Raw genomic sequence first — 288,358 nt, 5'->3', positions numbered from 1 at the left:
TTCTAAGGGACATAACTGTCGGGTACACTCAGGAACTCATTACCAGATTGGAGAGGGGTCACAGAACTGTGTTATGTGTAGGTCATTAGGATGAACAGGTTGCTGAACATGGAGACCCAAGCAGCATGATTATTCTCTCCAGTATAGAGATCACTAGTTCAATAAACATTTATTAAGCACCTACTATGTGCCAGGCACCAGGCCAGATGCTGGACAAACAACAGTGAATCTGCAGTATCTTCCATCGGCACCTCCATGTCACTCACTCCCCTCTACCCCCCTCACACACACACACACACAAGGATGACCTTAAGGAAATGCACCAACAGACCCCCTTACTCTCTGGCTTCAAGTTGGACTCAGACAATAGAAGATCAGAAGATAGGAGAGCAAGGCCATGGTATTTGCCAAGTTGCTTCGAATTGGCTCCACTGAGGACCTCAGCTCATGCCAGGTGGCCTTCTCCTCACTGCTCTCCTCACGAGCAGTCCCTCCCTCTGCCCTCAAGTCATTGGGTTAGTAACAGCTTCTTAAAGCTGCTAGCCCTGGGTGCTGCACCACCCCTTACTGATTCCCTTAAAATGTCCACGCCCTTGTAAATAGTCTCTTTATTGAACTCAAGCAGTGGGATTCAAGTGTGACATCTATTACTTGCCAGGAATAAAAGAGGCTTGGTCCCTGCCTTAATGGGGTTTAGGCAGGTGATAAACAGGAAAACCAATTGTAGTAAGTGTCATAAAGATAACAACTTGGAACCATAAGCAGAGAGGGTGGGGGCACCAAGCAAAATGGAATGGTCAGGGAGGCTCCTGAGGATGTAGCATGTAAGCTGAGATCTGAAGGATGCGAATGACCTGAGTAAAGAGCTGTTCTGATGTAATCTAGAGCCAAGGAAAAAGGAGTGAATTTGGCCCCCAAAACTTCTCTAATCTGGAGTAAGCAGCCTAAGGAAATGATAAGCTCCCCCTCAGAGATGCTCTTATAGAGGTCAGAGGGCTCTTTGGTGGCAGTGACACCAGAACAAGGATTCGTCTCCTGGTGTCTGCAGCCACTTGTCCTGGGAGGCTCTCCCCACCCCTCTCTTGCCCAATCTGAATCTTGGTGCAATACCACACTCCTGCCATGAGTTGGGAGAACAAAGATATGAGTCCTAAATTGTGTGTGATGGAAGGCAGGCAAAATTACCACCCTTCTACATCAGTTCCATGGAGGCAAGGGGAAGAAGTGAATGTCAAGTTCATGAGTAAAAGGAGTTTAACACACAGTAACTGGGCAGTCAGGTGTCTGGAATCTGCCCCAATCGCTAAGACTTAGGGGGAAGAACAAGGAGAATTCTGCTTCTATTGAGATAGGGAGAGGACCACAGATTCCTTTCTTCCTCCAAAGCTAGAACCTCCGGGATCTGTGGTTCTCAGCCCTGGATGCCCATTCAAATCATCTAGAAGACTATTGGAAGTACCAATGCCCTGCCTCAGAACTCCTGGTGTAATCCATCCAGATCTAGTGTAGTCCAGATTGAGAACCATGGCTAAAAGCAATTGAAAGGACTGAAGCCAATAAAGAGAAAGACCAGGGCAACCTGGGGGACTGTGGAATGAGGTCCAGCTTAAGGGCATTCTCTAAGTGATTGTCAAACTTTAGAGTGAATTATGATCACTTGGGTGCTTGAAACATGGATTCTCAGTCTTTACTCCCAAAGGGTCTGATTCCATCTGTTTTAGATGGGATCTAGGCATGTGCACGATTAATGATCTCTCAAGTGGGCTGGGAAAACACTACTTGAGAGAAAGTGCTAAATACCCAGAGTATCACCAGGTATCACCTCTAACACTGAAAGCCCCACATGAGAGTTTGAGGGAAGTCAGCTCCTGGGCAGAGGGAACAGCTGGTTAGGCATCAGCCTGGAGTCTTTAGTTTTGGAAAATAGAACCATATGAATAGAGCGTGTATGGCGAGATTGAGGAGAAGCTTGGAAATGGGAAGAATTGATTCCTGGTGGGCAGAAAGGGGTAGAGTTTTGGAAGAGGAGAATGAGAAGTTTAGAGTGAAGAAGTGAGGTCAAGGGGAAGAGGATGTGAAAATTCCTGCTTTTACCTCATTGCAGTTGTATGTGGAAAGGGAGGGAGGAAAGGTGGACTTTGGTCCTTGAAATACAGAAGCAAACCAACTCTGAGCAGTCATGTTTTATGGGCATTTTAGATTCATGTAATCATGCAATTACCAGGACAACATGTGAGTAAATCGGTATCATTTTCAAATTATATGAAAGACAACCGAGGCTCAGAGAAGGGCGCTGACTTGCCCAACACCACACTGCCAGGGCATGGTGGTACCCAGAGGTCTTGAGCATAAAGGTGGCTTGACTACAGGACCAGCATTCACTCCAGTACCAAAGCCCCTCCCAAAAAGAAAGAGGGAATTTGACACCATCACTGTAGGCAAGGAGCCAAGGGATCCAAACTCCATAAAAAGAACTCTTCAGAAGAAGAAAAGACTCCATGAAGGATGGACTAGGGGAAGTCTAGGGAACTATAACTAGAAAAAATGAACAGAGTGGCTTTCTTCCTTCCACAAATAATTGAGTGCTTAATATATTCTAGACTCTCTCTTAAACTTTGAGGACACAAATGTGAACAAGAAAAACACAGTCCTTAAGTTGATAAAGTTTACATCTGGACCAGGATGGCAAATGAATTGCATTGATGCCATCACTTCCCATCCCTGCATCCCTGACAGACATCACTAATCAATCACAGCATCACTGGCTTCAAATTTCTTTTCAGGTGGCTGCTTCCAATCAATTGAGGGTAGGCATGTGAGATGAAAGCTCTTTGCCATCCCTGATTTGGACTTTAGGATTTCAACAAGGATTTTCTGAGTACCTACCTGATGTTGGGCACTCCAGGAATTTGTAAAGTGTGGTGTCCCACATTACAGCTGAGGATACTGCTGCCCAGAGAGGACCGTGCAAGCAGAACTCTGTAATGACCCAGGTCTGCTGTATGGAGCCTTCATCAGTGCTCGGAGCACAGCAGGAGGAGTTTTGTGTGGGGAGGGGGGGTTCTTCAGCTTTATGAAGGAATGATTGACAAATAAAATTGTAATATCTGAATCGTGAAAGAATTCCCACCATCTAGTTAATTAACTCATCCATCACCCTTTTTATTTATCTATCCATTTTTTTTCTGGTGATAACATGTTAAGTTCTACTCTCAGTACATTTCAAAACATAATAAAGCATTATCAACTAAGGTCACCGTGGTTTACATTAGATCCTCAGAGGTTATTCATCTTAGAGCTGAAAGTTTGCACCCCTTCACCCATCTTGCCCTCTCTTCCCCACCCCCAGGAGGAGCAGGAGTTTTAAAAGCCTGCGAGAGATCAATGGTTAGAAACTGCTCTTCAGTCTCAGCGGGACCCCTAAGGCCACGCCTCCTGGGCCAGGCTGTGCCTCCTCCCACCTCCAGCCTCTGCCCTGACCTCCTGCTTCTCTGGTCCCACACTCCTCTGAGCATCTTCAGGCAGCGTGGCATGAGAAGGAAAGGCGGGTTCCACTCGCGCTGCACCCACCCATATGGAAAAGAGGGCCCCTGATCGGGTGGGCTCAGGCCTTCCCAGCCACTCGCCAGGCTTCTGGTGGAGCCTCAGTAACTCCCGCTGCCCAGCCCTTAGCAACCGTCCTCAAACTGTGCTACATGTGGGGGTCACCTGAAAACATTGAAAACTGCCACACCCCGCCCCACGCCAGACCAGGTACATCAGACCCTCAGGGGACCCTGCGTGGACGGTTTTAAAGCTCCTCGAGGGAGTGGAGCATGCCAAGACTGAGACCACTGTCCTGGCAGGACAGGGCTGCCAGCAACCTGCTCAGAGTCGAATCAGCTCTGCGAGGTGGAGACAGGCGGCCAGCCTGCCAGCTGCTCGCCCTCCAAACCCCAACCCCTGCCGGGCTCAGCGCAGAGCCAGGCCAGGCCTGCTCCCCAAGGCGCCGGGTCCTCCAAATAAAAACAGGCGGCCAGAGTTCAGGGCCCCTGGCGTTCTCCCGGTAAGCACCTTTTGTTCCAGGCTCAGAGCTGTTAATTAGAGAGCCTTGATTAATGAGGAAGCGCTCCTGGTCCCCATCTAGGATGAGAGGTCCTGGGGATGCTGACTTTGCTGGAAGAATCTGCAGTCGGATTCCAACTGGAGCTATTTATAGTTCAGGCTCGGGCTGGATTGGGTTGGGTTGGGAGGAAGGTGCCCCTCCTCCTCCTCCTCCTCTTGCTCCTCCTCCTCCTCCCAGCTTCTCTCCATCCCCCCTCCCCCACCACACCAGGATGGAACATGAAGGTGGAAATATTTATTGAGGAAGAATTTTTAAAGGAGTAAACCTTAGTATGTATGCATTCATATTAATTCATCCAAACGTTCATCCCCTCAACATATATTTATTGAATGCCTGCTAAGCGCTGGGCCCCAGGCCAGCTGACACGATTGCAGCTCTGATTAAGAGTGGCCCGTCCTCTGTTCTGGTGGTTTCCACTCAGGGGAGGAGTTATTACCAAGGAAGTCTGCAAGTACGTGGACAATGGTCAACAGAGGCCAGTGCTCGCAGGAGTGGACCACGGCTCCGTGTGAGTGTTAGAAAGGATTCAGTGACCCTCACCACGGTGCTGACCAGCAGATCACCACCATCCTCACCTTTAATGAGGAAGCAGGCTCAGACATGCTGAGTCGAATAGAGGGTGCCAGGGCGTCCCAAACTCATGCCCTCGTCTTCCTGGGCTGGGTGACATTTCCCAGTCTCCTGGGCTTACACCAAGCTGTGTGGCTGAGTCCCGGCCCACAGAACGGAACGAGAGCAGTGCTGTGCCCCTCCCCGGGTGGCCCATGCCACACCTCCCCCCATGTGCTCTGGATGATGAGCTCCAGGATGACCTGGGAAACCACGTGTTGAAGGTGCAGATGGCTTTGCAGAGAAGACCCTCCGCCACCCTCCACCACGTGGGCTTGATTGTGCTGGAAACCCGGAGGTGTCAGGGTTTACCAGTTACAGCAGCTAGCATCCCCTAAGCCAGTGGTCGGCAAACTGCGGCTCGTGAGCCACATGCGGCTCTTTGGCCCCTTGAGTGTGGCTCTTCCACAAAATACCACGTGCGGGCGCGCACATACAGTGCGATTGAAACTTCGTGGCCCATGCACAGAAGTCGGTTTTCGGCTCTCAAAAGAAATTTCAATCGTTGTACTGTTGATATTTGGCTCTGTTGACTAATGAGTTTGCCGACCACTGCCCTAAGCTAATATGGCAGATCTGCTCCAAACACTGGGTCTACTGCCCCTTAGAAAGAGTCACTGGCTCCCAAAACATTTTATGAGTAGGCACCTTCACTGGGGGTGAAGGGCGCGGAGGATCAATGTCCCTCACAGACACCTGCTCAGTAGGGTCTTACTCACAGGTCACTGCAAATCAGCCCTGAAAGCCACCCCCCCCCCGCCCTGCTCCTACCCCCTCTCCCCTCTTGCAGCTGAAACCAAGGTGGTCCATCCATCGCTGCACTAGCTGGGGACAGAGGCGAGGGGCAGGAGAGGTAACACTGGGCACTGCGGGGGGAGGGGCAGCATGGAGGGGAAGGAGTCTTGGAATTAATTAGAGGAATAAGACCTGGCACACCTCCTGGGGATATAGTGGGGGGGGGGGGGAGCGTGACATGGCCTCAATTGCCTCCTCCATAAAATGGGCACCTGAAAGGCCCTGGCCACAACGTCTGACACATGAATGACAAAAAGCTTTAAACCCACCTGCAACGGGCAAGTAGATGGGAGTGGGAAGTGTTTGCAGAAGAACCTGTGATTGTGAATAGCTGCTAGGCCGCCGCTGGATCGGCCAACTCCAGAACCACTTTATGTTCAGACTTCTCATATCCAAGCTAATCAAGTCTCCTCATTGTCTAAGACAAGTCTAATTGAGCTTTTTTTTTTTAATATATTTTATTGATTTTTCACAGAGAGGAAGGGAGAAGGATAGAGAGCCAGAAACATCGATGAGAGAGAGACATCGATCAGCTGCCCCCTGCACACCCCTAACTGGGGATGTGCCCGCAACCAAGGTACATGCCCCTGACCGGAACCAAACCCGGGACCCCTCAGTCCCCAGGCCGACGCTCTAGCCACTGAGCCAAACCGGCCAGGGCTCTAACTGAGCTTTTTGATACTTGTAACTCTATTTCCTCAGCTGTAAAGTGGGAACAGGATTCTTTTTTTTTTTTCAGTGAAGATTCCTACTAATGGGATAATCATAATAATCATGCCCACCATGTCAGACTTCTGTGGGGACGTCACGAGCCTGCATTTTAAAGAGCTATTCCAGCCTGACCAGTGTGGCTCAGTGGTTGAGCATCGACCTATGAACCAGAAGGTCACAGTTTGATTCCCAGTCAGGGCACGTGCCCGTGTTGTGGCTCGATCCCCAATGGGGGATGTGGGAAGCAGCCGATACATAAGATTCTCTCTCATCATTGATGATTCTATCTCTCTCTCCCTCTCCCTTCCTCTCTGAAATCAATAAAAAGATATCTTTAAAAATAAATAAATTGCTATTCCCATTCCAGAGCAGTTTGCAAAGCTACCTCTCTCCTGACACAGCTCTCAGTGACCACAGAGCTTACTTTGCTCTTCTATTTTACTCGTCTTTTGTAGACACCAGACTCTGTTTATGCGAAATGATACTCAAAAGCCAGTGAATGTAATGTTTTGCTATTTCTAATCTCAGACATTTTCTGAGGAGACTGGTCAAGAGGCCGCCTCGCCCAGCTTTGTTCTGCTAAGCTCTGCGCCAGGGTGGGTTAGGTGAGGGTTAGGGTTAGAGTTGGGGCTGGTGTTAGGATTAGGATTAGGAATTTGCAGGAATTAGACCAGAGAAGTAGAAAGAGGAGGAGCTGTGCTTGACCACAGGCTGTACACTGTGGGTGTGGCCTGGCCCCAGCTGTGATGGTGAATTTTGTTTGTGGACCTGACTGGGCTAAGGGACGCCCAGAGAGCTGGTGAAGCACCATTTCCGGGTGTGTCTGAGGGTTTCTTTGGAAGAGGTTAGCATCTGAATCAGTAGACTAAGGAGAGAAGGTGGCCCTCACCAATGCGGGTGGGCATCCTCCAACCTGCTGAGGGCCTGGGTAGAGCACAGAGGGAGAGGAAGGGTGGACTCATGCTCTGCTTCAGCTGGGACATCCATCTCCTGCCCTCGCACATCATCGCACAATCTGAGGGAACATCTCAGACAGACAGAGCGTGAGAGTTCATGGGTGGAACCAGAATCGGGGAGGACACATAGACAGGGCACCGAGAGCATCTGCTGGGCTCCCCTCCTTCCACACCTGCTGTCCTGGGCCTCCCGGAGGGGTCATGCATCCATCCTCATAGCCCCCTGAGGCCCTGCCTTCAAGCTCATGGCTGGGAACCTGGACTCAGAGGCACACTGCCTGGGTTCACAAACGGCACACAAAGGCCGTGTGACCTCCAGCAACATGCGGAGCCTCGGAGGCCCCCATTCCCTTCTCCGTAACCCGGGATTAATGGTCCCAGGTCATACAGTTGGTGTGAGGGTTGGATGAGACGCAGCATGTACCACTTTAGCACAGAGCCTGGCACACAGTGAGCACAGCCGTGTAGGCTGACCCCTGCAAGAGGGCACGTGGCTAACAGAGCATCAGGGGCAGCTGGAGTCCAGCCTGGGCTCGACTCTCCCAGCCACCCGCCTCGGCTCAGAGGGAGGAGCACCTCTTTCTCATTAGCCACCCAAAGGGGACCCTTTTATCACCTGTTTGCCTTGAGTTGGTGCCATTTTCTAAATCTCATGAAGGTGCTGTTTGAGCTACCAGTGGCCCTGATGGTAACTATCTCATTATGATTACTGCTCCTATTCAAAGTTAATTAATTCATTGGAATTCCCTTAAAGTGCAGGAAACATGGGCCAGTGTTCAGATAACTGCTTTGCCTGACCTGAGGCATTTCCCTGGTAGGTCAGGGCAACTCTAGAAATGATCTTGGTCAAGGCCCCCCAGGCCTCTCTAGGGCAGGGGTCATGGCAGATCCACCTGCCTCAGGCCCTGAGCGAGCCCCCGGAGCACTGGGGTCTGTGACTATGTGCCACCCTCAGGTCTGAACACTCCAGTGGGGCAGGCCCAGAAAAAGGCCATTTAGGGAGCTGCCAAAGAAACACTGCACCCGGGACTTCTGCAGAGTATCTGTTCTCTTCTGGTACCTGCGTCCTTGGTTTCCGGTGAGGAGATGGGGTCCGGGGACTCCTGGGAAATGACCTGCACAGTGGAAGAGGGAGAAGGGACACATGAGCTGATCAATGCTTTCACGGTCCCAGCTTCTCCCTCAGTGCAGCTCGCCATCCAGCAGGCTCTGTCCACCCATTGATGCTCTGTGAGATCCCAGCCCAGCCCCAGACACAGTCTGTCTCCTCTCCTGGGTCGTGGAAGGCTCAGCACTCCATCCCTCCAATCTCTCTATGTCCACCCGAGCTTACCCTCAAAACCCATGTTCGAGGGTTCAAATACACCACACTAGCTCTGCCAACTTCACCTTTTCCTTTACACCAGCCTGAGGCCCTGGGCTCATCTGGGATTTAAAATGTATAAATTCTGTTTGGCCATTGAAAGAGACCTTTGCAATTTTCTTCCCCTGACCCCCAAAAGCCTTCATGAAACCATCTCCATGAAATGCCACTGAGAGCTTCCTGGAGTTCCCCTCCCTGTGCATACATGGAAAGATACATCCCTCACCCGCCAGCGCCCAGCCCCACCTCTGCATCGCCCAGGAGACCAGAGCACAGAGCAGGAAGCAGCGCACTCACCCTGGGAGGACTCATGCTGTCCCCAAGGAGTTACCTGTGCCCCTGATCTGAGCCAAACCTCCCACTCTGTCCCTGGCAGGCAGGTGCAGCACAACTAAATGAGGCATCGGGGCAAGACTGAGCCTCTCACTGCCAACCACCCACCCCACAGACCATCCCCAAAGTCTGCACACTCTCTCCTCCCTTGGGCAAAGCCTCCAAGGGCCCAGTCCAAAGGCAGATGCTACGTGGCTGGAGCCCTTTTGGCATATACATGCTAGCACATACGCACAAATGCACACTTGCATGATGACCAGGAACCATACACACACAATCACCAAAGCCCTAATAACAGGGAAAGGGAAAGAATTCTATGAGCTTCCACACATTCACACCACTAACACACGTGTGTATTTACCCACATACATTCATATGACCACGACTACACACGTGTGCCTGTTCCCAGATACCCACCTGCACACAGAGAGAGGCACAAACAGAAGTGCAAGACCCTGTCCCTGAACATCTGGCCTAGAGACACGGGGAGATAATACACTTATGTTGCTTTAAGCCACTAAATACGTGGTAATGTCATACAGCAATAAGAAACTTAATACAGTAAGAACTTACCCCAAGATGGTGATGCACCAGGTACCTATTTTCTTTATCTCATCCATACGTGTGCACATGCATGCACCGGGCTGCACAGACAACCACACAACACTCATGTGCAAGCACATGGACACAGCCAGGTGCACACATGCCTCCTGGGCACGCACATACCCACCCACATTCACACGCGGCTCTGAGAGCCCAGGTGACCAGGGAGTCCTTCTCCAGACCGACTGGGGGCTGCGGAAACTCCAGTGCAGTCACAGTATTTAGCTCCTTAATTAAAGTCCTCTCTCCACTCACCGGCCACAAGGACCTGCACACCAGCACCGAGTTTGGATCCTGGGCATCTCAGAGGCTGCAGATGGGCCAGGAGACATGGCCTGGAAGCTGGGTCTGGGCGGTAATTAGGGATGGGACTCAGCTGAAGAACTCACAGCCGACCAGCCGTTTCATTTTTCTCTTCCAGGGAAGAAGGTCCTGCCAACTCCACGGCTCTTCCTCTCCATGTCCTAATTATGCCTCTGGCTCCAGCTCCCTTCAGTGCTCTGCCACACCCCGCATCCCTTACACACACACACACACACACTGACACACACACACACTGACACACACACACACATACCATGGAAGGCTGGGGCTCAGGGCCCTAGGCCAACACAGGCCTGCAGCTCCCATCACCATTGCCTGGCCCAGGGCCAAAACAGGAACTAGCAGGAGGACCTCTCCCCCACCCTCAACAACCTGCCAGTCCCAGCCCCCATCACCTCCAAATAAAGCCTCTCCCTTCACAGCACCTCCAGGCAGCCCCTTTGCCTCCAGCCTGTGTGTCATTTGCTGGGACTGCCATCGCAAAGTACCGCCCACTGGGAGGCTTCACCACAGTCTGGAGGCCAGAAGTCCAAGGTCAGGGTGTTGGCAGGGCTGGTTCTCCGGAGGGCTGTGCAGGGGCGCCTGCTCCAGCCTCTCCCTGGCTTCTGATGGTTTGCCAACAACATTGGATGTGCCTTGGCTTCCTTGTAGATGTATCACCCGATCTCTGCCTTGCTCTTCATAAGGCATTCTCAGTGTGTGTGTCTGTCCCAAATTTCCCCTTTTTATAAGGACACCAGTCATATTGGATCAGGGCCCGCCCTAATGACCTCATTTTAACTTGATTACATCTGTAAAGACCCCATCTCCAAATAAGGTCACATTCGGAGATACTGGGGGCTAGGACTTTAGCATATAAATGAGGGGCCCAGTTCAGCCCCTAACACGGCCCTGTCCTTCATCACACATGCTCACACCTCATGACCCCGTGCATGGCCTTCCTGCCACACACTCTGGCCTTCCTGAGCACGTGGCAATGTGGCTTTCATTCCACAAAGATTTTTCCAGGGCCTGCTCTGTGCTGGACACTGTCTAGGGCAGTGGTCGGCAAACTCATTAGTCAAGAGAGCAGCAAACTGCGGCTCACGAACCACATGTGGCTCGCGAGCTGCAGTTTGCCGACCACTGGTCTAGGGCACTGGGGTCCAGTGGTGAGCCTGAGGCACACAGCCAAGTGGGATGAATGACCCCACTCCCCAGGGGCACCCCCAACATCTACACTGTGAGCCACAATCTCTCCTTTCTCTGATGAACACCCCTGGCGTGGTCTCCTAGAATCTGCATTCGGGGGCCTCAAAGGGCCCTTTCCCTGCAGCAGCTCCGACCCCTCAAGCAGAGATCCTTTTGATATGGGGACTTGTCTTGTCAAGATATCATCATGTCTAAATCGAGGCTGTGTCAGCAGGCCCATGAAAATGAATAATGGCCGCAATTATGACCCATATAACAGCCCAATAAAACCTAATTAAAATGATCCACATCCCATCTGCCAAGCGCAGGGCAAAGCAGCCAGGAAAGGATGGAGGCCCAGTCAGTTCAAGGGGAGCAAGTAATGTGAATAATAATAGTATGTATATTATAAGAAATATATTATATAATATTAACTTATAATAATGTTATTGTTGCAGCTAACATTTATTCTATGATCACAGTGTGGCAGCACCTGTGGCAATAGGGGCTGTCCCTGACACACTGGACATGTAGCATCCCATTTAACAAGTTAAGTGCTACCAATATCCCCATTTACGGAGGAAGAAACTGAGGCACAGAGAGATTAAGGAACTTGCTCAAAGTTACACTGCCTGTAGCTAGTAAAAATTGAAGGTCAGGCTCTGATGATACCTGGCCTGTAATAGGTGCTCAATACATATGTGTTACATGAATGAGTGAGTTTGGCCAACATTCTTTGTCAGGCAACCCAAGATACCATGCAAACAACCAACACACATTTACTTGGTACAAACTAAATCAAGGTGTACTAGAAACAAAGTGGAAAGAAACAAAGCTAATCATTGAACTATGATGTGATTATTGCTTTAATGGATGCATGTACACAGTGAATACATGGGCGTGGAGAGGGCCTTTCTTCTCAGGAAAGCAAGGAAGAGTTCCCATACATGGCAGAACCAGAGCTGGGTCTTAAAAGATGGATGAGAATTTGTTGGGCAGATAAGTAGAGAAAGGCATTCCAGGCAGAGGGAACAGCATGTGTGAAGTTGTAAAAGGCTCAGAGCCCAGCATGTTTGGGGCATCTCAGTTATGTAGCATGAAGGTTGCAATAGCATAGTCTGGTTGGAGTATAGCATGAGAGGGAGGTGAGTGACAAGAAGGCCAGCAAGGTCAGCAGGTCAAGATCACCAAGCATCTTTCAGGCCGGGCTCAGGAATTTAAATCAAGCCATGAGGAGCTGTTGAAGACTTGAAAGCAAGGGAATGATCTGGTCATATCTGCTCACTGGAATGGTCCCTCAGATAGCTGGGCAGAGGATGTCTTGGGAAAAGCAGGAAAGCACAAACCCTGGTCCCCCTGCAGGAGCACCAACTGCCAAACCTTTTTATTCAAGATTAACCTTGAGACAGCCCAGATGGGCAGCTGACCACCCTGGCATGGCAGCCAGAGCTGGACTGAAGTCTAATATGAGAGCAGAACACTCAGACTATTTCTCAGGGGTTTTCCATGCGCCTCCACTGCTCCCACCCCCAGGGATGATGACTCTTGTGTCCCGGGTGCCATCACAGGTCCCTACCCCCCAAAAGAATGGCAGGATGGTACACATTGTCTCCTGCTTGAAGACCTGAAGTTCAAGAAGGGCCTGACTTCTCCAAACAAATGGGTCTTTGAAAAACCAAGAAGTGCAAAGTCACAGGCATATGAGAGATTGGTTTTAAAAAAAAAACCTATTGCTGTCGTTGCCTTTGTCATTTCAAACGATGCTGCCCTTTGACCCAGGAAGAAGTTCCAAATGCATAAAAAGAGCAATAATCTCCAGCATCAATGTTTTGATAAAATAAAGGGTGGGGATACATATTATAAATACCACCTCCGGGAAGCACAGTCAGAAAGTTATTAAACATTCTGTCACAAGCTTGACGACAGCACTGTCCACCCCACCCGGTTCTGAGCTCCTAATAAAGGCAGCATCTTGGAATTTGTCAGTCTTGGATGCATAATTCACTAGTCCAAAAGCAGCAGTAATACATTGCATTTTCATAAGGGGCTCTGAAGCCGTCTAATTTCCCTGAGTCTCGGGACAACAGGAGGCTGTGGCCGCTCACGGAGGGCCCTTTATGCATTATGGATAGAGACTTTGCAATTCAAAGTGACAGCTTAGCTTCCCCATCACCTGCCCCAAAACCCCAGATCATATTGGAAGGCCTAGAACTAAAGGACGGGTCTGGCCACAAAGCCTACAGCCATTTGTTGCCCAGAAGAGTGTGTGTGTGTATGTGTGTGTGTGTGTGTGTGTGTGTGTGTGTGTGTTTGTAAGGGGGCACAAGAAGCAAAAATTATTGCCTGGGTCTCACCAAACAATATCAGAAACCAGCCTAACCTGTCACTTGATAACATACTTGCAAGATAAGGCAAAGTACAGGTTGGCAATGAGTAGATGGGACCCACCACCCTGTGACCCATGCATACCACCAATGTCTGCCTCAGACCCAGAGATTACACAGACCCTGGCTTCCCTGAAACCTGTATGTATAAAACACTATCGGGCCTCCTTCCCTCAGGGCTAGTTGTCAGTGGACAAGGCCTCAGGTGCCAGAGAAGCATCCAGACATCCAGGTAGCTAGGTCTCCACAATGGCAGGTGTGGTCAACTCAGTCAATATGAGGAGAAGTGAGAAATATCAGTAACAACATCTGAGAAGAAGAAGAAAGAGAAAATATCTCACTTTACCTTATAATCATCCCTATAAGAGTGAAACTGGTTCTATTCATTCTCTTTGCTCTCAAGGGGTCCTCAGTGCCTTGGGGGTGACACACAAGCACCCTAGAAGAACAGAGGAGAGCACCTCTTCACAGCTAGCACCTCTGGAAGCAGGGGCAGACCGACTTGGTGAAAGGGCATCAACAAGCCACTGAGATAGACCGTGAGGACCCAAGGGCATGGCAGGGAATCAACAAAGACAGTAACTGAACTTCTCTGCACATGACAAGGAAGAGAGTGTTTCTTATTATTGAGAGGAAAGGGTAAGAAAGGGAAACAGTTGAGAAGGGAGGAGATAGAAAGATGGGAAAAATGGCACCCTGGGACATTGGCTGAGGCCCTGATGATGGAGTGGCTTGAAGTTAATTTAAGAAGAGGTTTTCCTGTCATGGCCAGTTTTTCTCAGTGGTTAGCAGGGGTGGGCAAACTTTTTGACTCAAGGGCCACAATGGGTTCTTAAACTGGACCGGAGGGCCGGAACAAAAGCATGGGTGGAGTGTTTGTGTGAACTAATATAAATTCAAAGTAAAGGAGCGGAGGGGAGAGCAAGAGAACCGGATAGAACAGCCGGATCCGGCCCGTGGGCCGTAGTTTGCCCACAGCTGGGTTGGAGTGTCAGCCCACAGACCAAAGGGTCATGGTTTCGATTCTGGTCAAGGGTACATACCTGGGTTGCAGGTTAGATCCCCAGCCCTGGTTGGGGTGCATGTGGGTGGCAACCAATCGATGTGTCTCTTCTCTCTCTCTCTCTCTCTCTCTCTCTCTCACTCTCGCTCTCGCTCTCGCTCTCTCGCTCTCCCCCCCTTTCCCTTTTACTTTCTCTAAAAATCAATGAAAAATATATCTTCAGGTGGGTGAGAATTAACAAAAAACAAAAGTTGTTTTCCTGTAGTGCTAACCCTCAGCCCCAAAATGCATCTTCACTTAAGTTCTACAACACTTGACACACTCATGGAAGGAGTGGGGCTGTTCATGGACCTCAAGGAAGGGACTGAGCTTCCCAATTAGGTCCACATGTGTTTAATCAAAGACCTAAATCCTGAAAGCAGGCGGCCTAAGGCAGAAGTGTCCCTGAGAATGTAAGGCCCAGAGGGAGAGGCAGAGAACCTGGGAGGGTGTGGGATAAACTTTAGACATAAAATAGGGGCTCTGATCAATCATACCTAGAACATGAAAGACCAGCAGAGGCCAGCTGACATCTGGGGTCCACAAATTACCTCCATCCTGAGTGTAGTATGATGCACACAAGATTCAGTGAGACCCCCAAGGAAGGAACAGATAACTGTTGATGTGTGCCTTGGCAGATGGGTAAAAATTTCTTAGCCCACAGGGCCATTCATTCAGGAAATGGCATATTTCAAAACACAGAGTTATGAATGGACATCATGTTTAAGAATGGTGACTGGGGCAGGGACCTGGAAGGCTGAAAGAATACATGGTGGGCAGGTAGACATGGAGTGGTGGGGGGCAGGCCAGGGGAGATCAACATCAGCCTTGCAGAGGAGTTAGATCTCTGTCCGGAATAAAGTGAGGGGTCCTTAAAGGACTTTCAGGAGTGACCTGTAGTGATCATATCTGTGCTACAGAAAGTACAGAAGAAAAGAGAGTCTGACATGCAGAGGCCTCACCCAGGCAGCATCCTAACAAACAAACAGCACAACAAAACAGACAAGGACCTGAACAATCAATGTTCAAAACAGAGCACAAATGGCTAAGAGTATCTGGAAACATACTCAGTGTCATTAGTCACCACAGAAAAGTGAATAAAAACCATACGTATGTAGTAATAGGAGAAAAACCACATTGGAGTGACAAGCACTGGCTTCCCATCCCTGATTCTGAGGGACTAATCTCCTCTCTGCTTCATCATCAAAGAGAGTGAAGTGAACTGACAGGTACCAAGGACGGCAGGTGGATGCTGACGGCTGGTACATGTAATTTCTGGCCCCCAAACGCCTGGCTGCACAGAGGAGCCCATTGCCCCTCCAATATTCCTGCCCTAGAACCCAGCCTCGGGTCAGCCCATCCAGGGCTGCAGACACCTTCGCTGCCTCTGAACCGGCCTGCCCCCGAGCCGGGTCGCCCTGCAGCATCTCCATATCCAGCTGTGGGTTTCATGGAAGATCCAGTGATGGACAAGAGGCAAGAGGACATTTCAAATGAGCCGAACTCCAGGGATGGAGAAAGGGGGCGACCCTGTCCTGCAGCCTCAGACCCAACAGGACGCACAGAGGAGGGGGCGTCGTCTGAGCCACCTTTGCCTCCCCAGCATCTTGCTTCTCAAAGTGCAGCCCCTGGACCAGCAGCCTGGCCACAGCTGGGAGCTTGGTGGAAAGGATGAATCTGCCCCCTCTTGGACCTACGGACCCAGAATCCGCATGTACCAAGATGTCCAGATAACTTGTGCGCACCTGCAAGTTTGAGACGCACTCTCCTCACACATCCCAGCTTCTTTCACAGGAATTAGAAGCAGGAAGGGGGCAGGAGGGAGAGAAGTACCTCCCTCTGCTAGCAAGCACAGATACTCTGAGGGGGCTCATGAGGCCTCAGGTTTCCTCCCACCCGGTAAGCATGGACACGGCCGGGACCCTCGGGTCACTGCGCCGCCTCTTCGCCATCGCTTGGCTCAATGATCCCTGGCCTACGACGATCTACGTGGAAAACTGCCTTATTCTTACCACCAGCCCATGCTTCCCGCCAGCCCGCCTTGGCTTGTGGGCTTCCCAGGCCCCCGGCCCCCTTCTGCCTAGAGCATGGGGGGCCATCCCTCCACCCCAAACTTTTGTGTCTTCGTAAAATGTTTAGCGAAAAACTGCCGACTATGTAAATCAGAGATCATTAGAGGTTGGGTTTTTCCTTAAAGAATGGATTCAGCAAAATGCTGTTTTCTCCCGGCGCTGGGTCTCTATTTAGGGGATTGGAGCACTGTTTATTTATTTATTTATTTATTCATTAGCTGGGCCCACAGTCAAGGAGAAAGGAGCAGGGCTATTAATCTTTCCTGTCATCCATTCACAGATGTGGAGTTCACACCACAGCAACTGTGAAGTCAGCAGTACACAACCACAAGGTGGAAATTTCAAGAGAAACAAGCTTGGAGGAATAAGAAATAAAAATAAAGAGGGAGTGGAGGCAGGGCGGGGGAGAGGGCGACACAGCCAGGGAGCACGTTTCAAACCCAGCCTCTGTGCCTCCCTGGGCGCCTGTGTGTGCCTGAGAGCAATCTTATTCCCAGCATGGAGATGCCATTGATATGTTAATAATAATTTTCTTTTCTCTTCCTCCTAAAGAAATGAAGTTTGCAAACTGGTCCTGATGAAGCACAGCTGACTGTGTGTGTGTATGTGTGTGTTACACAGAGACGGAGGCAGACAGACACACATACTCACACACACTCCCTCCTCTGCCTGTTATGGCATCTACTTAGATTCTGGAACTCTCTATGGGAAGACAATCCGTGAAAGGCTATGACAAGGTCTAAGAGAGCATTGCTGTCCCTTTGGGGAGTGGTGTGACTGCCAGCTCCTGGGGGTGGGCGAACAGGGGCCAGGCTGCAAGAGGCTTGCACTTTGTTGGCGAGAAAACCCAGAAAGTCACAGTGTCTCCCACTGGGGAGTTCTAACCACAGGGATAGCCACTGTCCAGTGACCTTGAACCAGGACTGGGCAGTGTGGGGTAGATCAGAGACCAGCCCTCAAGCTTTTGAGAGCGGGCATCTTTTAAAGCCTGGAGAGATGGGCCGGCTACTCCCTGCCTCAGTTTCCTTCTTGCTGCCCTCCTGCATTGGAGGCTGAGGCTCTGACACTGTAGCTATTCACTTTTCAGCTCTCTCCTTGCTGGCCTGGCATGGATGGGTGGCAGAGCCTCCAGCATGCATACCCTATTGGAGCATTCCAGAGAGACCCGGTGCTGTCCCCATGGCTCAGGCCAGGTCCACTGTTCATTGCTCCCAACCTGACCCAAATCTGACTTCATCCTTTGCCTCGAGGTCTTGCCACTCCCCTGGGGTCCTCTTCCCCTCCCTACCCACATTCCCCCTCCCCCACTGGTCCAAGATGCTGAGTCCCTGGCAACACAGCCACAGGCTGGAATGGCCTCGTCTCAGATGGGGAAGGCTGAGTCCAGGTTTGTGTGGAGCAGACCCAGTACCGCCCTGAACGACAGCAGGGGACGGCTGCCATTCAGAGGGAGCCGAAATCAACTTCTCTCCTCAGAACGTGACTCCTGAGGGCACAGCAACCATGTTTATCATCCCTGCTCCTTGACACTTGGTGGATGCTCAGTGAACATGTGTGGAATTGTGTGGAATTCTGGGGACTGGCTGCCTGGGGGGAGCTGGGGTTTGTGCGGAAAGTAAGCATAAGCTAAACCTTCTCTCCTGGGTTAAGGATGGGATGAGACGTATGCTGGCTGATGAATGGAGGGCTGTTCAGCAGGATTCTGAGGCTGTGTCTGGACTTTATGGGAAAGTTTGGTGATCCTGTAGCAAGTCTGTCCCGGGTGCAAGAGGGGAAGTGATGATGGTGTGGTCACACTCGGGCACTGAGGGTTGGCGGCCCTGAGTCACAGAGTTTTTTGCAAATTGTATTGACCCCAGAATAGGTAGGCCCTGAGGGCAAGGGCCACAGCTTTGATGAGGGAAAAGGAAAGCAGGTCAGACCTGGAGCTGGTCCAGCAGAACAGGGAGCCCTGTCCCAAGTGCTAACCCCACTGGCAAGGCTGAGTGTGGGCACAGGATGCTCAGGAACTGATTTATTTATTTATTTATTTATTTATTTATTTATTTATTTATTTATTAGAGAGAGAGAGAGCGAGGAAGAAAGAGGGAGAAACAGAGAGAGAAGCATCAATATGAGACACATCAATTGGTTGCCTCCCACATGCACCCCTAACAGGGCCAGAGATTGAGCCCACAACCAAGGTATATGCCCTTGACCAGAATCAAACCCAGGACCCTTCAGTCCACAGGCCGACTCTCTATCCACTGAGCCAAACTAGCTGGGGCTGGAGCTGGAATATTTCTTGAAATACTTATCACAGGGATCACCAGTCCATCAAGGTCACTCGGCAGCCCAGAGGCAAGGCCAGGATACAACCCAACTTTCTAGCCAGAGCCCACTCCCAGCACTCAGAGGATGTAGCAAACACACCTGAATCATCCTTCCACCCACCCCACCTCCATAACGCAGGTTCCTTTACTGCCACGTCCATGTGCCCATCTGCAAATTGGAAACAATAAAATCCAGTCCTAAGAGGAATAAAGAGTAAAATGCACTCATATCACTAGTGTAGTGCAGAGCACACAGCACTGCTGATCAACACCAACTTCCCCTGTGGTGATAGACCCCAACATGCTGCCAGAACTACTTGCAGCTTCTTCTCTTGGCTCCCACCTTGCCCTAGGTTCCACCTGCACCAAGCCCCAAACCCCATGTTCTCTCCTACCTCTAGCTTTGTTCGTGCTTTCCTCCACCAGCGATCTCTCACCCCACCTTTGCCAAAAGTACTAAACTCATCCTTTAGGTCTCAAATTAGACATTGCCTTCTCCAGGAGGCCTTCCCTGACCTCACACTACACCCCAAACCCATGAACTTCCACCTGTCACAGGATCATGCTATATTATCATTGACTAGTTACCTGTTTGTCTTTTTCACTAGACAACAAATTGGCAAATATTTTCTGTAAAGAGCAGATAGTCAATAGTTTAGCCATCCCAGGTCATAGAGTCTGTTACAACCACCCAATTCTGTTTTTTGTCATGTGAAAGTAGCCATACACAACATGTAAACAAGTGAACATGACTGTTTCCAATAAAACTTTATTTACAAAACATATGGTGGGCCAGATTTAGGCCACAGGCCACAGTTTGTCTACACTAGACAATGAGCTTCTCAAAGCAGGAAATGCTTGCTATTCAACTGTCCCAACCATCATGCCTGGCACAGAGCAGGTCCTTGATACTCCATGAACAAAGGAATGGTGTTGAAAAAGTGTTTGCAATCCCTGACAGCACCTGGTAGGATTGGATTAACCCAGTGGTCAGCAAACTCATTAGTCAACAGAGCCAAATATCAACAGTACAACGATTGAAATTTCTTTTGAGAGCTGAAAACTGACTTCTGCACATGGGCCATGAAGTTTCAATCGCACTGTATGTGCGCACCTGCACATGGTATTTTGTGGAAGAGCCGCACTCAAGGGGCCAAAGAGCCACATGTGGCTCGCGAGCCGCAGTTTGCCGACCACTGGATTAACCCATCGTATTCCTAACATCTGGGAGGGCTGCCTTGGTGTCCGGCCTTAGCCTGGCTGTGGCTGGGACCATATCACGCACTGGGGAGTGTTCCAAGCCAGAACTGGTGAACGCACTGTCTCCAAGGCTAGACTCCAGGAGGGCATGAGCACCTGTTCCTCCATCTTTAATCTTATCTTTCTCTCCCCATCAGAGCCTGCCACTGCAGACAGGGGGGCCCCAATGTCCCTTCCGGTGGGTACCATTGCTTTTCCGGGACACTGTTTCTGCTGCCACTGGGCACTGCGCTGTCCTGCCCTGCCCCTGCCCCACACAGCCACTGTAGATGCCCTGGGACCTCTGGGCACTGGGCTGTCCTGCCCCCTGCCCGGCACAGCCACTGCTAATGCCCTGGGACCTCTGGGGTTTCAAAGCCCTGCAGTGAAGGATTGTGATTTGAGGGAGAAAGCCCCCCTCCCCTTCCTGTTAAACTCACAGCAATGCTGCATGGGCCCCAACTTCTCACAGTTTGATGGAAACAAGAACTTCTGCCCAGGAACCATTCATGGGTCGATGGTGGGGAAGGGGCCAGGCAGAGGAAGAAACAGGAGACGTCCATCATGCTGCAGCCAAAACCACCCTTTCCTGAAGGACTGCGGCTTTGTTACTTGGATAAGCTCTTTGGCCCAGCTCTGTGTTATTCAGGAAGAAGCTCACCTTCATAAGAATGCTCTACTCCTCCTGCAAAATATTCTTAAATAAATATGAAACTTCACCTGCACCAAATTTAGGTTTAATCCCAATCCCCCAGCCTCAACACCCCTCTGGGTAAATACGGGAGATTGCATTGTTAGTCCCAATTCTTACTCCACCATACTATCATCTTAACCTTTGCCGTGGAACTTGCAGGCCCCTCCTACTGAAGGCAAAGTTTACGTCTCTACCTCATTGATGTTTGGCTTGGACATGTGACCCACTTTGGCCAATAGAATGACAGCAGGCATGGCCAAGCAGATGCCTCAAATGTGCATGGATGGGTCTCTTGCCCTCTTGGATTCTCCCATTCTCCATTAGAAGACTATGCTTTGGAGCTGCTAGTCCAAGATGCTCTGTGGAGTAGACCTGAGCTGAGGGAATTCAGAGGGTGTTGTGTTGTGCCACGTCTAAGTCTAGGCCTCAAGAGACAGTGTGCGCTTCCCGTTTGTTCCTCACGTGAGCAAGCCTGGGCTGGCTTATCGAATGAGAGATGGCAGAAGCACCAATGAGTCATCCCAGCGGAAGTAATCCTGGACCAGTCAGCCCTGCAATTAGCCCTGGACACGTGAGTGAGTCTGGCCTAGAACAGAAGAGCCACCCTGCTGAGCTAAGCCCATTTTGCCAACTTGGAGAATCATGAGCAAAGTAAATTGTGGTTGTTTTAAACCAACCACTCTCTCAGTTTTGGAGTTATGCAAAACTGATATAGTTGTTATGCAGCAAAACTGATATCATTGCTATTGTCGAAAATGCATTAAGACCACCTCACACCCATCAGGATGGCTATTGCAAAAATAATAGAGAATAACATGTTGACAAAGAAGTAGAAAAACTGAAATGCTTGTATATTGTAGGTGAGAATGCAGAATGGTACAGACACTGTGGAAAATAGTAAGCCAGTTCCTCAAAAAATTAAAAATAGCGTGTCTCCTTAAATGTTATGTCCCAGGCCCATCTCTTGCCTCATCCTCATGCCAGCCCTGCACACTGCATTAGAATTACTTAAGGATCTTGTTAACAGCATAGTCTTGGGCCAAATCCAGCCCCACAGAATCAGAATATCCACAGGCGGACATGGGACTTGGAGAAGAAGTTCTCGTCCCCAGTGATGCTTCTGTTGTCATCCCAGACCCAGGCTGAGGACTGGCCCTGAGACTAGGCTGTCCTGGGTACTGATGCAGCGTTTGCAGAACAAGAGGATTCTGCAGAGATGGGCCTTCCCCGCCCCCCGCACCCTTCATCATGACACTTTCACACAGGATGTCATTTGTTAAAAGGAGGTCTATAGCTTAAAACAAGAAGTTTGAGACTGTCTGGGCTAGAAGTGGAAGTGAAGAACTGGAGATGCTTGTCAATAAGCAATGACCAGGCTGCCCCTCCCTAGTGACAGGGACCAGGGAGCCAGATCCTGGCTGCCCCCTGCCCTGCACCCTGCATGCCACCCCTGGGTCTGACCTGGGACAGCCTGAACTCCGCCTCCCCAGGGATGGCCTCACTCAGAGCCTCTCTGGGCTGGGTCGGGGGTCAGGGCAGGAAGGAAAGCTGTACCCTTGTCTCCCCCTCCCACTCCAGAAGATCTGGGTCCCCAGTTCCCACGGGGAGTCCTACTTCAGGATCCAGTGGTTACAGAAGGAGGACAAATTCTGGGGATGAGGGAGGTCTCATTGTGAGCCCGCAGGGCCCAGCCCAGCCAGAGACCTCCTTCAGGTCCCTTCTCCTCTGACTTCAAAAGCCAAGATTTAAATGTGATCTCATTTTTTAAAGTAGTTTTCTCGTAAACTTAGAAAATTCTCCAAATTTTCCTTTGAATTATTCTTTAAAATGTGTTAAAATATATTATTTCAATGTTTCTAGAAAAATGCCATATTCTTTCCAGGCCATCATTTTTTTTCTTTTGTTTAATTTTTATTGATGAGAGAGAGAGAGAGAGAGAAACATGATGTGAGAGAGAGATCAAACCCACAGCCTGGGTATGTTCTGTGGCTGGGACATGTACTGGCTGACACTCCAACCAACTGAGCCACCTGGCCAGGGCTTCAGGACATCATTTCTGATCTGAGTGCTGCTGATTTTGCAGAGCGTGGCTTCATTTCTGCAGCTCAGGGATGCAGCCCTGGAGATAAATAGCTAAGGACTCTGTGACAGGGGAGTTATTGTTTTGTTTTGGTTTGTTTTTTAAGAAATTAACCCCCAGAAAGCAAAGAATTACAATGGAGAGATGGCACCTGCACGATAACCAATGATGAAGGAATGTCATGATCACACAGCTCCATTCAAACTCCAGAAAAGGAAAGATCGGCTCTAGAAGTGCTCAGACACCACCCGTGGCCCCCACCAGCCACAGCCCTAACACTTAGATTGCACTGGTTTGTTTTGTTTTTCATATTAAAACAGAATAGATTATATCTCCAAAGGAGACAGGGAAATGATTTGACACTGTGTATAATCTAATTCAAATCATGGGCCCCTAATCGACATTTAATTGATGCAATAATGTTTGTTCATGATGGTAAATAAACAAAATATATAAACAGAAACATCTTCTTTGATGTTTAATGACTGCTTAGCAGCTATTTGGGTCAGAGCTACTGAGCTCTAGCAAACAAATGCTTAATAATCAATTGAAATGCATTTCTCTGGTTATTGCCTTATTAAATCAGGACCCACCTCCAGCTGCGGAACGTTCCTTCCACTAGGAAGAAAATGGTTAGAAATGGAAGAGGCTGGAACGATAGGTCCAGTGTTAGCTCTAAGTTAAACGAGGGGCTCTTCCCTCCCCACCCTGCAATCACATGGCGCTCTCCGGACAGGCTTGCATGTACCCGGGACTTTCCGGAGTTACAGCCAAGCCTGTCTCCTTCCCAGGCTCGATTTTACACTAGAAATCCTCTTGGGTTGCCGCCTTATGGGATAACCCATGTAACTACAATAACCCACAGAAAGCTCTGAGAGCAGTGCCTGGCCTAGTAAACACACAGCAATGGTCATCATAGTCATAACCCTGACTTCTCACTGCACTTCTGAGCATGTGGGAAATTCACTCTCTGTCACCCCTTGCCTGAGGTTTTGTAGGCGGGGGGAGGGAGTTGTTGTTTTTTTGTTTTTGTTTTTTCATGAAGTAAGCCTCATTTATTGGAGCCCAGATCAGGCCACACCCTGCCGTCTCACCTGACACGTCCATCAGCTTCCAAGCCATGTCCAGGGCAGGGCCACAGCTGGAGGTAGCCTGGTCTGCCATCAGGGTCACCGCCGACTAGAGCCCTGACCTCTTCTTGCTCCTTCTTATGCTCCTGGCTGCTGACGGGTTTTGTGTCACCTCTGGCCCTCACGCTTCTAGAGGTGGGACCTGTGTGTGGGACCCTGAGCCAGGCCGTGGATGTGCCTGGACATGAAGGTTGTATTTCCCTAAAGATTCCTCCCAGAGCCCAGCTGTGGGGCCGAGCCCATCAGTAACTCCAGACATCCCTTCCTTATCACAGCAGCCTCCCTCGAACCTCTTGGCCAGCCTCCCCTTTCTCTCCATTCTTCGCCCCTCTTCTCTTCTCTCCCCTCCCCTCTTCTCTTCTCTCCCCTCCCCTCCTCTCTTCTCTCCCCTCCCTTCTTCTCTTCTCTCCCCTCCCCTCCTCTCTTCTCTCCCCTCCCCTCCTCTCTTCTCTCCCCTCCCCTCCTCTCTTCTCTCCCCTCCCCTCCTCTCTTCTCTCCCCTCCCCTCCTCTCTTCTCTCCCCTCCCCTCCTCTCTTCTCTCCCCTCCCCTCTTCTCTTCTCCTCTCTACAGAGCCAGCCATATGTAACTGGAGTGTCTGCCCAGGGGAAGCAGGGGAAGCAGGAGTCAGCTGCCCACATACCAGAGACGATGAAGGAGGAGGGGAGGGATGACAACAACAATGAGATCAAGTAGAGACCATTTGGTGCCAGTTGAACTTTGAAGAGAGAAAATACACTCCCCGCACGCCAGGCGGGTGACAGTGGACTGGAAACCCATTGGACGCACTAACCTGTGCTTGATGGTCCCAGGGCGCCATCTTGTGGCCAATCCATGTAATGACCAAAGGGACCCTCTAGTTGTGGTGTCCTAGACTCCTGCTAAGATCCCTGATCCTTAGCCGAGGCTCACGTTGTTTCCAAGCCCTTCCTTAGACCTTAGAAGTCAGACTCTTCACCCTCTAGGTGGGATGGTAATAGAGGGAGAGCATAGAGTAGAAATAGAAGACAGGCCAGAGCGAGGGGACAGAAAGTGTGCCAGGGGAGGCCAGAGGGTTCCTAGACCAAAGCTGGTCTGAAAAGACAGGCTCCTGAAGACAGGATACAAGAGAAAGAAAGCCCCACGTGAACAGAAAAGGCACCGCTACAAGAGTGGAACCCAGGTGGCCTCTACTGGACACTGCATTCCCATCTGGAGAGAGGGGGAGCCAGATTCGGGCAGGGAACAAAGAGCTGCTCCTCCTCTGCCTCACCCCACAGTCTAGGCTGATGGGTGGAGGGAGGCTGTAGGGCCTGGCCCGTCTCACTCTGAAGACCCACCACCCCTGCACTCGTGCCATGGTCCTGCCAGGCTTGGGTAACCCCATTTTTCACTGATGTATTCCTTTCATTCCAAGTCCACCTGCTGACCTTTAGGGATTGCTATTAAACACTCAGTCTTGGGAGTCAGCCTGCCTAAGCTGCTATCTATACTCTACACCTTCACTGACGTGTGACCTTGGACAACCTCTCTAAGCACCCATTTCCAGATCTATAAAACGGAGAGGTGATAGTACCTCTCTTCTGGAGTTGTCACTAGGGCTAAGAAGTTGTGTTAGATATTTACACACAAGAGCTAATTCAGTTCCGAAAACACCCAGGGGCCATGGGTACAATCATCCCCATCTTAGAGGTGAGAAAGCTGAGGTTCCGAGAGGCTGACATGGCTGGCCAGAGGTCACACTGACAGTAAAAGGCAGAGATGGGACTTGAACCCTTGTATGTCCAATCTTAAGGTTTGAATGAGTGTTCATTGACTCTGCCCCCATCCGACTGTGAACTGTTTGAAGGCAGATATTTCATCATGACCTTCTTTGTTCTCCCTGAACTTTGCTTGGTGACTAGCACATGTCAGGGACTCAGTACATATATGTTTATTGATTAACCATGTCAGGATGGAGGCGCCAAGTCCACCATGCTTGCTGGGCAATGGATGAGTGAGTCCCAAAGCCACCACTGGCTCAGGACACCTTAACCTCTCAGCTTCCTCCAAGACACCAAGCCCTTTCCTGTCTCCCAGCCTTTGCACAAGCTGTTTCCTCTGGCGGAACGCCCTTCCCTCTTGTCGCAACCTGCAGCACTGAGACCCAAGACAAATGTCCCCTGCCCCACGAGGGCTTCTCTGGCCTCCAGGTACAGCAAGGCTCCCAGGAGAGCCAGGCAGGCCTTGGCTAGGGTGTGGAGCACATGGCAGGATCCTCACCTGTCCAACACACACACACACACACACACACACACACACACACACACACACAGCAGAGACCTCCTGCGGGGACAGGTAGAGTCCCTCTTAGGGTAACCACGCAGCAGCTCAGCAGCTGAGGGCACTGGGGAGTGAATATGGGAGGGAGGCTGGAGGAAATGGTAGGAAGGGGAAGGAAAGAAGGTGGAGATGAGTGAGGACTGACCGGAGGAAGGAAGGAGGGAGGGGAAGGTGGGGAAGAAGAGGGAGAAAGAGAAAAAAGGGAGAAGGAAAGGAAGAGAGAGAATGGGGGAGGAAAGGAGAAAGAAGAGGAGAGGTAGGAAGGGGAGAGAGTGGGGGAATATGGAAAGGAAGGAAGAAGGAAAGGATGGAAGAAGGGATGGAGGAAGGGAGGGAAGAAGTGATAGAGGGAGGGGAGGAGGGAGGGAGAGAGGGATACAGCTGCCCTACTTCTAGCAGTCACCTTATGGGGCCTCCCTCCTTGGCAGAGAGGAGGGGCGCTCCTGGCGAGGCAGGCTGGGCCCTCCAACCAGCCACCTGGCCCTCTCCCCGCGCTCCCCTCCACCAACTCCCTCCTGCACCCGAGGCGAGGCGAGGCGAGTGCGGCGCCTGACTCGATTCTCTCCAAGTCTGCATTTTTCTTCCCGTGCTGGCACCGGCCCGGCTCTGAGAGGAGCACACCTGCCCGCTGTGCTGACACCGCTTTTCCGAAAACAGGGGGCGGGGAGAGGGAAAGTAGCCTGGATGCTGCTGGGTGGGAGTGGGTCCACCCAGCTCCCCCGGCTGGGAAAGGGGGTTCTGAGGTTGCCCTAATGATGGCACCCAGAGAGGACGGGGGTCTCCCCCACTAGCCGACCACCTGCCCACAGGTCTCTCCTCCTGCCCACACTGCGCAGTAAGGATGTTGCAGGCATAGGTGCTGGCAGGACGGGCAGACAGGGCGGGCAGATGGAGCATGGGGGCCACAGGAAAGAAGCCCTCGGCCCCTCACTGGGACACATGACAGAGCCGTCCCTTCTCACCTGCAAACAAACCTTCCAGAAATATTGCAAACAAATGGCAACCAAAGTTCACTGGAGCAATTGGACAAAACAAAAATGCCCTTTTAAGAGCATTCTATTAGCCTGCTGGTCCCTCTGCGGTTGATTTATTTGGGTTTTGTTTCTGCTAAAGCAAAGTTGGTGTCCTCTCTTCCTTGAAGAGATGAGGGAGAGCTCAGTTCCGGCAGCTCTGGGGGAGGAAAAAGAGAATAGACAAGTCCCCAACCTGCACCCCACCCGGACCCTAAAACTTCAACCCAAACCAACAAGAGTGAGAGGCACCAGAAGCAGTAGCAGCCTTATTTACTGAGTAAACACATCATGTAAACCTCCCAAAATCCCAGCAGGAGGCTGTTATCCTCTTTTACAGAGGACAGCTCAGAGAGGTGAAGTAACCCTCCCAAGGCCACACAGCCAGTGAGTAAGAGATGACTCCGGAAATAAACGCAGCCCACGCCTGGGTCCTGAACGCTTCTGGTTTTCCTCTTTTCCTCTGCAAAAGTCCGCTGGTGGGAGCTGACCAAGCCTGGGGACAGGGATTGAACAGGAATTAGGAGGGCTGGGAGGAACAAGGAGGGAAGGACCAATTAAGTCCACCTGGAAGCCACGGTAGGCCAGTCAAGGCAATTGCTGGCTGGACTGGTTCTGCGTCAGGTGTGTCTCATCCCAGCTCCAAACCTGCAGCCCCATGACTCTCTGCAGCCTGAGGGCTGCTGGGAAACAAGGAGTGGGCGCAAAGCCAGCGAGTGACTGCCTTTGGGACAGAACCCACAGTGAAGTCAGAGCAAAGCAGAGGCCACGGACTGGGGCAGGGGCAAGCTCAGGCCTCCCAGGTGGAGACCAGGAGAAGGATGCGAAACCCACCAGAACTGCCCTCTCGGATTTCCGTAGGAGACCACCTAAGAGTCAATGACACTGCAGATAAGTGGTAGCCTGGCGTAAGGGCCCCAGAAACCTTTCTTCAGCCCTTTCTTCAAGCAAAATCATGAAGACAAACACATAAAGGAGGGGCTGCTTCACAGATGAAGTCGATGAGTCAGCAAAGCTGCCTGGTGAGGAGGACAGGGTGGGTCTGCACATGGACAAGGCGCCTGTCCAGTAGATGAGGTGACTGTGCCCTGTGGACAGGGCACATATGCACCAAGGTGCTGACAGCAACATCTGCATTCCCCACAGGCTGAGCTGGGTCTCTGGGGAGGCGGATGGATCAGACACTAAGAGGAGACAGCACCTGGTCTGGGCACAAGACAGGAAGTGTGAGCTCTTCTTGGACCACTCCCAGACCTTAGGCCCAGCCCTCTCCTCACTTCCCCACGCTGGGATCTCCAGTGCCAGAGAACAAATGCCTGGACTGCCTCCAACTGGCCCAAGTCTCCTCTGTCCCCACACCCATCACTGGAGGTCAGAGGGGATAGAGCTCGCAGGAAGCTGTGAATAAAGGAGACTGTCCCACAGGACAACAGAATATTAAACCCACTGTTCTTTACTATCATCATCACCATCATTATCACCATCACCACCATCATCACCATTGTCTTTTTCATTGTCATAATTAGCATCATCCTCATTATCATCGTCATCACTGTTTCTGCACCCACTGAAAATTTCTTTCTCCATAAATTTTATTTTGGGGCATTTGGTCTTTCCCTGTAGAATACCAATTTTCCTTTTACTGCTAACATCTTCTCCACAATATAAAAGATATTCATATTTGTGAATCATTGTTCTCTCTCCTTTCTTGACAGGATTCTGCTTCATTCTGAGATCATATCCTTCCACAAGTTTTTCCTATTAAAATATCCTTTCTTCTATGAACTAGTAAAAATGGTGATAGCTGTTTTATAAATGTCCTCACTTAGAAAAGACATGGCCTCCCTATGTCCCCATACCACATGAGTGTCCCTGAAGGGTGCAGGGAACTGAGAACCCGGAGGCAGGGCTGATACCTGCTTGGGCTGCTCAGAGAAGGAGATGACATGTAAAGGTAGCTTTCAGGACAGACAGGAGCAGAGTCCAGGTGGAACCTAGACTGAGGTCTGCATGCAGTTGCCTATGCCAAGCCGCCTAGAGGAGCCTGAGCTCCCAGGAAACCTCAGGCCATCCTCCTGCCCATCCTCCCAGGGCTCAGCTGCCTCCTGACCTCCCTCTCCTCTCCTCTCCCACCAGGCAGGGTCCCACACTCTCACCTGCCCTCTTCCCACACACACCCTAGACATCAGGGCTGGGATGATTACACCGAAAAGCCCTGTGTCGCTCAGAAGGAAGAATCAGCTTATCTTCCCTTGCTAAGCGATGTGTTGAATCTCAGTATGGAAGGAAGAGAGAGGGGGTATTGGATTCTCTGTCTCCTGAAACTCTGATGAGATGCTGAAAAGGTCAACTGGCCCCCCAAGCCCCATCCTGGGCCTGAAGGCCATGAACAAGGAAGCACAGCACAGGACAGCCCAGGGGTGGCAAAGAGGTATCCAAGGATATGGCACGTGCTCAGAGAAGAGAGGGGACATTTGAGGCCAGACACCCAGAGTTCTATTCCATTCGGTAGAAGCATGGAAGGGGAGCAGGGAATTCCAGGAGAGGGAACACACGAGCACTGGCCTGGAGGCACACAAAATGCATGTGGAGCTGGCAAAATGCCATTGGGCAGGTTGGAGGCGGCTGCCAGGGAAGGAGTTGGGGTTCCCTGGCCCTCAGGCCAGACCAGGGGCTCCTGGTCAGCACCAGGTGGAGTGTGGGGGGAGGAGGAACTAACCTGTGACTAACTGCAGCAGCCTCTTCTCACAGAAGCGTTGAGCAGAATAAACAGTGACCACAATCCTGAGCCCAACTCCACCTCCAGCACCCAAGGCCCCCTTTTCCTACTCATAGGCAGTCTACTCAGCTCCTTCCTCCCAGCCACCCATTCCTCCTTCTATGCTCCGTGCCCCAGGAGGGATGCCTAGGCCCTCTGCCCAGATCACCCCTTACTGCCCCTCCCACAGACCCTGTCTTTCTTCCTGAACTGAAATCCTGCCCCACAGGCAACCTCAGCAGTCAGTAGGCTGGCTCTGGTAAATGATATCCCGGGTCCTGTGAGCACAGAGAGAACAGCCCCTCCCCTCCCATAGCACTTGAGGGGCCTCAAACAAGCCAGAGCTCTGAAGTGGTGGACAGGCGGCCCCCACTCACTCATCCTGACCCTGGTTCCCAAGCCCAGAGAACCCCTCCTTCCCCACATTAGGGCTCCAGGACAGGGAGGGGGTGCTGAGAGCTAAGAGCCACACTCAAGAAAACATTAGGCCAGAGCTTCTTGATTTGGGTACAAGGAGGGGAGGGTGGAGGAAGGGACCTGCTGGCTTCCCGGGTTCTTAATTTGAGGCTCGGAAAGGAAGAAATAATAACAACAATAACCACCCCGCTGCAGCCACAGCACTTCCCGTGGTGGAGGCGGTGGAGAAAGTGCTGACAGGGACGGCTGACAAGCCGCGCGCATTGTAATTCACACCATAACAGCATCTCCGGGATCATGGATTTCTCATTGAAAAATTATGTGATGTCTTTTTGGAAACCCAATACTGAGTTATTGATATCGCGGAGGCAGCAGGCTCGCCACTTCCAGCTTATTAGCTTTATACTTTCTGAAGGACTTTTTTTCCCTCTAATTTTCAACTGCGTTTTCCCTTTTCAGTTTAAATTGGATCATTGTGCTTGAGTGAGTGGCGGTGAGTGCGTGTCTGGGGAGTGAGCGCTGTTTACCTGGGGGTGGGCGCTCGCAAGCATGTCAAGACGTGTGTGTGTGTGTGTGTGTGTGTGTGTGTGTGTGTGTGTGTGTGTTCCTGGGAGGGTATAAGTGAGAGGGGGTGCATGTGTCTCTATCAACTTAGCCTGGGAGGGAGGGACTTCCAAATCTGTGTACCTGTGTGCTTTGTGTGTGTGCCTTCATGTCTGATAGCCACGTGTATGTGAGTGTGTGTATCTTCATGTATAGCTGCAGGTGTGTGTACAGGCAGGCATGTGTATAGGTATATATGAATGTGGTGTATATGTAGATATATGTGGGATGTGTCTATATCTCTTTAAATCTTGTAGCCACATGTATATTGGCGTAGGTGTCTGTATAGTTGCACATGTATGTGTAGGTATGTATCTAAGGATACATATAGGTGTAGGCGTGTATGGATATACACGTAGGTGTATCTTTTTATCTGTGCAGCCATGTGAATGTGGGTGTGTCTATATGTCTATCCACATATCCAAGTGGGTCTCTGAGGTTTTACATGGCTGTTCATATATGTATACCTATGTGTGTTTGTGCCTGTCCTTGCGTGTCTGTAAGAGGCAGGATTGCCATGTTGTTGAGAACAGGGGTTCTAGGATCACAAAGTTTGGGGACCAATGCTAGTTTTGCCTCTGGCCATCTGTTGTGGCCCTGGGCAGCTTCGTAACCTCTCTGGGGCTCAACTCATCTATGATGAGGGGATCATGTAGCCTTACAGGTGGAGATGGGAGGGTTAAGTGAGTTCGTGCAGGTGAAGCCTGCAGCCCCGTGAGTGCTCAATCACGTGAGCCATTACACGGTGACTCTCAGCACGTGGTGGAGGTGGTGGCCCTACTGGGGGAAATGGGAACTTGTTACCTGCTCTTAGCTGCCTGAACTCCAGGATGTGATCTGAACCAGCTTCATGCCTGGGACCTTCATACAGGGCCCTTGCAAGGAGGCTTCTGGAAATGACAGCCTCGGCTCCCTTTGAACCACGCTGTGGGTGACACATGCCTGGCCCTGCAGACAGGGACAGAGGTGAGTCCGGCAGCGTGCAGCTGCCCAGGAGCTTACGGGTGGGCGCAAGGCCGGGAGTGAAACCTACAGGGTAACAAGTGTTCTGAGAGCTCACGGAAGAAGCCTTCCACCCTGACCCTAGGAAGAAGTACCCTCGTAGAAGCACTGGCTGTCAGGCTGGGCCTCTGGCTAAAAATAATTTCTGCAGAAATCCTGGAAGGGGGCAGGGGGCTTGTATGTTCCCCTGGTAGCTATTTCTGCACCTTGGAGGTGGGCAGGCTCTGGGACCTCAAGGGTAAGCAGTCAGAATCCCAACTTGAGGGTTTGGTAGGGGATGTGTCTGAGTTTAAGGATTTCCGTGGCTCAGAGAGGAGAAAGAATCACTCCGCCTGGCTGAGGTTGGGTTTCTCAGAGATGTAGTGGCCTCTCCATTAAACCCAGGAACAAAAGAGGTATGACACTCAGCTGCTGCACCCAAGGGCATGGAGCCTTCAAAACCTGGTGTGTGTTTTATGCTGACAGCGCTCCCCAATTCCCACTTCAAGTGCTCAACAGCCACATGCAGTGAGCAGCTACCATATTGGACAGTGCGATTCCAGACTTCCAAACACAGTGGCCGACTTACCATGCAACTTCTCCAGGCCCCAAAAGGCCAATTCCAATATCGGGGTTCTACAGCAGAGGGGCAGGCCCCTGAAGAACCACGCTGGCCTCCTGGGAAGCAAGGAAATAACTTTCCTTCTCTCCGGCCAAGGCTGCAGCCACTTGGCAAAACCCAAGTGTAGGTCTCTGTGCTGAGAACCCAGCGGCTGCAGCCACGTGCAGGCCTGGTAGGGAGTGGGGAGCTCAGAGCAGGGAAGGCGGGAGGGAGCTGACCTCCTGCATTGGACAGCAGTGCCTGAGATGGCATTCAGAAACTATTCAACTTCTGGGACTGGAGAAAGCAGGAGGAAGAGGTGGGGAGGGAGGGAGACAGCAAAACCAGGTGGGAAAAACCTCCTGTGTGCCAGGCTTCGTTTAAAGCAGCTTCCTACAGATTCTCTCACTGAGTTCTCCCAGCATCCTTATGAATGTGCTCTTTTCACTTGAAGGGGCTGTTGGGGAGCATGTGGGGATCTCAGGGTGACTGGAGAACACCAGTGGCGTGAAGGGTGGGGAAGCACTCTGCCAGGCGAAGGAATAACACAGATTCTCCCACCTAAGAGGCCAACAGTGTGTCCCACTGAGAAACAGGCTGAGAGAGCAGCCTCATTTGACAGGTGAGGAACCTGAAGCTTGAAGAGGTCCGGTGAAGCCTAGGCACAAGGTAGATATTCAATAAATCACTGTGGAATGAATGAAGGAAAACGTCTTGGGCACTTACTTTGACCCTTGATGACCTCCCCAGGGACTCCAGCATCCACAGGATGCCGGGCCTGTGTGACCCTTGACCTCTTCGATGCCAACAACCCTCATCTCTACCCCACCCCACGATCACAACTGAATCCTAAATCCTCTTTTCATCCTCCTAGCTAAGGGTAGAGGGAGCCCAGGAAAGTTCTCCACTTGGAATCAGAAAAGCTGGCCTTGGGGAAAGCCACAAATTCTTTCATTTGTGCTTTCATTCATTCATCCACTTATTCACTCATTCATTCATTTATTCATTCACTGCATATGCAAGCGCTTCAGAGTGAGACAGTCCTGAGCAAGGTCCCTGCTGTGTCGCTTCCTATCTGGATGACCTTGAGAAAGTTCCCTGACCTCTCTGAGCCTCTCCTATAAAACAGGGTAGTTGCAGGACGTGCCTCCTCACTGCACTGGAGCGGGGGTTCAATGATTTGCTCCACATAATGCGTCAGCCCAGGGTTCATCAGTCTGCTGGGCAAGCATTACCTAGGGAGTGCCTGTGGGCTGGGAGTCAGCATGAATGAGACGGCAGAAGCCCCCCTGAGGAGCAGTCAGTCTAGTGGGAGGCAGGCAGGCAGCCAAAGAACCACCACGGTGCCCGCCACACAATGGGAGCAGTCCGTGCCCTGCTCCCTCTGCTTCCGCTCTTCCTTCCCTCACACCTGTGACAGGAGGGACGCCCCTTGCCTTAACCCCAAATGGGACTATGGGCACGAGGGAAGCAGGCTCTCTGACAGGAACCTGAGAGACATGTCTTAGAGTCAGGAGGTCAACAGAGTGGTCAACCCTCAGGGTGGACACCCAGTCTCACTCAGAACCCAAGCGGGATGGACCTGGACACAGCTCCAGGGTCTGAGCTTTTGAGCTTACTTAGCGAGTGGGGGAGCCAACCCCCCAAACATTCCTGAACCAGTGGCTGCTCCTGTACAATGATAACACAGCACCCCCACTAATAGGGGAAAAGAAAACTGTTCTTTTATTGGGTTCCTGTAGATACCCCAGATGGGAACACACACACACACACACACACACACACACACACACACACACAACATTATTCTTTTTCATTTTATTTTCTTTCTTTCTTTCTTTCTTTCTTTCTTTTTTTTTTTTTTTTTTGTCTTACAGAGAAAGAGAAAGGCCCCAAGCATTCCACCCCAACCCCTTTCCATGGGAAAGGTATTCACGCTGTGCCCCAGTAAATCTGTGTGACTGAGTGAAAATGTGTTCTTTTTTTTATTATTAGATGAATTGCATCATTAAATTACATTATAATAGCTAAAAATGCACCATTAATTTTCAAAAACAATAGTAAATACATCTCATTTCTAATACATGATTCTGCATTTAATTTTTGCCCGGGGCCTTGCTGTTTTTTCCCCCAGCCTCCCTGCCTCCCTTTATGCAGACTATATAAATGGAGCTAAATTGCCAAAGAAATTTTTGCCAAATGTCCGTAATGTGAAAATAAATGAATTTCTAATTGGCTGTTGCAAAAAGAAAAATTACTTTTTGATCTCAGCTCAGCCAAGCAAAAACCTACCTAGCTGGAGGAATCAGAGGCGGACACATCGCAGGCAATGAACAGAGACACAGGGCCGGCAAAGCGACTCTCAGAACAAACCCTCTCCTCCCTTCCCCCGCCTTTTCCCGCCGCCCAGGAAGTCTGGCCTGGAGCAAACCCGCTGAGGGGCCAGGCCGGACCCAGCCTCCGGAGCCCCATTCTCTGCCTTCACAGGGACCTGCCGGAGCATCACGCCACGACCCCGCTGCTCCTTCTCTCTGCAATCCTGAGCAGGTTCCTTGACCTCTCTCAACCTCCGCTTCCTCATGTGTAAAATAATAATCATTTCTGTGTTTTGTGGAATTATCAGGAGGTTTGATGGGTGGAGTTGTGTTCCCCCCAAGTCCCTATGCTGAAGTCCTGGCCTGCAGTGCCTCAGAATGCGACCCCGTTTGGAGAGGCGATCGAGTTAAAATAAGGTCATTGGGGTGGGCCCTGACCCAACAGCACTGTCGTCCTTAGAAGAGGACATTGGGACACAGAGACCCACCTGGAGGGAAGACCATGCGAAGAGACGCAGGGACAGAGCCTTCCTTCACGGCCCTCAGAAGGAACCAGGCGGCCACCTTGCTTTGGGGCTCCCGCACTGCAGGAAAGTGAATTTCTGTTACTGACGCCGCTCCGCTTTGCTGCAGCAGCCCCAGCCAACCGCTACGGGAAGTTCGAGAGATTAACAAACATTGCAGACATATGCCAGCCAGGGTGACAGCTGGCTCTTCCTACCATTGTGACCCCAAAACAGAGATAGAGGGATTTGGGGGTTAGGTTCACGGTTTGAAATGGACACTTGACTTTGCCTTTGCCGCCAGGATCCAGTCCTTGGGAGCTGGAAGAGCCCTTGGAAGGTCACCTTGTCCCTCTCAGGACCTTCTCTGGGCCCACCCCTAAGCACCACACCTGACCATGCCCTTCCCAGCCCTGGGTCAAGTCGTCAAGGTAACTAGCCTGACATTTTAACCCCTTCAGGTCCAGGCTTTGGACACCGTGTCCGCCTGTCTCCTACACCCGCCCTCCTGCAGCACACCCCGGAGGTAACTTGGTTAGAAATGGATTTTTATGCGTGTTCCCACTCTTCTTTTTCTTCTTTCCCCCCCTCTCCTTCCCCCTGCATTTTGAACCTATACCCAGAGCCTTATATATATCCCTACTCCGGGAGTTGTTGTCCTCCTGGTTTTGATAACAAGCTCAGAGCCATTGGAGAGGGACCCAGAGCAGGAGCGTGGGAGGCACAGAACAAGACCCCAGGCCCTGTGACACCCTATGTGGACAAAGATGGGCGCTCTGGGTGGGAGGAAGCCATGGGGTTCAGGGACTTCTATGAGCTCAGACAAGGAGGACATCGGCCCACAGAGAGCAGACCTGAAGACTCGCCCATTGTCAGGTGCCACCTGAGTCCCAGAAGGGCAGGGTCTTGGGTGGGACAGGGTCTGTCAGCAGACAGCAGGGACGCCCACATCCCTGACTGTCGCAACCTCTTCTGGCCCAGGTGGGCTTGATGTGGGATCTGGAAGGCTGAGCTCCCGCAAGCAGCCTCAGAAATAGCTATGCCCCCTCCATCCCTGTGTGGGGGTTACTGAGGAGAAGCACACGGGGTTTGCACACCGACCTTTCATTGATGAGAACTTGGTATTCCTTCAGAGCGGCTTCTTAGCAGGGCCAACTCTGAGGACGCGGGGCTGAGAGACATGGTGGTCCTGGGTTCTCATCCCAGTTCCTAGAGCCCAGGTCCCTGTAGAGTCTCCTTTGGTCCTGGGAGCTCTGCAGTCTTGAGTTTCTGTCACTTGCAACCAATGTTGTTCTGTCCAAACTCCACACTTGAGTTTCATATATGTTCTGCTCACCCCCCTTGCTCTTATAACAACCCCCGACTACTCATGCTGCCTTGAGGGGTTCTGCTTGTTACCTGATATGCAAGAGCTTCAGCTCAGACCCCAGACCATTCCCCCACCTCAAACCCCTTCCCAGCAGCTCCAGCCCTGGGACCTGAAACTGGCCGGCAGATGACCTGCGGGCCCCAGAACGAGTCTGAACGCTGAGCCACGAACCAGGCAGTTAGCAAACACAACCTCTTTCCCTTTAGTGTGCATATTAATTACCCTGAAACAGGTGCAAAATCAACCTCGTTTATTATTATTTCTTCGAGCCCGTAATGGCAGTGGCTGTGGATAAATCCCGCTCACCCAGGGAAAGGATTTATGACCCCAAATTTACACCAGTCACTTAATCATAGCACCTTTGCCGCGGACAGACTTTCTCGAGAACAATTTGCCCCACGATTTGTCAGAGGGAAAATGGCCTCATATAAACGCTGGGAGGAAATAAATGCTAATCCAAAGCTCCGTCTTTCATTCTCCTAATTGCCCAGGGAATTTAAAGGAGACAAACTTATTTACTCGCAGCAGGAAGTGCGCTGTAATAAAGCATCACCACTGTGGGCTGACATCAGTCCCCACGGGGCGGGAGGGGACCTGGGGGGTCACTGGGCAGGGAATGGGTGGGCGCGGCCGCTGGCACGGAGACGGGTGGTGGCTCAAAGACTCTCCTGCACTTTAAGGAGGTGAATTCTTACAGCTGAGTCCATTCAAAGCAGGTAAATGGCTGGGCTGACACATTAGTCCTCCCCCCGCCCCAACACACACACACACACACACACACACACACACACACACACACACACACCCTAGCCCCCAAGTTGGCCACAGGACGGGTCCCGGGAAAGGAGCAGGTTAAGCCCCCCACGCTGTCCCGGGAAAAGAGGAGGGAGACTCAGGAGCCAGCAGGAGAGCTCCCAGGCAGCGGTGCCCACAGGGCAGAGGCAAGGCCCTGCAGCTCCACAGTTGCATGTGGGGACCTCAGCCTCCGGGCAGCGGAGGGTGGGACCCCAGGAGCTTCTGAGCAGGCACGTGGTGAAGGAGAGATGCAGGAGAGCCTGCTGGGGGAAACAGGCTCACACTCCACCTCCTTCTTCCTGGGAGACTCGGTGGCCTGCTATGGCTGGTCTCTCTCTGATCTCTGTCCTCTGCAGGGGCCCAGGGGCCCTGTTCCAGGGTGAGAAAGACTCCCGTGCCTTATGGCATCGTAGCCAGGGCTGCGGAGAGGTCCTCCCACCCCAGAGAGTGTGAGCCCCATAACCCACAAAGTGCCCTTCTCGTGGACCAGTGTGAATGACGCCAGGTAGATCTGGGCCGTGTCAACCTGGGCAGCTGCTACCATGCACTCGTCAGAAGCCGTCTGGGGACAGAGACGCGCAAGGACCCTCCTACCCAGTCTCCTCGCTGTCCCTCCAGTTCCCCTGGGCGTGAAGGTACCTGCCCAAAGGCACTGAGGACAGGGATGCCAGGGTCCCACCTCCAGACTCATACCCTCCCTACCCAGTCTCTGCACTTGTCTCCCTCACCCTCACTCACCCTCCTCTCCCAGCACTGATTTAATTATGTTCTTGCAGATCGTCCTCAGAATGGTAGAGAGCATCCGGGTTTGAATTCAAACACAGCCACCAGCCAGATGTGTGGTCACGGGTACATTAATCAGCCTTCCTCCTCCGTGTCCTCCTCTGGGCCAGACTCTGGACTGGGTGACTGGGTATTTTTTTCTTAGCTTTTAACATTTTAATTACACATTTAATGTGTGGATATATTTTTATCATTAAAAAAAATACCTAATATAGCCCAGCCAGGTGTGTCTCAGCAGGTGAGTATTGACCCAGGAACCAAGAGGTCACTGGTTCAATTCCCAGTCAGGGCATGTGCCCCGGTTACAGACTCAATCCCCAGTAGGGGCATGCAGGAGGCAGCCAATCAATGATTCTCTCTCATCATTGATGTTTCTATCTCTCTTTCCCTCTCCCTTCCTCTCTGAAACCAATAAAAATACTTTTAAATTTTTTAAAAGCAAAAAAACAAAACCTAATACAGAGATATATAGAGTAAAAAAATAAAATTCCTTCTCAATCCATTCCTCTCCCCGGAGTTAAAGCCCTACTTTCAGTTTAGTGTGTTTCCTACTGGACCTTTGTCTTTATCTTTTGTTCTAATGATCTTACACACACACACACACACACACACATCTGTGTAGCCACAGGAGAATCTATGGTGTTGTTTGTGTGCTTATATTTTAACACAAATGAATTCTTACTTCAAGTTACCATTCAGCAACCTTGCTTTTCTAACCCAGCAATGTCTTGGAGATATTTTCATTTTGATAGAAATAGAACCATCCTATTATTAAATGCTAGGAGGCATTCCACAGTATGGATGTGCTGCTGTTTATGTCACCAATTCCCGAATGACAGTCCTATGGTTTGTTCCTGAAATTTCACTTCACTTGGGAATGTGCCATCATCGCCTCCTCCACATTCTATTGGTTAAAGCCAGCCCCGAGATCCGCCCAGATTCCCAGTATGGGGACATAGACTCTCCTTCTTCCCGGGAGAGACTACACAATATTGTGTCCACAGTTTTCAATTTACCATAGTCCACTCTGCCACAATTACTTCCATTTCCCCCTCATTCACAATGCGCTCATTCTCTCCCCCAAAAATCGTCCCTTTATGGCTTCGTGCTCAGGCTTAACGTCCATGATCTTATATTCTTGTCTCCGGCTGCTCAGGCTGCCATAACGAAGTCCCACAGCCCAGGCATCTTCAACAACAGGCGTTTATTTCGCACAGCTCTGGATGCTGGAAGCCATGACCGGGGCACCAGCACAGTCGGCCGTGGTGTGGGCTCTCTCCCTGCCTTCCAGCCTCCGCTTCACCGTGTCTGCACGTGGCCTTTCCTTGGTGTATATACTTGGAGAGGGGACAGACTTCTCCCTTGCTGTTTTTAGAAGGCCACCATTCCTACCAGATTAGAACTGCGGCATTTCCCACAATTCCATCATCTGACAGATTCCTTTGTGGGTGGACTTGGCTGGGATGATAGACTCTGACTCTCTAACAACCCTCACTATCTGGAGCTCTAAGCCTCAGCCCAAGTCTCCCGGGGTGACCTGGGTACATGAGCTCTGCCCCTGGGACTACATATAGCACAGCAAGAAAAAGAGAGAGAAGTGTGATACGTTTCCTCGGTAGTGCAGCAGGAACCACTGGAGCTAAGGGGATCTGACACTGGCAGAGCATTCACAGAGGGTGAATTCTCCATTCGTCAATGGAGGTATAAAGCAAGGAGGTGACAGTGTAGCTCTGGACGGCCCTTGCCCACCTGCATGAGCTAGGGCCTCGGCCTTATGGTGAGAGAAGAGAAAATGGCATCCAAAGAGGAACAAATGGCCAGATTGGTTGGGAACAGTTCAACAGGAGAAGGGACAGCTAAGGAGACAAGATCCCATTGCTCTGTACCTTAGCTGCCTTTGCTTTGGAACTAGTGGGTTAGTTCTTTCGCTTTAAGCTGTAACATACACAAGCAGGCTCTATGCTTTGTAGCTGCATCTTTCCATTTAGTCCTTATAACAAGCTGGATGATTCAGGGTTCTCCAGAGAAACAGGATCACCAGGACATGCCCATAGATGGAGACATGGTTAGGAATTCACTCACACGATTATGGAGGCTGACCCGGAGCCAGTGGTCATTCAATCTGAGTGCTGAGGCCTGAGCACCAGGGGAATCGTGGTGTGGGCCCAGCTCAAGGGCAGGAGAAAATGAGGCCCTCCTCCATGGAGGGCACCACCTACTCAGTCTGTCCATTCAAATGCTTGTCTCATCCAGAAATACCCCACACACACACCCAAAAGTAGTGCTTCATCTGGCCATCCTGTGGCCAATCAAGTTGGCATAAAATTAACCATGGCCCACGCCTCGGAGGTGAGAAGCCTGGTGTCCTCATTTTAAGGTAAAAATTGAGGTTCAGTGTCTTCGTGGTTTGGGTTCCCCCAGAAAGAGACCCTGAAACAAGGATTGAAGTGCAAGTTGATTAATGTGGAGGGCGATCCCTGGAAACACTGACGGGCGAGAGAGGAGGTGAGAGAGAGAAGGAAAGGAAGCCATAGAGAAAGAGAACATTGTTGAGCAGGTGCAATGCAGGGGCCATGGGGTTTCCACGCGCCTCATAGACATCCCACACCCGAAGGTGGGCAGCGGGGGCATGTGCCCACCACCTGTCTGCCATCGTGGAGAGCTGCTTCCAGAACACAAGTCTCCAGTACTTCTGACTTCCTTTGCGTCCTAAACACCCAAGGCCAGGAAGAGTCTGCCAGACTCCGAAGCACTCATCTTGTCCATGCTGTTGGGAGTGAAAGTTTCCAGCCTGGGGTGCAGAGGGGACAGGAGCCGCCAGCAGCAGTGTGGACCCTCGATGGGGCTGTGCTGTGGGGAGTGAGGTCGGGGCTATTTCTTCAGATCTGACTGGGAGCAGAGAGACCAGCATCCCAGGCCTGGCGCTCAGTTTAAGGCAGGAAAGAGGGGTTCCTCGCCCCCACCCTCGCCAGCCCCACTCAGCTCTCAGCCCCTGGTTGCACTCCCAACCCTTCAGCCACCCTCCCTTCTCCTCCTCCCAGAGTCACTCACTTCCTAAGACAAATGGCAGCTTCTCCCTGCCCATCCATCACTGCTCCTGAGCCCATCCATTAGCGGTCGCTCCCCCATCCCGCCCCCAGCCCCACCGTCCTTGCCCAGGGAAGGGGTCCATTGATCAGAGGCCCATCTGCTGCTTGTCACATCCTGGCAGCCCTGACAGCAGGAGACAGAGCTGTTGCCAGCCAAGCCAGCCTGAGGCCAAGGGAGCTATGGAACTGCCCACCCCCAGGATGGGGCTAAGGCCAGGGCCCGCCTGGGAGGGGCAGGGGGAAGGGGCAGGGTGAGCGCTCCCCAGCCTGAGGCTGTTGTCGGGGGTCCTCAGGGCAAAGAGGAAAGTCAGTCCACAGGACAGGCTTGCAAAGGCTCCTGCAACCCCTTTTACCCCCGGCTCTGTTCCAACCTGGGTGTGCAAGGCTGGGAGGGACCTGATCAAGATGTTGAGGGCCCTTCCTCTCTTGAATGCAGATCTCCCCAGCCTTCTCCATCTGCCTCAAGTCCCCAGACCAGGCTTGAACTTGGCACATTCCGCCCCCTCTCACCCCCCCCCCCCACCACCGCACCTGGCCCTACTCCTTTCTCACCAGTAGCCCCCAGCCTGGATGTAGCCACAGGCCAGGCCCTCTGGCCAGCCTCCTCCCCCTTCCCCCAACCCCCGGAAAGAGAGTGAATAAGATGACCCATGTGACCCATTGACCCCTGGTTTCTGGCTGTGTTTGGACCCTGGAGACCTGGAGGAGGGAGGAGGGAGAAACTGGGGATTCATCCCCTGGTTCCTGCTCCCAGGCCCCACCTGACTGGGTCGCTCCTTTGCTCACACACCTGCCTCCCTGTGGCCCAAACTGCACAAGTGTCACTTTTCTCTCACATACCAAGACCTTCCCCAGGCGCCTGGGCCCCCTCCCCTCCTCTCCATCACCTCCTCTTTTTGCCCACGTGGTCTCCTGTCTCGGGGCCTTCCTTCATGCTGTTTCCCCACTTGGAATGCCTTTCCCACATTTCAATACAGGTCAAGGTTTACCTGGTCTCATAGGTGAGCTGCCACGGAAGAACAGGAAATTGTGCCAGAGGAGGACGAGGCACGTCCCCTAAGGGACGAAGAGGGGTGTGCTGCGTGGGACCTGCAGGGAGGCTGAGATGCCCTGATGCTCCGGGCTCCTGTCCTAGGGACCCGCCCCTGCAGCTGCACCAATGCCTCACCAGGGGGCAGAGAGGAGCCTGCAGGATTCCCACGCCTCTGGCTTCCTCACTTCACCCAGCCTCCTCGAACCTGCCTCCCAGACAGCTCCTTGAGCAAATAGGATGGCGCCTGCCCGGCCCTTCACACTGCGTGTCCTCAGGGTCAGCTCCACCCTGGCCCTAGGATCCTGCCTGGCTCTCACCCAGTCTCACCTTCCACATGGGCAGTCCATGGGACCACCGGGTCATGCCCCCTAAGAGCCCACCCCATCCTCCCCGATCACCAGGTACCTGCACCCCAGAATTCTCTGCCCAAATAGCCCCAAGCTCACTCCCAGGGTCTACGCAGGCCTCCTCCCGAGAATTTTCTCCCAAACCACCACCCCACTGGCCTGGGGGAGGAGGCCCAAGCAGCAGTTGGGGTGGACAGAGGTCAGACATGGGGCTGGAGTATCCACACATGTGCACACAACACGCTCACTGTGCAGGGCAGAGCTGGAGGGAGAGGAGAAGGGGCGGACAAGAGCCTTGTTCAAAAAGCAAGGAAAATGTTTCGCTGAAAGTACTCAAATATAAAACATTTCCTTTCTTCCATGGTCCCTTCTCTGTCTTGGCCTGCCGTGGTGTGTTTTTTTGTTTTGTTTTGTTTTTTAACATATTTTATCGATATTTCACAGAGAGGAAGGGAGAGGGATAGAGAGCCAGAAACATCGATGAGAGAGAAACATCGATCAGCTGCCTCCCGCACACCTCCCACTGAGGATGTGCCCGCAACCAAGGTACATGCCCTTGACCGGAATCAAACCCGGGACCTTTCAGTCCGCAGGCCGATGCTCTATCCACTGAGCCAAACTGGTTTCGGCCTGCCGTGGTGTTTTTATTTGCTGTTTACTGTCACGCTCCTTCAGGCACGGGGACTCTCGCTAGGCAAGTGCAGACCCTCACGCACACCTGCTCAGCCCGCTACCTGTCCTGCAGGCCTCTGGACCCACACACTATGCGCCATGGTTGGGGGTGTGGCGATCCAGCTCCCCTTCCCACAGGCCTGCAGCCTTAGCCCGCATGTGGGCAACATCCTGGAAACACTAAGGACTCAAAAACTGTTAGCAGATATTATTGTTGTTGTTTGCTGTAGCTCAGTGGTTTCCATCCAGGGATGACTCAGCCCCTGGAGGGCATTTGGCAAAGTCTGTAGACATTTTTGGATGTCTCGCCTGCAGGGCGTGTGAGGCCATGGAGGCTGTTAAGCATCCTACCTTACAAAAGATAACCCCTGTCCCCAAATAGAATTGCTTGGCCCAAAAGGTCAATAGCACAGAGGTTGAGAAAATGCAGAAATAGATACTACTCATCGGTTCACTTCCTCTACCCAAGGTGGGAAAACGCTACCAGCTCCTAATCCTGCAACTTGAGTTTCTACCACAAGGTGGCGTCTGAGCTAGCATGTCTCTTTCCTAAACTAGTGGATAATTCTAGGCCCTAGATTAACAAAGTATTCTCTTCAAATTATGTTGTTTTTTTAAAATCAAAAGCCATGCCCTGTAAAATAGCAATCCATGCTTCAAAGAGCTATACGAGGCTTCCTCTTTATGCAGCACCTCCCCCGACCCTCTCCTTTGTGCCTCAAAACGTTTCTGATATTCCCACTTCACAGAGGAAGAAACAGGCTTGCAGGAGCAGTTCTCTCAAACCAAGTGCCTCCCTCATGGCGGTATCACCTTGCTGTCGGGGAGAGGAGTCTTCCTGGCCTTGGAGTTCTGGTTGCACTTGATTTGAGGCCCTGATTTCACAAACTCTAAGAGTCTAGAACCGTCCCTGTGTTTGGGGACCCCCCCCCAGAGCTGGCCCCCTGTGGTCTCTCTGTCTTTGTGCCCTGCAGGACCCCCCTGGGCGCTGGAGGCTCATCCCCTGAACTAGGTGGTTCCCAAACACGTCTGCAGGTTAGAATCCCCTGGGGAGCGGAGAAAGTGCCGGGGCCTGGGACTGTGAGCTCATCTGGGATGTCCTCAGTTCTCCGGTGCGCAGAAGGCAACCAGGGCCTTCTCTGGTCCTTCAAAATCAATTCCATTCTTTCACTACTCTATAAATTTTTCTGAAGAGTTGAAGGTCCGAAGGAACAACGGGTCTTCCTCTAATCTCTGGGACCCACACGCTCACACCTGTTTCCAACCAGCCCCATGTCCTGGCAGAGTGTTCACCCCACTTTCAGGCCCTGCCATGACTTAGGGTCTACCACAGGCAGGCTTGTCAAGGAAGTTTGTGGGGTTTTTCCCATAAAAATTCTGTGCTCTTCCTGAAAAGACAAATTCTGACTAAACAAATGTCTTCACTTTGTCGCCGTTATTTACTGGTATAAAGTAAAACACCATCCAGAAAGGAGGACCTCAAACACGGCTGCACGGGAGCATCACCTGCTTTTAAGAAAACCCCAGGGACCCAGTGACCCCACTTCTAGGAGTATACCCCAAGAAACCAGAAACACCAATCAGAAAGGATATACGCACCCCTATGTTCATAGCAGCACAAGTCACCATAGCTAAGATTTGGAAACAGCCTAAATGCCCATCAGCAGATGAGTGGATTAGAAAACTATGGTACATCTACACAATGGAATACTACGCTGCTATAAAAAAGAAGGAATTCTTACCATTTGCAGCAGCATGGATGGACCTGGAGAGCATTATGTTAAGTGAAATAAGCCAGGCAATGAAAGAAAAATACCACATGATCTCACTCATTTATGGAAAATAAAGAACATTATAACCTGATGAATAAAAAGATAGACACAGAGGCAGTAAAGCACCGAACAGACTGTCAAATTACAGCGGGAAGGCTGGGGAGTGTTGGGGAGGGGGGGGAAGAGATCAACCAAAGGACTTATATGCATGCATATAAGCACAATAAATGGACACAAGACACTGGGGGGGGGTGGGATGAGGGCATGCGACAGGGGGTAGGGGAGGCTGGGGGAAGGTCAATGGGGGAAAAAGGAGATATATGTACTATTATATGTAATACTTTAAACAATAAAAAAAAAACCCAAGGCCCCAGTTCATCAGAATCCCTGGGTACAGTGTTGTCCCTGGGGGGCTCAGTGAGCGGCCACGTTTGAGAACCGTTGGTCCAGACCCTGCTGCTCTAAGTGTGGCCCCTGGGCTGTCGGCATCGGCACCACACCGACCGCATCAGCATCTGCATGTTAACAAGATGATACCTGTGTGCATTCCAATTCCGAGAGCATCACTCCAGAACCAGAAGGAAGTCAGAGCACACACCTGGGTACACTCCGCCCCGCTCCACAGACCCTCAGCCGCTAACACTCCCAGCCAGCCCACACTCACCCCCCCTCCATCCTCCCCATGCCCGAGCCCCTCCTGGCCCCCATGCCTGAGCCCCTCCTGGCCCCCATGCCCGAGCCCCTCCTGGCCCTCATGCCCGAGCCCCTCCTGGCCCCCATGCCCGAGCCCCTCCTGGCCCCCATGCCCGAGCCCCTCCTGGCCCCCATGCCCGAGCCCCTCCTGGCCCCCATGCCCGAGCCCCTCCTGGCCCCCATGCCCGAGCCCCTCCTGGCCCTCATGCCCGAGCCCCTCCTGGCCCCCATGCCCGAGCCCCTCCTGGCCCTCATGCCCGAGCCCCTCCTGGCCCCCATGCCCGAGCCCCTCCTGGCCCTCATGCCCGAGCCCCTCCTGGCCCCCATGCCCGAGCCCATCCTGAAAACAGTATCATCTAAGGATCGCTTGTCCGTGGGAGCTGGGGCAGGGGAGGTGGGATTTTCATAGACACAGCATTTTCCAACCATTTTATCTCATTCATTTATTCTCGGTCACTCCATTTGTCAACAAACGTCCCAAGTGCTGTGCCGGGTGCTGGGCGAGCCACAGTGAACGGGACAGAGACCCCTGTCCCCGTGAACCTTACCTCCTGGTGGGTATTCTGGCAAAACACAAGTAAACTGCCAAAGCAACTCTAAAAATTACAAGCTGATGAGCGCTGAAGGGAAAACAACAGAAGACTGGGATAAGGAATAAAAAGGGCAGCCCCTGAGGTGGTGGGCAGGTGGCGCTAGCTGTGACGGGGAGGATTACCTGGAACCTGGCCATGAGGGGGAACCAACCCTGGGAGGCGCAGGCAGGGGGAGGGGTGGAGGCGGCAGGTGCAGCTCAGGCAGAGGTCCCGCCCCGGGGAAGGGTGGGGTGTCCCGGACATGCACAAGGCAATGTGGCTGAAAGAGTGACCCAGAGGGCAGGCATTCCAGGAAGATGAGCGAGACGGGCCAGGAGCAGCCCTGGAAGGAGTCAGATATGCAAATACGGGGGAGTGACGGGATTTAGGATTGCCTTAAAAAGCTCCTTTTGGCTGCTGGGTAGAGAACGGGCTGGAGACCACCGGTGTCCGGGGGAGAACTGGCAGCTCTGCAGGCTACTGGGGTCCCAGTGGCAGGGCTTACACCCTTCCCAGGGCCCCCATGCTGTGATGAGCACACCAGCACAGGTGAGCGGCTTAGGGAGGGCCCGGAAGACTTGTTTGCATTCTCCAAGGGCTGGCTGGATATCTGCTCTGTTTTGAAAATGCTACGTTAGCCCTGGCCAGGTGGCTCAGTTGGTTGGAGCATCGTCCTGTACACCAAAAGGGGGCAGCTTCGATTCCCAGTCAGGGCACATGCCCAGGTTTCGGGTTCCATTCCCAGCTGGAGCATGTGTGGGAGGCAACCCATCAATGTTTCTCTCTCACATCAAGGTTTCTTTCTTGCTCTCACTCTCTCCCTTCCTCTCTCTAAAATCAATTTTAAAAATCATTTAAAATGCTAAGTTATCAAAATGAAAAGGCTGACTCTCCGGAGCCCGTTTCCTACCTGAGACAGATGGCCACAATAGAAGACAGGTGCCCATTTACCTGCAAATAGTGGGACAGGAATGCTGGTGAAAAACCTATTTGAAAAACCTACTTAGGACCTCTTCTCTCTCTAGAGCCTCACCGCCAGGCAAATGCGTCCAAAAGCAACAATAAGGAGGGGGCTGCAAGATCCCGGGATTTCTAGCAGGGCAGCTGGATCACACAGCAAGGCATCATTCACATGGAAGTCCATGCCGGTGGCGCCCCCTGGAGTCCTGTGGTGGTACACAGAGACGCTGACCAGCACAAAGCGGGCAGAGAAGCCAGGTTGCTGTGCTTGATGACTGATGGCAAAGAAGGGAGAGGCACATCTTGAGAAAGAGCCTGGACTGACTGTGAGAGGGGCAAGAGAGGCCAGTGGTTTGAGAGGGTGGTGGGACCAGAGAGAGGCTTCTTTGCGTTGGGAAGAGGCTTGAGAATGTCCACATGCTGACAGGGAGGAGCCGAGAGAACCCTCAATAAATCAAGAGGCATGAGAAAAACTAGCACATCACTGACACTTTATTTGGCATTTCTTTGATGACTCGTGTATTAGTCAGGGTTCTCCAGGACATGGAGATATAGATACATATGTATAAAGCAAGGTTTACTATCAGGAGTTGGCCAGGAGACGAGGGAGCTGCCTGGTCCTGGGATCTGCAGTCAGCTGTGTGGTGGAGACCAGGAGAGCCCATGGTGTGGGGCTGGTCTGACAGCCAGCAGGCTCAAGACTCAAGGAGAAACAATATTTCAGTTCAAGTCCAAAGGCAGGGGAAAACCTACTTACCAGCTCAGAGGCAGGCAGGCAGGAGAAGTTCTCTGGTACCCTCGGGCCTGCCCACAGCTTCCTCCTTATGTCTCCTCAGCTGAGTGTGCCGGGACAGGTTTCCTGAGAGCCGCCTCAGGGAGCAAGCAGGCAGCCCGGCCCTGAGATTCTATGGTGGACTCTCTCCCTCCCCCAAGTGTGTCTAAGTCTTTGTGTTCTGAGAAGGCTCCAATCGGCCCACAGGGGTCATCCTAAGCTAACCCCACCCCTCTTCATTGCGATGATAAATCTGGGCCTTCACTTGAGCCTGGATCACTTTTTTTTTAATTGACTTTAGAGAGAGAGGAAGGGAGAGGAAGAGGGAGATAGAAACATCAATGAGAGAGAAACTCTAGTGGCTGCCTCCTGTATGCCCCCTACTGGGGATTGAGCTCGAAATCCAGGCATGTACCCTGACGGGGAATCAAACTGGTGACCTGGGTCACTTTTTTTGACTGCCTCTTACTAATGTGTGATCCGTGGCAAGCCAAGTCAGGTGAACTTTCTGGGCCTCACTTGCCTCATCTGCAAAGTGGGTGTAAGACCTTGCCAGAGACCACTCTGCAGAGCTTACTTCTTCCCAAGCAGCGGACTCTGTCTCAGGAGGATTAAGTTGGGCTGCACATCCCTTCATTCACTCTCACTCAGGAACCACACGGCCCCCTGGGCTCCACAATGCTGAGTCAGACTGGTTAGACCATCACCACCAAGTTAGAGCAACTTCCTTCTCTTTTCTCCTGTTTTCCAGTCTAGGGGTTTTTTAATCAATTTTATTGAGGTATCTATACTAATAAAAGAGTAATATGCTAATTAGACCAGGAGACCTTCCGGATATCCTTCCAGACAAAGCCATGGTGGCGGGGTTGAGGCAGAGGCAGTTAGGGGTGATCAGGCCAGCAGGGGAGAGCAGTTGGAGATGATCAGGCCATTAGGGGAGAGCAGTTAAGGGAATCAGGCTGGCAGGGGGAGCAGTTGGGGGCAATCAGGCCAGCGGGGGGGTGGGCAGTTGGGGGGATCAGGCCGGCAGGGGGGGAAGTTGGGGGCGATCAGGCCAGCAAGTGGGGGGGCAGTTGGGGGAAATCAGGCTGGCAGATGAGCAGTTAGGAGCCAGTGGTCCTGGATTGTGAGAGGGATGTCCGACTGCGGGATCATGCCTAAACCGGCAGTCGAACATCCCCCGAGGGGTCCCAGATTGGAGAGAGTGCAGGCTGGGCTGAGGGACCCCCTTCAACTGTGCATGAATTTCATGCACCAGGCCTCTAGTAACTTACATAAAACAAAATGTACACATTCTAGGTTTATAAGTGAATGACTTTTGGAAGATGTTATGCTCGTGTAACCCCCACCCCAGTCAAGTCCGCACAATTCTGTGATCCAAAAGGTTCCTCAAGTCCCCTAGCAGTCTTCCACCTGCCCCTCACCATCAAACAGCTCCCAATCGAATTCCTCTTCCCCTCCCTCAGCTTAAGTTTTCATTTACTTTTGTTTTTGCTGGAATGTTTCTTTTTCCCTTTTTCTTTAGAGCATACAATATTCATTTTTCTACCACCTCCCTCCTGGCACCATTAGTGATAATGCTGATACAATACATGTCCACATACAAACACCTACACATACTTACATATTTACACACCCACACTCTCACATACTTCATGCAACACACAAAGTAAATTACATATACACACACATATATGTTAGATTAAGGAAACTTTTTTAAGTCTCAGAAAGATATCGATCAAGGTAAGGCAAAAAAGAACAGTTTTGTTTTTAGGGAAACCCTTCATGTTGGTACACACACACACACACACACACACACACACACACACACCAAAGCCGCCTCCTGCTCCCCTGCCAGAGTCAGAGCGAGAGGAGAAAAATCGGGATTCTTGTCCTGTCTCAAAAGTAAAAGGGACAAATTAGTTTCTTGTCAGTGCACTGCAATAAATACATTGTCATTTTTATCCCCCCATGAATCATGGTCTCCATTTCTCCCATAACTATTATACAGTCTGCTGGCACTATATCATTTTTTGGTAATTTTATTTTCACCAATTGTTTTATGAAATTTTTGAGTTTTATGGACACTAAAACAAATCTAGCCTGCGAGTGTTATAGCCCTTTAAATCATCGGCAGGAAATCTCAAGGTTCCTCCAGACTGTGGTGGAAGGCGGCTTTGGGGAAGAAAGATTGCCCCTCGCTTATAAACTGAGCAGAAACCCAGAGATAAGTTTGTAAAAGGGACATAGATCACGGAGGGAGAGAGCTGGGGTGTAAAACATCTCCCTGCTCAGCTTCTATAAGAATAAAAATGGACTTTTATTTAGCGGAAACACTAAACGAGTTGGGGAAGGAATACACAGCCTGACCAAGCTTTCTCCGCCAAAACGGCCCGCATTCCCGTCCAGTTGGGCCACCTCAGGGAAGCTAGGCATGTCCGTGATGTACCCACCAGACAGCCCCCTGGGAAATGTCCAAGCCACACCCCTGTGATGGCCAGTGGGAAGAGGAAGAAAAACTGATTTCAAAGCACATGTGAAAAAATTTTAAAAAACAAAAAACCAACACAATGAGAATAGCTAAATCAATTTGAGAAGAGGCTTGCCTTTGCCAGTATTAAAATGCATTATAAAGCTACAATAATAAAACCAGTCTGTTACTGGCATAAGACTCAACAGACAAATCGATAGGATGAAACAGTCTTGAGCAAGAACTTGGCACATGAAAAATGAAGGATCAATGACGAGGGATGGATTATCCAGTAAATGCCATCTCTAAGTCAGGTTATTTGGAAAACAGTCCATTTAGATCTTCATCTCATTCTGGAGCCCAAAAATAAAAACCAGATGGGTGAAACAGTGGAAAGTATAAAATAAAACAATACAAGGCTAGAAGAAAGTATAAAAAGAAAATTATTTGATGCCTGGATGAAGAGGGCTTTGTCCATAACTTTGGACAAAACTCCCAAAGGGAAAGACGGACAGACTTAGTTTCCAAAATGTTTACTTGCCTGTATTTCAAGACACAGCCCCCAAGTAAAGGTCAAGAGTCAAACTGACAAAACCTTTTTGCATATATGACAGTAAAAGGCTAATGTTGATGAACTATAAAGGAAATAACTGGCACTTAATAAAACGAGCTGATGATAAAACACTATAATTCATCCAAGAATAAAAAGAAGTATCTCTTCAGCATAGGGAAACATTTCCAACCACTCACTGTGATGGTGAATTTTATGTGTCAACTTGGCTGGGTCATGGGGGTGGGGGGGAGTTGGGGTTGCCCAGATATTTGGGCAAACATTATTCTGGGTGTTTCTGGATGAGATTAACATCTGAATTGTAGGCTGAGCGAAGCAGATTGCTCTCCCGAATGCAGGTGGGCCTTGCCCAATTAGTTGAAGGCCTGAGGAGAACAAAAAGGCCGACCCTCCCCAAGGAAGGGAGAAGGCTTCCTGTCTGGTGGCCTTTGGATGGGAACATCAGCTCTTTCCTGCCTTTACACCCAGACTGATCCATTGGTTCTTCCTGGTTCCTGAGTGTGCTCATCTTCATCAGCTCTCCTGGGTCCCAGCTTACACACTCACCCTGCAGATCAGCCTCCATGATCATGTGAGCCAGATCCTTAAAATAAATAGATAGATGATAGATAGATAGATAGATAGATAGATAGATAGATAGATAGATAGATAGAAGCATCCTTTGGGTTCTGTTTCTCTGAGAACCTTGACTCATATAATGTTCCTCAGTAATCAGAATGAGACAGGGTTTGATGAGGTTAGAGCAAATTTTTCAACTCCAGGCAATGAAAGGAGAGTGTCGGGGCCAAACCTGGAGTTGGGTAGGCGGGTGAGTTCCCCATACTGGACATCAAGGAGGCAGGAATGAGGTGGGGTCTATGGTTGATACTTGTAGGTTCTGCCTGCCCAGCTTCTACTCCTCCTTACGCTGGTGGCAGCACCCTGATTTTATTCTGAGCCCCAGCCTCCTCTCATCTCTGGCCACGTGGTTTGAGCTGGGTTGACCCACCTTCGTGTGAGCACCCACACATGCCCATCCAGGCCAAATGTGCCGTTCTGCTGGACCAGGGACGGTTCCCACCAACAAGAGCCGATCCTGAGGGCTGCTGGGACTGTCAGGAAAAGTAACAGTCTTCTTCGCTCTGGGGTTGCTAAGCAGTGAAGGTGGGAGTCGAGGGCTGTACTAGACATTTGAGAATCAAGGACACAGAAAGGAAAGGAGTCCAAAAGATATGGCAGAGCAGACTCCTGCTGCCGCTGGTTGGTCCCTGAAGGAGACCTCTCTCTAGACGTCTCGATTATACGAGTCAACCAAGTCCTGGCAAATGGAGTTCAGAGCTCGGAGAGGAAAAACAGGAGCAGGACTGAAACAAAGGGCAGAGGTGAGGGACAAGGAAGGAGGCTCAGTTCTGAGAGATGCTCTTGAAGGGGTAGAGGCTTCAAGGAAAGGGCTGACCCTCCAGAGCTTTCCCAGAGTCTCTGGCACCCAGCATCCACATTCCCAGAGGAAAAGAGATGGGGGCCGCTGCCACTCTACCTGGAAGTGCCTGTCTGCAGCCAAGACTCTGCCTGCCCTTCTGGAAGTTCCCCGTGCAAACACCATTAGGGCCTCCAGCCAGCCTCCCACCCCAGACGGGGGATTAAAGCCACTGCATTCGTCAGTCAAGTGCCAGGAGGGGTCGCTATCCTGCGAACGTTGCAGAGAAGAGCCCTGTCTCCTTCTCCCTCATCGCCTCCCTCTCATTTCCACCAGCACCCGCTCCTCACTCACCCCATCTCTAATCCCTCCAAGCTTTGTCAACTCCACTTCCTAAGTGTCCCTCATCCATCCTTACTTTTCCCCGCCTCCCCGGAGCCCAAAACTCCATGCTCTCCCCCTGGACCATAACGAGAACCTCCACACCCGTCTTCCAACTCTCCTCCTTCCCCATGTCCTTTCTCAGCCCCAGCAGGACGCCTTTCGGAACCGGGAGTCTGGATGCGGCACTCACCTGGGTCAGACCTCCCGCAGGCTCCACTGCTCACAGCGTCTTAGCTTTGGCTCCTCAGTCCCAACACACCCAGTCCCTGTCACCTTCCTCCTCTCGCTCCACAAGCCCGGCATCCCTGCGCTTTCTTCTCTCGAGCGTGTCTCTCTGTGCAGCGCACGGTTTGACCTCGTGCAGAGTGCACACAGAAAAGGGCAGCAGCTGCGAGTGTAGAGATCTACCAAGTGAACACATTGAAGTTTTTTCAATCCTCACCCAAGGAGTGAGGATATTTTTCCCATTGATTTTTAGAGAGAGTGGAAGGGACGGGGGAGGGAGGGAAAGGAGAAATACTAATAGAAAAACATCGATGTGAGAGAGACACAGCGATGGGTTGCCTCCTGCACGTGTGCAGATGTGGGAGGGGGGATATAATCTGCAACGCAGGTAGTGCCCTTGACCTGGATTCAAACGCGAGACCCTCCGGTGTGCAGGCCGATGCTCTAACCACTGAGCATGCTGGCCAGGGCAAACCCAGATTTTAAAGGGAGGACAGAACATTATCAGGGCCTCAAAACCCCTCAGATCCTCTTCCTGTCACTTTCTGGCCATTTTCGGAAGCAGACCTGTGTCTTTTGTTTCTGGTGTGTTTGACTCAACATTATGTCCATGAGATTCGGCAGCAAGGACTCCATTTTCATTGCCGCATAGTATTCCAGTGAATGAATGAATATACCACAATGTAGTTATCCATTCTGCTGTGATGGCCATTTGGATCTCTTCCAGTTTGCGTTATTATGAATAAAACTTCTATGAACATCCATGTCTGTGTGCACACTTTTTGATAGGCATAAGGATTCATTTCCCCTGATCCTGGTCCTGGCATTTCAGCTGAGGCCACTTTGCCTAGAAAGGAAGCAGGCAAAGTGCACCTAACGAGGGTTCCAGACAGAGTATCCTGAGGCTTGAGGAGGGATAGTGCAAAGGGTGCACGCACAGGCAGGTGTGCACAGGTGTGTGTGCATTCACAGGCAGGTGTGCACAGGTGTGTGTGCATGCACAGGCAGGTGTGCACGGGTGTGTGTGCACGCACAGCTTTGCAGCTGTACTCAGGAGCACACATAACCACACCCACCCACAGGTGTCATGGCTCTGAGAGGTCTGTGAGCTAGGCACGCACAGGCACATGCTCCCACACCAGCAGTTCACGTGCACACACCTTCCAGGTGTGTAACTCCTGACCCTTGTGTGATTACACAAACACACAAACACACAAACAAATCCACACGGGAACTGTTGAATTTGTCTCCACTGGGCTGTTTTCTGCTTCCAGAAAGATAAATGTCCTCCTCTCGGAGATGAGCTGCTGACCCCACAAATCACTGCTCCTCAGCTCCTGTGCCCTCCCACCCCGAACCCCCTCCATTACTCATCCAAAGGGGAAATGCAAAGAGTAATAATAATTAGACAAGGACAAATCACTGGGCTGGGTGGGAATGGCTTCACTCAATAAAGGGCCGTTTCCCTGGCAACCAGGACAGGTGTTGCAAGGTGGGGGTGGAGGGACCCACAATGGGTAGGTGTGGGGAGCTGCAGGCCAGGGCTCAGCCCCTGTACCTTGTCCAGAAAGAGAAGTTTAGGGAACCCGGGATCTAGGGAAGCCAGCAATCCAACCCCAACCCCATGCATGCTCATAAATTTCATTTTCAAGGCACACGGGCAGTGAAGGGAGATTAATGACCACCTGTCAGGTCTTGTAGTCTACATTAAATGGTGCAAATCTTAGCATTTTTTCAAAAGCTTATCTTTTGCTTCTAAAGAGTTGAAATTTCCTAGGAAACTATTTCAGCTTTAAATATGATTACATGTGCTAGATACTTGCTTTTAAAAATCTGATCATCTGAAAGTATATAAAGTAAAAATTCCCACTTTTTTTTAAGTCCAGCTCTATTCCCCAGAGGTAGCATCATTTCCCATTTCTAGAACCTTCTACAGGCACATACACACACATACAGGCAGCAGGGAACTCATAGATCTAACTCTTCCATAGCACTGCGTGCCACACACTGCTCTCAGCACTTTATGTCCTTTTGCTCATTTAACACCCTGATAACCCTGTACAGTACATACTGTTGTGTGCTATTTTTCAGATGAGAAAGATGAGGCACCGAGTCCAGTGAGGAGCAGAACCAGAGTCCAAACCCAGGCAGTCGCCCCCAGAATCCAAACCTTTATCTGCTACCCTCAGGGGCCTCCTGTAATCCCTAAGATGCTAACTTCTGTCTTGTTTCCTGCCTTCCTGTGTAGAGTCCTTGAGAGGGTAGAAGGGGGGTTGGGGGGAGGGGATGGGCTTGCTGAAGAAGAGGGGGGCAAGGGAAGAGGGACAGCGAGCTACAATCAGGGGTGCTGGGCCACCCTCCCTGGCAGCACCCAGAGATGCTGGCATGAATGATGTTGTTCTTTAACCCAAATGCATCTGTTGCTCCCACAAGCCCAGTCTCAATACAGTGGCACATCTCCTAACAGTCCAACAATTGGAAAGTGACCAGGAGTCATCCTACTCTTCCCCTGCCCGGGATCTCTCAAAGAATGTCAACAATATCAAAGCCATCACCCCTCGCACCTCTTCTTAAGATCCCATTAGCGCATCAGTTTTTTCTTTCATTGTCTCACTGGCAGCTACCCCCCGCCCCCGTAAACCTCCCCCCGCTGCCCCGAGTGTCTCTCTCCTCCTAACCAGTACACTCAACCTCCTACCCGCACGGGCCTTCACTTTGCCTCCCCTCCTTTTCCACATCTGCTCTTCTGCTGCTGCTGTCGACCCAGCCCCTCAGAAGCAGTGTGCCAGTCCCACTGCGGTAATCATGGCTGTCATTACGAATGCTGCATCTTTGGGGCTGTAGGCAGACTAAATGGTGATGTTAGTGAAAAAATGAATAAGGAAGAATTTAGCCCACAAGCACACATGCTCATCCCTTAAATGCAAATGGTGTGTGCTGTATATATGTGTACACACATGCATATATGTACACACACATGCCATAGGCAAATGGTAGTGCTATGTCATGTGCATATATGTACATGGTGCTGTAGCATATACGTATGTGCACATGTGTGCTGTGTGCAAATGGTGGTGCTGCAACGAGCACACATACCCACACCCACATACCAGTGGGCTCCGGGTTCTGTGGCCCAGGCCTCTGTCAAGCCAAGAGACACAGGCCAAACAGCAGGCAGCCAGGCCTCCCTCCCACTGGCCTCAAGAAACAAAGACAGTTTAGCAAGAACTCCCCAGCTAAGCGGTTTTTTTAAGACCTTCAGCCAGCAGCCGCCTGGCTGAGCTGAACGTCTCACTTTATTAGTGAGTTTGGCCTTGGGTGTCTGGCTGTTTGATCAATCCTGCCGGGGGTCAGTGATATTTCCTGCGGGCCCCCACCCCCGCCCCTGCCTCCCCGCGCACCTGATGAACAGCGGTGCCCCTGGACCGCTGATCACCTATTGATTTTCGCGCAGGAGGCTGCATCCGCCGCCAGCTGCCATCTCCAGCCCTGTCACCAGGACCACTTGGTGACTAACTGATCCCCCAGGCCCCTCCCAGGCCCCCCTCCCTTCAGACACAGCTCCCTCCCTGCTGGCCCATCCTGCCCGGCTCACTTTGTGTCCAGTCCCTGCCCTGTCTCTCAGGGCTGAGTGCTAGAGCCACAGACACCCAAGTCAGAGTCTTTTCCTGGTGACCTGCCCACCCCCCAGTGGCCTGCCTTGAAATCCCAGCTGTATGGCCTTGAGCACATCACCTCAACCCCCTGTGCCTCAGTGTCCTCATTTGTAAGTCTGGGGCATATTAGAACCTACCCATCCTGTATATATGACAGCTGTTTCCCAAGTATGTTCTGAGTCCCTTCCGGAGTGTCCGTAATGATTAAAACTATGCTCATAAATATGCTAAGATGTTATTTGCCTTTTTCATTTCGAATTAAAGTTGGGTTATTTTCACTCTCGGCGGAGTGTTCCAGAGGCTGCAGGCCATGTGCTAGTCACACACCTGCGTGCAGAAGCAGCTACGGAAACCAGCTTTCTGTGAAGGCTGACACTGTGGAGACCTGCAAAAACGTAAAACGTGCCACGCTTCCTTCTCCCTAACTGTTTTGTGGGGGGGGGGGGGGGGGAGGGGAATGTAGTTATACCTCATCAAATATTTATGGGAGCTTGTGATGTGTTTATTATTGCGATTTTAAATAAATTATCGACAAATATTACAGTTTCTCAGCTGTTACAGTTTCTCAGCTGTAGCTCCACCCGTGGTGACAGTGACAGATCCGCCCCGCATGGCCAAGAGCACTTTGAGATCCTCAGTCACTTTTAACAGTATAGAGAGCTCTTGAGACCGACAAGTTGGGGAACTGCTGATACAAGAAGCCAGCACAGTGCCTGGTTATTATTATTCATTATAATTGGGAGTAATTATCAATGGCGAGTTCAGCACGTGAGCTGGGAGTTCTCATGGGAGTGGGCTGGAGACCCTGATTAGGGATTGAGTTCCTGAAGCCAAATGGCAAAGGTGGGGTCCCTTCTGCTGGCTCCTGGAGCTCTCCCTGCTCTGCTCCTGGCAGCCCTCCCCGCCTGGCACTCACTGTCAGCTCGGGGTTCCAGCCCCAGCGCCAAGGGAAGGGCGCACCTGGCTGACCTTCAGCCGGGCACCTGGCGTGGCTGCCTCGTGCTGCGTGCCTGCTCAGAGTCGCCCAGAGGGAGGCAGTTGGTGCAAAGCGGGCAGAGGAGATGTAATAATAATAGCAGCCGCCAGGTGTCCGGCAGTGTTGTAAGCACTTTAGAAAAGTTGTCATTTGATCCCAGCAACAATCTGATGGGCTGTTTTTAAATGTACCTGGGATTTTATCGTAATCGGATTTGGTACGATGACAGACATGAAGGCAACTGCCTTGGAAGAAGAGTTTAGTACTCACAGTTCCCAAGAAGAGGGGCACACCCCACCAGGAGAGCACCGGGGCGGTCAGGAGGCAAAGCAGTGGGGGGCTGGCCAGGGCCAGAGCCTCTGCTGTGGCTTCCCAGGAAGGAATGGACATGGCTCCAGGCTATAGGGGTGTCCTCCGTGTCTGGTCCCTGTTCCTGGCCCTGGGGTGGTATATTAGCTTGCAGGGTGAGGTAAAGGAGATGGTTGGGGCAGGGTCTTCGATTGGTCAGTTTGCAAATGCAACGTGCACTCAAGGAGGTTGTTTAGCTAGTCCTGGGAGAGACAGTCCCTCCCTGTGTCTGCAAGTCCAAGTCAACAAGATGTCAAAGCATCAAGACACACACACACACAATTAATGCAGGGATGTATACTATTATTGTCTTCATTTTAAAGATGAGGAAATTGAGGCAAGGGCCTAAGTGTCATGTCCAAGGTCCACAGCTGGTACGTGGTGACAGCAGGACTTGAACCCAGACACTCTGGGCCCCAAGGCCAAGCGCTTAACCTCACCACACCACACTGCCTCATGCCAGGACTGCTTCCCAGGTAGGGCTGCTCACTAGCTGGCTTCCATTAGCCCAGGGCGTGGCCGTGGCCTCCACCTCATGGCCCTGGCCCAAATGGGCTCAGCTCCAGCATCAGGCTGTAGCTCTGAGCACCATGACCTTGCGTAATGCTGCCTGGTAGGTGCCAATCTTGTTCCACTACCCAGGTTCTCTGGCCACTCAAGACTCCAGGAGAGACGGTTGCCATGGAAGAAATGTGGACACGGGGTGGCCTGGGATGGTCTAGACATCCCACGGCCCTCAGATTGATTATGGCCCACCCGCTCCTCCTTCCAGGCTCTCGGGTCTGCAAGGCCCCTGATGGTGGAGCAGGGCCTTGTGTGGGTGACTGCTTCACCAAGGCGGCCTCACACCCCTCCCTGCTTCCGCGAGTTCCACTCTGAAGGACCTGGCAAGTCAGGTCAATCACTAGAACTCCGTAAAGGTCAGCTGGGATTATTTATTGGTTATTACCATGAACTTGACCTCTAAACTGGGGAGATTCATACCTTCCTCTGGGAGTTGGTCAAGAGGTGAGGACCTGCTCTGAGCAGGGTGGGCAGAGCAGAGGACTCAGTCATGGGCGATGGTGGGGAGGCTCCCTCCATTCCGAGGCGCTCAGGCCGGGACCACCGCCGCTGGGAGCATGCCTGGTGGGCAGGTGGTGAGACTGCATTGGCAAGGTCACAGGTCTGGCGGGCTCTGGGCACTCGCTGGCCGCCCGCAGGACCAGGAACAAGACAGGTTTGCCTGGGCGGTGCAAACGCGGGGCGCCAGCGCCCCCTGCCGACCGCCGCACGCAGCGCCGGCCCGAGCGTCCCGCGGCATCCACAGGGTGCGAGCGACAGCGGATCCCACAGCCCGGGCTGGGGTTGGGGGCAGAGGGGATGTCCGTCCTTGCCCCCGAGCAGGCCGGCCCGCGGTTGAGAGCACCGACGAGCCTGGGGGTGTGGACCCAACGCGAGCTGCACCCTCCTTGGGCAAAGCCTCAGTTCCTCCTTGCAGAGGACAAAGAGAAAGGGGGCTCGCCTTTCCCCACCGCCAGTGTCTCCTCAACCTCTTCCCCAACAGCGTCCTTGCGTTTCCTCGGACCACCCCACCACCACCACCACCCACATCCCCACCACCTCCACTCCCACCCCCCCCACCACCACCCCCACGACCACCACCACTACCACCACCCCACCGGCGTGACCCTTTCTGCAATTCCAGTCACAGTATGCTGCTTCTCTGCTTTCTTAAGGCGAAATGGTTTTTGCATAAAACACTGCTTCACTATTAGAATAAATCTGGGTCAGACAGACCCAACAGAACTGACCAGGTCAGCGCCACCGACCGCCCAGGAGTCACAGGGGATGGAGGCCCCCAGATCTCCAGGCTGGTTACCCAGAAGGGGCCAGGCATCCTCCCAAGATTACCATGTGGGTCCCAGTTCCAGGCCAGGCTTCAGAAGCCCATTAGGCCATCATGGTCCGAGTCGGGTGTGGTGGGCTGGGCTGGGCTGGTATGCCGAGGGCTGCGGGACAATCCACCCCAAAACTTGGTGGCACAAAAACCACCATTTTATTATGCAAACAGATTCTGTGGGTCAGGACCTCAGATAGGGCACCGCGGGGATGGCTTGTCTCTGACCCTGGATGTCTGGGTCTCAGCTAAGGGTGATTCAGAAGTCTGGGGTCTGGCAGGTTTAGGCCTGTAGAAAGCACCTTCCAAGATGCCGTCTCCATGGACATCCTGGCCCAGGAGAGGCTACGGCAGTGCAGGGACCTTTTCCCTAATTCTGGCTGGAACAACGGATTAATCAACTGGCAAAAATCAAATGTCAAAATCTTACTCCACCTGGGCCCACTCAGAACAGGGCCAGGCATGGTCACAGTCCAGGAGAGCCGACCTTGGTTTATAAATCTGGGAACGGGAGACCTGCCCTGTTTCCCTCGTCGCTGGTTTCCACGACCCCACTCACTCCTGGGCCACTGTTCCAGAATCTGCCCTCCTTCTGAGTCTGCAGCCCACGCCAGGCTGATTTATAATACCTTTCTCTGAGCAATGAAAATTTTAGATAAAACTTAAATTTAACAAGTTCCCTGGTGGCCTCTTCCAATTTGCATGTTGCCTCACTAACCTGGCCCAGATTTCTCCTCCCTGTGAGGCAATTCTTGGAAAACCAGACCCCAGTGCTAATTAAGAGGATTCTAAATGACCGGCCAGCCAGTGGTAAGGACAGCAGGAGCCGCACGGGGGCAGCAAACACAGCTGAAGTCTATAGGCTCCCTGGATGATAAAAGGTTACCAAGGGGTTTTCAAAGCCGTGGCATATCCTGTTCTTTTTAGCCTCATAATGATCCAGGCCAGTGCTGAGGGCAAGAAGGTTCCGGAAGCACAGTGCCATGAGCTGAAGTAAAGGGACAACAGTCCCTGTGGGTTAAGAACACGAATTCCATCTTAAGGATGCTGATCGGCAGGAAGGACTCATAACGGCATCCTCTGTCCTACAAGTCCCTGTCTTGGAAATCTGGATGACCTGTGTCCAGATAAATCCCACGAGCTCCCCATTTTTTTTTCTTTTCTTTCCTATCCTCACTCCCATCCTCCCCTACCTTCTCCAGGCAACCCTTCTACTGTTGGTTTGTACGTGTTTTTGCAAACGCATTGTTTCTTCTGTGCACATATTTTTAGTGTCTGTAAATGATAGTGCTGCATCTTCGTTGTTTTTACTTTTTTAAATAATTTTTTTTATTGATTGCAGAGAGGAAGGGAGAGAGATAGAGAGATGTAAACATCAATGATGAGAGAGAATCATTGATTGGCTGCCTCCTGCATGTCCCCTACTGGTGTGTGGTGGGGGGGGAGGGGGGATCGAGCCTGCAACCCAGGCATGTGCCCTTGGCCGGAATCGAACCTGGGACCCTTTAGTCCGCAGGCCGATCGATGCTCTATCCACTGAGCCAAACCAGCTAAGGCCGTTTTTTACTTTTTTGACTCAGCTATTTTTAAGGTCCACAGTAGATGTCGTCTGTGGCTTGAAACTGCTCTGTGGTACTCCGTGGTGTCACCCACAGAATTTCCCTGCACATTGTCCCAGTGGTGGCATTTACCACACGTGGAGTTTCTGGAGAGTGGGTCAGGCACATACTTCACTTGATGAGTTGTATCAGGTAGCTTTCCAGGATGGGCACACGAGCAGAGCACCAGAGTCCCTGTATCCCTGCCAACACTTGGCATTACCGCCTTTAGAATTTGTGCTAATCTGATGGGTCAAAGTGAAAATTGTTGCTTTAGCTTGTGTTTCTCTGATGATTGAGTTTGAACATCTCTTCACAGACTTGGTAGACCTTGGGGTCTCTTTCTATAACGTGTTCATTCCCATTGCCCACTTATTTCTATTGGGGTTTTCTTCTTATTGTTGATTTGTAGGAGCTCCTTATATATTCTTGACAGTTAATCCTTTGTTGGTTTCAACCATTGCAAATATCTTCTCTCAGTTCCCACACCTACAGTGAGGCCTTTTGCCAAACATGAACACAAAATTAAGCATATACTAAGATATGAGAAGGGGAGTAATGGAAGTAAAATGAAATGGGAGGTAAATGTGAAGATGAATTTAAAACTAATGTATTCAAATGAGAAAATAAAAACAATGAAATAATATATTTACAGAACAACAAAACTAAACGAGGTTTCTTTTGTATCATAAGTACAAAATAAAAGTTAAAAACAAATAAGTAGAGTGTAAAAAAAAAAGACAAATAAGTTAAAATAAATGTTAATGTTAAAAATACTTTTTGTTGTTGTTAGTTCTCACCCAAGGATATATTTTGCCATTTATTTTTAGGGAGAGTGGAAGAGAGAAAGACAGAGAGATATATCAAGCTGGGGAGGAGCCTGCAACCAAGGTACGTGCCCTTGACCAGAATCGAACCCAGGACCCTTTTGGTCCGCAGGCTAATGCTCTATCCATTGAGTCAAACCAGCTAGGGCTAAAAATACTTTTTAAAAACAGTATAAAAAGGAAGCAACTTTATGATTTAAAAAAGAAAATAAAGGAAGTTGGGGGGGGGGTGTGCTGGTCTTTGTGGCCATTTTGGGGGCATCATCCTGTGCACCAGAAAGTTGCCAATTGGTTTGTCGATTCCCTGTCAGGGCACATGCCTGGGTTATGGGCTCGATCCCCATAGGGGGCGTGCAGGAGGCAGCCCATTGATGTTATGCTCCCAGACTGATGTTTCTCTTTCTCCCTCTCCCTTCTTCTCTCACCAAAAATGAATAAAAATATTCTTTTAAAGGCGGGGAAAATAATGCAGAAGTCAAAGAGGTAAAAATTAAGGGATGAAGGATACTCGCAAGTGGAAACCACAAAAACAAAAACAAAGAAGAGCTAAGAGTAAACACAGTAACTATGCTAAGTGAACCCAACTGTCCTTCCAAACAGAAAACGAAGCAAGTGGGAATGGAGAGAGAATAACCCGAGTGAAGGCAGACTGCAGCAGGTCCAGGTGCAGAGTTCCAGAGGCAGGAAGGAGCCTGTGCTACCTTTGAATCATGTCAGGTTTCGCCCATCAGACTGGGGCCCGGCCAGCACCTCTGTATTCAGAGGCTCTGCCCAGGCCCTGGGGCAGCAGCTGTGCTGGACCCTCGCCTGGCAATGGAGACTCTGGGCATCACCACTGAGCCCTCCCCACCACACCCACTCCCTCCTGGACCTCCCCACCTCCTTTGCTTGCTCATTGCCTTCAGTAGAACCCAGGCCAGGGGGAAATGCTGCATCAGGAATCTCTTTGGCAGGCAAGGAGGCAGCCGTTTGAACAAGTCCAATGCCACCCAACAGTGCACCAGGTACCAGCTCCGTGATTCACCAGGGACGGCAGAATGTGATCTTGTCAGAGGGAGCAATGCCTGAGGACCCAGGGACAAGCCCTCTCCAGGCCTTCCATGCAGACTCCAGCTCCTCCCACTAAGTGGCCAGCTGTGTCCCAAACAATGTTGTTACCAGTTTCAATGACAGAAAAAAATAGATTAAGCTGACAGGAAATCCAGAGTTCCATCACCCCCTTCAGCACAAGTTGGAAGGCCAAGGAAAAATCCAGGTGAGTCCTTGGAGAGTGGAAATCCTAGTCTTATCTAACGGAACAGGTAAGTGATTCAGGGGCCAAGTCCTGCTCATTTGAATCCTTCTAATTATGTAAAGACGGAGAGTCCCCCAGCTGCTCCCGCTCGCTTGAATTTCAGGTGCTTGGCAGGGCAGACCCATTTTCCCAGGGTCCTGACGCTTGGTGCTGGTGTTGCCAGCTGGCCCCCAGTCTGCTCAGCCCACCACCCCAGTGGTTCCCAGACTTGGGGATTTCATCAGTCGGTATTTGTTTTTGTTTTGGTTTTTAATTAGGAGAATGATGTAAGATTGTTAGTATTTTATTGTTCTAAGGCAGTAGTCGGCAAACTCATTAGTCAACAGAGCCAAATATCAACAGTACAACGATTGAAACTTCTTTTGAGAGCCAAATTTTTTAAACTTAAACTTCTCCTAATGCCACTTCTTCAAAATAGACTCGCCCAGGCCGTGGTATTTTGTGGAAGAGCCACACTCAAGGGGCCAAAGAGCCGCATGTGGCTCGCGAGCCGCAGTTTGCCGACCACGGTTCTAAGGAAAACATTTTTTTAACTACCATCATTTTTCTAAAAGAAAGAACATTTTCAAACCGAAGAGACTAGATGGTCTTTTAGGTAGAATAATTTTGAGCCTCATGAAATGCTCATTATCCAAGTTCCTCAGTTTGACAGGGAAGCCGAGAAAAACGGTGCCCATCACCAGGACCTGCCTGGAGCCAAATTCCAACCACACTGCCATTCACGCAGTTCCTTGGCATCCTGTCCCATTCTCAGCTCTGCTTTCCAGCCATTTCACAGGGTTGAGGGGAGAGGCACAGGGCTGAAGCCCCTAAGTCAACATGACCATGAGGCCCGTCCTGGAGCTACTGGACCAAGCCTCAGAGTAGGACGGGTCTCCCGCTTGCCAAGCTCCAGCCACACGATTCTAACATGGTGGCTCAGAAGCCCCTGGTGATGGGGATGGGGGAACTGACCACAGGGATTTGGGGGAACAGAGTGGATTTGGAATGAGAGCTAGGCACGAGGTAGGGTACCGCCTGTGCAAAAACAGATATATCAACTGTCACTCAAATCTGATGCTCCTCCTGCCCTCCCAGCAGCTGGCTCACCTTCCTCCCTGGTCATGATGTCCTCACATCTTCAAGTCCTGTCCCCAGCAGGAGGGCTGGCAGGCCCAGGGGATTCCTTGGGAGACCTGCCATGGGAAAGAACCTCAGGGCATGAACCACAAGCACAGAAATCTCCCGTCTCTGAGCCTACAGGACCCCACTGCCCACTGTACTCTTCAGCGCAGACGCCTCTCCACCTCTCCCGCAGCACAAGAAGACACTGCAGTATTGGAGAAATTTCACTAACGATTTTGAAAATCCATGCCGAACCTGAGGGGACTAATTCTTGTGGAACCACTTGGGGACAGTCTTTTGAGTTGCTAGGTGATCAGGCCCTGCTGGCCATTGTCTCGTCTCAGCCAGGCCGGGACATCACTCCTTGACAAGGTGTGTGGTTCTTCAGATGCCCGTGAAGGCTGTGGCTTTATAGCGATAGTCTCCGTCTGTGACAAGTTCTCTACACACTGTGAACTGCAGGATAGCACAGCTCAGACGCCTACCCTGGGCAGCGCTCTAAGAGGTGGGTGCAGGCAGATGTGCTCAGGACCAGACACCCACAGGCAGAGGCAGCCAGTGCCGGCGGGCTCCCCTAGGCTGTGCCCCCACCGTGGTCTCTCATTTTGGATCTCCGGTCTCACTCAGAGGGTGTGGATCCTGCACTTTCCTCCTTCCACCCCAACAGAAGCTTATGAGGACCAGCCGTGGCCCTAAATTCAGACTTTCTACAAGTAAGTACTTCAGACCTCTCTACAGGAAGACCCCAATCGAACACTGGCAAGAATCCCTGGGACTTCATTTAAACCACGCTCCATGGTTTGCTGTAGTGAGGCCTTGAGGGCATGTGGTCATGTGACCTTGCTGGGTGGGCTTCCTTGTCTACCTGACCCCTAAAGCCGTTGCATGCCATGGCATCAGGTTTCTTAGCTAATGTCAGGCCCTCACTCGGGAGAATGAAGTGGACCATCTTAAAACACAGACCATGAGAACCAGGGTGGGAGGGAATACATTTACTTTAGGTATAAAGGTTTACTATTATTAACAGGTTATCACTATTATTAATACGTTTATAAAATGGAAATAAAAATGGCATACACGTTTGGTGCCAAAGTGGCAGGTACATACTAAGATCAGTACAAAAATAAACTTTCAAACTACATGTTCTTAAATGTCATTGAAACAGGAAGGTGACCAAATCTGGACAGGTCACGTGTTGAAATGCCAACCTCTCAGCAAAGAAGCCTGGGCAGCAATGAAACCAGTGCCTGCTGGAAGAGCCGCCCGCATTCTCGCAAGAACCCGGCAAATGAACAAAAACAAATGCATAAGTTCTGTTCCTGAGCTAGAGAAGCTGAGCCTCTACGCTGCTGTGAGTTCCTGCCGCAGAGGGTCCCCAGTGGGGCTGAGCTAATGGATGTCCACAAGTGCTCCGCTGGTGGCAGGGGACGTGGTGTCATACGCGGAGAAAGCTAGCCCACTTCTGAAACAGAAACCGTTTGCTAACGAAGAAGAGTGAGTCATCACCAATCCTTGTGAGTCTTCTGGCCATAGATAAACAGGAACGTGCGCAAAAGGGGGAACCAGAAGCTGCTTGGTCCGGGAGCCCTCGGTGATTTTGGTGGAAATCACAGTGTTTCCAGGGTCTCTCCCTCCGGAGATACACAGATTCCCATCTGGCAGCGGCCCTCACTAGCCGACACAGCCGTGGCCCCCAGGAGAGAGCAAAGCCAGCCCAGCTAACCCTCTGTGCACTCGACATGGTGCCTCAACCGGCAGCGGCTCACTTTCCTCCTAGGTCCCCATTAAGCTGGCCCAGGACGGCGTGCCTGTTGGAAGTGGCATGCTGGGTCAGTGAGGGTGCCGAGTGACCAAAGAGCAAAGCCCTGCCAACTCCTGCTCTGCCTGGGGGCAGCACGGCAGGGTGCCTGCCCACGCACAACTCCTCCGGGATCCCAGCGAGGAATGCAATGCTGAGGGGAGCGGGAAGAGGGGGCCAAGGAATGGGCGGCGGTCCCCATCAGAGCAGCTGAAGGTCCACATGAGCCAAGGACAGTCACTGTGCCCCGAGCTGGGGGCAGCAGCATGGAGGAGCGGGCCCCCAGCAGCCCGGCTTTGTTCACTGGTCTTGGACCTTGGCCCTTTTGGCTTTTAGGGACAGGTGCTGCAAGAGAAAAAGAGAACCTCGTAAGTGGGGTTGGTTAGACAAAGAAACCAGACTTCAACACCAGTCCCTCAGAAATAACCAAATCAGAGCTTCCATCCGGTTCACACCTTCTCGGTTAGTGCCGGGCCCCTCGGGCGTCTTCAGGAGAAAAGCACCAGTGAGCAAGAGGGAACGCCTGCAGGAAGCCACGCAGCCCGAGGCCCAGCCCGCCAGGGCTCAACCTGGGCACACAGGCTGTGCGGATGCTGTCAGTGAGACTCGGTCTCCCTCTGCCCAGCCCTCAGGACAGCACTGCAGCCAAACACCTGTGTCCAGGGGACTGGCTCAGGCTGGACGTCACCTTGTTTCCACGAATTCCTTTAAAATGGTCAGGGAAAGGTATCCTCTCCCTAGGCACAGGAACAAGGAGACGCATCATTTTACCGAGCGTCTCAGATGCAGGCACCTGTGATCCAGGCCCAGGCCCCAGGAAAAAGGTACCTCCTAGTGACAGGTTTTTCCGTCAGAAATGTTGCTCTCTACCAGCATAAGTAACATAGAAAGCATAGCATTATAACCATGGGCACCAGCTAACAGGACTGTCGGAGATAACATTCTTTACATTCTAAGGCAGCGATTTTCAACCTTTTGCATCTCGTGGTTGGTACTTTTGCATCTCTGAAATTCTGCAGCATACCAAAAAATACAATTTTTGCTGATCTGACAAAAATATAGGCATAATTTTGATTCATTAACACCAGACAGCTATTGTTGTGTTGGCTGCTCATTTTTTTATTTGACATTCTAAGGGAAAAGCAATCCGTGCACCTGACTAGTCAGGTATTGTGTTTTTGTTGTTTTTAAATATATTTTTGTTGATTTCAGAGAAGAAGGAAGAGGGAGAGAGAGATAGAAACATCAATGATGATAGAGAATCATTGATTGGCTGCCTCCTACACGCCCCCTATTGGGGATGGAGCCCGCAACCCGGGCATGTGACCTTGATCAGAATTGAACCTGGGACTTTTCAGTCCACAGGCCAACGCTCTATCCACTGAGCCAAAGCGGCTAGGGCAGGTATTGTTGTGTTTTTAAAATTCTTGCAGCACACCAGTTAAAAATCACTGTTCCAAGGCAAAGCCTAAAGTGCTAGAAATCCTAAAATATGCATTTACGACCAAGTGTATAAACATAAGTTTTAAATAAAGAACTGCAGTTCACCAACTGAGGTATCTCTGATAACCCCTTAATAATCATACACAAACATCCAAGAGATACCTAAGGCATGTCACCCTAACACGTGGTGAGATCTTCACTGGAGGAATTCCAGCCCTGACTGCCAACAGGGCCAGCCTGTCATCCCCCGCCACTCAGTGCCCAAACCCCGTTTCCCAGCACACCCACTGACTTGAGACAGTGATCCCCACGGCCAACAGAGAACTGTGGCCCTGGAGAACACAGGGTGCTAAAGACAGCACACCAGCGAGCACGACGGAGAGGGCTGTGTGGACAGGACACACGTGTAAATTTCTAACTGCTTATGCCCAAGAAAGGACCAGTGTAGGCTCTTGCAAAGGTGCTGGTTTAGAGGTTTTCCCCCAGACTCCAAAGCTATTTCTAAGAATCAGGGGGAAAAAAAATGTAAGGACTAAAAGGCAAATCTCTGAACAGGTCACCCTGTTTTTCTCCCTGGCTCTAGGTCTTGTTGAATTTTTCTCAATTATCTCACTTCACCTGATGTGACCCCTACAACTAACGTTAGACACTCCACAGCCTGAGCTTGGGAATGGGAGATGACATCACCGTGCCTGTGGACCATTTTTGGTGCTCATTTCTGGGAAGAATGTTGAGTCTAAACAAAGGCAACTTCGGACCATTTCAGGCCTCTTACAGGGTGAGAGTGACACTGAAAATCATCGCTAATGGAAAGTCACCTAAGGTGCCAGGAACAGAGCCGGGCATGTCACGAGGCACTACGCTGTGTTCAACAGGCGCATCTACCATCCATGGGCACATTGGAGGTCTGCAGGGCTCTTGGAGAAAGCACTTCATTTTGGACTAAATGTTAATAGCGGTACCTTTGGACTGTCTAGTTAGGAAGAGCTGCGGTTCTTGGGGAATTTCAGGGCCTCGCCTGTACAATAAGGTTGGTGAACCAGGCGATTTCTAAAGGCCCCAGCCCCTCTAAAAATAACTGATCACACAATGATCAGAGTAGAGCTGCTGAGATGAAAAGCAGGCATCTGGAGAGAAAAGACAAATGCAGAAATTTGTGTTGTCATTTTCTTCAAACTTCTGGGGCTATTTGCTCTTTAATTTTGTGGGTTTGACTTTAAGAAACTGTATCTTTGAAATGAGAAGGGAAAATGTCTCAGCTTCTAGGTAATTCTGTTCAGCAAGAGCCTCAGCCTCTTTAGGGTTCTCCTCTAACTGCTTGCACCTTGTTCCTTTAACAAGCACGTGTACAGCTGGCCATTCTTCCCAACTTCTTTGCCTTTCTAATCACTTCTCTTGGACTTTCCACCTGAGAGGTTTTAAAGGAAAATACTTCCTTTCACTTTAGTTTATCCTATTTTGTCAGCCCAACATAGAGACAACACATTCTGTGCTGTTATCAGTCCCTGCAGCTGGTCTCATTTTGGGCTGAAATATCCTTATGAGGAAATGCTTGAAATGTTTTTTGTTTGATTGGGAAAGATTTAAATATTGTACGAAAATGTTAAAAAGACAATTGCCCTTTATATTGCAAGAGAGATGGATGAGATTCTTCCATTTACAGGGTCACAACTCAGATGTTCCCAGGAGCTGAACAAGGGAAGCCAGGGCTGCGCTGGGACGCCTGGAGGGTCCTTCATACAGGCCGTCCTTCTTCAGGCCCCGTTGTTGCTGCCACACAGAAACTCAAGCTCCATGTAAGCAGATACTTCCACTTCTTTCAAGAGAAACCTGAGGTGGCACCTCATTTTGATTTGCATCTCTCCATGGACACAGACAATAGGGGGGTGAAGGCCTGGGGTGAGGGGGTGGGGGCAGGCTGGGAGAGGTCAATGAGGGAAAAAGGGGACATGTAATACTTTCAACAATAAAGATTTTTTAAAAAAGGAACCTGAAATCTATATTTAATGTGAAATTTCCCAATTTTTAAATGTTTCAAGGGTTGAAAACACTGCAGTCTGGTTATAACCCTGATGAAGTTACAGGTTTTGGACCTTCCCTCTGAGGTAAATGATGGTAAAAACCAGGTAAAATATCTGATGCAAATGTTTTCGGCACTGAGCAACAGATAGCACAGGGCTATAGTCCTGCAGAAGGAGGAGACTCAAGGTGAGCTCTATATTCATCCCAGGTCTCTGCCTGGCTCTGCAAACCTTGGCACACAGAAGTACATCCTAAATAGAGAACAGTATGCTGGGCAGAGGAAACAGGTCAGAAGAGTTCAGGAAGCCTGAGGCAGCTCGAATTCACAGAAAGGAACAGCTCCAGGAATCTCTATGGGGCCACCCTTCAGTCTTTGGCTGAGTACTAAGCTGCACATGTGCAAGCCAAGATTCGATAAGGCTGGCCAACAAAAGTGGTTAGGGAGTTGTGAGCTGACTGGGAGAGTCTGGAGGCCTGTCCTGTGTGGAGACACTGGAGTTCTGACCAGAGTGCAAGGACCTCATTAAATGCCCTAGGCATTCAGTTGAGACATCAAAAAGGTCATCATGTTATGGGAGTATGGCTACTTTAGACCAGTCCTACGAAAGACTAAAATCAAGCCTCAGTGAAATTAAACTATAAGCAAGTCCTTTTACCCAGGTTTTCGGAGGATATAGTAATGGCCATTTCACCTTAAGTGCTATTAGGGGGATAATTTCAGGCAGTGAACTGGGGAATAAGTGTATGTTTAAAAATATGAAGAGGCAGGTTAACAGGCAGTTTTGGGGGACAGACTCTGTTCATTCCTACCGTTCCTTGTTGATAAAAGTGTGGAGCCAGCTCCAACAGCCAAGCAGATTCAATAGCAGTGACATCTCTCATATAATATTTGGAGGTTTGTATAACTTCATTGTAGATAACCCTGAAACAAGAAAAAAACATGAGCTAATTTCCTATATCTTCTGATGAGAGTCAAAAATCACCATTAGAACTGGTCATCTTTACTAGGTGTGTATTCTGTGTGCCAGGCACTACATTCACAAATGCACTGCGAATAAGAGTGTCCATTTCACAGATGAGACTTAGGTCCTACATGATTTCTGAAACATCTCAGCCACCCCTGACTCTCCTTGGTACAGGAGGTGCCAGCCTCAACTCTTCATACACCCCTCTATCAAAGTCCTTCTTCTAAGACACTGAAATCGGTGGTGTCTATCTCTCCAAGGTAACTATAAATTCACCTGGACCTGAATTCATCTCCACACAGCTGTGCTCAGTGCAGGGGTTAGTACAGGGGTGGGCAAACTTTTTGACTCGAGGGCCACAATGGGTTCTTAAACTGGACCGGAGGGCCGGAACAAAAGCATGGATGGAGTGTTTGTGTGAACTAACATAAATTCAAAGTAAAGGAGTGGAGGGGAGAGCAAGAGAACCGGACAGAACAGCCGGATCTGGCCCGCGGGCCGTAGTTTGCCCAAGGCTGGGTTAGTATGTTTGCTGAATGGATGAGTGAGTACAGGATCATTACCATTTGCTTAAGGGGCTCTCTGATAGAGCAGAAGTTCTATAAACGACCCAGTATAACAAAGTCAATAGCAAAGTGTCCTGGGCGCCTGTCCCAGGCGCTGTGCCGGGCAATAGGGGCCCAGAGACGAACAGAACTGGGCCTCTCCTTCGACACATTACAAGGCTACAAAGCAGAAGGTTGGCTTACCAGCGAGGGGGCTTCTCTGCATAGAGGACTGATGCAGGGTGGATGTGTAGTTCATGATCGTCACGGATGGTCCTTGTAAAACAAGAATTTTATCTGAAGCACATTATAAATACTTATAGCAAGACTCTCCGAGAGACGTGTTTAATATTATTAAAAACGCATGCAGATTGTACCTCACAGGAACACAATTATTCTTTCCATCTTCTCTTGTGCCCTTCAAAGGCCCCTCCCCCAGTGCCCCCCCCCCAGAAGTCAAGAATAAATCATGCAAACAAGGGAAGAAAAGAAAAGCAACACGTGGACATTCAGAAAAAAAAGTTTAGAAACATATGGCGAGGGAGAAAAATGGCGGCGGAATAGACAGACATGTTCCGAGCCTTGTCCCGGAGCAGAAAGAAAGAACAGCTGAGGGTCGCACTAGGAGTGTTTGTTGGCAAGTTGGGGGACAGCTGAACTCCAGAAGAAGGTGGGAGACTGCTAGACGGGGTTCCCCTGACCTGGCAGCTCCCACTGCGGCTGGGTCCCCTCCCGGAGCTGCGGGGTTGGACGCGGAGTCGCCGCCATCTTGATCCGGAAAGTGGAGTTTATCGGAAGCCTGAGAATCCACAACTGCGGCACCCACGGAACAGCTGCGAGCCCCAGAACAACGCTCCCCAATTGGCGCAAACACACGGGTTCAGAGGAGCTCTACACTCCACCACGGAAAGGTCAGATTTCGCCTGGGATAAGGTGAGGTCTCTGGTCCCAGCGCGAGAGAGGAACGCGCGTTTTGCGGGAGCTGGAGGACCAGGGAAGTCTGTGCCTAGAAAAATCGGTGGCTGCTGGGGCTGGCGTGATCTGTGAATGTGGAAGGGGGTCCTCAGAGCTGCTAACAGAAGGGCTCTCTGAAAAGCAACCCATTTTGATCTGAAGTGCAGGGACACCCTAAGAATTTCAGGGGTGTGCTAGACTTACGCGCAGCCACGGAGTGCGCACACTTGGGCTTTTTCCTCTTGAAATTCTTGCTTCTGATTACTAAGCCCAATTCATAGGTTCACCCAGTTGGGGACACCCTGGGAGACTGCAGGGGAAAGTTGTTTTTCTGGAACCTGGGGATCGGAGCGGGGAGTGACCATCGGAGAGCCAGCTCTGAGGCAGCCCACTCCCACAAACGGGGAAAGAAGGCTCTAACACTCCCTAGAGAGGCCATAGATAAACCCGGAAGTCAATCCAGAAACACTGCCACCCAGGGGCTGAATCACAAATTGACTCTTGTGTAATCAAAAATAAAGGAATACGAATTAAGACACACCGCCTGCTTAAAATCAGGACTGGCTTACATCACTGAAGAGCAGTGGAACGCAGGGAACTGCAATACTGTCCGGACTGAGAAACAGGCATGCCAAACAGAACAACAGAGGAAGTGAATGACCTTCACTACTCCACATTTTATTATTATTTTTTATTTTTTTATTTTCATTTTTTGCATCTTTTACTCAAGAAACTAATTTTTTTCCTCACTTGATTTTACCTTTTTAATTATTACATTTTTATTTTCAATTCGTATTATTACTACTGCTATTTTATCTTTTTTTTTTTTTTTTAAGTGTCATTTTATTTTCTCTTCATTTTGTTTTGGGATTAATGTTCTACATTCTATTTTTATCTTTCCTTTAGCATCATTTTACTCTATCTCAAATCTACCTTTATGCCATCACTCTCTTCCTCACTTTTCCCTTTTCAGTGTCTTGTTTATCTTACCCCTGTCCTGCTTTAGATTTTCCCTATACTTTCTGTTTACCCCCTTTTAAAATTTCACCCTACTTATATATCTAATCTCCAATCCCCTGCTCCAAGTCCATACACACCTCTCTCTTCGCTGTCTTAACTATCCAAAAAATTGTTTTTCTCTCTGTCCTTTTGTTGTTGTTCGTTTGAATGTAGATTATATCGAATTTTTATGCTTTTTTGTGAGATTGTTTTGCTTATTCTTCTTTTGTTTATTTTTTTGTTTGTTTAGTGCTTCTGTTTTCCCTTGCCTCACTCAATATTAGTTGGTGTTGTAGTTTGTATTAATCCCCAGGTACTTGTTGCTGGCATTTGCTGGGATAAGTGATTGTTCTATTGGAGTTTTATCCCCAATATATATAGTCTGTTTCCCTTTCTCTCTTAGTCTCTTTCTTGTCTCTCTTACTTTTTTTTCTTCTTTTTTTCCTTTTCCCAATTTCATTTTGACACCCCTTTTTTTTTCTTCTTCTTCTTTCTTTCTTTTTCCTCTTCTTCTTTCTCTACTATCCCCCAATTTGCCTTTCTCTCTCTGGTGGTCACCTTTATTGGAGGTTATTAATATCGTGAATACATTTCTGTTCAGTGCCTTGTGTGTTGTACCTGGTAGTGCTGTATTTTGTGCCTTTAAATCGACGCAGGAGAGAGAGAACTACATAACCAGACACCCAGAGAAGAGAGACCATGGGGAGACAAAGACACAGCCCGCATATGAAAGAAAAGCAGGCATCACCAGAAAAGGAAGTAAACGAAATGGAAGCAAGCAACCTTCCAGAAAAAGAATTCAGAGAAATGGTCATAAGGTGGCTGAAAAGAATGGAAGACAAATTTGACAATATGAGCAAGAACCAAGAGGAAATGAAGAAGAACCAAGAAGAAATGAAAAATGACATCGCTGCTGTAAAGAACTCAATAGAAAGCATCAAGAGTAGACTAGAAGAAGCAGAGGACCGCATCAGTGAGCTAGAAGACAAGATGGGAAAAAATACCCAAGTAGAGCAACTTCTAGAAAAAAAAATTAAAAGGCAGGAGGAGAGCCTAAGGGAACTTTGGGACAACACGAAACAAAACAACATCTGCATAATAGGGGTTCCAGAAGGAAAGGAAGCTGAGCAAGGAATAGAAAACCTATTTGAAGAAATAATGACAGAAAATTTCCCTGATATAGAGAAGAAAAAACCCACACAAATCCAAGAAGCTCACAGAGTCCCAAGCAAAATGAACCCCAAAAGACCGACGCCAAGGCACATTATAATTAAATTGGCAAACACCAACGACAAAGTAAGAATCTTAAAAGCGGCCAGAGAGAGACAGAAAGTTACATACAAAGGAACCCCCATCAGACTAGCAACTGATTTCTCAACAGAAACTCATCAGGCCAGAAGGGAATGGAATGAAATATACAAAGTCATGCAAAGGAAGGGTCTGAATCCAAGAATACTGTACCCAGCAAGGCTGTCAATCAAAATTGAAGGTGAAATCAGGAGCTTCACAGACAAAAAAGGACTAAGGGAATTTATTACCACCAAACCAGCAATGCAAGAAATGCTAAAGGGTCTGCTGTAAAAAAAAAAAAAAGAAATAGGAAGCGAAGAAGGAACACAGGTGTAAAGAATAGGAATGGCGACAAATAAGTACCTATCAATAATAACTTTAAATGTAAACGGATTAAATGCCCCAATCAAAAGACATAGGGTAATGGATTGGATAAGAAAACATGACCCATATATCTGCTGTCTACAAGAAACCCACCTCAGAAAAAAAGACGCACACAACTGAGGGTGAAGGGATGGAAAAAGGTTTTCCAGGCAAATGGAACTGAAAAAAAAGCTGGGGTAGCAATACTTATATCTGACAAATTAGATCTCAAACTGAAGGACATAACAAGAGATAAGGAAGGCCACTTCATAATACTAAAGGGAGCAATCCAACAAGAAGAAATAACTCTGGTAAACATATATGCACCCAATACAGGAGCACCCAAATACATAAAAAAACTCCTGGAGGATATCAAGGGAGAGATTGACAGCAATACAATCATAGTAGGAGACTTCAATACCCCACTATCACCATTGGACAAATCCTCTAAACAAAAAATCAGCAAAGAAACATCAATCCTAAATGACTCACTAGACCAGATGGAATTAATTGACATCTTCAGAACATTTCACCCCAAAGCCACAGAATATACATTCTTCTCAAGTGCACATGGGTCATTTTCAAAGATAGACCATATGTTGGGACATAGGCAAAGTCTCTTCAAATTCAAGAAGATAGAAATCATATCAAGCATCTTCTCAGACCACAGTGGCATAAAACTGGAAATCAACTACAATAAAAACAACCCAAAGAAATCAAACACATGGAGACTAAACAGCATGCTATTAAACCATGACTGGGTTACCAGAGAAATCAAAGAAGAAATAAAAAACATCATGACAACAAATGACAATGAAAACACTACAATCCAAAATCTATGGGACACAGCGAAAGCAGTCTTGAGAGGGAAGTTCATAGCTCTACAAGCCTACTGCAAAAAACAAGAAACAGGGGTAATAAATTACCTAACCCAACAACTCAAAGAGTTAGAAAAAGAGCAACAAGAAAAGCCCAGTGTAAGCAGAAGGAAGGAAATAATAAAGATCAGAGCACAGATAAACGACATAGAGACCAAAGAAACAATACAAAAGATCAACAAAACCAAGAGCTGGTTCTTTGAAAGGATAAACAAGATTGATGAACCTCTAGCCAGGCTCACCAAGAAGCAAAGAGAGAGGACCCAAATAAACAAAATCAGAAATGAAAGAGGTGAAATAACAACAGATCCCGCCGAAATACAAAGGATTGTTAAAAAATACTACGAACAACTCTATTCCAACAAACTGGACAACCTGGAGGAAATGGACATATTCCTAGAAAAATATAACCTTCCAAAACTCAATCAGGAAGAATCTAAACAGCTCAATATGCCAGTAACTATGGAAGAAATTGAAGCAGTCATCAAAGAGCTTCCGGCAAACAAAAGCCCGGGGCCAGACGGCTTCACAGGAGAGTTTTACCAAACATTCAAGGAAGAACTAAAACCTATCCTCCTCAGACTATTCCAAAAAATTCAAGAGGAAGGAACACTTCCAAGCTCCTTCTATGAAGCCAGCATCACCCTAATACCAAAACCAGATAAAGACAACACAATGAAAGAGAATTACAGGCCAATATCCCTCATGAATGTAGATGCCAAAATCCTCAACAAAATTCTAGCAAATCGGATCCAGCAGTACATCAGAAAGATCATACACCATGACCAAGTAGGGTTTATCCCAGGAATGCAAGGATGGTTCAATATCCGAAAATCAATAAATGTGATACATCACATAAACAAATTGAAAGATAAAAATCACATAGTCATATCAATTGATGCAGAAAAAGCATTTGACAAAATCCAACACCCTTTCTTGATAAAAACTCTCAACAAGGTGGGAATAGAAGGATCATACCTCAACATAATAAAAGCTATATATGATAAACCCACAGCTAACATCATACTCAATGGGCAAAAACTAAAACCATTTCCCCTAAGAACAGGAACAAGACAGGGATGCCCACTCTCACCACTCCTGTTTGACATAGTACTGGAAGTATTAGCCATTGCAATTAGACAAGAAGAAGAAATAAAAGGCATCCAAATTGGAAAAGAAGAAGTAAAGCTGTCCCTATTTGCAGATGACATGATATTGTACATAAAAAACCCGAAAGACTCTATCAAAAAACTAACAGACTTAATAAATGAATTCAGCAAGGTAGCAGGATACAAAATTAACGCCAAGAAATCTATGGCATTTCTATACACCAACAGTGAACTTACAGAAAGAGAGACTAAAAAAGCAATCCCATTTACCATCGCACCAAAAAAATTAAGATACTTAGGAATAAACCTAACCAAGGAGGTAAAAGACCTATATGCGGAAAACTACAGGACACTGAAAAAAGAGATAGAGGAAGATGTAAACAGATGGAAGAACATACCATGTTCATGGATTGGTAGAATCAACATCATCAAAATGTCCATACTACCCAAAGCAATCTATAGATTCAATGCACTCCCCATTAAAATACCAACAGCATATTTCACAGACCTAGAAAGAACTCTCCAAAAATTCATCTGGAATAAAAAAAGACCCCGAATAGCCACAGCAATCCTGAGAAAGAAGAATAAAGTAGGAGGGATCTCAATACCAGATTTCAAGCTGTATTACAAAGCCACTGTTCTCAAAACAGCCTGGTACTGGCACAAGAACAGACATATAGATCAATGGAATAGAATAGAGAATCCAGATATTGACCCAAACCAATATGCGCAATTAATATTTGACAAAGGAGGCATGAACATACAATGGAGTCAAGACAGTCTCTTCAATAAATGGTGTTGGGAAAATTGGACAGATACATGCAAAAAAAATGAAACTAGATCACCAACTTACACCATACACAAAAATAAACTCAAAATGGATACAGGACTTAAATATAAGACGGGAAACCATAAAAATACTAGAGGAATCCACAGGCAGCAAAATCTCAGACATATGCCAAAAGAACTTTTTCAGTGATACTGCCCCTAGGGCAATGGAAGCCAACGAGAAAATAAACAAATGGGACCACATCAAAATAAAAAGCTTTTGCACAGCAAAAGAAACCATCAACAAAACAACAAGAAACCCCACTGTATGGGAGAACATATTTGCAAATGGTATCACTGATAAAGGTTTAATTTCCAACATCTACAGGCAGCTTATACAACTTAATAAAAGGAAGATAAATGATCCAATAAAAAAATGGGCAACGGACCTAAATAGAATCTTTTCGAAAGAAGACAGAAGGAAGGCCAAGAGACACATGAAAACATGCTCAAAGTCACTTATTATCCGAGAGATGCAAATCAAAACAACAATGCGATACCATCTCACACCTGTCAGAATGGCTATCATCAACAAATCAACAAACGACAAGTGTTGGCGAGGATGCGGAGAAAAAGGAACCCTCGTGCACTGCTGGTGGGAATGCAGACTGGTGCAGCCACTGTGGAGAACAGTATGGAGTTTCCTCAAAAAACTGAAAATGGAACTCCCATTTGACCCAGTAATCCCACTCCTAGGAATATATCCTAAGAAACCAGAAACACCAATCAGAAAGGATATATGCACCCCTATGTTCATAGCAGCACAATTTACAATAGCTAAGATTTGGAGACAGCCTAGGTGCCCGTCAGCAGATGACTGGATCAGAAAACTATGGTACATCTACACAATGGAATACTATGCTGCCATAAAAAAGAAGGAATTACTACCATTTGTAGACACCTGGATGGAATTAGAGAACATTATGCTAAGTGAAATAAGCCAGTCAATGAAAGAAAAATACCACATGAACTCACTCATTTAGGGATAATGAAAAACATTATAAACTGATGAACCAAAAGATAGTTACAGAGGCAGTAAAGCATCAAACAGAGTGTCTAATTACAGCGGTAAGGTTAGGGAGAGGTGGGGGAAATAAGAGATCAACTGAAGGACTTGTATGCATGCATATAAGAGTAACCAACGTATGCAAAACATTGGGGGGTGAGGGCAGGTATGGGAGTGGGGTGGGGGGGGGCAATGGTAAGATATGTACACATATAATACCTTAATAAAAATTTGAAAAAAAAAAAAAAAAAAAAGAAACATATGGCTCTGCCAGTGCTTGTATTTGTCATTTGCAGGTTCTCTTTCAAAATCATTTCCTTGGAAACAAATAATATAAATTATTATTTCTATTAAACAAAGCTAAATACTAAAGACTAAGGGGGAGATAATAATAAGGAAACAAGAAAGCTCAATATTGAAGTATCCATTTTGCTGAGAAAATATTTCAAATTCCAACTCAGATTTGACTCAATTTAATTTAAAAAAACTTACTGAGCACACAACTATCAATAAGATCAGATCACAAGGGAGCATTCACACATTCATAGATTAGGATGTCACTGCCCGAACCATAATTACAGAGTTTCTGTGGGTGCCAGGGATCTGTGTGTCAGGCAAGTGTTTCAAGCGCCATGACCGAGCTCCCCTCCAGCACCTGGGGTCCTAGCTGTCCTACCAGGTAGTCTGAGCTGACAGACACTGAACTTTGTTGCAAAGGGACTCACGGACTGTGAAGCCTCCTATGTAACCCATATTTTTGTTGAGGACACTGGAGCATTTTTTTTAAATGCTACTAGAAATTGCTAATTATTACTGCTGAGGAGAATGGGGCAATCGAGGTGACAACGAAGTAACGGTGCTCACTGGAGAGGATCACAGGCCTCGCAGCGTTGCCTCCAACATGGACAACTCAGTGTTGGGAGAGGAACTCCTGTGATGGGCAAAGAGTCATGATACTGATAGGCTAGACTAGTTGGCCTGGAGTGGCAAAAAGAACATAGCAGAGATAAATGTAAGGTGCTATACTTAGGTTCAAACAGATGCTAGATGGAGACCTGGTTTCAAAAAAAAAGGGCCCAATGTGGCCCTGGACTTGTTAATAAAGCCCAGTATCCAGAGCATCACAGCTGACCTCAAGGTAACAGGACTAAAATGTCTTCCGAGGGGAAAAAGCTAATGACAAACAAATATATGAAGGGAACCCAAAGAAGAGCTGGGGAGAAAGCCTTTTGACTGCTCCCTTATTAAGTAACAGATTGTTAAGATCGCTGCACTTTAAACAGACTACAGTGAAGTTATGAGACTAAAATGAGCTGAGAGAAAAGACAGACTAAAAGGAACAATTCAAAGTGGAATGATTTAGTTTGGAGAAAAGGAAGTTAAGCTACACATCAGCTTTTACTATATTTTAATATACTAAAAGCTGTTAGGTGGGCATCAACCACCAGTGATATTCTTTGCCTAGAAAATGGAACTGGAAGCAACAGGCTGCAGTCTGCAGTGGGGGGGCAGATCCAGCACATGAAGAAACACTGGCCAACATCCAAAGACCCCAATGTGGCCACAATGCACTGGGGTAGGTGGTGGCTTCAATCCTGCAATTCTCTAAAATTATGAGCTACCCAGTGACGAAAGTAACTCCTCTAGCAAAGAGCATCTTGGATGGTTCCTTCTAGTCCTAGTATTCTACTATTGGAATGGAAATGTGACCAGCCTCCTGTAAATTGTCACCGTTCTATACCATGTGGATAGACTTAATATTTAGAATCATTTCCATAAAGTTAAGAGACTTTGCTTAAAGCTATATAGCTAACCTCAACTCACCTTTGGATAGAGGCACAATATAAATAAGGGGAAATTCTTTAATTTCTCTTTTTCTGTACAGCAGCTTTCTATGCGTTTTGGACATTTTAAGATTTCTCCTTTAATCCAAGATGGCGGCGTAGGTAAACACCTAAACTGCTGCCTCGCACAACAATTTCAAAACTACAACTAAAAGACAAAACGTCTATCACCCAGAACCACAGGAAAGCTGGCTGAGTGGAAGTTCTACAACTAGAAGGAAAGAGCAAACAGCATTGAGAGGTGCACAAGCACTGAAAAGCTGAGGTACGGAGGCGCGCAAATCGGGCTGGCGACGGGCAACTGGGAGCGCTGCTTTTTTCAACCTGAAGGGAGACAAGTTCCCAATTACTCCAAACTCCAGTTTCTGGGGAGACACGGGGGACCCAAACTCCTACGGGGAGAAGCTGGACTGTCTGCCATGGGGTCGGAAAGTGAGGGTGGCTTGCTTGCAGGGCTGCGCGCAGGAATAATTGTTTACTGCGCTGGGGCGCAGGACGCAGGGACGCGGTCAGAGACGCAGAGCCGGCTAACTGGCAGCCATCGCTGTTTGCCACGCCCTCGCCTAGTCACGCCCTGAGACCCCGCCCCGCACAATCTACAAACCCACCCAAGCTCCAAGCAGCGGCTTTAGCATATGAATGGCCTGCCCTATCACAGCTTAACCTAGCAAACCTGCAGCCGGGTCAGACAGCTCCAAAACCTCCAAACCCCAAGCAAAGAGGAGAAAACTGTAGTTCTCGCTGTAGCGCCTGCGGGGTGGCCTCAGACAGTAGCTGACCTGCACCCCATTAGAGATCCAGAAGCCAGTATACCTAGTGGTCAGTGTGAGACACCAGATTTCAACTCCTCACATCCATAAGTGACACATTCAAAAGGCAGACTCAGTGAACACCAAAGCCCCACTGAAACAAGTCCTGCACCATAAGCGTGTCTCCAGCGCAGCAGTTCTTCCATTATAGACACAGCGGGTCCTCACAGCCAATTGGCCTGGAGGTCAATTCCTCCCAGGATACCAACAGCAATCAAGGCTTAACTACACCAAGACTTTGCACTCAGCCCACAAAGGGGTGTGCCAAAGGCGTCCACCTCAGGTGATTGGGGAGGCTGAGCTACTGGCCCCTATAGGTCACCTACCACACAAAGCCACTCCATCAACACAGGGAAGCAGCCAAAATGCGGAGACAAAGAAACATGTCACGAATGAAAGAAATGAAGGAAAGCAAACTATTGGACAACATAGAATTCAGAACCACATTTATAAGGTTACTCAAGAATCTTCTATAAACTGCTAAGGAACTTAGTGAGACCTTTAAGGATCTTAATGAGAATGCCAAAAAAATGGAAAAGGACCAGTCAGAAATTAAGCATACACTGTCTGAAATAAAGAATATACAGAAACTCAACTGTAGATCAACGTACCCCAAGAATCAAACCAAAGATCTGAAATATGAGGAAACAAAAAACACCCAACCAGAAAAACAAAAAGAAAAAAGAATCCAAAAATATGAAGATAGTGTAAGGAGCCTCTGGGACAACTTTAAGCATACCAACATCCGAATTTTTGGGGTGCCAGAAGAAAAGAGAGAGCAAAATATTGAAAACCTATTAGAAGAAATAATGACAGAAAACTTTCCCTACCTGGTGAAAGAAATAGACTTACAAGTTCAGGAAGCGCACAGAACCCCATACAAGAGGAATCCAAAGAGGACCACACCAAGACACATCATAACTAAAATGCCAAGGGCAAAAGACAAAGAGAGAATCTTGAAAGCAGCAAGAGAAAAACAGTTAGTTACCTACAAGGGAGCACCCATACGACTGTCAGCTGATTTCTCGGCAGAAACTATGCAGGCCAGAAGGGAGTGGCAAGAAATATTCAAAGTGATGAACAGCAAGAACCTACAACCAAGATTACTCTACCCAGCAAAGCTATCATTCAGAGTTGAAGGTCAGATAAAGAGCTTCACAGACAAGAAAAAGCTAAAGGAGTTCATCACCACCAAACCAGGGTTACATGAAATGCTGAAGGGTATTCTTTAAGAAGAGGAAGAAGAAAAAGGTAAAGATAAAAATTATGAATAACAAAATGACATCAAATACATACCTACCAACAAGTGAATCTAAAAATCAAGTGAATAAAAAATCTGAAGAACAGAATGGACTGGTGAATATAATAGAATCAGGGACATAGAAAGGGAGTGGACTGACAATTCTCAGGGGGAAGGGGGTGTGAGGGGTGCGGGAAGAGATTGGACAAAAATCTTACACCTATGGATGAAGGCAGTGGCAGGGGGTAAGGGCATGGGGTGGGGTGGGGAATCAGGTGGAGGGGAGCTATGGGGGGAGGGGAAAGAGGAACACGTGTAATAATCTGAACAATAAAGATTTATTTAAAAAAAAAAAAAAGATTTCTCCTTTAATAAATGACTTCATAAAGTATCATGTTACCTATAAGCTCCGGTAGAATGAAATCTCGCTGCATTGGCAAAGAATCCCGAAACGATGCACCTCAGAACCGGATCTGGATCACCTACACAAAGTAGCCAACAGAATGATGGATGAGACCCTTGCCTCTGTATATTCTGTGTGCTCAGGCCTGTGCCGCAAGGCCCCACCCCAGGCTGCTTCGAGCCACCTTGCAAAGGCTGCTGAGGGAAACATGCTGAACTGTGCTGTGCCTTTAACTTGGGACCCAAACCCTCCTGGGCCACAGATGCCCAGACTAAGGCCGGGCACCAGAACTTAAAAGAGCACTCCACTGGCTGGCCAGTGACCTCAGGAACTCCTTTCTAGGAGAGCATCTTGTGGGAATGTTCCTCCCACAAGATACAAACTGGGACACTCACACTACATTATTTCTGTGGTTATAAGCTACAGTGTGTAATTCTTCACAATTTTCAAATGTTCCATTTTAATGGGTGTCTGTATTGCTACAGTAAACATCCTCCAAGGATAAAGACTTCCCATTTATTAGATGATTCCCAAAGGATACATTCCAAATTTTTGTGCAAACAGTGTCATTTATGTGTCTAATGACATACCATATTTCATCAATTCTAAGACTCACTCTTTTTAGTGATACATAAAATAATGGCATGCTTTATTCATGATAGCATTTAGATTCAATGAAATATAGTTGGCTGATAAATAAGTACCCAAAAGGTAGTATAACTTAAAAAATCATCAACAATGTATGAGAATATCAGTTTCGCTGCTTTTTTACCAGCGATATTTTGACAAAAAGATACCTCTTCTTTTTAGCACAGAAATGATGAATCCAAGATTTATACCTCTAACCACAATCTGACCCAAGAAGCAATCCCTTATTTCCAACTGGCCATGAGAAATTTCCATGTAGAACAAAAGGGGTGAAAAATGGTTCTTGGGGAGCAAGTGGGAGGAAATCTTGGATATTACAGTACTTAAGGCCCTCAAAGTTCAATCCTTCCCTATAAAATGTTATTCCTTAGTGTTTAATTTCTCTCATTAGGAAGAATGTAATGTAACTTTTCTCCTGGGAGAGGGGTTGATAATGAAAAATAGGTTAAGAAACTCAGACGCAGAAGAATGCAACCTCTCTGCTAGGTGACAGGCACTCAGTCCCCAAGTTCCTCGCTGCCTCCTGGCCTCATTTTTCTCATCCATAAAATGGAGAGAACAACTGGATTGTTGTGAGCATTAAACGAATTAATATATGAAAACACTCTGGACACTGCCTGGCCCATCACAGGAAAGTACTAAGGGTGCTGAGAGTACACCCCCAGAGTGCCTGGCACACTGTCGGTATTCAAAAGACAACTGCTGAATGGAGGAGTAAACGTATCACTTTCTCAGAAGGTAGGTTCTGAGCCACACACAGACCTCCCCTGCTGTAACCAATTGTGTCATTCTGAACTTAACTTCTCCCCAGGACTTGCCATCTCATCTGTAATATAAAGTGTGGGTAATAACACCCACACATCGCAGAGTGGGAGAATGAGAGAACTGTAGGACCTCTGTCACAGAGTAAGGTGACTAGTGTGTCCCCACTTCAGAGGCCAGAGAGTGTGCCTTACACAGCACTTCCATCTTACCCTGGTGACGGCCCAGGTTAAACACACAGCACTTGCTTTAAAAATATCTGTATTTGAAAGTAAAATGTAACTTATATGTCATAGCCATAAATACTGTCCACTTAAAAGTAGTTTTTCTTACAAAGCCTTCATGGGAAAATTAACTATATAACGTGCAATGAACTGAAGGTTAATGATTCTTAAGTGTTCTCAAGGCTTATGAAAATTTTTTAGCAATAACCCTCGGACATAAAAATGAACCTCCTTAGAAAAAATATGCTACTTTTACACACAGCTTTTCATCGACACAGGTCCAGAACACACTGCGCAGCCTCACACCACACCCCAGCATGAGAACCCTAACCATGCAGCTATACCGAGCAAAGAAAGGAACATCACCAGCAGTGCAGCTTGTTCTTACCTTCACTCGATATCTTGGGCACTTGAAACTTGACAAGAAGCTTTTTCAACTGTTCTCTTACTGTCGCAGCTCTGACAAGACCCTTGTAATTCAGGAAATGTTCCTGACACCATTGAGAGTTCTTGTTGTGCTACAGAATAATCCAGAAGGGGGGAGAGTGAGGAAACCACAGACAGGTTCTTGACCACAACTAGACTGTGAAAATTCTCATTTTCTCTTCCTGCATTTGCTCACGCAGTGGGACAAGATCTTCAGACCAGCCCTGACTGGTTTGGCTCAGTGGATAGAGCGTCGGCCTGCGGACTGAGAGGTCCTGGGTTCAATTCCGGTCAAGGGCATGTACCTTGGTTGCGGGCATATCCCCAGTAGGGGGTGTGCAGGAGGCAGCTGGTCGATGTTTCTCTCTCATCAATGTTTCTAGCTATCTATCCCTCTCCCTTCCTCTCTGTAAAAAATCAATAAAATATATTTAAAAAAAAAAAAAAGAAAAAAGATCTTCAGACCATAACTGGCCCTTTTTTGGGCCAGATGTTGAGCGAGATGCTGGCAAGCTCACCATCTAACTGCTCTTTGATCTCACTCTCTGCTTAAAGGGCAAATGAGACCTTAATGATAAGCAGAGTTGTCAATCTTAATGACAATCTTAAATACCTTCCTACGTGAGTGGCAAACTACCAAACAGAATCACTTCCCTGCGGTTCTTTGTAAATCAGCGTTCCTTCCTTTGTTGGCAGTGCTTGAATTTATCACTTTATTGGACTGCAGGCAAGCAATATGACACTTGCCAATTCAGAAATAATTTCCAAATTACTACTATTTATCCTGAAAGTACAATTTTTCTATCAACAGAACTTAATTCTGTTCTACACTCTAAAGAATGATCATTATGTCTTAGATCAATTATTGCTGTGGGAATGTACCTCAGAAATTATAGTATAAGCCAGGGAGGAAAGCCTTTTAAATAAGAAAATGAAAACACAGATGATTTCCCAGAAAGCAACCACAGAATAACACCATGAAGACCTGTACCTACATTCCACTGGCAGGGGGGCTTTAGGTTGGGGATGATATACTGTGCACATATAAACAAATTTGAACTGATTTAATCCATAATTAATAATCTCAGCAAGAGATCCGTTTTTTTCTGAAAACTGAATAATCTCCCTTCAGATATCTCTGATAACACAAAAAGTTAGTGTTTCTCCTCTGCTAAAAAAGTATTTAAAAAATGAATGCAAGATACTGAAAATCTGAAATATCTCATCCCCCACCCTTACATCTATCCTTTCCTTTATATGAGAGATTTCTATTTTCATTGCCTTCATCATCTTGAGATCTCTCTGTTTAGTAATTTTTGGTGATAACTTTAAGCTATATTATTTGCTCTTACTTCTACAGGATATTAAGAACAATAAAAATGAACATCACCTAAGGCTAAATACAGGTAGTGTACGTGAATATACATGGATCCTCACATAAATGTCTTCTCACGGCTTGTCTGCTGCTGAGGAGAGGTGGCTGTGTGCAGTCTCAAACTCACATAAACAGCTCTGAAGAGTCAACTAAACCTACAAGTACACCTAGCCTCACTTATTTACAGGAAATGTCACAGAAGTTCCTATTCAAATGCCGGCAGTGTTGTGCAGCAACACTGGGTGGTGAGAGACAGAGTGAGGGGAGAGGGGCGAGGAGGGCCGAGCCGGCAGCCTGCTGCTATGGGCTTCGCCTCTAGTCAGAAAGGAGCGAGATCCCTGTGTTCTTTCAGCAAAACGGCATCACAATCTCAGGCAGGGGCCAACCCACAGATTAGAAGTACTGGCCATATCTAACAGGAAAGCGAAGAGGCCTCTTGGCCATTCCTTTATGAACCGAACTTCTGGACTCCTGGCTCCAGAGTGAACAGGTGTGTGGAGGGGGCCTTTCAAGCAGTAGCTGTGCTTACTTTGATAAATGCCTCGTACACGTTGAGCATAGTGAGATGGTCACCTTCCTCCACAGCAAATTTTCGGTGCACTCGAATCTGGAAAGAAAAAAAACATTTAGAAGTTGACTCCTGTGGGCCTCTCATACTGGGAGGTAACACACAATGAATGGCTCATGGCTTGTAGAGCCAGAAAGACCTGGTTTGCACCATTCTAGCCCCATCATTTCCTGAAAGACCTCAGACTGGTTCCTTAACCTTTCTCGGCCTTAATTTCCTTATGTATAAAATCAGGATATGAAGCCTATCTACCAAGCTTGCTGTGGAATTGAGATAATTCACTATGAAGTACCTAGTACAGTTATTAGATAAGTGCTAGTGCTCTTGTCTCTCTCCTCCTCTATGCAGGCATTATCATGTCTTTTAGAACTCCTCCCAGCCCCTAATGGAATGTAAGCTCCGGGAGGGCAGGGGCCAACTGTGTGGCACATGGTACACACTCATGTTTCTAGGCTACCGCTCAGACCCCATCCCTAAATTTTTCCTTCTGTAACATCCTGGGCAATGCTATCTGCTCCCATGGATTCAAGGAGCAGCATATACAATATAAATACAAGTACACTCATACTTATTCACTTCAGAATTTTACCTTGCATCAAACACCACATAATTAATCTTCCTTCTTCCTTCCATTCATTCAATAACAGATATTTACTGAGCACCTACTATAGGCTAGGCACCGTTCTATGAATTTGGGATTTAACAGCGAATAATATGGTGGTGAGAAGAATGTAATAAACAGGATAAATAAGCAAAATATTTTGTATACTAGGTGGTAAGAAGTATTAGAGGGGAAAAATAAGGCAAGGGATGGGATATAAAGGGGAGGAGGAATATGTTGTAATTTTAGACAGATTGATCAGAACTTCTGTTTCTTCATCTTGAAAATGAGTTTGCCTATCCTGAGGTAGGATTGTTAAAAAGGCTAATAGACAGAAAATGGAGAAAACAGACAAAACCACCTGGGCATGGAGGCAGGAAAACTTCGTAATCAATGGTTATATGACTGTCAGGGAAGATGACAAGAATCCATAAGAAAGGTCTCTCCTCCCAACTACACATCCAAAGGCAGCCTCTTCCAACAGCAGCCAACTTTGAACTCATCACTGAACTGCCTCCATCATATGCCTCACCTGCATGGCGCTCTTCAGTATCACAACTTTCCTTCATAGACTTTCCAACATTCATGCTTTCAGTCAATGGTGCCTGGGCCTCAGGCAGGGCCTTGTCATTTCCGTGGCTTGTTTCCAACATGACCAGAATCATTCTGCTGTGCCTGGGCACTGACTCCTTACATCACTAATGTGCCCACTCATTTGCTCCCAGAACAGCCTAAAGGACAAGTTTCCTTACGGGAAAGTCAGTAGGACAATGGTTAAGACTTGCGGCTCTGGACTGTGAAAGGCAACTCCACCCTGGCTATGCAACCGTGAGTGAGTCACCTAACCTTCCTGTGGCTTCATCTCTAAAAATGATTATAACAGCATCTACCTTGTGGTTTACGATGAAGATAAAATGAAAGGATGAACAGAAAATGTCTGGCACATGTCTGGCACACAGCAAATACTCAAATGCAAGCTGGGATTTGCACAGCTCGGCTGTCAGCAGTTCCTAGTCGTTTTAATAAGGAAAGCCCAAAGTCAAAGACACTGGTATGAATAGCTTAGAAAGAACACTGGACTTACTGCCTGAGACTTCTGGTTGGAGGGGACCACAAAGATATTCTGGATCTGCATCATGGCTGCAATGCTGAGAATTTCCTGAGAACAGCCAAAATTTCCTATAAAACACAAAGCACCTTTGATTTCAAACATGCAATGTGTCAACAAGAAATGAAAGACATTTTCTGATGTTTTCCTTGTACCATACTGCAAACTAAGAAGATATAGCCATATATAGCTTGATGTTTGAAGTTTATAATTCATAAACACTTCACCCTGCCAAATGGAATGTCCTACACCTGGCCTGATGCCTGGAGGCCTGGAAGGACTCAGAAAGGAGCTGCTCATTAACTCTGCAGCTGTAACATGGAGAGTGTTATACTCCCTGTGAGCCATGGGGAGTGGGACTGGCCCCACCACTGAGGGCAGGTCAGCTCTACATCTGCTCCTAACTCTCTTATGTGGACACCTAGAATTCTGGCAGAAAGCCTGAGAGAGGAAAGGGGCAGGGAATATGTGGTTGTGTCCCTTCTGCTGTTTCTCTGCTCCTGGACCCTTCTCTGAGGTGGCCTGTCTGTCAGTAAGGCTCTAGCACCTGGAAAACTGGACCAGGGAAGCACTCTGTGGGCTGCAGCTACTGCTGCTGCTGCTGCTGGCACTGGGACCAGAGTCTGCAGCAATCAGCCCTCCAGGACACAGACAGTGAGAGCAAACTGCACTGCCTGTCCCACTGCCCCCCAGCTTCCTGCCTCATGAGTGGCCCACTCCCCAACTCCAAACTTAGAATCCCGTTGCTAAGTGTTAGTCTAAGGTCATGTGGTTTTCCAAAACACAATTATAGTTAGCTTTTACCATGCTTAGTTTGACATACAACTTTGTAGATTGCCAACTAATGTAAAAGTTAGATAAAATTAAGAAAACATTTATTTACTTTCCCAGGCCAAGAAAACTATGCTCTCTAGATGATTTGGGTTTCTAAGTATGAGAAGATCTTTAGAGCATACACTTTTATCCCTTAATTCATATCCTCACAGAAGTCTAAAGATGTCAGAGAAGTTGGAACCGTGGTGCATTAGTGGCGGGAATATGAAATGGTGTAGCCGCTGTGGAAAATGGTATGGTAATTCCTCAAAAACTTAAACATAGAATTATTAGATAATCCAGCAATTCCACTCTAAATATATACCCAAAATAAGTGAAAGCAGGGACTTGAGCAGACATATGTACACCCATGTTCCCAGCATTCTTCACAATAGCAAAGGTGGAAGCTTCCTAAGTGTCCATCAACAGAAGAATGGGCAAACGAAATGTGACCTATACATACAATGGAATATTATTCAGCCTTAAAAAGAAGGGACATTTTGATATGTGCTACAATATGGATGAACCTTGAAGACATACCAAGTGAAAAGACCAAATATTGTATGATTCTACTTATACGAGGTTTCTAAATTCAGAGACAAGAAGTAGAATGGTGATTGCAAGGTCTGGGGAGGAGGAGAGAATGGGGAGTTAGTGTCTAGTAGGTACAGGGTTTCATTTTGGAAAGATTAAAAAGTTCTGGAAATTAATAGTGGTGATGGTTCAACAACAATGTGAATGTACTTAATGCCCCACAGAACTATACACTTAAAAAATGGCTGAAATTGTAAATTTTGTTATGTATTTTTTACCACAATAACGTCCGTTTTTTAAAAAAAAATCTAAAGGTGTTCGTGCAAGGCTCATGAGAAACAAACTGAAGTGCTTACTGGATTAATAAAGACTGACACTGAATCACAAGTTAGCAACATGCCCCAAACCCAACAGCATTGATCAACAGCTCCTTCACTCCCCTAAGTATATTGAACCCTCTTCCCCAGGGTGCACAGAATTCAGGGAAATAACTCCTCTGACAGACAAAATAAAATCAATGAGAACTGTTGGTCTCCACCCACCTGATTCAAGCAGCATTTTTGCAAACATGGGATTCAAAGGAAACTCTGCTATTCTCATGCCAAGTGGTTCAGTTAGTCGACAGTCTTTGTCCAGACCTGCCATGAGAACAACCATCAGAAGGCATGTACCGTTTGTGTTGAAAGACATACAGTTGTTGAAGAATAAAAGATGATGATGTATGCTGAAAAAAGGTATCCAAAGGATGAATCATGCACTACCACACTCAATCTGACACCTGAGCACCGTTACATTAAAAGAAGAAAAGATCTGCTTTGAGCTCTTGAATATTTAATTTAAAAAACTGATACTTCTCATGACTTCTATTCAAGGACTTCATTATAAGGAAATGGCCCTGCAGCCTCCTCTTGCTCCCACTCTCTCCTTGCCCACAGCAGCCTCATTCTGGTCCCATATTCTCCACAGACTGCTCTTTCCAAGGGCCCAACCACCACACAGTGCGCAATACAAAGGGCGCTTCCGGAGGGTCTGCAGCAGCCTTTTACCCTGTAGACCACAGCTCCTTGGAAACACTCTTCCCTGTTTCCCAGTACTCCTACCCCCTCCTGCTTCTCTGCCACCTCTCCTGCTGCTCCCTGTCACCTCTGGATCTTCTTCCATGTCCCATGGTAGATGTCCAAGGATGACATCCCGTGCCCTCCATTCTTCCCTTACTATGTGAGCAATTACAGGCCATGATTATGAATCTAAACACCTGCCCAGGTCTCTCTTTGGTGCCAACACCAGAGTTGTTTATCCAGCTGCTTCCTGGGCAGTCTACTGAACCAGGCAGGCAGACTCCTTCAATTCCCCACATCCCTCCTTGCCTCTTTACCACTGGCCAATATCCAGAAACTGAATGCCCACAACGTACACTATTGTTTTACTATTGTTTAGACTATTCCCAAGATGTAGCATTAAAACAAATGATTCTTTAAAGGTGATAATTCAGCTTGAAACTAAATTAAGTTGGGTGTTTCCCTCTATCTTTTCCAGTTAATTTAGGGCAGTGAAGAAATAGAAAATATTTTAAATGTCATGCTGATTGAAGGACAATTAGTCCAAATGAAAAGCTTCTATGCATTCAACATTCTCCCATCCCCATTACAGATAATCCAGGAAACCTTGCTTTCAAGTTCCTATTACAAGCTTGAGAACAGGAGATGGAAACCTATCCCGGCACACATTCACTCTGGGCTGCCTTGTAGACCCACCTAAAGGCCTTTTAAATCACTGAAGATCTTTAAATCAGTAACTGGTTATTCCTTCACAGGGAAGTATCATAAATATAATGAATGAAGATGGACTCCTACCTCACCCCCTACAAATAATTAATTCAAAATGGATCATAAACCCACTAAATGTCAGAACTAAAATTATTTTTAAAACTCTTCAAAAAAAGACCTTGGAAAAAAATTTTCATGCCAGTGGGTTAGGCAATGGTTTCTTAGCTATGACACCACAAGTGACAACTGAATTACTTAAAACTTTTGCCCTGGCTGGTGTTGCTAAATGGTTACAGCCTCGGAATGTGAACCAAGGGGTCATGGGTTTGATTCCCGCTTAAGGGCACATGCCTGGGTTGCAGTTGGGGCGTGTGCAGGAGGCAACCAACCGATATATCTCTCTATCCCTCTCATATCACTATTTCTCTCCCTCTCTCTCTCTCTCTCTCTCTCTCTCTCTCATTCTTTCCCCACCCCTCCTCCTTCCCTCCATGCCATTCTCTCTAAAAATCAATGGAAAAAAACATCCTCCAGTGAGGATTAACAAACAAACAAAAAAAACTTAAAACTTTTGTACTGCAAAAAAGTGAAAAGCCAGCCCTGGCTGATTTGGCTCAGTGGATGGAGCATCGACCTTCAGACTGAAGGGTCCCGGGTTCGATTCCGATCAGGAACACATGCCCGGGTTGTGGGCTCCATCCCCAGTGGGGGGTGTGAAGGAGGCAGCCAATCAATGATTCTCTCTCATCATTGATGTTTCTATCACTCTCTCCCTCTCCCTTCCTCTTTGAAATCAATGGAAATATATTTAAGAAGGAAGGAAAAAAGAAAAGTGAAAGCCAACCCACAGAATGGGAGAAATATTTTCAAATCACAGACATGAGAAGAAACGTGTACCCACACTATAGAAAGAACTCCTTCAACTCAATAAAACAACGACAATACCCCAAAATTAAACATGGGCAAAAAATTTCTCCAAAGAAGATATACAAGTAGCCAACAAAGGTGCTCAACACCATTAGTCATTAGGGAAATACAAATCAAACCCAAGATACCACTTCCTATCCACTAGGATGGCTATAATACAAAAGACAGATAATAACAAGTATTAGCAACTTTTTATTATGTGGAGAAATTGGAAACTACCATACATTGCTGGTGGGATGTCCACCAAAAACTTGTATACGAATATTTATAGCAGCATTATGTATATTAGCCAAAATGAGAAAACCAACCCAAATATCCATCAACTGAAGAGTAGATAAGAATAATGTGTGGTAAATCCATACAATGGAATAGTATTCAGCAATAAAAAGAAATGAAGTATTAATATGTGCTCCAACATAGATGAATCCTAAAAACATGCTGAATGAAAGAAGCCAATCACAAAAGATCACATATTATATGATTCCATTTATATGAAATGTCCAGAATAGGCAAATCTATAGACATAGAAAGTAGATTAGCGGGACCCAGGCTGGGAGGAGAAGGGGAAAGGGAATGAGGAGTGAGTGCTGATGGGTACAGATTTCTTTCTGGAGCGATAAAAATGTTCTAAACTTGTGGCAAGGTTGCACAGCATTGTGAATATACTCAAAACCACTGAATTGTACTTTTTAAATGGGTAACTTACACCTCAATAAAGATGTTAAAAGCAAAAAAATAATCTAAAACCTCCACTGAAACATATTACCAAAATAGATATTATATTCACTTGGGGCAACATTCACAGAAAAAAATATGTATTTCCCGAGGGGGTGAATTTAGGTGACAATTTTCTCTCTCTTAAGGGAAATACTACATTTTCAAACAACAAGAGAATACAGATTCCCCCATAACATGGTGTTTCCTTACCCAGGCTGGATGCTACCCAAATCTCCACAGGGAACGCTGAGCCACAGACTTCAGGATTAGGGGAGGGACAGAGAAAAAGGTCTGGAGAGGTGACACCTGAAATACTGGTATAAAATCTTCTGGATGTCTTTAGGAGGGGGCTTGGCTCTGCTGATGGTTATGAATAGCTTTTGATGTACTGATATGCTTTATTAATTCATTGTCAGGAGTAGACGTCATGTACCATTAATCATACCTCCCTATTTCTATAAAGCTTAAGAATCCTTAAGAGGATTATTTATGTGGGGAGAACCAATGCCATTCCTGAAGATACTAAGAACCCTAAAGTGAATACAACCTAACATCACATATTAGTGAACAGATCAGAGAACATATACTAGCATAATAGATAGGTATACCTCCCAGGGCATAGAGTAACTCCAATGCTTGAACCATCGACTGTGCTGGAGGGGGCTGTAAAAAATATAAAAATTAATTAATTTCTTCAGGTAACAGACATAAAAATGTGACTATTTCCAGATCGAATCCACTCTCCCCTCCACGTGGCCCATATTTCACCTCCTTGCTCCTATACATAATGCTGGTGCCCCTTAACATGTCCTTCCTATACATCTCAGCATCCTTAATACTACTTAGTCTTTAACCTCAGCTTGATTAAACATTTCCCATGGAGGCCCTTCCTCATGCTTCCCTCTATCAGCCCTCTATCAGAAGTGGACTACCTTGAACTACTTCCTTGTTTTTCCTAAACTCACATCAGACAGTTCTAATTTTCACTGCCTAGTCTCAATCTTTTACTACCCATGATACTGCAATACTGGTTGGCAACTGATCTTTACATAACCCAGAGCCCGCTCCAATCCTTGCCTTTAAGTGGTAACTGACATGCGGTTGAATTTGAAGTCCTGAAAATAATACAGAATGCCAGATAACCTACAGTTAAGCAAAGCTACTAGTAATATTGTGACCTTCAGTCTGATTCTCTAGATCAGTGGTTCTCAACCTTTCTAATGCCGAGACCCTTTAATAGAGTTCCTCATGTTGTGGTGACCCCCAACCATAAAATTATTTTTGTTGCTACTTCATAACTGTAATTTTGCTACTGTTAATGAACTGTAATGTAAATATCTGTGTTTTCCAATGGTCTTAGGCTCTACAGCAGTGGTTCTCAACCTGTGGGTCGTGACAGGTTCATAGATTGACATTCAACCGCTGAGCAACACCGGCCGGCTGGTCTAAATGCATTCACATAACAAACATATTTTAAGTATCACACTGTTTTAGTTCAATTTTACAGATGAAGAAAGTAAAATAAGTAAAAGACATTTGAACAGGGTCAAGTAAGCAGCTGATTGATGGCAAAGCCGGAAACTGAACCCAGGTCTCATTTTTTCACTCTACCCCACCCACTGACAGCCAAGGAACAAAGTTGTACTTTTAAAAGTTGTGATGACTGTACACACACACTTATGAGGGTAAGAACTAGACCTAATTCACTGCACAGAGGACATTCCAAAATCATGGTTGACTCACTAGCCTTTCCTCAGTGCCTCTGACATCTGACTTGACAACAGAGGCAAATACACAGCATCTGAGTGGAGGAGCCTAATCTCTCTGGGATCTTTACCCTGAGATTACTGAGAGCTGACAACAGGAACAGCAAAGCACTGAACTAGGTTTTGAATACTTACAGAACAAAACTAACGAGGTCCTCTATGAGTCCTTCCAATCCTTGATCCTATTTCCAGTCATTCACCAAGTCACCTTTTAATTCTGCTCTTTGAATATTTCATCAATCAACAAAAAAGAACAAAACCACTCTCCTCACCCCCCAAAGCACAGCCATAGTATTTTCACCTAAATACACATCTACTACATTTACCAGCATTTCTCTATGGCCTCATCTGATTTGGGACCATATACAGTTTTAACATAGTTGGAAGGACTGGGTATGTATAATTTTAGCTGTTTTTCCTCACTGTTTGGTTTTCTGTTTTCACTGTTTTTTGTACCCATAGGAACTTCAGTGATTACTTGGGAGAGCTGAGCAACATTCCAACAAGGCCATACATACTCTGTAAAATATGCAATTTTCTTATTACTGGGCAACTAAGTTGTTTTCAGTTCTTTGCTACTGTAATTAGCACTGCAAAATATACAAAATTATATGAACCCTGTGATTTCAATAGTGAAATCCAATGGTGAAAAACACCATTTCAGGGGAAAATAATGGGAAGGGACTACATGAAAATGAATTTGTATGTATTTCCTCATTTCTCAGTTGTCCAAAGTTTATGGTTTTCACCACTTATATTTTTTTAATCTAATACAAAGTGATGCTATAAATATTATAATACATGGACTTTTTTGTCTTTTTTTGAAACGTTCTTTCAGGAACAGTTTCCCTGAGAAAATATCAGGCCTTGCTCTGGCTCATAAAATAATGTCAGGAAGGCCTCCGTGAGGACTGAAACACAGGATGAAACCACTTGCCCAAACTGGGTCAGCTCTGGCTCTTACCATCTCTCCTTGTGTTTGATCATTTAATTAACTTAAAGTGGACTTTACAATTATTTCAATTTGCACTCTCTCTCTTCTAGAAAAGCCAAGCATGTTCTGACATTAGTTTACTGTTTGTGCTGTTTCCTTTCATTTAGCTTTTTTCTTCAGTGGACATTAGATTTATTCTAAATGATGTAGTTACTGAGATATTGATCTATCACTGTTGCCATAATGTTTTCCTTTAATCTTAGATGTGTGTTTTTAATAGCTTTTAATTTGCATTTACTTTTCATCTTTTCTTTATAATTTCTTGTACTATACACCAGTAAACAAAGGGTTCATTTTCTCCACAATTATTTCCTTTGGGAGGAAGAGTGCTATTTTTCTATTCCTTCATTTGTCTAGTTTATGTGACATGTATGACATTAGGGATTTTATTATCCAAGAATCCAGACCTGCCATCCTACTTAACAATACAGCTGGGACAGAACAAAAAGTTAAAATGCAAGTCTTCAAATAATAAAAATTCAAGAAGAAAATATGAGTGAATATTTATTAACTAACTGACCTAGATATGAGGAAGAGTTTCATAAGCACAATAACAGAAGCCATAGAGGCAAAGACAGAAAGACTTTACTGTGGAAATGTTTAGAATGTTTGCACATTGAAAAATAATAATAAACTTAAAAACAGTAAAATACAAGTAACTAGAAAAACTGTTTGCAAGAAATACTATAGACAAAGATTAATTTTTTTAATAGTTAAAGGGCTCCTGAAAAATACTCATAAACACTAATTCTAAGAGATAAATGGCTTAACAACATAAAAGTATAAAGTGTACAGTAAACTTTTAAAAAAACTATCTTATGAAAATCAAAATATTAAGGTACAGATGGTATTTTTCCTACCTTCTTTCTCCTTCCCCACCATCAATCAAATTAGCAAAACTCTAAAAGAAAGTAATATAGTATGACAGGAGCACAATGAGTAGGGCATTTCTGTGCTGCTGGAGTTTATACCTGTAAAGCAACTTGGCCACATGTCAAGGATCTACAAAAGGACTATGGCCCTCTGACTCAATGATTTCACACCTGGAAACCTGCCTTGGGGAATAAGCAGAGACGCAATCAGCCACAAGACTCTTCCCTGCAGCTCTACCAAAGCCCTCTTGGCTCCCCCAATCGTGATACTCTCACATGCAGGCCTAAAACATGCTCACTGTCCTGCATCTCGCTGCCCCTCCCGAGCTGGTGAAATCCCATGAGTTTCACATCTCACCACAGGCATGACTAACTGGGCTGGAGGGCCTGCCTTTGTCTCCCCCAGCACTGGGCACACGCGCTGTAATAACTCATTACTTGTATCTGTTCCCCAGTGAACAAGGACAGGAACTGGTCTGGCTGTATTCCCCCTGTAGCCTGCACAAGGCCTGGTACAAAGCAAGCACACAACATAGGAGCTAAATAGAAAGAAAATGGAAATGGAAAGGGAAAGGAAAGGAGAAAGAAAGAGAAGAAAGAGAAGAAAGAAAGAAAAGGAAGGAAGGGAGGGAGGGAGGAAGGGAGGGAGGGGAGAAGGAAGAAAGGAAGGAAGGAAGAAAGGAAGGAAGGAAGGAAGGAAGGAAGGAAGGAAGGAAGGAAGGAAGGAAGGAAGGAAGGAAGGAAGGAAGGAAAGAGAGAAAGAGAGGGAAAGAAAGAAAGCTGACATGCCCTATAACAATGTCCTGACATTCCCCTGCGAGCCCTCCAGCCTCCCTGGCCAAAGAGAGAAGGTAGGACTCACCGACATGAAGTGGAACCTGAGGACGTTGTCAATTCCCAGTGCTTTCAGCTGCAGGATGACAGGTGCCAAGTTGCTCCGCTGCATCTCAGGAACGGTGGACTGAGGCAACTTGTCAAAGGCTTCCTCTGAGGATAGGAAATCAGAACCGTTTGGGATCAAATGTCACAATCAAATGCAATCATTATGGCAAAGGGACAGTTTTCCTTCTCTAACAAGAGGCTCTAGGATTCCCCATTGGATGCATATATTATGATATAAAGTTATTTCATGTTTAAGAAAGACCATTCTATTTAAATACTTTAGCAATTTATATCTTTATAAATAATATATCATTATGGAAGTTTATGCTCTTATTTTTAGGATACTTTTTTTTAAATGTGTTTTCTGTCAGCAAAATACTAAATCAAAGCAACAAGTACTTGCTGAATCACTATTGGTGCCCAGTTACCATTACCTCTGCTTGGGATAGAGTAAGTCGAAAGGCAAGAACAGTACATATAAACACTAAAGAATAATTTCAAAATACATTACCAAAACAGTAACCAGAATATAATAAATGTCCAAATTTTATGAAGAGCAAAAACTGCCCAAATGTAACTCTTTGAATCAATGAGCCAAGCACATGTTACACTCATATCCCAATGGCTGTCCCAAATAGATTAATGAATGCTTACATGCCTGCCCCACCAGGAACAAAAGGTGACTTCTCATAGGAAAAAGCACAAGGCACAGAGGTGCCAAGATGGGAGGGGCAGGAGAACAGGGAGGGAGGGAAAGAGACTTTGGGAGGCCTTCTTATGAAAGCTAGGCAAAAGGTGGGGGGAAAGAGGGAGGAAGAGATTAAATCCATTTTGTTCGTATTCAGAAAGCTTATGGATTATATAGAGAATGCTCCACCCTCAAAACCCTCCCACATCAGTCAACATTTTAACGGTGCACACCCTCCTTCACACACAGGGTGGCCCAATTTCCAGAGACCATTAAGCTGCAGTTAACTAGAGAAAAAGCAGACCAAAACAGTTCTATCACTGAAGAACTTCATAAAGGCCGTCTCTGAGAAAACAACCAATACTCTCTGGAGTGACTGATACAAACTGTCAAATGCCTGGGTCTAACTGGAAGGTCCTGGATTACAGGCAACAGCAGGAAGTTCCAAATGGGATACCGCCTTTGTGTTTCAACAGCATTTTGGGAATAGCTTTTTGGTAGGATAGCCACATTTCCAAATACCGAGCTGACCAAGGGAGAAGCAAAGCTGTCAGATAAGAGGACAGCCCCCTAAGTAAGTGCTTCCTAAGAGCTGAGTGACACTCAGTTAAACACCACTGAGGACTTGAGTGTGACGCATTGGGCCAGGAGCTGTAGGAGCCATAGGCCAATGGTTTTGAGAAGCTTCAGTGATATGAAAGGGCCTGGGACAAGACCAGAAACAGTGACTTCTGAGACGAGGTCCCAATGAGAGGACCTCCCAAAGGAAAAGGGAGATTCAGGGAAGGAAGAAGCATAGACACTGAAAGAAAACTGAGGTTGCTTTATGAGGGAGGTGCCATTTGAGAGAGGATGTGAAGGATACGGAGAATGTGATGTGTTGGGCAGAGGAAACAACTCAAGGAAAGGCATCACAGGAATGAGAGGTGGGTGTGGGAAAACAGAAGGTATGTTCAGGAAGAGTGTAGTGCAGCTGTGATGCAGCGTAGCAGAGGTGTAGGTGGATTGCAGGAGAAGATAAGTTGAGAAAAAGTTGTGGAAGGTTCTGAGAAACTCTTAAGGGTTTGAGCAGGTAACATGCTCAGAGCTGTGCTTTCTGAAAGTTCATCTAGTAATAGGTTAGCCAAGAATGCCTAGCAGGGGTCCTCAAACTACCATTTATCCGGCCCGCCGGGTGCCGCTGCCTGTCCTGCTTAGCAGCCAACTCGTCCTGGGCCCGCAATGCGCATAGGAATTTGTTCATAGTTGTTGTTTTTTTAACTATAGTCCGGCCCTCCAACAGTCTGAGGGACAGTGAACTGGCCCCCTGTTTATAAAGTTTGAGGACCCCTGGCCTAGAGGTTGGGTAGAATGCACCCCAATACTGTAGACAGGCCCTCCCTAACTCCACCTCTACTAAAACGGCTCATGCTAAGGAAGACAAATATACCTTCCTGTCTTTAGTCTGTACTCTACTATTAGATTTCTTTGAAGCATGACATTATGTTAACCATTTCCTCAATGGGGGGTAGAGGGGTAGGATATTTGTAATATTTCCAAAATAAAGATAAATTTTAAGAAAACTTAAGTTCTTCAAAGTTAAGACACAGAATTATTAAATGACCCCACAATTCTACTCCCAGGTATATACCCAAAAGAAGTAAAAACAGGTACTCAAACAAGTACATGCACACACATGTTCATAGGAGCAATTATTCACAATAGCCAAAAGGTGGAAACAATCAACTGATGAATGTATAAGCAAAATGTGTTGTATCCACACAGTGGAATATTATCTCTCTCTCTCTCTCTCTCTCTCTCTCTCTCTCTCTCTATATATATATATATATATATATATATATATATACACACACATATATATATATATATAATTGATTTCAGAGAAGAAGGGAGAGGAAAAGAGAGAAACATCAATGATGAGAGAGAATCATTGATTGGCTGCCTCCTGCACGCCCCCCCTACTGGGGATCGAACCCGCAACCTGGACATGTGCCCTTGACTGGAATCGAACCCAGGACCCTTAAGTCTGCAGGCTGAGCCAAACCAGTTAGGGCTTATCTATATATATAAAAGCCCAAGTGACCTGCTGACCATTAGCTATGACTAGCATTGACTAACAGGGGGCAGATGCTCAACACACAGGCATGGAAACATGGAACAGACTGATGAATCTCAGAGGGAAGAGGGGAGGGGAGGGCAGGAAGAGTTTAACCAAAGATCTTATATGCATACTAGAGGCCCGGTGCATGGATTTGTGCAACAGTGGGGTCCCTCAGCCTGGCCTGCAGGGATCAGGGCAAAACTGGCAGTCCAACATCCCCTGAGGGGTCCCAGATTGCAAGAGGGTGCAGGCCAGGCCGAGGGATCCCACCGGTGCACAAATCCGTGCACTGGGCCTCTAGTTCAGCTATAAAAAAGAATGAAGTACTGATACAACATAGATGAACCTGGAAAACATTATGCTAAATGAAAAAAGCCAGACACAAAAAGTCACATATTGTATGATCTCTTTTATTTGAAATACCCAACAGATAAATCTATAGAGACAAAACAAAGATTGGTGGTTGTGAGGGGCTAGGCCGCAGGGGTGGGCAAACTTTTTGACTCGAGGGCCACAATGGGTTCTTAAACTGGACCGGAGGGCCGGAACAAAAGCATGGATGGAGTGTTTGTGTGAACTAATATAAATTTAAAGTAAAGGAGCGGAGGGGAGAGCAAGAGAACCCTCCGCTCTTTCGGCTCCGCGGGCCGGAGAGAACAGCCGAACTGGCCGGATCCGGCCCGCGGGCCGTAGTTTGCCCACGGCTGGGCTAGGGGGAGAGAGGAATGAAGGGCAACTACTTAATGAGTAAAGGTTTTACTTTAAAGGGATGGAAATGTTTTGAAACTAGATAGAGGCGGTGGTTACACATTGTAAATGCCACTGAACTGTTCCGTTTAAAATAGTTAATTTTATATTATGTAAATTTCCCCTCAAAAACCATTTTTTTAAGTAGCTTGAAACTTTCTCCTCCCCTGAATTTCAGGATGCCTTTTACTGCCTTGGTTCTCCTCTTTCCACTCTAACCATTCCTTCTTAGTGTCTTCAGGGGTGGAAGGCCCTCCATCTCTGGCCTCAGGTTCTGCGTTTCCCTCCCTCCCGACTACTCTTTTCCCTCTTCTTCCCCACCCACGTACTTGTGCATTCCACTCCCTCTGCTGGGTGTGCTGAAATCTAATCTCCACTGCTAGCCCTTCAGTGGATAACTACGGGGCTGTCAATAAAATCAGGCCCAAATACTCGATTTCGAAGTCCTCCCCAACAGGAGAACTCTCTGCTCTCTGCTTCCAAGGCTCATTCCTTTATGGCAACCCTCTCACACAATATGTCAATCTGTTTGTGGGTCTGCCTCCATCACCAGGCTGTCAATGATCACACATGGCCAAAACCATGTCTCACCTAGCCCTAGATCTCCAAACCCTGGCACCACACCTGGCTCTGTAAACATTTGCTAAAAGAAAGAATGGTGTCAAGGACTGAACAAGGGCAACAGTAACCAAAAAGAAAAGAAGAGATCTGGTAAGTGACTGCAAATGGATATTGGACAGAGAAGGGAATTGAAAATGATGTGAAAATCAAGTCTGGACAATTGAGAGAAATCTTAGTACCATCCCTCATACAAGAGAAATGCAGAGAGAGAAAGAGCAGCTCTGGGACATCACTGTCTGTAGGGAAGGCTGTCTTCAAGCTGGAGAGAAGGCTCCTTAAGGGCCAGACAGGTCTTGATGGTATTTATTTTGCTCCTTTGGAGCCTAGCATGGTGCACAGTACAGAGCAGGAGTAGACCAACTATTTGCTTTCTATCAGTGAGATAGATCTTGCTATTCTAGCTCTGCAAAGATGCTCTGACTAGAGCTACAGATGGGACCCCCCATGGGGGGTTCAGGGATCCCAGAACAAGAAAATAGCACACTAATAGGCCAATAGGGACCAGTAGCAAAGAAGTACTAGATTTAGAGGAGCAAGGTGGTGGGGGCCAGGTTACAGAGGGACATGTGAGGAAGGGCTGGCTTTTGTGTGAGGTCTTGCCCATTGAGGGTAAGTATAATACTCTCCAATGTCGAGGCCTACAGAAATAAAAAACCCTTAAAAGAAAGCCACACTAACCTGTATAAAGACGATAACATTTTCCAGAGCGGCTACGGCCACCACGTCCTGCTCGCTGGTTGGCTGATGCCTGGGACACTGGGACCACTACCAAGCACTCGATAGCTGTCCTGGGATTGTAGGCTCGGAGTTTCATGAAACCACAGTCGATCACATACACAACCCCACTGATTGTAATGGAGGTTTCTGCCACATTGGTGGCCACTATCACCTAAGTTCCCCACAGAACGAAGAGTAAAAATAAAAGTTATTTGGTTCTTTTCACTTTTAATGAACTATTTAGTTTGGTATACTGCAAAAGCGTAAGTTTTAGGGTCAGGGTGCCCTGGGTTTGAATTCTTCCAGAGCATGTGATTTTAGATAAGTTAATTAACCTCCTGAGCATGGTTCCTCACCAAAATAATATTTACCCCCTTCCCAGTGCTGGGCTCTAATCCTGGTACTTGGCCCATAGTAAATACTCAACAAACGTTAGTTTTTGCCTTTGGTACAACTAAGATAAATCACCACCCTGTACATGTAAAACCCATTTATTCACTCACATTCTAGATATTTTCTGAGAGTTTGTGCTTTGCCAGGCACTGTGCAAGGTGCTGGGGATGTAGGATGAACAAGAAAGAGAATACAATACCCCTGCTCTCCCAGAGTCTAGTGTGAGAAAGAAAATACAACAGAGTAAGAATATAACATTACATAGTATTTAAGGTGTTTATTATATACTAGTGGCCCGGTGCACAAAATTTGTGCACATTAAAAGGAAATTAATTAGAGGAAATATTTTAATAGTGCTATCTGCCCTTTCTCTATAATAGAAGTGTCAGAGATGAAAGAAAATTAGTAAAATGTATATGAAAATCTCCCTCCTGTCAGAGTCTGGGGCGTGCCACGAGACCTAGAGTCAAGTCCTTACCCATGACACCCACGTGCTTCGAAAATGCAGGAGACCCAGACCCGGCCGGCACCACCTGCATTGGGTGAGCCCCAGACCCAGCCAGACCCACCCCCATCAAGCCCCTCCAGGCAGGGGCGCAGCCCCAGGTTCCCCGGCCCAGCGCCAGGGCGGGGGGCGTGGCCTGAGGTCCCCCGTCAACCCCCGCCAGGCGGGGGGCATAGCCTGAGGTCCCCTGGCCTGGCACTGGGGCAGGGGGCGCAGCCTGAGGTCCCCTGTCAAGCCCCATAAGGCGAGGCGCAGTCTGAGGTCCCTCGCTCTGGCCAGGTGCCATGCAGCCTCAGGTCCCTGCTATTCGGTCATGATGTTACGGTGTCCCGGCTAATTTGCATATTCCTCCATTATTAGGTAGATTATAATAATGGGCTGTGCTATTTTAGATTGGATGGCCAGGGGAAATCTCTCTAAAAGATTATTTTGAGCTGAGATGTAATTAACAAGAAGCAGCCAACCCTGGAGATCCAGGCAGAAGAAACAATTGAAAGAAAAGAGAAATAGCCAGTGCGGCCAGAGTCCAGAGTAAGTACAAGATGAGGCTGGAGGGAGGCAAGGACAGATCATGCAGTCTCTGGACACTGTGAGCTGTTTGCATTTTATTCCAAGTGCACTGGAACTGCCCCTGAAGGATTTGAAACAGCAGAGGTCATGTATAGATAGCACTTAGAACTTTCTAAAAGCACTTTTATATCTATCATTTCATAAAAATCTTCCTATCATTTTTACATAGTAGACATATGCTATAAAACCATCTGTCTAAAAGTCATTATTATTTATGTTTTACAGCTGAGAAAACCTGGCCTTGAGGTTGAGTAATTCATCCCAGAGCACAGAGTGACTCAGGAATAGAACCACAGCCTCCTGACTGGTTGGCCACAGTTCACATTTCACTGGGAAGATTCCAGCTACTCCCTCCCAGTGGCCAGAAGGCTGAGCACATTCTTCCAAGTGGCCCAAATTAGGAGCGGATTGTCAGACCATCCCCCACCTACTGTATTGTCACCTGCTGATAAGTAGCTACTACAAGCCACTTCAGGCCAGTCCTGGGTCTTCCTCATCCAATGGGAGGGAAATGGGGTAAGGCCCAGGAGGACAATGAGCAGGAAGCAGACTGGCTGCCTGCTGGCTCCTTCAAATCAATGCTTCCCACCACACCCTTCCCCACCCCAATTTCAATGCTAAATATTTTTAAGCCACACCTTAAAATAATTAACTTAAACCTGGCACTACAGTCAAAATGATGCTTCAAACCAACGGCTTACTAGTAGTAATAAATCTATTGTTTCCACTGATCACAATCCACCAACACGGTCCTGCAAGCCAAGGTAGTGTTGTGTCATGGGGAAATATTAGGCAGGCAGGAAAGAGATAAGGAAAAGTCACCTGCTCTGATAATTACTGTCAGAGTTACCTCTCTGTGGGGCAGGTTCAGAAATCTTTGCAACACATTATTTATTGTGTGCTTTTCAAAATACCGCACAGAAACACGGAGCTCTTAAAGAAACCTGCCTGTATAACAAGTTTCACTTCAATGTAAAAAAAATTCTTTCCAATGCACAGCGAAGGGGCCCCAAAATGATTATAGATGTCTGCAAACACTCTTAGTCATAAGGTTAGTCTCACCTTTCGGACACTGCGGGACACCCTTTCAAACACTTTCATTTGCTCAAAGGAAGGCAGTCCTGCATACATGGGGAGGATCCGGAGGTGTCTCTTCATCCCAGTCCGACCTAGTGCTCGAGCCTGCTCGATCAGCATAGACACAACGGTTTCTACCTCTTCCTAAAACATTGAACCAGGAACCAAAGAAACCAAGATCACTTTGAAGTTGAAGCATGTCACTTTTTCATATGAAAGATACGAAAGTTGGGATCAGGATTTTAATTATGGTCAGATTCATGACTCCAGTGTGATCACATTCTACTCTGGGGTGGTATTTAATTAAATGCTACCCAACAATGGTGCCCGTGGAGAGAAAATTTGCAACTGTCAGATTAATAAACAATGACTATTTAACTCAACTTTGAGGTACTGTGACAAACAAAGCACTGCATACATATGAACAAGCTGTGGCAGATAAAATCGCTATACGCATTTCAAGAAAAGATTACTGAACTGTGGAAAATGCTCAACAGTGGGAAAGATTCTAGCTGGAGGGTAGTTCTGAACAGTGTTACAACCCTGAGTGAGCACTTGGGCTTGTTCGATTGTCTTTCCGGTGATGGCTCACTTAGCACCCCCAGGATAAGCTGTAAAGGTATCACTGGAAAAGAAGCCTGCAGCAGCAACCTGCACACACAAATGCACCCAATGCAATATTCAATTTTAGTAAACAGCTTATGGAATGAATGTGTAATATACTTTGGAATCAACTAAAATTTCAAATACATTTGACCCTCTGCAGACAGAACAGGCAGGAGCTAATGACTCTCTGACTATGTAGTAAGTAGATGAATGACATCAAACCAAACAATTTTTTTTTTGCAATTAAGTAACCACAAAATACAATAAAACATAAAATAAACAGCTAAGCAAAGTAACAGCCTTCTGTATTAATTCTGGTGCTGCCTTAACGTGTTTGTTCATTACAGAGAAAAGGTCCATTGGAATTACCTGGCCAGTAAGAAATGCTAATATGTCTCCATCTCCCTCTGTCTGGTGAATTTTCATCACAGTTTCTACAGTTGATTTGATGTAATCTGGAACAGGACTGAAAAGATATATGAGTGAAACTCATCACTACAATACACACTAGTTATAGATCCATTAGCCTGGTAAATCTGGCAGCAGAATCTGGCAGCAAGTTAGTTTGGGCCTGCCCAGCAGTAATCAGAATATGAATAAATAAAATAAGTATTCACTTTTTTCTTTTTTTTTTAAATGCAACATTTAAGAATAATTTATAATTACATGTCAACTATGATTTTTTTTGCTTTATTTGCAAAGAAACAAAAACAATAAACCTATGCAAATTGATGGGCTATCTTTAGCATGCAAAGATGTCTGGCCAGTGAAAACAGAGGGCTATTCCCAATGCTAAGTCCCACTCTTTCCATTTTCCCTCCTGACAACTGGCAACGTGTCTGAGGGATGGACGGAGCTGATGGGTGCACACGCTGTCCAGCCAAAACAATTCAGAAGTCAAGCCCCCAACTCTCTGTATTTATCAGCCACTGTCTGTCTGTCCAGTGATGCAGTATAGGCATTAGGATGACGCCCTTCCTGTCCAAGAGGGCTCCTCCCAAAATTGTCAACCAGGCCCTTCGCTAGGATGTAGGGAGCTGAGAACCAAATGATTTAAAGATATATGAGTGAAAATGACAGCCGTCTGGTAAACTTCAGTTCTAAAAACTATCAAACTGTCCTTCCCCTAACCTTGTTACCACTTTGCTCTATAAAAACTTGCACATTAGTGTCAAGAGTTTAAACTAAATTTGGTAGTGATATTGAGCAGCATTCCAGAACATCCTATCAATGACAGGAGATACAAAATAATGACAGGAGACAGAGTATACCCCTCCTCATCAGCCTGGCATATCACCCTTGGAAGACATGCAGTTGCTTCTCATTCCACAATACAGGCATAGCTTTCTAGGCACCATCATTAAAAAAGCAAGTATCATCAAACCTTTGTAGATAAAAGATATCCACAGGAAATGTCCGCCCTTCCACTGTAAGGATCACACATGTATCCCTGGTTGGGTCGCTGGTTTCATTTTGATTAAAGAAATCCCGAAATTTCTAAAAAAATAAAATAAATCAATTCTTCATTCCTTTAAAAAATAATTCATAATAATCCATGGGAAAAAAAGAAAATAATACAAAAAAAGAATACAGAGCAGGGAGTTGGCAGTAGAATTGGATATATATAATACAGATTACGGGTTGCAAAATAGTTATTAAAAACCATGTTTTTATTATTGCAAATTTGAGGGATCAAATTTCAATGACAGACTCTTTACTAAGGTTTGATAAAAATAATAAAGGTAAGATTTCAAATCTGTATTTGCTGACATTTGCCCTATACCCTGTTGAGAGAAGTGGCTCTCAGCAGTTCTTCCCAAATAGGTAGCCACATCCTCTTCTATGGTACTTGATCACCAGACTGGTAGTCTATAGGGAGGCCTGGAAAGAGAGCTCTGGCCAACAATGGAGCAAGGAGACACTACCAAAGATCCCCTCTTAGGGACTGTGCCCCAAGACACACAAAGAAGCTGAGCCTGAGAAGAGCTGAATGACCAAACCGGCTGGACAGTGAGCGCTGGATGGGAAGCTGCTGTGCCAGCGGCCCAGGGGGCATAGACACCCCATTACGTGGAGTGTGTCAATATGATGTCAATGACCTTCCTTTTCCCCAACTATATTCCAGTTCCCCTGAGGCCTGCTTGGGCATGAGTTTTTACCCTCCTGCGAGGCCTAACTATGTGATCACAAGTCCTGTTTTTACTTCCCCAGGTGTCTTTACTAAGCATGCCCATGCCTGCTCCTGGAATCTGGGAGCCCAGGGATACACTGAGGAACTGCATCAAATACAAAATGAATGGGCTTGGGGGAGTGCTTCTAAACTGGATTTAACCACAAAAACCTGGGATACTATACATTAACCTCAAAGCTGTGTTTGAGAAGAGTAAGCACAGATCTAAAAGTGCCTCGTGCCAACAAAAGAACTATATTGTGTTATGAAGAACCATAAGGCACTATTCTTCTCTTTACTTTTGGGAAAATTCCCTTTGAGTAATTTCAGCCTGTCTGTGTCCTATGACATACAGAGTACCGGCATGCTAGAAGGGATGCACAAGCAAGTGAGAAGAGACACCCCTAATGTCCCAAAAGAATGAATAATCCAAGAGGGCAGGTGTGCAAAGAACCAATCACAACATGAACCGAGGCAGAATAACTAAATGAGCAGAAAAGAGCTGCAAGTTACAACTGAAGAGAATGCGAGGTCAATGACTGGCTCTTGGGGAAGGCAGCATGGAGGGGCAGTCTCCCTAGGCTAAGCCTTACGGATAACCAGAAAGAAGAGACACCCCTTCCCAGGATGAGAGCAGAGTGGAGACTGAGATGTAAAGGGCCCCTGACAGAGCACAGAGTCCAAGGTTTAGGGCAGGCCAGCCTCAGCTCTGAGTAGCCCTCTTGTCTATAAAATGAACAAACTGCTACCTACCCATGCAAGACTGTTGTGCAGTTCAAATAAAGTGTGACTAGAATGAGTGTGCAGTAAGTGGCTGTGTTATCACTCTAAAGGGGCCCAAATGGCACGCTACACAGGCACTTTATTAGACAAGACAAGGGCAGTGAGCAGGGCATATCATCAGACCTGTGCTCTGGGTGCTTGGCTCTGGGAGTCATTTTGGAGAAGGGCAGGTGTGATAAGAGAATGGAGGCCAGCAGACTAATTAAGGGAGGAACTGTAATAGTTCAGAGGAGAGGGAATGAAAGCGTGGACTCGGGCAGGTCCCTTTGAAAAGCAAAGCATTCCAGGGGTAAAGACTGACAGGACCTGGCAGTCAGGGAGTGTGAGCACATGCCCAGGCAAGCTGGGCAGGGTGGAATTCTTACCCAATCACATCCCCAAGCAATGAAGTCCTGAGCCTGAACAATTACGACAATGAGAAAGGGACTGTCACAGAGAAGCCGAGTGCCAGGTTGGTAGGAGTCCCGGGTCTATGAGTTTCAGTGGTCTGGCAGCTCAGGCTAGAGCGCAGAAGTACAGTCAAGTTCACCTCCAGCTCAAAGGAGGTGGCAGCCTAGAGAAGGAAGAACAGCCAGTAAAGCAACCTGAGGGGAGCCATCAGGGAGGCAGGAGAGAGGGGAGACGGTGCAGCTCCAGGAGATGCCGGCGGAGGAGGAAGATTTTAGGAAGGGCTTGACAGAGGCTTTTTGGAGCAAAAAGGCAAGCAGAACAGGGAGGAAGTTGATGCCTTAACAATGTTGCTGGAGTGGGCAGCTATCCCTTAGCTGCTCAGGAATATGTGTGTTGAAGAGTAAAGATGGCAAGTTACTTTTTCAAGAAATAAAATTTAGCATTAACTGAGAAGGCACAAGATCCAATCACATTTTTTTTTTCAAATGAGAAGATGACTTATTTAATGGATTTCATTCCAGTAGTCTACACTTCCAAAACAAGAGGTATTCTTTTTTTTTTTTTTTTAAATATATTTTATTGATATTTTACAGAGAGGAAGGGAGAGGGATAGAGAGCTAGAAATATCAATGAGAGAGAGACATCGATCAGCTGCCTCCTGCACACCTCCCACTGGGGATGTGCCCGCAACCAAGGTACATGCCCTTGACCGGAATCGAACCCGGGACCCTTCAGTCCGCAGGCCGACGCTCTATCCACTGAGCCAAACCGGTTTTGGCACAAGAGGTATTCTTATTCACTGATTCAAGAATTTAAAGTTAGAATAATAATTTACATTAATATAAAAAAGCATTATAAGCACAAAGTAATAACTTAAAGTAACATAAACACAATACATCAAGTAAGCAATAAGCATATAGTGCTGTGAAGTGAAAATTGTATGCTTTTGAAATAAATTCTGGATTTGGAATATTCTGGAACAATCATATTGAATTTCACTTCCTGGCTCCACTTTGGTTGTTTTATTTTAAAACATTTGCACTTGCCTTATGTAGTGGGTATGAAATACAACCACTATACTCGGGTATTTATTTAAATTTAATTTGCTCTAACGTTCCCTTCATGGGGCTATTGGAAAAATCAATCTCAGTTATTAATAAGGACACACACACACACTCCAGGATTATACAGAGATTCTAGTAATCTAACTAATGTAAACCGCTGAGATGCTCATTTCACCCTGGGTTCTAGAAATATGCTTGATTTCTGCATGAAAGTAGATCTGTTTCTGTACAAAATGAGACATTATATTAATGCAAAGAGCTGTGGCATTTAGGTCACAACATATATATATACACCGAGTGGCCAGATTATTATGATCTCTGAACGCATAATAATCTGGTCACTCAGTGTATATACATATATATACATATATATATATACACATATATATATATATATTAGAGGCCCAATGCATGAATTCGTGCATGGGTGGGGTCCGGCCAGCCTAGCCAGGGGGAGGGGACATGGGCGGTTGGCCGGCCTGCCTGCTGGTCGAACTCCTGGTTGAGGGGACAATTTGCATATTAGCCTTTTATTATATAGGATATACACTGAGTGGCCAGATTATTATGCATTCAGAGATCACAATAATCTGGCCACTCAGTGTATATTCCTGCTATTTCATTGGGAAAAATCTACCTTATCACTTTCAGGAACTTCTTACACATCATTTTCTTAGTCTTGGCATAGACACATAAACTTGTACTCAAAACCTGGACACTCAGTTTCTTACCCCCTTAAGCCTCTGTACCCATCATCTCTTCTTGGGTTGCTCAGCTATGTTTAAAAGGAATAACTCGTATGTTTGCTGAGAAGATAAGGGTAGCCTCAGGTCTCCTAGATTCAAATCCTGCTTTTGTTGGTGGAGCTGGCATAGAGTGGAGTGGGTATTTTGCTTGTTTTTTTCTATCCATTTAGATTCCCTGGAAGGCACAAGATCTTAACCTTTAAGATCTTTGTCTTTTATCTTTATTTGGAAATATAAAATACACACAGAAAATTACAAGCTAGAAAGCAAATAAATATAGTATCAACAGTGTATACATTTTGAGGCAGAAGGACAGAACAGAAGGAATGAAACAGGCTCAACACACCTGGAAAAGGAGAGAGTTTGAGTCAGGTTTAAAAGAGGGGGGTCGCACTGACATGGACATACAGTAAGAAACATAAAATGGCATAAAGGAAAAGGACAGCCTATGAAATGGAATGAAAATGATGTGGACATCTGCTGGGTTGCCTTCCCAGTTTGCCACAGCTTCCTTTCCTGAGCACAGAAGTGGGATTCCAGCAGCCATGTCCACCTCAGGCCCACGCAGATTAGAACCAAGTGAGTATCTGACCCCAGCTGACCCCAAGTTCCTTCTCCAGGAATCTGGAAAGGGAAACTAGTCTCCTACCAAGTAGCTGGACCTGTGACAAAAAACTGTGGGAGTAATCAGCAATCCCATTTTCTGCCACGTGGATAAAAGCAAATAAAAGAAAAACAATAGCATGTGATATACTACTGGTCAATAAATACTTCGTAATTATACCTGGTCATGTTTTCTGTAATTGTTTGCTTAATTAGGCTTATATTAACAAAGCAACTAAACAATGTGACCAGCCCAGTCATGCTTGCCTCTGCCTCCCAGCTGCAATCACTGCTGAGCCACCTGAGCCCTGAGCAAAACCAGAGCAGGTGGCATCATCTACCCCTCCAGGCAGCAGGGCTTGGAATTAGTCTGTCACCCACAGATCCAGCAGCTGGGGAACCAGGATGAGGCATCTCCTGGACCTCTTGGTCAAATGCTACCTAAGCCACACCCTTTCCCACTCCCACACCCACTCCTATTCTTCCTCCCTCGCCCTCTTCAGCTCACTCCATTCCTCTTCCTCACTCACTCTCACATGGGAACTCATAAACCACGCCCCACATGCACCCACACTCCCACAGAACTGATTCTCTCCCTGAGGTCCTCTCCTCATACACACACAGACTTCACCTCCACCCCCAGCATGGGGCGAGAAAGGGATAAAGCGGTGAATGGCCCATCAAAGGCCCAGCTAAACAATGCTGAGGTCCTGGCATGCCTGCATCATAGTATTCTCACAGCATCACAAATTTCCTACATTCATTCTACTTTCCCACTTAAAGAAACCACTTCCAGGAAGCCCATCTATATCAACTACTGTTAGGCAGAACTGAAAGAAGCTATTTTTTAAATCTCTATGTCACATCAAAAGACTATGAAAGGCAATTATGAGCAATAAGTATTATTTAACAGTCATTCTAAGAAAAGACTCGGACTTTATAGTTTTCAAACATAATGAAAACTGTTGGGAATACTTTCTACAAGGGGAGATAACAAAGATAAGATGTAAAATAGAGATGTTTTGTGCAACTTAGCCACGGAGGAGGTAACAGGAGAGGTCAGGTATGGTCCTCAAAATAGCATTCTAGCAGGTATTGTGGGTAAAGGACATGAGAATTAAAGAGGGCACCCAAGGAGCTTTGCCCCAGAAGTTACCATGGGCAGACTTAAGACACCAGACTCCTACGGCCTAGTGAGAAGATCTGCAAGCAGTCTGGGTGCACATGCAGACACCTCTCTTAGCCATGCTGGGGTTTTTCTCTCTCCAAGTTGTTTGGATCCTAAAGCCACAGCGAGGCCAGGCCCTTTTCAACTGGATTATAAAACTGGCCTCTTAACTGCTATTTCCACATCTCTCTTGTCTCTTCTACACAGCCCCAAAGTGCTCTTCCTAGAATCAAGTCAATATGATCAAGTCACATACCTCACACCCTCCCAAGGCTCCCGACCAGGCACTGGATGGAGTTCTTCCTTCTCTGGTTGGCTCGTAAGGCCTTCCATCATCTGACCCCTACCAACCTTTCCATTTTAATCTTCCATTGCCTCCTATTCAATCAAAATTCATTCAACCCATAGCACCTACATTATGCAAGACACTGTTGAAGACATTCAAAGTCCCAATCTTCAGGGAGTGTACGTTTCATGATGGGAGACACACAATAAACAAACACTCAATATACACCTAATATTAGTGCTAAACAGAAAAAAATAAGCAGAAAAAGAAGCTGGATAGCAACAGCGGCCCTACTTTAGACAGAGTGGTCAAGAAAGGCCTCTCTGAGAGTATAATACCTGGTCAAGACTGGAATGAAATGAGGGTGGAGCCATGAGAACGTCTGAGGGAAGAATGGTGTAGAAAGAGGGTTTTTCAGAGGAACAGCAAGGGGACCAGTGGGGTTGGAGTGTAGGAAACACTGGAGAATGTGGAAGTCAGAGGTAGATCACCCCGTATCGGGCGATACAGGTAAGACTCCCACCTTACACTTGACTCCCAGCCCCATGCACACATGGTTTCATACCCTTGTGCTCTGTGCATGCTCAGGATGCCCTTCCCCACCCCTGCCCATCTGACAAACTTCTGTGCATCTGTCAAACCCAACTGGATGTCCCCCCTCTGTGAAAGCTTCTGGACACCTTCGAGCCAGCTGGAGTTAGGAACTCTCTCCTTGGCTGTCTCAGCACCTTGAACATACTGAACTGTAAACACCTATTTATTTTGTATATATGACAAGTGGTCAAAATTATTTGTTGAGTTGCTATTTGAACTTAAATATTAGTTAAGAGAGAATAATAATATAAACTTAGCCATAAAAAATTATAACACGGACATTATATGTACAGTAAAAACTTCAATTGTACAAAAATTCTAAATATAAATGCTAGCCATAAGTAAATGCAAGAAATATAACCTCATACTAAGAAAATAAAAAGAAGCTGCCTGTAAGAGGAGAAACAGTATGTAGAGAAACAAGACAAGTAGGTATTATGAACTCAATTAATTACAGGTTGATTTCCACCTACAGGTTAAAAAGGAGTATCCTCTGATCCCCTGGAATCTAGGTCATCAGATGGCCCCATAAAGGAGGTAGGCCATTCTGCCAAAGATAAGCTCTTGCTAGAGATAACTTCCCACAGTCATGGCCAATGATTCCAGTGTTTACGGGGGACAAGGAGAGAGGGGAAATGTTCTTACCTCTGCATCCAGAGTGGCTGAAGCCACAATCAATCGAAGATCCCCTCGCTTTTTCTGAATCTAAAAACGAAGGCATCATAAAACAATAACTGTAAAATTTATGTATGAAATTTGATATCTGAAATTCATAATAATTTAGTATGTGTATTTTTGGGGGTAAGGGGGAGCTTACAGATGAAACAAGACTGACCACAAGTTGATAATTATTAAAATCATAGGTTAAAATAGGGTTTATTATTCTATTCTTTCCAATTGTACAAAATTTTCCAAAATAAAGAGCTAAAACAATTTAATAGAAAGTAAAAAGCAGTTTTAAGACTTGAATTTGAATTTACTGAAAGTAAAACCATTTTTCCTGGCACCTGGGTCTCTGGATAGTCAGAATCTGTGTATACAGGTTGGGATAAAACCCCACCCTGTATATAGCTGAAGTATAAAAAAGTACTTTAAAAGCAAACAAGCAATAAACAATAACACCAAGATAGAAATATGGGCAAAAGATATTAACAGTTATCAGAAGAAAAAGATGATCAACAGGCATAGGAGAAATTATCATATAAACTACAGCAAATACATATAATAACAATGAGATTCTTTTTTTCACCTATTACACTGGCAAGGATGTATTTTTAATGCTAATATTTAGTGTTGGCAAAGATTCAGTGCAATAAACCTCTTATTATGTTGTTCCTAAGAAGGTAATATAGGATAAGCCGTCATAAATATCAAAGCCTAAATCTTTGACCAAGGAATAAAATAATAATCAAAATAACAATAGCAGCTAACAAACACTGAGTTCTGTACTATTTCAGGGTCCCAGAGTACAGCTGGGTAGCGTACGCACTGTAGAAAGATGCCTGCCTAAGGGGGCCGGGGCATCTGAAATCCAACGCACCCTCCCCTCAGTTGGCTGGGGACATCCTCCCAGTGGGGGCATCTTTTCCTAATTTGCACAAAGGTGTCTTACAGTCTATTTGTGACCCTAGGCCAGATGCCATACTAAGAATTTTACACTGTCTACTTAAGCCTCTTAACAAATTATGATAAAGAGCAGCTCTGAGCTAGAGAACTCTCCTCAGTATGGAGAGGTTCTATCCCATGCTGTACCCACTCGGCACATGTGGTTACAGAGCCCTTAAAATATAGCCAGTATGACTGAGGTACTGAATTTTTTATTTTAGCCAATTCAAATCTAAGGTGGTTAGTGGCTACCATATATGAAAGTGTACTGCACACATACAGACACTTCTATTATCCCCACTGTAGTTATGAATAAACTCAGCAGTCAGAATTTGAACCCGGCAGTCTGACCCAGGTCAATGCTCTGCTCTACCACCACTTTCTAGACTCCTGTGATGGAAATTTATCCAGAGAAAACAATAAGAAAATTTTAAATAAAAAATCAGGAACGGGGGAGAGGATGGAGGTAAGGTAGAAACAATAATGACCATGAGTTATAATTACTGAAGCCAGATGATGGGTACATGGGGGTCATTAAACCCTCTCTTTACTCCAGGGTATGTTTAAAACTTTCTATAATAAAAATTTTTTAAAAGATAAAAGAAAAAAAGCAGGAATGCAACAGATTTAATTATAAGGGTGCTCACTGTGACATTATTTAAAACTAGAGGGCCGGTGCATGAAATTTGTGCACGGGGGAGGGGGTTCCCTCAGCCCGGCCTGCACCCTCTCCAATCTGGGACCCCTCAGGGGATATCCAACTGCCAGACATCCCTCTCACAATCCAGGACTGCTGGCTTCTAACCACTTGCCTGCCTGCCTGCCTGATCGCCCCTAACTGCCTCCCTGCCAGCCTGGTCGCCCCTTAACTATCCCCCTGCCGGCCTGGACACCCCCTAACTGCCCCCCTGCTGGCCTGGTCGCCCCCCAACTGCTCCTCCCCACCAGCCTGATCACCCCCTAACTGCCCCCCTGCCAGCTTCGTTGCCCCCTAACTGGTCCCCTGCCGGCCTGGTTGCCCCCTAACTGCCCCCCTGCCAGCCTGGCCACCCCTTAACTGCCCCCCTGCAGGCCTGGCCGCCCCCTAACTGTTTGCTCCCCTGAAGGCCTGATCACCCCTAACCACCTCCTCCTCAGTCCCTGGCACCGTGGCTTTGTCCAGAAGGAAGTTGTACATCCAGAAGATGTCCTGTCAACCTGATCTAATTAGCATATTACCCTTTTATTAGTATAGATACTTCAAATCTGGAAACATAAATGCCTTGCAGTAAGGGAAAAATCAAATGGTAGAGATACAGTTATACAGCCATTAAAAATAACATCTTCAAAGAATACTTAATGACACAGAAAAATGACCTTGATATAATGTTAAGAGAAATATGCAAGACACAAATTAGCACATACAATCTAATCCCTATTATGCCAAAACAGATTCATGTACACACACAAACGAACACAGAAAAGAGAAGAAAACATACCAACATTCCACCAGTGACTTTCTCTGAATGGATAGGATAAGGATTATGGATGATGATTTAAAGTTTTTTCCTTCATATTTTGTTGGATTTTCCAAATTTCTACAATTATTTTCCTAATCAGGTAACAAAATAAAACAAAAACAGAAAAACCGAAGTCTGGCAGCGAAATCATACCTTTTTCAGCAAGCCAATGGCAATGTCTGTGTACAAGGTCCTCTCATGGGCTTCATCTAGCATGATGGCACTGAGAATCAGAAGGAAGGTCTCTATGAGCATCCAGACAACCCCTGCTCCCTCCCCATAACCCCATCCAGATCATCAAAGGGACGTCTAGGTATTTAGCCCTCATGCAATCACCTTGTATCAAAATAAAGCAAGCTAATAAGAATGGTGACTGCAACATATGCTGGGGAAGAAAATGGTGTATCTGTTGCTCTATTTAAAGAGTTTTACCACCCACATTGGATTCCAAGAGGATCTAACACCTGATTTTAAATTATAACATATAACCCCACAGAGCACATACAAATTAAAACAAGGCCAACCACTTAAAGATTATTAACCTGCAGAAAATAACACAAAGGGCCACATGATCACAGCTGTGTTGCATGTGTACCAGGGAATCAAATGTGACATCCTTTCCCAGAATGCCAGAGCCTGGGTGGACAATTTTAATGTCTTGAGTGATAAAGACACACAAGGGGGGAGAAAGTATAATTATTTGGACTCTGAGCATTACATTCAATAAAATGCTGCCCAGTTCTGTGCTGCAACTCTGAAGACACTATTACTCCTGGCACGTAATAGAGACAAGATACAAAGGACAAGTCCACAGACTGTTCAAATAACACCAGGGATTTTAATTTGCCCTTTTCTGTCTGTAAAGTCTGAGAAAAACATCAAGGGTCTAAACAGCCAAGGTAAGGACAAAAGCTTTAGGGCAGCTGAACACGGACTGCTACCTCAGCTACTAACACAACTGCCTTTTCAATCTACTTATATACTGTACTTTTGAAACTTTAGGAAAGTTATCATAAGAAAAAGACATTTACCTATATTTTGTTAACAAAGGATCAACCATCATTTCCCTGACCAACATTCCATCCGTCAGAAACTAAAAAACAAAAATACAAAAGTTTTAGAAATAATTCTTATACTGTACATCAATGATTTTTTTCTAAAAAGTTCAAGTGCAACTAAACAACCTCTTTATCAGCAAATGTACAAGACAATTCCCACAAAGGACAATGAAGAAATGCCCCAACATTTTAGTTATCAAGCAATGGAACTGCTCACAAACAAGACTTCAAACATGAGCTCTCCAGCTGGGGTCTGCAATTCTTTTAGCTGAATTTCACCTGCATTTACTATCTATACATCGGCTAAGCCTCACTTCCTCTGGGCCGGCACACCACTGGTACTGCTGAGCAGGCAGTAAAGACAAACCTATGTCTGCCCAAGGGAATGCCATGAGTATGACATAACTTGTTAAAATGTCCCAAAAACTATGTACTTGCAGCTCTTGAAGTGATTAACCTCAGCTTCAACTAATATTATTTGAGGGAGGTAAAAGGGACTGTAGTTAAGAACATGGGCTGTGTCAGACTGCTGGGAGTTCAGATCTTGGCTCTATCTTACTAGCTGGGTGAACCTTGGGCAAGTTACCCCCTCTTTGTAAAATGGAAATAATAAAAGTATCTACCTCAGAGGGTTACTGTGAGAATTGAGATAGCACACATAAAGTGTTTAGCACAGGGCCCAGGACACAGTGTTCAGGAATGTCAGATATTATCATTTAGGATTAATGAATGTTTACAAAATGCTTTAGAAATATGCAGCAAGAATGAGATATTATGACTCTCACCCAAACAGTTCAGTACTTTAACAAGGCTAACTATCTCCTTCACATGCTGTATCTTAGTGTTTTTGCTCTTTGTTTATAAGAGCAGGATACATTCCCATAATTTTTTTCTTAGAGCTGGTACAGCAGCCACATAGACACACTGGAGTGAAACTGAGAACCTGCCACCAATGACAGGCCACCAGTTAAGAAATGAGTGCCTTGAGATTATGACCATTCAGTTACATAATCCACTGAAATTTATCTAAAAATTAGCTAATTTAAATATATTTAATGGTACAGAACAATATTCACTTTACCTAGTAAAATGAATGTAAAGGTAACAAAATACAGAAATTTTGAAAACAAGGTCTCTATTTTTCACAAATTACTACATTGTTCATTTAACTCATCTCATTATTTCCAATTTGCCTCTGTTGCAAATTGAGAGGCTAACTGAGATTCTAATAACCAATTTTCATTTCATCCGAGCATTCTCATTCATGCTTTTAGAGTACTATGTGATTAGACTTTGATTCCAGCATAGTGGTATCCAGTAGATACTCTGTTGAGTTGATTGTATATTAATTACTATTGATACTAATTTTTTAATATTAACATGTAGGTAAAAATAAAAAAAAAACACGTAAAATCCATTTTCATGTAAAAATTAGAAAGGCCTAACTAATAAAACTAAATTCTATACTTTTTCAACTTATACTACCTTGTCCCTGTTTTTAGGCCTTTTTATAAGCAAGTTTCTGTATTTAGACAGCTATGTGGATCGTTGGAAAATAGTAAAAACACCTGGGACAGGACAGCTTTGAGTCCTGGTTCTATCACTGACAGGCACATGACATTAGGCGAGTTATTCAACCTCCCAGGTCCTCAACCTCTTCTGTAGAACCAAGGGCTTCATCTTCCTTTCAAGGTCCTTTTAAGGCTAAGAGTCAAGGCTCTGTACCTCCCAGCAGACTAAATTTCCTGAGGGCCATGGTATCGGTGTCCCATCAGCAGTAATACAGCATGTTTTTAATTCCCCCCAAATAATCATCTTCCTTATTCCCACTAGGAAAAGCAGCTTGAGCCCCTCACCTTAATTCTTGTAGCCAGCGGGTCAGTGCAGTCATCAAAGCGGATGCAGTAGCCCACCTCATGGCCCAGCACTGCACCCCTCTCATCAGCTACTCTCCCTGCAACCTTTGGGAAGAAAGATCATGCTGAAAATAGAGACATAGAAATTACTGCACAGAGCACATACTAAGGAAAATATAAAGGTCACTTATTTTTAAATAGTATGTGAACACAGTGGAAAATGTAAAAGGGCAGGTTATTAAGAGAACAAGTGTGATGACCTTTGTGATTTATTAACTTTTTATATCTCACCTCACTCTATAATCAACTTGAGGCAAATTTTAAGAACATTCGCAATGAAAACAGAATCCCATAAAGATGTCACAAGTCAGGATCAAAGAAATGACAGGTGAAATTCAAAAGATCAAGGACAATGAGCAAAATTTAAAAACATAGATATGCCAGTTATTTAAGCCGAGCTACAAATTCAGCTCTAAATTTCCGGTGGCCAAATCAAAAAGGGAAGCAGGAAATGACAAGATCACTCTGTTCCTAAAGTCTTCTCTATTCTTTCATATACCAACCCAGCACCAATTTTCATGTCTTCATGCCTTGAAATAAAGCACCTTCCACTGGACCATGAAGGCAGGGGAACAGGAATGATCAAATTCAATAATGGGCCAAATTCATTTTCCCTTTCGAACAAAAGAGTAATGTTTCCAGAGCAAGATAACCTACAACAATGTGTAACAGTGTTCCAGCTACCAAAACCATTAAAAGAGGAAATAAAGACAAGAATGCAGATTAAAAAGTAAAAAAGGGCAGATAAGCCGATGAGAAGATTAACCAAGAATCCAAGTTAACATAATAAAGTAAAACAAGAAAACAAAGTACATAATATATTATGAAGACCATAAATTATTGGTTGATTTATTACCCACCCAGATATGACAAAAGGTGAGTGTAAGAAACTGAAAAAAAGAATCCGACAGCAAGATCTCCTACCTCTCCAAAGACAGTCAAGTTTTATTATCTTATTAATAGAAAATATCTGAAACAATGAATACATATAAAAGTGAAAGAGCAACAATGTTTAAAATTTAGTTTAAAAGAAAATAAAGAGTGTAACATTTGTTATATAAATTACTTAATTGAAAAAAAAACAAAGGGAAGCAATATTACAGAGATTCCCTGGGGACCTGGCACACCTACCCAATGTGAAGCCACTTGCCCATGTAGTCCCTGAGTCTTGGGCTTGGAATGTGGGCGGGGACAGGTGTCCTGAAGCAGAGTTTATTGCTATGGCCATTGGGCCACAGCACCCTCAAGCTCAGGAGCCCAGTGTCCCAGGCACGTAGCTCCCCAAGCCAAGCACACCAGGAGTTATCTGGCCATCAGTGTTTAAGAAATTCAAGAGCAGATGAGGATCAGGAGTGGCTCTGCCTAACAACTTGAAATTACAGATCTGGTAGGCCAAAACAAAATCAATCATCCAGCAGCTGGTCTACACCTCACAGTCTTTCAAAACATCTTATGAAACTAGAAATTCATCCTAGACGGCTCTACCTCCACAGGTTATATTTCCCGATAACCAGCATTTCACCAGGGTGGTTTTGTTATTGTTTCAATTTCAACCCTATGGATCATTATACAATAAATCTCAGAAAATGGCACAAATGGAGAATGTGTGCATAGACATACTAGGAGTTGATGGGGAAAATAGGCTTATAAGAATAAGCATAAATGAATGAACCCTCTCCAAAAAATATAATATACAAGGAAGAAGCCAAAACTAGTCATATTATTTCACTGTTTATATACATTTGCTATAAAAAATATGTATTTTGTTATCAAATTCTTTTTTATTATTAATTTTAGAGAGACGGAGGGAGGGAGGGAGGGAGGGAGAGAAGGAGGGAGGGAGAGGGAGAGAGAGAGAGAGAAAGAGAGAGGCATCGATTTGTTGTTCCACTTATTTATGTATTCATTGGTTGATTCCGGTATGTGCCCTGACCAGAGATCAAACCCACAACCTTGGTGTAGCAGGACAACGCTCTAACCCACTGATCTACCCAGCCTGGGCCTCAAACTCTTTTTTAAAATTTTTATTTATGACCACACCACTTAATATTCGAAAGGTCTTAATCTACTGGCTTTTTAATAGATTTTTACCTCTATGAAGTTCTACTCCTAATAAGCTCATCAATTGGACAGCTTAAATATTATTTTTTGACAAAAACAAATAAATAGAGGGAAAGGGATGTAAAAAAAATCACTGAGCACCTACGACCTGCCAGTTCTGTGCTCCAAACTTTCACAAATTGTGTGTCATTAAAGATGCACACAGCCCATGAGGTGGGTTAGATACCCTAAAGAGACAAAGTGAAATAAGATAGGCTTAGAGCTTGTCCAGAATCATAGCTCAAGGCAGGGCCCGGCCTTGAAGCCAGACCCAGACCATCTGAGCGCAATAAACATACTCAATAGTAACTGCCTCTCACAGAGATCAAGCAACTGCTTTATGCAATCTGTTCTAGGCTCTGAGATTGTTTTCAGATTTCAGACTGCACACAAAGTACTTCTTGAGATGTAGCATTTCAAACCTGACAGCTCTATTAATATTACACCATTAATTTATACACTTTGGGTTCTTTACAGAGAAAGCATGTGGTTTCATGGAAATTATCCATGGCTACAAATTTGGAACTAAAATCCAAACTGATTAAGAGCTGGGATCCCAAACCATAAATAGGAAAAATTTAAGTAACTGAGTCATCTCTTGTAATGTAAAAGGTTAAGTGGTTTCCAAACTGTTATCTCTATTTTTACACACACGTTAAGACTTGGGAAATGTTTATCAATAATTTCTAAACTGAAGACAATTAGAAAGTGAACTTTGGGGGAAAAGTATTACACAGTAATTAAAACTCAGTACACAGCAAACATAACTCAAGGAAATAGAATTTCCTGTCCAGGTAAAGATGGCCCTTTCTCAAAGCTAATTTATAACGACAAAAGAAATAAAACATATTATCAACCAAAAACTCCATCTTCAATGAAAGAAGGAAACAACCAGGAGCCCAAACAATTACATAGGAAGGACACTGCCAAATACTGTGAGGTCTGGACCTAGAAGAGAAGCCCCAGCCTCCTCACAACCAGAGCAGGCTGCTGGCTCCCTCTGTGTGACCACCCTAAAGGCAGGGTTGACAATCCTTGCATTAGGAAGACAGAAGCAGCAGTGTGACCAGGCCCTAAAGACACCCAAAATGTCTCAGTGGGAGACCCACATTGAAGGCAAAGAATCACAAGGGAGAGGAATTAAAGAGGAAAGGCAGGCAATCAGGAGCAAGCAGCAAATCCCAAATCAGAGAGCCCAGAGAATTTTATCTTGAGCCATTACAGACCTTTTAAATCATTAAGGAGTGTACCACAAGATCCCCATCCGATCTCCCGGCAAAGAAGGATAAGAGATTTGGTGAGAGGCCGAAACCGGTTTGGCTCAGTGGATAGAGCGTCAGCCTGCGAACTGAAGGGTCCCGGGTTCGATTCCGGTCAAGGGCACGTACCTTGGTTGCGGGCACATCCCCAGTAGGGGGTGTGCAGGAGGCAGCTGATCGATGTTTCTCTCTCATCGATGTTTCTAGCTCTCTATCCCTCTCCCTTCCTCTCTGTAAAATATCAATAAAATATATTTTTTTAAAAAAAGAGATTTGGTGAGAGGCTGTTCATTATCTAGTACAACCTCACAATTCTGCAGTCATTAAAAGTACTAGCACAAGCTAGCCAGTGTGGCTCAGTCGGTTGAGCGTCGCCAGGCACTGGGAGGATGCTGGTTCAATTCCTGGTCAGGGCACATGCACGGTGTTGTGGGCTCAACCCTAGTATGGGCGTGCAAAAGGCAGCCAATCAATGTTTCTCTCCCTCTCTCTGAAATCAATAAAAATATTTGAAAAAAGACTCTGCCTAATTTAAAATAAATTTAAAAAATACTAACACAAGCCCATTTCCTTAAAGCCAATGAAGAAAAAGGAAAGAAAGGAACACAAGCAACAAAGCAGTTTAAAAAGAAACTTTAAAAGTATTACCCAAACAAACAGAAGGACATTTCAGCCAAAGAAATCCAGTTTCAAAGAAATCATAAGCTTAAGCTAAAAACAGTGTAAGGAACAGATGCAAAGTCAAAAAAGAGTCAAAGAGAAACAAGGTCTCAAACATACAGACCAGAAGCCAGTCAAGATACGAAAGACAGTGGGAAGGCTTTCCCCAAATTTGAGAACAATCCCTAAAATTTCGACAACACTATAAAAATAGCCAGTTACAAAATTAAAGGAACACAGTGTCAATAATAAAAAGCAAATCTGAATCGACCATGCTGGAGTAGCACTAAAATACTGCTCTACTCTCTCTGTAGGAAAATAATAGAAAATCATCCTATATAATAAAAGGCTAATATGCAAATCAACCAGTGAAATGACTGGTCGCTATGACACGTGCTGACCACCAGGGGGCAGACATTCAATGCAGGAGATGCCCTCTGGTAGTCAGTGAGCTCCCATAGGGGGAGCTCAGCTAGCCAGAAGCTGGAATCATAGCTGGCGAGTGCAGCAGTGGTGGCGGATGCCTCTCCCACCTCCAAGGCAGTCGGACATCCCCCAGTTGGACATCCCCCGAGAGCTCCCGAACTGCGAGAGGGCACAGGCTGGGCTGAGGGCCCTTCCCTCAAGTGCACAAATTTCATGCACTGGGCCTCTAGTTGTCATATAAAGAGGTAATCAATGAAAAAGCAGTCAAAAATTACATGAAAAAAAAATTTACAGAAATGTGTCAGGCAGTTAATTAATAAAAACACTATGTTATTTTTCTTGATTTTTAAAAAATTTTGTGGCATTATCTTTTTAAAATTATAATGTATTATAATATCTCCTCCCATTCTAAATATTCGCTTCTCTATCTATAAAGAAAAAATATTCAAACAAATAATTATGAGACCTATGTAGAAATATAAAGTAATCAAAAAAGAATAAATTTGACTAAAAACAATCATGAAAATTGTGGACAGACTTGAAGAAATTTCACAAAACAAAGTGGAAGAGTACGTGATTCCAAAGATGGTGATAAATAATAAAAATAGATAAAGGAGATCTAATATACACTTAATTGATACTCTTAGAAATAGAATAAAATAAATAGAACAGAAAATTTTTTCAAGATATATTAAAAGAATATCAGCTTGGCCCTAACTGGTTTGGCTCAGTGGATAGCATCGGCCTGCAGACTCAAGGGTCCCAGGTTCGATTCTGGTCAAAGGCATGTACCTTGGTTGCAGGCACATCCCCAGTAGGGAGTGTGCAGGAGGCAGCTGAGTCAGTGTTTCTCTCTCATCGATGTTTCTAACTCTCTATTCCTCTCTGTGAAAAATCAATAAAATATATTTTTTTTAAAAAAAGAAAATCAGCTTGATATAAAGAGATGTGAACCTGAAGATTAAAAGTTCTTCCATATTTAAGGAAAAATGAAACAGCAATCAGCATCAGGACATCCTGGTGCAAAAACAATCTTTAAAGCATTCAAACAGAAAAAGTAAGCCAGGAAGTAGGGGGGAAAACCCCCTGATGGACCTTAGACTTTTGCATAGTGATCCTCCATGTCAAAGGCAAGACAGCAATGTCTGCAGTTTCCAGGGAAAGACAGTGGAGTCAAGAATTTTAAATTAACAAAAAACACAATCAAACATTCTCAGGCATATAAAATTTAGCCAATAAAAAAATAAAGCAAAATGAGCAAGTCAAGATTGGCAATACAAGGAAGTATTTAGTGAAGAACATTAAAACTAACTAGAATTAAACATCTGTGATAGTTATGATTACAAAAAAGAATATATATTTATAAATATTAAAATAAAAATTATAGAACTGCATCTATAACAAATGGAGGAGGAAAAGATGGAAAGAATAAATGTGCTAATTTATTCTTTGAACAGGAAACTACCTATTACATAGTTTCAAAATAAGTAGCATCCTAAAGCTTTTTTCTAATCTTTTTTATTTGTTTTCAATATTTAATAAATTATCTTGTGGTGAACAAATACTGACCCAAAGTTCAGTATATTTCACTTCCATTTCCTCTTCTGTTAAATTCAACAGAAGCAAATACATGGCTATGATCCCATTTAAAAAAAATTATTTCTATACATCCAGCCGAACATTCAACTTTAGTGAACATGAAAGAGACGCTTGGAATATTGTTCACAAATATTTACCATCTTTTTGCTGGATGGTGAGATTTGGGGTTTTTTCCTCTTTATTTTTTTGTTTTTTGTTTTTGTTGTTTTTTGTTTTTAACTTACTCTGTACTTTGTTACTACTTTAAAAATTCATAATGTGCCGTGGCCGGTGTGGCTCAGTTGGTTGGGGAACATGAGGAGGAAGTAGATGGATGCTTCTCTCTCACATTGATGTTTCTCTCTCTCTCTCTCTCTCTCTCTCTCTCTCTCTCTCTCTCTCAAAATCAATAAAATATATATTTTTTTAAAAATTCATAATGTACAGGTGCCAATTTTATAAAAATAATCAGGTCATAGTTCTTTTTAAACTGAAGAATTAAATTCTTAAGGAGTAATGTCATATTCATTTGGAGCTTTTATGAAACAAGAAAAAAATAAGTCACTGAAATAGAAGATACAGATAGAATCTGCAATACAAAAAGAAAAGAAAAAACAGAAACTCACCGTAACAGCAGCCACTCTTCGAGGCTGGGTCACTCCTACAACTCTTCCTTCAGCTGTCCAGCCAGCTTCTGCAAGGTACTACAAATAAAATCACATTTAAGTATACATCTGACACCACTTCTCCAGAAACTGTCTCCTCTGAGATCAAACTGTATTGTGTTAAAATCACTGAGAAAAGAAATGACAGATGGTTCTTGTTCCAACAGATATTTTGGAAATTATTTTGCAAATGAGGCTTGGAAATGTTAGGTAACTTGTTTACGTTCACATCAGAGCTGATAATCAGAAGAACCAAGGCAGAATTCAACATTCCGACTCCCCAGTCTTAAAAATTTTCATGTACTACGGCTGCTTCAAGGAATAAAACCTATCCATGAGTCACTCAGAACAGTGATAGGAGGGGAAAAGCAACAGAGCTAAATCTGCAAACAAAGATTTTTAAAGTATACACAGAGATAGCTCAATGTAAATATCAACCATATAAATGTTTTAGTTAGATTAAATAGATTTTATATACATGTATATATAACAATAAATTATATTAGTATACATAAAATTTGACTACATGTATTTATCTGATTTATATACTTATTTGCTATATATATTTATTTGTTATAAATTTGATCATATGCATTTTAAAAATCCAATATAGATAACAATATTAAATATTGTTTAAAGTGATTATTTTATGTAACATTTATTATAATACTTCTTTCTCACTAGCTTTTATTATTACTAATTATTATTATTCTCAAACTGATAATCTCTCAGTAACTTAACATGACTACCTCTTCACATGTGTTCCTCTGTAATTCTATAACAATCAATTTTTATTTACAACTACAGCAACATTCATTTTACCCCTCCTCTCAACTACAATTATTTGAGGATAAAAACTGCAGCAGGCTCGGGTGGGCGGGGACTGGCAAGCAGGCTGAACTGCTGACCTCTCAGAGAGAGGAGGGGTTGATCAGCAGCTGCCGTGGCTGCTCAAGGCCTGGAGAGAGAAGCAGGGTCTGATCCGCAGCCTCCGTGGCAGCTGCTGATCAGCCCTTGCCTTTCTCTCTCTCCGGCCTCGCCAGCAGCTGCGCCTCTCTCTCTCTCTCCAAGAGGTCAGCAATTCAGCCCTCACGTCAGCAGCCTGGGGGCGGCTACTGATCAGCTCCACCTCTCTGATCAGGCCCGGAGATAAGCCCAGAGACGCTGACTGGCATAGAAACTGACCAATCAGAACCAAATCTGGGTGAACTGTGAGGAGCCAATGGCTGCCTAGGAGGCGGAGCTTTTGACGCTGACTGGCATAGAAACTGACCAATCAGAACCTAATTTGGGTGAACTACGAAGGCAGAACCTAAGGTGGGGGCTGAGGAGGAGTTTTAAGGGCAACAGCTGTTTGGTGTAAGGTGTAGCTGTTTGGTGTAAGGTATAAGAAAGCGGTTCAATTTTTTAATGACTGGTTTGGCAGTACAGTGCATATGGCTGGCTATCAATCCAGATATAGGGACTGTGTATTTTTGTCTGCCAAGAGCATCTCCTCCTGCTGAAAAAAGGCTCCCCCTACCCCATTTAAGTAATCCTAAACTATATAATCTATCTATACTAATAAAAGGGTAATATGCTAATTAGACCGGGTCAACCGGCCATCATCCGGACATCTGACTTCCTTCCGGACAAAGCCATGGTGGTTGGGGCCAAGGCAGAGGCAGTTAGGGGCGGTCAGGCTGGCAGGGGAGGGCAGTTGGGGGCGAGATCAGGCTGGTGGGGATTAGGGGCAATCAGGCTGCAGGGGAGGGCAGTTGGAGGCAACCAGGCCAGCAGGGGAGGGCATTTGGGGGCGAGATCAGGCCTGCAGGGGAGGGCAGTTGGGGGCGAGATCAGGCCGGCAGGAGAGGGCAGTTAGGGGCGATCAGGCAAGCAGAGGCAGTGAGGGGCAATCAGGTCGGCAGGGGAGAGCAGTTAGGGGCGAGATCAGGCCGGCAGGGGAGGGCAGTTAGGGGCAATCAGGAAGGCAGGCAGAGAGGTTAGGGGCAATCAGGCTGGCAGGGGAGAGCAGTTAGGGGCGAGATCAGGCTGGCAGGGGAGGGCAGTTAGGGGCAATCAGGCAGGCAGACAGAGGGGTTAGGGGCAATCAGGCAGGCAGGCAGAGGCAGTTAGAGGCAATCAGGCAGGTGAGCAGTTAGGAGCCAGTGGTCCCAGATTGTGAGAGGGATGTCCAACTGCCGGTTTAGGCCCGATCCCATAAAAAGAACATATTAATAACCGGCAGTCAGACATCCCCCAAGGGGTCCCCGATTGGAGAGGGTGCAGGCTGGGCTCAGGGACACCCCCCTCCCATGCACAAATTTCATGCACCGGGCCACTAGTGGAATTATAATAAATCAAAGACTGTTACTTAAGTACTAATCAAAGAAATCATAAGTTTAATAGTTTAATAAAAATAGGTCCAGTTGGGTTGAATACTTCCTCTCTGAGAGAAGATAGTAAAAATGCAAACGATTAAGTAGAGTTCTTGTTACAAAACCCTTCTAATCAGATCGAAGTGCAGAGACACATATAAATACATACTCACTTGTGGGATCTGCGTGCTTTTCCCACATCCTGTTTCTCCAACAATCACCACTGTTTGATAGTTTTCTATCAAGTATAATATATGATTTCTAAGCTAAAAAAATAGAAGCATACATTGTAAAGAGCCATACATTTTCTCAAAAGATCTAAACAAAGACATTTAAACATTATGAAATGAAATGTTCACTACAGGAAATTAAATTTTTAAAAGAACTACCAAAATGTATTTCCAACTCTTAGGTACTGTTGGTGTCAGTATAAGCCAGTGGTCAGCGAACTGCAGCTTGCGAGCCACATGCGGCTTGCGAGCCGCGGTTTGCCACTCTGTTGACTAATGAGTTTGCCGACCACTGGGATAGGGGCTTAATCACAAGGAACAACAACAGCCTGTAATTACTGGAATCGAGAGTCTAGGTCAGTGGTCGGCAAACTCATTAGTCAACAGAGTGGCAAACCACGGCTCGCAAGCCGCATGTGGCTCGCGAGCTGCAGTTTGCTGAACACTGGTATAAGCTAATACAATTCCAATTGAGTATAAAAAGTTATCCAAATATATAATGCACACACATTAGTCCCATATTATAGATAAGAAAACAGAAGCTCAGATAGTGAAGCAAGATCACACAGCACACAAATGATGTATGGGTTTGAACTCCGCAGTCCAGACACTTCCTCACAGCTCAAACTGTGTCCCTCAATGGTGAGGAAGCAACAGTGAATCTACAAGCTCATCACATACTGGATGAGGTTAATCACCTGAGAAAGAAACCCAGAGACTGTCTGTATGTGACTATGTTTTGGGTCACAACCAACTGAGCTACCCAGCCAGGGCCAAAAGGCTTATTTCTTTGATGCAATAATAATTCATACAAGAAAACAGGATAAAGACAATAGAAAATGGGTAAAGGATATAAACTAATAGCTCACAAAAAAGGGAGTTCAAATGATTGGTAAAGTTATGAAAAATATGTGAACCCATTCATAATAAAAGGAATCACAAAGAAAAAAATATTTTGAGCCATGCAAAACTCTGATGAAACAGCCACTTGGCTAAATTAAGAAGGCTGCCATTTTATATCCATTGGAAAAAGAACATATTAATAAAAGAGGAATTAGCCTTGCAGGTGTGGCTCAGTAGTTGAGCGTCAACCCATGAACCAGAAGCTCACAGCTGGATTCCCAGTCAGGGTACATGCCTGGGTTTCAGGCTCCATCCCCAGTAGGGAGCATGCAGGAGGCAGCCAATCAATGATTTTCTGTCATCACTGATGTTTCTAGTCCTCTCTCCATCTCCCTTTCTATCTCTGAAATCAATAAAAACATTAAAAAAATATTTATATAATAAAAAAGGAGGAATGATTAGCAGTCTAGACAACAGAAATCCCTACATGTAAGAACTTGGCAGCTTTCACCCAGCTCTGTCCAGGTGAAGGAGAGAGAGTCAGGGGTGCTGGTGGCCACACAACTTGGGTCATTGCAGAGGCATTGTGTGAGGCAGGTATAGTTTATTACCCTACATCAGGGGATATATGGAAAAAATATCCCTCAAATGGCCTTTGGCTCTGAGCTCCTTCCCAACTACAATATGGCTTCCCACATAGACTTGGCAACAGGGAGAAAGTGTGTCCATGGACTGGGCCCATCTGTACTGAAGAACTATGGCTCACTATAAACAAACATATTCTGAATTCTAATTTACACTTTGGTCTCTTGTGAGATGACAAGATACTAATGAAATCAACTGTCTGAATGTGCACATGGTGCACAATAAACACACCAAAATTCTGTCACTGTCTCAGTGGGAGTTAACCTCTTCAACAGAAACCACCTCATATCCCCAGTTAATCTTGTTTAAAGAAATAGCCTTTAAAAAGAAAGCCAAAATTGACCATATGTTGGTAATCTGTTGAAGCTGGATGCATAGAAGTTCACTGTGCTATTTCCTCTATTTTTCTGTATGTCTGAATTTGTCCATAATTAAAAGCAAAGAGGAGAGCCCTAGCTAGTTTGGCTCAGTGGATAGAGCATCAGTCTGCAGACTGAAGGGTCAGGTTCGATTCCAAACTGAAGGGCACATGCCGGGGTTGTGGGCTCAATTCCCCCCACCCCCAGGAGGGGGCGTGCAGGAGGCAGCCAGTCAATGATTCTCTCTCATCATTGATGTTTCTCTCTCTCTCTCTCACCCTCTCCCTTCCTCTCTAAAATCAATTTAAAAAATAAAAATAAAAATAAAGCAAAGAGGAGAAAAAAGAACATCATTCCATTTCTTTCAGTTTTCAATATGGAAGATCTAACTGAAAAAAAATCTTAAGGACTTTCCAGATTTATAAGATTAACTAACACACATATTTTGAAAGGGTAATCCCTTCAGATAAGGGTGTCTCTGAGTTCTTTGTGTTCTAAAGAATCATTAAGAGTAAGAGGACACTATGCGCTTCAGTGCCAAGTATAAAGTTCTTGCAGACAGCTTCAGGTCTACAGACTGAACATACTTATTCAATGTACCTTGAACACTGGCAGCTTCTGCCTCTGCTGCTCTATGGAAAGGGCAGCATAAGGATTGTAAACAACGGTTGTTGCAGAGTTTTCAGCTAAACTTTGTCTCTCTTCAGAGATGCTGACACCTGGTCCCTCTGTACCTGTAACAGAAAAATTTTTTTCAGATTCTCTGATACAGTGAACAAAAAACGTGCAAAAGTATAAATTCAAAGACTAAGCTATGCAACAGAAGCAATGCATTTGATCTCAAACTACTAAGCGATATTAAATTTTAATTTCAGGAAAGCATCTCAAAAAGTACCTATGAAAATACAAAGCTTCATTCTAAGAACAAAGGAGACACAATCCCAGTGGGCTCCAAAATGGCCACACACAACTGTATATTACAAAAGACAATGTTTTTAATTCTGGCCTCCATGTCAGTATTATTACCTAGCACTTAATAAAAGTGACAGAAACCCAAAGGGAATTAGATGAGGCAAAGGATGAGTTCTTTTACTGTAAGATGGCAGCAAGGTTCAGGGACGACAGGAACCAGGGACTCAAACGCTGCCTGGGCTTCCTCCTCCTCTCATCTCTGCACCTCTCAACAAGTCTTCTCAGTCTCTTAGGGTGGCTTCTCTTTAGGAGCTAAAATCAAGGCTGCTAACAGTGCCAGAGCTCAGGCTCACAGTTGCTTCACCAATCATTCATTCACTCACCCAACAGGGATGAAGTGCAAGAGATACTGCATGAACACTGGGGAGGCAGGCCCTACCCTCGTGCGGCGTAGGGTAGGGCCTGTTTTTGCCAAAATGTTGCTTCTTTTATTCTTCTTCCTGATAGAACATAGTGCGTGAACTGGTAGTGGAGGCTCTTTTTCTCCCAGCTTAGGTCCAATGCCCAGCCCAGTCCAAACAACCAAGATCAGTGGAGTGTGATGCAATAAATGGTAGATTCCATTTGAATCACATAATTGAAAAGGTTGGATGGGAAGTACTGTTTTAAGAAACTACATATTCCACAACAGCTTCTTAGTAAGAACAATGACAATCTGGTCCTCAGGATGGTGAAGAACAGGGAAGCCATATACTATCATGAAAAACTGCTCATGGATTTTTAGCCAGAAAAAAAAAAAAAATGCCTTAGGAGGAACACTTTCATGATTGCTTCCCTAACTTTTTTTTTTTCTTCTATAACTTTTCATGACAATTTGTTTGTGTAGCCCAAGGACAGAAGTAAGAGTAATAAGTAAATGACACAGGGTTCAGAATTCAACTCAACATAAGGAAGATAGTGGAAGATATTTCTAAAAGTTAGAGCTATTCAACCTCAGGACATGGTACCTTTGTGAATCAATAAAAACCCTCCCTAGAAGTTCAAACACTTGCTGCACAGCCTTCTTTTGGGATAATTACCCAAAACTATTATCTCGCAGGCATTCTGAACTTAGAATCTGTGATGGTATGTGAAAGTACCAAATTCAAAGTTGTTGTCAATTAATATCGAGCATGTCTCCTTCTTACAAAAGACTTCATCCAGCCAAACCCGGACTCATATGTAAATCCCCTTGCTTATTAACCTGCTACCTACCAATCTAGAACAATGCCTGCCTTCTTCTTTGGTCTCTTCCTGCCTCAGCTATGGGGCCAGTGTCAGATTTCACCTAAGAAGCTCCCCAAGAGGCTGCAACCCAACATTGTTGTATTGTTTTTGCCAAAATGTTGACCTTTTTTCAACAAGTTAAAAGATAGGACAGGAACTGGAACAAAGCCTGTGCTCAAAAAAGGTGTCCTTTCTTCTCTTGTTATACATGATAATATTATCATCACTATATCTTAGTTTCTGGAAACCTTTACCCAAGAAAACCATTGCTAAGAATACCTTATCCTCATCAGCTCTGTTTATGTTCTGAATTCCCTCCTTTTCAAAACACATTTTAAACTTAAATGTCTAGAACATTTTAGCATTGTTCCTGCAAGGTCTCTTCTTTCCACACCAGGGTTTAATCCCCAAGGTGTCTCCTTCACTACCTCACCTCAGTGTAATATTCTGTTATGAGACCTTTTACTAGAACAGCTGTTGTCAATCAATACCAAGCATGTCTCCTCCTTACAAAAGACTTCATTCAGCCAAACCAGGACTGTGTCCCCCTTATGTACATCCCACGGCCCATTCTGGTTGCCTATGGTTGTTTTTCCCTTGGGAAAATTCTCTATGCTTATGTGAGTAACAAGTTTGTAATTCTTGCAAACCACAAATGCCTTCATTTTCCCACTTGTAAAATAAGGATGAAAACAGCACCTTCCCCCGCCCCCCAATCCAGCATACCCTCTCCCACAGTTTTTCATTTTGAATGGTGACCCATTAGTGGGTTATGAGATTAATGTAGTGGATCATTACTAGCATTTTGTAATAATGAACTAGAAATAGAATAAAAAGTTGTACATAAACAGTATTGCTTTCTGGGACAAATGCCTTCATTTGCTTTCTGAAGGCATTTGTCTCAGAAAGCAATACTGTTTATGTACAACTTTTTTCAGAGGTGTGTGTGTGTGTGTGTGTGTGTGTACACGCTGGATCATAGCACAATATATTCTTTACTACAGGTCAGGTCAAAAAAATCTACAAAGTTATTGCTATAAAGTTTTTATCTTTAGGCACGTAGTCAGCAATCATTAAATATTTGTTGAATGGATGAAGAAAAATGGCCAGGCCCTCCTGATCCACTTGTACTAGTCAAACTTTTCTACAGAAATCTTAAGCAGCTCATACAAAGCTCTTAAGGCAGAGAACACAAACTGGTAGAGATCAAAAACTAGTTACTCAAGGTCCCCAAACATGCTTTGGTTAAAATGTTTGAAATAGTTCATTTAAAACGTAAAAATTTCCCAATCAAATCTGGATATTTGGCTTAAAAACCAAATCTGGCAATTCTGAGCCCATATGACACCCAATCATTCCACCTATATGACACCCTATCATTCCACCCAACAATGTCACTTATTTAGACTGTCTGAAAGGTGCTTGTAGCTACCTGAGCTTATGACTCCCAGCCTACAGGATATATTCGTGATTCCAACATCTAGACATATCTGGCCTCAACCACATTCTTGACCTTCACCATGTATTTCCAACATCCTACTTTCATACCTTGAACTTCAGTTTCCTCATCTGTAAAATGAAATTGATACCAGATGAAGCAAGTAAAAGTGACTAGCATAAAGTTAGGGCCCAATAAGTACAGTATGTTCTAAATCCACTCCCACCTCAGTTAATGACAACAGTTTACCTAGACCAGTGGTTCCCACACTTTGATATATGCTGGAATCAGCTGAGAAATCTTTAAAAAATACTGATGCTTGGTTCCTAACCATCCTGACTTCTGATTTATTGCCATAAAGTATGACAGAACAGCAAAATATTTAAAAGCTTCTCAAGTGATTCAACTACACTGCAAAATTTGAGAACCACTTACCTGGTCACCTAATCCAGAAATGAGTCATTACTGACTTTACCATGCCCTCCATCTGCCTCTAGAATGTCTCTCCAATAAGGTTCCTCCTCTCTGCTCCCACGCCAAAATTAAGGCTTTTAATATTCTTCCTCAATTTTAGTAGTACCTTCTCTTAAGGGTGCCCCTGACTCTAATTTCCACCCCCAACCATTCTGCACAGCACTGCCAAAGTTATATTTCTAAAATAAACCTGATCACCCAGAAGTCGTGGCTCAGTGGTTGAGGTATGGAATAGGCTAGGAGATCACCGTTTGATTCCTGATCAGGGCACATATCCGTGCAGGAGGCAGCCGATCAATAATTCTCTCTCATCATTGATGTTTTTATCTCTCTCTCCCTCCCCTTTCCTCTCTGAAATCAATAAAAATATATTTAAAATAAACCTGATCTTGTCATCCCTTGCTTAAAAGCAATGAAGTCTAAATTCTTTAACTTGCACGAGAGCTCTCACAGTGAGGCCCCTGTCTTTCTAGCTTCATCTTCTGCTATACCCCAAAATACAGGGTGGGGAAAAAGGTTTACAGTTGTAAGTATGGGAAAAAGTTTATTCTTATGTTATTTATTATTGTACTATTTTCCATATGAACTGTAAAGCTACTTTTGCCCCACCCTATATGCCCTACCACTTAACACTATCACACTACTCAATTATTTTGGGGTTTTTGGGTCATAGTTGAGGCATGCATCCCACTTTGCTTTTGTTCATGTCGCACCCTTTGCCTAGAGCTCCATTTTCCTACCTCTCTGTGGAACAAAACCTTATTTGTGCTTCAGTGTCCACCTCAAAAATATCACTCTTTATGAAATACTTATCATCCCCATATTCAATCTTTCCCTCTCCTCTATACTTCCATCTATACTAAAAGGGTAATATGCTAATTAGACTGGATAGACTGGACATCTTCCGGACGTCCTTCCAGACAAAGCCACAGTGGCGGGGGCTGAGGCAGAGGTGGTTAGGGGCAATCAGGCCAGCAGAGGAGAGCAGTTAGGGTCGATCAGGCCATCAGGGGAGAGCAGTTAGGGGTGATCAGGCAGGCAGGGGAGCAGTTAGGGGCAATCAGGCAGGCAGGCAGGCAGAGGTGGTTAGGGGCGATCAGGCAGGCAGGCAGAGGAGGTTAGGGGCTATCAAGCAGGTAGGCAGAGTGATTAGGAGCGATCAGACAGGCAGGCAGGTGAACAGTTAGGAGCCAGTGGTCCCGGATTGCAAGAGGGATGTCGCATTCGGATACCCCCTGAGGGGTTCCGGATTGAAGAGGGTGCAGGCCGGGCTGAGGGGCCCTCCCTCCACAACCCCCCCCCCCCGTGCACGAATTTCGTGCACCGGGCCTCTAGTATAATTATAATGGTTAATATGTGTCCAGTGCTAACAGCTTTACATGTACTCTCATTTAATCTTCAAAACAATCCTTGGGTAGATGTTATGCCCAACTTACAGATGAGGTAACTGAGACTTTCAGCACATAAGTGACTTGGCCAAGTCACCAAGTTAGTAAATGGTAGTCAAGGATGGGCTGTATTGCTTGACTCAAGCACCCATTTTCCTTACCACCACCTATTTGTGCCTCCTTTTAAAATCTCTTCTAAAGGGTACCGAACTTCATAGTATAATTGAGAGAATAAACCTTGAGAGCAAAGCAGAGCCCTGGTCTTGCAGATGTCTCCTGGCCAATAAGTATATTGGTGTTCATAAGTATATTCTCAATGAATAAACTAAATAATGGAATAAAACTCTTAAGAGTAATCCCATGTTCTTTAACTAAAACAATATACTGGTCTGATTTTCAATACTTCATTCAGGCCTTTATTATACTTAACACTTTGATCTATTATTAAAGGCTTGAATAAATAGAAGGTATCTCATTACTTAATGGGAGCTTAGTTTTGGCCGCAAATAAAACCCAGGATGGATAACTGGCTGATGACTTGAAATGCTGAAACATAAAACTGTTGTTAAGTGACAAACTATAGATTTTAAAAAAAGAATTAGCACATCCCTTGTATGGGTTTATCTCCCACATCACTTATATGCCTGGTCAAAATTTCAGGGATCCACTCTAAAATGCCCTTTAAAAGCTTTCTTTGTATTACCTTCTCTGTCTCATTTCATTTCTGCTGCAATATACTTTGCACATCCAGACCTGCAGAGGTGCAGGTGGTGGAAAAACGAAATTTGTTTTTCACTAGAAACTGATGAAAGGGGAGGAAGTAATGCATCTAGCAGGGTCTCGCATGTATACATTCAGTAAAATCCTGATGGGGAAAATTAAAACAATACAAGCAAAGCATTTTGGGACTGAGATTCGTGTTAGCCTGCAAGAGGGGAAGTGCGTGGCGGCCAACATGAAAGCGTTCACTCTCGGTGGACACTCGGAGTGGACAAGAACGACCCTAAAACAAAGTAAGGCACTTTCCCTTTTCATGAGCACTTACTCTATGCCAGACAACGCGCAGTGCTCGTTATTCAAGCCCGCAAGATGTTATTATTCTGCCTGTTTCACAGTAGGAGCTAAGGCTCAGATCAAAGCACTCGGCTACTATGGGCAGAGCGGAAAATTCGAACACAGCCAGTCTGACTCCATAACTTGAGCTCCTAAACCCTGAGCGGCACCGCCTGTCCGCTTACAGAGCAGCCCCAGGGCAGTAACAGGACACGAGTGGGCGCTTTAGCGTTTCCCCATCTCGCGGGTTGGGCAAGACAGGCATCAGGAGTGAGGTCAACGAGGCCTGGAGAGGCTGAGAGGCTCGAACAAGGTCACAGAGAATTTCTGCCCGGGCTGGGAGCGGACCCCCGAATCCCTTAGGACCACTGTGGGTGCCAGAGCCACAGAGCCGACCAGCACTGGCCAGCTAGCGAGGTCAGGCCTGCGAGCAGATCCGCAGGCCCCAGGACACGGGCCGCGGGGCCAAGACCAAAGTCAGGCCGCCGCCTCTGCCCAGCATTCCGCTAAGAGCCTTACCCGGTCGCCAGAACTTCACCGGTCCCACGGGTGCAGCCATGCTGGGGTGAAAGGTGACGAGAAGGCTCCACCCCTCCACCCCTTCGTCGCGCGCCAGCCCGAGCCGGGGGCGTGGCCCGCGATGAGTCCAGGCTTGGCGGTTCCCGCGGTGTTACGGCCACGCCCCCCGTGGCAACCGCCCCTCTGTACCACGTGACCTGCGGCTGGACCCCGCGAGCATTCTGGCACCGCCCCCAGGCCCACGTGATCCGTGATCCGCTCCGCCACAGCGGAGAATAGGGCGCGCTTCTCAGCTCTGTTCAGCTTTGCGGGTTACTGTTCCAAGTGCCCTTCTTAGGAGCAGGGCGAGCTTTGGGGAAGGACCACTGGCACGTAGTGGGCACGGAGACAGGGCGGTTAACTGCTAAATACTGATTATGTCGCAAGCGATCTCCTATCAGCTTTACTATTTCTCTTTTACTCTCCTCCATATTGTCAGGTCGAAGGATAATAACTACCTTGTGTGTTTGCTGGTTCAGTTAATTTTTATTGGGCGCCCGGATACTGCAGTTTTCAGTCCCTACCTTCGTGGAGCTTTTGTTCCGTGGAGGCAAAAGTGAATAGGAAATAAACGCTTGGTAAACAGTAGTGTTTATTACTATCAGTAAACAAACAATGGGAAACTATGGAAGGAGGTCTTCAGGAGCCTTGAGAGTAATGTTGAAAAACAGGGATAAAAATGGTTTGGAATAAGAGGATTAGAAATGGGTAGAACTAATCCAGTGTCTCCTACAATTTGACTGCTCATGTGCTTCATGTTTGTTAAAAAATACAGATATTAGTCCCCAGTCCATTCTTGAGTCAGAATCTTCAGAGGCAGAGGCCTGAAAACCTGCATTTTAAGAAGCCCCACAGATAATTCTTTTGAATCAACAAGCTTGAGAAAGAGTTTGCTAATCCAAAGGAGAGGTAACGAGAGCTAATACTAGTAAGTTCAAGCAGAGGAACTATTTTATGGGTAGGCAACTAGTTGGAAGAAAATGTGAGGCTTCAGGTCATATGCATTTTTAGAGCTATGAAGAAAATTCTGCACTCTTTCAGAGAAATTACATAGTCCTGGAAAGATCAAGGTTGGAAACATGATTTGGAATCCTAACTTTGCCATTTCCTATTTCCTACCAGTCATCTAATATTTAAAAAGGTTGTATTAAATGAGATAACATGTAAAGTACCTAACAGTGTAAGACCTAGCATGTGTCCCAAGTTCAATCAATGTTAGCTCTCCTTAACTCAAATAGAGCAAATTCACCAGGAGGAAAAAAAATCTAAATTTACATGCATACATCCATTTTCCAAATATCTTATTTCCATAATAATAAAAATAGGATTCAATACCTGATAATCCCTCTGCCTAGAATTCTCCATACAGCCTTTAAAATATCCTCATAATGGTCAGCTCTAAGAAGACTTCTCTAAACTCACTATCTGGCTTCAGCATCCCCCCTCTGTAGGCTCAGACCTGTATGCTCACTTTTGTGGTGAACTTACTTAGTTGAACTATAGTTGATACCCAAGTATTACTCTGCAAGCTTCTCGAGGACAAGGACCATGTCACATTCATATTCCTAGCCCAGGAACAAAGTGCCTAATTGAGTAATGTATATGTGAGCACCATTCATTATACTTATTTTTAGTTCTTCATAACATTGATCCTTCCTTGTTTTATTTTTGTCTTATTTCACTAAAGGACTAAGTACAGAAAACAGAGTTTATACATGAATACAAGGGAAATACAATCCATGCCACTTTTATTATTTCTGTATTTTACAAATTACTCATATGGTTTCTATAAAGAAGTCTTTCTATTTATAAAGAGACCATAAAACTGGAAGAGACTTTAGTCAACATCTAGTCTAGGACAGCATTTGCGATCTTATTCCCCAGCATGTCATCAGTTTGGCTCAAATAAAATCTTATAATTTTTTTTAAATCTAAATACTCTGTTTTATACTGAGGCTCATGGAGGTTAAAAGGACTTGGTCAGAATCAATGAGTTAATTTTGCACCAGAGCTGAAACTAGAACTCAGGTTTTCTAATTTCCAGGCCAGTGTTTTTTCAACCACATGGACCATTTAAAGCCATTACAGCTTAGCTCTCCTAGATGTGAATTAATTTATCTGTCCCAGAAAGTTCTCAAAGCCCAACTGTCCTTAATGGGTTGTTTTGCTTACAGATGTCTATTGGAGAAAACACCTAAGTAATAACATGATGCTGATGGTTTGATTTTACTGTCAAAAACTAGGAATGGTTTCAGTAGACGACTAATCAACTTATCCTTCCTAATCAACTATTTTCAGAAAGAATGGCCTAAAAGAACTCTAAATTCATTTTTATGTCACCTTCATGTCTTGAGATGGCAATCAGAATCTATTTAGTTCATTGCCAACAATTCCATGAAAGTTTGATCATTTTGTTACGTAAGGGTTACATTTTGCAACTTCTGAATGATAACAGGTTTTCTAGAAAGATGCTCCTCAAAAACATGTTTCATGATACATAAGTTTTTCTGTGCCTATGGTAACTGGTACTTTCTGCCTTGAACTATATCCTGTCCAATCATCTTAGCCATGTTTAGGAGGCAGATTTAGCACTTTTCGTCTTGGTACCATTTAAGGCTTTTATGTAACAAGTGTTATTCTCACTTAAGCAAAAATGGCTCTTATAAAGCCCAAGAGTAGTGCTGACTTGAGACACAGCTGCATTTGTGATCATATCATTCTCTCTTCTACTGACCCAGGTGTCATGCGATAACTAGACGGCCATGTCAGTTTAGCCACCACATCCTCTCGGCATCAAGCTTATTTCCAAAAGTACCTGGCCACGTATCCATCCTTGATTCAGTCACAAGAGCCAACAACTATAATGTGCTGGCTTACACCTAGGTCACCCACTCTACCCCAAGTCAGGTGTGGTCAGCTTCACCAGAACCATATGGACTAACAGTTGGGAACAGAATGCTTCCTCAGAGAGAAATTTGAGGGTGAGAGGGCAAATGAGTGAATGAAGTAAAAATAAAAGATGTCCATAACACCACCTATGTAGTCATGTGCTAGAACTCTTGGCTTCCTAAGAAAAATTCTAATTTCCCTTGAATCTACTTCATCAAGCCACATCAGAGAGAGCTACCTCCCAGCCTGAAAAGAGGTTGTCCTTTGTAGAATTGCTTTTACAGAATTGTACTGTACTGGGATTTTCCACTGAGTCTAAGGTGCAGCCCTCTGAAACTTGTAACATATGTAAACCTGCCTGGTTTGTTGGCTTGCACACAAGAATCAAGTTCACACATGTATTAACGTAAGTGTTTACTTAGCTCCAAGGATTCGGGTACAGAGGAAGGAGACTCAGCCACCAGGGGAGCCTATCATGTTGGACTGAAGAACATGCATGTCTATGGAGGTGGATGAGCTGGGGAGGGCCTCCTGAGGTTGGTCTGGGGCTTTCTAGATAGAATGACTGTATGTTTTAGTATTCAAACTGGGATACTTGAAAATGAAATGGGGTGTTCATAGGAATGAACTGCAATTCTGCCAGGCAAATGGGGGCATATTTCCAGGTGGCACCAGTGAACCTACTGAATAATGTAATAATGTTAATATTGCTCATATGAACATATTCAACATAAGGCACACGTTCCATGCTCACTTCGTCTGAATACATCTAACTAATTTCTAGGTATGGACAACTGCCCTTGGGGAGTTTAGTGTTTGAGCACACCCAGAATATCTGTCATTGTGTTTATTATCAGAATGCTTAACTATCATTTTGATAAGAGGATACTTGTGAGAAATTCTTACCTGATTTTAGTACTGAGGATTGTTCTTTCTATACCTGGATTTTAATCTTAGATCTGAGAGACATTGTGAATGGTAGATTCAACCAGGGTTCTCTTTCTGCCCTGACCACTGAGAGCTTCCTACCCAAAGTGTGTTGGTCACTGGGGCACACACCTGTAGCCTCATTCCTGACTCCAGTTTGCATTCCCCACCCTTGGGTTTTTCATGTAGAGGCAGCGATAAATGCTTTTCTCTCTCCCCCTCTTCCTCTCTCTAAAAATCAATAAAAACATACAGTATTAAAAACAAACAAAGAGGCTGACACACAGCTCAGGTCCCACCCGGTGCTCAGGTCACTGCCAGCAGGACAGGCAGGGGGGTGACAGCTGCGATAGGAAGCAGGATTAGGAGGCCCAGGCCCCCCAGGATCCTGAAAGATCTGAGGAATCCACCTCCTTGGTCAGGGCTAACCACCATCGTTGCCCACGCCCCCCCCCCCCCCCACACACACACCCACCGACCACCACACACACAGAGCTGTGTGTGCACCCCAGCCCAGCTATGGCCCTGATCAGCATCAATGAACTGCCTGAGAACATCCTGCTGGAGGTATTCACATACGTGCCTGCCCGTCAGCTGGTATTGGACTGCCGCCCTGTCTGCAACCTCTGGTGCGACCTCATCGACCTTGTGACCCTCTGGAAACACAAGAGCCTGCATGAGGGTTTCATCACCGAGGACTGCGATGAGCCTGTGTCTGACTGGAAGATTTTTTACTTTTTGTGCAGCCTCCGCAGGAACCTCCTACACAACCCATGTGCTGAAGAGGGTATGAGATCCTGGCAAATCGACTACAATGGGGGGGACCACTGGAAGATGGAGAGCTTACCTGGAGGTCATGGGCAAGATTTTCCTGACTCCAAGGTCAGGAAGTACTTTGTCACATCCTTTGGATTATGCCTCAAGTCCCAGATGGTGGACCTCAAAACTGAGGGCTACTGGGAGGAACTAATGGACATAATCCAGCCTGACATTGTGGTGAAGGACTGGTTCGCCGCCAGAGCAGACTGTGGCTGCACCTACAATATCCAAGTACAGCTGGTCTCAGCCAACTACATCACCTTGGCCTCCTTCGAGCCCCCACCTGTGACCATCCAGCAGTGGAACGATGGCCAGTGGACAGAGGTCTCTCACACCTTCTCAGATTACCCTCCAGGCGTCCGCCACATCCTCTTGCAGCATGGGGGCAAAGACACCCAGTTCTGGGCAGGCTGGTATGGGCCCCGTGTCACCCAACAGCAGCAGTATCATCAGCCCTAAGACGACCAGGAACCCAGTGGCCTCCACAACTCAGCCCAAGACCACGCAGGAGCAGGGGCAGGAGTGGGAATAAGAACAGGATCGGGAACCAGAACGAGAATGGGAATGGGAATGGGATGAGGACTTTAATAACTTGCCCTCCCCGCTTCATTTCTACAGACCCTTCTGACAGTCTGTATCTGCTAGCCTTTCATCTGCCCACTGTCCCCGCCAGCCAAGTGCCAAAGGTCTCCTCCAGGCAAGAGATGAGCCTGTGGTGGGCAGGGAGGCCCTTGCCCCGGGACCTCTGCCACAGTTCTAACCTTGGGCAAACCCACTGTTGTGTAGCTCTCACTTCTTGTCATAATAAATGTTTCCAGTAAAACCAAACAAAGAAACAAACAAAACACTGCAGGTGTACTCATGATCTGGGTGCATCAGCAAATGTCTACATGGCGGACAACACTCTCTCCTATTAAAACCTCTTTTGCCACTCTGTTGACTAATGAGTTTGCCCACCACTGCTCTAGCCAGATCAGACAAAGGAAGCCATCATTTAACTCTCTTCCTTTAGTCTGTCTATGCAAATGAGACTAGACAAAAACAGGATTCCACAATCAGACTAACCCTGATTAGCAGGGTGTAGAAACCAGTTGCATTACCTGCCAATGAACTAGGAATCTGGGATAATTATCAGTGTCTTCTTTGCCCCTATTCCAGGATATTAGATTGCTAAATCATTGTCAATACACCCATCTGATGAAATTATGCCCATGGGGCCACTACAGTTAATATCAGCGATGAATCCAGAAATGCAACTAAGGCCTTCTTTGGCAGAGAAGCAGAGAACCAAGGTCACTGTCTAAATAGCTCAAGCTTTTTCTTTGAAAAGAGACAGCTAGAGTCACATAAAAAGACCTACGATTTCTGACAAGTGTACTCATTCAAACTATAGAGAGAGTAACATCAATATTCATAATGCTAAGGAAGGGGTGACCCTGATGCTTGCTTTTTTATGTCTTCTAACTTTTAAGTGAATATTTTCCTTTACAATTTGGATCATGTACTTTTTCTCCACGCAAAAATAGCTATTAGGTGCATTTCTTGTGACATACTCCCAGAGTTAGAGAGAAAAATGCCTTAAAGAAAAAAAGGTACTCAAGCAATCACCAAATAAAAGTTGTTTATATTTAGTTAATACTAAGAACACAGATATCCTAAAGAAGAGACAATTTAAGAAACCATTTATTCTACACAGGATTTTGACCATAAAAACTAGTGATTCAAAGCTCTAAAACAGAAGAACACACAAATCTAGGAAAATGCAAAACATTTTATCTCTTCCCAGAATTTACCTCTTTAAAAGATACCAATGTTAAAAATGTGCAAAGAAACTGTACCCATAGTGTTTAAATCATAAAACCAATAGACAGTTTATATATGACAAAAACAAAATTAAAGCATGTAAAATAATGTGCAGTTTATAGAATTCAAAGAAAATCAGGGTGACTAAAAGTCAGGCAAAAGAAAAACAATTAGGGACAGGAGACATTTTGCAGAGCAGGATGCTCTGATGATGTCTATTGCAAGCCTGGAGGAACCCAGGGGGCTCTGAACACCGAGCAGTCACTGATAGGAGGGATAGAGGGTAATATCTCGAATAGCCAGTAAATTAATTGGTGCTCTGGTAAAATTTCCAGAATTAAAGCCAATATAGTTCTCAGTAAGAACTGTTCTCCCTGACAACGTGGCCAGCATATGGTGGAGCCGGGACCTGATGGCAGAAAAGTGAAACTGCCGCTCTTTATTCAAGTTTCTAAATGAGTCAAAGTGGGGGGTGCCCCAGAACTTGGAGTGTCCAGGAAGGATGAGGTCAGTGGTTCTGATGGCAGTCTGGGAGCCAATAGAGCTTGCCACAGAGCCTTGGGAAGACAGTGAGGAGTACGATTTCAAACTGGACGATCTCGAGACAGACATCTTTGATACAGGTGAGCCTTCTTTAGACTGGGTTCCCTGAGAAAAGACAACATTCTCGTCCACATCCGTCTGGGTGGTGGCCGACATAAACCGAACCATGGTTTGGGAGCTCGCTGCCCTGGTGGCAACTGTGGTTTGGGTCCCAGCACTAGTTATGGCGGTGCAGGTTTGTGTTCCCGAGTCACTCACGCTCACCACTGGCGTCTCTTCTCCTGGCTCTGTCTGAGTGGCAGCATCAGTCACCTTTCCACCTTCTGGTTCTTCCTTGTGGCTGTTAAAGTAGTCTTCCTCACTGATGGTGGAAGACTCAGAGTCGTGGCGCCTGGCCTCTGCCCTGTCCTTGGTGGGTGCCCCACACAACAGCTCGGCCTTCTTGGGGGTGCTTGAGAGCCTGGCCAGCCGCTGCCGCAGCAGATTGCCCAACGTGAGCTCCTTAGACGATGGTTTCCGGTCAACTAGATGGTCAAACTTGCCGCTGATCTGGAAGCTGGACAGGAGTTTGGAGCTGATGGGCTTTGATTGCGCATACAGGATTCGGAACTCCAGATCAAAGTGTTCAACCACTTGGCCGGACAGAATGACCAAATTACTGCTATTTAATTTGCCATCTGTCCATGTAAAACTTGAGGATTAAAAACAAACAGACGCTGGTAAGAATAAGCAACTTTAGTCTTTTCTTATGTCAATCTGAGTAATAAAGCCCAGATATCCTGCTACCTAAGATTCATAACTATGATGACAGCATACCTATCATGTAGCGTAAATTCAGCCTCAACAAAGGCATATGAGATATATAGGTTAACGTAAAAGTTAAAAGACCAACTGTTTAACCAACACACTAAAACCTACACATCTTCAGCCTCAGTTTTTAAAAACTAGAAAGGATTTCTAAAATATTTGGCCAGTGCCATTTTCGAAGTGAGGAAACAGCTAGTGATTTCATAGCAGGAAACTGTGGTAGACCCCAGACCAGGCCCAGTCCTTAAGTATGGCCAGTGCAGTGCTGTTATTCTAACCATGACGCTGTTGCTGGAAGCACATTCAGAGCTGAGTAGGCCATGTGCCCCTGACTGTCCAGCATCCCTCCTCCTTCCTCTTGGTGACAGAACCCACGTCCACCCTAGCTAAGAAGGTCTTCATTTATGCACCTCTCCAATTACAAGAGCATATTACCAGGATGGCCAGACTATCCTCTCCCCTTGGATACGGGGAGCTACCCAGGGTGGGCATGTGACCCACCTCAGGCCAAGTGATTTTTCAAGGATTAAAAGCAGTGCTGAGAGAAATAAAGTCTCTCTCTTTGGGAGACAGCTATGAAAGGCCACAAGCTATGAAACCTGGATCTATGCCTTCAAATGGAGAGCTGACTGAGAATAAAGACCAACTGGAGAAAAGCAGAACCAGAAGACAGTGTTCAGATAAATGGATGGCCTCTAGGTCAAGAAGAGCTGAAAACCTTTCGACACTACTAAGTCACAGGAGTCAAAAAATTCCATCTGCATAGTTTGAGTTAGCTTTCTGCACTTGCAATCACCCCACTGAGAGAGAAAAGTCTTTTGAAAACCCTCAATGGGATCACCTATCTAATACCAGGATTATAAAAATGTCCACAACAAATGAAAGCTATCATCATCTGCATCCTCAATGGTAGCATACTGCATTTGTAGAGGGTGGTTTTTATATTTTAGAATAGCCAAAATCCAGTTGAGCTAAGTTTGGCTAATACAGATCAATCCTACTTTGGGTGAAAAATCTAGATTCCTCCAGTTATTTAAAATTTCTTATGAAAGGAAGTTTCAAGGAAAAGCATGAATTTTCCCCCAGCATTGAAGGTACTGTTTGAGAAGAAAGGCATCAAGGCTTTCTTCATCTTACCGCCTTCATCGTCCACAAATCTTTCCATGCCCACCTTTACCCAGGGCTGACACATAATTATCACCCAGGAATGTGTGTTTCTTCAAAAATGAGTTTTTCATTTTTAAACACTACAGACACACCTCATGCACCCCACCCCATCAGACGATCAAATGCAGAGCTGGCCAAACATCGAAGCCGCAGGAGAAAAAATGGCATGTCTTAACTCCTGGAGATTAGTGTTAACCACTCATTACCTCCACCCTCTATTCAACTTCTCTGCATTCTCCCTTAAGATGCCGTTGCCAATGTGAGACTTCAAAGGTGGAGCCAGAAGATGGATCAGTACTTTCTAAAGCACTAGATTACAAGGCTTGAAGCAAGGTGAAAGAGTTACGTGTAAGCTGACAGCTTCAGCTCTGCCCTCTACTCTGATGCCCATGGCTGAGATTGCCCTTACCACCAAGTGAGCAGGGACAAGGCGTTCAAAGTACCCAGGAACCAGACTTGAAACTGGTCCTGTCACTGTTATTCCTAATTCATCCACTGTGGGCCTAGCTGCGGCTTGAATCTAGGACTTGCTCACTGTCGGGTCTCCAGACAAATTTCGACCTCTGTACTTCAGTTCTGTGGACCACAGGGCAGGGGAGGTGACCCCAACCTCAACTACCTTCCGTAGGAGGAGGCACTGATTAACCTACTCACACACAGATGCACACATCTCAGAATGCCTGGCCATAAAGCCTGGGGTTGGGGGAGTGGGAGGGTGAGAAAGCTTTTGCCTTTACATAGCATGCTTCTCCTAAAAAATTTAGATTAATAAGCATGGACAGGTAAGAAACTTACCTGTAGGAGCCTGTAGCCACTCGAATGCCATCAATCAATGTGAACTTTTCATGAACCTTCCCAACAATTTTAGTTCCTGACCTTGCATAGTAGATATTTCCTGTAATAGTCCGAACTGTCATCAGCTGTTGGCAGGAGAGTGTGGAAAAAAGAAATGAACAATCTAGTGAACAAATGATTAAGACATGAGGGCTTAGTTTAGAATTCCCAAACAGACAAATTTATTGGCCAATGAGTGGTTCACAGCCACCATTCAGGAGCTCAAGTAATGTTGCTTCACATTTAGTCCAGCTTCTCATATGCCCATATCTTATATTTACTTTTGAGATCCTTAGTTCATGTGTACATGTGCTCTAAAAGAAGACTCACTTTTTGATGATACTAAACAATAGAATCTAAGAAATAATTTTTTAAATAAAACATGGGGGATTAAATTATCAAAGGAAACACACTAGTAATAAATAACATCAAAACAAAGGTTTAAAGAAGCTAAGTTGATATTTCTATTTCTTTTGTCTAATAGAATCACCAGTAAATAAAAGACCATCCTCACCCACACACAACAATGGGTCTAGAGAACATACGATGAGCCTTTTCTAATACAGGACTTGAGGCAGCAAACATTCATATCACATGTGGCTTAATCAGCAATGTCATATTTTCTACAAGTATGTATTTATCAGAAAGGTACAATGGAATCATACTGGGGTTATATACTGCATGTATATGCATAATTATCTTTGTAAAATGACACACGTAAATGTATATACAATGGTATGCAAAATACTAAGACAATCTGCATTCTTTGGGGCAGATCAGTAGCTAAATATTTTTAGAAATCTTACACATTCAAATTAAATGTTTAAGGTTTTTGTTTGACTCTCTCATTCATTCTACAAACAAAGAAAGCCCCTATGTGCCGGGCTTTGAGATAATAGATACAAGGCATGTCTCTTGTGATAAGGCACGCTCCTGACCTGCAAGGACTAGACAGGAGAGAGAAAAGTAATGAATGATTAAAAACTATAGCAAGACTAAATCATCCAGAGAAGTGAAAATCTATGTCTACACAAAAACTTGTACACAAATATTCATAGTATCCATTCATAACAACAAAAGACTGGAAATTATTCTAATGCTTTTCAGTGGATGAACAGTTAAACAACCATACCATGATACTACTCAGCAATTAAAAGGAACAAACTATTGATACACACAACAATTTGGATGGATCTCAAGGGCTTTATGCTGAGGGAAAAAAGCCAATATCAAAAGGTCAGATACTACATGGTTCCATTTAAGTAACATTCTCTAAATGACAAAATTATAGAGATGGGAAACAAGTTAGTGATTTCCAGGGTTAAAGATGGTAGGAGGAGGGTAGAGAGGGGAGTAGATGTGACTATAAAGGTGTAGTATGAGGGAGATCTCAATGGTACAGAATAGCTCTGTATCTTGATGGTGGTGGTGGTTACTCATATGTACACATGACAAAATGGCATAGAACCCATGTCCATTTCCAGCTTTTGCTACCTATAATAATAAGAGCATAATATGCTAGTTAGGCCCAAACTGGTTTGGCTCAGTGGATAGAGCGTCGGCCTGTGTACTCAAGGGTCCCAGGTTCGATTCCGGTCAAGGGCATGTACCTTGGCTGCAGGCACATCTCCAGTAGGGGGTGTTCAGGAGGCAGCTGATTGATGTTTCTCTCTCATCAATGTTTCTAACTCTCTCTCCCTCTCCCTTCCGCTCTGTAAAAAAATCAATAAAATATATTTTTAAAAAATATATGCTAATTAGACCGGACGTTCTTTCGGACGAAGCTGGGGCTGTGAGGGAAGCCCGGGTCCCGGGTGCCTGCCAGCAGCCGGAGGGACGGAGGGAAGCCCGGGTCCCGGGTGCCAGAGGGAAGCAGGTGCCGGCAGCTGGGGGAAGGAAGGCCTAGTCTTGCACAAATTTCGTGCATTGGGCCTCTAGTTGTACTATAAGTTACATAGACATAACCATTGGGGAAAACTGGGTGAAGGATCCATGAAAACGTCTGTATTATCTGCAATCCGTATGAATCTATCACTTCAAAAATAAAAACAAAAGTCAAACCAAAGAAAACTATGGCAACACATAATATCACTTCAATGGTATTCTTACCAAAATGCATGATCTGAATTTAACCATGAGGAAGCATCAGAAACCTAAATTCTACAGAAAACTGGCTAGTGTTCTTCAAAAGTGTCAAGACCCTAAAAGACAAAGGAGGAACAGTTCAGGATGAGAGGAAGCAAAGGAGACATGACAACTATATGCCAGCTACGGTCCTGGATTGAATCCTGGACAAGAAAAAGCACTTCCATGGAATGATTAGTGAAATTTATGAGATCTGTAACTCAGATAATAGTATTATATAAAGTTTATTTCTTGATTTTCAAATTTGTACTGGGATCTGTAAGATGTTAACATTTAGAGAACTTGGGCAAAGAATATTCATGAATTTCTTATATTGTTTTTGTAACTCCTTTGTAAATCATAAATTATTTTAAAATGGAAATTAATTTTTTTAAAAAAGGTAGTAACTTCCACAGAGGTACATATGGAGCTGGCAGGGGAGGGCTTTCTGGAGAAGGTAATGGTTCCTAAGCAGAGCTTCAAAGGATCAACATATAATAAAAAGCATAAAAAGTATCACTATGGGCAGATTTAGGCCTGATTTTGTGCATCTTTCTCTTTGGCCCTTACATCAGAATGTTTTACAGGCTTCTGTGATTGTGGCCAAAGCACTTTTGAGGCCTATACACAAATGTGTGACCAAGTTCCTACAGACAGGACACCCAATATCTGAACCAGTTGCAGAGCCAGGGCCTGGGGGCGGGAAGTCAGCCCTGACTTGGTGAGGGCACATGTTCACCAGCATAGACACACCCGGGTGTGAGAAGCAGCCAGCAAAGACGATGCTTCCCTAGGAATGAGTTAAGACATGATGAAAATTGGTGAGGCCAGAGGTACAGACCTCCTTCCAACTTCTCCTACAGACATAAAAGACAACCTTAAAGATACCAACCAGCACTGGGCAACTGAGTAGGCAGACAGTACTCCTAGATTTCTGCCAAGTAGATGACTCACAGACAATCACTTGACCAAAGTGGTGGCTAGAACTAATCTGTGATTTTCCTGCTGCTAACACATCACCTTAATTACAGAACGAGTGCCTGGAAATTAAACAGTGATGCCTTCAATTTCCTCACCTGGCTCTCTGTGAGCAGTCATAGATGAACATTTGGCTACAGGACAATGTACTTTTCCATGCCTGATTTGCATATTCCTTGGGTTGACCTGATCTCATTTGTTATTTGATTGTTGGGTCACATGGCTGGTTCATTTCTTTGAGTCTCCACGCTACAATCCTACCTCCACCATGATTTGCTTTGTAGCATTAGCAACAAGTTGAAAATGACCTAATTAAACCCAATCCTCAGTTTCCTCATTAGGGAAAACAACCAACAAGAACTCTGTGGGAGAAGTTAAATAGTTAAAATTTTGCAAAACCAAAATTGCTTGATAATAACAAGGCAGTAACTGTATGTCCCATATGCAATAAGCCATATTTTTTGTTCATTTTGCTATTTTATTTCCAGTACCTAGAAGAGTTCATAGTAGGTGCTTATAAGTGATGAACTAAGTTGATAAATTAAATTCTGAAGCTCACAGGTTAAGTTGATTGAAAAAAAAAAAAAAGAATGGTATAATAAGTATGACTATTTTTCTTGCCTCTTTCCACTAAAGAGAGCAAGCTAGTTAAGTTGTATAACCTTAGATTTTTTAAAAACGTATTTTTATTGATTTCAGAGAGGAGGGGAGAAGGGGAGAGAGAGATAGAAATATCAATGCTGAGAGAGAATCATGGATGGGCTGCATCCTGCATGCCCCCTACTGGGGATCGAGCCCGCAATCCAGGCATGTGCCCTTGACAGGAATAGAACCTGGGACACTTCAGTCTGCAGGCCAACGCTCTATCCACTGATTCAAACCAGCCAGGGCTTACCTTATATTTAAATACAGTCATGCTCAGAGCAAAGGACATAAAAAGCCTAATTTTATAGAGACATGAGAGACACCATGGGACAATGATGGCAGATGGCGAGTCAAACCCCAGTCCCACTAACTTTCCAGTTGTAGACACTGGGTTCTCTGTGTCACCCCTTCCTGCCACTTACTCGATAAGGCTTCTGTGAGGATTAAATTGAATAACATTTGTCAAGAGCCTAGGCCAGTGCCAAGGACACCATAAATGGCGGTCATTATGATTAAATGAGAACCTGCCAGCACTACAGTCAAAAGCAGCAGCATCCAAGGCAGCCTCTTGACATGGCAGTCAGGCTCCTAGTTAGGAGGCAGCATGATGTGAGGGAGGGACCAAGACTTGAATCCTGACTGCCGTTTCTTTTCTGTGAGACTTCAGGCAAATCACCTTGCTCATGGCCTCAGTTCCCTCTCTTATAATGGGGATACCACCACCAACTGCTATGTAGATAGGTCCTATTTTTTATTGTGGTGAAATCAGACACAGTGTAACACAAACCTTTTCTTGTTCAGGATGAACTTTCAGATCCATACACATATCTAAAAACTGAGAGAGCAGAGCCTGGTCCAGCAGGATGTATACAGCAACTCCCTGTTTCCGACATATTTCCTGCAGGTCTCTGAAGATGTCGATGTCTGTGAATACATCCATCACCACAGCAATCACCTGCAGGGTCAGGGTGAGGAAGGGCAAGCTGTCAGCTCATACCACCACCATCTGCAGCTCCTTGTCTGGACTCTGGACCCTATCTCATAGCTGGGAAAGGATCCCCATCCTATGATATCCTTCCTTCTCCTCCTGCAGTATTGATTTTCCCCTCACTGTGGACTCCCCTCCATCTCCAAAGACACTGTGGTCACTGTATCCTACAAATCTGGACTTGGCCTAGCTAACCCTCCCAACTGCCTCCTAGCCACTTCCCTCCACACTGGCTAATTTCTCAGAAACATACATTAATCCAATGCCCTGCCCTCCTATGATCCTATTCCATTCAACTTCTCTTCTTTTACTAAACCCCCTTCCCGTCCTATAGGCTCAGCTCAGACCAGCAAGCTGTCTAGACTCTGTGGCTAACACACCATTCCCTTAGGCCTATTGCTTCCACACTGGCTTCAGTTTCCTGTCTGTAAAAGTAAAAAAAAAACACACACAAAAAAAACCCTTAGATTCTCTGAGGCCCTTTCTGGGTGTAGCATTCTCTAAGTCTGTGATTTTGAGTGTTGTCTGATTTTGGATCACAAGCTCTGAGTTTTTGTTACAACTGAGACAGGCTCACCCCATCCACCACCAACTCGGAGCTTGGAAATGACCATACCAGGCAAGCAGATCCTCCCACTTGTGCCTCTAACACTGATACCAAATCTTCATAATGTTCTACTCCCTCCAGTAGTCAGGATCCAACCAAATGGCTCCCACAGCACCAGTCTCCCCTCTATAAAAGGTGGTCTCTAGTTCTTGATTATCTATCTGTCCACAGTATAAGTCACAAGAACAGGAATGTGGAAATATATCCTAAGGATTCTGTCCTGAAGCTTGACCAGTCCTTTCTTCTCCCCGTTAGACTACAGTTAAGAGATGCCTCAGTCAGGTAGCTTTGAGAAAATTACAGCTGTTTCCAATGTCTGTATCCTTAGCTACAAAATGGGTTAGTGAGAACTAAATTATTATGTTACATGAAATGCAAGGCACAAAAGATCTCTTAAGTATCTGTTCATTGAATCACTTTACTAGTCCATAGTTTGAGCTATCCAGACAGTTCAACACAGGGAGGCATCCGCCAGCTCCCAGCTTTCCTTGCTAAAGAGGGACTGCTCCAGACACAAAGCCTCTAACCATACCCTTTGCAGGTTTAAACCATGGCTCTCAGGTAACTCCTGTAGGGCCCTGGGGATGTAAAACATCCAGGCTAGAAACAAGTCCCTGCAAATGGAGTCATAAGTGGGGGTGTAAGCTAAGAAAACTGTTCCCCGAAGCCAAGGCTTGGAGCCTTTTACAGTCTGCGGCAATGAGGGCTTCTCTCTCCTCCCAACCTTAACAGTAAAAATGACTTTTATAATCACATTAACTCTTTGTTTTGAACGTTAAAGTATTTACAGGTCTTACATCTATGGGAGCAGAGGCATTTGAATGGGACTGATTCAATCTCTGGCTTGAGAGGATTCAGAATAGTACCTAACAGTATTTACCCCTTAATTATTTGGGGGGTAGGGGAAGAGGTTAAAGAAGTACAGAGACAGAAAGGCAATTATGCTGTCTTTCTCTAATACCCAGAGTCTCATCTACTAGGAGGAGGGACCTTGAAATGCCAGCTCCTGGGAAGTCACTGCTATGAGAAAATCTGGAAAGATCAATTTATCTCTCTAGCTGCTTCTCCCCTCCCCAATTTTTAACTTTATTTTTATTGCTGACACTATTACAGATGTACCTATTTCCCACCCTTTGTGCACCTCCACGCAGCCCCGGAATCTTCCCCGATCTGGATGAAACCCCAGCTGTGAGTTATTCTTGGTAAAGGGTACAGGGAAACTCACTGGGCACAGCAATTTAAAAAATAAAAGAGTTTTTTCTGAATTGGGGGCATCTTCAGAAGTCTATATCCTCTGGTGGATTTTTATACGGCCTATCTGCAGTTGTATCTACCCCATGCATTGAGGTCACATAGCAATAGTTAAAAGGCAGAAAAAGCCTGGGCACACAAATCCCAGTTCTGTGGTTTACTAGTTTTGTGACCCTGGGCAAACTGCTCAATGTCTTTGAGCTTTGTTTTCCTCCTCTGGCAGATACGGATAATATCAGCATCTACGTCAAAGGGCTGTTGTGAGGATTAAATGAGACAAAGCCTGGAAGGGGCTCAGGCTTGAAACTGGTGTTCAATTATGCAGTCAGCTACTTCGAGCTGAATCCTTGTACTAGGCAGAAAGGCGTCTGTAAAGAATTTGACCTAGACACAACTTATCTGCAAAGAGAGGACATGGGTGCGGGGAAGAGAAATGATATGTACTGTTAGAGGCAATGAGATTAGGGGACACTATGGAGAGCAGGGACAGTAGAGCATCTGCCCTGCAGTGGTGGACGCACCACAGGCACTCACTGTTTACCAGATAAGAGCAGAGAAGATTTCTGGAGGAGAGGACATTTGGGCTGAGTCACAAATAAGGACAATATCTGGAGAGGGGAAAAGTGAAGGGGAGGACATTCTGGCAGGAAGCCACGTGAGGACAGAGGAAGAAGTAGGAAACAATGGGGTATGTACCAGTTTGGCTGGCACGTAGAGTATGCACAAAAGGGAGCAACAGGACATGACTGAGAGGTCAAAGAGCAAGATCACAGAAGGCCTTGAATGCCAACCAAGGCAATGGAGGGAAAGGGGTTTAAGAAGAGTAATGAGTTCAAAGTGAAGACCACAACAGACTGAAGAAGCTGATGCTGGAAGAAAGGAAGGGGTAGGCTGGAGATCTGGCCCCACCTCCTCCAACTCAGGTCCTTGTACCCAAGTGCCCAAAACACAGCAGGCACTTACTTTTAGGTTCGGCAAGCATTTAAGAACACTTTATTTTTTAAATGTGATAGAGGTTTTGATGATGGAAGCAATGAGGATTAAAGAGGAAAGGGGCCATGGGAGAGCAAAGCAATGGACTGCATGGACTAGAAGAGGAAAGAAGAGGGAAGGAAGGGTGGGAAGAGGCAGAGGAAGATTCAGGTTTACATAAACAGCAAACAGAAAAAGAAAGAAGCTTGAGGAGAAGCTTCAAAACTGGCAGTAAGAGAGGTGGGGGAAATAAGAGATCAACTGAAGGACTTATATGCATGCATACAAGAGTAACCAACAGATGCAAAACATTGGGAGGTGAGGGCATTTATGGGAGTGGGGTGGGGGGGCAATGGTAAGATATGTACACATATAATACCTTAATAAAATAAAATAAAATAAAATAAAAATAAAATAAAATAAAATAAAAAACAGGCAGTAAAACCTTCATGGGGGGTTCTATACAGGTGTAAGAATGAGAGTAAAGCTCACAAGAGAAAGCTAGAGGAACAGAGATACCTACTTGCTTCTCTTATATCCCACTATTCCTTCAAACATCCAGTGAGCCAACCATAAGCCTGGAATGGCACTGGGCTTTGAGGACCAAGGGTCAATCAATGTCCTCAAGAAACCCTACTACTGAGGGACACAGGAGATGAGTCAGGGTTCAGACAGTGTGATGGGACCAATGGACATGCACCAAGGAAGCCAGCCCAGCTGGCCAGGTTAGAGAAGGTTGAGAACTGCTGGAGGCAGGGACTCAGGAGCAGGGCCATTGGTATAAATCACCTGCCAAACAGAATGTAGAGTCACAACTCCATAAAACAACGGTACAAACAATAGCTTTGTTAGGTTTCACCGGTTGCTTTTAAAGCCTCAACCCTTCCTGTGTGTACTGAAAATAACTGGTTTGAATGCTGGTCCCCAGCACCCACAGGGTATTTAGAGGATAGACAGAGGCATTTCTTCCTGACTCCCCTGTACCCTTACTAGAGCAGAACTCTTTTTTTAAAGTATGTTTTTATTGATTTTTTATAGAAAGAGGAAGGGAGGAGAAAAGATAGAAACATTGATGATAGAGAAACATAGATCAGCTGCCTCCTGCACACCCTCTACTGTGGATCAAGCCCACAACTTGGGCATATGCCCTGATGAAGAATCGAACCAGCGACCTCTGTGGTGCATGGGACAACGCTCAATCCACTGAGCCATGCCAGTTGGGCTAGAGCAGGACTCAAGACTTCTGTAGAAGGAGCAGCCCGCTACATTTAAGCCATCAGTAGGAAATCCCTCCTTCCTTCCTTCAATACCCAAGCCCTGCACCCCTATACTCTCCCTCCTCAGCCCCACCAGTCCCCATGCAACCAAGCTCTGCAGAGTAGAACTAGACCTGGGGCTTCTCAAATCTCTGAGGGAACAGTCTCTTCAGTGAGCCGAGCAATGACCTGGACTCATTCACTAGCCAGCCAAGTGCCAGCTTTCCAAGGCCAGACACATCTCCTAGGTGTTGGTGTTCATGCTGCAGGGCCCCAGAAGTACATCTGGACTTGACAGAGGCACAGAAACCAGTCACTGCTCCCTCCCTGAGGAATAATTCAGGGATGGACAAAGGAGAGACATCAGAAAGGTGGGCATCCCGCCCTGACCAGTTTGGCTCAGTGGATAGAGCGTCGGCCTGCAGACTGGGGGGGTCCCGGGTTCGGTTCCGGTCAAGGGCATGTACCTTGGTTGCGGGCACATCCCCAGTAGGGGGTGTGCAGGAGGCGGCTGATTGATGTTTCTCTCTCATCAATGTTTCTGACTCTCTATCCCTCTCCCTTCCTCTCTGTAAAAAATCAATAAAATATATTTAAAAAAAAAAAAAAAAAGGTGGGCATCCCATGGCCATCAAGTGCCTGTATGATCACTGTGGGCCCTGCCCTGTCCCAGCCTCTGCTTCACAGAGCCTGCCCACTTTCTTAGGGCTAGAAACTCTGTAAGTGGTGACTTTTGAGAGTCTATTCCAGTTCTGGAGCAGCCACACCTGTCAATCCCACATCATCATCGCAGGTGACAAAGCCCCAAGCCTTACTCCACCCTACCAACTATCCCTTGCTGATTTATACCAAGGGACTTGGTGGTCCATGCAGTTAGAATAACAGTCTCAGGTATTCTTGGTCTTTAGGAAGGGCACAAAACCTGTTTATGCTACTTTTCACATAGAACTGGAATCTTTTCTACATGTCTTCTTGCACAAAAGCTCTAAAGAGATATCTAGATATTTCAAAACCCCATTAATTGTTATCCCCAATTTACAAATGAGAAAAATAAAGCTTGGAGAAGTTAGGTAACTCGTTCAAAGCAACACACTTAAGCAAATGCAGGAGCTGGAATTTCAGCTCAGGTCTGTGTGACTCCAGAGCTATGTGGTAAAGTGTTAAACTAAATATTACTCCAAACAAGTCTAGTAATGTTCAGTCTGCAAATGACTGAGAGCCTGGACTAAATCCTGAAAGGATCAGTAAAGTACCTGGGATCAAGCCCGCCACAGAGGATGATTACAAATAACATGCAATAAATCAGAGCAAATACTAAGGAAACTTGGAACTCCCTAGACAGTGGGCACCTTTTCTCTGAAGGTGCTACTGCTAATTCCAAATGGACTAAATCAGGATGTCTTGAGAAACAAAGATATTATGTGAACAGGCTATAGAATTAGACCTGGACATGGATCCTGGATCTTCCACTTTCAAGCACCATGTACCCTCTAGCAAGTTACTTAAGGTGCAAATAATACTGTCTATATGTTATAGTGTTTGAGGGTTCAGTCAATGAGAGAATTCATGTCAACATTTGATAGTTCCTGGCATAAAGAAAGCCCTCCTATGGCAGCTAATATTTAGTCCCAATTCTGCCACTACTTCTGGCCAAGTCATTCTACCCGAGCTGCCTCCTCAAACACGGCCCCTTCCAGCTCTAAAGTCTGATTCATACGCCCTCGATGGGCTGGGCTGGGAACTGACCCAGCACATGAGCAGCCTCAAGGGGCCACTCAGTCATTCCAGTTCTCATTCCAGTTCTTCCTCTGCGTGAAGCAGGATGTTTGTGTCAATCACCCCTTCCTATTGCACCTCAGTTTCCCTCCCTTCCCACCCATAGTAATAAAGCAAGGACACGTGTGCAACATGCTTGGAATTCTATCAAAATTCTGTGCACATTCAAAGATGCGTCAACCTAACCAGTGGTCAACATAGCCTGGCTGATGAATTCCTCACACTGACCACATGACACCCGAAGTCAATTTCCTTCAACTCCCTAGACCAGTGGTCGGCAAACTCATTAGTCAACAGAGCCAAATATCAACAGTACAATGATTGAAATTTCTTTTGAGAGCCAATTTTTTTTAAACTTAAACTTCTTCTAACGCTACTTCTTCAAGATAGACTCACCCAGGCCGTGGTATTTTGTGGAAGAGCCACACTCAAGGGGCCAGAGAGCCGCATGTGGCTCGCGAGCCACGGTTTGCCAACCACTGCCCTAGGGCACCAGCCACTTCTTCTGAAAATATTCTTGCTAAAAAAGCAAAAGATAGCCTTAGTGGGTTTGGCTCAGTGGATACAGCATTGGCCTGCAGACCAAAGGATCCAGGGTTTGATTCCAGACAAGGGCACGTACCTAGGTTGCAGGCTTCTCCCCGGCCTTTTTACCCTGATCGGGGTACGTGCAGGAGAGCAATCAATAGATGTGTTTCTCTCACATCAATGCTTGTCTTTCCCTCTCTCTTCCACTCTCTCTAAAAAGATCAATGTAAAAATATCCTCAGGCGAGGATTAACAATAAATAAATAAATAAATAAATAAATAAATAAATAAATAAATAAATAGGCAAAAGACATATTTTCCCTCAATTTCTTACAGCTTTTAATACAACAGCAATTCTCTCCTTGGAATTTCTTTAAAAAGCTTTAAACTATCATGATAACATCTCCAGGGTTTAATAAAAAGAAAACATAAATTTCCATAGCAAAACCTAATTTTGCCTGTGTTTTCTCTCTAGATTTCATAGGCTGTTCTTATAAAATTAACAATTCAAGTGTCAGATTGGAGTGTTGGTAGAGCCTCCACCTGCAGAAAGTGGCACAGTGCCTCTCCAGGAAGGCAGGGGGAGGGAGCCAGGTTTTCATTGGCCTTTAGAGGGACCGACCATACACACAGCTGCATTTCCTCTGTACTGTTCCAGCCTGAAGTATACAGGTGGGCTGGGTTTTTAGAAAGGGAAGGAAAAGCATCAAGAGATGGTTTTTTGTGGGGTTTTTTTGCGGGGGAAACGGTTGTGGGGGAGAGAGAAGGGCTTGTCGGTCAATCATTCTGAGTTATTTTTATTTTATAATTACAGAAAACATTTGCTTGGTTCCAAAATCCAATCTACAAAACAAGGTACATTCAGAGACCCTGGATTACATCCTTATTCCTTCCCTCCTTTTTCCTCCCTCCCCATTAAGATAATAATTTCAATTAGTTTTCAGTTTATTCTTCCATTTTTTAAATAAAAATACATATGTGTATGCATGCTTAAACATACTTAATATAAGTATGAGTATGTTTATACGTGTGTGTATATGTGTTCATATCCCTCTGCAGATAAAAGGCAGCATATGATACATTGTCCTAGATTAGTGCTGTCCAGCAGAATCTTCTGAGATGGCAGATGTTCTATATCTGTGCTGCCCAACAAGATAGGTACTAGCCACAAGTGGCTATTAAGTACTTGAAATGTGGCTAGTGGAATAGAGGAACTGCTTTTATCGTATTTCATTGTAATTCGTATAAATTTAAATTGCTACATGTGGTTAACGGCTACCGTATTGGTCACTGAAGTTCTAGACACTTCATACCAAAAAATGGGAGTTAGTCCTCATTCCTTTTCAGAGCTGCAGGACACTCCATTATGTAGAAGAGTAGGTTTACTCACCAACCCTCTCCTGGAGGGTGTTTGAGCTCTTCTGGGCTTTTACTATTAAATTAATGCTACAACAAATAACCTACTGCATATATTCATATTTTTGCCACTAAATTCCAGTGCAGAGGTTCTATCATTTGCATCAGGAATTTTAGAAAACCAGTACATACACACTACTTCTTTTTCTTGAGATAACTTATCCTATATCCACAAAATAATCCACAGCTTCTCTGATGGGTTTAAAGAGGAAAAAAAAAATAAAGAAATGAAATGGCAAGCAGAAAATAAAATGGTGGTTGCCAGGGGCTGGGAGGACAGAATAGGGAATTCAATAGGATATGGAGTTTCCATTTTGTAAGGAGAAAATGTTCTGGAGATATGTGGTGGTAATGGTTGCACAGCAATGTAATGTACTTAATGTACACTTAAAAAGTGGTAAATTTGCCTGGTCAGTGTGGCTCAATGGTTGAGCATCGACCTCTGAACCAGGACATCACTGTTCGATTCCTGGTCAGGGCACATGCCGGAGTTATGGCTCAATTCCCAGTAGGGGGCATGCAGGAGGCAGCTGATCAATGATTCTCTCTCACTGATGTTTCTATCTCTCCATTTTCCTCTCTGGGGGGGAAAATAAACATTGAAAAAAAAGTGGTAAATTTGTGATGTATATTGACCACAATTAAGAAGAAGAAATGCTGCTCAGCACCCTACCATGCACAGGACAGCCCCTTGGGACACAGAATTATCTGGCCCAAAATATCCACAGTGGCAAGGTTGAGAAAGTCTGCCCTACGTTGATATGAGCATCTGGAACAGAAACTGATCACACCACACAGGCTCTATTGTAACTAAGAGGAGAGTTGAGCAACATCAGGAGAGCCTCAATTCAGATACAACCTCATGCACACCAGGGGCCTCTGACAGATTCCTCAGCTGCCACTTGTCCTGGTAGGACTCTTGGTCAACACAATGACAGCATCTACTAATGCTCAGGTTATCAGAAGGATACCCAAGGATGTAGTCACAGCAAAAGTGCCTCTTTGAAGCAAAAGCACAAATGGAATAGGCAGCTGTTAAGAACGATGGCTCTGAGGAGTGAGGAACCTCCTGGGAAGATGAGCTTTGCCCATGCAGAAAGCAGGTCCAGCCCCATAGCCAGAGCAGAAGCACATGGCCAAATGAGGGCATGCCCCTGGTAAGGGGCATGAAGGAGGCAGCCAATCAATGTTTCTCTCTCCTTCTCCCTCTCCTTAAAAGTCAAAAAAATAAGATATTTAAAAAATACAATAGCACTGGCCAGTATGGCTCAATTGGTTGAGTGCCATCCCATGCACCAAAAGGTCAGCAAATTCTATTCCTGGTCAGGGCACATACCCAGGCTGAGGGTTTGATCCCCAGGCGGGGTGCATATGGGAAGCAACCGATTGACGTTTCTCTCTCACATCTCTCTGTCCCTATCCCTCTGAAATAAATAAATAAACCAGCCAACAAACAAACATTTAAAAAATACAATAGTGCAGGAGTAGATTTTGGAGTAGGTGTGTAAGGGGAAAATTCAATCTAGTTCAAAATTACCCTGAAAATTCCTTAGGAAGCAAACATCTCTGCTCTCAAAAAGTCCAAAGCAGCCCAGCCGGAGTGGCTCAGTGGTTGAATGTAGAGCTATGAACCAGGAGGTCACAGTTCAATTCCCCGTCAGGGCATATGCCCGGGTTGCAGGTTTGATCCCCCGTGTGAGATGTGCAGGAAGCAGCTGATCAATGACTCTCTCATCATTGATGTTTCTATCTCTCCCTGTTCCTTCCTCTCTGAAATCAATAAAAATATATTTTTTAGAAAGTCCAAAGCAGTCCATATCTTCTCCAGCTTTGGTGAAGCTCAACTGAGCACGAGGTAAATAGTCAGCTTGTATGCAGAAGCCATGTCGTAGATAAATCATGTTTTTTAAGCATCATACCTCACTTACTATGGCAGAACACCCACACTTTGAAAGGTACACGGAAACTGAGCCAATGGAGACTGGGAGAAGCTCCAGTCACACCTACTGTGGGATAAGTACTTGTTGCATGGAAAGGCAGGCAGAATCCCCAGAACTATTGCATTGTCACCCTTGGTACCCCTTCCCATCCCCCCCAAATGCATGTAGCTGAATGATCAAAGGTGCATATGATGGGTCTCCACAGTATCTTCTGAGGACCTCTTCCATGTCAAAACAGCTCAAAAAGCAGCATGAGTCCCGGATGAGGGTGAAACCTATCCCAGAATTGAACTGTCCATTCAGGCTACAAAACCAGAACTAGACACTGCCATTTACCAAATAACCTTGCTTTGTGCTTATGCCCAGTCTTCTTCCAGAAAAGGGCAGATTTAGTACTGTCATTGTCATTTTCTGTTCATAAGATATTTCATGTGGAAATTAAAAGTCCAAATCTTAAGAAACGGAAAAATCTTTAGCCTGTTGAAAACTACCAATGCAACAATCCTTCCTCACAGCACGGAGGACATGTGGAGCAGTAATTAAGAGCACGGGGTCAGGAGCCAGGCAGTCTTGGGCTTGAGCTCAGCTCTGTCCCCCATTAACTGCATGATCTTGAGCAAGTTACTTAACCTCTCTGTGCCTGGTCTCTTCTTAACTGTGGCTTCCTCCTAGGGCTGGGAGGGTTAAATAAGAGAATCCAGGAAAAGGGCTTAGCACAGAAACTGACCCATTAAAAGTGCTCAATCATCACCAAGTGTTTTTGCTACCACAGTGCAGATACAGAATGGCTTCTCATCTCATCGTGAAACTGAGACCTCATCTTCACAGTCTTTGCTGTCGCAGGTACCGGACTGCAAAGTATGTGGTCAAAGTGACACAGCCCCTCCTGTGTACACAACACACACCTCTACCCAGAACAACAGCACTGGACCAGCCACCAGATTAGCTCTCTATTACCTGTCTCCTTCATAAGCCTCTGTCCACCTGAGGACAAAAATGGCTCCTTATCTCCACATGGCACAGGCAGAGTGTGGTGGCTGACAATGGTTAACAGATGCTGTGCCTTAGTTTGAGTCCTGGCTCTGTCCTTCACCAGTTGTGAAATCTCGGCAATTCCATTACCTGCAAAATGGGATTACATGGAACAGTGCCTGGCAAAGAAAGCATTATGTTGTGTGTGTGTGTGTGTGTGTGTGTGTGTGTGTGTGTGTGTGTGTGTGTTTTTAAATAAAAGAGATGGTTTCTGAGACATCACATTTAGCAAGTCTCAAATTCAACTCATCTCCCTATCCATACCCCCAGCCTTATTTTTCTGTATTCTAATTTGGTAGCATCAAGCTAAAAAATCTCTATCCTCAACTCTTCCTATACCTTCTTCTCTTTGTCTTTGCCTACTCTCCTGTCCCCTCCCTCACTACTCTTCCAGGCCATCTAATGACCAAGTCCCATCAATCCTACCTAAAATTCACCTCCCTGCCCCAGCACTGCCTTATTAGCACAGACCTTCTTCTAACACATAGATCCCTCTGGTCCCCTCCTTACAACCACCCTGGATACCAGTCTCTAATGCACCCACCTACTGCAGGAACACCAAACTGATCGTGCTCCTCTCCTCCCTCTAAACCAGAGGTGGGCAAACTTTTTGACTCGAGGGTCACAATGGGTTCTTAAACTGGACCAAAGGGCCAGAACAAAAGCATGGATGGAGTGTTTGTGTGAACTAATATAAATTCAAAGTAAAGGAGCGGAGGGGAGAGCAAGAGAACCCTCCGCTCTTTCGGCTCCGCGGGCCAGATAGAACAGCCAAATGGGCCGGATCCGGCCCGCGGGCCGTAGTTTGCCCACGGCTGTACCTTCAAAGGCTCCCCAATGCTCCTTTAAGTAGTATGCAAAGCCTGACAGTCTGGCCCATGCCCCCCTCCAGCCTCCTCTCCTACCACTAACCCTCACATGCTTTCTGCTCCAGCTGTAAGGAACTTGGCTGCCTCCCAAACATGACAGGTCCTTTCACACTTCTGGGCCAGTCCCTGCCCTCTGGCCTGGCAAGCCCCACCACCCATCCTCTGGGATGCAGCTCCAAGGTCACCACACTCCTGAGAGGCTTTCTTTCTTCAGCCCCTCCCCTACTACCTGCAGCAACCTCACTGCTTCCCACCAGCAGACTCCCAAGTGCGGGCAAGGATCATGCCCTCCACCTGTGGCCCCAGCCCCTGACACAGTGTCTGATATACAGCAGACACTGAAAAAGCAAGTATTGGGCACATGGGAGACACACTGAAAATACTTACCAAATTTAAAGGTAATGTGCCAGTTATCAGTAAAAAATCACCCAGGTTCCAAATACAGAATCTTAAAGATTTTAGTGTGTGGCTGGATTAGGGCACAGAATGGAACAGGAGGTTCTACCCAGGAATGTCAGCATTACAGAATGCCCCAGGGCACAGCAGAGCCTGAGCGCCAGCAGCAAGTCCCTTCTAAAGCCAGCCTAAGAGTTTATAGACAGTTTTCCCTCTGGCATTAACTCCAGTGCCCCTTCACTACCACTAAAAATTAAAGCTGGGCAATAGGCTAGGGCAGTGGTCGGCAAACCGGCTCGCGAGCCACATGCGGCTCTTTGGCCCCTTGAGTGTGGCTCTTCCACAAAATACCACGTGCAGGCGCGCACGTACAGTGCGATTGAAACTTCGTGGCCCATGCGCAGAAGTCGGTTTTCGGCTCTCAAAAGAAATTTCAATCGTTGTACTGTTGATATTTGGCTCTGTTGACTAATGAGTTTGCCGACCACTGGGCAAGGGCAATCTCTCTCTTTTATGGAGACCTGTTCGTTTCTTTTCTCAAGTTCCAAGTCCTGGAGGTAAGCTTTGGGAATGCACACCAACCCCACAATCGAGCCTTTTTCTATCTTTTTAACCTCTCATTGAACTCCCAGTGTCAGCAGCATCAAAAGGACCCTCAGCACACTTGAAGCACTACAGAGCTGATACTGGCTTAGCTGGAGCTCACATCTACTCCCCCAAAGGACTAGCCTGTTGTATCCCCTACCCGCCACAACCCCATCATCAGGCAAAAAAGGCAGCCAGCATCAGGAACATTGGGGGACTAGGGGCTTGTTCCTGAAGTTGGCTATCTCAACTAGACTTGATGCACAGATATCGTAACTCAGTCACACTCAAGTGCCACCCCTAGCTAGTCTAGCTAAGGCCTAGTGCTTTACTGCCATGCTCCTGGCCGAGACTACCCACCTTGTGTGCTGCATTCTTCCTCCCTGACTGCCAGGTACCAAGCATCCCGCTGCAGTTCCATCCTGGCTGGTGAGACAAGACCTCCCTCCCCCTGCACCCCAATACCATGTCACACTAAGAGTCCAACAACCGCACCAAAACCGCTGTGAGTAGAGTCGACCTAAATGCAGGGGTCTGCATTTTAGGAAGCCACTGCTAACTGGGGCATCATCCAGCCTATGAAAAAGCAACTCCCTGCCCCACCCATTCACAGAGGGAGCAACTTTCTCCACACTCTGTATGTACTGCCACTCTTGTCTGTATTTGCTTTCTGCAATATGAGACAGGTGGAGGTGCCTAACAATAATAGATTCCTAATGGCCCACAGTTGTCCCTGGGGACAATCTTTCAGGAACTTTTCCCGAGCAACTCCTAAGTTAGAAGCCCTGAAAGTGGGATCTAGTGTTGGCTGACAGCCAGGAAAGTTGGGAATCTGGTTTGGTTTAACTAAAATTTGAAAATGGAGGTATTTATGGTCCCCTTTCCCAGGAGATGTGAATATTAGGAGCTGGAACTCAGGCACAATTCGATTCTTGGCGGCCGAGATTCCTTCCACTCTCCCCAACCATAAAGAGGGGCCAGGAGATCAGGAATTCGAGGGGTGATACACAGGGTGGGGCCCTGCGCTCCCAAGAGGCCTCAGTTGTCCATTCTTGAAGAGGGTCTCTGGTCCGACCCGGGACCGAGGCATCCCGAGGGACCCGGGCCGGGCCACTCACCTCCCGCGCCGAGCGGAGCTGCTGGCGCAGCGCGTCCTTGCAGCCGTAGGGGCCGCCGGCGCCCGCGCCACGGGGCTGGAAGTGCGCCTCGACGCGCGTGGCGCCGCGGTAGGCGCCCTGATAGAAGGCCGGCCAGCCGAGCTCCAGCAGCGGCGGCTCCAGGTCCGACTGCTCGGGGAAGTAGGTGCCGGACGAGCAGTCGTGTGACGAGCCGAAGGAGTCCTCGGCCTCCGCCGCCGCGCCCTCCTCGCGGGGCCGCTCGGCCGTGCGCAGAATGGAGCGCACCTCGTCGGGGTTCAGGAAGCGACCCAGGCGCTCCTGTCGCAGGAAGGCCGCGAAGGCGTCGGGGCCGCCCGCCACCAGCTCCTCGAGCGCCAGGCGCTGCGCTTCGCTGTACAGCTCAGCCAGGTTGGCCGGCCCGCACGGCGACAAGCAGGCGGCGGGCAGCTCGTCCAATCCCTCAGGCAACAAAGCCATGGCAGTGCTCAGACCGTACAGAGCTCGGAAGACAGAGGACGGGCAGATCTTTTTATAGCCCCTTTGAATCAAACCGGCCCGCGCCATTGGCCGCGCCGCCCCGCCCCGGCTTTCCCATTGGCTGTTTTCTCCTAACGGCGGTGTTCGGACGCAGTGCACGCCGCTACGGCCCGCCCCTTGACGTGCATTGGCTGCCTCGCGGCCAGGCCCCGCCCCGCGACTCCGCTTGGGCAGTGTTCCAGGTCTGCTCTGGTTCTGGGGTTGCTTCACGAAACTTAATTTTGGCGACTCTGTCCTGCTCCAAGGTAGTCGTTCCTGCTCGGGCCCCGCGGAGCACGGATCTCTTCACAGTCAGCTAAAGGAGGGACAGGCCTGATGGCCGCGTGGCCCCGGGTAGTGGCCCAGGCAGCGGAGCCCGAACTGAAGCCGGAGAGCCCAGCCCCTGCCATCCTAGCGCGCCCCCTGCCGGGCGGCCGTTCAAGGCCAGGTGCGATCAGACATAGGCACTTGGAGAGGCAGGCGCCTGCTCCCCAGGTACACTGACCACGGTGCTCCTGGGTTCTCAGAGCTTGGGCGTGACCAGCCATGTCTCCTGCATTTAATCATTCATTCAAAAATGGCGGTCTAGCCCTGACTGATCTGGCTCAGTGGATAGAGTGTCGGCCTGCGGACTCAAGGGTCCCAGGTTCGATTCCAGTCAAGGGCATGTACCTTGGTTGCGGGCACATCCCCAGTGGGGGGTGTGCAGGAGGCAGCTGATTGATGTTTCTCTCTCATCAATGTTTCTAACTCTCTCTCCCTCTCCCTTCCTCTCTGTAAAAACATCAATAAAATATATTTTTTTAAAAATTAAAAATGGTCTATCGTAATACCCCTCCTTTGATTACACCCTTAGGTAGCTTTCTCTTCTCTCACTTCATCGTGTTTTTGCCTGGCAAAACTCCAACCCACTCTCCACCTACTTTCCACTTGCACCTAGTTGTGCAGGTTGACTAATTGTGTTTTAAATTTATTATCTCAAGTGCCTGCTAGCCTACATTCCCTTCATTCATTTTACCTTTTCCTCTCTCGTATTCTTAAAATTTGCTTCCTATTTCACTGGGAAAATAAAAGCAATCAGAGAGAACTTCCACATGCTCTAATCACATCCTCGTCTCTGCCTACATACTGGGCCTTCTGCTGCTATTGATCAACAGTCACCTCCATTTGGGCCCTAGTTGCCAGCCCCTCAGCTACTAACCTATATCTCTCCAGCAATTCTCTCCTCTCTCCGGGATCATCCATTTCCCTTCGTTACTGGTTCATTCCTATCAGCATTCAAACATGCTGAAATATTTTTCATCTTAAAACAACCTTCTCTCGACCCCACTATATTTCTTCCTCCCCATTTCTCTGCTCATTTTGATAACATAAAACCTCAAAAGAATTGTGCATATTCGCTGTCTCCAGTTTTCCCTCCCATTCTTTCTTGAACCCTATTCAATCAAGCTTATGCCTCCTTTACGCTACCAAAGCCTCTTGTCTAGGTCATCATGAACTCCACAGTGCTAAATCCAATAGTCAATTTTTAGGCCTCATTTTCCATGTGTAAATGAGAGGGCATATGTACAACTGTAAAGTGCTTCCTAAGTGTCACAGATTACCATCATTATTTAGAAACCAATAAACTTTTAAACTGGATGAATGCCCATTGTGGCAAAGATACCTCTGTTCTTCCCATCCTCTCCTCATCCCCAACCTGTTTGTGAAGCTTTCCAAGGCCAAGTGTGGGGCTTTCCACGTGTCCCTGCTCTAGCATCTCGTGTCCAGAAGGGTCCAAGAAAGCACTCTTTCCATCTTCTTCTGAGATACCAACAAATGTCTGCAAATGTCAAAGACAAGGTCCATGGTCTGGGACTGTGCAACCACATAACTTGTCAATGCCTCTATTGCCTGGGGGAAAAGTAAGAATAACCAGGGTTTCACCTGCTGTGTTGTTGCAATGTGAAGTAGTATATAGCATTTTACCTCCTCACTATCAGCTATATGAGGAAAAGGATTGGGGTGGGAAGTGGGGAAGAGGATAGTGCACTCCCAAGACAGAACAGAACAGGGCAGCCCTGTTACATATAAATATGTCATCAGACAAACCTTTGAAAGTCAATGTTAATTCCAAAGGGAGCATTGACAGAGTGAAGGTCATTCTCAATCATCTACCTTTTCTTGAATTCACGAAGTTTCACCATCTCCCAGTCTAGAAAGACATCTCCATGTCTGAGACCTCAGAGCTCCCTCTGCTTTAGGGGCCTCTTGGCAGAGTCTTCTGTGGTGGGGGGCAGGGATTCCCACTTCCTATCCCAGGCATCACCTCTTTGTGAATTCAACTCAGCACAGTTCAAGAGAGCTCACAACAATGACCACAGCCACACTTACAGATGTTATTAAAAGGAATTTAATAATCTTAATTAAAAACTCAACAGCGAATTCCGTCACAGGCCTTGGCAGCTGGAAGCAACTCCAGGGGCATGCCCCTTTGGGATGTGGTTGGGCCATGGTCTTGGACACGAGGCCCACCACTGCCGGATGGTGAGGAGCTACCTGAAAGTTACTTCAATACAATATCAAAGATCCTTGAGGATTTTTTTTAAAAAAAGTTTTAAATATATTAGACTCTCTTGATTGCCATTTTTTACACAAAGCTGCTGATACAGTATACAGAGTTTTAACTTTTTTTTCACATAAAATACATTTTTCTTAATTGTTCTCTGTACATCAGTGGCTTCTGGTCTGGTGAATTATTGCGGAGGGCTGGGGATCTGCAGACATTTCCTGGGTGTGCAGAGCCAGGCCCCGCACTATGGCACTTGCATGCCCATGGGAAGCAGGTCCTCTGGCCAACTGGCCAGCAAGAGACTCCTATCAAGGAGAGGGCTATAGCTTTTAGCAAAGGGATCACTTCTATTGAGTTATCCACTGACCACATGACCCTTTGCTCTTATGTGCCCTGGGGGTGGGGAGGCTGTCCCCAGGCTACAATAGCAAGAGTTAAATATAGTCCTTCTGAGCATCTTATAGGGAGCGCCTTCTGGGAAAGCAGATGGAAGAGAGAGCTCAAGATCAAAAAGTATCTGACATCAAGAACCCAAATAGTCTTAAGTTACTACAAAGCCAACAAACTGTGGTGAGATAGGACAGGGGACATAGCCTTGTTAACTTTCTAAACCCATTTAAGTTGATCAAACAGTGCAGAGCAGTTTCATTGATGCTGCATATCTGATGGAGAACTACATCCTGAAGTCTTTAGTAGACTTGAGTCTAGGGTTCATTCAGCTTCCCTGAGTTACTGGCCAGAAACTCACCAATTTTCAATAGTCTGGGGCTTAGGGTGGAGTGAGAGCAAGGGCCAGAGCTCACAGTGAGCCATGTGGCACCTGCTTTGGAAGTAGCCTCCTTCAATCTGCCAGGAGCTGCCAACAGACCTGGATCTCAGCAAGAGCTGGGCATCTGGTCAACCTTGCCAGCATTCTTCCAGCTCCTTGACCCACACCTGCCCAAAAGAGAGGCAATTCACGCGGAAAGGCTTCGATGTTAAAGGAGAAGCTCTTTTTCTTCCCATTATCCATTGGTGGAGCAGGAAGATTACATAATAAATAGCAAAAATGAGGAAGAGACAATGAGTTTTAAAACCTGAGATGCATTTGGCAGCAAATTCCAGAATCCTTATTTTTCTAGACACTGACCTCAAACTGCTATTATATAGTGCCTCAAAGATGTTGGCTTGAAGGCAGCTAGGAACCCTGAGAGCTCCATATAGACTTGGGATGGTGTCTGCCTGGAATCCAAGATCCAGCGTCTGCATTTAGTGGCAAATGTCATCTAGGGATATTGGACCAGGATGCAGTCATTCTATCTCAGATTAATTGAATGGGCTGCTGCTGACACCCATGGTCCTCGAGGGATGAAAACCGTAAGAGCAGTCTCCTCATTCTATCTTGTCCCTCCTTAACCCACAGAACCTAACATAGTGCCTGGTATGTCACAACTACTCAATATACTACATGAGTGAATAAATGGATGACCTTGGCCCCAGCTTGTCCTTCAACACCCAAGAGACCTATGGGAAAAGTACCCCAGGTACTTGAAGCCCCAACAGGGACTGGTTTATCCCTGATTGAAAATATGAGCTTGTGCTCAAGAGTCTTTAGTTGTCTCCTGTTGGGGAATCAGTGGGATTCCCAGCCTTCTGGGTAGAGAGGAACAGCCCAGGAGGCAGGAAGCAAGAGGGGAGGAAGGGATGGCCAGAGGGCTTGGAGTGGGCAATAAATGCCTCCAATCTCTGGGCCCTGAGCAAACAGCTCCAAAAACCTGCCCAACTCTCTCTGGAGGAGTATGTGGCTTCCCTCAGCACTCCCCAGCTTACAGCTTAAGTTGGCTCAAAAGGAATTTCAGTGTTAGTTTGATCTGAACACTGTTTTAAGTATATCCCTGCCCTGTTCTGGCCATAGGCTGAGATGATGGAGAGCCCACTCCAGACCCCAGGGACATAGGAGGCATCACACACACGTCTGTAGTCTCCTGACCTGCCCCTCCACCCAAGACTGGAACTGTCCTGGAGTTGGGGTGGGGCGCCTGGTGCTGTGACCCTCCCTGCATACAAGAGCCACCGGGGGTACAATGACTCTCCTGAGCCCTGTGCTCTCTTGCCCAGCTGCCCTTCTCCTGGGAAAGCATCAGCCAGGACCCCTGGGAGCCAGCTCCCTCTCTGGGTTAGGGGAGTGTGTGGGGACCACAGTGGGGACTGGAACTTACAAACAGCAGACCCATTACTAAAGCTGTGGCACAAAGGGAACTTCTCCAGCCACAGTCCCCTGGCCCAGGTGCCTCCAGAGTTTTCATAGGCTCAGAAAGGGAACCCAGATTTGTCCCCCAAATTGCAGAATCTGGATCTAGGGGGCACCTTCAGAGCTCTAAGGAGGTAGTTTTAGGACAAATAAAAGGTGCACAGAGCAGGGAACAAACCTGCTCATTAGTTACACCAATGGGTTTTAGCTGAGCCAGTGGATAGTGCCCAACTAATGGGCGACAATTTCAAAGGGGCTCATGAGAGAATGCAGTGGGGAGGTGATGGGCAGCCTGCCCCACCGGTGAGTTGAATGGGTGGTCACACAGCTGGCTCCTGGCATGGAATAGGCTTGTGACCAACCTCCCCACCAACACTCTCCTGAATGCAGGTCAGGGTGTTGGCCATGAGCACTGTGGATGTGCAGCCCTGGGGTGTCACCACTCCAGCAGGAACAGGCTGGGAGTCCCTGGGCCAGGCAGGAACTCACAAGGGCCAACTGGCAAAGCAGGACCTGGGATCCTGAGCATTCACTCTAGCAGTGGGGAGGGGGTGGCAGGCAGCAGCCCCTCACTGCTCACTCTGATGGCTCAGTCTGGGGAGGGCTGGCTGAGAAAATGCCAACACGAACTCACCCCTCTCCTTTGAAAAGCCCTTCCAACTGAAGCTCCTAAATTCATTTTTCCAACACGAGCCAGGACAACCTAATGATCATAACATTCTCCATAAAAGCAGCCAAATTCAGTTACCTCCTGCCTAGAGTTTTACAGCTTTAAATAGTCCTTTTATGAAACTCACTTTTGGAAATACTGCCTTTGTTACCCCCTCCACTTTTTGGTGCTTTCATACAAAAACAAAATGTGATCTGGAATATTCCGGGAATAGAATAGCCTGGTTTTCCACCTTGGCCCCTGGGCATTCACACAACTAGTTCCTGGCATGAGCAAGGATGTGGGGAGCAGGTCTGTGTCCATTTCATCTACCCATGTGGGTTCATGGCTTCCTCTGGGCACAGAGAGCACTTCCTGCTCCTGTCAGATGTGGATGTGGCCCAGACCCCAAAAGGACTCTGGGCAGGACTATGGGTCTCAGCTTAGCAGGCCCCCTCCCCTGCTAAAGCCACATTGGCAGTGGTGATAAAACTCTGAGTCTTAACCTCAATCATTCTTTCAGGAATAGCTCACAAATTCTCTGTTCCACCTGCTTCCCATGAGTCCAGTTGTCATTTGTATACACATTGATGAAGTGTGTGTGTGTGTGTGTGTGTGTGTGTGTGTGTGTTGATATGTGACATGCGAGTACTGTTCCAAAGAAGCCTTTATCAATAACAGAACTGGAATCCAGCCCTCCCTCCCCCAAATCAGACAGCAGGGTGAGTCGGGAAGCCCCTAGGGGCCTTGTTTCTGATGGCAGACAATGCAGCAGGAAGCAGACCATGGGAAGGGGTGATGCTATGGGCAGTTGGCTGAGAGGTGGGGTCAGCATTCCTCTGGAAAGCAGAGCCCATCTCCCCCCAGCTGCCCTCTGAAGCCTCCCAGCCAGGGCTGGCCTGGATTCCAGGGACCCCTCCCCAAAGCATCTCTATCCTCTGTCACAGGGAGACTAGGAGATGCGGCAGCAGCCATGGACCTTCTCTTCCATCTCCTCAATGGGGGCCTTGAACTTCAAGAGGGGGGGGTCTCCGCTGGTGACCGTGTAATATACCGAGGTCCCATTGCTGCTGTATGGTGAAGTTCTGCCTCCGATCAAGGGGGCCTTGCCTTCACTGCTGCTCTCACCCGTCCTGGCCATGCTGCTGCCCAGGTGGGTGCTCAGGAAGGGGTGGCTGAGCAGCTTGGCTGCAGCCCGATGCCGCTTTAGCTCCAGAAGCGTCTGGGGGCTCTGCTCCTTGTAGCCACTCCAGGGTGGGGTGGCATCAGCCATGCTGGGGCTGCTGTAGACCATGGTATAGTCGGGCATCTCGTGCACTTTCCAGACATCCCCATTGGATAGTGCGTACTGGTAGGCGCTGACCGGAGCCCGGAGGCCATTCTCAACAGGCATGTCCATTTCACTTCGTGGGATCTTGGTGGAGAACTCAGAGAGCAGCACGGGCTTCTCCAGCCGGGGGTTCTGAGGGGGAAAGGACACATTACCAGCTGGCAGAAGGCTCTGAACCCACAACCCACCTGGCACCTCTGCTGAGGGCATTATTGTCTGGAACTGTCCTCCATCCATTTTCCCTACCTGGGTAATAGGACGTCCTTTTTGCTTTGGGGAACACACCAGTCAATGTATTTTAGGAGAACTGACCAACCTCCATCCTTGACCCCAGGCCTGGATGGTCAACACATTCACTATTGGTTCAGGGATGGGTTCTTGACTGAAACTGATTTAATGAAACTCAACCCTGGAACTTTTGCTAGAATGATGGGGAAAGAGAAGTTCTGTTTTTATAGGAATTGCGGGTGGTGAGAATGATACAGGTTGGGGGCTGGGGAGACACCATGTCAAAGGGTTGATGTGAAGGAAGACTGAAGGAGAGAGAGAGAATTTATCCTGACGATGTGTTTTGAGCTTCTGGATCCAGCTGGGCCAAGACTTTCCAATTACACGTGCCTGTAAATTCCTTTTTCGTGTGAATTGACTTCAATTGGGTTTTTGGTCACTTGCAATCCTTCTTCTGTATTCCCAGCATATCTCCACTTGAAACAGCAGAGATTCCTACCCAGAGGTCCTTTACACCCAGAAATCCCTGCATAACTACAGCTGCCTAGAAACTATAAAAGAAAAGGTTGATATATTTGACAATAATGAAAATGTAAAGCCTAGCAAAAATCACCATAAATAGCCCGGCTGGTGTTGCTCAGTGGTTGAGTGTTGACCCATGAACCAGGTAATCCTGGTAGGGGATATGCAGGAGGCAGCCAATCAAAAGTTCTCTCTCATCATTGGTGTGTCTATCTCTCTCTCCCTCTCCCTTCTCTCTCTGAAATCAATTTAAAATTTTAAAAAAAGAAAGCAAAACTTTAAAAAAAAAATCAAAAGACGCATGACAAAAGTGAAATATTTGCAACATATATGACCAAAAAGGGACTAATTTCCCAAATAAATAAAGAGCTCTTAAAAGTCCACTTATAAAGGTTCTACTGCACAAAAGAAAAAAGTCAACAAGGGACACTAATATACAGTTGACAGCAAAATATAGCCTGTAAATACAGGAAAAAAATAAAAATATTCAATCTCACTAATAATGACATAAAATTAAAACAACAAAAGTTTTACCAATCACATTGACAAGTGTCTTTAAAGTTTGTTCTTACTCAGTGCTGGCAAGGGTGTGGGCAAATAGCTAGGCATGTAAACTGCCACAGTCTCTTTGGAGGTCAATGTCAATCACATCATCTAAAAAAATTTGTTTTTAAAGAAGAATGAATACTTTGCAGCAAGCCCATTTCCAGGACTTTGTTTTGCAAATACACTCCCCAGGAGAGCAAAGCCTGAAAGTCATCATTAGGCAGGTGGGGAATTGTGGCATGTCCTTGTACTGGAATATTCTGCAACTAAGAATTGAGGCAGTCCCCATGTCCTGGCTTAGGATTCTAGGGATCTCCAAGAAATGTATAAATAAAAATAAGGCATCTGAAATGTGATTTGATTTCTGTCTACAACTCTTTTCTCCCCAACCCACAAGCTTGGGGACTAGATAGAACAAAGCCTCCGTGTTGCCCTCTCCATTCCAGCCCGGCCGCTTTGATGGGGATTCCCTTACACAGATGCCATCACTCCTGCTGGTGAGACCAGCCCACGGGTGACCTCCCCATTCACTGGGGAAGCAGGGTCCCATTGAGATGTGTGCACACACTATGCAACTAATCACTTTGCATCCCCCCAAGGCAATACTCTCTAGAATTGCTTTCAGTTGCTCCATGTGTGGTAGTAGAACCAAAAAGGCAGACCACTGCTAGTACAGCCAGCCTCTCCCTTCCTGTCCCCAGCAATTCTGCTCTGGCCCAAACACTTGGCCCCACTTGGCAGACTCAGCCAGGCATGGACCTGAGTGCATCAATACTGAGTTGAATAGTATCCCCCCCAAATTCATGCCAGTTCCACATCTCTGAATGTGACCTTATTTGAAAGTAGGATCTTTGCAGAAGGAATTAATTAGATTAAGATGAGGTCCCACTGGATTAGGGTGGACCCCAATCCAATGACTAGTATCTTTCTAATAAGAGAAAACAGACACACACACACACACACACATGAGGAAGGCCATGTGAAGACCGAGGCAGAGTTTGGAGCCATGCTAGCAAAAGCCAAGGAATGCCTGAGCCACCAGAAGCTGGGAGAGAGACATGGAGAGGACAACACCTTGCCTTTTAGACTTCTAGCCTCCAGAGCTGTGAGAAAAGAAAGGTCTGCTGTTTTACGCTCCAAGTTTGCAGCAGTTTGTCACAGCAGTCCTAGACACCAATAGAGCGTCTTCTTAGGAAAGCCGTCTCAAGCCCAGGGCCTTGGCTACCACTGGGGCAGGCTGCTTAGAGGTCCTACCAGTACCCTACTCAGTTTTTCAAAAAATTTCTTCCAATCAGATGTGTCCTGGTAAACACAGTTCTCAACTTCTTGTTATATCCCCTCCACCCTGGAAGGTTCAGTGTCCTTAGCTCCCAGGGTGGCTGCCCTACTGAATCTCTTTTCTGGGAAGCGCAGATTAGATCTGCCGGAGCATGAGCAGGCACATGGTGGTCACTCACTCCCTGTGGATTATGAGAACCTCATGGATGCCAAAGCCCACGGGTGACTCAAACACACCCTAGGCTTGCCTCATTAACCACAGTAGCCACCACCATCAGACTGGATCTAGCTGGTCTAAGGGCCTGCCCAGCTAACCTCCTGCGGAAGGTTCTCATATGAAGAGGCCAGACCAGGGAGGGGCCCGGTGCTCCTCCCAAGGCAGTGGCTGACACTGGGGCAGGGTATGAGGCCACTCACTGGGTCCTTATTCTCCTGGTCTGTCCTGGTCTCCCTGATGTCCCCATTGTAGGTTGAGGTCCGCTGATCCTCTGCCACACTCCGCTGCTGCCACAGGATGGCCTCGCCCTCATACTCCTTCCTGTATAGGTTCGTCCTGTCCGACAGGCTGGCTCGACGCACCACCTTCCTGAAGGGAGAGAGGGGGTGCTGGAGGCTGCATCGAGGCACCACAGGCAGGAGAGGCATGGGGACCCCTGGCTGCCTGGCCCCTGACTCACCCACGGCTGCCTGTGCTGGACGTTCTCCGGCTCAAGGACGATTTGTGCCTCAGCTGTGACTTCATGATAACATCGTGCTTGTGTTTTAGCTCCAGCAGCAGGACCTTGAACTCCTCTTCCTCACACAGGTCTGAAAGAGCAGAGGCGTCTGTTGTGGGAGGCAGCCTGTGGCCCCTGGGAGCCCTCCAGACCAGAGAGGCTGCCCTCCCAACCAAATGAAAACTCCCAGCATCCTTTGGGGCATGCAGGGAGGGGAGAAAACAATGCCACCCTTATTTCCTGGGCTACAACCCAATCCTTAAGAGAAGACTATGAACGGGAAACCCAGGTTCCATACACAGTCACAACTCCTGAGGTTCCCAGCTGTGACTGAAGGAGTCATACACCTTTGATGGTTTCCACTAGGCCTTATCAGCTCTCCACTGACACAAGAAGTATCAATAGAAACAAGCAGGTACCATGCAGCCCAAGCAAGAAGTTATGCAAAGAAGCTGAAATCATATATCCCCCCACCTAATTCTTTCACTCATCTATTTACCTTTTTAATGTCCCAGTCATCCATCCATTGGTTCGTCCTCTATCTATCCATCCTCTTATCCATCCATCTATATTTCCTACTTCATCCATACATTCATCCACTTTGCCATACATTTATCTATCTATCTATCCATCCATCTTTCTGTCCATTTATCCATTAATCTATCACCCATGGACTTTATTAATTCATCCATCCACACACCAATCCAGCATCCGTCCAACCATATATTTATCCATTTATCCCTCTACCTATCAAAAAGTTGATGAGGGCCTATATGTGTACCAGGTGTTGTGCTGGCCTTACCTATTGGCATTTCATCCATGGATGTCCTAGCACTGAGACTGGCCCCGTGGGACACCAATAGCTCTGCCATCTGCATCTGAAACACAGGAAGAAGCCCATGTTCCCACTGCCCAGGGCCCAAAAAGCCTAGGAGGTGGAAAGAGTGCCCAAGGCCTCTTGGGATGTGACCCAAAGAATGGTGGGGCAAAGCTGACTCCCAGGGAAGGCTTTGAACCCTGGGGCCAGGAATCCTGGGGTGCAATGGACTGACACCACCTCCAATATGCCTGGACCAAGGAACAGAAGAAAACAGAGTAGCTGTAACTCTAGAGTTGCCGGGTATCTAGGAAGGGACTGCAAAAACTGCAATCAGGGTTTTATATCTGGGAAACAAATGGAGAAACCACTCAAAGCAGAAATGCTGGGGTTTTCTAATTTGGCAAATTTAATCATCATCCCACTAGTAGCCCTGCACACCAGTCCGTGCAGCTCTCCGCCCATTGCCCCGCCCTCCTGTAGCTCTCTGCTGCTCATCGCTGGATGCCCCGACCTCCTGTAGCTCTCCTATAGCTCTCCCCAGCTCATAGCTCGCTGCCCCGCCCTCCTGTTGGTCAGTTGTTATGCCTCACAATGTAATGACCATTAGCATATTAGCTATTTATTATATAGGATTAGACTACAGCTTGTCAAATGTTTTTGCAAACTCCCTAGGTCTTTTCATATCCCATACACTAGCTGTAGTCAACACCTTAAGCAGGTCGTGTATTCTTTTGAACCAACTGCTAGATCAAGGATAGCAGGCTGATCCTGTGCTGGCCTTGCTCACAGCCCTCCGGTGTAACCTACCTGTCCCCAGAAGGCAGCCGCATGCAGGGGCTCCCAGCCATCCCAGTCCTTCACATCCACGCGCACTCCATGGTCCAGTAGGAGCTCAGCTGCTCGTAGGTATCCATTGGCCCCAGCTATGTGCAGCTGAAGGAGAGGAAAGAAGTGAGCATTCCCTAAGGGGGGCAGTCCCACATTTGGAGGTGGAATAGCCCTCTCCCTAACCCAAGTCTAAGATCATTCTTGGGGCCAGTAGAATGGAACAGAATGAGGTAGAAATACCAGCCACATTGCCGAGAATGATTACAGCTGCAATATGGACCTGGAAGGTAAGGCAGAGAGGTGAACTCTTCTCCCCTGTGGTTGGTCTTAGAGCTCCTGTGGTTAAGGCAACAGCGTTCCTACTACATGCTGAGCCCTGTGGAAGAGGTCTCAGGGGTCCAATACGATGGTTTTAAAATATGCTTACAAATTTTCTGACACATCTCCCAAAGCAGGGGTGGGGAACCTTTTTTCTGCCAAGGGTCATTTGGATATTTATAATATCATTCAAGGGCCATACAAAATTATCACCTTAAAAATTAGCCTGCTGTATTTGGTCAAACATTTAATTAACTCACCCCTAATGCCTTGGCAGGCCCAGACCAAATGATTTCGTGGGCCTTATATGTCCCATGGGCTGGGCATTCCCCACCCCTGCTAAAGGATGGAACTTAATTTCTCTCCCCTTGATTGAGTGACTCGCTTCTAACATATAGGATCTTGTGAAGGGGCAGTGTGTGATTTCCGAGACTAGGTCATAAAAGACGTTACTGTTTCTACCTTATACTCTCTTGGATCAATCACTCTAGAGGAGGCAGCTATCATGTTGTGAGGACACTCAGGTAGCCCTAAAGAGAAGTCCCAAGGAGGTGAGAAACTGGGGCCTCCTGCCAGGAGCCAGCACTAACTTGCCAGCCACCTTAGGAGTGGATCTTCCAGCCCCATTCAAACCTTCAGATGACAGCAGCCCTGGCCGACATCTTCACTGCAGCCTCATAAAAGACCCCAAGCCAGAGCCACACAGCCAAACTGTTCCCAATTTCCTGACCCACCAAAACTATGTGAGATGATAAATATATCATGTTGTTTTAAGATGCTGATTTTGGGGTAGTTTGTTACGTAGCCATAGTAACCAATACATCCAATCAGGGAAAGCCTCATGCTAAGGCCCCAGCTCTTCTACCTGGCACCATTCAAGGCCTCCAATGGTGGACACCACCTTAGTTGCCCCTTTTTTTAAATCTCCAAGAAAACACATAAACTACTTAGCACATGATGAATACTCAGGAAGTGATTAACATTCTTAGGGAGCCCTGAGTGATTACAAAGCACACCATGGGAATGGATGAAGGATGGAGAAGGAGATGAGGCAGAGAGAAACCAACTTCCCAGCCAATTAGGACAAAAGGAAGCCAACAGAAGACTGGCTGGGAGGAAACAGAGGCCCCAACAGTAGAGGTGTGGGTTCCACCATGTGCTGGCCCACTTCCGTTCTGGCTGGTCTTGGTTCTGGCCCATGTCCTCACCAGTGTGGCACCATGGGCGTCGATCCAGTCAAGGTCCTGGCCTGCTGCGATCATACAGTGGATGTCTGCAATCATCTGCTGCTCAGGAGCTGCCCGCATCTCGTTGATTTTCTCTTGAGTGATGCCTACAGGGGGAGGGAGATTTGGTCAGCACTCTGGTCAAAATGGGAGGGGAGGAAAGGCAGATAGGGAGGGCAAGGTTTCTGCGCCCCAGGGTTTGCCAGTCAAGGAGGTAGACAAACATGCCCATAGATCATTGTGTTCCAGGCTCAATGAACACAAACATGTGCTGGCCCGTAAAACAAAGGCCGCTCCTGCCTGGCACCCAGGAGGTATTGTAATGATATCAGTTACTAATATATATGATGTTCTTCTACCTGGAGACCCCTACCATCCACATACCCACCTCCAACTGATCAAATGGCTGGCTCTGTCTTATTCTCTAGGTCCGGCCCAGATCACACACACCCCCAGAAGCCCTCCCCTGACCACCCTGTCTGACCAGGGTTTGTTAGTTTCTTTTCATCTCGTGCACAGTTGTGTTTGTAGCACCTGGCACAAGGCTCAATGAGTTTTTGTTATGGGAATGACTCAATTAATGACTACACAAGGGTGGGCAAAGTAAGTTTACAGTTGTTGGTATGGAAAGTAATACAGTAAGCCCTGGCTCAGTGGATAGAGTGTTGGTCTGAGGACTGAAGGGTCTTTGGTTCGATTCCGGTCAAGGGCACATATCCAGGTTGTGGGCTCGATCCTCAGTAGGGGGTGTGCAGAAGGCAGCCAATCAATAATTCTCATCATTGATGTTTCTATCTCTCTATCCCTCTCCCTTCCTCTCTGAAATCAATAAAAAAATTTTTTAAGAAAGTAATACAGTAATAAATAATATAAGAATAAACTTGGTGTTTCACGTTCTCACAACTGTGAACCTACTTTTGCCCACCCACGTATAACTTTCAAATGGAGAGTTGAATAAATTGAGGTAGAGGGACCCAGAAAGACATTGTAAAGCCTGAACCTCACGCTAAAATGTTTAAGTGCTACTGGCAGCTACAATTGGTATTTAGTGAGAGAATGACATGCTCTATAAAAAGGCCCATTAGATCAAACATTCTTGGATAGAATTCAGGGAAGATCTGTAAACTGGAAAGGAGGAAAATATACATGATTATTTTTATTAAACTTTAAATGAAATAGAACATTTCCTTCCATTAGAACATAGGCAAAACCCACAGTAGAATTAGCGGTGCCTGTGACGTTCTCACCAACAGAAACTGTAGGTATCTGCGTGTCATATTATCTGATTGTTTCATGAACCAATAAAGTTTGTAGCTAACACATCTTTAAATATGTTGGTAGTTTTATTTTAATATAGTAGGTTTCCTTTATAATCCGTGCAAAAGTAGGCCTTCCTTCCCCCAGCTGCCGGCAGGCACCTGGGACCCAAACTTCCCTCGTAGCCCCAGCTTTGTCCAGAAGGATGGAAGGATGTCCGGTCTAATTAGCATATTATGCTTTCATTATTATAGATGATTCTGATAACTGAATTTAAAGATACCATTCTGAGAAGGGGTCCATAGATTCACAAGATTGGCATTAAAACTGTTAAGAGCCTCTGCAGAAGATGAATGGTTAAAGCCTGGGTGCCAGGGAATGGACACAGCAAATCAGCGGTTATTGCTGGGATCAGGGAAGAAACACCTGGCAGGGCCTGGACAGGACCCGGGGCTGCAGCCCAGGGTCTGGTTTGAGATTCCTTCCTGAGGAGGAGCTCAGCGTCTGTATGGGGACAGGGGCAGGTCTCTCTGATTGCTACATTTGTTTCCTCTCTGAAGCTCATTTGTGACTGAGAACAGCCCACATCTTGTTTACCCGGCCCCTGGCAGCCAGCATAGTGCCTGGCAGGCACCGGCGAATGTTCCTGACTTTTTATTATTTTCCCAAGTGGGAATATATCTTTATTGTGAATGTTTATTGAATTGTCACAGCTGACGAAGAGGAGACGAGGCCAGCTGAGGCCGACCGCGTGTGGGGGTGACACAGGGGAGAACAATGCCTCCTTTCTGCACAGCATGTGTCCTCATCTCGTTAATCACACGGTAATAATAATAACGGGGACCCATCCCACTTCCTGAGCACTGAGCATGAGCAGGCAGGTACGCAGCTTGCTAACGTGTTCACCTGCGTTGGTTTAAGTCAAAGAGATGCTCGCTGCAACGCTACCCTGAGCCCACTTGATAGCATGTGTCACGCTCTTACCCTGGTACGCCATGCACGTCTCGATGACATCCAGGGTGGGCTCATCCTCGCAGAGATCATACGGCATATTCCCATCAGAGTTGACAGCGAGCAGGTCGGCCCCACTGCAGAGAAAGGGCCAGGCTGAGGGCCAGGTAGGTGTGATGGTTGGTCTGTCTGCCTCTGCCCTCTGGCCTCACATCCACTACCCCGCTGTGCATCCAGCACCCACAATCCCACCAAAGTGTACCCTAGCAAGGACAGTGACTCAGCATCCTGGGAACCCCAGATGCATAGCGGCCAAAACCCTAGGAGAGTCGTCCCAACAGACCTCCCCCAGCTGCCTGCTCTAGTGAGCCAGACAAATATTATAAAGTTCCACTTAGACGAGGTAACTAGGGTAGTCAAAACAATAGGAACAGAAAGTAGGATGGTGGTTACTGTTATTGTTAACGGGAAGATGAGTTATTCAGTTTGGGAAGATGAGTTCTAGAAATGGATGGTGGTGATGGTTGCACAAGAATGTAAATGTACTTAGTGCCACTAAACTGTACACATAAAAATAGTTATGATGATAAATTCTATGTCACATGTATTTTTACTGCAATAAAATCTAGGGGTGGGGAGAGAACAAAGGGAGAGAGATAATGAAGAGGGACAGAATGGGAAAGACAGAGTGAGACCACGAGTGAAGGAGAGACAGGCATCGAGAGGGAAAAAACAAAGGCACACAGAGATGGAGTGAAAAATGGGAATTGGGAGAAGAGGAAGAGAGAGGTAGAAACAAAGAGAGGAAGAGACAGAGATGAAAACAGGATTGGGGAGAAAGAGAAAGTGGCAGGCACTGAGAGACGGAGGAAGAGGCAGAGAGAGAAAAAAAGAGGGAGAAGGAGAGATGGCGGTAAAAAGAACTTGGAAAAAAACCAAGGCAGAGGGGAGGCTGTTCTCGGGGCAGAGAGGGGCACGTACTACTGAACGAGGATCTTCACCAGGTTGATGTGGCCACACGTGGCCGCGGCATGCAGGGGTGTCCACAGCTCATTGTCCTTGGCGTTCACGTTCGCACCGTGGGAAAGGAGCAGCTTGACAATTTCCTCGAAGTTGTCGATGCAGCACTGTGAAGGGGACACAGGCGGGTCAGCACACCAGCAAGGCCCCAGGCCCCAGTGGGGACACCTCCAGTTCCCCTCAAGTGTCCACGAGAAGGACAGAGGAGTCAAACTGCCTGAGATTGAATCCAGCTCTAGTATTATATGCTGTGTGGACTTGGGCAAGCAACTTAACCTTTCTGAGCCCGCTTCTTTGTAAGTTAATAACATATAGGATAAAAATATAAAGATAATATTTTTTATAAAGTCAACTATAAAAAACTTTGAAAGTGTTGGTGGAATGAGACACATTTTTGAATGAGGCTTTAAAACCTTTTCTTTTTAGCCCTAGCTGGTTTGGCTCAGATAGAGTGTCAGCTTGCAGACTGAAGGATCCCAGGTTCGATTCTGGTCAAGGGCACATGCCCGGGTTGCAGGCTCCATCCTTAGTAGGGGGCATGCAGGAGGCAGCCAATCAATGATTCTCTGTCATCATTGATGTTTCTCTCTCTCTCTCCCTCTCCTTTCCTCTCTGAAATCAATAAATATATATATATATATATTCTAAAACTTTTCTTTTTAATTCCAGAAGCCTTTCTTTCAAGAAAATTGAATGGAGAACACTAACTTAGATAACCAATAGATTCAAGCAGGGCTATAGGGGGAGGGGAAGAAGCTGGAGAATTTGGGGGTTCCCCTTCCCAACAGTGGCCTCCAAGGGGTGGCCCTAGATCCATCATAGTTTGAAACTTCTGACTTAGGAATTTCTGACTCAGGAGCTCAATTTGTGGGGAAACCCCAAATAACCAACCCTCTCCCTAAAGAACCCAGCTCAGCTTAAAGGCTGGAGGGCGGGGGAGGTCCTGAGATAGTCCTTGCAAGGAGACAGCCATGTCTGTGCTCCTGCCTGTTCACACGTGGGTCAGCATCAGAGAGAGGGAAGGTCAGGAGCCTGCAGCCCCTCACCTAGACTTAGGGGTCCAGCAGTCATTGGAGCCCCTAACTCCAGAGGCAGAGAGTGAAAGAGTCCAAGGGGACAGAGAGGCCTCAAGCCAGGGGATGGGCAGGAGAGGCGAGGACAGAGGAGGAAGACAGACTGCAGGAGAAGTCTGTGTGGGACTGTGCTCAGCACTGCCCATCCAGGTAAGGGCGTGGCCTTCAGTGCAATGGGAGGCGTTGCAGGGGTATACTCGGAGGTAAAGCACAGCTGACTTGTTTTTTAAATCCCTCCTCTGGTTGCATGTGGAGCACAGATTGCAAGTGCAGCTTCTTTGGGAAGAGGAGGGACGTTAGGAGGTATGTTGAAATCTCCCAATTAAGAGATGATGGTGGCCTGGCCCACAGAAGTGGTGGTAGGCACGGGGCGAAGTGACTGGATGCCAGCAGAATGAGAGGGGCACTTGTGGGAGCCATGGCCCCAGGTGGGTGTGGGAAAGGGGATGGAGATGTTCCAGGGCAGGCCAGGAACTTGGCTTCCTCCACAGCCCCCACCCACACCTCACGGAGCCAAGGCTCAGCGCCAAAACATGTGGGAAAGGAACAGTCATTTGCACAGATGGTGCTAGAGACCCAGGTTCTCCTTTTGCGCCAGCCAGTGTGGGGTTGGCTGGGTCTGGGGCATCTGTCCCAACAGTGGGGCACAGGTAACCCAGTGAGGCGGGGAGATCCTCAGGTGGTGAGGAGAAGCATGCAGTGGTGCGGTGCGGCAGGCAGAGGGCGCCAGAGGCACCCAAGTGAGGTGGCGGGGAAAGGCGAGGAGCCCTAGGCTATCACGGGATGATGTGTCAGGGGATCCCGGTCCCTAAGAGGAGCAGCAGCCCGGTCCCTGGGGTTAGGGGATAGGAGAGCCAGAGATCCCACCCTTAGGGGCTGCAGAAAACATAAGGATGGGGGAAGGGAGCATCAGGTTGAAGGGGGAAAGGATTGTACACCCAGAATTGCAGTCCAGGAGCTAGAGCAGCCTGAACCTGGGAGACTAGTCTGAGCTAGCGCTGGGTTGGGGTTGGGGTTGGGGTTGGGGTTGGGATTGGGATTGGGGGCTGGGCACAGGGATGCAACGAGGGGGGGGGGTGTATGGCAGAGCCAGCAGGCCTCCCCTCCTGCATTCCCCACGGTGGGAAATGGCACCTGGCAGTTGGATGACCCTCTGCCCCCTCACTGCCCATGTCCAATCTACCACCGAGTGTGGATCCCATCTCCTCATTGATGCCCCATCCCATTGCCCTGGCCAAGGCTTTATCACCTCTCCCCGCCTAACTGCCGCTCCCCTTCCACACACCCTCCACGGGAGAGAGTTTCCTCATTAATCCAGGCAGGTTGCTCTCAGTTGCCAAGTGAAGGCTCCCTGTTGCCAAGTGAAGCAAATGCGCACTCCTCTGCAGGCACAGGAAGCTTTCCTAATGTGCTCCTTTGTTGCACTGGAGCAACAGTGACAATAACAATGACAACAATAATGACAGCCTGGGAAATATCAGCAATAACAACAGGCCACGTCATCAATAAGAAGAGCTGATGTTTTTGAGGAGGTGCTAGGGCCATGCACCTTGCTAACCCCTGGCCATGCCTTGCCTAGTTTCATTCTCAGAACAACATTTTGAGGACTCGATAACCGCTGCTGCTGCTGGCCACCACACTGGACACTGCAGATACGCAGGACATTCCATCATCATGGGAAATTCTATGACACAGTGCTGTGCCTGAGCCTCAGTTTCCTGAGCTGTAAAATGGGATAATATTTCAGAAGTTTATTGTGAGAATTAGCCCACACGTCACATAAGTGAAATGAACATGAGAAATGAACATGTGGCAAATTCTAATAATAATAATATCTAATATTTATCCAGTATCAAGTGATGTTCACAGGGTTTTTATTTAATCCTTATAACAACCCAATGAGATGGGTACTTGTTATTCCTCTTTTACAGATGAGGAAGGTGAGGCGACAAGAGGAGAAGCCTAGAGGACACACAGGAGGCCACTGGGCTGAAGGATGAAGGTGGAGATTTGCCCCTGGGGCTGATGGGCAGGGCAGTGGTCAGTGTCTGTCCACTTTTTCCTACCCCCATAGGGAGATGGAAGGCTCTCACCAACCCAGGCTTCTAGCAGCCTGGCCTCCCACCTGCTCAGAAACGTGGGCCAGGGCACAGGAAGGCATCAGTTCATTCATTATGTTGGCATGCACATATTGAGCACCTACTGAATGCCAGCATGGGGAAAGATGCTGGGATACACCAATGAGCAAGTGACATGGGCTCTGCCATTGTGCAGCTCAGAGCCTGTATGGGGGAACGAATATCAAATTATCACACTAATTGCTAAAATCCTATCTAATAAAAGAGTAATATGCAAATCGACCATACCTCCACTACACCTACAAGCCACGCCCACCAGCCAATCAGGAGCAAGTATGCAAATGAACCCAACCAAGATTGCTGCAGCCACGGAGCAAGCAGGAGGCAATGGAGGAAGCCAAGCTTCCCCACACACTCTGGCAGGCCCTGGACTCCACTCAAGGCTACAAAGTTTCAATTATAGAAGATAAATAAATCCCAACAAAAATGGCTGCGGCCACGGAGCGAGCAGGAGCCTTGGGTTTCCCCGGTGATGGAGGAAGCCAAGTTCCTGGCCTGCCCTGGCCTCTGCTGAAGGCTACAAAGTTTCAATTTATAGAAGATAAATAAATCCCAGATACCAGGGCCTCCGCTTGGGTCGCCGGCGGGCGTGGCCGACCTGCAAACCACCACAGGCCCCTCGCCCAGGCCACCCCATGCCCCAAGAGAACCCCCACCCTGATCCAGGACACCCTTCAGGGCAAACCAGCTGGCCCCCACCCATGCACCAGGCCTCTATCCTATCTAATAAAAGAGTAATACACAAATTGACCATCACTCCAACACACAGATGGCTGTACCCATGTGGTCAAAGATGGCTGCCCCTATGTGGACACAAGATGGGCTGCCACAAGATGGCCAGCAGGGGAGGGCAGTTGGGAGGGATCAGGTCAGGAGGGGAGGGCAGTTGTGAGCAATAAGGCCAGCAGGGGAGGGCAGTTAGGGGCAATCAGACTGGCAGGGGAGCAGTTAGGCATCAATCAGGCTGTCAGGGGAGTGGTTAGGGGGTGATCAGGCTGGCAGGCAGAAGCGGTTAGGGGCAATCAGGAAGGCAGGCAGGTGAGCAGTTGGGAGCCAGCAGTCCTGGATTGTGAGAGGGATGTCTGACTGCCTGGTAGGATCGGGCCTAAACGGGCAGTTGGACATCCCTCTCCACCAGATTGGAGAGGGTGCAGGCTGGGCTGAGGGACACACCCCCTGTGCACAAATTTCATGCACCGGGCCTCTAGTGATAAATAAAAGGGGTGCCCAGGAGAAAAGAATGTGTATAGAACAACACAGCTCTCAGGCTCCTGTGTCAACTGGGGATAACCAGCACACGTGGGAAAGTGTGGACGGATCAGCACTGTGTGTGCAAAAGAACCAAAAAGCCATTTGGCTGGAGGGCTCATCAGTGGCCAGGCCTCCCAGGGCCTTGCAGGAAGACACCTGAGCGCTTTGAGTAACACCAGTAGATTTTTGGCTTCAGCATCCCCGTGGCCACTATGAAAATGAATCATGGAAGGGCCAGCTAAAGGCTGGGGATCAGTTAGGAGGCTGATGCAGCATCCAGGCAAGAGATGACCTCTGGCAGCCCTTCCCCAGCCAGAGGGACTGAACCCATCACACCTCCCTAGAAAAGATGTTTCATGGCTATCACTCTTAAGCAGATCACACAAGCCATCTGCCAATCACCTTTGTCAGCAGGATGGGTGCATGCCATGGTGGGTGTGCACAAACATGCTTCGTAAACTGTCACACTTCAAACAAATTTGCTTTGTTTGCCAACCCCTTTGCTGGGAAGTGAGGATGCAGTGGACAAAGGCTCCCTATCCTCAGAGGCTGTGCGTACGCTGCGTGAGCATGCACAGGGGCTCTGTGGGCATGTCTGTAACAGACACACACATCTCTGAAGCAGACAAAAGCCTTTCAAATGGGGCAGCTGTGGCTCCCCCTCCCTTCCTTCTCCCTGCGGGTTCTGGGCAGGAAAAAGCAGGGAGATAGGGTACCTGTCCAGTTGGGAAGCAGGGAGCTGGGGACCCCTGCCAGCCCGGCCTTACCTGGTGCAGGGCTGTGAGTCCATCCTCGTTGCACAGATCAGGGCTGACTTTATTCTTCAGGAAGTAGCGCACTGCAACAGAGAGGACAGGAGTGAGCATCCCGCCGCACACTGTGTGTGGAGTATGCAGGGGGGCCCAGGTAAGACCCACTCTCCCAGGTCCTGACACAAAGGGCCTTGTTTGTTTACACTGCTTTGGGGCATTATAAGTGGACCTTAGTCCCATCACCAACTGCTAAAGCCCTTCCACAGCTCCCCATTGCTCTAGGAACAAAGTCGAAAACCCTCACATTGGTTTTTCCCTGCCTGCAGCCTCCATCTTGCACAGTTCCAGCGGGCACCTCTCACACCCTGGTCTACAAGACTGGCACCCTGGAGCAGTGCAGTGCTCAGCACACTCAGCTGTACACAGTGCTCCTGCCTCCTCACCTTTCCAGGCTCCAAACACCTTTCACAATGGTCTTTTGTCAGCTACAGAGTCACCATACTTCCTCTGGCCTCTGAGCTTTTGCATAGCCTGTTCCCACTGCCTGGAGGACTCAAGCATCCATCCATCCACCATCATCCATGTATCCATTTTTAGTATGTGTGCGCACACACACACACACACACACATGCACACACACACATACCTGCACACACTCCTCATCCTTTAAGTCTCAGCTCAAATTCCCCAGATGGGGCACTCCCCCATTATATACACCCACCACTCCTATGCATCTCATTTATAACCTTATCACAATTACAATCACATAACTAATTATGGGCTTTGGTTCTGTCTGCCCTAGGACACTAAGCCCCATGAGGGCAGGGCAGCGACAGCACTGACTGCTCTTTCCCTAAGGCCTGACACAGTAAATCCTCAACAACCCTCCCAGGACCCTGACCTAATCAGCAGCCCCCTAGCTCAGTCCAAGAACACAGACTCTCCCTCTCTGAGCCAAGCAGGCCACCCTCTGGTGCTGACCCCACATGGCCTGTGTCTGCAATAAGCGGCCCGTGAAGCCCTCCTGCAGTCGTGGATGACCTGGTAGCTGGTCCCAGCCTAAGGGTCGTGAGAGGAGATTATGGCAAAGCCACTGATCACTAAGGCCCAGCCTGTCCATGGGCCAGTGAGGGTGCCCCGGGCCTGGAGATGCCCTTTGGAGAGTAGAGGTGGCTGTTATGTCCCTGTCCAAGAAGGTCCTATTCACACAAAGCAAGGGTTCACACCCCATGGAGTTGGGGGGGTGGACCAGGCTTCCTGTCCAGGAGATGCTCTTCAGGGAAGAAATTAAGGTTCAGCTGCCAAAAGTAGCCTGTGCACGCGGTAATTATTGGGGTGTTCTCCGTGCTGTGTGGGGGCCCAAGACATGTAATTACTCCAACGTCAGGCAGTTATTTTCAGCCCAAGAGGTAGACTACTCACTCCATCTCTAAGGAGCCCTTACTACTCGTGAGCTAAGGTCCCCTCAGTGGTTCCACTTCTGCTCTGGCTCAGAGCCTGGCTCTGGACACCGCTCCTGGAGCAAAGACCCCACCACCCAGGCATGATCAGGCTCTGCTGCCTCTGGGGTTTACCAAGAAACATGGTTATTCTATCAACAGTGTCTTCTTCCTGAGCCCTTCCTATGCACCAGGCCACTGCAGAACCTCTCTCTTTCATGGATTCACATCTTACTGTTCCCCTTACGGAGAAGAGAAGGAGACAGAGAGTCAGGAAAGTGCAGCTCACAGCCAAACGCAGCCAAGCGGAGGAAATCAAACCTTCTGATTTCAAAGCCCAGGCTGAGGAGCACAGGGCTGCTCCGCTCTGCCCCTGAGGCCAGGAATGGGAAGCAGCATTGCTGGAGCCCTGCTGAGTGGCCAGACCTGTGCTGAGAGCTGGCGTGGGGAGGAGGGTGGCTGGAGAATGGACAGCAATGACCTCTCCTTGGGTCCCTCTTCTTGTAGATCGAAGGGCTTAGGAATCCAGAAACAGGATAAAAGAAACATTGCCCTGGTCTTTCAGGGCCATATTAATTGTAAATTTGCTTCCTCTCACTCTCTGCTCAAAACCCTCTTGTGGCTTCACGTGGTTCTTAGAATGAAGTTCAGAATCCTTCTGTGGCCTTCACTGGGGTCATCAAATTATGGCCCATGCACCAAATCTGGCAAGCAACCTGGTTCTGTAAGTTAAGTTTTATTGGAACACATCTGCACGCATTCATTTATGTATTGCCTATGACTGCTTTCTTCCCACAACAGCAGAGCTGAGTGGCCACAGAGACCTAGGGCCCACACAGCCTAAAATACTTACTCTCTGGCCCTTACAGACCCTGATCAAGGCTTGCAGACCCTGGTCTTCTGGGTCCAGCATGGTATGGTCCTGCCCACAGGGCTACCACCTTGCATAACTCCAGGGGAATTATGCAATCGGCATGTGGACCGCTTGCTCTGGAACTGTGCAGTGTGCAGCCTGCTCAGCCCGACCCAGCCAGCCTGTCTCCCTACCTTTCCAGACTCACCGCTTGCTCGCTGAGCACCTTACACAGTGGAGGAAGCTGGCTTGGCAAGGTCTAAGGGGACAACTGAGGCTCAGGGACCACAAAGAGGGGGCATGCTCTGCCCCTCAGACAGGATTATCTACCACTTCTTCTCGTTGTCCTTCCTCAGGTCTGCTCCCTGCCCCCAAAGCCCCAGCTCTCAGGCTTGGCCATCAGTTTGGCAGAGTGACCCATCCGTTCTCATGCATTTGCTTAGTTTTGGCTTCAGGCAAGTTATTCCTCCTCTCTGTGCCTCCGTGTCCTCATCTGTAAAGTGGGGTCACACAGCACCTCCTTTGTGGGGTTGCTATGAGGATTAAGTAATACAACACCTGAGAGCTATTACTATCATTTCTTTTATAAATAAACACAAAACACATCCACTGAGCTCCTGCCTGACCCCACCCTGTGCTGGGAGCTGGGAATATTACCACTGACATCTTGCATTTCCCAAGAGCTCTCAGCACAGGGTGGGGCCAGGGGACTCTCTCCAGGGGACTCTGAGCAGCTGCTGATTCAAGGACCACAGTGAAGCCACAGTCAATGTTTCCACTCTCCCCCATACAGGCAAGACCCCATGGCAATGGCAAAGAGGTGGCTCCCGCTCTCCTCCTGTGTATTCCAGCTCCTGGCGCCAACCCATCGCTCTGCCCACACCTCCCTGGCAATCTGGCTGGAATCTGGGCCAAGCAGGGCCATCTGCTCCCTCCATCTCCAGCTGTAGAGAGTGAGGCTGAGCAGGCCCAGCTCTGCAGGAAGCTGATGGTGGCTGCCTTGGCTGGGAGACATCACCGCTGACAAGCTTGTGTTTTCTTTGCAACCTGACCCCCTCTGCCCCACAGAGCAGACTGCCTGACCTCCAGCTGGTCAGTGCAGCCACAAGTGTGGTTCCCGCTCCTGCCTTGGGGGAATGGGGACAGCAAGACGGAGATGTCTGCCCCTGGAGGTGGACCTTGGGCAATCTACACCTGCCGGGGGCGCCCTGGGGTTGAGCTGCTGCCTCCAGGCCATGTGACTTGCACAGTCATGTTCATGGGGTACCCACTCACCAAGCCCTCCTCCCTTCCCATCTTCCTTCCCTTTCCACCTGGCTCCTGGCTCCCAGCAATGTGGCCTCCAAGACGCTGCAGGTCCCTGTCTCTCCTCAGCTCCCACCTCGTCCTATCCTCCCACTTCTCTCCCCAGTCACTCACTGATTCAGTTGCAATTTAATTCTGAAAACAAAACAAAAACTGAGCTCCTCAAGGCCTTTACACACACTCTCTTCCCATCCTTAAGCCAGCAATCTCCTTTTCACCCTTCAGATTCCAGCCAAAATGGCACCTCCTCTGAGAGGCCTTCGCTGATCACCCCAATCTCAATTGAGTTGCCCGAGTTATTCTCTCCCACAGTACCCTGCATTTCTGCTTCATAGCAGTGCCTCTCACAGTTTGTAATAACAGGGTGATTATTAGTATATAAGAATTACATAATTATTTGTTTAGTTTTGGGAGCTCCATGAGGGCAGAGACATGTCCATCTCATTGACTGGTGTGACCAGTGCCCACCATGAAGCCTCAAAGATGGAAAAGGAACTAGAATGGATTTCGTACATAAATGAGCAGCAAATACCCCTCCCTGCACCTGCATTGTCGATGCAGCCAGACCCGGCAGCTGATCGGAGGAGTCCTTCCGTCCCACTCCCAGGCCCAGGCACCTGTCATTTCTTCTTGCCCAGGTCCCAGTCCTCACTTCCCCTGCCCTGCGCCCTCGGTTGTTCTTTCTACCACCCACCACTAACTGTGTGCCAGGCATGGTGCTCAGTGCTTTACAGCCATCAAATCCATGAGTCCTCCTAATCCAGTTATGAGGGTCAGTCACCTGCTATTATTAATTAACTGCCTGCTATTATTGCTCCAATTTAGGGAAAACTGAGGCTCAGGTTTGCCCATGTGAATGACTTGCCCAAGGGCAAGCGGCTGAGAATGGCAATGCTGGGATTTGAACCCAGACCTGGCTGCCTGCAAAGGCTGAATCTTAGCAAAGGACGGGCAGCAATGGGAAGTGCAGAATGAGATGCAGATGTCAGTGTGAAGAGAGACACAGAAGTGGCAAAAAGCTAAAAGAAAGGTCAAGAGTACTGCCTGTAGTTCAGTGCTCTAGACCAGCGGTCGCCAACCTTTCGGACCTCACGGACCACCGGTTGGCGACGGGTCTCTAGACCATTACATGATAATAAAGATAATAATCACTAACGGTCATTGCAACCACCTTGTCAGTCTTTGCAGATGGGGATGCTGAGGTCAACACTCAGTCTGAGGTCCTGCGGCAAAGGAGTGGCAGCTCTGGGGCTGCCTGTGGAGCCCGAGCTCCGACACGTCTCTGTTTGTCTTTCTGCTGCTTCTCCATTCCAGGCAGACTGCGTCCGTCCTACCCCTGATTCCAAGGACTCTGGTGACCTGCTTCCAGCTGCCACATCCATCCACTGGGCAGCACCCCCTCCATGCAAAATCTGACCACACTGACCCCATTTCTTCCCCTTCCTCAGGTACCATGACTGCTTTGCCCAGCGTTTTGTGGGGTCTAGCACCTGCAGCCTGGTCAAACCAGCTCTCAGGCCCACCCTTCCCCTCTCCCCGTCCCCAGCACACCCAAAAAGCAGCCCCTTTATTCTCCTCTCAAGTCAAGGTTGTCCTGAGTCCTTAATGCACTGCACTTCAAAATCACCTCACTGAGCAATTTCAAATTTTCCACCCACCACTGCTCCTCCCTGGAGCAGAAATAGCCAGAAATAGCTGCTTCCAGGGAAGCCTCGCTGCCTGGGGCTGGGGGTGGGGACATCAAGTCTAATGATGGCTTCTGCAGTGGCTGGTACAGCCCCAGCAGTTCACCCCAGGGTCCCGGGTGATGACTCACCCATGGTGGAGGGTGGGCAAGGAAGACCTCATTTTCCCTCTAAGTCACATGGCCAGGCCAGGGAGCCAGGCCTTGCTCTTCCCAGGGTGCCTCTCTCCAGGGCCCATTCGAGAAGAAGAGGGGTCAGACACTAACAAGTGCTGGCGAAGATGTGGGGACATTGGAACCATCATGCACTGCTGGTGGGAATGTAAAATGGTGCAGCTGCTTTGGAAAACAGTCTGGTGGTTCCTCAAAAAAGTAAATACAGAGTGACCATATGACCCAGCAATTCCATTCTTTTGCAAGAAGAATGAAGACGTACGTCCACACAAAAACTTGTCCACAAATGTTAATAGCAGCATTATTTATAATAGCTCCAAAGTAGAAACAATCCAAATACCCATCAATTAATAATGAATATATAGAATGTGTTCTTTTCATACAGTGGAATATTATTCGGCCATAAAAAGGAATGAAATACATGCTACAACATAAATGAACCTTGAAAACATGCTAAGTGAAAGAAGCCACACACAAAAGGTCACAGATTGTATGATTTCATTGATATGAAATGTCCAGAATAGACAAATCCATAAAGATAGAAAGTAGATTAGTGGTTGCTAGGAGCAAAGGGGAGGGGAATGGGAGAGACTATTATTGGGTACAGGTTTCCTTTGGGGGTGATAACAATTTTCTGGATTTAGTAGTAATCGTTATACAACCTTGTGAATACACTGAAGACCACAAATTGTACACTTTAAAAGGTGAATTTTGTGGTGTGTGAATTATATCTCGACTTTGAAAGAAGAGGCAGGAGCTCCATGCTGAGCCTTGAGCATCTTGCTGGGATCTCTTTACTCTGGCAGCCAGGAGTTCTGTGACATCAGTACAGAATCTGACCCGTTCATCACTGTACCCACAGTGCCTAGGACAGTACGTGGTACACAGTAGGTGCTCAATCATTACTTAATGGAAGTGGGGGAGAAGGAAGGCCACTGGCCTCTTCTGGACCCTACATGATCTGACCTCTGTCCACTCTCCTGGCATTATCCCTCTTAATCACTATGGACCCTTTCAGGACCACCCATGTGTCACCTTCTCTCTTGTATCTCTGAGTCTCCTTGGGTGCTATTCTCTTTTCTTGTTCTTCTCTGCCTTCACTTGACCTGGTTAATTCTTACTTAGTCTCCAGGTCTTAGCTTAAATTTTACTTCCTCAGTGAAGCCTCCCCCACCATGCCCAGGCTGGGCGAGGCATCCTTATGCACTTTCTGTTCCCTCCCCAAGAACATTCAATACTATATTGTAGTATTGTATGGATTTGTTTTTGTCTGTACTGGACTGTAGGCTCTGGAGGGGTGGGGGAGTAGGAACCATAAACTTTTTAGCTACTGTGACATAGTTCAGGCTCCTGGTCAATGTTTGATGACTACAGGAGCAAATAGAGCCTGCCTGACCTCCACTCAAGACTCAGAAGTGGCCAGAGCAAGTTTTCTTGGTCTGGTCTATACTTTGTCCTATGGACAACAATGGTCCCAGGCTGGCCAAAGACTTCTCCATCTCAGAGAGCATCTTCATCCCTTGACTTATACAAAGAGACCAGTTCCTCTCTTAGCACATCTGATATTCTCAGGACCATGAGGACAAGACAGCCAAGGGCACACAGGCATGTGCTATAATCTTCTCCCTTCCAGAACTTCCATGCCCATGACACGGGGCTGTGCTGAAGAGGAGTTGTTGACATAGACTCACATCAGCTACCCAGATGCCTCTGCACATGTGTAACTAATATCTAGTGCTAGGTATGTGCAGGAAAAGTGATGGCATACCCTTTAGAATGCAAGCTCTCTGTGGAACAATCTTGTCCATCTTCTTATTTGGGGTATTCAGTACCTAGTTAGAGCTCAACAATATTTGTTGAAGGAAAAAACAAATAAAATTTTGTTTTTCTGCCCTAATCTGTTTGGCTCGGTGGATAGAGCATCTGTAGACTGAAGGGTCCCAGGTTTGATTCCAGTCAAGGGCATGTACCTTAGTTGCGGGCACATCCCCAGTAGGGGGTGTGCAGAAGGCAGCTGATCGATGTTTCTCTCTCACCGATGTTTCTAACTTTCTATCCCTCTCCCTTCCTCTCTGTAAAAAATCAATAAAATATATTTTAAAATTTTTTTTAATTTTTGTTTTTCTTCTAAAAAAAGTAAAACTAAAATAGAGTAACATAAGAAAATATGTACAAGGTCTACATGAGAAAACAACAAAACTCTGATGGATGACATCAAAGAAAAATGTAAAAATGGAGAGATATTCCATGTTCAGGGATAGGAAGATTCAAGATGTCAGTTCTTCCCACTTGAGCTATAGATTCAATGCAATCTCCAATCAAAATCTCAGCAAGTTATTTAATGAATATTGACAAACTGATTCTAAGACTTAAATGTCTTTTAAAATTTTTTATTTTGTTAAACTTCACCTGAGGATATTTTCCCATTAATTTCTAGAGAGAGTGGAAGGGCGGGGGAGAGATAGAGAGAGAAATATCAATGCAAGAGAGACACATCAATTGGTTGCTTCTGTACACGCCCTGACCAAGCCAAGGATCAAGCCTGCAACCGAGGTACATGCCCTTGACCAAAATCTCACCTGGGACTCTTCAGTCCACAGGCCGATGCTCTACCCACTAGGCTTAACCGGCTAGGTCTGATTCTAAGATTTATATGGAGAGGGGAGAGATCCAGAATAGCCAACACAATATTGAAGGAGAAGAACAAAATCAGAGGACTGATGCTAACTGACTTCAAGACTTACTGTCAGGCCACAGTAATCAAACCAGTGTGATATTGGTGAAAGAATAGACAAATAAATCAATGGAACAGAATAGAGAACCCAGAAATAGATCCGCATAAATACAGTCAACTTTCATTCATTGCTGGTGGGAATGAAAAATGGTACAGACACTTTTGGTGGTTTCTTGCAAAAGTGAACATACTTTTACCATATTATCCAGCAGCTGCACGCCTTGGTATTTACTCAAAGGAGTTGAAAACTGTGTCCACACAAACACCTGCACGTGGATGTTCATAACAGCTTTATTCATAATCACCAGAACTTAGAAGTAACCAAGAAGTCTTTCAGTAGGTGAATAGATAAACCACGGCACATCCAGACAATGAAATATTAGTGCTAAAAAGAAAAGAGCTATCAAGCCATGAAAAGACATGGAAGAAACTTAAATGCATATTATTAAGTGAAAGAAGCCAATGTGAAAAGACTACATAATATGTGATTCCAACTATATCACATTCTAGAAAAGACAAAACGATGGAGACAGTGAAAGAATCAGTGGTTGCCAGGAGTTGGGGAGGGGGAAACAATGAATAGGTGGAGTGCAGAGGACTTTTAGAGCACTGGAAACACTGTATGATACCCTAATGATGGACACATGTCATTATACATTTGCCCAAACTCATAGGATGTTCATAGGTTCGCAAGAATGAACCCTAATGCACACTGCGGACTTTGGGGGATCATGATGTGTCAATGTAGGTTCCTAAATGGTAACAAATGCCCCAGTCTAATGGGGTTTGTTGATAATGGGGGTGGCTGTGCATATGTGAGGCCAGGGGGTGTATAGAAAAACTCTGTACCTGCCTTCAGTTTTGCTGTGAACCTATAGCGGTTCTGAAAAATAAAGGCCAAACGAACAGAAAGAAACCAGGGAAGCCTATGTACAAAGCAAGCTTCAGTGAATCTTCTCGAGAAATGTGTAGCCTTTCTGAAACGTGGGGTGAGGGAGGAATCGCTTCCTAACGGGGAGCAAACATTCAGGTACTAGATTTTCTCAAAGGGAGGGAACTGCATTTAACTCATGGAATGTGGAGAACAGGTGAGTCTGTAAGGTTTCTCCACCAAAGCTGCAAAGACTATGTCTGTGTGCACTTCCCCCTCCCTCTCTCCCCTTCCCCTTTGTAAGGCTGCTGCCCCCCATAGGTATCTTGCCTCCCCCTAACCCACCTTTGTCCTGCAGTACTTTATCTAGGGGTCTCAAAGCAATGGTGCTGCTGGTCCAGAAATATGACCTGGGACTTCCCCATTCCGTTCATGAACACATCGGACTTCAACTGTGCCAGTTCCCTGTTCTTCAGGAATTCTGCTTCCAGAATTCTCCCAGAGCCTCCCCTGCAGCTTCTGCACAGACCCAGGAACCTGATCTCCCTTCTGCCCACAGAGCCTGAGCGCCCGGGAACTCTCCAAGGTATCTGCACTTATCCCAATTCCTCTCTCTCTCCCTCCAAATGCCCTGCACTCCTCTTTAATTTCTGTTGCTCCCCTAACCTCATCTCTCACCTTATTTCTCGCCTCCATTTTTAAAAATAGCCCAATTATTTCATGTCTTCAGGCAAGTCATAGATAAAAATATTCCCAGCCCTCCAGGTAGGAGTTGCATACACATAAACACTAAAACGGCTTCACAGCCTTCATCATAATATCTAACATTTACTGAGTATTTTCCAAGTGTGAGGCACGCTGCTAACACGTTGTATGTTTCATCCCAGGTAATGCCCACAATAACCCTATGACTTAGCCGCTATTATGAACTCATTCCACAGAAAACTTCTATAATTTACTCAAGTTCACTTAGCTAACAAGTGTTGAGACTCAGTTGTAGTCTGGTTGATTCCAGGCACAACCAGTGTTTTAGACACAAATAGTGACAAGAGATTCTCACTCCAATATAACCAAGAATAAAACCCATTCCTATCGATATTTAGGCAGAGAAAACAAGTTGCCTATAAGGGGGGAGGGGGGGCGGCGGGGATTCCTCCTGCTCTCACCTGCCCACTTTGAACCTTCCGTCTGGTTTCCCCGGTCCTGTTCTGCTGTTTCATAACCACTTCCTCCACTCCCTTGCCTGTTGGCCTAGTTCTCAGTTTCCGCCCACAGATGCTGTGTCCTGCTCCTGTCCCTCAGCACTGTGCTACCTGGGACAGGACAAATCCCACTCTGGGCTCTGCTTGTCTAATCAAGTCAAACAAGATTTGAAAAATTTATTATTATTTTTTATTTTTTGTTAGTCCTCACTGGAGGTTATTCTTTCATTGCTTTTCAGAGGAGAGTGAAAGGGAGGGAGGGAGAGAAACATCGATATGAGAGAGACACATTGATTGGTTGCCTCCCACATGCTCCCTGATTGAGGGAACCCATACCCCAGGTACACGCCCTTGACCATAATCAAACCTGAGACACTGATGCCTGGGCCAACACTAACCACTGAGAAACACCAGCCAGGGCAAGATTTGAACATTTTAAAGGTAATCACCTGAGAAAATTAAATCAGGATTTACATCTTCCCTATCGATGAAAAAATAAAGGCAAATAAACATAGGCTTCATTACTAATATAAATAAACATAGAATTCAAAGTCACAAAATGAAAAAAAAAACCACATAGAAACATCAAAGTTGCAAAGCATGAAATAAAATGACCAAAAACCAAACCTCGACTATAATAACATAAAATTATTTATCCTCCCCTATAAAGCAGTACAAATTTGGTTACCAAGAGGACAAAAAATTCAATTGTGTGCTGCTTTTAAGAGATATATCCCAACAAAATAACAAGAGAGATTAAAAATTATGGAGTTTCCTCAAAAAATTAAACATGGAACTGCCATTTGACCCAGTGATCCCACTTCTGGGAATATATCCTAAGAATCCAGAAGTATCAATCAGAAAGAATATATGCATCCCTATGTTCATAGCAGCATTATTTACAACTAGTGGCCCAGTGCACAAAAATTCGTGCACTGGGCAGGGGTCCCTCAGCCAGGCCTGCATCCTCTCACAGTCTGGGAGTCCTCACAGAATGTCCTAAGCCACAGTCTAGTCTCCTTCTACGGGAGGTGACCAGGCCAGCCGATCAGGGGACGGCACTGCCCCAATCACCCTGCCATTGCTGCCTGGCCTTCCTCTGTGGGAGGCGAGGACAGGGGAAGAGGGGATGGTGCTCCTCCCCCCCATAGCCCCTCCACCACTGCTGGTCATCCCCCCCCCCCATCGCCGTTCCCTCCCTCTGCCCACTGGTACATGCCTTGGCTGGCCTGGCACCACCTGCTCTCTGGTCCCAACCCCCACTGACTGGTCATTCCACTGTTCAGTCAATTTGCATATTACACTTTTATTATATAGGATTAGAGGCCTGATGCACAAAATTCATGCAAGGGGTTCAGCCCTCACAGCCGCGGTGGCTTGCCTCAGCCCTTGCAGCCCTGGCTTCATCCGGCAGGTCGTCCGGAAGGATGTCCAGAAGGTCATTCAGCTGTCTGGTCTAATTAGCATATTATGCTTTTATTATTATAGATAGATAAGATCTGGAAACAGCCCATCAGTAGATGAGTGGATAAAGAGCTGCAATACATTTATACAATGAAATACTATGCAGCTGTACCCTTTGAGACAGCATAGAGGGACCTGGAGACTGTTATGGTAATCAAAATAAGCCAGTTAGAGAAAGATAAATATCACGTGATCTCACTTGTATGCGGAATCTAATGAACAAAATAAACTGATGAACAAAATCCAGAGGCATAGATGCTTGGGACAGATGACAGATCTCAGAGGTATGTGGAGTGGAGGGGACGGAAAGAGATTAACCAAAGTATATATATGCATGTATGCATAACCCATGGACACAGACAATAGTGTGGGGAAGGCCTGGATTGGTGTGGGTGGTGGGTGGATGGGGGCCAAGGGAGAGGGGGGAGTTGGGGGACATCTGTAATACTGTCAACAATAAATAAATAAAATAAAAATACAGGAATGCTCAAATGGAAAACAGCAAATGCAAACACACACACACACACACACACACACACACAAATAACCAGAGGTAGCAACAGCCTATATAATAAGGAGGTAATATGCAAATTGACCCTCACGCCCTCATAAGATGGCTGCCTGCAACCAGGTTGGCAGGGGGGTTAGTGAGGGACGACCAAACGACTGAACAAGCAGGCTGTGTGGGGTGACCAGGCTGGCTGGGGTCTGGGCATCATTTCCTGCTGGTAGAGACTGGGGCAATGGCCGTGGACAGAGTTCATTCAGTGCAGGACTTGGGAGTCCTTTGCTGGGAATGTCCTCAGCCCTGGGGTCTGGGCAACATTTCCTGCCAACCAGGCTGGCAGGGGTGGCAGTTGGGGGCGATTAGGCTGGCAGGGAGGGGGCAGTTGGGGCGACCTGGCCGGCAGTGGGGGGCAGTTAGGGGTGACCAGGATGGCAGGGGGGGGCAGTTAGGGGTGATCAGGCCTGCATGCAGAGGCAGTGAGGGGCAACCAGGCAGGCAGGCAGGTGAGTGATTAGGAGCCAGCAGTCCAGGATTGTGAGAGGGATGTCCCAGGGATCCGGCCTAAACCGGCAGTCGGACATCCCCCAAGGGGTCCTGAATTGGAGAGGGTGCAGGCTGGGCTGATGGGACCCCTCCCGGTGCACAAATTTTGTGCACTGGGCCTCTAGTTATTACTATGATGCAGAATAGAATTTGGGCCAAAAGAGGAGGCAACCTACTTTAGCTGATTTTAAAAAGATACTTCAAAATGGAATCATAAACAGAAAGCAAATCTGTGGTTGCATGGTCCTGGCGGTGGGGTGGGGAGAATGAAGTCGCCATCCATTAGGAAACTATGAATTGCATCATCAGTAAAGGAAAATTCAGGAAAACAAAAATTAGCATATAAGTCATAAACACATTTTTTCCTAGTAATCTTTAGCTCATATACACTCTAAACAAAAGATCAGAAGAGAGACAAAGATTTGTGGACAAAGATGTTCACAGCAGCATGGTTTATATACATTGTTTATAATCAAGAAATACTAGAAGCAGCCCAAGTGTCTAAACAATGGGGGACTGATTAAGTAAATAGTGGAACAGCTGAATAATGGAGCATTCTGCAGATGGTATCTTGGAGGGAATTTAAACGATGTGGGGAAATGCTTGATAGATAATGTAGAATGGAAAAACAAGAGATCAAACTAGACTTTCAATGCAATGTCCACTGGAAAGGAAATATGCATTCCACACATACACACACTTCTCATTGGAAAAATGTTAAGATATTAACTGTGGTTACCAGTGATTTTTTTATTTTTCAGTTGCTAGAATTTTCCAAACGTTTAAAAGTATGTATGTATTACTTTTATAATCACAATTTTCCATTTTTACTAAAAACAACAACAACAACAACAAAAAACCTTCACAGAATGACAGCCCAGGGGTAAGAACCATGTTTCTGCTAAGAGTTTCTTGGGCAGAAATGAGTTCTCACGCTGGCTGAGACCATGAAGGAAACACAGAGGCTGGGATTCCTGTGTTGGGTAGGGAGTTAAATGACAACAATAGCAACCCCTCTGTTTGTACGGTGCAAGGGCTGGCAAACTACTAGTATATAGTCCAATGGCTACATCTTGCGATTTTAAACTGCTTCCAAGATTTCTATATATTTTTTTTAATGGTTGGGGCAGGGAGGAATCAAAGAAGAAGAATATTTCATGACACCTGAAAATGATTTGAAAGTCAAGTATCAGTGTCCATAAGTGGAGTTTAATTGGAACACACACGCATTTGTTCATATAGTGCCCGTGGCTGCTTTCTCCTTCATAACAGAAACTGCATGCCCCCACAGCCTACGGTATTTTTTATCTGGCCTTCACAGAAACAGTTTACTGATCCCTGGTGCAACACGTTGTGGCTAACAAAGGATGTTGAAAACCACCATCATTTCACAATAGAAGTTGAATGAGCCCAGGTAGCAGAGGAAGAGATACATGTGTGTCCCATGTGGACCTCGAGCTCATGGCCAGGAGGGGCACAAGCAGATCGGCTCACCTGCCAAGGACTGAAGGGGGCACAACCCCCACCCCAAGAGCCTGCTGTCATTCACCTTACTCCCCATCATCTCACCACAACTCCCCAACTTAGCCACCTCTTCCTTCCAAAAGCGGTCACATTTCCTGCCAAGAGCGTGACCTTCTGCAACCTGTATGGTGGAGGCCACAGCTGCAAACAGAATGGTATTTTTATCTAGCTCCTGCTTCCTGTTTATTGGCTGGGGGCTTTTATCTGCTGGTATTTCATTTTGTCATTTCTGATACAGACACGGCTCCCTTGTTGCACCAGAACAGAGATAACTGTCTCCTCAAAGGGTAGGCTGCCTGCCACCAGCCACCTGCCCCAGGGCCCCTCCTTGCACCCTCCCCTCCTGCTGCACCACCTCCTGTGACATGGAGATACACATTTTCTGCCTGCTCAGGGGCAGAAACCGGGGAGGCTGGGTGGGCAGAGAGGAAACGGAGCATTTCTACTGCAGGGAATGGAAAAAACCATTCTAGTCGAGAGGAGCTGGCTGAGCCGGGAGGGAGTAAGTTGCAGAGCTCTGGACCCACTGTTCCTAGCAAGGCCTGGCTGGTAGGGATTAGGGCAACGGCTGTGGACAGAGTTCATTCAGTGCAGGACTTGGGAGTCCTTTGCTGGGAATGTCCTCAGCCCTGGGGTCTGGGCATCATTTGCTGATGCGACCAGCAATAGATGAAAATGGACTGTCCTCCACCCTCTGTCCCCAGGACTCACAGCCCAATGCGGGAACAAGAGCAGCTGCATCCACGTCCAACAAGCTCACATTTATGGAGCACTTACTGTGTGCCCAGCATGATGCAAGATCGGTCTCATTCAATCCCCACGACAGGCCCACACAGGAGGGAGGCAGCCTCTTTGATGTCTCTCATTTTACAAATGGGGATACTGAGGCATGACCAGTTTAATTAACTTGCCCCAAACCTCTCTGGGAAGAGGCTCCAGTAAGCCCACACTTGAAGTCCATGCTTGCTCCGCCATAATGATTTCGATGCATGTCTTGGAGCTAAACCTGAGCCCATGTGTTCGAGCTGAGGATGCACAGCCTGGAGACTCCCTGGGTCCTGTGCCACCAGCACGCCCAGCGCAGGCTCTCAGCCAACGGGATGTAAGGGCTACTCTGACCTTTGCTACAAACTCTCTCATCCTGGAGAGAGGCCACCAAAACGTCCCTCTTGAGGGAGAGGCAATCTACCTAAGCATTGCCGCAGCATGAAAACACAGGTGTGATGGCTAAGAATTCAGGCCCCACCATTGATCTCAGGTACGTCGTCTCCTCTATCTGAGCCCCAGTTTCCCTTATCTATTAAAGAGGAGTTGCAAACTCATAAGATTATCTGAGAGGGAGGATATAAAAAGCCTCCCCCTCCACAGTTAGTCAAATTTCCATTAACCAGGGAAATTCTTCACTGACTCCTATAGCTGAGTAAGGGTTTCTATTTCCACCCACAGTGCCGAAAACACATCGGTTATCATCAGGGTCTCTTTCTTGTCCTAGGGACACCACCCAAGCTTCTCTACTGTGTGAGAATGGGGCTGGTCTTGAGTCACCCTCCTGAGCTAAGTGTACCCCCTGGCCTGGCTGGAGAGAGGTGGGAAGGAGAATGCAACCCCCTATCCTCAGTAGCTACCTACAGCTTTCTAAATCACAAACCTAGAGGTGCTTCTCTCCTGCTCAAAAGCCTCTCTGGCTCCCCATTGCCTTCACACTGTCCATGAGCTCAACCAGTGGTCCTCAGAGGGCGGTCCCAGCACCAGCAGCATCACTGGGAACTTGTTGGAAATGCAAGTCCTGTGGCTCCGCCCTGGACCTATTGAATCAGGGGGGAGGCCCCACAATTTGGGGTTTAACAAAGCCTCCCAGTGACTCTGATGCTCCAGCCTCTTCACTCCCCATTCCTTCCTGCGTCTCCAGTGCTCTAGAAACACCCAACTTCTCTCTCTCCTTTCCCTCCTCCACCAGTATTCACTGGCACCACCTCCATACCAGGTGTGGGCATGCAGCAGTGAATAAGACAGACGCCCGCTCTGCCTCCTCAAGCCTGCAATCTGCCCTCCTCTCAGTCTGGAATATTCTTCCCTTGATCCCAGCAGCCAAATCCCTGCCCAGCCCTAACACCAGTGCAGGAGACAGTCAATAGACACGAGTTGAACATTAAAGGAGCAAATGGCCACGTGACTGAAAGTACCACCTCAGTGAAGTCTCCCTTGACCCTGAATTAAGTTGGCCTCAGCAGGCAGTGAGTACCTCAGCCAGAGCACCTGTGACCCTCACAGTGCCCTTGAGCCACCTGGGGCACTGGAGCCCTCGAAATGGGCATAATCTGGCTTGAGATGTGCTGTGAGTATACTTTGAAGACTTAGCACCAAAAAAATAAATTGAACATGGCTCAGTTTTTTGCACTTGATGACATGTTGCAGGGATATATTGGGTTAAAGAAAATATACTACACAAATTAATTTCACCCGTTTCTTTTCTACTTTAATATGGCTACTACATTTTCAATTAAATATGTGGTTCACGTTATATTTCTATTGACCAACGCTGAGCTAGATTGTAAATATTAGTCACGTGACTGTGGGCACAGCTGTGAGCTCTGTGAGGGCATTTCTTTTTTTTTAATTTAATAAATCTTTATTGTTCAGATTATTACAATTGCTCCTCTTTTTCCCCGCATAGCTCCCCTCCACTCGGTTCCCACCCCACCCTCTGCCCTTACCTCCGCCAGCACTGTCCTCATTCATAGTGTACGATTTTTGTCCAGTCTCTTCCCGCACCTCCCACACCCCTTCCTCCCCAAGAATTGTCAGTCCACTCCCTTTCTATGCCCCTGATTCTATTATATTCACCAGTTTATTCTGTTCATCAGATTTTTTATTCACTTGATTTTTAGATTCACTTGTTGATAGACATGTATTTGTTGTTCATAATTTTTATCTTTACCTTTTTCTTCTTCTTCCTCTTCTTAAAGAATACCTTTCAGCATTTCATATAATACTGGTTTGGTGGTGATGAACTCCTTTAGCTTTTTCTTATCTGTGAAGCTCTTTATCTGACCTTCAATTCTGAATGATAGCTTTGCTGGGTAGAGTAATCTTGGTTGTAGGTTCTTGCTATTCATCACTTTGAATATTTCTTGCCACTCCCGTCTGGTCTGCATAGTTTCTGTTGAGAAAACAGCTGACAATCGTATGGGTGCTCCCTTGTAGGTAACTAACTGCTTTTCCCTTGCTGCTTTTAATATTCTCTCTTTGTCTTTTGCTCTTGGCATTTTAATTATGATGTGTCTTGGTGTGGTCCTCTTTGGATTCCTTTTGTTTGGAGTTCTGTGCGCTTCCTGGACTTGTAAGTCTATTTCTTTCACCAGGTGTGGGAAGTTTTTGGTCATTATTTCTTCAAATAGTTTTTCAGTATCTTGCTCTCTCTCTTCTTCTGGCAACCCCATAATTCTGATGTTGGTACGCTTGAGGTTGTCCCAGAGGGTCCTTACACTAACTTCAAATTTTTGGATTCTTTTTGCTTTTTGCTTTTCCAGTTGAGTGTTTTTTGCTTCTTTGTATTTCAGATCTTTGAATTGATTCTTGAGGTCCTTGAGTCTGCTGTTAGGTCTCTGTATAATATTTTTTATTTCAGTCAGTGTATGTTTAATTTCTAGTTGGTCCTTTTTCATATCCTCAAGGGTCTCACTAAATTTATCGGCCTTTTCTAGGAAATTCTTGAAAAACCTTATAACCGTGGTTTTGAACTCTATATCCAGTCCTTTGCTTTCCTCCATTTCTTTCATTTGTGATGTTTCTTTGTCTCCGCATTTTCGCTGCTTCCCTGAGTTGGTAGAGTAGCTTTGTGTGGTAGGTGTCCTATAGGGCCCAGTGGCTCAGCCTCCCCCAGTTACCTAAGGTGGACACTTTTGGTGCAACCCTTTGTGGACTGTGTGCACAGCCTTGTTGTAGTTAAGTTTTGATTGTTGTTGGTATCACTGGGAGGAATTGACCTCCAGGCCAATTGGCTATGAGGATCAGCTGTGTCTATGCTGGGAGAACTTCTGTGCTGGAGACACCCTTATGAGACAAGACTTGCCAAATTGCAAAAGCCTCTGTGCTCAGCTTGGATGGAGCGGAGTCTCAGGGTGGAGCAGGCAGCCTTGGCTTCCCATCAGCCCTGCCCTATGAGGCCCCTGGGTCTCAGTGTCCCTCAGTAATCGCTGCAAGCACCTCTGAGAGAAAGCCACCCTTGAGTTTCGCCCGCTGTCAGACAGTCCAGTTTCTCCCAGAATGTGTCTGAACTTGCCCAGAACTGGAGTTCAGCATAGTCGGGAGCTTCCGTCTCCCTCCCGCTTTAGAAAGCCAGCTACGCACTCAGCCACCCGTGCACTCAGCATTCAGTCCTCTCTGCATGCACGCACCTCCGGACCTCTGCCTTCCACAGCTCCCCTGAGTCTCAGTGTGCTTTCTCTTTTCCTGACAGTCCAGATTCCCCCCAAATAAGTCTGTGTTCCCAGAGTCTCTCCCAGGACTGGAGTTCTGCACAGTTGGGAGCTTCCATCTCCCTCCCGCTTTAGAAAGCCAGCCGCATACTCAGCCGCCTGTGCACTCAGCCGCCTGTCCTCTCCACATGCACGTCTCTGTACCTCATCCTTTTGCAGCTCCTCTGAGTCTCAATGTGCTTTCCTCTTTCCTTCTAGTTGTAGAATTTCCACTCAGCCAGCTTTCCTGTGGTTCTGGAAGGTGTCCGTTTTGTCTTTTAGTTGTAGTTTTGATATTGTTGTGCGAGGCAGCAGTTTAGGTGTTTACCTATGCCACCATCTTGGTTTCTCTTCTCTGTGAGGGCATTTCAATCCATCTCCTTCTTCCCTCCCTCCCTCCCTCTCTCCTTTCTTCTTTCCTTCTTTCCTTCCTTCCTTCCCAGATCTCTTCCCCCTCCTCTCTCTTTCCCATAAACATTAATTGGTATCTGCTCTTATACCAACCCCTCTCCATGAGGCTTGGCAAAGTGTAGGTGTCAATACTGTTTGCTGAATGAATAAACCATCACTCAGATGCAGACTGACCCAGAGGTGACCCTGAGGGAGTTTTCCTCCCATCTAATCTCCCAAACCTGTTTGTGTGGGTGTAGATTTCCCATTTCATTTCAAAAGGAGCCAAATTCCAAAGATGTCCTTATGTAACGCAGAGCTGAGGTCAGTTTTCCTCTTGCATATGGGGCTCAGGTGCACACAGATCCCGGGGCCAGGACTCCGTGTGCAGAACAGCTTGTTCTCAAAGCTCCAGGAGGCTGACCAGAGTGTGGATCTGGGTTTGGAGCTTTAGTGCCAAGTTCTCCAGTGAGGGGAGGGCACCAGGTTGAGCCATGCACTGCCCCCATCCCATCCCCCATGGGCCTGAGAGGGTGAGGGTGCAGGTGGTTGAGACTCAGGCTTCCAAACCTGCAGGGCCTGGACAAGAGTCATTGTGGGTATAAGAGGACTGTGTCCTGGAATATCAGACTCAGCTGTGCCTGACTGCACCCCTCCCCACCCCAGCCCTTCAGTATGAGAGGCTGCAAGACACTGGAATGAGCCCCAATATCTCAGATGAGCTGCCCCTTGGAGCTGGGAAGCAGCAAGAAGGTTGGTATGGTGTGTGGCCTCTCCCGTCCCATGCCCACTCAAAGCTGACACAAGACTGTGGCCCCTGTACCACTGCCCATCAACAGTAACATGCCTCATCCCTTTCCACTGGTTTCACACCCTTCCCAGCTTAGCACTAAACTACTGGAGGCTTTCCCTGTCCCAGGGCCCTTGCTTATGCTATCACTGCTGCCTAAAATGCTCTCCGCTAGCCCCACATCCTCTATCTTTCTGCATGGCTAGCTCCTTCTCATCCTTCAGGTCTCCTAAGGCCACCTCCTCAGAGAGAACCTCCCTGCCTGACCTCCCTACACACATCACAGTCCTGTTGTCCCCTACCGAAGCACTCTGTGTGTTCCTTTGTAGCAAGGGATTTGGGGGCAGGGATGAGGGAGCAAGCGGTCACCTTTGCCTTAAGGAATCTTATCTTTCCCTTTCATATACTTCATGGGCCATGACACTACTTTTTACACCCTCAAACCACACATTTCAAATGTCCTCATTTATAGGTTGAATGAAAGAAGCCTCACACAAGAAGCCCTGCTGTGCAAGATTTTCTAGAACAAGCAAAACTAACTGTAAACTTCACACACCCTCTAGGGTGGCTATAATAAAAAAGCAGAGAATAACAAGTGTTGGCGAGAATGCGGAGAAATTAGAATCTTTGTACATTGGAAAATGGTACAGCTGCTGTGAAAAACAGTCTGGCAATTCCCCCCAAATTAAACATAGAATTACAATATGACCCAGCAATTCCACTCCTAGGTATATCCCCAAAAGAATTGGAAACAGGAGCTCAAACAAATGTATGTACATGCAGGTTCATACCAGCACTAGGCACAACAGCTGAAAAATAGCCAAAGGGCATAAACAAGCATGTACATACATTTGGTCATAACAAGAAATGAATTACTGGTCCATGCTACAACATGGGATGAACCGTGAAAACATTATGCTAAGTGAAAGAAGCCAGACTGGAAAGATTATATGTTATATGTCTCCATTTCTATAAAATGCCCCTAATAGGTAAGCCCATTGAGACAGAAAGCAGATTGGTGGTTGCCAGGGGCTGGAGGAAGGAGTGACTGCTAATGGGTACAAAGTTTCCTTTTAGGGTGATAAAAATCTTCTGAATCTAGATAGAGTGCTTGTACTTAATGCCACTGCTTGTATACTTTAAAATGGTTAATTTTATGTTATGTGAATTCCACCTAAAAAAAAAAACAAACAAAAAAAACTAATCTGTAGTGGTTAAAAACCACATATCAGAACAGTTCTTGCCTGGTAGTGGGTAGAGGGCTGACTGGAAAGGGGCATGAGGGAACTTTCTGGAATGATGGTAATGTTCTAGAACAGCGCTGTCCAGGAAAAATATAATCTGGGCCACATGTGTAATCCTATATAATAAAAGCTTAATATGCTAAGTGTCCGTCATCTGGTCATCCATTCAACCAATCAAAGTGTAATATGCTAATGATATGCTAAGGCCACTCAACTGCTCGCTATGATGTGCACTGACCACCAGGGGGCAGACGCTCAACTCAGGAGCATCTCCCACAGGGGGAACGCTCCTCAGCCGGAAGTCTCTGTGGAAGCACTAAGGATGTCCAAAACAGGTGAAATTTTAATAATATATCTTATTTAATCCACTATATAAAAAATATCATCATTTCAACACATTTTTAAATTCTATATCTTGACTGTGATGGTGATCACATAAACCTATGTTTGTGATTTAAAAAATTGCTTAGAATTAAATACACATATACAAGTGCATGAAAAGAGGCAACATCAGACTAAGGTTGGTGAATTGTATCAACGTCAATTTCCTAGTTGTGATATTTTATCACAGTTTACCATTGGGGTATATTGGATTAAAGGCAGAAGAGATCTCTCTATTAAATCTGCATGTGAATCTAAATTTATGTCAAAATATAAAGGCCTGAGCTTCACTCACTGGGATAGGGCCTTGGACTCCTGAGAAAAAGGCAGGTGTGGTGTGGGTGTGCGGCCATTTATATGGAGTGTGCCAGACATATATACTGGACCAGCCCTCGATAACCACTCAAATGGATGGGACCCTGCCATGAGGACACACCCAAGGGACCTGGCCCAGCCAGGGACTCAGCACGACCCCAAAACTGCAACGTTAGGGCTGAATGACAACTGATATAATTAAAGAATAATGATAGCTAAGAACTAAAATGTTTTGGAAACTTCCTCTGTGCTAATTAAGGGCTTCATTTAGTCCTCGGTACAACCCTTTTAAGTCGGTGTTTTATTTGACAAACTGAGGCACCGAAGAGGTTGAGTGATTTGTCCAAGATCACCCAGTAGCAGTGAAGCCAAGAGTTGAGCCCAGATGTCTCGCTCCAGAGCCTCGGGTCTGACCCATGCCCTTTGGTGAACCCTGGGCTGGACCACAGAGTTGTGCCTGGTGGATCTTTAACCATCTACACCCCCTGGAACCACTCCCCCTGCGGCCGCCATCCGCACCTGGTTGAAGTTTGAGCATGAATGTGCTGATGAGGGCAAAGGAGCTTTGAACACAGTGCCCTCTGACCATCACTGCAGGGGGTGGGCCTTAGGGTGGGCTGCAGCCTGTGTGTGTGTGTGTGTGTGTGTGTGTGTGTGTGTGTGTGTGTGTGTTGGGCCCAGCCTCGTCCTCTTTCAAGTCTCTTAAAAACAGCAGTTTCTTCATCAACTGACGAACAGATAAACAAAATGTGGTAAATCCATTCAATGACTATTAGCCAAACATAAAATAAATGAAGTGTTGGTGCTACATGGATGAACTTGAACATCTTATAGCAAGCAAATGTTGTCAAATGCAAAAGGTCAAATATTATTCCATTTACATGAAAAGTCCAGAATAGGCCAATCCCCAGAGACAGAAAGCAGATTTGTGTTTCTCTGGAGTCTGGGGGCAGAAGAAACTGGGGAGGGACTGCTAATGGGTATTGAGGTTCCTTTTGGGGTGATGAAAATGTGCCAGAATTAGGTAGAAGTGACACAAATTGCTTGCTTTAAAACAGTTGATTTTATGTTATGTGAATTTCACTTCAATTTAAAAAAAAACAAAACACCCAATAGTGTCCAGACCGCAGGACGATTTAACTCCACAGCTTATGCCCCGATTCCTGAAATGCCCATGTTTGGAGGCCCACCCTCCACCCCAGGCTGCCCCCTGCAGGCCTGGCATATCCTTTCTGGGAAAAACACATGCTTTGCCTCCCACCCCAGATGTCCACAGAGTGAGGGGAAGCAGGCAGCCCTCTGTGCCAGGCTTCGTCTGAGAAGCTAGCCACACGGAAGTACCGCGAGACACTGCCAGCCCTCGTGGGACACTTACTAAGTGCAAAGTGCTTTGCATGTCATCCTGTTTCATCTTCATCAACCCCGGGATGCGTGCTGCTGAACCCCCAGTTTACAGACAGGGACAGAGGCTCAGAGAGATCATGTTCTAGCAAGGAAGTGGTAGAACCCACAGGTGCTCCTCTTCCTGCTGCACACACACAGCCGACAGAGGATCTGGGAGTCCCTCTGTTCCCCAGGGCCCATAGCCTGTTGACCACTGTCCCTCCAACACCATGAGCAGGACTCAAACACCCCCTCCCCTCCGCCCAAGCTTTTGAAACACAGATGATGAGTCCTGCCTTCAAAACAGAGGCAGGCTCTGCAGGGGCTGATGGAGGTGCACCAGAAGCCAGGAGACCGGAGGGAAGAATCCAGACACGGTACTCTGGCTGTGCGAACTTTGAGAAAGTGACAATCTGTCTGAGCCTCGGTCTCCTCATCTGTGAAGTCGAGCCCATGCTGCAGGGCTTCGGTACAGGGTAATGCATGCAAAACATGTAGCCATGTGCAGGGTGCGAGGTAGGTCTGTGTCAGAGCTCCCAGCTGGGCCAGGTAGGGCCAGGCTGAGGAGCTCAGAGATGCAGATTGCACTGCGGAGAACCCTCTGCTCCCCCTCCTGCCCGCCCCCTCACAGCCCAGGCCCTAGGGCTGTCTCACAAGTGCCATGCTCGAGCCAGGCGTTTCCTGGGAAGGAGACAAGGGTAGGGTTTGTCTCATGCTCCAAATCAGAAACTCAGGCCATTCTGAATTCTAGCGTGGCTAAGGGGACAGAGCCCAAGGGGCAGAAAGCCCGGTGGGGCTGGGGCTGAGGTCACCATCAGGATTTCAGGCCAACCCAACCCACTTAATGGTGTTTTCCCAGCCAGAAGGAGGCCACGCTAATTAAATGGAATGTACCAGTCTGCAAACTGATTTCTGCAGCTCCAACTCTGAGAGGGGCCAGGAGCTCCCAAACTAGGTCAGCGACTGTTAGTCCCTCGGAGTCACCTGGAAACACCCACTTCTTACCTTCATCTCAGAGCTAGGCTCTCTGCTGGCCCATTCAGGCCCACACCTGCCCCACCCTGCTGCCTGAGTTCTGGTCACTGACCAAGGTCTTTCTCTCCAACTGCCAGCCCACCCCAGTAGGCATTGCACTCCTCTTCGGAGACACTGATCCCCCAGCTACCCCACAATGTCAGGCTCAGGGGTCCAGGTGAGCTTAAAGTCACACCTCGGGGGGGGTGGCAAGTGGGGAGGATGTGGCCATGCATCACAGCTGGTTCAGGGTCAAGGCCTCTGGGGCAGGGCCCAGCAGAACCTGCTGAGTTTACCATTGAGAACAGAAGGAACCAGCCCAAAATAAAGTCCAAAGAGAAGGCAAAAGTGGCATCTTGGGGGCTAAAGATTACCAGCTAGATGGCTCAGACTGATGGGCAGAGCTCAGACAATAAACGCCATCATCATCCATGACCCAGATACATGCTGGAGATATCCTAACAGTAATAAAAGGTTCTGTTTAGCGGGGGCTTTCTGTGTGCCAGGAAATGCGCCCATGTATCTTATATACATTTCTTTGTTTAACCCTCACAGCATCCTGTCAGTGTCCCCATCCTATGGATGGTAAAACTGAGGCTCAGAGAGATGGAGTGACTTGCCCAAGGCCACAGCACACTCAGGGTTGAATCCCAGGCCTGGCTGACCCTGAGTCTTTGCTCTCCACCATTTACTAATCCACCTCTTGACTCACAGGGAAATCTCACGGTGCCGCCTTAGAGGCTGACCAGGCTGCTGCGCTTCAATGAGCCTTGGGTTTGATGTACTCCAAGTCGCATGGGTGTGGTGAGTTCCCTGGAGCTAGGGTTTAATGTGATCACTCTGCAGGAGCTGGTTGCCTGTGTCCTGTGGACACCCCAAGGTCCAGTGGGGCTGCGATGTAAAAGCAGGAGTCGGGCCCCAGGAGGCTTGGAGGGCTTCTACATTGAAGGAAACCAGCTGAAGTTAGAGGGTAACCTGAGACCCCTGGAGCGAGCCTCCATTTTGCTGAGAGGGTTTTGCAAGCTGAGGGTACAGGCTGGCTCTCTATGGACAACTGGGGGATTTTGAGAGGCTGTAGGTGGCAGGGGTGAGGACGACAGAGAAGGCTGGCGAGTGGGAAGGGCAACCTGAGATGGATAACTGGGCACTCTGGTCAGGTGCTGCTGTCATACTCCTCTCCTCTGTCTCCCCCCAAAACCATCAGCACAATCGGTATGTCTTCCCACTGAGGCAGCACAACGGCAAAACCAGGAAAAACGAGAGCCGAGGGGACCTGGCACTGCCCCGAGGCCATAGCCCTCCCAGGTCCCAGAAGGTTCCTGGGGGGTGACCCTGGAGGTCTTTCTGGGCTGCTGAGGTCCTGTGACCCACCCCTCTCTGTCATGCACACAGTCTGGCCCTGATTGCTACAAAGGGGGGCAATGAGGGTACAAGCCGGAATGTCTGAGGTTAGTTCCCAGGTCTGCCAGTAACTAGCTGTGTGGCTTGGAACAAGTTACTTTACCTCTCTGTGCCTCCATTTCCAAACTGCAGAGGTGAGGTCATAACAGTACCTCCCGCTGTGCTGTTACGAGGGTCAGTGGGTGAATATTTTTTAAGCACATTAAGTGTCTGGCACATAGCAAGTGCTAGTTTCTTCTTCTCTCTTCAACTTTTCTTTTTTGTTTTTGTTTTGTTAATCCTCACCCTAGGATATTTTTCCATTGATGATGATTATTTTTTTTTAGAGAGAGTGAAAAGGAGGGAGGGGGAAAGAAAGAGAGAGAGAGAGAGAGAGAGAGAGAGAGAGAGAGAGAGAGAGAAACATCGATGCAAGAGAGACCCATCAATTGGTTGCCTCCCACAGGAACCATGACTGGGCCAGGGATTGAACCTGCTGTGATCCAGGTACGTGCCCTTGACTGGGAATCAAACCCACGATCTTTTAGTGGGCAAGCCGACGCTTTAACCATTGACCAACACTGACCAGAGCAAACTTTTCATTTTTTAAAAACGTATTTTTTTATTGATTTCTGAGAGGAAGGGAGAAGGAGAGGGAGAGAGAGATAGAAACACCCCACACTGGGGATTGAGCCCTCAACCTGGGCGTGTGCCCTGACCGGGAATCGAACTATTACCTCCTGGTTCATAGGTCAACACTCAACCACTAAGCCATGCCAGCTGGGCAAACTTTCCATCTTTAAACAGCTTTATGGGGGTTAATTCATGTCTCATACAACCCACCTATTTAAAGGGTACAATTCAATAAGCTTTTTAAAAAATTGTATAGCAGAGTTGTACAACCATCACCACACCTGATCTTAGAACATTTTATCACACCCTAAACAGCTCCCATATCAATTAATAGCCACCCCTATTCCCTACTCCCACCACACGCCCTAGGCAACCATTAATTTACTTTCTATCTCTATAGATTTGCCAATTACGGACACTTCGAACAAATGGGATCATACAATACATGACATTTTTGTGTCTGGCATCTTTTGCTTAGCATATTTCCAAGGGTCATCCACATTGTAGCATGGACCAGTACTTCATTCCTTTTCACAACAGAATATTCCACTGCGGGCATATGCCACATTTTGTTTACCCACTTGTCAGCTGATGGACATTTGGGTTGTTTTCACTTGGGGGGGCGTTATAAATAATGCGGCTGTGAACATTCATACGCCAGTATTTGTGTGGACATATGTCTTCATTTCTCTTGGGGAAATGCCTAGGAGTGAATTGCTGCTTCTTTAAGGAAGTTTTTGTTAAATAAAACATCCTCCTCTCATCTGGTACCACCCAGCAGAAAAGATGAGGCATTAACTTTTCTGGAGCAACTTCCTCTATGCCAATCCTGTTCTAGGTATGCTTACACACACAACTCCTTTCAGTTCTCACAAGTTCATTTGAGGTGGCTATTATTGTTACAGCTGCCAACGAGATATAAGAACCACAGGAAAAGCAACTTGCCCAGGGCCACACAGCTACTGTTAGAGCAGTCAGGATATGAACCTGGAAAGGGCTGAGTCTTTGCATCATCTCTGCTAGAGTCAAAGGGACAAGGGATATGGGCAGGGGCCGGGGGAGGGGAACCAATGTTCCTCACCCTGGCCCAGCGCCTTGGGGCCATGCTTCTGCAGGGAGGTCAACCTGTCAAAGGACCTCAGGGCCCAGGCAGAATGAAACCAGCCACGTTTGTGCTTTACAGACAGGAGGGGAAGTGAGAGGTGTACCTGTCTCTGTGGTCAGACCAGGGTTATCTCAGTACCAGGAACTTGTCTCTGGGAACTTCTGCATTTCCACGCCTTTTGTATTCTGTGCTGTGGTTTGTAAGGACAAGAGAGGCAACTCACACCCACCGGACTCCTTGCCGGCGTGCCTTTCAGAGGTCAGGAGGCTCAGTCCTCAGCCAGGAGAGCCCAGAAATGCTCGCTGCTTCATGGCCCAGAGCCACGGCCATTTCCAAGCCCCAGGGCGCTGACGACAGCACACTGTATCTGTTGACACTGAAGCCACCTCCTTCCCAGCCACAAGATGCTCACACCCACCACCTGCACCCCCTCTTTTGAACATCAGGACACCTGTGAGGCTGAACTGGGGATGGGCAGGGGGCTGGGTGGCCAAGAAGCACTGCAGAGACTCAGACAGACTCCAAAGGCCACGTCTGATGGAATCTGGAGGAGGGGAAGAGTGGGGAAGAGATGCCAAGAGCTCCCAGACCCTGAGCTCTGCCTCTGCAGCTGTGGGTGGACCAAAGCTGCCCTCGTGGCCGTTCCCACCCTCCTGAGCACCCTTCGCCATCAAACCCACCATCATTACTCAAAGCCCTGCTTATCTCTGCCCTGACCCAGGCAGTCCTTCAGGGCTTCTCAGGGTAACCCGTCTCATCCATTACACTAACTAGGGAGTTTTCTGGAAGACAAAGGGTCAAGCAGGATTTTATTTCTGGGTCGCAGGGCTCCTTACTTTACCTCTAGGTACCAGCTACAGTCACCATATACTTGCTTCCATATCTTTCTTTTCATTTTTAAGGTGGTAGGGTGTACAGAAGTTAGGAACACAGACTTCAACATTCGTTTAACTGGGAATCAAAATCCAGCTCACCACTTCGGTGCTATGAGACCTGAGCAAGTCTCAGAACCTCTCTTGCTTCAGGTTCCTCGTCTGTAAAATGGGCGTAGCATCCTCTGCCTTCCAGGTTCTATCTCCACTGCTCCTAGCCCAGTTCAACATTCAAAAGCTATCATCGCTCTGTCTCCAATGAACATAAGGAATAGGGACTTTGGCTCAGGTTGCTTGACATTCACTTTCCACTTCCCACAACTTCTATGGGTGCCTCAAGCACCCAGCCCAGCATGGCTTATCCATAGGAGATGGCGAGAGGCCAGGTGTGGTAGGCAATGAAGTGGGGGGCCCTACACAGTGTGGGCTTCCCGGAGGCCTTTTCTCCAAGAAGGCTGGGCTACATCAGGGCTGCATCAGCTTCCCAGGGTCCATTCAGCTGGTGATAAGGCTCATTGGAGTCCTGACGCAGAGAAGGAACTGCAGCAGGCCAGGGGCCACTGTCCTGGTTTGCAGGTGGACAGCAGGAGAGGAATGTAAGCTGCCTTGGGAAGGGGGACAGAGGGACAGTCAACTACCACAGAACAAACTTACAGAAGGTCAGGTTCCCCATCAGAACCCGCTGAGGTTCTTATAGGCAAACTCCTTATGAGCCGGGTGGTGAAACTGAGGCACAGCCTAGCCCTCTAGGTGAGCCATCACATTAGAGGTACATAGGAGTCTCAGCCTAGCCCGGCCATCTCATTGGTCAGGACTGGGGTGGCAAGATCAAGTTCACCCCATTCAATGGGTAGGGGTCTGGCCCTCTTCTAAGGTCTTCCCAGATCAGAATTGGCTCAAATACCTGCAGCTGAGTAGAACTGGGATAGGCAGATGCCAACATCCTGCAGTAGCTCTAATTATTCCATTTACACAGGAGGAGGCTGGGACTCAGAGAGGCTGAGTGACTTGCCCAGAGTCACACAGCAGGTGAGTAATAGAACTGGAGCTGGAATCTAGGCCTGGCTATTGCTGAATAGCATGTCTCTCTCCCGATGCTGTCCACACAGGGTGGGGGGCAACAAAGGAGAGAGTGAAAGGCTGTGGCAGGGCCAAGGGAAGGGTGGGAAATCAGGAGAGATGGTCACAGGCCGGGAAGAGGACATGGGCATTCTCAGTGGGAGGAATGGCATGAGCAGCAGCGTGGGGAGGAAATCTGCAGGAGTCCACAGGTTGAGGAGCACTGGGAAGCAAGCTGGCATGAAGACTCTGAATGCCCTTTAAGGACTATGGCCTATGAGTCAAGGGAAACTAATATAGAAAGCAAAGCTTTCTCCCACTTAACTCTAAACATAGGCAAAGCCTGCCAACCAGGCCAATTAGCACTTAGTAGGTACACAGAATCTGCTGTGTGTTCATCAAACCCTGTTCCTTATCCTACATGGCTAGAATATCTGTCCCAGGTTCCCTTGTAAAGGTGTGACCACAGTCTGGGTCCTGGTCAGTGTAATGTGGACAGAAGCAGAAGCGATCTACGTCACTTGCAGGTCTCGCCTGTAGAACCGCCCTTGCAATCCCCACGCGCTCTCCATCCCCAGCCTGAATAGAGGGGACCTGAGAGTCCAGAGCTAAATTGCCCAATATGGTGGCTACGAGCTACAGGTGGCCAGGGATGCTTGAAATGTAGTTAATCAGCACCGACATACAGTATGTCAATATATACCAGATTTCAAAGACTTATTTAAAAAATCTCCAGAATGTAAGATATCTCATTAATAAGTTTTTATATTGATTGCATGTTGAAATAATATTTTGGATATAGTGGGTTAAGTAAAATGTGTTCTTAAAAATTGATTTCACCTGTCCATTTTTACCTTTTTACATGTGGCTACTAGGACATTTAAAATTACATATGTAGCTTACATTGTCTTTCTATTGGATAGCACGGATCTAGAGGGCAGAGCCATAATTTGGAAGGAACCTGGGCACGGGTTGCTGCTTGGAGGAGGGTCACCTAGGATGGCCTTCCAGAGTTGGGCAACCATCACCACAATCCATTTTAGAAAATCTCTGTACCCTTCACCACCCCCCCCCAAAACCATACCCATTAGTAGTTACTCCTCATTCCCCACCCCCAACTCCAGCCCGAAGTAACCCATGACAACCCACATTGGACTGTTATGTGAGCAAGAAAGAAACTTCAAAATGTCACAGCAGTTAGGCTCCTGTTGTGGATTAACGATGGCCACCAACTGTGACCATCAAGCTCCTGCCATCAGGAGGCTGGGTCTTCATCCCCTCCCCTTAAATCTGAGTGGCTTTGTCACTTCCAGGTCTCAAGATATTGGTGGCTTCCATCTCCTGGATCCTGGAACATTTGCTCTTGGAGCCCTGAGCCACCATATAAGAAGCCTGACTATGCTGGAGAGGCCACATGGAGAGGCCCTTGGGATATATAGAGAGATGCCCAGCCAGCTCCCAGATATCCCAGCCCCCACTATGTAAGTCATCCTAGCCGAGGCCCCAGACATTATGGAGCAGAGGCAAATTCCTAACCCATGAGAAATAACACAAAACGGTAGTTGTTTTAAGCCACTAAGTTTTGAGTGTGCTTTTTATAATAAACCTCCCCTCCACATCCCTACTTCCTTCAAGTTTCTGGAACCTCTCTGGGTGACTTTAGGGATATGGTCAATTAGCTCGTTGGCCTCTCCATGGTTTTGCAGACCTGAATCATATTCCCCTCTTCAAATCTCATGGTCCAAAGATGTCAGCCACCAGGCACATTTATCTTCCCAATAGACAGGTTTAGTCCTTTCCTGTCCACCACAAAGTTTTCGAAGATAAGGATTCTCTCCCCAAAAATGATAAATCCTGAGTCTGCTAGGATCTGGGGACTCCAGAGCTCTTCCAGTCATCATTGTACTTTCCTTCAATGTGTACAGCCCTCTGGAATAATCCTCTAGTCTTAGGCAACCTTGGCATCCCCCTTTAAGAGCCCTTACCAGCTTCTCCAGCATTGCAGAGAACCCCAGAAGCCATCCTTCTGGCCTGACAACAGAAAGTGCCTGCTATGGACCGAACTGTGTCCCCCTCAAATTCCTATGTTGAAGCCCTAAACCCCAATGTGACAGTATTTAGAGATTGTGCCTTTGGGAGATAGTTAGGTTTAGATAAGTCATGAGGGTGAGGCCTTCATGATGGAATTAGTGCCCTTATAGGAAGAGAAACCAGAGAATTTGTTCTCTCTCTCTGTTTCTTTTTCTCCCTTTCATGTAAAGACACAGCAAGAAGGCAGCCAAAAGGAGAGTTCTGACCATGCTTATACCCTGCTTGGACTTTTAACTCTAGAATTAAAAGAAAATAAATTATTGTTGTTTAAACCACATAGTATTTTGCTCTGGTAACCCAACATAACTAAGAAAGTGCCCTAGTAGATTGGCTGAGGTCCCCAAGCCAGGGCCACCAGAAAATACTTATGGTCTCACATGACTTGAGAGATTTTGGCCACCATCAGCTATGCCCTGAATGACACCTGGGTCAATGCAATGACAGTCACTGAGTGTCATGAGGTGGAAGCCGTTTATTAGCCAGAGCACACCAAGACCAGAATATGCTTGCCAAAAATGGAGTTTTAAGAAATCTAGAGTTGTGTGGGCTTTATGAATATATTTTCAACTGTAGATATAAAGATGGCATATTTGGCAGTTCCCCATACCTACCTACCAATCGATCTGTATAATAGCCAACCCCCTTCATTAATTAGAGCTTAACCTTAAATTTCCTTCAGTGAAAAACCAATTTCACTAACTATGATCCTCCTGGAATGAATGGCTTTTCTTGGATCCAGCAGCTTATGAAATAAGGCACCTCATGGCCTATGGCAACGTGATTGCATTGCTGTCATAAAATAAAGAGAAGTCAAGCTCTACAGGACCCAAATGTAAATCTTTTTTGAATTAAAAAAAAAATTCCCAAAGCTCCAAATTATTGCCATATAATGTTTTCCAAGCAACTCGTGTCAGAAAATGCTTTTGAAAATGTAAGCAGGTCATGACCCTTGACATGGCATCTGTCCAAGGCATGCAGAAAAGTACAGAAGAGAGAAGGAAAAACGTCCCAAAGACAGAGATTTCTCTTGCTATGTCTCATCCTATACAGATGATGGAAATTCACTGTGGACTATAAATGTCTCAGTGCAAATGAGGTCTGATTGCCGGTGGTGGGTGCACCCTGAGAAGCCTGGTTCTAAATTATGACTTTATCTGACAGACCTCATTGGAAATGGGTTTGGAACATGGCTGCCAGTGGCTGCAGTGCCCACAAGCCAAGTGCCCACGGCAGGTGGGGGCCGTGGGCACTTGGCTTGTTTCTCCGGCTCCTTCCGCAAGTAGGACACCCTACCTAAGCTGTCACTTCTGGCTCAGACCTTGCTAAATGCTGTTAAATTGTGAATGGAAGGATTGGGATTTTTAAAAAATATATATTTTTATTGATTTCATAGAGGAAGGGAGAGGGAGAGAGAGATAGAAACATCAATCATGAGAATTACCGATTGGCTGCCTCTTGCACACCCCCCCCCCCACTGGGGATCTAGTGCAACCTGGGCATGTGCCATGACTGGGAATCCAACCATGACCACCTGGTTCATAGGTGGATGCTCAACCACTGAGCCACACTGGCTGGGCAGGATTGGGCTTCTGAAAAGGTAAATGCTCCACAGTAATCCATGGCTGTGGCAGAAGGCTTAGAGTACAGGTTCTGAAGTCAGACAGTCTGGGATCTGTCTCTTACCCAGGAAAGCTACTAAAACTTTCTCAGCCTTAGTTTATCCATCTGTAAAATAAGGCTACCAACAGTACTTATTCCATAGAGGTATAAAGAGGATGCAATGACATGATGCATGACAAGACTTTTAGCATGGTGTCTGGCACTTAAAGGTCAATGAAAAATGGTAGAGAGAATGATGAAGGTGATGATGGGGCAGTGGGATCTCAGATGTGGGTTATGCTAGACCTCTGGCAGGCAACTTCACCCATCCTTTGAAGGACTGAGAGAAGAGAGAGCCCCTCCCTAAAAAGAAGAAACTCACCCAGCCACATTGCACCTACCCACTACTACCGCAGCCTCAGCCTTAATCCTGGAGAGCAGCACCCCGCTGTTTACAACAGCCCAGATTCCAGCTAACTGATTCAGACTTAGACTGAGTTTGTTTCACACCAGCAAGACCTAAGGAAGTAACAAAATGGACACAATCAGAGAGGGCAGAACGGCCCCTACTACAGGTCTGGGGCTCTTCTGCTGTCCCACTCTAGTAACTCCCACCTTGTGCTTTACCTTCATTATCCGGTTATTTTTCCATTCTCGGGCTACTCCCTCATTGCCCAGCTACTCACCCTCTCTCCAGCTACTCCCTCTTTCTCTAGTTACTTCCCCATTATCTTAGCAGCTCCTTCATTATCCAACTCTTTATCACCCATTTACTGGTAGATGATCACTCATCACCCAGCTATGCTGCACTCCCCAGCTTCTCTCTCACCCTCATATTATCCAGAGGTATTATCTTCTAATTTAACACCAGTTTGGAACAATCAAAAGAATCTTGGCTTTAGGAGGGAAAAATATGTCCTGATATAAGCGCGCGCGCGCACGTGTGTGTGTGTGTGTGTGTGTGTGTGTGTGTATTTATATATTTATATATATATATATGTATGCATATACACATGTATGTACATACACATATATACACACATACAGGGGTGAGAAAAAGTAAGTTTCCAGTTGTTCATATGAAAAATAATACGATAATTAATAAATAATACAAGAATAAATTGTTTCACGTACTCACAACTGAAATTATGACTTCCTGAACCAAGAAGCTGATCTGCAGAGATGGAATGTTTCCTGCTCATTATCTGTGAGGCCTGTGGTCTGGGCTACAGGGAGTGGGAAGGCAGAGGCCACATGGCACAAGGCAGGGAACACTGCCAGGCAGAGCCAGAGGTCTCAGCCACACAGCCAGGACCTTGGCGGGTGGTCAGTCTGGCCCTGCAGCAGCTCTCCTAGCTCCAGCTGTGATGTGGAGACAAGAGGCTCCTCCCCTCACCAGGGCCCTGCTGCTAACCATCCCTGCAGTTCAGGATGCTCTCCCCTAAAAGCTGAGAGAGCTTCATTGTGGATCTGATTCAATGTAAGGAATCTCAACCCAAGCTTGCCAGAAAACAAGTTATTTTCAGCACCCGTGGGCAGCAAGTGAAGAAGAAAGTCATGAGCCGGAAGGAATGACTATGTAGAAGCCCAGCCCATTCCGAGGAAGGTTGGCCACCATGTCTCCTTGACAAAATGTTAGGTGCCAAGTAACTTGGGAGAAGTTTTGTAAAATAAGCTAGGGTGGTTTTTTTGTGTTGTTTTTTTTTTAAATAACAAGGGAACAGGTCATATTAACCATGAAAGGTTAGATAAAGCTATGTATAGAAACTAATTAGGGTCCCTCCAAAAACCTTTCGTAATTATAGCTGGGTTTTAAACATTCTAATAACTCAAGCCAAGCAAAATGAATATTTGTGACTACCTTAAGAAATGATACAGGAAACCAGGAAATCCCACGCACCTTGCGTTCTGTGATCTCAGTAGTAGCCTGACACAATGCTTCAGTAGCAAATTCTTTCATTTTAGGAACTCTGAAAGGGCTCTCTATGGCAAACAGGCTTTAAGTGCTCCATTAGGTGGGGTGGCCAAAGCCTTTCACTTCCCCACTGGCTTACCATGAAAACTGCTGCTAAAAATATATATAGTTTTAACAATTTAATACTCAAGTGCAAATGACTACAATCAGAATACTCATGTCAATGACTGGTAGGAGGCTGACACTAAGTAAATAAAGATAGAGAAAATAAGGGTAATTATGGCAATGGGGGGTGAGCAGAAGGATTAGAAAGAAAAAGGAAGAGATATTAACCCTGCCTCTGGCCCATTGAAACTGAGGCTAGTGGCAGATAATAGCTACTTGACCATGGTTACTGTCCAGCCTTTATCTCTATGAATCTTCACAGCCACCACTTTCAGTCATTATTCGCTCCACTTTACTGATGAGAAATCTGAGCACAAAGAGGTTAAGTAACTCACCTGAAGTCAGAAAATGGTCATTAAAATTTAGTTTTGTCTGATTCCACATTCCTAACTTCCAAGGTCTGCTATCTTTCTGTAAAGCTTCCCAACCTTTCCACCAAGGGCCCCTTTTGATTCCATTTCCCCTATGCCATCCATTTTGAAAGATTTTTATCTATTGAGCACACTGCATTTATGAACTAATAATTTGTTCCATCTGGCAGTTGATTATTTTTCTGTTCCTGTTTCAACATTGATCCAGACTTTAACATCAATTACTGAGGGTTCACCATAATATTGTGAAATCACATAAATCGCTGTCATGGTTATGCAGCTAATAGGCAATAAGATTAAATAAGCGTAAGCACCATTCCCTAGTGCTGAATTCTGACTGCCATGGTTTCAGCATCAGTGCCAGCCACATACTGGCATGCTCAACCCAGAATCCAGGATTACCAGATAGATAACTCTGGTAACAGTGTTTGATCCACATGGTATATCAACAGCCAATCACATTTGCTCAATGTAACATGCCCAAGGTTACCACGCTGCGTTGCTAGAATTCTGGTCTAGATCAAAGCAAAGTGTAGTGTGTGTGATGGATTGTAACAACAATGGCTGGCAATCAATCATGCCCTCAGTACCCATGTGCTTATATAGGCTCCTCCCACACCGACTCTTAGCTTGGCTATGTGACTTACTTTGGCCAATGAGACACAGGCAAACATTATGCAGGCAAGGACTTAATAAATACTTGTGCATTGGAACCTGCCTTCTTAGGACCCTGAGCCCACCATGCTGGATGAAGCCCAGGATGAAAGACCACATGGAGAGAGAATCCCAGATGAGAACAGACACTGGCTGACCCAGGAGCTAACTTCAGCCTCATGAATGAGCCCAGGCAAGACCAGCAGAACTGCTGTCAATCCAAAGAATTATAGAGAAATAAGTTGTCTTAAGTGTTTCGTGGTGATTTGTTACACAACAATAGGCAACGAATACAGCGTAGCTCTTGATCATGACTCACTTGGAGAATTGCCATTACTAACACTATGGTGCCCAGGGAATTGGGGTCTTCAAGTCAAAATGCCTGTGTCCTAGGATTTCTCTTGAAGGACCAGAAACCCTGGACTCCTTCATCAAAATTTGGGCTTCATTTAGCTTTTCCTGTGTAAATGACAAAGGTACTATTTCCCTCTTCCCAACTTAGCAGTTTTCATATTTCTCCCTTCTTTGTCTTCACTTCTGGTCTGGACACATTTCCTCCATCAAATATGGTAAACATAGGATGGGGCCATGAGACCAGTTCTGTTTTATTGGCACAAACATGGGGTAAATGTGCTGGACAATACAATACTCTGAGCAGATTCTGGAATATTCTTCTATTTGTCCAACCCCAGCCTTCCTCCACATGGTTGTTTGATGACTTTGGCTTTAGAGGCTGTTGGAAGATTTAAGTTTTATGTATTTAAAGAGCCTCTGAGTTTCTTTGACAAATGACCATTTTCTCACTCCATTAGAAAGGAAACAGTGTCCCTAGAAGCCAAGCAAGAATAAATCATGCTAGAAATATTTCATCTATCTCTTCAACAGGGTCACTAGACTGAGAAATGTCAAAGACAGCGAATGTCCAGATTCCAGTGAGCATTTGACAAGCAACTCATGCATCTTCTTATCACTCCCTGGGGAAATGCTGCTTGAGTGTCATGGTGTTTGGGGCTTGAGGAAGTTCCAGGAGAGTTTCAATTGGCTGAATCCCCCAGGATGGCATCACCTGGGTAATGGACCATGGTTTACAAGTCTACCGCAAATGATTTCTCCCAAAAGCAGTCTCATAGGTTCCAAGCAATAGGAGGCTGCCAAATAAAACCATAATGCAGTTTCACATGAGAAAGAGAATGGTCTGGTATGCCAGAAATTCATTTAAGCATGGTCCCTCATTCTGTATCTGCAGGCAGACCTGGCAGGAATGTCATTCACAAACATCATTATAATCAGAGGGTTACATGGAGGTACATGATCATTGTGTTTAATGCCATTATGTCAAGACAGGTTTCCATAATCACATCGTCCTTAGCAACAGAATGGTAATCTTCAAAGTTGTTAGTCATATTATCCTCTACCCCCTGGACAGTATTTAGATAATATTGCTCATAAACAGTCTCCTAGCCTCCTTTTTCTAGGCATCTGTTCTGTACAAGCCTCTCTTTATAATAACGTTATCCACTGTTAAGGATGTTGATACTGTGCTCTCTTCAAAGTGATTTTGCTAGTCTCTGAGCTCCAACATGGCCTGGCCCAGTCTCTCATTCACTACTGAACTGTCCAGATGTCCAGACGGTGTTCCGTGAATGTCTGTGCATGAATCTCTGCTATAATTTAATACTCAGAACTCTTCCAAGTTTTTATAAGAAGAGGAGTTTTTATACTTTTTTAAGTACTGTAGACCCTTGCTATTGTCCCCACATACCAACTACAAATAACAGTATAGTTAAGTTCATTTCAGTTGAACAACTAACCCCAATGTGTTATGATTGACTCGTATATATATTTAAAAAGAAACAACAGGCCAAAATGGAGACATGTAGCATTTGCCTGCTTAGAAAACTCATTATGACAAAGATATCTATTTACCAAATTAATTTTTTAAATTGTGGTAAAATATAAGTAACAAAATTTACAATTCTAACCATTTTCTGTGTACAATTTAGTGGCATTAAGTATGTTCACATTGTTGTGCAACCATCATCCATCTCCAGAACTTTTCCATCTTCCCAAACTGAGACTCTGTACTTATTAGACAACATTTCCCATTCTCCCCTCACCCGAGTCCCTAGTACACATAACATAAAATATACTATCACAATCATTTTTAAGTCATCACTGGCATTAAATCCTATCTAATAAAAGAGTAATATGCAAATTGACTATCACTCCAAGACACAAGATGGCCGCCCCCATGTGGTCAAAGATGGCTACCCCCATGTGGACACAAGATGGCCACCACAAGATGGCCTGCAGGGGAGGGTAGTTGTGGGCTGTTAGGGGTGACCAGGCCAGCAGAGGAGGGCAGTTGGGGGTGACCAGGCCAGCAGAGGAGGGCAGTTGGGGGTGACCAGGCTGGCAGAGGAGGGCAGTTGGGGGAGACCAGGCCAGTAGGGGAGGGCAGTAGGGGGGGACCAGGCCTGCAGGGGAGGGCAATTGGGGGGGACCAGGCCTGCAGTGGAGGGCAGTTGAGGGGGGACCAGGCATGCAGGAGAGGGCAGTTGGGGGGGACCAGGCCTGCAGGGGAGGGCAGTTGGGGGGGACCAGGCCTACAAGGGAGGGCAGTTGTGGGGGACCAGGCCTACAGGGGAGGACAGTTGCGGGGGGACCAGGCCTGCAGGGGAGGACACTTTGGGGGGGGGGGGCGACCCAGGCCTACAGGCGAGGGCAGTTGAGGGGGACCAGGCCTGCAGGGGAGGGCAATGGGGGGGGCAGGCCTGCAGTGGAGGACAGTTGGGGAGAATCCAGGCCTGCAGGGGAGGGCAGTTTAGGGGCACCAGGCCTGCAGGGGAGGGCAGTTGTGGGCGATCAGGCCAGCAGAAAGCACAGTTAGGGGTGACGGGGCCAGCAGAGGAGGGCAGTTAGGGGTGACTGGGCCCACAGGGGAGGACAGTTAGTGGCAATAGGGCCGGTTGGGGAACAGTTAGGCGTTGATCAGGCTGGCAGGGGAGTGGTTAGGGGGTGCTCAGGCTGGAAGGCAGAAGCGGTTAGGGGCAATCAGGCAGAGGCAGGTGAGCGGTTGGGAGCCAACAGTCCTGGATTGTGAGAGGGATGTCTGACCGCCCGTTTAGGCCCGATCCCACTGGGATCGGGCCTAAACGGGCGGTCAGACATTTCTCAAGGGGTCTCAGATTGGAGAGGGTGCAGGCTGGGCTGAGGGACACCGCCCCCTCCGTGCATGAATTTCGTGCATCAGGCCTCTAGTATATTATAATGTGTGCAATCATCACCACCATCCAGCCCCAGAACCCTTTCCATCTTGTAAAACTGAAACTCTATTCCCTTTTATAATATTCGTCAATTTCAGAGGCATCTATTTTTGAAACTTGGAGGCAAAACTTGAACAAAAGATCTTAAATATTATGTGAACAGCTGAAAATGACCACGAACATTTTTAAAAGAGGAGCAATATGAAAAAGAACTTGTTCTATCTGATACTAAGCCAAGCCACAATATAAAGCTAGAAGGATCCAAATAGTATGCACCTGGCACCAACAGGTTGTTGGAACAGAATAAACAGCTTGGAAAGTTACCCTTCTTCACAGATGAGGCTTTAGGGTATGAAGGTGGCATTGCAAACTCAAGGAGAAGGGAAAGATGCTGGGATAATTGACAACTCTTTGGAAACAAAGTAGAGATATATGTAATTTACCACTTTATCCTGAAATGAGATTTTAAAGGATTACATATATATTTACTTAAATAAGGCCACAAAAATCTAGAAGAATATGTAGGTTAATATACAGAGCTAGATGAGAAACACATTGGAGCAAGAAGGCTAGAGATTACATATTTTCATCTTTGCAGGCTTTGAACAGTCTCTGTTGCAACTATCCAAACTGCTGCTTTAGTGTGAAAGCAACCATAGACAATATGTAAATGAATGAATATGGCTGTGTTCTAATAAAACTTTATTTACAAAAACAGATGGTGGAAGCATTTGGCCTTCCAGCCATAGTTTTCTGACCCCTGTTTTAAGGGATAAAAGTAAAGAACAAAATAATGGGAAAAAAGTAATATCATTCAGTTCAACTACATAAAAATTAAGACCTCCAGGGCATAAAAACACTACTATAAACAAAATGTGAAAACACACACACACACACACACACACACACACACACACACTGCAGAAAATATTTGCACCATACATGACAATGAAGGGTTGACATCTCCTCCATTTTCATTCTTCCCTTTCTCTCCTTCTCCCCCCATTCATCTTTCACACACAAACATATACAATCATTAAAATTAATAAGGAAAATAAACACACTAGTGAAAACGGACAACTCAGAGAAAGAAAATAATGACCAGTAAGCTCATGAATAGGAGGGTATTCAACCTTCAACTTCTTAACTATATGCAAAGGTGTGAATATATGAGCAAAGGTGTGAATATATGAACAAAGGTGTGTTTTCAGTGTCATCGTCATATTGATGAAGAAGGCCGTGGTGAGGCAGGCCTGGTACTCACTGCTGATGAGAGTGCAAACTGACCGAATGAGCTTTGCAGATGTTTATATCCTCAAATCTATTAAATCTCTAGGAATCCTCCCTAAATACATAATCAAGGTGATGGTCGAATACTTTTATACAATGATAATCACCATGGCATAATTTATAGTAGCAAAAATTGAAAACAACCTCAAAATCCAATAATAGGAGAGTGGTTACATAAATTCAGGCATGAGTCCCCATGAAGTCATCATTAAAAATCTCTTTTCCAAAGACTATGTAAGGACAAGATAAAATAGTCAACCTCTAAGGAACATTTGATGCAAGCTGACAGTCTTTCCTTCTAAAAACATCTCCTTCCCTAGGCTTCTCAAATGCCACACCATCCTAGCATTCTTTCTACTTCCCAGACATCTTGGTCTCTCCATTCTCTTATTCTTCTGAGCCCAACATGCAGCTATTGAGGTGTCCCAGGGCTTTCTCTTGGGGTTCCTTCTTTGGTCTCCCTACCTTGCATCCTAGATGGTCCCATACAGACTCCAAGCTTTAAAAAGTTACTTAAAAATGGAAAAGGAAAAAAAAAAAAGCCCTGACTGAGTGGCTCCATTAGTTGGAGCATTGCCCCACATTTAAAAGGTAGCTGGTTTGATTCCTGGTCAGGGCACATACCTAGGTTGCAGGTTTAATCCCTGGTAGGGGCATGTACAGGAGGCAACTGATCAATGTTCTCTTCTCTCCTCTCCTCTCCTCTCCTCTCCTCTCCTCTCCTCTCCTCTCCTCTCCTCTCCTCTCCTTCTTCTCCTCTCCTCTCCTCTCCTCTCATCTCTCTCTCTCTTCCCCACTCACTCTTCTTCTGTCTCTAAAGTCAATAAAAAAATATCCTCAGGTAAGGATAACAAAAAAGATTTTAAAAAATATTGCATTTATAAGCCATGACTCCCCAATTTTTATATCCATCCCTGATATCTCCCCTGAGCTCCAGACTCACCTATTCACCTGCCTCCTAAAGATCTCCACTTGGATGTTTAAAGGGCATGTCAACTTGAACAGTCCTACAGAACTCTTGCTTCTCTCCAAATCCCCACCTCCCTCCAACCCCAATCTCCCCAGCCTCAAAAGATAGCACCATAATCCACCAAGGTGCTCAAGCCAAAAGGAATCATCACTGAGTCCCTCCTTTCATCACGTGACACTCAGCCATGTCATGTCTACCTTCTCATTTCTCCAATTTACCTAGGTTCATGCCACCACTGAAGGTTCTCACCCAGGCTACTGTGATAGTTTCTGACAAGACCTCCATGCTCCCTCTCCTGCCCGCATGAGAATATACTCATACAGTCTACTCTCCAGGAAAACATTACAGTCCACATCTCATCATATGATTTCCTTTTCACGACCCACCAGTGGCTTTTCATTGCAATCTGATTAAATGTACACTTTCTACCACAGTCTTCAATGATCAATATCCCCCCAATTACCTCTCCACCTATCTATGTTCTTTTATCCTCAAACACACCAAACTCATTCCCATCAAAGGCCCATTATACATTTCCTACAGATTCCCATGTGGCTGCCTCTACCTCCACATTTGAGCTCAGCCTAACACACCTCCTCAGGGATGCTCTCCACTTATATTGAAACTTTGCAGATGTTTATATCCTCAAATATATTGAACCTCTAGGAATCTACCCTAAGTAAATCATCAAAGCAATGGCCAAATACTTTTATACAGTAACTAGAGGCCCGGCGCACGAAATTCATGCACTGGTACGGTCCCTAGGCCTGGCCTGTGATCAGGGCCATCTTCCCCAGCTGCTGGCAGCCGGCCCCGCCCCCCCCACCACCCACACTTGGTTCCCCATTCGCCATTGGGCGATCAGAGCCTGCTGGTGGGGGGAGGGACCGAGAGGTGGTCAGTGCACCTCATAGCTACTGGTCATTCCGCCATTTGGTCGATTTGGATATTACTCTTTTATATATATAGATAATCACCATGGCACAATATATAGTAGCAAAGATTGTAAACAACCTCAGAATCCATAGCTTACACATGGCCTCCCAGCTCAGTCCTTACTTATGCCATTATTTTGTTTTGGTTCTTCAAAGCACAGAAGAGATTCCTAATTTTATCGAATTGATAAATGAATGTTAGGGCAAAAGTTCTTCTTAAAATATACACACACTCATTCTGTGTCTGTGTGTAGATACAAAGAATTGAAGACAACTGGGTTTGGTATACCCCATCTGTCCCTCCAAATCCACTCTTCATGCCTGGGGAAGCCTAACCCCTTGGGCTATGTCAAAGGCTTCCTTGCATTCTGCTTTCTGGTTGGGTCTGGTAACGGGGAGCATGGCAAGAAGACTAGAGACAGCTGGAAGAAGCCGTTGCTCCTGTTAGGCAGTCCTCTCTCTATAGATCCTCCTTAGGGTACAGTAGGTTCCCCTTCCCATGGCCCCTTCGAATTGGGGTGTGGTAACAGCTACTTACTTTTGCTAGCCCCAGAGTACTGCATCATTCTATGTTGGTTCAGGTAAACCAGTAGTTCTCAAAGTGGTCCCCAAGACTCTTTCAGGATATTCAGAAGGTCAAAACTATTTTCATAATAGCACTAAGATGTTATTTGCCTTTTTCACTCTGTTGATATTTGTATTGATGGTGCAAAAGCAATGGTGGGGACTATCACTTTAGCCCAAGTAGTTTAGTGGCACTAAACTGTACTAGTAATCACCTTATTCCCTGCTTCATATGCACAGGGGAGAAAAAAAATCAAACCAAAGAAGATATACAGACAGCAAATGAGCATATGAAAAGATGCTCCGCTTTATATGTCATCAAGGAAATGCACATTAAAACAACAGTGAGCTATAGCTACACACCCATTAGAATAACCAAAACACAGAACCCAACAACACCAAATGCTGGTGAGGATGTGAAGCAACAGGAACTCTCATCCATTGCTGGTAGGAGTGCAAAACGGTACAGCCACTTTGGAAAACAGTTTGGTAGTTTCTTATGAAACTAAACATACTCTCACCATATGAGCCAACAATCACATTCCTTGGTATTTACTAAAAGTGATGGAAAACTTATGTCCACACAAAAACCTGCAACCGGATGCTTATAGCAGCTTTATTCAAAATTGCCAAAATTATGAATAATTTGCTTCTTAGAAGCAACCATGCTATCCTTCAGCAAATGGATAAATGGCGATACATTCAGACAATGGAATGTTATTTAGAACTAAAAAGACATGAGCTACGCCCTAGCCAGTTTGGCTCAGTGGATAGAGCGTCGGCCTGTGGACTCAAGGGTCCCAGGTTCTATTCCGGTCAAGGGCATGTACCTTGGTTGCGGGCACATCCCCAATGGGGGGTGTGCAGGAGGCAGCTGATTGATGTTTTTCTCTCATCGATGTTTCTAACTCTCTCTCCCTCTCCTTTCCTCTCTGTAAACAATCAATAAAATATATTGAAAAAAAAAGACATGAGCTATAAAGCTATGAAAAGACATGGAAAAACCTTAAGTGCATATGACTAAGTGGAAGAGGCCATTTTGAAAAGGTTACATACTGTATGATTCTAACTATATGACATTCTGGAAAAGGCAAAACTATGGAGACAGTAAAAAGATCAGTGGTTGCCAGGGGTTGGAGAAGGGGGATGACTAGGCAGAGCACAGAAGATTTTTAGGGCAGTGAAAATACGCTGATACACTGTATAATACCGTAACGATGGGTACCAGTCATTATACATTTGTCCAAACCCATAGAATGTGACAACACCAAGAGTGAACTCTAATTAAACTATGGACTTTTGGGGATTATGATGTGTTAATTTGTGTTTATCAATTGTAACAAATGTACCACTCTGGTTGTAAATGTAAATAATGGGGAAGGCTGTGCATGTGTGGGTCAGGGGGTAGGTATATGGGAAATCCCTGTACCTGCCTCTCAATTTTGCTGTGAACCTAAAACTGCTCTAAAAAAATAAAGTCTTAATAAAAATATAAAATACATACATGATAACCAGAAAAAAACATCAATACCAGTTCCACTTTAACATGTTTTTGATGAAGCAATAAAACATACTAATTTTATTAAGTCTCAACCCTTGAGGACATGTCTTTTAAATACTCTGTGACAAAGTGAGAAGTACAAATGAAGTGTGATCATTCTCTCCATCTGCATTGGTTGAGCGAGTAAGCTGCGTACTAAGCCACCCCTCCTCTCACGGAACACCATTTCTACTTAAAGCGTGACTAGCAAACAATGGTTGCCAGTCTTCTTCTCTAAAGTGAACAGAGAGCCCCTCACAACTGATAGTGTTTGTTGCCAATGACAGAATTTGAGTTTTCAGGGGAAAATTAGAATTTTGGAAAACCTGTATCACCATCATGAGCTTACAATTTCCCAGGACTTGAAGATTTTTCTGGTGAGATTGGTGTTGAAATTATATATTTTTTAAAATATTGTATAATGAAACACGTCAACATGTAGAAGATCTGCACAAGTCTGTGAACTAATATTTTCTCCCTACCCAGCTTTACTGAGATATAATTGACATAGAAGACTGAAAGTTTAAGGTGTACAAGGTGATGGTTTGATACACATTTATTGTGAAAAGGTGGCCACAATAAGATTAGTTAACACCTCTATTACCTGCATGTGTGTGGTGAGAGCACTTAAGATCTATTCTCCTGGTAACTTTCAAGTATATAATGCAGTACTGTTAACAACTGTGGTCATATAGTGTAGTACTGTTAACAACCGTTGCCATGCTGTTCATTAGGTTCTAAGAACTTACTCATAATGGAAGTGGGCACCCTTTGTCTAACATCTCCCTATTCCCTCACCCCACCACCAGCACCTAGCAACCACCATTCTACTCTGTTTCTGTGAGTTTGGGTTTTTTAGGTTCCACATATAAGTGAAATCATACCGTACTTTCTTTTCTCTGACTTATTTCACTTAGCATAATGCCCTCAAGGTTCATCCATGTTGTCACAAATGACATGGGATTTCCTTCTTTTTTTATGGCTGACTAATATTCATATAGATGATATAGATATATAGGATATAGATATATAGATATAGATATAGATATAGATATAGATATAGATATAGATATAGATTACATTTTTTATCCATTCATCCATTGATAGACATTTAGGTTGCTTCTGCATCTTGGTTGAATAATGTTGCAATGAACATTGGAGTACAGACATATACCCAGAAGTATATACTATATTGCTGGGTCATATGATAGTTCTATTTTTTTTATTTTTATTATTTTTTTTTTTAAATATATTTTATTGATATTTTACAGAGAGGAAGGGAGAGGGATAGAGAGCTAGAAACATCGATGAGAGAGAAACATCGATCAGCTGCCTCCTGCACACCCCCCACTGGGGATGTGCCCGCAACCAAGGTACATGCCCCTGACCGGAATCGAACCCGAGACCTTTCAGTCCGCAGGCCGACGCTCTATCCACTGAGCCAAACCGGTTTCGGCTATTTTTATTTTTATTTTTAAATGAACCTCCATACTGTTTTCCGTAGTGGCTGTGCCAATTTATACTCCCATCAACAGTGCACAGGGTCCCTTTTTTCCACATCCCCACCAATATTTATCATCCCTTATCTTTTTTATGATAGCCACTCTCACAGTGTGAGGTAATATCTCACTACCGTTTTTATTTTAATTTCCCTATTATTAGTGATGGTAAGCATATTTTCATGTACTGTTAGCCATTTGTATATATTATTGGGAAAAATTGTCTATTCAGGTCCTCTGTCCATTTTTAATTGGATTTGTAAGAATTCCTTATATAATGTGGATATTAACTCCTTATCTGATATATGGATTTGTTTACCTTTGCTTTTGCTGCTCATACTTTTGGTACCATATCCAAAAAAAAAGTGAACCAATATTCTCCAACAGACCAAAACATACAACATAAACTGATGAACAAAAACAGTTCCAGAGACAGAGAAACATCGATCAGACCATCAAACCTCAGAGGGAAGGTAGGGGAGGGTGGGGGTAAGGGAAAAAAATCAACCAAAGGACTTGTATGCATGCATATGGGCCTAACCAATGGACACAGACAACAGGGGGGTGAGGGCATGAGTTGGGGGGATGGGAGGGTAATGGGGGAAGAAGGACACATATGTAACACCTTAATCAATAAAGAAATTTTTAAAAAAAGTAAGCATGGGTAAAAGAGCCATTCAAATGCAAGACAAACCAATGAATTTTAATCTATATATATAAAAGCCTAAGCAACCCTTACGACCAGTCGCTATGACATGCACTGACCACCAGGGGGCAGACATTCAATACAGGAGCTGCCCCCTGGTGGTCAGTGCGCTCCCACAGCCAACCTCCTGCAGACAGCCAACATCCTGTGGTCCCTCCCCACAGCTGGCAGGCCCCAATCAGCCCAATCGCCGGCTAAGCAGAGGGACCCCACCCTTGCAGAATTCATGCACTGGGCCTCTAGTGTAACAATATAGTAAGAAAAGTTAAAAATTGAGATGGTGTAAAATTCCACATCGCCATTAAACTTGAAGAAACTACCACCTGTTGAGTTGATTTTGGTGTCAAAGAATATCCACAATTATCTGGAAAGGCAATTAAAATACTTCCTCTCTTTTCCAACTACGCATCTGCATGAGATAAGATTTTCTGCATTTACTTTATTTAACCAAACTACCATATCACAACATACTGAAAGCAGAAGCAGATAAACGAATCCAGCTGTCTTCTTTTAAACCAGACCTTAAAAAGATTTGCAAAAATATAAAACAAGACTACTCTCCTTGCTATTTAAAAAGAAAATCATTATTTAGGTTAACGTGTGGTGGCTTTAGAACAGGTTCACACATTCTCCTCCCTTCAAGAAGTGGAGACTAACTCCCTTCCCCTGAACCTGTGCTGCACTTTCTAATGAATAACCTAAGGGAGAGATGATGGTATGTGACTTCCAAGGCTAGGTCATAAACGGAACTGTGGCTTCCTCCTTGTTCATGAGTGGAGATGGCTCATGCTGAAGGAAGCCAGCTGCCATGTTGAGAGGATGCTCAAGCATCCCTATAGAGAGGCTCGCCTGGCAGGCAACTGAGGCCTCCTGCCAAGAGCCATGTGAGTGAGCCATCTTGGAAGCAGTTCCTTCAGTCCCAGCTCAACCTTGAGGTGATCACAACCTATTAGAGATACTGAGATAGAACCATCCGGCTAAGCCGCTCCTACAGAAATTGTGTGAGATATAAATGTTTATTGTTTTAAGTCACTTAATATTAAGCTCATTGGCTATGCAGCAACAGATAAATAGTACAAAAGATAATGGATTTTATGTTATGTTTTCATATTTATTTTATTTCCTCAGTTTCAATTTCTAATAAGGTAAATATCAATAAATAGAAACCAATTAAACAAAGGTTCTTATGGATTCTGTTTTCAAGAATATAAAGGGGGCCCCAAGGTGATGTGGCTCAGTTGGTTGAGTATCTGTCCCACATACCAGGAGGTCGCAGGTTCGATTCCCCATCAGGGCACATGCCCTGGTTATGGGCTCAATCCCCAGTAGAGGGTATGCAGGAGGCGGCTGATTGATGTTTCTCTCTCATGGAAGTTTCTCTCTCTCTCTAAATCATTAAAAACATGCTTAAAAAAAAGGTAAAAAAGGACCCTGAGACCAAAAAAATTGAGGACTATTGCCCTGAATTCTGCAAATTTCCTCTTTATTAAACTTTCCTCAAATTACCCCAGGGGAAAGCACCATTTGTTTCCTACCAGGACCCTGACTGATATAACAACACCAAAATGTTATCAGTCATAGTTGCTGTTCCATATGAAGTATGCGTTATTTTATTTTCTTCTTAATGTGTTTTCTCTTCACTTTTAAGATTTTCTCAACAGTAATTCATTATTTTTGTAATTAGGAGAAATGAAACCTCCCTTCCAAAGCCATCCAAAGTGAAAGTCAGAGCTGTGCTTCCTTTAGACCAGCCAATGGTCTCAGGGTGCCCTGCACAGCCCAGGTGTCCACCAGTGCACCCAGGGATGGGGGAGAGGTTTGCAGGGGCAAGGTGGGGTAGGAGTGGGGGTGGATGAGGTTCTCAACCAGAATAGCTCTTTCCCCTGCTTTACATATTGGGTTTCTGCATAATATTTTATGTAAAGGAAAGTTTCCACTGCGTAAAAAAAAAGTTTGAAAACCTTTACCATGAGAATAACAGTTGAAGGGCTAAATTTAGGCTATAGAAGAATCGCTCAAACGTTTGAGTTTGAATAGGATTTCCATAAAGAAAATCCTACAAATTCTGAGAGAACAGAAGCCCTGACACGTTAACAAATGTTCCATCTTTTCAAGGCAGGCTGGGCTCGTGCAGCTGCGGAAAGAAGTTTCAGCGAGGGATGAGGAGCCTACCCAGGAACCCCCAGTGCAAAGGGCCCGAGGTCAACAGAAACACCAGGGTTCATAAGGTCCAAAGAGACACAGATCAGAACCACAAGTGAGTGGTTCTCTTGTTTTCTAGGGAAAACCAAAGGCGGGAGGTGCCGGGACCACCTGGTTGTTAGAAGCACGGGCCACTGATCTGCCTTCAGAGACAATGGATCTGCCTTCAAGTCCTGGGTCTCACATGTGTGAAACCTGTGAGGTCTCAGCAAGTGCCATCGCCTCTCAGATGAGGAGCTGTAAGAGAGGGTTTGGGAATGTAAAAGGATGCAGCCTGCTCTGGCTGGTTTGGCTCAGTGGATGGAGCATCGGCCTGTGGACTGAAGGGTCCCGGGTTCAACTCTGGTGAAGGGCACATGCCCAGGTTGTGGGCTTGCAGGAGGCAGCCAATCATTGATTCTCTCTCATCATTGATGTTTCTATCTCTCTCTCCCTCTCCGTTCCTCTCTAAAATCAATAAAAAGATATTTTTTTTAAAAAAAGGATGCAGCCATTCTGGAAAACAGTCTGGCAAGTGTTTTAAAAAGTTAAATATAAATTTACCATATGAACCAGCAAAGCCATTCCTAGGTAACTCCCCAAGAGACATGAAAACATGTCCACAAGACTTGCACATAAATATACTTAGCAGCATCATTCATCAAATGGAAATAATCTCAATGTTCGTCAACTGGTGAGTGGATGAGCAAAATGTGGTCTCTCCATACCCCGGGATACTATCTATAATAATAAAAGTGTAATATGCTAATTAGACCAGATGTCCTTCCAGACGACCTTCCAGACAAAGCTGAGGCCGAGGGAAGCCAGTGCCAGCAGTCGGGGGGGGGGGGGGGGGGGGGAAGGAAGCTCTACTCTTGCATGAATTTCGTGCATCCGGCCTCTAGTAGGACAATAAAAAGGAATGACATCCTGATATATACCACACCCTGGGTGTACCTTGAAAACATTATTCTAAATGAAGAAGTCATCATGAAAGATCACATATCACATGAGTCCATGTAATGAAATGTCCAGAAAAGCAAGAAAATGGAAGCAGAGAATAGATCAGTGGTTGCCTAGGGCTGGGGGTGGGGGTGGGAACCAGGAGTGACTACTGAAGGGCACAAGTTTCCTTCTGGGGTGATGAAATGTTCTAAGACTGGGTTGTGGTGATGGATGTACAACTCTTTAAATTTACTGAAAATTGTTGAATGATACACTTTGAATGGGCACATTTTATGATATGTAAATTAGACCCCAATAAAGCTGTTTTTTTTTTTTAAATGGGCAATAGGAACAGGAGGGTGGGGCTCAGGCAGGTCTGAGGCCAAGAAGGGTCCCTGGTGCCCGGATATTAGCCTGAGGGCAAGCAGAGTTGAGAAGGAAACCTGGTAACTTTCCCCAGTGCTGCCTTTCTCTGGAACGCCTCATACTGCCCTGGCAGGTGGAGGAGGTTGACTCAGCCACAGCTGTGAGCTCAGGGGAGCGGGGGAGCTGCCATCCATCCCGCTGTGAGCTTACGCCCCAGCATCCTCCCCAACACCAGCCCCCACCCCTCCTGCACACAGAAGCCATCCTGGCCAGCTGGGAGCAGCGGGCTCTGCCGTGCTGGCAGGAAACAGCATAGCTGGGAGAGATTGCCTGCTGATGGATGGCAGCTCCACATCCCTCCTCCAAGACCCAGCCACCTGTGGCCCCCCAGGGCACCTCGCACCACCCCCACAGCCTGCCCCAGTGCACAGTGCTCTGGCCCCCCACACTTACCTGGCTGTCCCCAGAGCAACAGACCAGCCTGTGGGGCCTGGCACTTTTCTTTCAAATTTAATGCATGTACCTTTGGATCCAGCTCCTCGATTTTTCCACACCTATCCTAGACAAACATTTGCATGTGTGCACAAAACGTTCACTTCAGCAAAAGCAAAACCACTGAAAAGCTTACATCAATAAGGAACCAGTTTAAAAATCCTGGTGAATCCATACTATGGAATAACAGCAGTTAAAAAGAATAACACAGATTATTCCGCTGTAGTTTTACTGGCATGAAAACACCTCCAAGATATATTGTTGGGTGAAGAAAAGGAAATTGTGGAATAATGTGTCCAGGATATCATCACTTACACAAAAATAAAAACAAAAAAATTCCAACTAGCTCCTACTTCTCCAAGCCCACAGATACCCAGGTAAACGGGGGAAATGCCTGGTAGGAAACACACCAAACAAACAGCGGTATTCATTTCAGAAGGAAGGGAGAGAGACGTTCTACTCTGCAACTTCTGCGTTCAATTTTGTACAAGAAGAATGTTTGTGCATGTTTGGGTCCTTTAAAAACATTAGTCTTGTAAAAAACAAACTAACAAACGGAGAAAGTGTTTTGAGATGGTCACCGTGTTGGTGCAGGGTTCAGGGTCACTTTTCAGAGAGCTGTCAATCAAAGATCTTGTCTAATTCTTGCCGCTCCCCCTTGAGGGCCAGGCTCAAACCCCCATTTTGCAGATTAAGAAACTGGACCCAGAGAGGTGAAGCCAGCTGCTCAAGGTTACACCAGGGCTGAGGGGCTGTGGTGCTCTTTCTAACCAGAACACCAGGGGTGGGGGCTGGGCAGCGGGCTGGGGGCGGTGCCGACCTTCTGAAGCAGCACAGCCAGCTCACAGAGCCTCTGCAAAGGGCGGGGGAATGGGACTTTGTCAGGGAAGAAGGGAGCAAAAGATGAAAGAGGAGCTGATGAACTATCGCCCACAACAAAAATTAGACATCATGATGTGCCTCCCACTGAGTGGGATGGGCCTGCCACGTCACCCAGCAAATGGCACGTGGGAAGGAGCCTGGAGGGGTCGTGTCCCCTGAGCCTGGGATTTCATGCTTCTGAGGGGGCTGCACAGCCCAGGCTCTGAGCTCAGTGCTTCCAGGAATGACTCTCTGCTTATTCCCCAGAGCGCTCTGTAACAGGGCACAAACGGAATTGTGCTTCGCACAGGCATAAAACCCAACACCTTCTAGCGTAGTAAATGCCACCACGTCTCAGTTCTTTCATTGATTGCTTGAGCACCAAGCATCTGGGTGTGCAGAGGCAGGAGCCCAGAGGGACCCAGGAAACATGGCTGGGCCCTTTCTGGGACAGCCAGAAAGGACGGGTATCCAAAGAGGGTCCAGAGGCTGGTGAGGGTGAACACAGGACACAAGCACAAATCTCAGCTGCACAATGAGCAGGCGTGACCCCTCAGAGCATGCTCAGGGAAGAGCACACTGGCTAAATCATGGATCCTCCGTTCATCCTTATAACAGGAAGCAAGCCTACAAGGCCGTGAGGCCAATGGCAACAGCTTAAATCCTGGGGGTTCTGATCCTGGTCTGCCACCTTGGTCAAGGTTCTGAACCTCTCTGGGTCTCAGTTTCCCTATCTGTAAAATGGGTGTTTTATACCTGCCTCGTGATATCTAGGTCAAGGGGCACATAATAATATAATTAAGTAAAAATATAACAAGTACAGAGTACCCATAAAATGTGGAAACAGATTACATGAGTGTGTATATGTGTTTATATTTATTTACTCATTCACTTTGTAAAGTGAAAATGGCCTAGACAACATTGTCTATATTCTTGTTTCCAGACTTTATGAACATAACTAGATTATTTTTATACACATATAAATATATTATAATTTATATATTTATAATTGTAACATAATGCTTATATTATATACTACTTTATATTATGTAACCACTATACTATTTTATTATATTATATTTTTATTATATTATTACTCTATTTTATCTTGTTATATAATATGTAAGTATATATGTATATAATGAAATGTTCCAGAAATTCACAGGCATTTAATGTTCACAGCAAGTCATTGAGGTAAATGCAATTATTATCCCCATTTTACAGAGATGGAAATTGAGGTACAGGAAGCGAACTGACTAGGGTCTACCTGCTAGGGTCACAGAGGGAATGCTTGGCAAAGTCAGACCCAACCCACCCCCCCAGGCCCAGCTCACACCTCTATTGCACAGAATCTGGGAGGGGGGGGGGGGGGCAAACCCTGAGCAGAGGCACGAAGGCCCAGGCACCTCCAGCGAACATGGGTCAGAGTGGCCTACCTTCCTCGGCGTCGTTCCTCAGGGAGGCCTCCAGCAGGGCCACGCTGGCCTCGAAGGTCACCTTCTTCCTCCGGCCACCGGTGCTGCGCTTCCGCTCATGCTTGCGCTTGCGGTGCTGCAGGTCCTGCTCGTACTGCGCCCACTTCTTCAGCTGCTGCGCCCGGCGCTTCTGGGCGGCCCGCAGCCGCTCCAGCGTGGGCACCTTCTCCAGCAGCTGCAGCTCCGTCAGCAGGTCCACGTGGCTGGCCATGGCCTCCGCGCCTCCCACGCCGGCTCGGGGCTAGCACGGTGCGCCCGCGGCCCGGGGAGCGCGGGGGCTCCAGCGGGGCTGGGGCCTCATGGTGGGGCCTGTGGCGGGGAGACAGACAGGTGGACATGCTTGTCAGGCTCAGAACTCGGATCTGATTACGTCACCCCGTCCATGTTCAAAACACTTTTTCCCCCTATTTTAATGGGGTTATTTTTCTCCTTGTTTTTTTATTCGGATAGAATTGCCCTGTAAACGGTATAAATTTAAAGTGTTGATTTGATACACTTATATACTGCTATGTGATTTCCATTGTAGTGTTATATTAGGGAATACCTCCATCACCTCATACCATCTATTGTGGTTATATTGTTATAAGACACACGGTTGTTAACATTGTTATAACATAGGATTTCTTGTTAATGAAATTGATTCCTAGACAATGTGCGGTCAACAATATTCCAGAGTCAGAAGCCCACTGGTTTCTGTCTTCAGACCCATGGGCTCTCAGACAACGAGGGAAAGGGTCTTGGAACAACTAGAACCTCTCTAAGCCTGTTTTCCCACCTATAAAATGTACCAGCCTCCCAGAATTTATAGGATGCTCAAGGAATAAAAGGAGTTGACCAGCCCTAACCAGTTTGGCTCAGTGGGTACAGCATCAGCCTGCGGACTGAAGGGCCCCAGGTTTGATTCTGGTCAAGGGCATGTACCTTGGTTGCGGGCACATCCCCAAGTAGGGGGTGTGCAGGAGGCAGCTGATCCATGTTTCTCTCTCATCGATGTTTCTAACTCTCTATTCCTCTCCCTTCCTCTCTGTAAAAAAATCAATGAAATACATTTTTTTTAAAAAGAGTTGACCAAAATGTTATACACCTAGCATAGCAGCAAAGAGAAAGCAGCTTGGAGGAAGAAAGCAGCGACATGTAAATGCAGTGCGTCCGAGAACCCACAGGCAATGCTAGTGGAGAACTGGGGGTCAGTAGGTGACAGGGAAAGACTGGCACAGGTCTACGATTGCACAATGTGGAAATGTGCATTGTCACAAAGGGGATCAGGATGGACCTGTGCTTTAGGAAGTAATTGTTATCTCCTGGTTTCCCTGCTTCATTCCCATGGCAGGGGGTGGGGTCCTGCCTGTCTTCAAGAGTCTGAAGACCAGGGTTCAGCCTTAGCCTGGACCCTCACGTGCTCAGGTTGGGTCAGAATGTTCAGGTCTCCCCCAGCTCTGAGACTGGAGGTTCGACAGGCAGAATGGGGAAGGGGCTGGCTTGGCAATACTCCCAGGGCAAAGGTCCCATGGGTCTGAGTAAACATAAGCCAATGGCAAGGCCCAGCAGGAAACAGCTAACTGGCCTTTTGTTTTCTTTTTCTTTTTTTCTTTTTTTTTTTTTGAACACCTTACAATGCTTTTTAAATTAATTAATTAATTAAACTTTTATTTTGAGATCATTGTAAATACACATGCAATTGTAACAAGTAACACAGAAAGATGCCTTGTACCCTTTATCCAATTTATCCCAGTGATAACATCTTGCAAAACTACAGTATAATATAACAACCAGGAACTTGACATTGATGTAATTTATCAATCTTTTTCTTTTAATCCTCACCCAAGGATATTTTTCCCATTGATATTTAGAGAGAGTGAAAAGGAGGGTGTTTGTAGGAGGGAGGAAGGGGGGGAGAAGGGGAGAAAGAGAGAGAGAGAGATTGATTGCCTCCTGTATGCTGCCCAACTGAGCAGGGATCGAACCTGCCACCCTTTGGCTTGCAGGGTAATTACCATGTCTAGTTTTATAAGAAACTGTCAAACTGTTTTCAAGAGTGGTTGTACCATTTTTCATTCCCACCAGCAACATGAGTGATCCAGTTTTTCTGCCAGCATTTGGTACTGTCACTGGCTTTTATTTTAGCCATTTAGATCAGCGGTTGTTGATCCCACAGACCACCTGTTGGCAACCACTAATTTAGATAAACATTTTAGTTGCCTTTTTAAAATGAGCTCAGAAGAGTTGAATTCACAACCACACCATGTCATTATGATGGTCAGACCTCACTGGGAGCTAGTGGACCACATGTCTACTTTCCCCGTTTCTCGGGTAATTAAACATTCAGGGAACACCTGCTCTGTGACAAGTTCTGATTCAGAGATGGATTAGGGACCAGCTCTGCCTTGTAGTAAATCCCAGTCAGTCTGTCTGTCTGTCAATCTATCTATAAATGCATTTAATCCTCCTGACAAGCTAATGAGGTAGGTACTATTATCATTCCATTTCATAGGTAAGGAAAGTGAGGCACAAAGAGATTAAGTAATTTACCCAACAAGCCAACCTGCCTGGGGTTATCAGGAAACGTTCTCCAGAGTAAAGGGCAACTGATAATCTCAAAGGATGAATATGAAGGAGTTCACCAGGTCAGAGGTAGAGACCTGGGCTGAGAGGGAGCTTGGCAATGTTCAAAGGCATGGAGAGGGGTTGACCATCATGGAGGGAGTTCAGGAAACAACACACACAAACATGGCTTGAAGAGGATGGCGCTGCCCAGCCCAAAGGGAACAGAAGTCTCGGGGGGCAGTGGTGAGCAACTTGTGGCTATAGACCAGACCTAACCTGAAAGCCCCCTGTGGCCCACAACATGGCCTACACCATGTTTTACAATATCGTAATTCATTGCTTGCATCGGAAACTTGGAGACATCATCGTCAAAATCAAATTTTCAGCTTTTCTTAGAACATCTCAGGACCTGGCCATGCTGGGCTCACATGGCAACAGTCAGCAGGTGTGGAGTGGGACTGTCCCCTTCATACAGGCACATACCCTCTAATTTACCATAGTCCCCTCTACTCCCCATTACTCTCACCTGTCCTCCTTCACTAAATGGCAACACTTGCTAACTCCTATGGTCATTTGCATTTGCAAGCCCTGTCTTGGGCAAAATGAGACAAAATCTCCAAATATCCACAGGTCCTATCTGCACAAGAAAGAGAAGATAGTCTGTGAGCCTCCCCAGTGCAGAACAGGACCAAGGTTTAGGGGAGTCACTGTGTGCACCCACAGAACAGGCACCAGCCTCCGGAGCTGTCCAACAAGCAGTTCCACAAGGTGCTTATGGTCCAGTGGCTGTCTCAGGAGGTAGCCAATTCTTCATCACGCACTGGACAGTAAATTTCCACTATGCCATCAACCTGAGTACTCTGTAAGATTTCTTTCAGCCCTAAGATTCTGTACCCAGACAGCTACTCATTTCTTCATTATTAATTATTTACTGATCACTTGCCAAGTGGGAGATACCAAAAGCATGCTAAGGCTGAAGATAAGAATAACCAGACCCATCACTTACACTGTTAAAGCACTTAATTCCTTTGCAAGAACTTGCCCAGCCATCATCTCAGCCAAGTGTTTCCCTAAGTGTGGAAAGAGAATCCATTCTGAAGGAATTTTCATAAGTACAGGGCAAGGTTTAGTATAGCATGGGCTCAGAGAAAACAAGTATACCCTTTTCACTTCTTTTTTAATCTATCAGGTTGTCTCCAGGAGAAAGTATCAGTTCAGTACTAACAGACCTTTAACATCATTTTAACCATGCCAGTCTCCCTTGTAAACAAAGAGAAAGCAGGCCCCGAGCAAGTGATTGTATCCAAGATAGAATGTAATGACATTGTTGTGTTTTCTGTGGATTTGTTTCTTTATAGTCGTGACATAAAATTTCCCTTTTTAATAAATCTACTTCAGTGGAAAGCTAGCAAGGTGATAGCAACGAAAAATTAAATGATGATGGCATTTAGTGTTGGCAAAGATTGTACATGATAGACATTTGGAAAAGCCACCTGGCCACCCATCCTCAATGATGATAATCTTATAGAGAAGCATTTGTACCAGTTCGTTATTTCAACTGACAAATAGTTACTAGGCACGTATCACATGCCAGGACGGTGCTAAGGGCTAGGGATACAGCAGGGTCAAAGATGGGCACAGTCCCTGCCCATTGGATGGATGACACAACAGAGGCACAAGGGAGTGGGTGGCATGCTCCAAGGATAGAGGTTGAGCTAGTACCTCGAACCCTGACTCCCAGTGCAGTTTTCCCTCCCTGGGTCCAAGCCCCAGGCAGACCAAAGACACTGCAGTGAGCTCCCTGGCTCGGGCAGTTTGCTCAGGGTTAAGGAATTAAGGGCAGTTGCCCAGCCCCCTGGAGAAAGGTGAGGACGATGCCTCCCAAGGGCCAGTAAAAGGGGCCAGAGCACATTTTCTCTGACTTTGCTCCCCCTGCCAGCCCCTCCCGCCTCGCCCCTCTGGGTTCCCTGGAGCTGGGGCTCCAGGACAGCTCCCTCTTGGCTACTGGTTTTCAGGTGACCTAGTTTTCCCCAATAGACCCACACACCTCCTCCCACCCCTGGCCGAGAAAACCCTGCTTGGTCTAATTAAAGATTTGCCACCCTACAGCTAACCCAGCAGCTGGGCGACTCCCAAGACAAGGTGCTGGCCTGGATGCTGGGGTAGCCCACAGAGGTGCTGGCTCCAAAGGGCTTGGGGCTGGCCCCCTCCTGAAACCTGGGCACACCTGTCTTGTACTTCCAGAGACAGGCCTGGATGGTGATGGGGACACAGCCCAAACTGCCAGAACTTGGGAGAGCAACAGCATCATCCACCCTTAAAGGGGATCCCCAAAGACCTCATTTGGAGGATAACCAGCTCCTTGGAGACATGGAGCAGTGAGTTGTGGAAACATCCAGATGGAGATGGATCATCCATCCTGTGGAGAATTGGGCATGTGGAACCACAAGTCAATGGAGTGGCCAGGCTGGCCAGGCAGGTGTGGGAGGGGTCTGCAGAGGCCGGTTTTGTGTGTGTGTGTATGGTGGTGGGGGCAGGGAAGTGTGTGATATGAGAAATCAGAAGCAAGGCAGTTGTGTGTGTGTGTGTGTGTGTGTGTGTGTGTGTGTGTGTGTGTGTGAAGTCGGACAGACGAGCCAAAATAGCCTGACTGTGGGCAGCAGGAAGTCTGAGGCCAAGGCATTTGACCCTCAGTGAGCAAGAACAGGCTGTTAGGCGAGCCTTGATTCAACATCTGTTGCTGTCTGGCATAGCCTGAACTGACTCCTCTTGCTGCATCCACTAACCCTCACTGCCTTCGAGGGGAGAAACTGAGTCAGTGTACATCGGGGAAGTAGGGGCTACACCCCACAAAGCTGAGCCTTGAGGGGAAATGGAGAGGAAGGTGCTGGGGCTTTGGAGCTGGGGCAGGGGGCGGGGAGGGGAGGGGTATGGGATGGGCAGGATGCACTACAGAATTCCTCCTCCCCACAAATGAAGACTATTGTTTGGGGAATGAATATGCCTCTGGGGAAACAAGAAGAGGAAGTCAGTTTGGTGATGGTCCTTGACGTTTCCTCATTATCACTCCCTGCTAGGTCCTGGTTGGCTGGAGCCTGTCAGCAACCGTCTAAGTCCAGGCATGACCTAAATTGACCAATCAGAAGCTCTTTCTTCCCACTGCCTGCAAACCTGAAGCATGGACACCCCCCTCCACACACCCCACCCCCACCCCTGTAGCTGCTGGAAGTGATCTTGCCGCCAGCCATGCAGGAAACTGGCCCTTGGATAAAGGCAACACTTGGGAGTTGGAAGAGGGTCCTTTAGCTTCGGGGCCTCTGGACTTCAACTTTCCAAGCCAATAAAACCCCCTTCATCACTTAAACCAGTTGGATTGAATTCTGTTACTTGTAGCCAAGAGCCCCCTAACAAAGCAATGCGGTTTTTAGGGATGCAGGAATGGGGACCCCAGAAGGAACTGTGGGCTGAAGGAAGACAGTGTCCTCGCTGGGACATACTACCAGATACCCTCACTTTCCCCTACAGTGGCCACTTAGGGCCATTTAGACCCAACCCAGAGCCAGCCTTGAGGAAGGGTGGGGAGGCCAAAACCAGGCTCCTGAACCCTGAGATGGGACAGGAGGGCCCAGGCTTTGGGACTCCCCACTCCCAGGGGAGCAGCTTATTGACACATCTTTGGACCCGAGCCTAGTGCCTTGAGAAAAACAACGTGAAGGAAGGTGAATTCAAATGGAGGAGGCATTAAAATATGAGTCAGACAGTGTCTCAGAGTTCACACTGCTAAAAGAAAACGTTATGATTTTTATTTTTTTATTTTTTTTGAACAGTCCACATCCCATCACGTCCGGTGTCCAGGCCTGGGCAGCCACACAGAGGGAAATCCTGCGGCTCCTGAGCTCACGTGCTGCTGCCCCGCCACAACCCTGCAGGAAAGGGCCCCAGCTAGACCAGTTCCTGCCCCTGCTGAGCCACCTACCCCAGAAGTGAGCTGTGCTTTGCCCTGTGGTGGGAGGCGTGGGCGCTCTGGGGACGAGAAGCGTCATGGAATTCGAGGACCGCCAAGGAGCTGACCTGTCCATCCATCTGGACTTGTGGATTTTGAGGCCTGTTGCCCTCGGTGTCCAGTGAGTGCAGTCACAATGTCTGCCGTGGCTGCTTGTGCCACAGCTGGGCACCCTGAGTGCCAGCAGCCTTCGTCTCCCACCACACTGCGGCCCAACTGTCCCTGGCCTGGCTGATGGAGAAGATGTAGTGCCCCACCAGGGCCTGTGCAGCTGCCACTAGGAGCCCCTGCTTCTCTTCTGCGAGGAAAACCAGGGGGCGGGTGCTTGGTATGTAGCGAGTCCCAGGAGCACCAGTCCCACTCCATGGCACCCATCGACGACGAGGCCTTCGAGAGCTATGGGGAAAACTTAGTGTCGTCTAACGGCCAAGATGAAGAAAGCCATGCATTTACAGGACATGGAAGTGAAGGGTGCTACTAGTGGAAGAACAAGACGGAAAATCAAACTGAGACTCAGTGCAGAAGTTGCAAAGCTATACCACTTCTTAGCTGAAGAAGAGAAGCTGTTTCTTCAGAGGTTGATCCAAGAAGAGACAAAGAAGAAACAGACTGAGAACACATTAAAGCTCCATCAAATAACCACTTCCTTGAAGAGGCTTATCTTAGAAGTTGGGGAGATGAGCCAGAGCCCCATCCTGGAGTTGCTTTAGAATCCAAAAGATCTTTTGACCAGGAGTGAGAATCGGGACAGAAACTATTCCCTTGAAGTTCTGAAGGTGAAGACTGTGTGCCATGATGATGAAGGAAATGCCGAAGCGATTCCAAGTGGCTATCAGTTTATCAGACACAGCTCATCCCAACTTGTCTTCTCCCCGGAAGGGAGGTATGTGAAAACTGGAGCGTCAGCCAGTTCTTGGCCATTATTTTCTACAGCCTGGAACTACTTTACTGGATGGAGGAATCCTCAGCAGACCACACACTCTGTGGAGAGATTTCAACACCCTATTTTGGGGGGAAAATTTTCACTTAAGGAAAACATTACTGGGAAGTTGAGAACCGAGATAGCCTGGAGATGGCTGTGGGGTCTGTCCAGAGGACATCATGGAGATTGTTGGTAGTTCATAAATGTCATCCAGGTGGGCATCTGGCTATTTGTTGGAGTCCTGCTGGCTATTGGCCCCTAACAAGCTTCTCTGTAAGTCCCACCAGGCCAGAGCCAGCTCTTCATGGGGTAGGAGTTTTCCTGATCATGGGGCTAAGGGTATCTCATTCTACAGTGCTGTGGATGGGGCACTTGTCTTTTGTCTCATGTCTCTGGCTGTTTTTATTGTTGCTGTTGAGCCCATTAGCATCTTTAGTCTTGCCACTAGTGACTGGTGGGAAATGAGGTTATTCTTTCCCTACTCAAAAACCCACCCTACTCCCCCTCGCACCCCCCATCCTGTATCCTAGTCCAAGGACATCCCTTTCTTGGCCCTGTTCTTTCACTTCATACATTGGGACCCTTGGTAGTACATCAGTATATCCACTCAGACTCCAACTTCATGTTTCATTCAACTCCCTTTATGTCCTGTGCATAGATAGATATGGCAGACCCTGTTAGTAGCTTTTCTAGTAGCCACCTGCCCCACTTCTCTGCTTCTCTTCTGGTTGTTTCTAACTGAACTGTTTGGTATATGCCTTCCATGTGCTTCAGGAGAAGCAGTCCCATGTGAGGTAGGAAGGGAAAATTTCCAAGGTGGGAACACTTTCTGGGGAATGATTTGTAACTTCTGAAAAGAGGAATTTGGAAAGGTATAGCCCCTTTCTGATGTTAGCAGCTGTATTGGAACTGAGGAGAGTACAGTAACAGCAGGAAGGAATCAGAAACACGGTCTTTGTTGGCATCATCAAACTTGTAATTTCCCTCATCCCAAACTTCTCATCATCTAAGATTATTGCTCCCTTTTTGCATAAGGCAATTTTAGTCACATTGTGGCTACTTGAAGTCTGAGTATCCTAAGGCACATAGCATGGATAACCCACAGTCTGGGCTTATCTCACTTTTTTCTGAAAGTTGACAAACTTGTAGCATCCCAATTCAATCCAGTCACGTAACTCCTCTTTCCAGTAAGTACTGATATCCCTCACTTTTGTGGATCAGAAAACTGACACAGTCTTCCCTCATACTGCTCATGCTATTATTACTCTTCATCACCTGACCAGGTCTCAGCCTTCAAGTGTTCATTATGTTATTCATTTGTCAAATCAAATCCATATACTGTGTATACAAATTTATTAATATATTGAAAACGTTGAAAAACACGTACTTACACTGGGCTAGCCTCTTCACAAAATGCTTTCATATGACTCTTGTAACAGCTCGGTGAGATGGAAATTAAAATCCTATTTTTACAAGTGAGAAAAAAAAAACTTTAGAGTGACTCACTCATTATTGCTTAGCTGGCAAATGGGAGTGTTGGGATTAAATTCATATCTGTTTGAGATGAAAGCCTACACTTTTTTCTACTCGGCATTTATTTGTAAGCATTGGTTGAATGCAGATTGTGGGTCTGCATCATCTTTGTTTCTTATTTTCTTACATGTTTTTATCCTATATATGTGTTTTTCTCACTTCACCTTTCCACTCGCGATTGGATGCACTCAAGAGGATAGTTATTTTTAAAATAATAACTGTTTCATCATAAAAGTGGTGTACTTATTGAAATTTGGAATGTACAAAGACTGTAAAGAAAATTAAAGTCATTAATTATAAAAACAAAGATTTTTTTCCTTGTTCTTAAGCTATTCTTCTTCACACAATATTGGCAGCAGCCTAGAGGAAGGCGGTGAGTGCGTTCTCCCTGAACTTCCTGTCGCATTGAGCACAAGGGGGAGAGGAAAACAAAACACAGCCCAGGCTTCCCCTCCTCCTTGGAGCTCACTTGGGACCCACTTTCTCTCCTAAAGAATGCACAGCCCCACCCTCCCATAGCACACTTATTTGAATAACAGCATCACCCCCCCCCCACATCCCAGTATAAAGATGCTTTACTCATGAGCAAAGAGACTTTTCGGGCCCTTGATGCTCCAAATATCTGAATTAGAAATTGTCTCCCTCAACCCCATTCTCAGGAAATTTTGTGGACTGACTGTCCTGTCCCTTCTGAGATGAAACTTCTCGACTTCAGGTATATTCATCGTAGATACACATCCTGCTTTAAATCTGTTGTGGGATGTGGGTTCCCAAGGGTCTGCTCTTTAACTCCATCTCTCCCCACTGAGCTTCTTCATGGTGGCCCTAGGCTTGGCCCTGACTTGTCACTGTCCTCTGAAGGCCCAATTTGGCAAGATTTGAGGGTGGGGGCTCAGGAAAGGGCAACAGCACTCAAAAACCACAAGTTCACCAAGAACGAAGAGTGATCAAGCAACTGGTGTATTGTGAGCTCTGTCAGGGCAAGAATCATGCCCAGCATGGGGATAAAAACCCAGCTGGCCTCTCTCTGAACTGCATGGCCATATTGTGATTATAGGGACTAGGCCTTAACAAAAGCCATGAGGGAAAGGATTACCTTTGTTCCAAGTCTCTAGAGAACAGAGTTGGGATCATGGACAGACAAAATGAAGACGTAGGATCAGCCTGACATGAAGAAATTATCTCATGTTAACGATTCAACAAAGCCCAGCCATGGCACGATGCAGGGGTCCCCACCCTCAAGAACCCCATGGCCAGTAAGGAGATTGCTGAGAAAGAAGGTCTGTATAGGGGTGTAGGTGGGACTTGCCCAGTGAGCCCCAATCCTGGCCTGGCAGACAGATCATCTGCACTAGCAGCAAGCACTCTATCATGTGTACTTGCAGTCCAGCACTTGGTATCCACCAGGCTAGGCAGCCTGTTAGAACCATTCCAAGTAGATACTGATTGATGGTGTTTTGGATCCGTTCTGCCTGTGAAGGTGATACAGCTTTCTCAGGCTCAGCTCCAGGAAAACTTCAAAGGAAGCCACAGCTCGAACAGGTGAAGGAAAACCCATGAACACATCAGTCTTCCACGCTGAGCTTCTCCCCGAGAACCTGAAACTACAGAGAGGCCCACACACTTGTGGGTAAGAATGCCAGTGTGTGGGAGGCTGCAGGGGACAGAACGAAGGTGCCAAGGATGGGGCACACACGAGGCTGACACGATATCTACGAATACATTAGTCAGTCACAGTGACAGTGCTAAACCAAACAGCCAGCCTTCTAAAGAAGCTTATGTAATAGCTAAGCACAGGGAAATGAGAGTCGAATTACATATACTGTTTCTCCGGCTTGGAGGACTGTGGTCCACTCCCTCCCTTTGCAGGGAGACAAATACTCCCTTTACAGCTGGAGGGATCATTTTCCAAAGGAGGCTACACGCCCTCCTGAGTTACTCATTTAGTAAAGGGGACAGTCACTCACATTGGCTAAGCCTGGAGTGGCCTATCTCCTCTGTCTCCCTCTCTGAGCAGGACACCCTTGGCCCAACTTTGGTGTGCTGTGCCAGCTCTTTGTTTTGGCTACTTGCAGCACTGTGAGGGCAGGGGTTATGAGGCCATGTATGATAGCAGGAGGAACGAGAGTTTGATTGATTGGTAATGCCTGCCACAGATAAAGGAGTGGGAAGTGGCTGTGTGCACACTGAGTGTGCAACTCTATTCTACATCACGCTTACCTAAACTTGGATTTCAATACTTGCCTTTGCCCCATTGTTCAAAATCCTCTAGTCTTAAACACAAACATCTAGAAAGTTATTAGAGTGAGTGGAAGTGCCCCTCAAATCCTAGTATATCAGCCAAACAACAACTCAAAATTGTCATGGCCGCAATGATAGATATAGATTCAAAAATAGCTTAGGTTCTAATAGGAATTTATCCAGTAACTTACACTAGGGGTAGAATGAAGAATTGTAGTCCATCCCCTTGAGTTAATTAGATCCAGGTTCTAAGAAGCTGCCATCTTTACTTGAGCCAACTCAAGTAAAGGAAAGCAGCCCCTGCAGCTGACTGCCACCTCTCCCAACTCTGTCCCTGGAGAGCAGGGAGATAAGCATTCTGGATGGGGTCCATTCTTGAAGGGGGAGGGACAAAGGCACTACAACCAGCTATGGATCACTGTCTTGTCCTTTCCAAGCATCTTGGACCCCAAACCATTACCAACATAAAGGTACCCCTAGCAAGCTATCTCTTCCCTTTTAGCCAGGGGTGTTCTTAGCCAATCAGGAAGTAGCTGGGATGGGAATTTTAAAAAGCTTTTCATATTGTTTGTTCACTGATGTTTAGAGATTAATTCCAATGGAACAAGGACAATAAAAACCACAGAATTGGACTCAAAGGAGAGAGTCCTCCACTAGAGGAAGAAAGAATGAGGAGGGGAAGAATTAGAACAATGCAGAGAATGGATACCAATTAACTGCACAGCCAGTAAGTGGTGGAGCTGGGATTTGAACCCAGGTCTGCTTAATCCCAAAGCCTATGTATATAAAAGAAGAAGAAGAAGGAGGAGGAGGAGGAGGAGGAGGAGGAGGAGGAGGAGGAGGAGGAGGAGGAGGAGAAGGAGGAGGAGGAAGAAGGAGAAGAAGGAGGAGGAGGAGGAGGAACTAGGAAAAACACACACACAAAAAAAACACATCAGTGCTTTAAAAGATCTGCCCCATGAAATGCAAGGAGATTTCAGAAAATCTATAGTATTCATGATCAGGGAGATAAGAGGACATTTTTAAAAATATTTTTTTATTGATTTCAGAGAGGAAGGGAGAGGGAGAAAGAAATAGAAAAATCAATAATGAAAGAGAATCATTGATCAACTGCCTCCTGCACAGATCGACTGCCTCCTGCACACCCCACACTGGGAATTGAGCCCACAACCTGGGCATGTGCCCTGACTGGGAATCGAACCATGATCTCCTGGTTCATAGGTCAACACTCAACCATGGAGCCACACTAGGAGAGCTAAGAGGACATGTTGACTAAGAAACCAGACAGATCAATTTGTAATTGAACAAATACTTGTTGAAGTCAGTATAGAATAAAACATGTGCTTAATGAAACTAAAGATAAGCATCACAGAATCTATAAAACATGTAAGTGAAATGAACCCAGAGATAAAGAAGGCAGGGTGATAATGGCAGCTTCTGTGCACAGCACAGCTTCCACGTGTCAAGCTCTTCACATGTAACCATCTCTTGAAATCATTGCCCCAACTCTGCGCTGCTCAAAGAGGAAAAAGCTGATGCTCAGAGAGGTTAAGGAATTTGTAACTTGCACTGATGTTCCAGTTGGTGGCTAGTCGCTCTTCTGATTGGTCTGTGCCTGGGCCATGATGGGTAAGTATTTTGAATAGCTCCCCTGCTTAAAAATAAACAAACAAACAAACAAAATGCCAGACAGGAAAGATAGCCCACAGGAGCACAACTGAGAGCAACAAGAGGAATCCTTGAAGGAGAATAAATGAAATCTATGCAGAGTGAGGATAACAGTGAAGCCATAACTTCCCCTACTATTGGAGCTGCCATCACCCTTTGGAGGCGTAAGCAGGAAATATCTGTATCTCATCCTAAATTTCCTAAAATCTGCCTTCCAAACCCCTGTAGGCTCAGCCCCCTATCACCAGTATCCTTTCCTTGGTGAGCACTTTCTCATTTTCTACTTCACCCAAACCAGATTCATAATAGCATATCCTCATAACAGCAACTGTCCTCTGTGCTCTATTCTCTGAGTGATGAAACTGTCAATAGAATAAGTCAGGAAGTTCCCAGATGCTCTGCATTTTGGTATGAATTTTCCACCCAATATGCAGTCTTTGAAGTCTCTGAGTACTGGATTTGTGACCTGCCAGGTCACCACGCAGAGAAAAGCAAGCTGCAGTAGACTGCCTTTACATTGCTTCGGTTCCTTCCCACTTTGATCTCCAGCCAAAGTTCCTTCACTTTGATTCCCTCCTCTTGGATCCTCTTGGATGTAAGAACTCCAAGCATACCTCTGCCTCCCCTTTGACCAGCTTTATTTCCATTGAACATGGTACATTCTTTGTAAGCCACAGAGTCACTCCCATGAAAGCGCTGTTACCATCACAATTGAATTTATCTCCTCATTTTGAAATCTCCGGTTCACTTTGTTAGCCACTTTGGTCTACACTCAGATATCTGGGGTCCTAATATTATTTCAATCATCTCACTCATCATTTTCTCCAGCAAATTACTGAACATCCTATTTTATACCTGATGTTACCGATTAACTAATTTCAGAAAATTTTCTCCCCTAATACACTTCTATTTTCAATTTAAAGCCACATTCATTTAGTCAATAAATACTTATTGCCATCTACTATGTGCTAAGCAATAAAATGGGGGGGGCAGCTCTAAGGGTCTCTTTTTCTTTAGTTATATATTCTTTTTTTTAATTGATTGGGGTGACGTTGGTCAACATGAACATAGGTTTCATGTGTGGGTTTCTATGTTACAAGTATATATTCTTTTTTTAATTTAAATGGTTTATTGTTTAAATTATTGCATATATTTCCCTTTCCCCCCATTGCTGAGGGTCTCTTAATGAGCAAAATTATTTGCCAGAAAGGCTCTGCTTCTAGTAATGGCAAAGTAGCTCTTAGAAGACGTCCCCTCTCACATATAACTATTATAAATTCTGGAGAAAGAAAGAGAGAGAGAGGGGGGGGGTATTGAAAGGCATTTGATTTGTTCAGCAACAAACATACATAAACTGGAGGGAGTTAACACTTGAAAGAAAGAAACGGCAATAGGTGATGTCCCTATTTTTATAGCTTTTGAACCGAGGACAGGCCCAAGTCAATGTTGCACATGGACTACAATTTGGATAGAAATCTTCATTCTTAATTTTTGAGGAATTAGAGGACAGGGTTCATGTAACTACAGCTGGAAAGTAAGGAGAGACATCCCAGAAAAGAGTCACAGAACAGTAGCCCCATATTCTGAATATATATTCTGCCCAAATTTCCATGAATGATGCATCTATAGGGCAGGTTTCAAACAGCCCAACTAAGGCTAACTGAACTAAAGAAAGATTTCAGCTAATGCCCACTCAAGAGAAATTGAGTTTAGAATTTGAGTTTGGTAAATAAATAAATAAATAAATAAATCAATCAATCAATCAATCAATCAATCAATCATTACTGTTTTGAGAAATCAAGAGTCTCTCTTCAAGTCTCATTCACAATACTCATGATGTAATACAAAATTACTAGGGAAAAAATGTTTTAAACAAACAGAAAAAGGTGGCCCAAACTCAAGAAGGAAGATACTCAATAGAGATCTACCCCAAGAGGACCCAAGATGTTAGAGTTAACAGATAAGAATCTTAAAGTTGCTATTATAATTTTGCTCAAGGGTATAAAGGAAAATATGCTTGTAATAAATGAACAAACAGGAAGTGTCAGCCACTGCATAGAAACTACAAAAAGAACAAAACTATTAATCAGATCAGCTAAATCCCCACCAACACCTTCCTCTGCATGGTGAGCTGTGCTTTTCACCAGGGACACTTACACAGCGCTAATACTGACTTCAATGGCTTTTTGTGGTTTTTTTTTTAGCACTTGCCAAGTACAAGGTATTGGGCAAGTTTTGGAAAGCTAATATACAATACAAAATCTTAAGTTCTGGTCACAAAAAAAAACCATCTTTTTATCTGACAGCATCTGTCTATTAGTTATAGGACACACACACACACACACACACACACACACACACACACACACGGCACTTCTCATGTCCTCCCTTCTCTTTCAGGTCTTAAATCAGAAGAAGAAATTGAAGTCCTGCCATAGCCTCTTTCCAGCTCTCAGATAACTCCTGATGGAGCCATTTGCCCCACCAAAAGCACAGAGGAATGAGGGTGAGGGGCAGGCTGTCAGGTTTGATACACCCCACATTCTCCTTCCACAGCAAAGGTACCCTCCACTAGATGATTAGACAGACCAATTCTGTAAAAACCTCTAGGTACAGAAATAAAAGGGAGTCCATGGGGACGCACTGGCCACTGTAACATCTCTTTCATCCAGTTTCATTAACAGGTGTTTAGCTTTTTCAAAACCTGGTAAGAAAGAGATTCTCAAACTTGGCTACATGTTGGAAACACTGGAGATGCTGAGGACATATATTAAGATCACAGAGCAAACCACTATATATCCACCAAAATGGCCCAAAAATGGTTTTACATCAGAAAATAGCAACTGTTGGCAAGATTCTCATACACTGGGAATATATAAATTGATATAGCCACTTTTAGAACTTCTCAGCAATATCTTGTGAAGCTGAGCATACACACACCTTATATCCCAGCAATTTCATTCCTAGGAATGTGTCCAACAGAAATTTCTATATACACTTTCCAACGGCATTTACAAGAATTTAATAGCACTGTTTATAACAGTCCCAAGGTATAAACTGTCCAAAATGCCCACCAACAGTAGTCTAGAAAAGAATTATGGTGTATTCACACAAGGGAACATTGTGAACGAGAAATGAGAATGAGCAATATACAATTGAACTCTCACAAGGAGCCAAATACACACACATACAAATACATGATATATGATTCCGTTTATGTAAAACTCAGTAGCAAGCAAAACTGATCTATGTTATTAATCAGGATAGTGATTTTGGGGTGAGAGTGACTGGAAAATGACATAAGGGGTACTTCTGGGATACTGGTAATATTTGTGTGTGTGTGTGTGTGTGTGTGTGTGTGTGTTTGTTTTAGCAGGATATGTGTTACAGAGGCATGTTCAGTTTGTGAAAAATCCATCCTTTATTTGTCTTACCTTAACTCATTAAAAATTTTTAAAATATTGATGCCTGGGTCCCACCTCCAGAGAGTCTAGTTTAATTGATCTGAGGTGCAACCAGGCATTAAAATTTTTAAAAGCTCCCCTGGTGGGTCTACCGTGCATCCAAGAACCACTGTGTTAGAACTTGGCAACCCTCCCTACTATTTCTTGGATCAGAAAGTGCCGCTGTTTCTCTAGAAAGACTAAAGCAGATGTTTTTTGTGGAACACGGGTAGCTCCAGGGGAGGTTAATAGGCGTTTCATGGAAAAAGAAGTCCATCATCAAATGTTTAATTTTTTAAAATTCTAATTATCAACTGCATTTCTAGAGCTAAGTGCTTTATCTACACGATCTCATTTAATCCTCCCAATGAGCCTATGATAAAGGTGCTATTGATCTCTATTTTACAGAAGGGTAAACCAAAACCCAGTGGGTAATTGCCAAGGTCATACAGCCAGTAAGCAGCGGGGCTATGATTCACATCCACATGGGCCTTGACACTGCAGCCCACGCTCGTTACCACTGTCCTCATCTGCCTCTCTGGGCAGTACTTGGCTGTAGGACTGAACCCAGCTTTTACTAGGCTAAGGTGAGTGGCGGGTTATACAGCATTCCCCAAAGTGGTTTCTTCGTTTCCACCCCTTACCTTCCAACCCACCATCCACACCACTGGCACATTTTTTCATTCTGAAACCAAGTCTGATTCTGTATTTCCATTGTAGGGAAGCATTTAATCTCTGTTGCCTATAGGGTCAAGTCTAAACTCCTCAGCCTAATGGTTCAGGCCATCTAGTGTGTGGCTTTGACATTTTAACTTTATCTCTGGCCATCCTAATGTTCCAAACTCACTAAACTCTCAATTTCCCAGCTACACTGAATAGTCTGATGGGTTCACATCTCTGCAATGGTCCCCACCATTTGCTGAGACCCTGCTATGTGTCAGGGTCTACACATAAATTAACTTTACTCTCCACAATGAGCCATTTTAAACAGGTATCATTATCCCCAGTGGATAGATTAGAAAGTAGGGGCTCATCTTGACATGGCCAATGTCATAACTCATAAGTGACAGAACCCAGATTTAGATTTCTCTGCTACAAAGCCCATGCAGGTTTCACTACCGCACATCCACCCTCCTCACCTTCATTCATGCTGTTCCATGGAGTGGCAATACCCTTCTTTCTCTCCACCTGGCAATCTCTTCTCTGTTCTTCGAGAGCTAGTGTGAGTGCTGTAATAATCCTATCTGTCATCTCTTAAGTGCTTCCCAGGCACCATGCTCAGCACTTGACTTGCCTTGTCTCATTTACACGGTGTCTCAATGCTCTTTTTATTCCCTCTGAATTGTTCTTTATCTGCCCTGTGCCAAATGGGTTTCTTTCTCCTCTCTAGTTCCAAGGCATGTGACCACATCTCTATGGTGGCGCTCAGCACCTTCAGTAATTGTTAGTTTCCAATCTGACTCTTCCATTGGACAAGATCAGTGTTTTCTGATGGTCTTAGGCAACCCTGCGGGTCGTGACCCACAGGTTGAGAACCACTGCTGTAGAGCCTAAGACATCGGAAAACACAGATATTTACATTACAATTCATTAATAGTAGCAAAATTACAGGTATGAAGTAGCAACGAAATAATTTTATGGTTGGGGGTCACCACAACATGAGGAACTGTATTAAAGGGTCGCGGCATTAGGAAGGTTGAGAACCACTGGACTAGATGCTCTTGAATGACAAGGCATATACGTTATTCACCTATACATCCTGCTAGAGAGCCATCCAGCATATGGTAGGTATTTCAAAAATGAGAGAGTTGTCAGAAGGTGGGAGACCTTGAGACTGAAAATTCACAGATTTTTCCATCAATTCTGTCACAGGGAGCGGTCCTTGGGTTTGGAACCAGAGCTGTAGCATCAAACAGACAAAATAGACCTGGCTGCTGGCGGAAGAGGTCACACTGAGGGCCAGACCCAGGACACACCTCACCTGGCTCCCACCTTGCCTTCCATGAAAGGAAGGGATGGGATTGCCCCTGGCTTCACGGTCTCTTCAACTCTAAATGCTTTTTCATTGGCTCCACACATCCTGCTTAGGTGATGTGTTGTAAAATAATGGTTAGGCCCAATCCACAGCACTGTTTAAGAAATTCTCAACTGCTCCTTGCCTTGTGCTGTTCTTAAGACACCCCAGTGAATGAAGATCTCCAGGACAGGTGGCCCAGAGAAAATGAATATTTAAGGTGTGGCTCCCCAAAGGTGAGTAGATTAGCTGATCATACCCCTTGCTAAATAGATCTATTCTTTTTTAGTTGGAGGCCCCTTTACAAGAAAAGAGCCATCTTTGATGATCACTCATCGCATTGAACACCCTTTCAGTATACCTGGTCTACAATGGGTGCTGTTCAGAGCACACCGCCTTGTAACTGGGATAACAAGCCTGTACATGCCACCAACGTCCAAACTCTATGAGCTCCAAGGCTGTCGATTTTTAAAGCCAGTCCCTGCTCCTTTGCTCTCACTCTTACTGGACTAACATGCATTTGCCCAGGTATGAGTGATCGGTAAGCACTCCCAGCTGCAAACTCAGCTGGGTTTCTGCACAGCCTCCTTCAAACAAATCCCTTTAGGAAACAGGGGAGCCACCAAAGAGACTATTTCAAAATTAGTTGTCCCTTCCTAACTGCCCACCTCTTCTACTGCCCCCACTAAAGGTTAGCTGCATGATTTTTTGTCTTCTAATCAAGTCATTTTCTTTTGAGGATTTCAAGTCCCACCCCACCCCCATCATAATGTATATTGTATTTTAAGAATTCATTTGTGATATTCATGAAGATAAGAGTTTACCAGACAAAAAGTTAGCTTCTTTATGCATTCCTTTAGCATGCTTGAACCACACTGTCTTTCTCTTTTTTGTTGTTGTTGTTGTTAATCCTCACCTGAGGATATCTTTCTATTGGTTTTTAGAGAGTGGAAGGGATGGGGAGAGACAGAGAGAAACATCGATGTGAGAGAGACACATTGATTGGTTGCCTCCTACAAACCCCAGGACCAGGGCCAGGCATGGAGCCTGAAACCGAGGTACCTGCCCTTGACGGAACCCTTCCCTCTGTGGGCCGACGCTCTATCCACTGAGCCAAACCGGCTAGGGTTTCTCTTATTTTTATTTGGCCAAGTCTTTGATTACTCCAAGAGACAGGGATCAGTGTGAGGGCAGAAACTGGTTTAATATAATTTTATGTCTTTCATTTCAACCAGAAAGTCAGATAAAATGTAGCTCTTAAATATGTAATAATCTTTATGTAGGCAAAATTTGAATTACTATGGAACCTGACTCAGAAACATGTTTTCCATTTTATTCTATCAGACTGGCAAAACTTAAAGTTAGTTAATACTCAGCATTGGAAAGGGGGATGTATTCCCACATACTGTTGATGGAATAGAAATTGGTTTGGCCTCTTGGGAAGACAATTTGACAATGTCTGTCATAGCTCAAATTGCAGGAAGTTTTCCTTATAGATAAAATCATGCCAGTGTACAAAGATAGACACTGTGCAAGCAAGGATGTTGTAGCATCCTACACTAGTAGCAGGAGAAAGCTGGAAACAATCTCAACTGTCAGCAAGGAAGTAGAAATAAATTATGGTAAAGTTTTATTGCTGGAATATCATGTAGCCTTAGAGACTGAGGCATATATCTGTGTGCTGACATGTGTTAAGATAAATTAGTTGAAAAAAGGAAGTTTCAGAAGAGTGATCTATAGATGTGTTAAAAAGAAAAAAAAAGATAAACATGTAAATGAATATGGGTCTGTCTATGTATAAGAAATGTATGGAAAGGTACATAAAGCATTCAGGAATTTCTTCTGGGCGAGGTGGGGGGGAAACGAGTGGCTGGTGGTAATGTTTGGGGAAATATCACTTTCCATTTTCCACATTTTCATGCTGTTTAAATTTTAATAATGCATTTGTATTCTTTTGTAATTAAAAAGCATAAAATACAGCAATAAGAAAACAAAAGCTGGATTTTATATGTTAAAAAAAACTAATGAAAATCCAGAGGCAATTGTCCCTATTTCTTTAAAAGGCAAGAGGCGATGTCTATAAGGTGACCTTTGCTCTCTGCCCAGTCCGTGGGATTGCCTATGGTGACTACACAGTTCCACAAGGGACGTGGAGATGGCGACAGTCACCGAGAAGGGCCAAGAGCCCTGAAGAGAGTAGGTATGAGAATGTGTGCCTTCTCCTTGCACTTGGACCACAGGAAATGAAGCCAGTTCGGACTGAGACTCTGAACCATCCTAGGAGCCAAGAAATTCTGAGAACTCCTCAGGATGGCCCAAACACTAGGGCCTCTACCCAAGAAGCAAAGGCTAGGGATGCCTAGGTATGTAAAGACACACGTGATGTGGGTGAACCAAACAACGGCTCCGGCCAGCAGGGACATCAGCGGCGCAGGGCTCTGCTCACCTATCCCCTCTGCTCTGAAGCCACCTGTGACTCCCAGGGGCGGACTCTGCTGATACTAATGTAATAATAATAGTTGAGATGTACATCCTACGTGCCAGGCAGAGGCTAAATGGTCAATCATATCATCTCATGCTACTATTATTCCTATGTTACACAGCGGGAAACTGAAGCTTAGTGAAGTTAAGCAAGTAACTTGCTCAAGTTTGTAGTAAGTAATGGAGGCAGAAATCAAACCCAGGTCTGACTCCAGAGCCAGCCAACGTCACTGCTAGCCTTCCCCCATTTGGGGAAGAACTAAAAAAGGGCACTCCCTCAGAGTACAGACACAGAGAGCCATAGCATTTTCATTCAAAGAAAAGCCAGAGACTATAATGATCACGTGCAAGGGCTTTGAAGCCAGATGATCTGGGTTCAAATCTTTGCTCTGCCACTTACTGGCTGTGTGGCCTGTGGAAAGTCACTGAACCTCTCTGTGCCTCACTTTCCTCTGCAGCACAATCAGCAATAATGCCACCCCTGAGAGTTGCTAGAAGGACTAAAGAGCTAAAAAGACAGTGATCAGCTCATAATAAGCAACAAATGCTAACAATTATTATTCATATTTTTTTTAAAGATGCCCTTTCTTCCAGGCAGATGCAAGTCTGCAGGGTGCAGAGTTTGGCAGGTGGAGCAGACTAGGTTTCAGCCTCTCCCTCAGTCAGGTGCCATCAGGGAGTATATGACTCTACAGCCTTACACTAGTCCTGCTGAGCAATTACCTCCCATGCACTGCCAGTTCTTCCTCCTGGCTACCTCTCTCCTAGCCTGGCACACTTTTAAAAAATATGGATTCCCAGGGCCCCATCCTGGCCGGTTCTAATCCAGGTGGGTTGGGCTAGGGCCCAAAAGTCCTCCCCGCCCCCCAAAAAATTTTTAATTAATTAATTAATTTAACTAAAACAAATAAAAAGCCCCAGGTGACCCAGAAAGAGTATGTTCCGGACACACATTTCTGGAAGCACTAGAAGCACCTCACACTTTGCTCTGGCTGGTTCACTTGCTCCTTGAGAGCCAGCAGCCATCCTTTCACACTCGGTCCCAGGCCGGGGCCCTGGACAAGGCGCACAGTAAATACGTGACTCTGCAAGCCAGCCAGCAGAGCAGGTGGCTGCGCACACAGGCACGACAGGCTGGGTTTCCTCTCGCGCTTGAGTGGGTTGCACCAGGGACCCCTCACCTTGGGATTCCCCAGACCCTTGCTACTCAAAGTGCAGTGGACAGATCAGCGGAAGGGCTTCCCCTGGGAGCTTGTTAGAAATGCAGGCCCTCAGTCCCCACACGTACTGAATCAGAGTCTGCTTCTTACAGGAACCCCAAGACGATTCATGAGCAAGTTTGAGACATCTACCTGAGATCCCTTCCCCCATCATAATAAACTCTGACAATGTGCACCTCTACCCGGTCCAAAGGCTCTTTGGGGATAATCTTTTCCTTCAAACTCCCAGAGAGCCCAAGAATGACACAGCCTGATCCTTTCAATAGCCCAGCTCCAATCTCAGCAGCCAGCCTGGGGCTCACGGTGAACCTTTGCTTTAATCAGTTATTTATTTCAAGGCCCAATTAAAATACACCTTCTTAATACATTGAAAGGGAGAGAACAACTGCAGCCTTTACAATTCCGGGGTGTAAAACATTCCCTTCTTTTGCACAGAGTCGTGACTCCTGCTTCCCTAGCCAAAGCCATCCAAAGACATCCGATGGCCCAAAGAAAACAAGCAATGTCTTCCGGTTGGCCAAGCTTTGAGTGATTGGGCAGATTTCACACTGCAGCTCGACCTCATTAATCCAAGGCCTATCACAGTGCTGTAAATGTCAGTGGAAAATAGCCATTCAGTGGGTTTCCTTCATTCCACCAGAAAGGGAAAAAACAGGAAGCTGACAGCAGCTGTGCCCCAACTTGGCAGATCCCAAGGGCCCAGCTGACAGGGCGTTCCTTGTCAGCACCTATGTTCCCCTGCCCCGGCCTGCTTGTCCAGATAAAGGTGGGTCCTGTATCTACATGAGCAAAATGCAGTGGTGATTGCAATTCAGATCATTCAGGCCCCCAAGCACCTGCTTGGGAAGGAAAACTGTGTGAATTTCTTTGGCCTGAATTACCAATTGGCTGATCATCATTCAGATCCATCTAAACCTCTTCTTCCCATTCAAAATGTCCTGCAAGCCAAACCTCTGGGACTCCAGGGGACATAAGGTGTTCCAAGACCTCATTCATCTCTTTAATGCATATTGATTGTCTCCTGTGTGCCGGGCATCATGCTGGGCAGCCAGGGACACAGAGATGAGTGAATTAGACACAGTCACTGACCTTATGGGGTTTATAGTCCAGTCTAGGCTTTCTCAGCCTTGGCACTATTGGCATTTGGGATCATACCATTCTTTGTTGTGGGGACTATCGTAGGCACTATAGGATATTAGCAGCATTCCTGGCCTCAACCCACTAGATGCCATAGCACCCCTCCCCAGTGGTAACAACCAAAAGTGTCTCCAGATATTGTCACATTCCCCCTGGGGAACCAAACTGCCCCTAGTGGAGAACCGCTGGCCTAGTGGATGAGACAGACTAAAAGAGTAATGACCACAAATAACCACCTAATCACAATTTTGATAAGTACCATGGAGGAAAATGTGGGTACTACATCAATATTATCTACAACTTGGAAGCCAGCATTACAAATTACAAATCCTTATGATAACTCTGAATGATCTCTATATACCATATGGTCTATATGATCTGTATTCCAGATGAAGAAACTGAGGCTCAAGGGGATGAAGAAATTGTCCAAGGCCAAAAAGCCAGTAAAAGGCAGGGTCAGGATTTGAACCTTGGCTTTAAACTCTGCCTCTCATGGAAAAGGAAAAGGGTATGTGGTTACATGATACTCTGACCAGCCATCTAAAAGGCTCATTCCTTCCTGGGGTCACTGTGGAGCTCAACCACCTGCTACATTAATCAAGCTACAAACTGCCTACGTCAAGCCATGTTTGTGGGACACTGGGCCGAGGAATGCGGCCTGAACTCTGAGACACCCAAGAACCCCTCCCCCTTGCCAAGGGCCTGCAATAGGACCTTCCCAAAAGTCAGCGCCGGGGGAGAATGGGGCAGTCCCCATCCCCAGACAACCAGAGCACACCCCACAGAGACCCATCTCCAAGGTGCCTACTGCCCACATCCAAGGATGCACACACGGTGAAAAAACCCAGACATTCTACAATCAGCTTTAGGTATTCACAAGGCGCATAAGTTGAGGTGGCTCAGGATAGCACATAACGACTTTGGAGACCCCCCAGATATGAATTCCTACCACGTATAAGCTGCATGCCTTTTGCAAATCACCTCATCCTTTGTGCCTCAGTTTCCCCCTCTGTGCAATGGGGGATAAATGGGTCCACTTCAATGAGCTGGTGTGAGGATTCAACGGCAATGCAAGCCAAGATTCTGGACAGTGACCACCACCCAGAAAAGCACTTGTACAATATTCTGATCAATAAAGAAGCTGGACCATGACACTTTCTCTAACCCCAGCCCCTTCCTTCAGATAAGAAACTGAGTCCCAGGAAGACAGAAACAGATACAGGAGTATCTCATCTCAGGAAGCATCTCAGGAAGAAGGAGGGGACCTCTGTGCTTCCTGGGTAGGAGGAAAAGGAAGGGACAGTTAATATATTAGCAAATGAGCACAGCACGGCCCTTCCTCTCAGGCAGAAGTTAATCCTAGACTCTCTCGGGCTGCAAGGTACCTGCTTCGGGTCAGCGAGTGTTTAATCATTCGGGACCCCTTGGCAGGACAGCCTCTGCCTAGCGCCCTGGCTCTGCCTGCTGCCCCAGCCTCCACGTGCTCCAGTGGTAACTCCCCACTGCTCGCAAAGACAGCAAGCCTCCGTGCCTTTGCACAAGTTCTCTCCGCTCAGGCTGCCTACCCCTCGATTACCCACCACCAGGAAAATTGTCTCTGAAGGGCTCAAGTGGGTTCCCACAGCAAACTTTGCCCACCTGCTATTGGTCATCACAGACTAATAATAACAGCAACTAACATTTGCAATCATGGATTAACATCTAAAAGGCCCTGAGCTACATTTCTTACCCTTGTGGTCTCCCTTTTTCTCCTCACATCACCACCCTTAGGTAGGTAGCTGATCTCTTGAGAGGTCAGGCATCTGTCCATCACCACCCAGCTACAAGATGGCAGAGTCAGGAATGAAACCTGTAGGCTGGCCTGAGCCCACCTGTTCACCCATCGCTCTATTTTTCACTCCTCTTCCTGCCGGTGAAACTGTTATCCCTTGCTATCTGTTGGGGACAGTGGCCTCACTATCTATTTCCAGGCCTGCCTCTCCCTCATAGAGAAAGAACTCTGAGAGCTGCCTTATTCATCTTGAAATCCCTTGCTAAGCACAAAATCTAGAAGGAAGTAAACATCTGTTGAATAAATCAATGAATCCTGAAAAAATGGCAGCCAGGTGAGAAAGGCTCAGTCACAGACTTCCTGTGGACAGGCCATGCCATCCTGATAGCTAGAGGCAGAAGAGGTCTAACTGCCCCAGACCGCAGGCAGTGGGAGCCCAATGCATGGGAGGAAACGGTGGTGAGGTGACAAGAAGCACTTCCTGCATTCCTGCCCACACCAGGTGCTGTACTAAGCACTTTCTGGGTGTTATGGTCTCACAGAATCCTCACAACCCCATGAAGTCAGCATTACGATTACTCCCATTTAACAGATGAGAAAATCAGGCCTGAGAGAGAGTGAATAATTTACCCAAGGTCACAGAGCTTTTAAGCATAGAGCTACAATTTGTGCTTATCGGTGCACAAGACCCAGGAGAACACCCCCACCCCAGCCAGGTCCCCTGCCGGGTCCGTTGCTCTTCATACTTTGTAGCTTTCTATAGGCAGCAGGCTTGTCCAAGCCCTCCTTGAAGCCCAGTCTCTAAGATGTGCTCAGGATAAAGAAGGTCGCCTGGTCTCTGCTGGAAGAATGCCAGCTGGGTCCCACTATACACCAAGTCCTCTGTGCTAGGTTGGGGGTGGAGAGTGAGGTCGGGTGGGGGTCCTGAGGGTCCAAGCACAGCACATGAATCCAGGTATGTGCCTTCTGCGACCTACAAAACTAGGCTGGCTGCAGCCTCTGGGGGTCAGAGAAAGCTCACTCTGGATGATGGAGCAGGTTTTAGGAGGAACCTGGGGCCCTAGTTTCCAAAGAGTCCTAAGAGGCTCCGCAGGGAGGTCTGGCCTTGGGGGAAAACCCACCTTCCTGTCAGCAACCTCTGAGCCCTGTGGCTCAGGCTCCCAAACAGACTTAACTAGGTTAGAGTTTAACTCCACTCCAGCATCAATTACCCGAGACATGGAGGCTGAGCATGCATTGGCCTTGCCTGCCATGTCCTTCCACGCCAAGGAGGATTGAGAGAGCACCAGGGGCAAGGAGCCAGATAGGAGTCACAGGAATGTCTCAGAGGGAGTAACGCAAAGAGGGGTTGGAAGGATCAAGTGGTCTTCCTATAGGAATGTTCCAGAGGCTGGGAAGAGCCAGGACCAGAGAGGGGTCAGGAAGGTTCCAGGGTTGGGGACACTGCTGGGTAGGCTCCATTGGACAGCAAGGTGCAAAGTTGAACATCCAGAGTGGCCTGGTTGACCTCTGACCGCCAACATCCTGGCGGGGGTGGGAGAGAAGGGGCTGGGGATTTGTGTGGGAAGGCCCAGTGCAGGCTGCCTGCTGAAAAGACTCACGAGCGCCCACCAGCTGCCTGCAAGCTGCCTCTTTATGACAAAGCAAGGGAGGGAGATGTGGAAACTCCCAGCCCCTGCAGAACCACCCACCGAGGCTCCACTTCTGCTCCTGCCTAAAAGGAGAGACACGCCCCACTCAAAACCAGGAGGAAAGGCGCCAGCATTTACTTAGGAGCACTCCTGCCATGCTCCACTGCACCAAGCACTTCCACGGGGCCTCTCACCCATCCCCCAAAGGCTGGTTCTTACCCCCATTTCCTAGAGGCAACTGAGGCTCCCAAGAGGCCAAGTGCCTCGCCCTCGGGCAGACAGCTGGTCACCTGCGGAGTTAAAAAGCTTTATTACCAGCCTAGGAGGGAGTCTCCCAGACGGAGGGGTTTTCTCGCTGCTGCACCAGCCGCAGGAAATGGCAGGGCACACGGGGAAGTACCCCCGCGGGCCCAGGCGGCTAACGGCAGGCCCCTTCCCGAGAAAGCGCTGGGGGAAAGGGTGCCTGGTACCTCTGGGCCCGGGTCCTCCACAGAGGGCGATTCAGAGGCGGCACCTGGTGCCCGGGGCCGCGGGGAGCTGGTGGGCTTTTCTGAAGGCGAGAACAGGGGCCCATTATGTGGACTCCAATCACATGGGCGCGCAAGCGGCTCGGCTTTCGGTTCTGAGAAGCGCTTATGCAGCCGCGTCTCACCCTCAGCGCCCGAGGTGCGCGGGAGCGCCGGGTCCCAGGCTCCCGGGAGGCCAGATTCAGAGCTCACCGAGGCTCAGTTATCCGCCCAGGGCTGGGAGCTGCATCATCAGCATCTCCAGTGTGTCTGGGCCCGGGCTGGGGGAGGAGGAGCAGGGAAGGAAGGAGTCTGCATCAGGGAAGCAGGCGGCAGCGAGCGCCTCTCCTCCCTGCTCTCCACTTGGGGATGTCTGGCAGCTCAACCTGGGCGCTCCGGATGACCTTGGGGAGACCCCCCCTGCGCGACCTCTCTGAGGCGGGCTGCACAGTGTCAGCCCATCCTAGGCGCTCGGGGGCGCTCCTCCGGCGGAGTCGAAGCGCGGGACTCAGGAGGAGAGCAGCGCGCCAGGCGCGAGGACCCAGCAGCCAGGACGCTGGGGCCCTTTGGAGAGGCCGGGCGCGCCTCTCCCTGGGCAGAACCACGCGCGGGGTCTCCCCGGGCCGGCGGGCTGGGTCAGTGGGATCCCGCGGCGGGTGGGGCGGCACGTGGGGTCGCCTGCCCCTGGGGACCTTTCCCGCCTGAGCAAGAGTGCTCCCTGCGCCTGGCCGCTGCCTCGGGGACCAAGCGCCGCCACGCGAGGGGGCGGCGCCCCCAAGCCGGGCCCGAGCCTGGGTTCCAGGCTGTTTGGTGCTGGTTGTAGCTCCCGATTACCGGTATTGAGCTCCCCGGCAGACAGCGACCCGAGAGTCCAGAACCAGCCTAAACCCCCCTGCCCGCTCCACCATCGGGCCACCGCGACCCCAGCCGACAACCTGCCAATGCGCCCTCCCCCCCACCCCGGCCTCGTCTTGGCGCGCAAGACCCGAGAGAACGCCCCCACCCCAGCCGGCCTCCTTGGCCTTGCGCTCCCCGTCCCCGCCTTTACAGCGTCCCTCTTCCCCTGCCCCGGCCCCCCGCCCCCCAATTATCTTAAGCCGCCGGCCCTTGGCCAGAGCGCCACTCACACCCCCAACCAGGCTGTCAGAGGCCGGGACCACCTCCCCGCCGCCAACCTCAACCCTCGCCCGCGGGGTCAGCCCACAGAGCGCAGCAGGGAGGCGGCGCCGCTGGGAACTCACCCGCTCTCCCGAGCCCTGCTCGGGCGGCTCCCGCCCCGGCTCCGTCGGTCGGTCGGTCCCCGAGCCGCGGCTGCCCGAGAGGCGACTGAAGCCGGCTCTGCTCCCCGCGAGGCTCCGCGCCGCCCTCGCTCCTCCCCCAAGGCGGGGCCTGAGCTCCCGAGCGGGTGGGCGCGCTCCGCCCCGCCCGCCCGGACAGGCTGTCCAGGGAGTGCGCGGGGTCCAGGCGCTCTAAGGTGGGGGCCCCTCCTCACAGCAGCTGGAAATGCAAGGGAGTTGGGACGCAGCCAGGCTTTGGAGGAGTTTTCCTTATGGTCGCCCCCCCTTCCCGCCGCCGCCACCACCTTTGAAAAGGGAAGCCCAGGACTGGGTCCTTGCTCCCATTTGACGGAGGGCACCGGGAAGGCCAGGGAGGAGCCCACGGCCACCCAGAATCAGCACAGAGCCGGGAATTCGAGTCCCTACCTTGAGGGCTGCGCAGCCTGAGTCGGAGGCTTCCTAGGACGTCGAGGAGACCGGCCAGGCCTTCTCGTGGGGACTGGTCTGTGGGGGCAGGTCCCCCCAACTGGGGGCGGAGAGCAGGACCGAGACGGGGGAGCGCGGCGGGCCGGGGCCTGCGACGTGGACTCGCATCATTTCCTCTTTCTGGGAAGAAAGGAGGTGAAGCGCAGGAGGAAGGAAGTGGTCGTACCTCCGCTGACGTCTGCCATGATCTAGAAAGGGGCTGCCTCTCTGAGATTTAATGCTAAAAAACGAAAAGGAAAACACCTGGTGGCTTCTGTCATCAAATCTAAGCCTCTTGCCTGGGCCGAAAGCTCTGAGCACCATCTTTTCTTTGCAAGACAAAGGATTTAACTACCTTAAGGTCGCTGTATAGAGGGTCCTGTCACTCCCACCCACTCAGGAAGAGGAGAGAAAGTTAAAGCGGGCTGGGGTGGGGAGGGGGGGAAAGGAGAGAAAATCCATCCCAAAACATTCTCTGGAATCCACACTCCCTGAACACTGGCTTTCCAACAATAGAGTTCTCTTCTCCACAAAGGGCCTTGTTTCCTGAGCTTGCTCAGCCTCCAGATTAGAGCCCTAGGGCCAGCCAGCCTGGTGCAGACAAGGTTTAAGTTTGGGGGTTTGGGGGATGGTACCCAGTGAATTCAGTCCCCAGCAGTCTTGTGTGAAGAACTCCCCTGGGTCATTACTAACTAGCAATGTTCTTCTGAGGCTAACGGTATAACCTGAGTTTAGTGATTTTCTCTTTGCTAAGGAAACTCAGTAACCTTTCATGGGGGAGTGAAAACCTCCACATTGGGCTTGTTCTGGGGCCCTCAAGTCCTCTGAAAACACCACCCACTCCCCCCCAACCCCTCTCAGTTCAGTAATAATCCAGTTGTGAATGACGCTATTTCAGTGAGAGCAATTAGAAAGCAGGACAGGTAGGGAGGACTTAAAGTGATGTTAACTCAAGGGGATCCTGGTTCTCCACAGAATGTTTCCATTGATTTGTCACAAAGAGCTGTAGGCTGACAGAGTGGGAATCATCTCTTCAAGGCAGAACTTGGAGTCCGTGTCCCTGAGATGAACCTTTGAGAATGGGCCAAAATCCCTGTGCTGTGCTGCCCATTCATATCACTGACAGTGTTTGATACCAGGAGCTCAAGCATTCTCAGAATAAGGTGAAGGACTCACACTTCCTGGTTTCAAACCTTACTGTAGTAATCAAACCAGTATGATGCGCTTATAAGGACAGACACATAGATCACATAGATCAGCGGGATAAAACTGAGAGTCCAGATATATACTCTTATATTTACAACCAATTGATTTTCAACAAGAATGACATGTCCATGTAGTGGGAAAAGAATAGTCTTTTCAACAAATGGTACTGGGACAACTAGATTCCCACATACAAAAAAGTGAAGTTGGCCCTAGCCGGTTTGGCTCAGTGGATAGAGCACAGACCAAAAGGTCACGGGTTCAATTCCAGTTAAGGGCATGTACCTTGGTCGCAGGCTCCTCCCCAGCCCAGGCCCTGATCGGGGAACTTGCAGGAGGCAACCAATCAATGCGTTTCTCTCACATCAACGTTTCTCTCTGTCTTTCCCTTCCTCTTCCGTTCTCTCTAAAAGATCAATGGAAAAATATCCTCAGGTGGGTATTAACAAAAAAAGAAAAGAAAGAAAGGAAGGAAGGAAGGAAGGAAGGAAGGAAGGAAGGAAGGAAGGGAGGGAGGGAGGAAGGGGAGAAAGAAAGAAAGAAAGAAAGAAAGAGAAAGAAAGAAAGAAAGAAAGAAAGAAAGAAAGAAAGAAAGAAAGAAAGAAAGAGAAGCTGGATCCCCTACCTCACACCATATACAAAAATGAACTCAGAATGGATCAGACTGAAATGTAAGAACCCAAACTGCAAAACTTTCAGAAGAAAACATAGACAAACATTATGACCTTGGGTTAACTAATTGTTTCTTAGATATGGCACCTAAAGCAGAAGCAACAGAAGAAAAAATAGATAAGTTGGGCTTCCTTAAAATAAAAAATGTTTGTGTTTCAAGGGACACCATAAAAAAGGTGAAAAGATAACTGTTATGGGCTGAATTGTGTGTCCCCCAAAATTCACATCTTGAAGTCCCTAACACCAGTACCTCAGAATGTAACTATATTGAAAGGTCTTTAAAGAGGTGATTAAATTAAGCTGAGACCCGTAAGGTGGGACCTAATCCAATATGACCAGAGTCCTTGTAAGGAGGAAGAGACATCAGGTATGCACACATAGAGAAAAGACCTTGAGAAGACTCAGGGAGAGAATGGCCATCTACAAGTTAAAGGAGGGAGACCTCGGGAGAAACCAAATCTTCAAACTCTTTGATCTTGGACTTCTAGCCTCCAGAATTGTAAGAAATAAATGTATGTTGTTTAAGCCATCCCATATGTGGTATTTTGTTATGACAGCCTTCACAAACAAATACAATAACCCACAGAATGGGAGAAAATATTTGCAAATTGTGTATCTGTTAAGGGACTTGTATCTAGAATATATGAGGGACTCTTACAATGCAATAATAAAATGCCAAATAACTTGATTAAAAATGGGCAAAGAATCTGAATAGATATTTCTCCAAAGAAAATATACAAATGCCCAACAACTGTATGAGAAAATACTCAATGTCATTATCCATCGAAAAAATGCACATTAAAACTGTTCAGATACACTTTCAAACTCACTAGGATGGCTATACTAAAGAAGACAGGCAATAACAAGTCCTGGCAAGGATGTGTAGAAACCTCATACACTGCTAGTGGGAATGTAAAATGTGTTGCTGCTTTCAAAAACAGTATGAGAGTTCCTTAAAATGTTAAACATAGAATTACCAGATGACTCAGAAATTCCATTCCTAGGTATATACCCAAGAGAAATAAAAGCATACATCCACATGAATTTGTACACAACTGTTCATGGCAGCATTAATGATAATAGTGGAAACAACCCAAATGACCATCAAATGATAAATGGATAAATAAAATGTGGTATACCCATATAATGCAATATTATTTGGCAATCAGAGGAATAAAGTCCTGATATATGCCACAACACGGGTGAACATTGAAAACGTGCTAAGCCCTATCCGGTTTTGCTCAGTAGATAGAGTATTGGCCTGAAGGGTCCTGGGTTCAATTCTGATCAAGGGCACTTACCTAGGTTGCAGGCTCTATCCCTGGCCCTTGGTGGGGTGCATGCAGGAGGCTTCTCTCTCTCTCTCTCTCCCTCTCTCTCTCTTTCTTTCTCTCTCTCTCCCTCCCTCCCTGCCTCCCTTCCAATCTCTCTAAAAAATCAATGAAAAAATGTCCTCGGACAAAGATTAACAAAAAAAAAAAAAAAAAAGAAAACAGGTGCTAAGTGAAAGAAGCTAGACACAAGACCACATATTGTATGATCCCATTGATATGAAATGTCCATATAGGCAAATCTATAGAGACAGAAAGTAGATTGGTGGTTGTCCAGAGTTGGGTTTTGAGGGCAAGTGGAGAGTGACAGATCAAGGGCACCAGTTTCTTTTGGTGGTGATGAAATATTCTAAAATTGATTGTGATAATGGTTGTACAACTATGAGTATACCAAAAACTATTGACTTGTATTTTTTAAATGGGTGAATTACACAGAGTGTGAACGTTATTTTAAAAAAAGTTTTTACCCCCAAAAGTTAAACTATTCTCTGGTCCTTGAAAACAACACTGACCATGTCTTCCAAATCTCTCTCTTTTGTCCCTAGGCCATCAATGAAAAGCAAATCCCTTTATTTTGAGGTCATCTATGACCTGTTAGACATTAGGGGACAGTCTAAGGCTAATGAACATATTTGAGAACGTGAAAATAAATGGATTCACTCCAACATATACAATCTGGGCCCAGTTGGCATGCTCAGTGATTGAACACCAATCTATGAACCAGGAGGTCACGGTTCAATTCCTGGCCAGGGCACATACCCGGGTTGCAGGCTTGATCCCCAATGTGGGGCGTGCAGGAGGCAGCCAATGAATGATTCTCTCTCATCATTGATGTTTCTCTCTCTCCTTCTCCTTTCCTCTCTGAAATCAATAAAAATATATTTTAAAAAATAAAATCAAATCTGGAACATTGATATTTATAATTATAGAATTAAATATCTACATAACGTTAGGTCAACCAATCAACTCCAATTCAAGGGCTCATAGTTACATATAAAGTATATGGAAGGTAGAATTTGGGTGAATTACACAGGGTGTCCCAAAAAAATGTATGCACTCTTTGAATAATTATTAATTCCAATTGGTTAAATCTGAAAAGAAAGAAACATCAATTGAGCTATCAGCTGTAAAGTATGTATGCATTTTGGGGGGATATCTATATGGTTGCTATGATGCAAGGCAAGGACTCTAGAATAAGGAAGGCCTAGAGACTCCTGAGTTTGTAAAATAAATAAAGGAGCTAATCCAGCTCAGAGGGATTTATTTAATCCACTGGTTTCAATGCCAGCCAGTGGGCAAGTGCTGGACTGGCTGCACTCATTCATTCAACTAATAGTCCAAGGCCTGGCCAAGGCTAAGCCCTGATAGGTGGCTGATTCTGCTGGTGAAGATGTTGGCTCCAGGCCAGGCCCAACCAACAGAGGTGCAGGAAGTACAGCGGGGCCTGAAGGGCCCAAGTAAAAATGAGCCAAGTCGGAGAAAGACACTCTGGGTAAGAGTCCTGGCTCTGCCATGAACCCGCTGGCCAGTCATTTCCCCTTCCAGAGTGTCCGTTTCCTGGTCTATAAAACTCCGATTGTACAATACTTGCATGTGTTTTTGTGTGCATTTTTCCCACGTCCCCACACTTTTTAGGGAAGTGACCTCTTTTCAACCTCTTTTGTAAGCTCCCTGAAGAGTACAGGCTGGGCTGTTTGCACACAGTGGGGGGCCCATCAGTGGTGTGGAGGGAGCACCAGATGTTCCTGGCTGGCAGGTGAGCTCAGGCCTGTGATGCTGTGAGTTTAATGGTAACCAGGTGGGGGCAAATGAATTTTCATTTTTATATTTGGTTTAGAAAGAACCCTCCTAGCCCTGTGGCTCTCAATGTTGGCAGTATACTGGCATCACAAAGGGACCTTTTAAAAGTGTTGATGCCCAAGCTCTACCCCAGACCATAGGAATCAAATTCTGGACATGGGGCTTGCACTTTTAAACACACATGCACACACACAGATAATAATAATCTATAATAATAAAAGCATAATATGCTAATTAGACTGGACAGCCGAACGACCTTCTGGATGTCCTTTCGGATGAAGCCGGGGCTGCGAGGGCCGAGCCCCTTGCACAAATTTTGTGCGTCGGGCCTCTAGTCTATAATAACAAAAGAGTAATAAGCTAATTAGACCGGATGTCATTCTGGTCGAAGCTGGGGCTGGAGGGAAGCCCGGGTCCTGGGTGCCTGCTGGCAGCCACAGGGAAGCCGGGGTCCCGGGTGCCAGAGGGAAGCCGGTGCTGGCAGCCGGGGGAGGAAGGCCTACTCTTGCATGAATTTCATACATCGGGCTTCTAGTAATAATAATAATAAAACACTTTCCAGAAAAAAACGCTTCCCAGGTGAGTTAAAAATGCAATGAGCAGCAAGGCTGAGGATCACAAACTAGATCTGTGTTTCTCAAACTTTGGGAACTTTGCAAAAATGCTGCTCCTTAGGCCTATTCTTAGTACTCCTTTCTCATTCCTTGGTGTGGTCTGGGGCCTAGGGATATGCATTTTTACTGGTTCTAATGAGTCTTAGTTAACCTCCAGCTGCCCTGATAGCAATACCTTGTTATCTGACTTAAACACAGTTTCCCATATTCCTTACGTAGAAGAGTCGCCGAGGGCACTTATTGATAAATGCAGATTCCATTTTGCAATCACCAACATAATAATCAATTGAGGAAGTAACAGTCCTCAACAGATGCTGAAGCCACTGAGGGAGAGGTTTGGGGTAACAAATAGTCACATGGTTCAAAACATCACAACACCAATTATTTACTAACTGAAAAGGGAGAAAGACACCTTTACAATAGAGAGACCCGGCAGTCTCCACCAGAATCGAGTGATCAAACCCACATCCCCAAGAGTGGGGCCAGCTGACGCTGTGGCTTCTGTGTGACACAGTATGATGGACTCAACATCTCCTATGTCATATTCTTGCCAAAAATACTTAACCTGATTTTAATCATGAGGAAAATTTAGACGGATCTAGAATGTGGGGCACTCCACAGGCCTAAGGCAGGAGTTATTCTAGATTAGAAGGAGTAAAGGGACATATATCCTTGATTGGATCCTGAGTTGGAAAGTAAATATTGGATGCTGGATGACATTATTGAATTAATGTTAATATTCTGAGACATGACGATGGTAATGTGGTTATGGAGGAAAAGCTCCTTATCTCATTCTTAGGAATGCATGCTGATGCTGAAGGGAGGGCAATGAAAGGAGAAAGAAAAGCATAAATTGCCAAAATGCCAAGTGTTCTTTGTACTTTTCTTTCAATTTTTCCAGAGATTTGATATTTTTCAAAATAAAAATGCAGCTTCCTCTTGGAGATTCTGATTCAGTGGACCTAGAATGAGGCCTGGGATCTGTATTTTTATTTTCTCTCTCTCTTTTTTAATTGATTTTAGATAGAGAGGATAGGAGAAGGTGAGAAAGAGAGAGAGAGAAACATTGATCTGTTGCCTCCCATATGCATCCTGACTGGGGATCAATCCTACAACCTGGGTATGTGCCCTGACCAGGAATCAAACCTGCAACCTTATGGTGTAGGGGACAATGCTCCAACCAACTGAGCCACCCAGCCAGGGCAAGGGATCTGTATTTTTAAAGAAATGCCAGGTGGATTTCATCTGGTTCAAGACTTACATCTCTAGAGGTCCCCACAGCAACCTGCCCTGCTGGCTGCCTTTCGGTTTCTCAGACGCCTGCCAGGTACCACCATCTCTCTGCACATCCTGTTCCCTCAGCCTGCTCTGCTGTTCCCTCCTCTGCTTAACCCCCGCCCTTTTTCAGGTCTCAGCCTGAATGTCACTTCTTCAGGGAAGGCTTCCGACAAGCCCCTCAGTCAATGCCTCCCTTCCCCACTGGCTCTCACAGCCCCAGGGACCACAGCTATAATTTCCATATAGTTGTGGATTAATGTCTGCTTCTTCCATTGCACAGTGTTATGGCTGAGCTGTGTCTCTCCACCCCCCCACCCCCCGCCAATCCCAATTCATAGGTTGCAATCCTAACCCCAATGCCTCAGAATATGACTCCATTGGAACTAGGGGCTTTAAAGAGGTGAGTAAGGTCAAATGAGTTCATATAGGTGATGTGGGCTCTCATCCAGTACGACTGGTGTCTGTATAAGAAGAGGAAATTCGAGACAGAGGAAAGACTGCCTGGAGACACTGGAGGAAGACAGCCTTCTATCTACAAGCCAAGAAGGAAACAACCCTGCTGACATCTTGGTCTCAGACGTCTAACCTCCAGAATTGTGAGAAAATATGTTTCTATTGTCTAAGCCACCCAGTTTGTTATGGTGGCCCTGACTAACACAGATAGTGAGCGACACTGACCAGGGGCCAGATCTGTTTTGTTTACATCTGAATTTCTAGGGCCTGACCGAGCCTGGCACAGAGGCGGCGCACTGGCAGGCTCTGTGGAATGCATGAAGTGGGAGAACGCACTACGGTCCTGGTACACAGTCAGGCTTCAATAAACAGCTCTTGAAAATGCAGCAAGATAATATTTGAGAAATTACAAACTGAGGTGCGGGCTTTCTTCCCCTCGATGTTTATTTTGTTGTTGCTGGCGCCATGGCCCTCAGCCCTGCACCCATCTTGTCACCCCTTGCCTCTGGGGGTGCACAGATGCCACCTAGAACAAACAAAAGTGGCTTCTCAGTCCTGAGTTGCAAAATAGAATCTATAATATCCCCAGTCCAAGTAATAATAACCAGGGAGCCAAAGCACTTTTCATGTGTTACTGCCTCCAACCAGAGAGGTCTTAAGGAGTTCTAGAAATCTATGCTTGGAAGATCGAGAGGCAAGCTAAAAGGCAAAATGTTTATCCCAAACAACAGATTGGTTGAAGAGAGGTTCAACTTCTGAATTTTTAGAGAAAAGCCAGGAGAGAAAAGTTGATAACTATCAGAAAGGCAAAAACAAAACAAAATACCCACAGCTCTGTCAATACTGGGAAGGCCAGGAACCCCTTGGGTGGGGGCCCAAACACTGGTACTGCCGGTTTGAAGAGAAGATTGGCATTATTTAGGAAAGTTAGATGTGCATGTCCTATGACTCAGCAACTCCGCCGTGAGGCATACCTGCCTGGAGAAGACCTTACCCTGTGTAGGAAAAGACAGGTAGGAAAGGATATTCATCACCGCTTTTATCTGCAAGAGCAAAAGATTAGCAACATTCTAAATGCTTACCAATAGGGGAATGGATATGAATGAATTAGGAGGTATCTTAATGATGGAACTTTTTTCTTCTTACACCCTTTCTCCCTTTCTACAAGGAACCTCTGCCCCCTTTTTTAACATAAAAATCTCATGGATTCATTTAAAGTTACTTGAAATTTCAAAAAGAGAGACCTACAAGAAATCCTTTCTCTGAAATGGGGGGCAAGAGGGAGTGGGAGGGTATGCTTTGGAATTCAGGGCTTTAGAATTTTATAAATATAAAGCGGTGCACATACTCTGTATTAGTGATTCTCGCACTTGAGCATGACTCAGAATCACCAGGAGGGCTCATTAAAGCACAGATGGCTGGACCCCACCCCAGAGTTTTTTGATTTAATAGGTCTTGGATGGGGCCTGAGAATTTCCATTTCTAACAAGTTGCCGAGTGATGCTGATGCTGCTGGTCTGGGCACCACACTTTGAGAATGACTCTCTATTACATAACATCCCTAGAGGGGTCTAGAATAGCACCCCATAACCAAACACTCATAATTGCCTGTGGAATAAATACATATTATATAGGAATAAATATGTAATAATAAATATGTAATAATATATTTATATAAATATATAAATATATAAAAAATAATAAATATATAAATATGTAATAATAAATATATTAGGTTTTGCTACTGAGTCAGCTTTTGTAAACTAATGAAAAATCTCTCAGTTTTTAGAGAATTTTGATTTTTGGAAGAAAGTATAGGAGATTGTTTACTTCTAAGTGATATGTCATGACCATAGATGAAAGCATACAAAAATGGTAACATTAGAATATGCTTTCTTAGAAATAATGACAGAAAACTTCCCTGATATTGGCAAGAAGAATATGCTTTCTTTTTTAAGTACATTTGACCCCCCACCATCAGGGATTGTGAATGTTTGTGGAATGAATGAATGAGAATAAGCTTCTCTAAAAAAGAGAGAACAGCCGGTCTTGCATTGTTTCTATTGGCCACCAGGTGGCAGCAACAAGTCAGCCCATAATAGTCACATTGTCAGAACATGTAGGATGGAAGATATTCCTATGGCCATCTTGAGAAAACGCAATCTGTGCATGTTTGTAGCAGGGATAAGCCAGGATCTATGTGGACCCGTCACTATTTGTAATAGAATAAATTTAGAAACATATTTATTCAAATGCCATTCAAAGGTGGAATAATTAAATAAATCATGGCAGGAAACTATTGGAATACTATTGAAATGTTTAAATGAATGAGTTACTTCACCAAAAAATGTGCAGGAGACATATGAATAAAACTTTTGAAGTCAATTATGTGACATAAGGACCTATGTAAAAGAAAAAGGCACATTCCCATTTTTGGCTAGAAGATTCAATAAAGAAAAGATGCCATCTTTCATCTCCTAATCTATGCTTTCAATGGGATGCAAATAAATATTCTAACAAGGTTATCTTGGAACTTAACAAACTGACTTCAAGAAAAGTCCCGGGGGAAAAAAGAGAGAAATCTGGGGATACAAACTCTGCCACCTCTTAAAGTGTATTACAAAGTCAGATTAATAATTAATTGTGAACTCAGGAATAGACAGATGAATGGAGCAGATGAGTGAGTCTGGAAGTAGACCAAAATATATAAGGTTATTTAATAAACAATAAAGGTGGCATCTAAATCAGTAGATAAAAGATGGATTGCTCAATAAATATCGTTAGCGCAATTTGCTCATCATCTGAAAAGAAAATCTACTGGAGGCCTACCATAAACCTATGGCAAGATAAATTCCACCTGGATAAATGAATCGTGGTACATCCATACAATATTGAGCACTGAGAATGAATCATGGCTACATGCAACATGGATGAATAGTAAAGACAGTGCTTAGGAATGCATAATTAGGTGGCAAAACCATAAAAAGCACAGAAACGAATACTATAGAAGTCCACCTAGTGGTTTCCAACGAGGGGAAAGAAGCAAATTTTGATCAGGAAAGACCATACTGGGAGCTTTTGTGGGGGTAGCAATGTTCTGTTTCTTGACCATTATGATTATGCAGGTGCTCATTTTACAAGTTATTAGGTTGTACCTTTATATTTTATGCCATGATATATGTTACATTTTACATAAAAAGGTTTACAGTAACTAAATATATGTGAAGAAAACATAGGGTTCCCCCCCCCCTCCGATGCATTACCCATTAAACATAATATAAAAAACAGCCCTGGCCAGTGTGGCTCAGTTGGTTGAGTATCGTATCATGCAGCTAGAGGTCCCCAGTTCGATTCCTGGTCAGGGCACATGCCCAGGTTGCAGGCTCGATCCCCAGTAGGAAGGATGCAGGAGGCAGCCAATCAATGTTTCTCTCTCCCTTTCCCTTCCTCTCCCTCTAAAACCAGTAAACACATACTATTTTTAAAAAGGGAGAAGAATGTGGAAGCTGTCTTTGTATCAATGTGGTGTGATCTCCAAGATATATTATGTACTGTGGAAACCTTTGGAGCAGCCGTCACCAACCGGTGGTCCATGAGGTCCAAAAGATTGGCGACCGCTGGTGCAGCGTATGCTGCTATTTGTGTAAAAGTACGTGGCATGCATATGCTGACTGCATCCTCATGGTGTTGTCTACAATGTTTGTGGCAGATATACAGGCACATACATTTTTGAAAGATTAGAAAAAAGCAGCTCCGTATGCAGTGGTATTGAATGATACCCAAGACATATTGCTATATGACAAGCAAAACAAGGAAAGTATGAGTACTGATACTTTTTAATATTTTTAGTGGAAAACTTCAAACACATACAAAAGTAGAGAGAGAAAGATAATTCACCCTATGTAGCTATCCCCATATTCATGATAATGAACTCATGGCCATTCTTGTTTCTTTTTTAAAAAAAAAAAATAGTTTTTTTATTGATCTCAGAGAGGAAGGGAGAGGGAGAGAGACATAGAAATGTCAATGATGAGAGAGAATCATAGATTGGCTGCCTCCTGCACACCCCCTACTGGGGATCGAGCCCGCAATGTGCCATGACCGGGAATCTAACCATGACCTCCTGGTTCATAGGTCGAAGCTCAACCACTGAGCCACACCGGTCAGACAAGCCATTCTTATTTCATACATGCCCCCTCCCATTCTCTTGTACCCCACTTGATTATTTTGAAGTAAATCCCAGACACTTCCGTATGTATCTCTGTAAATATTCTCATTCATTCATTCATTCATTCTCTCCTCCCTCCCTCTCTCTCTCTTCTCTCCTCTCTCCATAGCACATTACTTCTAAAAATAAAAACCTATCAACGATTCTTTCATATACTCAAATATCCAGACTGTGTTCAAATTTCCTTGATTTTTTAGAAGTTTATTTTTTTAACAGTGATTTATTAGAATCAGGTCCAAACAAGATCTACACTTTGTGTTGTTTGAAATGTCTTTTAATTTAAAGCCCTCCCCTTCTTTTTATTCCTTTTGCAATTTATTTGTTAGGGAAGAAAAAAAAGTTGTTTAATTTATAGCTTCCCCCATCCTGCCTCTTTCTTTCCTCTTGGCAATTTATTTGATGGAAGGAAGGAGAAAAGAAGGTTAGTAGTCCTGGAGAACTTTCTGCATTCTAGATTTTGCTGATTGCATCCTCATGGCATTATTTGTCATACTGGTGACAGATTTTACTCATTTGCTCCATTCAGGTCCCCTTCCAGCCTTCTCCACTCTGGTCTTTGCCCCCAGGAGACTGACTTGTGGGGACTATATCAGCCAGGCTCTCTGGCTTCAGTTGGGCTTGGCCAATATGGAGCCCTGGTAGGAATGGGAGGGAGGGAGGAGAATGAGGTCACACTGTTTATTTCCCTGGCTCTCTCCCTGCTTTGTCTGTGCTTCATGACTGAAGGTGACAATTTCTCTCAAGACAGTTGCTCTACACAACTCCCTCCCCTTCCAGGTTCTGGTAATCTCTCCCTCCTACTGGTAAAGGCTTCTCCGCTGCTCATCCCAGGATCCTGCACTACCCATCACACTCTACCTTCCCTTTGTAAATACCCCCTCTTCTAATTGTGCTAATCTGAGTTCACCATCTGCTTCCTGGTAGAACCCTAACATACAATGTTTCTATGTCCCAGTATTTCCAGTGAACTGGCAGTTAAATCTGAGGGCTTGATCAGATTCAGGTTAAATTATTTTGTAAAAATACTTCATGGATAATCCCACTGGCATGGCTCAGTGATTGAGTGTTGACCTATGAACCAGGAGGTTGGGGTAGGGTTTGATTCCTGGTCAGGACACATGCCCGGGTTGCAGGCTCAATCCCCAGTGTAGGGTATGCAGGAGGCAATCAACCAATGATTATCTCTTATCATTGATGTTTCTATCTCTCTCCTTCTCCCTTCATCTCTGAAATCAATTATATATATGCATTCCTTTACATAAGTGTAAAAAAATACTTCATGGATGTTGTTCAATAAGTCATATTGTTATCACACCAGAAGGAACATGCTATCCATCCATGATAATGATCCCATAAACTTTTCACCAAATGGTGTTTAGATGTTGTGGATGATCCTTGTCCCTTGCTTTTATCAGGAATTCGAAAATGGTGGGATTCTATCATTTCTTCTTCATGGATTAGCTGGAAATCCTCTACAAAGAAAACTTCCCTTATCATTTATTTGGTTACCCGGGAGCACAGTTGGTTCAGGAAAGGCAGGATCAATGCCTGCTTCTTCCTCTTTATCAGTTTTCAAAAGTATGACCTGGTTTCTCCAGAGGTAACCAATGATGAAGTCATGGATTTTAAGATTTGATGTTTTATCGGTTCATTTTTATTCTTTCTGATGCTCAAATTGTTCCATTTCCTGGCCAGTGAGAGCCACTACAAGTTGGCTCCTGAGTTCTTTAGATACAGTCCCAAGAGTCTTAATGAGTCTTTCATACTTTCCTTGCTTTCTAAGGCAACAAGATACTCCAGGCTTGTCCTAACTGGTTTGGCTCAGTGGATAGAGCATCGGCCTTCAGACTCAAGGGTCCCAGGTTCGATTCCGGTCAAGGGCATGTACCTTGGTTGCGGGCACATCCCCAGTAGGGGGTGTGCAGGAGGCAGCTGATCGATGTTTCTCTCTCATCGATGTTTCTAACTCTCTATCCCTCTCCCTTCCTCTCTGTAAAAATCAATAAAATAAAATAAAAGATATTCTAGGCTCATCTTGTATATTTCTTGTCTTGGAACTGGAATCAGCCGTTTCTCCAAGGGGCCCTGGTTCCTTTTAATAAGAAATGGTACTTGAGAAGCCACAGTAGGCATGTTTCTGGACACTGAGTTGTTCGTTATTTCTAGATTGTATTTCAGCTAAGAAAATAATACTTTCAGAGAGAAGATACATCACGTGCTCATACTGATATTTATGACTTAGCCTGGCCGGTGTTGCTGAGTGGTTGAGTGTCGACCTGTGAACCAGGAGGTCATGGTTTGATTCCCTGCCAGGGCACATACCCAGGTTTCAGACTCGATCCCCAGTGTAGAGTGTGCAGGAGATAGCTGATCAATGATTCTCTCTCATCACTGATGTTTCTATCTCTCCCTCTCCCTCTCTGAAATAAATTTTTTTAAAAATCTTTTAAAAAATAAAAATAAAGAACTAAGGAAAGAATGTTCATGTGTCCAAACCACCAGACATCTGGAAGATTACCATCTCAGACCAATCCAGAGACTCAGAATGCAATACTAATTCTTTTCAAAGATGTAATTTTTACTATAAAAACTTTCAACCTTTCTCTCTCTCTCTCTCTCTCTCTCTCTCTCTCTCTCTCTCTCTCTCTCTCTTTTTGAATACTCTGAGTGCTTACCCCTTAGTATTTCCAATTTGTAAACCCTAAGACCCTTGAATAAAACTTTGTCGTTTTCAATTTTGGCAAAGCCTCCTGATTCATTTACATTCAGTTGACACCATTAACCCGACTCCCACACAGTCTCCAGATGGTTGCCCAGGCTAGTTAAGGGCTGGCAGGGTAAGCTATGCCCACTTCCAGCCAGGTGTTTTATCAAAATGTTATGCAGGCCAAATGTGATAGGAAAGTGCCAAGCAGCTGGATTCATCTCCCAATTCTTGTCCGGGTTAAGGAATGACTACCAAGAGAATCCCACTTCATTTCTTCTGGAACATTTCCAAGAGACTGTCTAGCTAGGCCCAGGCCAGGAGAAGCCATCCTATTAAGCATTCCTAAGAATGTGCCAGCTCAGACTAGTGCCAAGGAAATGTTCTCCTGCCCCCACTTTCCGGTGCCAGAAAGTGAATGTACAGGTAAATACAAAAGATTGTATTTTTATATTTCTCCAGAAGACTGTTGACTAAGTAATGTTAACAATGTATTATGGCCCTAGCTGGTTTGGCTCAGTGGATAGAGCGTCAGCCTGTGGACTGAGGGTCCCAGGTTCAATTCCGATTAAGGGCACATGCCCAGGTTGCAGGCTTGATCCCCAATATGGGGTGTGTAGGAAGCAGCCAACCAATGATTCTCTCTCATCATTGATGTTTCTCTCTCTCTCCCTCTCCCTTCCTCTCTAAAGTAAAAAAAATATTTATTTAAGAAAACAAACAAAAAAACACACACCACAATGTATTATGTATGGGGTTTATAAACTTAAGTAATACTGAAACACGTGACACCAATAACAAATTCCCAAAGTGGGAAATGAAGTTGTGGTAATATACTTACATTGTATATGAAGGGTAAGAATTCATTCAAGGCAGATGGTAATAAGTTAAGGAATCATATTGTAATCTATAAGGCAACCACCAAAACATAGAGACATAATTAGAGGGGTAAAATGGAATACTGAGACATTACACAGGGCTAAATGATTTACTTTGGCCAGCGAAAGGTGAGTAGGCGTGATGTGTGTCACCTCTGGGTAGACACATTTCGGAGCCAAGACTTGGCTCTTGCTGTTTGGTTTCCTTGCTTTGTGTTGAGATGGCAGGATCGCAGGATGGTGTGCAGTGATTGTGTGGAACAATGCATTCCCCACACCCACACACCACACACTTGCTGACATTCACTGGACATGCAGCATAAGAAATAAACTGTGTTAAGCCTCTGAGATTCTTGGTATTTGACGGATACAATTGCATTCCTGGAATAAAACCCACTTAGTCACCATGTATGTATTATTTTTTAAGGTGCTGGCGGGGTCTCTTTGTAAATAATTTACTTGTTTACTTCATTAATATTTTTAAGTTTGAGATTAATCTATGGTTTTGTGTGTGTGCAATCTATCAGATTTTGATAACAATGATATACTTGCTACATAAAAACAATTTAGCCCTGGATGGGTTGGTTTAGTGGTCAGAGCATCGGCTCGTGGACTGAAGGGTCTCGGGTTTGATTTCCTGTCTAGGGCATGCACCTCGGTTGCAGGCTCAATCCCTAGCCCCAGTCAGAGTGTAAATGGGAGGCACACAATTGATGTGTCTCTCACACCGATGTTTGTCTCTCTCTCCCTCCACTCCTCCCTCCCCTCCACTCTCTCTATAAAAAAAAAATCAATGGAAAAAATATCCTCAGGTGAGGATAATAATAATTTAGATTATTTCTCTTGTTTTCTATGCTTGGAAAGCACTTAAAGAACATTGGAAACATCTATTCTTTAATGGCTAATAGAATTCTACGAACTTAACTGGACCTGGAGCTTTTTTTGAGAGGGGAAGCTCCATGACAACTTTCTTAAGTTCATCTATGGAAATGGGTCTGTTTGGATTTTATATCTCTCTACTAGGGTTAGTTTGGGTATGTTACATTTTCCTTAAAAAACTATTTCATCTAGATTTTTTCAGATGTATTTGCAGTTATAAATGATTTTACTCGTTTTGATAATTATTTCCTTATTATTTTGTGTATTTGTGCTTCTCATTCTAATTTAAATTTTTGTTGTTTTTTCCCTAGTAGTTCTTAAATTGTGTTGATTTAAAACAAAACAAAACAAAAAACACACAACAGGCTTCTTTACTGTTCGGCTGCAACCTCCAGAGTTCCCTGGGATGAAATCTAAAACTGGCTCCTGGAGCAACTGAAGGGGCAGGCCAGTCCAGATTGGCAGGTGGCAGGTTTAATATGCAAGGGACCTTACCTACGAGGCTTGTCTTGGGGCAGCCATCTGCCAGAATCTTAAGTTTACATAACTTAACAAAGCCCAGTCATGTACAGTACAGAAAGATGATCTCAACAACACTTGATTCTCTCAAGGCTGCACCCTTGAAACAGCTCCAGCTATGGGAACCATCAGGTCCACCACCAAGGTCAACCAGGGGTCACATCTCCTCAATGATCTCCAACACTTCTCATCTTTGTTTTCTAATTATTCTTTATCTTTCTATATTATATACTAGAGGCCTGGTGCATGAAATTCGTGCACTCAGGGGGGTCCCGCAGCCCAGCCTGTGCCCTCTCTCAGTCTGGGAGCTCTTGGGGTATGTCCGACTGATGGCTTATGTCCGCGGGGAGCAGGCCTAAGTCGTCAGTCAGACATCCTTAGCACTGCTGTGGAGGCAGGAGCAGCACTCCCCCTGTGGAGCGCATTGACCAGCAAGGGGAAGCTCCTGTGTTGAGTGTCTGCCCCTGGTGATCAGTGCGTGTCATAGCGACCAGTCATTCAGTTGTTTGGGCAATTTGCATATTAGCCTTTTATTATATAGGATTGCTGCTAGGAAGCCTGATGACATCTAATTTTTCTTTATTGTATAAGCCCCTTTGTTTTTTTACCTGGAGGTCCAGAGGATTTCTTTTTTTACTAAGACCTTTCTCAGAGCTGACATAATTTTAGTAGG

General features: G+C 46.4%; 4 protein-coding genes and 1 pseudogene across 7 annotated transcripts; 2 read left to right on the top strand and 3 right to left on the bottom strand.

Annotated features, from left to right (window-relative positions):
• Positions 1-65,966: 65,966 nt before the first annotated feature.
• On the bottom strand, positions 65,967-138,737 carry DHX35 (DEAH-box helicase 35). The gene is made up of 22 exons (XM_080684237.1): positions 138,553-138,737; positions 132,103-132,236; positions 129,599-129,691; positions 127,030-127,107; positions 120,321-120,425; positions 118,438-118,499; positions 117,560-117,629; positions 114,948-115,007; positions 107,883-107,995; positions 106,868-106,964; positions 105,878-106,036; positions 103,309-103,519; positions 98,454-98,578; positions 94,568-94,622; positions 91,092-91,187; positions 89,179-89,273; positions 87,455-87,532; positions 85,513-85,642; positions 83,488-83,569; positions 71,972-72,043; positions 71,068-71,179; positions 65,967-67,137 (listed from the first exon to the last, which is right to left on the bottom strand). Exons 1-22 carry the CDS (start codon positions 138,590-138,592, stop codon positions 67,093-67,095), a joined length of 2,112 nt encoding a protein of 703 aa, XP_080540363.1. The 5' UTR covers positions 138,593-138,737; the 3' UTR covers positions 65,967-67,092.
• A 4,189-nt stretch (positions 138,738-142,926) lies between these two features.
• Positions 142,927-143,685, top strand: LOC308256487 (F-box only protein 6-like; the record flags this gene model as incomplete). The annotated part of the gene is made up of 1 exon (XM_080684825.1): positions 142,927-143,685. The coding sequence occupies one exon, from the start codon at positions 142,927-142,929 to the stop codon at positions 143,683-143,685; it is 759 nt and encodes a 252-aa protein (XP_080540951.1).
• Positions 143,686-144,831: 1,146 nt separating this feature from the next.
• Positions 144,832-167,434, bottom strand: FAM83D (family with sequence similarity 83 member D). Its single transcript, XM_080683931.1, has 4 exons — positions 166,862-167,434; positions 152,915-153,082; positions 148,342-148,466; positions 144,832-146,263 (listed from the first exon to the last, which is right to left on the bottom strand). The coding sequence occupies exons 1-4, from the start codon at positions 167,423-167,425 to the stop codon at positions 145,291-145,293; spliced, it is 1,830 nt and encodes a 609-aa protein (XP_080540057.1). The 5' UTR covers positions 167,426-167,434; the 3' UTR covers positions 144,832-145,290.
• Positions 167,435-169,753: 2,319 nt separating this feature from the next.
• On the bottom strand, positions 169,754-270,734 carry PPP1R16B (protein phosphatase 1 regulatory subunit 16B). Of its 3 annotated transcripts, XM_080684090.1 has the most exons (12): positions 269,349-269,389; positions 269,098-269,168; positions 242,232-242,579; positions 189,077-189,147; positions 183,809-183,954; positions 182,861-182,964; positions 180,602-180,726; positions 179,055-179,180; positions 178,230-178,305; positions 177,389-177,518; positions 177,129-177,297; positions 169,754-174,269 (listed from the first exon to the last, which is right to left on the bottom strand). In XM_080684090.1, exons 3-12 carry the CDS (start codon positions 242,479-242,481, stop codon positions 173,760-173,762), a joined length of 1,707 nt encoding a protein of 568 aa, XP_080540216.1. In that variant the 5' UTR covers positions 242,482-242,579; positions 269,098-269,168; positions 269,349-269,389; the 3' UTR covers positions 169,754-173,759. The 3 variants fall into 3 exon arrangements, with proteins under 3 accessions (XP_080540216.1, XP_080540215.1, XP_080540217.1); XM_080684089.1 differs by lacking the exons at positions 269,098-269,168; positions 269,349-269,389 and adding an exon at positions 270,626-270,734; XM_080684091.1 differs by lacking the exons at positions 269,098-269,168; positions 269,349-269,389 and adding an exon at positions 251,131-251,163.
• Positions 245,116-252,154, top strand: LOC308255895 (E3 ubiquitin-protein ligase TRIM4-like; annotated as a pseudogene). Its single transcript has 4 exons — positions 245,116-245,259; positions 245,538-245,612; positions 248,982-249,895; positions 252,134-252,154. The product of its transcript is annotated as an E3 ubiquitin-protein ligase TRIM4-like (transcript).
• Positions 270,735-288,358: the final 17,624 nt, after the last annotated feature.

This window comes from Plecotus auritus (genome assembly GCF_963455305.1).
Source record: "Plecotus auritus genome assembly, chromosome: 8".
Classification (NCBI taxonomy): Eukaryota; Metazoa; Chordata; class Mammalia; order Chiroptera; family Vespertilionidae; genus Plecotus; species Plecotus auritus.
The sequence above is the reverse complement of the archived record's forward strand: the minus strand, read 5'-3'. Positions and strand labels throughout refer to the sequence as shown.

Excerpts from the sequence above, each read along its gene's own strand:
- DHX35 (XM_080684237.1), bottom strand. The coding sequence starts at position 138,592 with ATGGCTGCACCCGTGGGACCGGTGAAGTTCTGGCGACCGG. Across the intron at positions 91,188-94,567 it reads GTTACTCTATGCCCTGGGAG|GTCTGGACAAAGACTGTCGA; the intron begins GTATACCTATCT and ends TTCTCATGGCAG. Across the intron at positions 89,274-91,091 it reads AAAAATGCTGCTTGAATCAG|GAAATTTTGGCTGTTCTCAG; the intron begins GTGGGTGGAGAC and ends TGTGTTTTATAG.
- FAM83D (XM_080683931.1), bottom strand. The coding sequence starts at position 167,425 with ATGGCGCGGGCCGGTTTGATTCAAAGGGGCTATAAAAAGATCTGCCCG. Across the intron at positions 153,083-166,861 it reads AGCTCCGCTCGGCGCGGGAG|GTGATTGCTGTGGTGATGGA; the intron begins GTGAGTGGCCCG and ends CTGACCCTGCAG. Across the intron at positions 146,264-148,341 it reads GTGGCTACAGGCTCCTACAG|TTTTACATGGACAGATGGCA; the intron begins GTAAGTTTCTTA and ends TTAATCCTCAAG.
- PPP1R16B (XM_080684089.1), bottom strand. The coding sequence starts at position 242,481 with ATGGCCAGCCACGTGGACCTGCTGACGGAGCTGCAGCTGCTGGAGAAG. Across the intron at positions 182,965-183,808 it reads GTGAAGATCCTCGTTCAGTA|TGGGGCCGACCTGCTCGCTG; the intron begins GTACGTGCCCCT and ends CTTTCTCTGCAG. Across the intron at positions 180,727-182,860 it reads GACGTGCATGGCGTACCAGG|GCATCACTCAAGAGAAAATC; the intron begins GTAAGAGCGTGA and ends CTCCCCCTGTAG.